Source organism: Capricornis sumatraensis, chromosome 7 (assembly GCF_032405125.1).
Source record: "Capricornis sumatraensis isolate serow.1 chromosome 7, serow.2, whole genome shotgun sequence".
NCBI lineage: Eukaryota > Metazoa > Chordata > Mammalia > Artiodactyla > Bovidae > Capricornis > Capricornis sumatraensis.
In genome coordinates this window covers 5653459-5941816 of record NC_091075.1, presented here as the reverse complement: position 1 = coordinate 5941816, position 288358 = coordinate 5653459, and positions in this window count along the sequence as shown.

The following is a 288358-nucleotide window of genomic DNA, read 5'->3' as shown; positions in this document are numbered from 1 at the left end:
AAATAAGTTTTCCTCGCCAACGCTGTCCCCACTTCAAATTCCCTGGATCCACTGGGGCTGGACCCCAGCAGAAATCAGTCCTGAATATTCATTGGAAGGACAGATGCTGAAGCTGAAACTCCAATACTTTGGCCAGGTGATGGGAAGAACTGACTCATTTGAAAAGACCCTGATGTTGGGAAAGATTGAAGGCAGGAGGAGAAGGGGATTACAGAGGATGGGATGGTTGGATGACATCACTGACTCAATGGGCATGAGTTTGAGTATGCTTTGGGATTTGGTGATGGACAGGGAGGCCTGGTGTGCTGCACTCCATGGGGTCACAAAGAGTCAGACGTGACTGAGCAACTGAACTGAACTGAACTGATGAATTTTAAGGAAAGATGATTTTAAATTGTTTATTAACTATCAGTCATAGCCCCATCTTGCCAAACAGTCAATATGGAAAGACCTGCGTTTAAAGGCATTTTAGAACCAACATTCCTGATTTGGGGTTACCAGTCATAGGCCTCAGCAACAGAATGGTCCAGCATGGCGTCTTCCACCTGACTACTGGCCCTGGGACCCAGAGTCTAACATTTTCTGTCGCCACCTCTGCAATACGTTCTCACACTTTCAGTTTAACACACAAAGCTCCCTGATGGCCAGGGCTCTGATGTCTTCCACACCATGGTTATAGATCTAGACTTCACTGTGAACGAATCACTCTCTCCCTACCCTTTCAGAAAGAGGCGCGAAGGAGCACTCCAATCCCAGCTCACTGCTGTCACCTTCTGGTCTTGAGTAGTAATTCTGACTGCCCCCTTCCCATCTATCCCATGTAGGCCTTTCACCCTGAAAATTAGCTTTGTAAAACTCAGGTTAAAGAGACTTATTTGATTTTGCATTAAAAGCTTGAATTCTTCACAGGGCCACATTCCCCTGATTATCTTGTCATGTGTTATCTAAGGATTATTTTAAGCTTCACTAAATGGCACAGTGTAGTCATAGCAAAATAGCCTTCTTCTTTGTCTCAGGTTGATGGCAACTACTCTGAAGTCAATACTGCTAACTTCATTTCTAAATTGTTGCACCTACTGTTCCAGTCAGATTTACCTTCTGTGCCAGAGATTTAGAATCCACTGAGTACCATTGGCATGTTGGGGGAGACTAGAGAAAGGTGCTTTGATATGGATGAACATTTCTTAAACCAAGCATACCAGCATCGGTCTAATGTGTCTTGTGTGGCTCACGGGCTCAGCACCAACGACAGTTGTGACATGGTGGACAGCTGGTGAAGGAGTCTAGTCTCTGTCCCAAGTACCCACACACTCCGTGGATGCAGCAGAATGCTGCTGATAGAACTGTGGCCATTATTACAGCAAAGGTGTGGGAAAACTTGGAAGGATAAGACCAAATAACACCAATCATGTCAAAAGGAATCTTAAGATGTTCTTTCAATGGTTAAACAGTGAATCTGAGCTGGGGAGGATATTTTCTTCTTTGGATAAAAGTACTTTTACAAAATGATAGAAATCCAAGAGTGCCAGGGTCCAGCCCCGGTGGATCCAGGGAATTCGAAGGGTAGACGGCGTTGGCGTGGAAAGACTTGTTTATTTATTAATATAAGATTAGATTAAGAAACTATAGTGTAGTAGGAAGATTAAGTGGAGGAAGAGGGCTGAATAGCTTGGTTTACGCGGAAGACCAATAAAATTCCAGACAAGGACTTTGCACCATCTACGTTGGGCCACCGGCGCCCGCTTGAATATCTAAGGGTGCCTCACCTTAGGCTCCCTTTCACGCGGGTCTTAATAACCAGGGCAAATAAGTAGACCTGGCAAGCCTCCGCGCCCCAGATGGAAATTCAGCCTGAAATTAAAGAGCAGAGAGAAGGAAAGGGAGAGAAAATGAGAGAGAGAGAGACACGGGGGGAGCCAGATTCCCAAGAAACCAGGCCGAGACTAGTCCGAGAAGCTGGTCCGAGAAACTGGTCCATCCTTTATTGTTCAGAAGGCCTTTTATACTTTTGATAAAACATGGAGATCAATGGGTAACACAAAGTTATGCAGCGTTAGCAGTCCAGACTCTTATCAAAACCAGGCTTTTTTCTCTGCATACCTAATTGTATACACAAGTCTTAGGTAATTTACATCATCTTCCAGCCAAAAGGGCCAGTTTAACATTTTACAGCCTTTTTTCTGATAAGGGTTTGTCAACCACAAGACTTATTTGTGTTGATCTTCCCAAGGTCTGGTGCCACTCTCAGAAAGCACTAAATAAAGTTACATTCTTACACAGCAAGGATACAGCAACTTATAACAAGTAGAGGGAGTGCAGTGATTTACAGCAAAAGAGAAGCAATTAACTCAAAAGTCTAGTGTTGCTAACATCAAAACTACTATGTATCTTTTTCTACATCCTGCTTACATTAACATCCTTCCAGGTGCCTAAAAGATAAAGAATTTGGAGGTCTGGCAGCAATCCTTGAGTCAACAGTGAAAACCCTCTACCAATATAATTTTTAACTCTTTAGAAAAGGCTCTGTATCTTTAAGATGCTTTTAAGCTTTGTGCCTCCCGCGGTTGGGTGGCTGTAAGCAATTCACAAGCTGTAAGAGGTCTGGGGAACCTGTTAGGCAGGCTAGAGAGCTATCAGAGGGGTTTAACTGAAACATCCCTTTCAAATGCAGAAGACTAAAACCCTGAATTGACTTTTTTCCAGAGAATATCAGAAAAGTGGAAAAGCAGAGCACAAAAGCCGGCAGATTTTTGTTGGGGTACATGCTTAGGAATTTCCAGAGGGGTCCCTGAAGTCTGAGCACGCTTTGCGTATGTCAGCTTCCTTCCTCATGACCTTGTCACAGGCGGGATTCCTCACACTGGCTCCCAGCACAAGAGTGCTAGATTTGAACTAATATGAACCTTAGCTTCTTCAACAGAATTGCAGACCCAGCTGCACCTTCTCTATCCTCATTAAAGAACCTCAGTCCCATCACTTAGGGTGGAAGCCCTGGGGGGCTCATCACCTTCTCCAGCAGGAAGTTGAGGCTGGGCCTGATTTCAACCACATAGATCAGGCTGCAGGACCAGAGTCACAAGCAAACAGGTTAAGGCAGGATTTGAAATGCCTGGAGGGACTAAGCTGGTAAGCTAATCAAGGAAGCAATTTCTACTATGCAAATTAGCTGAGAATGGGAGGAAAAGTGATAAATGACCTGATGCCTCAGTTTTGAAGGAGCAATATAGAGTGATGGTCAAGAACTGTCACAAGTGTAGAAACTCATTACGTGAGTGAGCAGCCCCAAATCTTGCCACTTAAAAATGTGGGCTTAGTGTGCTAGAGGTTTTGTTTTTTCAACAAAAGTCATTCATTTGATTCTTTAAGTGAATTTTCCTGGAGTTAACAACTAATGCAATTTTCTAAACAAGTATGAGAATCTCAAAGAGCTTTCTGACAAGTTGATAACTCTTGGAAATAAAGCTGTTGTCTTCAAAAGACATAACCTTCTCAGGGTTATGTCCACTTAGTGTTTGCTCTGTGGTTCGATCTGGTGTCTTTTAAATTTTGAGCTTCTCTCTCTGAAGGTCTAATATGACTTGCTTGACTCCAGTTTCGAATGTATCACAGGCCTTAGGAAAACTGGGCAGGTGGCAAGAAAAAGAGGTACTATCTGAATCCACCACAGTTTTTCAGAAAACTGAGTTGAGATTTTGGCCAAAGCCTTACAGACCCCATAATTTTCTCCAGAATACCTCCTTAACTGAGACAGAAATAGTCATCTGTTAATAAGTCAGTAATTCCTTCCTGTTAGCCTTTTTTAGTTTTTTTCTTTCCTTTTGCACCTGTAAAATATGTTAATAATATCTATATCCTATAAGACCAATAGAAAATTATAGACAATTGTTTCCCATACCCTGTGTTGATATAAATGTCTACATGCCTCAGATAATAGATTGCGATTATGACACACTCATGTCTAAACACTGGTAGTCTCACATGACTGTACTTCACCATGGATCATGTCAACTGTCTGTTGAGATGCAGTCCTCCACAGATCTCTTGCGTTTCCACATAGCTCATTAGTGAAGCACTGACTGTACTTTTTTGGCATAAGCCATCATGGATGCTTGTCTAGTGAACAACCTTGGAAGACAGAGACGGTATCTCCTTCTGGAACAAAGGCTGAGCATGCATCTGCCCATTATAGGACAGGGGTGTTCTTAAGTTCAACACACCTTAGTGTGAGTTGACATCCATGTGGCCCATTCATATCATCCCCGTGAGTGTAGAGGCCTAGAAAACTGACACACATGTGTTAATGCTGACGCTGCTGGTCATGTCCTGAATGACAGAGTTGAGTCCTCTGTGCGTGACCTGAAGTCTTGTGTCTGCTGTCAACATCCATGAAACTGGCTGGCCACTATCTCAGCTCCCAAGGAAGGGAGAACCTCAGAGTCTCCCCGTGCTGGGCAGTGCTGTGCTTGTAACAGAACGCTGACCTGTTACATGTGGCCGGTCTCTTGCTGTTGCTCTAGTTTGCCCTTTCCACGTGTCTAACCTGAGACTGTGTTACTGTTCTGCAAGCTAGAGGTTAGTGTCCTCCACCCACCTGTGGTATTAGAGGATTTTAATTAATGTCATTCCTTTTTGTGCTAACTCTTTAAGACAATGACAGAGGGCAAGGACTGTGGGTCCCTGTAGAGACTGAAACAGCACTTATTTCTTCATTCTTTCATAAAACTATAGAATAATTTAGTACCCTCAAATATGCATTTAACAACAGCTCTCGTTTGTTTACAATCCAGATAGCAACTATGTTCTACAATTAAGATGCAGCTGTCCCAAGAAACTTGCCTTTCACTGTTTGCAGAAAATCCAAACCATGTTCTTCCAAAACTTTTCCTGAATCTTTACATGTCTTGTGTCCTTCTCCAATTCTTCAGTCCTATTTTCTGTCTTACAGTTATTTTTTTTTTAATCACTCTTCTTGCATTAAGTCAAATGTGATAATCATCCCCTTATCTTGATTTTCACTGAGGGTAAAATATACTGTATGAGATCAATGTACATATATGAGATTTATTGAAGATTTGAAGGAAGTTTATGCTGTATCAAAAACATAGGAGTTAGGAGACTGTCTTGTCCTTCCTGTTAGGGAATGAATGTCTAATACCCACACTACAGTTCAGGAAGAGTGGTGTCTCTTCTCAATTGGCATAACCCTTGCATCCACTCTGCCTTTCTCTGCTGTGCGCTGAGCCCCAGGACACCAGGAAGTGCATCACTCAGGCTCACGTATCCATTAGGAGGAAAGCGGAAGATCAGAGCTTGGTAGAGAGAGGGAAGATTCTCTCTCCTTTGCCCTCTCTTTAGCTCACTGTCGTCTGGCAGAAGCAACATTCTTCTATCAAAGTCCACAGGTCTTGTCCAGACATTTAGGCAGAGGCTGAGTGCCCCTGCTACACTCCATGTGTCTCAACATCCTTGTTGATTCCCTTGCCCAGAGTACAGAAAATAGATCCTTCACTGAGCCACATGTAGCTAACTTTTTGAATGTATCATCTATTTCCTTCTGGTATCCCACCTAATATATCCAAGCACTGAAAACTTATTTCTTTCTTTCTTTCTTTCTTTTTTTTCTTTTTTGGATGCATTTCTAATCCCAGTTTTCCAGAGAAGAAGCTAAAGCTCAAGGAGACTAAGTGATCTAGCCCTCAATCACTCAACCCTTAAGGGAAACATCCAAGATGTAATGATGAATGAGTTGTTTTCAAATCCTGCACTGTTGTTACCATGTCAGGCTGCCTCTCCTACAGTGCTCTATAGTTCAATAATGGATATGCTATAATAGCAAGAATGCTCTAAAACACTTTTCTAAACATGGTTCTATTGCTTCTACAACCTGCATGACAATGAAAGCTTCATATGAAGCTTCTTTAGTCTTGAATGATCTACAAGGTTTATACTAAATAAATAAATGTAAATGGATAGATATGATTTTTAAATAACATAGTCCAGATGTCATTCAATTATTGCTTTATGTTTTCTCATAGAGCATTTATTTCTCACCCAGAGTGAAGCAGAATATAAAAAGATTTCTCAGTTAATTAACCAGTACTAAGATCAAAAACACTTTATTCATATTTAACTCCATCCATCACTTTACCAAGAAAAAATTTGATATAAGTGCAAAAATTTAAAGTCAGAAAGGCAAGTAGTAGAGTGTCAGTAAAAGATACTCTTGAGGATGATTTTAGATGTGCTTTCATTGGAACCTACCAAGGAAGTCTGGGACAATCCAGAGAAAAAAACCACCAAGGTTGACTTCTGGGAGAATGTAATTAAAGCTTGGTCTCATTAGTTGTTCAGGAACACAGACAACATCACTATTTTCTGCATAACTAGTGAACAAATGGATGTCCTTGATGGCAGGCTAAAAGATACCATAGACATCTTATGGAAATTTAAAACCAGTTGCTTCTGATTTCCTCAGTCATGCTTAGTGTATCCCTCTGTATACTGATGTTTATGCTTTTCTCCGATTCTTAAGCCTAATTTTACTTAATTTTCTTCTAGAAATTCAGTTGATAATTTGGCCATATTTTTAAGACACTTTATTATGTACCTTTTTGTTCTTTGCATACATAGCATGAAAATATTGATGCTGCAGCTCTTTACCTAGTTTTTAACTAGTGACTTTCCATAGCTGTTATGTTTGTGAGTAGATGGCACCCCACTCCAGCACTCGTGCCTGGGAAGTCCCATGGATGGAGGAGCCTGGTGGGCTGCAGTCCATGGGGTCGCTGGGAGTCAGACACAACTGAGTGACTTCACTTTCACTTTTCGCTTTCATGCATTGGAGCAGGAGATGGCAACTTACTCCCGTGTTCTTGCCTGGAGAATCCCAGGGACGGGGGAGCCTGGTGGGCTGCTGTCTATGGGGTTGCACAGAGTCAGACACAACTGAAGCGACTTAGCAGCAGCAACATATTTGGAGGAAAAAGCAACTCCCTCTCTTTTGGTAGCAGTTCCAGTTAGATATACAATATGCATTCCAATAAATACAAATATCTATCAAAATTCACCTGACTAGAATGATTCAAAAGCATTCCCATGTTACATAGTCAGTTCCTTGTAGATAAGAGTGACTTTTAGATATTTGTTTTCAATAAATATATTTTGCAGACATTTCAGGGAAAGTAGAATTTTAAGGCTAAATAATTGGATTTTATTGAATTTTCTGCTACATCTGATAAGAGTTCTCTAAACAAAAATGTTCAACAATAACAATAATGGAAGCATGTTCAATAATAAACGGTCAAAAGGCATGGTAAATACAGGGAACATAAAAAGATCACTTCAAGTACCATTAAAGAACCACAAAGTGTCTATGTCAGAAGGACCCAAAACAAAGGAATTATTGGACTTTTTAAGAGCAATTTCTGGACCTCGAATGAGTCATACCCAGGTCCATCTTGAATCCCATCTTGAATCCCATCTTGCCCTGCCCAGCAAATGTTATTCTGATTCTAAGCAGCTAAGCTTTACAGTCGGGGTCAGCAAGGTGGAAATGCATCAGGTCAATGTGACAAAAAGAAAAAGAACACTTTTCAGAGGAGGACAGCCAGCTCGCTCTTTTCCAGGTTTTGATGCTCTTAACAAGACTGAAGATTGTGCTGTTCCTTTCAAATAAACATCCACAGAATGACCTTCTGAATCTCCTCTCTGAGCTACAGTCATCATCACAGCTTTCTTGTTAGAGTCCAAAACGATCCTCTCCTTTTCTTTCATCCTGTTAGTGGATTGCAACCCGTGTGTCTTTGTACAGAAGAAGCTGAGCAAGAGTACCTATCAATGTGCATGTGTGTAGAGATGTCTTTTCGTGCTGGGTGATGGTATGGGGAGGGAGGTGGGTGGGGGTTTCAGGATGGGGAACACATGTACACCCATGGTGTATTCATGTTGCTGTATGGTGAAACCAATACAATATTGTAAAGTAATTAGCCTCTAATTAAAATAAATAAATTTATATTAAAAATAAATAAAATAAAAATGAAATAAAAATAGATAATTGATAGATGATAGATAGATAGACAATGCATAGAGAGAGAGATAGGGAACTAACAGATTACAGATAGATAATGGATAGAGGAGCGCTAATGGATAAATAGTGGACGGATAGATAGACCAATAGATAGATAACGGATAGAGGAAGAGGTAGATAGATGAACAGAGAAATATAATAGATAAATAGATTCATACAAAGAAAGATAGATAAATGATAGATAGATAATGGATAGATAAGTAGATAACGGATAACTAGACTATGGATAGATGGATAGACTGATAGAAATGGAGAGGTAGATATAATGGACAGATAGATGATGGATGGATGATAGATGAATTGATGGATGTTAGGTAGAAAAATCTTTCAAAAATTTGAAAAATATGAATAATTTTAATATATTTTCAGAACTTCTAGTTTATACACAAGATCTTCCCTGAGTTAATATGTATCTGTCTCTCTCAAAGTCACTTAGTAATGTCCAACTCTTAGTGACCCCATTGAGTGTAGCCCACCAGTCTCCTCTGTCCATAGAATTCTCCAGGAAAAATATTGGAGTGGGTAGGCATTCCCTCTCCAGGGGATCACCCTGACCCAGGGATCAAACCAAGGTCTCCTACATTGCAGGCAGATTATTTACTGTCTAAACTACCAGGGATAGACTTTACACAATTTTTAAATTTATATTTTCTTAATGTACATTACAAAAAATTACTAGCACCTTAAATCCATAATTTCATTGCTTATGTATTGATGCTTTCAACTAGAAATACCAAGTCTATTTAAATAAAAATATTAAACAGTATTACAGTTCAAATGCAGTTAAACAAAAATCACAAAAGCAATAAATGACTAAGTTTGGAATGTTTCAGATGTTCAAGCTGGATTTAGAAAAGGGAGAGGAACCAGATATCAAATTGCCAACATCCATTGGATAATTGAAAAAGCAAGAGAGTTGCAGAAAAAAAAAATCTACATCTGCTTTATTGACAACACCAAAGCCTTTGACTGTGAGGATCACAACAAACTGTGGAAAATTCTTAAAGAGATGGGAATACCAGACCACTTGACCTACCTCCTGATAAATCTGGATGCAGGTCAAGAATCAACAGTTGGAACTAGACATGGAACAACAAACTGGTTCCAAATAGGGAAAGGAGTACATCAAGGCTGTATATTGTCACCTACCTATTTAACTTAAATGCAGAGTACATCATGAGAAATGCTGGACTGAATGAAGCACAAGCTGGAATCAAGATTGCTGGCAGAAATACCAAAAACCTCAGGTATGCAGATGGCACCACTCTTATGGCAAAAAGAAAAAAACAACTAAAGAACCTCTTGATGAAAGTGAAAGAAGAGAGGGAAAAAGTTGGCTTAAAACTCAATATTTAGAAAACTAAGATCATGGTATCAGGTCCCATTTCTTCATGGCTAACAGATGGGGAAGCAATGGAAATAGAGACTTTTTATTTTTTATTTTTTGGCTCCAAAATCACTGTTGATGGTGACTGCAGCCATGTAATTAAAAGACACTTGCTCCTTGGAAGAAAAGCTATGATCAACTTAGACAGCGTATTAAGATGCAGAGACCTTACTCTGCCAACAAAGGTCCATCTAGTCACAGCTCTGATTTTTCCAGTAGTCATGTGTGGATGTGAGAGTTGGACTATAAAGAAAGCTGAGCACTGAAGAATTGATGCTTATGAACTGTGGTGTTGGAGAAGACTCTTGAGAGTCCCTTGGACTGCAAGGAGATCAAACCAGCCCATCCTAAAGGAAATCAGTCCTGGATATTCATTGAAAAGTCTAATCCTGAAGCTGAAACTCCAATACTTTGGCCACCTGATGCAAGGAACTGATTCATTGAAAAAGACTCTCATGCTGGGAAAGAATGAAGACAGGAGGAGAAGGGGACGACAGAGTATGAGATGGTTGGATGACATCAGGGACTTGATGGACATGAGTTTGAGCAAGCTTTAGGTGTTGGTGATGGATAGGGAACCCTGGCATGCTGCAGTCCATGGCATCACAAAGATTCAGACACGATTGAGTAACTGAACTGAACTTATTTGAACTGACTATATAGACCTTTGTTGGCAAAGTGATGTCTTTTCTTTTTAGCAAACTGTCTAAGTTTGTCATAGCTTTCCTGCTAAGAAGCAATCATCTTCTAATTTCATGGCTGCAGCCACCATCCACAGTGACTTTAGAGCCCACAAAGAGGAAATCTGTCACTGCTTCCACCTTTTCTCCCATTTTCCATGAAGTGTCAGCAAATTTGGAAAACCCACCAGTGGCCATAAGACAGGAGGCCAATCCTCATCCCAATTCCCAAGAAGAGCAGTACTAATGAATGTTCAAACCACTGGTCAATTGCACTCATTTCCCGTTGTAGTAAGGTTATGATCGAAATCCTCCAAGCTAGGCTTCAGCAGTACATGAACCAAGAGCTTCCAGATGTTCAAGCTAGGTTTAAAAAAGGCAGAGGAACCAGAGATCAAATTGCCAACATTCACTGGATCATATAAAAAGCAAGGAAATTCCAGGAACACATGTAATTCTTCATTGACTACATGAAAGCCTTTGATTGTGTGGGTCATAACAAACTGGAAATCTCTTAAAGAGATGAAAATACTAGACGACCTTACCTGTCTCCTGAGAAACCTGTATGCAGGTAAGGAAGCAACAGTTAGAATAGGACACAGAACAAAAAACGGTTTCAAAATTGGGAAAGGAATGCATCAAGGCTGTATATTGTCACCCTGCTTATTTAACTTACATGCAGAGTACATCGCGCAAAATGCCGGGCTGTATGAATCACAAGCTGGAATCAAGATTGTTGGGAGAAATATCAATAACCTCATATATATGGATGATACCACTCTAATGGCAGAATGCAAAGAGGAACTAAATAGACTCTTGATGAGGTTGAAGGAGAAGAATAAAAAAAGCTGGCTTAAAACTCAAAAAGAAAAGAAAAAAAGAAAACTAAGATCATGGCATCTGGTCCCATTACTTCATGGCAAATAGAAGAAAATGTGGGAGCAGAGGAAGCAGATCTTCCAGATCCTTCCAGGTCTTGAGCTGCCTGGTGGTATATATTTATATACAAAGGAATATTACTCAGCTACAAAAAAGAATGAAATAATGCCATTTGCAGCAACATAATGGACCTAGAGATCATCATACTAAGTGAAGTAAATCAGACAAAGACAAGTATCATATGACATCACTTATATGTGGAAACTAAAAAATGGTACAAATTAACTTATTTACAAATCAAAAATAGACTCACAGATATAGACAGCAAACAAACTTATGGTTAATACAGGGGGAAAGTGAAAGTGAAAGTTGCTCAGTCATTCCCGACTCTTTGTGGCCACATAAAGTATACAATCCATGGAATTCTCCAGACCAGAATACTGGAGTGGGTAGCCATTCCCTTCAGGGGATCTTTCCAACCCAGGGATTGAGCCCAGGTCTCCTGCACTGCAGCTGGATTCTTTACCAGCTGAGCTACTAGAGAAGCCCATAATATAAATACAAGTTCAGTTCAGTTACTCAGTCATGTCCGACTCTTTGCAACCCCATGAATCTCAGCACGCCAAGCCTCCCTGTCCATCACCAACTCCTAGAGTTCACTCAAACTCACGTCCATTGAGTCAGTGATGCCATCCTGCCATCTCATCCTCTGTCGTCCCCTTCTCTTCCTGCCCCCAATCCCTCCCAGCATCAGAGTCTTTTCCAATGAGTCAACTCTTCTCATGAGGTGGCCAAAGTACTGGAGTTTCAGCTTTAGCATCATTCCTTCCAAAGAAATCACAGGGCTGATCTCCTTCAGAATGGACTGGTTGGATCTCCTTGCAGTCTAAGGGACTCTCAAGAGTCTTCTCCAACACCACAGTTCAAAAGCATCAATTCTTCAGTGTTCAGCCTTCTTCACAGTCCAACTCTCACATCCATACATGACCACTGGGAAAACCATAGCCTTGACTAGATGGGGAGTTTGGGACTAACACATATACACTACTATATATATGTATGTGTGTATATATATATCCAGAGTAGTTTCTCTATTGAGTTTGAGAAAGCTCCAGGGAAAACTGGTGTGGTGCAGTCCGTATATATATGTATATATTTTTTAATTTATATACATATAAATTAAAATTTTAAAAAAGCTTTACCAAGAAGGTGTGACTTGAGCAGATATTTTTTAAAAAGGTGAGAATAAGCCATGTGATTCCCATAGAGAGAATATCTCAGGTAGAGGAAGTATAAGAACAAAGACCTGAGGGTAGAGAATCCCTGGTCTGTCTGCAGACATGAGAGAGATCTGAAGGAGGGTTGGGTGCAGAGGGCCAACACAGAGTCCTGCTGATAGGCCATTGTAAGGACCATGGCTATCACTTTGAATGAGGTGGGAAACTACTAGACAGTCTTAGGCACAATAGTGATGGGATCTGATTCATATTTTTAAAGGTGGGATGTAGGTAAGGTTACAAGAATGGAGACCAGTGAGGAGTCTAATGCAGTAACTCAGGCATGAGATGAGGATGCTTGTACCAGAATAACAACAGGGAAGGTGGTTCACACAAAAAAAAGATAAAAATCTGAAAATATTTTAATAATAATGCAACAATTTTCCAACAGATTTTATGTGAACTATGATATAAAGAGAGAGGAATGAAGAATTCTACATTTTCAGAGACTAGCTAAAATTATTGACCTACAATCCCTTCTTATAAGGGGTTGTATTTCCATACCTAAAAGTAAAGGAAACTAAAATCTAAGTAGATTAATGAGACTTGGCGTTGAAGTACAATTATTTTGTGATGTAACAAGGCATCCAGATTCAAAATCTACATTTTTTCACTATACCTACTTTGCTTCTAAGTTCAGTGTTTATGCCTTTTAACCTTAAATCATAAGCTTTTACCCAATCCAAGCTGAGTAACATCTGCCTTCTGGAGTTTACTGTTTTTGCATAAGATAGTGTAAGATTATCAAAGGGTTCACAGATACAACAGGAGGCAATTTCTCAACTTACAATGGGTTTGCTCAATTGCTGAGGCTGAGGAATGACTGTTATGATAAAGTATGAATGAACTAATCCTTTCTTGAATGAGAACAGTCCTGGGTGAAAATGCTTTGATTTTTCCTCCTCACTTTTTATAAGCTACATTGCCACTGACAACAAATGAAAAATATTGTGGAAAAGCCGAGACAAACAACTCTTTTAAAAAACAGCTGTGTGAACTTTCATACTAATGGCTCTCTACCCAGCTCCTTCTCCTTGAGAGGGAAAAACTTCTCATTTTATAAAAGAAAGCAATTTGTTGTAAGAGTCCTCGAATTAAATCTTCAGAATAAAAGGAAGTTCAGAAACTATTTGAAGAGTCTTAGAAACAATGTAAGCCACATTCTCAGGTTTATGTCAATTGATGTGGTAATAAATTCCCAAGAACTCTTTCCCAAGACCTCCGATTGCAGACATCATTCAGAACTGAAGGATGATGACATACCAGCGTTACAAGCATCCTAGAAGAATATGGGGGCAAGCTGTTGGCAGCAAACTATACCCACCTGTTTCAGTTCATGAACTGGCTGAACCCATTTGAGGCTTTCTATAATTGAGTTTAGCAGAAAAAAATGATACATCGAAGTGAGTTCAAGGTAACAGCCATTTCCAAAATTAAAATGATCATTTGGGTTTACTAATATGCCTTACAAGTTAACCGATAGTGTTTCCTGACCTGGATTTTTCATATATAAGCTTTAGATCATAAGGTACAAATATATCTATAATTATAAGACAACCTTATACACCTTCTATAGGCACTTAGATGACCATGAACACATACCAAAAAGAACAAGGAACAAGTTTTGAAATGAGAATGAGACAGTGACAAAAAAGTAATGATTGGTTTTTATATATTTATGAAGAACTATCATATAAACTTAAAGCTATGCCTTATTCACATCTGTTTTGTAGACAACATAGATGACTAAAAAGTGAACTAGAATTGCCATAAAAAGAAAAAATGTACATAAAACTTAAAGCTGTTTCTAAAACACTACTGGGATAAATTAGATTGCCATATAAAATACAGGGTGCTCAGTTCAACTTGAATTTCAGATAGACAATAAATATTTTTAGTATAAATATGTTGTACATATTGCAGTTTTTAGTCTGTTATATTTTGTATATTTTAGTGGTTAGTATCACATAATATGTATTATGCATATTGCACATTTCATATTTAAGTATATCCTAAATATTGCATGGAACATAGTTAAACTAAAATGTTAGTTGATATCTATATGAGATTCAAATTTGAACACACTGTACTTTTGTTTGCTAAATCTGCAAACCTAGATGGAGAGAGATCATTCTGGATGAGCCAGCAAGGTTTTGGGGAGAATATATTTTCCAAGAATTTGGGGAACTTTTGAGTCTCCAATCAGCTGGGTGATTTTGAGCTTGTCTGACTCTTAGTTTTCAGTTGTCAGTTAAATCATTTAAAGTATTACTGGTTTCAATTTTATGATTTATAAATATTCAAAATTAAAATGTCTTATTATATGAAAACAGTCAGTCTGGAATATCAAGCTAAATACCACCAGCAAGCACTAATTTGGATCTTATTAGGATCCATGGAAACCACTGTATTTACAGGATATTAACCACTTGACCCCTAAATGATCTAATAACACAATAATACCAGTGGAATTATCTCCCATTTTTCAGGTGAGAAACTCTGCTTCAAAGTTTAAATAGCTTTCTTTGAGAACACAAATCTACTAAGTGGCAGATCCAAGATTTAAACAGAGATCTTGACCTCAGGAAACCATACTCAGTAACACTGTACATGTCCTTTTCAGTGATGCTTAAATCGAACCAGACAATTATTCAGTCTTCTTTGTTGCCTTAAATACATGTTTATAGAGAGCCAACTTTGAATGTATTTTTTACATGAAAAATGAAAGCAAGGCAGTGATTTTTACCATGTGTATTAAACAGAAAATATAGTTCAACTGGGGCTTCCCAGGTGGTGCTAGTGGTAAAGAATCTGCCTTCTAATGCAGGAGACATGAGATATGGGTTTGATCATTGGGTTAGGAAAATCCCCTGGAGGAGGGCATGGCAACCCACTCCAGTATTTCTGCCTAGCGAATCCCATGGACAGAGGAACCTGACAGACTAGTCCATAGGGTTGCACAGACATGACTGAAGTGACTTAGGACACACACGTACATGCATAGATCAACTGCCATCTTGCCAACTTGCCCTGAACCCAAGAAGCTGTCTTCCTTTGGTAGTGTCACTGCCTTTAGGGCCTTACTTCAAAAGAAAATTACCAGCCACTTAGTGGAGCCTAAACTAGCTCAGTTGTCTGGCAAAGCATCTGTTGAAAGAACACAGATTGAAAATTTGAGTCAATGAAGATACAGCACTTGCTGTGGTGCCCATATATTTGCAGTGTGGCTGGAGAATGGGAAATGTCAAGTGTATATTATGAAATGCAATTAATATTGTCCAGTGATAAAACAATTAATGGTAAAATAAGTCATACGATTCCAAGTTATTGGAGACTGAAAGCGATATTTATTTGGTCTTCTAAGCATCAAACACAAATATTATTTAACTGCTATGTCTAAAAGATGACAGGCAAAATAAGAAAATATTCCAAAACTAGCATGCTATCCAGAATATAGCATAAAATACTTTATAAAGTTATTAAAAAGTCAACATGACTTTATTAAATCTAATAGTTTTAAAATATAAAACCCCTCATAGCATGTTACGGCCCTTTCTGGAGTGAGAAAAACGTTAGCAGAATGTAGCAAATGTCGTAAGAAACAAAATCACATTTGAGGCAGAGCTGATCTAATTCTGTTATACGTGAATAGAGATACAGGGAATGAGGCCATGAGTTTCCAGCAGGAGGGAGACGGATGAGAATGATGTTGCTGCTTGTTGAGAGAGGAAAGGAGAGCTTTGAATTAATTCCTTGCCACTATGTGGTGCTAGCTACCATTTAAAAAAATGAATAAAATGGCCATGCTATCTATCTTGGCACCTGATTAAGAAAATTTGACCCCCTTAAAATAATTTTCTAATGTGAAAAGAGTAAATAACCCAAACTGGCCTCTCAGATATGGGGCTGCTCTGAAGGAAACAATAGGAAGTGTCAACAGTAGCTGAACAGCAGTTCGGCAGCATCAGGGGTATGGATCCCAGCCTCACTGGGGTGGATAGGCACCATCTCATCTTCATGGGAAATGAGAGAACAAGTAGGACAGGAAGAACAGCAGCAGGGCACAGGGACCCCCTGGGCATCTGCCCCTAGCTGAACCCCCAACTCTACAATGAGTGGAGCTAAAGTGAGGGAATATTGGTCGTTTGAAGCCTGCCTATAAACCACTAGGTCTTACCTGGTGCTCTGACTTTTCAACTGCTGAAGTCTAGACAGTGACAGTGAAAGGTGCTCAGCTATGTCCAGCTCTTTGCTACCCCATGGACTGTGCAGTCTATGGAATTCTCCAGGCCAGAATACCAGCGTGGGTAGCTCTTCTCTTCGCCAGAGGATCTTCCCAACTCAAGGACTGAACCCAGGTCTCCCACATTGCAGGTGGGCTCTTCACCAGCTCACTAACGGGAAGAGCTGACTGACGGGCGCTCCTGAATGAGTCATTTCAATAAGTAGAAGGAATCCATATAAAAAGCAATGGTATGTGTTATTTTCCTTCAGGTCTAGAGACCTAAGGGCTTCCCTGGTAGCTCAGATGGTTAAAAATCTGCCTGCAATGCAGGAAACCCCAGTTCAATTCCTGGGTTGGGAAGATCCTCTGGAGAAGGGATAGGCTGCCCACTCCAGTATTGTTGAGTTCCCTGGTGTCTCAGACAGCAAAGAATACACTTGCATGCAGAAGACCTGGGTTGGATCCCTGGGTAGGGAAGATCCCCAGGGGGAAGGCATGGCAACCCACACCAGTATTCTTGCCTGGGGTATCCCCATAGACAGACAAGCCTGGTGGGCTACAGTTCATGGGGTCACAAAAAGTTGGACCCAACGGAGCAGTCAGCTTAGCTGACTAAGCAGCTAAGAGACTAAAGTCATAATGAACAGCTAGAGAACAGCTAGAGACTAAAGTCATAATGCAGTTTGATGAGTGTATAACACTCCACAGTCTAAGCTAGCTACTTAAACTATGTTATGTGATTCATCAGTGGACAAAATAGTACCCCAAACAAACAAACAACAACAACCAAAAAAAAAAAAAAAAAGCATAAAAGCTAACAAAAACCACTAACCACTGAGGACTTTCAAATTTAATATCTAAACAAGATTCTATGCTTTCCAGTATTAGACTACTCTCTCTTTTGAAGCTATAAATGAGGCACAGGCTGGGCTTAGTCATAATTACTGACTTTCTTTGGCTCCCATCTTAAAATTAATCATCTACTTTATATTGCTATGTTTTTTGTAATTACCTCTAAAATTATTGGACAATAGTTGCAGAGAATAGAAATTGTTTCAGCCAATATATGTAAAAATATGTTAAAGAGTGCCTTGTAAAATAGTGAAGATATGTGAAGAGACAACCTTTAGAATGAGACTCCAGAAAGAACTTCCACCATCAGTAAGCCACCCCATGAATCTGTTGCCACAGTTGACAGCTCCCTGATCTGCACAAGAAAAATGGACCCCCAGCATCCTTCTTCTGTCATTGACTGGTTCCAATGTAAGTCTTAGTAGAGTGTGTTTAATCACAGCATACTTATCATCAACCATTCAGGCAGGACAGAAAAAAGGATCATCTGCTCTTCTGACCTCTGACTGAAAGTCAGTAGAAATACATGTTGAGCTAAGTAATTCCTAAATTATTGTAATCACCCAATACTTTTACAAATGCAAAATACTTTTATACCTTGTAAAATCTTAAATGGGTAAACACAATTATATAATTATATACTTATTTTATCTGAAATGTAAAGGTGACATTGGTTTAAAATATTTTCTTTAGATAATTAAATAAATAAGTATCTCATCTAAGAACCTCATTGACAATTGAATAATCAGCTATTGTGATCAATGTAAAACTTACTGGAAATAAATTAATAGCACATATCATTTTATACATAGATAAAGAAAGAAAGGGAGAACTGAATCACTTGATAATTTCCATGGAAAAAGAATTGAGTGACTCATTTTGTTATTAAAATAGATAAGTTCTTAGAGTTATTAAATTATTCAAGATATTCCTTTCATATTCTTTCCTAGAATAAATAAACACTTGTAATAAATTTGGATGTATTCTTTCAAATAGGATTAAGCCTAGATTCTTATATGGGAGGAATAAAAGAACCATACATAATAGTATGTTGATTGAATACTCTTGTTAGTGTTTTGAACCAGAAACCTATTTTTCTAGAATTCTGTGCATGTACTTTGCAAAGTTATTAAAATATTCTCCATAAATTTAAATAAATATACCAAACTCTTAATAAGTGAAATTCAATGTACCCATAACTTAAGTATGTTCATGTTTATTCCATTTGTTTATTTTTAGATATTCTCTTAATAAGACCAAAAACTTTCCCTATTAATTGTATTGTTCTTATTGCTTTTATCTTTATCTCAATAAATTATTCCATGAAGCTTTTAAAATTAAGTATAGTAGACTATTTTGCAGAGAAGGCATTGGCACCCCACTCCAGTACTCTTGCCTGGAAAATCCCATGGACGGAGGAGCCTGGTAGGCTGCAGTCCATGGGGTCGCTAACAGTCAGGCACGACTGAGTGACTTCACTTTCGCTTTTCACTTTCATGCATTGGAGAAGGAAATGGCAACCCACTCCAGTATTCTTGCCTGGAGAATCCCAGAGGCAGAGGAGCCTAGTGGGCTGCTGTCTATGGGGTAGCACAGAGTCGGACATGACTGAAGCGACTTAGCAGTAGCAGCAGCAGACTATTTTGACATGCAATACTGTGAAATTTGGGGCTTCTCAGGTGGCACTAGTAGTAAAGAACCTGCCTACAAATGCAGGAGACATGAGAGTCATGGGTTTGATCTCTGGGTTGAGAAGATCCCCTGAATGAAGGCAAGACAATCCCATTCCATTATTCTTGCCTGGAGAATCCCATGGACAGAGGAACCTGGCAGGCTGAAATCCACAGAGTTGCAAAGAGTCAGACATGACTGAAGCAACTTAGCATGTACGTACTGCGAAATTTACCTAAAACTCAAATGTAGCAATGGACTATTAACCATGAAAAGGAATGAAATCATGCCATTTGCAGAGAAACGTGGATGCCTCTAGAGACTGTCGTACAGAATGAAGTAAGTCAGAAAGAGAAAAACAAATATCATATACTAACTTTTCTTTCCATATATGTGGAATCTAGAAAAAAAAAATGGTGTAGATAATCTTATATGCAAAGCAGAAATAGAGACACAGATGTAGAGGAAAAAATGTATGGCTATCAAGGGAGTGCGATGAATTAGAAGACCGGGATTGACATAAATACACTATTGGTACTGTGTATGAAATAGGTGACTGAGGAGAACCTACTGTATGGCACAGGGGTCTCTACTCAGTGCTCTGTGGTGACCTAAATGAGAAGGAAATCCAAAAAAGAGAGGATATATGCAAACATGCAACTGATTCATTTTGCTATACAGCAGAAATTAATACAACTATTAGAAATAGTTGTATTAGTAATAGAGTAGTTGTATTAGTATTATAGAAACTATAATTGAAAATTATATATTAATACAACTAAATCAACTATACTCCAATAAAAATTAACTTAAAAAGTGACATTAGAGTTGTCCTCAAAAATAATACACATTGTCCAAAGAAGGAAAAAATAGGACAATTACAAGTGAAAAATCATAGGAAAATCGCAAGCCATGGTGGTACTCTAGGCTGTGGTGTGCTGGACCACCTGTAGTTCATCATGGCACAAGTGTCCAGGGTGTGTGAGGATGTGGTAGTGGACAACACTAGAAAGGCAAGCAGGAAACAGGCCTTGGAAGTTTGAGTTTGTCCTACTTACAATTTGAATAGTATCATGAAAATAAAGTGGGAAACATTGAAAACTATTCCACTGAGGGTGAATGTCATCATCAGAGGTGTCAACTAGTTAGTTTTGTGCTTCCTAAACATACTGTTTGGCAGTGACGGGATGATTTCAGAAGTTCCATAGGAAAAACAAGAACAGCAGCTAACTAAAGGGATTGGAAATGATAGGGTCTTAAAGTAGGAGAGGCACAATGCATGAAGAATGTCATAAACTTCAAGAGATATATAGGAAATAAAAGTGACAGGGCTAGTAAATAATGGCATGTGAACGACAAAGATAAGTTAAATGAGTCTCAAGTTTATTCATTGATTGAGTAGATGGTGGAGGAATAATTTTGAGATTTCAGATTAGTAGATCATTCTACATTCTCAAAGATCAGCTTATTTTTTTCATCTCTTTCAAAAAAGCAACAAAAGCCTTTCTACTAATAATGATTGAATTCTAAAAAGTGGGAAGAAGTAAAGAGACTACAATAATTGGTCTTTATATAACCCAGATGCCAATGGGAGCTCATAAAGCCCAAAATAAACTTGGTAAATTTGATTTAAATACATCTTTCACTGTGTAAAGTTTATTCCAATGCTCTATATTTTTTTGAATTCCTAGAGTTCCAATAGTCTTATAGTCACCATCGACTTCAGCTTTTTGTCAGCTAAATTCCTTTTTTCTTCAGGACATCTTGTTTCTAACACTAACTATGTATGTGTGCCAAGTTGCTTCAGTCATGTCTGACTCTTTGCAAACCTGTGGACTATAGCCTACCAGGCTCCTCTGTCCATGGGATTCTCCTGGCAAGACTACTGGTTAGCTTGCCTTGCCTTCCTCCAAAGGACCTTCCTGACACAGAGATTGAACCTGTGTTTCTTGTGCCTTTTGCATTGGTCAATGAATACTTTGCCATTGCCCAAGTAGTACCAGTGGTAAAGAATCTGCCTGCCAATGCAGGAGGTTGAGATGCAGTTTCAATCTCTGGGTCAAGAAGATCCCCTGGAGTAGGAAATGGTAAGTCACTCCAATATTATTGCCTGGGAAATCCCATAGACAGAGGAATCAGGTAGACTACTGTCCACTGTGTCATAAAAAGTCAAACACCAACTATACAAGAGCTCAACTCAATTTTGGGCAAGGGAGAGAAAAAGGAATATATATATATGTATTTATATATATATAATGTATAGATATCATTACTGAATTTTACTGATCTTTTATAATCTATATCACAGAAATGTCAAAACTTAAGGTTCAACATCTCAGTTTTTATAGGTCTTTCCATGGATTAGCCATGTTTCTTATTCAGTTATTCACTCTCTAACTTTGTATGCTGATTTTGTTCCTTCCCTTGCAGGAATATAAACCTGCAATTTGTCCCAATTTTCTTGTGGAAAAAAAATTATCTTTCTCTAATCTCCCTTCCCACATCCACTGGGACGAGATGAGAAGTTACAGGTGTCAAAAGGCTAGTTTTCCATACAAGGGTCACATTTCTTCCTGCCTATTCTATGACTGGAAATGCACTATGTATTGCAAGGGGCATCTCCTCTTCCAGATATTTCTATCACTTCATCTTTTGCTTATTTTTTATGATTCAAAATCACATATGGAAATTTCAAAGTATGATATTGGGCAAGTGTTTTTACTTAACTTTACAAAAAGCTTCAGAGCAAAAGGGATGAAGAATAAATAACTCTTTAAATGTGAACAGTTCTAAAGTAAAATGGAAGTTCTACAATAATAGGAGAATTGTTTTACCTATTTCAACGTTGTAACTCCAGAATCCAGAATTCTACTTGGCATATGGCAGACATTTAATGTATATTTGGATGTTTGAATATATTATTTTTTAAAATAGAGCTATTATATCTGGTCCCTAAAGTTATCTTATAGTTATCAAAAGGAAAAAAAAAAAGTTTTCATCATGTATAAAAAACACTTTCATCATGTTCAGATTTAGTGAATGTATTTTACTGTACTCCAGGACTCATAGCATTTTTTATATAGTAAATACTTCTGAATTGAAACAGTCTTCTATTTTCCTTGGCAGACCCAGGTTCGATCCCTGGGTTGGGAAGATCTCCTGGAGAAGGAAACAGCAACCCACTCCAGTACTCTTGCCTGGAAAATCCCATGGGTGGAGGAGCCTGGTAGGCTACAGTCCATGGGATCGCAAAGAGTCAGACACGACTGAGCGACTTCACTTTTTGAGCTTTGCTGGTATGACGCCAACACCCTTCTCTAGAGGACGCCCACTCTTTGTGGCTCGCAGACCACCAACTCTAATACTTTTATCATCTATTTTAAGAGCATCCTGCGTGCTTTTGTTTTCAAGAAAGTACACAGCTTATGTTTCTTTGTGACCAAAACAATTCATTGGACTAAGCAGAAAGAGGATATAAGTAAAATAATTGCATGAATAGAATGCCCAAACAAAAACTCGGTGAGCTTGCTGACACATGACACAGCTTGTCACCTAAAGCATTGGCCCACCAAGTCTTAAGATTAATGGTACCAGTTATTCAGGTTTGTTTACTTGCCCAGAGCAACTGTAAAAAATTGCCACAAACTTAGTGGCTTTAAACAGCAGAAATTTATTTCCCATAGTTCTGGAGGCTGGAGTCTGAAATCAAGGTGTCAGCAGAGCCATTTTCTTCCCTAAGTTTCCAGGAAACAATCTTGTTCCTTGCCTCTTTCAGCTTCTGGAAGCTCTGGGAATTCTTTAACTTGTGGTTATGTCATCTGGGGACATAACCCAGTTCTGCTTCTGTGCTCACATTTCTTCTTTTCTTTTTTCCTTGTGTCTCTTATAAAGACTGATCATCCATGATATTTTTCTTGTATAAGACTCTTTACCTTGATTACACCTGCAAGGACTACTTCATCACTACTTCTAAGGTGTAACTTTCCGGGTGTAATGCTATAGCTCAAACTTAAAAGATTCTGTCTTGTTTCTACAGGAAAGAAAGTTGGCCTCTGTACCTGGTCCAGCATTTCTCAACACCAAACATTCACAAGCTAGTTTATAAATTATCATAGAGATTACAAAGACAGAAAAATAAAATAGTATATTTGTAGATATATTATGGGCTTCCTGGTGGCTCAGCGGTAAAGGATCTTCCTGCAAATGCAGGAGATGCAGGCTTGATCCCTGGGTCAGGAAGATCTCCTGGAGAAGGAAATGGCAACCCATTCCAGTATTCTTGCCTAGGAAGTCCCATGGACAGAGGAGTCTTGTGGGGTACACTATATGGGCTCGCAAAGAGTCAGACATGACTTAGCAAACAACAACAGGTATATTATATATATATAATCTGTAAAACAAAAGTGTGTGGAATGATAAAATATCAGTTTTAAGTTCTAATCTTTCGAGTATATGAAAATGATTAACTGTACCAATATGCAAATTATTATATAAATAATTATAACCATTTTATATAGAGAAATGGATGAGGACACTTACATTTGAAAAGACATAAATTATGAAGAAACATTTGGGTTGCAAATTGGACACTGTCAAACGTGGCATGCTTTTAATCTTATCTGCCCAGATTTCTCTTAATTTTTATTACTCACTAAAATTCTAAATTTTGGTTACTTAGTCTGCAGAGTAGGCAGTCTCTTTCTCAGTCAGCATTGCTTTTACTAGTTAGTCAAGTTATTTAAATCAATTTTAAATTGAGGGGAAAACACACATCAAGTTGAAAGGGAACAAATAAAGGAGAATTTCTTTCATGCAGATGATTGAGACATTACAAAACCTTCTCTAAGCATTTTAATCATTGATTTAAAAGTTTGGACAAATGCGGAAATGAACATGCTCCTCTCTGTATTATTCATTTGAACATAGAAATGATTAAGCTGATGTTTCTACTTTTTCCTCAAAAAAAAAAAAAAATCTCTAGAGAGATTATCCCTCTTGACTTGTCAGTGAAAGAGGAAGAGCTCATTTTGATCACAGATGACCAAGGACTGCTTCAGAGATCATCCTGGGTTTTTCTGAAGCATCTGTGATACTCAGTTCTCGCATCCAAAAAGTCAATAAGATTATATATCACCAGAAATACCTTAAAATATAAGATTCTGTGGTATACTTTTTAAAAATCACATGCAAATCTTAAAGGAAGGAAGATTACTAATAAAACAAATATATCTACTATTCTTAGGTTATTTTCAATAAATTTTTCAGAAAAGTCATTTCAGTATGATATGATTGGCATTTTGAAGTAACAATGACTAGAAATCACTGAGCTATTAATATGTCCAAGACAAAGAGCTTAGCAGTTTATATGAACCATTATAATTAATCTTCATACCATTATTAGTAGGTAGAAATTTGTATAAAAATTTTATATATGTCATCTTCTGTATGTATGTGTGTGGGTGTAAAAAGACTGAGAGAGGAAGTGAAGAAGGGAGTGCGGGAAAAAATAAACAGGAAGCAAGAGAGAGAAATGGAGAGAGAAAGAAAATAATAATTTGAATCATGTTTAATTCTAGGGAAAATGCACATATGAAAGTGATCAGTTACAAATATCACTGATTTCTACCACGTGCTATGCTTGAAAGTGAGAAAACTTTCCCAAAGTTCCCCAACCATGAGGCTGCAGAACTGACAATAAAATGTCTATTTGCCTGGGCTGGAAATCAAGTCACTTCATTGCTATGCTACACTGCCTTTTACTGTTTCAAGACATAGATACTTTACATACAAATGCATTTCTGACTGTATTTCCTTTCTTAAAAATAAGAACATAAAAAGTCTAGTTAAAAAATACGGTCAATAAGAGACTAGTATATCCATAAGGTTCTTTTTTTTTTTCAACTGATATTTTATGTATTCCTTCCCCCCCACAGGATTAAACAATCTTTTTTTAGTTGAATGGTAATGACAATTTTGTGTTAGTTTCTGCTGTACAACAATGCGAATCAGCAATAAGTATACTTAGCCCCTCTCTCTTGAGCACCCCTCCAAACCACTGATCCCACTGCTCTAGGTCATCACAGAAGACTGGACTGAGCTCCCTGGGTTGTAGAGCAAGTTCCCACTAGCTATTCTACACATGATAGTGTATATATGTCAGTGCGACTCTCCCTAGTTTTCCTACCCTCCCCTTCCCCCCACTGTGTTCACAAGTCCATTCTCTATATCTGTATCTCCGTTTCTGTCCTATAAACCAAAACTACAAATATAGGATAAATCAACAAAAAAACCTAATACTTACTTTAAGTAAGAAATGAGTTCAATAGCTACTGTTCAAGCTGGTGAAATAATCTGACCTAATCCCGGGAGTATGATACCTCCTCTAACTGAGCTCTTCTGCTTCTTAGTCTTTGTGAGGGCACAATCACACAGAAATGCATATATATACACATACATACATATATTATATATATATATATATATATATATATATATATAAAATCTAAAAAAGATAATTATATTGCTATTAAGAGCTCTGCATCCTGAATGGCAAATTAACAAATTTCGATAACTCATTCCTCTGTTCTTGAGTTAAGAATGTTCTTATCTGATCTGATTCTGATAAGTCATCTTAGCACTAATTACTTGCTAGTGCTTTAATTTATGTTTTATAGCTCTTTTTTAAGTAGGATGGAGTGGTCCCTATTTCTTTTGGATCATGAAAACCAGAAATCTTAGGATCAAAAGTGCTTTTCAGAGAAGTCAGAGCAAAATCATTATTTAACAAACGGTCTATCCTGAACCAAGTTATAAACAGAAAAATTAAACCTCAAGACAGAAATTGTCCTAAAGATGATGTTGTTAAAGTGCTGCACCCAATATGCCAGCAATTTAGAAAACAGCAGTAACCACAGGACTGGAAAAGGTCAGTTTTCATTCCAATTCCAAAGAAAGGCAATGCCAAAGAATGTTCAAACTACCACACAATTGTACTCATCTCACATGCTAGCGAAGTAATGCTCAAAATTTTCCAAGCAAGGTTTCAACAGTATGTGAAACATGAAATTTCAGATGTTCAAGCTGGATTTAGAAAAGGCAAAGGAATCAGAGATCAAATTGCCAACATCCATTGGATCATAAAAAGAGAAAGAGAGTTCAAGAAAAACATCTCCTTCTGCTTTATTGACTATGCCAGAGCTTTTGACTGTGTAGATTACAATAATTCTTAAAGAAATTCTTAAAGAGATGGGAATACCAGACCACCTGACCTGTCTCCTGAGAAATCTGTAAGCAGGTGAAGAAGCAGCAGTTACAACCAGACATGGAAAAACAGACAGGTTCCAAATTGGGAAAGGACTACATCAAGGCTGTATACTGTCACCTGGCTTATTTAACTTATATGCAAAATACATTATGTGAAATGCCAGGCTGGAAGAAGCACAAGCTGGAATCAGGATTGTTGGAGAAATATCAAAAACCTCAGGTATGCAGATGATACCACCCTTATGGCAGAAAGCCAAGAACTAAAGAGTCTCTTGATGAAAGTGAAAGAGGAGAGTTATAAAACTGGCTTAAAACTCAACATTTAAAAAACTAAGATCATGGCAAATGGTCCCATCCCTTCATGGCAAATAGATGGGGAAAGAATGGAAACAGTGGCAGACTTTATATTTTTTTGACTGCAAAATCGTTGCAGATGATGACTGCAGCCATGAAATTAAAAGACATTTGCTCCTTGGAAGAAAAGCCATGATCAGTTTAGACAGCATATTAAAAAGCAGAGCCATTACTCTGCCAACAAAGGCCCATCTATTCACAGCTCTGGTTTTTCAAGTAGTCATGTATGAATGTGAGAGCTGGATTATAAAGAAAACTGAGTGCTGAAGAATTTGATGCTTTTGAGCTGCGGTGGTGGAGAAAACTCTTGAGAGTCCCTCGGACTGCAAGGAGATAAAACCAGCCCATCCTAAAGGAAATCAGTCCTGAATATTCATTGAAAGGAGTAATGCTGAAGCTGAAACTCCAATACTTTGGCTACCTGTTGTGAAGAACTGACTCATTGGAAAAGACCCTGATGCTAGGAAAGATTGAAGGTGGGAGGAGAAGGGGATGACAGAGGATGAGATGGTTGGATAGCATCACTGACTTGATGGACATGAGTTTGAGCAAGCTCCGGGAGTTGGTGATGGACAGTGAAGCCTGGTGTGCTGCAGTCCATGGGACTGCAAAGAGTCAGACACGACTGAGAGACTGAACTGAACTGAAGACAGAAATTAAATTGAAATGTATCACCATATAGAGATAATATATTATTAGTCAGGTACAAAATGCACTACATTTAGAATGTTGTAATTATTGCATGTGGGGAATATATTTTCCCAGTGAAGATATCAAAAATGACCTTCAGTAACATCCAATCATAGTCTGTTGCATTTATATAGTTTTTTTTCTTCTCAAACCCCATCATCATATTTCTCAGGGCTAGTTGTTTGGAGATGAAATCAAGCTAAAATGAACATAAGGGTAGACTCAATGGTATTGAGGGAGGATTTCTGAAAAAGTCAGCATGAAGCATACAAATTAAGAGAAAAGCTGTTTCCATCTGCCTTAGAGCACTGGTTCTCCACCTCTGCACTAATGACACCTTGGTCTGAGCAGTGTTTTGTTTTGGTGGCTTGTGCTTGTTACTGATGGATGTTTAGCATACTTCTCGCTTCTCCCCACTGGATGCTACTTCCAATTTCCCACCCGTCCCTATGATAAACAAAAATTGTCTCCAGACATTGCCTTTGTCCTCTGATTGAGAACCTTGCCTTAGAGAAAAGGTTAATGGTAACTTTTATGGAAAAGAGCCATATATCTGATCTGTTATTGATGACAGCCTATTGAAACTGGGACATGTGTACTCTGTCATTAAGTGGAGATCCATCCTCTTACAAAAGTACTTGCCTCTTTTCCTTGATGAACTTTTATCCCCAATTCACTTTCCCCAGATCTGACGGAGCCATTAAATATGTTTCCTGATTTTATGAAAACTAACCTTTTCCTATCACATGGATTTGAAATTACAATCTTTGTGCATACATGTATCTTAAGTACTCTAAATGTCTTTCCTTATTATACCTGAATTTTTTTTACCATGAATATGTCAAGTAAATACTTTGAGGAGATTTCTATGTAACAATTCTTTTTTTAATTGTACAAGGGAATATAATTATTATAAAACTTCATATTGGGTATGGAGATTAGAACAAGTAGGCCAAAGAATGCTATAGAGTCATAAAGACAGCAGATGAAATTACAAAATACTAGTACTGATAATTTTAATATTTAAAAAAACAACTACTTTAGTTCATACTATAACTCCAAATTATTTTGGAGAAATCTGACTTTATGTATGTGATTGATATACTAGAAAAGAAAAATTTAATAGGTGGATTTTTTTTTTTTTTCAGTACTAGTATAAACGTATTTTATGTACCTTGGAAAATGTCTTTACTTTGAAGTTAATAATGTTCCACTAAAGGGATAATTTATGAAAGTATCATTTATAATAAAGTTAAAAAATGACAATTTAAGGGTAACAAATATGCAACTCATAATTAAATGTTAGTAAATTTAAAATATATATATTATCAACAGCATTATAATTGAATTGTAAAACATTATAAAAATGTATGCTATAACATTTTTATCAATTGTAGAACTTCTAGGTTGACTCTCACATGTATTTGAGAAAAATACAGTGTAGAATGTTCATGCCTTCACTAGAAACCCAGACCCTTGTGTCATAAACTAGTTTTCCAATATGCTGCAGAACAAACTAGCAAAACTGGACCCTGAAGACAACTCTAAAGGGTCGAACCATTTTTCAAGAAGACCTATCTCTCTCTTACTGACTGAAAATGAAATTTGGAGCTTACCTAAGCTTTGAAGGTGCCATTAGCATCTGAGAATTAGATCCAGACTTATACACAGTTAGAGCTGTTCTCAGAGGTTAGCACACCAGCGGTTCATATCAATATATCATTTGAATTTTCTGTCTCAGTTGTGTATGCAGGTTCAGTTTCTACAAATGCAATTTTTAAAGTGAACAATGATATGAAAACCCCCATTTATTCAAGAAGTCTTCAGATCATGGAAATAAATATTTCCATATTATCTTACTTCAAAATAGTTTTTTTTTTCTTCTTCTTGATATTCGTTGGTGTGCTTCTCAACAGATTACTTTTTATACCACTTATAGTGAAATTGAAGCTGTTAGATTCAATCTTTTAGGTGCCCCCATTCATCTTTTACATACAAAGAATTCATCATCACTACTTTTTTCTTCTCTCAGAAGATGTAATTTATCTGTCACATCATTTCATCCTTTTAAACATGAGTTCCACACTTGCTGGCCTCATCCACAAAGAATGAACACTGATGTGACCTGTGGAATTGGTTAATGATAATGATAAGACTTCGCTGGTGATCCAGTGGTTAAGAATCCACCTTGCAATGCAAGGGACACAGGTTTGATCCCTGATCCCAGAAGATCCCACATATCGTGGAACAACCAAGTCCATGCACCACAACTACTGAAGTCTGTATGCCTAGATCCTGTGCTCTGCACAAGAGAATCCAATGCAATGAGAAAAACATGCACTAGAATGAAAGAGTAGATCCTGCTCACCTCAACTAGATAAAGCTCTGTGCAGCACGAAGATCCACCATGATCAAAAAATGTTAAATAAATAAACCTTTAAAAAAATGACAATACTGGCTTATCAGTGGTAACACAACATCTGAATAACTAATGAACACTCATCAACCTCCTTGACATAATTTACATTTTAAGAAAAATCCACACAATGCACTATTTTCAAGTGCACATATATTAATAGCAGTCACTGAGTTTTGCTACACTCTAAGAGGAAGAGAGTGAAAAAGTTGGCTTAAAGCTCAACATTCAGAAAACTAAGGTAATGGCATGTGGTCCCATCACTTCATCGGGAATAGATGGGGAAACAGTGGAAAAAGTGTCAAACTTAATTTTTGGGTCTCCAAAATCACTGCAAATTGTGATTGCAGCCATGAAATTAAAAGACGCTTACTCCTTGGAAGAAAAGTTATCACCAACCTAGATAGCATATTGGAAAGCAGAGACATTACTTTGCCAACGAAAGTCTATCTAGTCAAGGCTATGGTTTTTCCAGTAGTCATGTATGGATGTGAGAGTTGGACTGTGAAGAAAGCTGAGCACCGAAGAATTGCTGCTTTTGAACTCTGGTGTTGGAGAAGACTCTTAAGAGTCCCTTGATCTGCCAGGATTTCTAACCAGTCCATTCTAAAGGAGATCAGTCCTGGGTGTTCTTTGGAGGGAATGATGCTGATGCTGAAGCTGAAGCTCTAGTACTTTGGCCATCTCATACGAAGAGTTAACTCATTGGAAAAGAGTCTGATGCTGGGAGGGATTGGGGGCAGGAGGAGAAGGGGATGACTGAGGATGACACGGCTGGATGGCATCACTGACTCGATGAATGTGAGTCTGAGTGAACTCCGGGATTTGGTGATGGACAGGGAGGCCTGGCGTGCTGCAATTCATGGGGTCGCAAAGAGTCAGACACGACTGAGTGACTGAACTGAACTGAACTGACGTATGAAATGAATTTAAGAGGTATGAAATTAATACAAAATGTGTTTCCTAACCACAAGATATTAAGCTGAAATCTATAACAGGTATCTAGAAGTTCCAAAATCTTTGGAAAAAAAAGAAAGTGGCAGTGACAAATAGATTCAAGAGATTATATCAGATAGAGTGGCCAAAGAACTATGGATGGAGATTCACAACATTTCACAGGAGGTGGTGATCAAAACCATCCCCAAGAGAAAGAAATGCAAAAAGGAAAAATGGATGTCTGAGGTAGCCTTACAAATAGCTGTGAAAAGAAAACAATTGAAAGGCAAATGAGAGAAGGAAAGATATACCCATTTGAATGCAGCATTCCAAAGAATAGCACAGAGAGATAAGAAAGCCTTCCTCGGTGATCAATGCAAAGAAATAGAGGAAAACAATAGAATGGGAAAGACTAAAGATCTCTTCAAGAAAATTTATAGAGATACTAAGGGAATATATCATGCAAAAATGGGCACAAAGGAACAGAAATGGTATGGAACTAACAGAAGCAGAAGATATTAAGAGATGGCAAGAATAAACAGAAAAACTATACAAAAAAATCTTAATGACGCAGATAATCACGATGGTGTGATCACTCACCTAGAGCCAGACATCCTGGAATGTGAAGTCAAGTGGGCCTTAGAAAGCATCACTATGAACAAAGGTAGTGGAGGTGAAGGGATTCCAGTTGAGCTATTTCAAATCCTAAGAAATGATGCTGTGAAAGTGCTGCACTCAATATGCCAACAAATCTGGAAAGCTCAGCAGTGGCCACAGGACTGGGAAAGGTCAGTTTTCATTCCAATGCCCAAAAACGGCAGTGCCAAAGAATGCTCAAACTACTGCACAATGGCACTCATCTCACATTCTAATAAAGTAATGCTCAAAATTCTCCAAACCAGGCTTCAATAGTGTGTGAACCATGAACTTCCAGATGTTCAAGTTGGATTTACAAAAGGCAGAGGAACCAGAGGTCAAATTGCCAACATCGGTTGGATCATTGAAAAAGCAAGAGATTTCAAGAAAAACATCTACTTCTGCTTTACTGACTATGTCAAAGCCTTATCACAACAAATACTGGAAAATTCTGAAAGAGATGGGAATTCCAGACCACCTGACCTGCCTCTTGATAAATCTGTATGCAGGCCAGAAAGCAACAGTTAGAACTGGACATGGAACAACAGATTGGTTCTAAATAGGACAAAGAGTATGTCAAGGCTGTATATTGTCACCCTGCTTATTTAACTTATATGAAGAGTACATCATGAGAAACACTGGGCTGGATGAAGCACAAGCTGGAATCAGGATTGCCGGGAGATATATTAATAACCTCAGATATGCAGATGACACCAAAGCATAACTTTGCCAAAAAACGTCCATGTAGTCAAAGCTATGGTTTTTCCATTAGTCATGTATGGATGTGAGAGTTGGACTATAAATAAAGCTGAGCACCAAAAAATTGATGCTATTGAATTGTGGTGTGCAGAAGACCTTTCAGAGTCCCTTGGACTGAAAGGAGATCCAACCAGTCCTGAATATTCACTGGAAGGACTGATGTTGAAGCTGAAATTCCAATACTTTGGCTACTTGATGCAAAGAACTGACTTTTTAGAAAACACCCTGATACTGTGAAAGATTGAAGATAGGAGGAGAAGGGTATGACAGAGGATGAGATAGTTGGATGGCATAACTGACTTGATGGACTGGGAATTGGTAATGGACAGGGAGGCCTGGAGTGCTGCAGTCTATGGTTTGCAAAGAGTCGGACACGACTCAGCAACTGAACTGATAAAGAGAGTCAAACAGCTGTTTGGCTGGCATTTATGGCTGAGGATTATTTGCAGCATTAATAGATGATAATTAATGCAGTTGTGGTTTGTTCATTATCATTACTCTGTATCTTTCTGTAGGAATGTTCTACAATTTATTTTTTTATAGATTATATTTTTGGTAGTTTATTCTTATTTACAATGTTGTGCTACTTTCTCTTGAATGGCAAAGTGATTCAATTATACATACATATATTATTTTGCATATTCTTTTCCAGTATGATTTATCACAATATATTGAAATAATTCCCTCTGCTTTACAGTAGGACCTTGTTATATATCCTTTTTGCACAATAATTTGCAAATTCTAGTATAGATTCTATTTTTTAGTGAGACTTTTAGTTTTTCATCCATTCATAGACTCTCTTTTAACATGCCTTTTGGTGTCTATATGAGCATATTACTATGCAATAATATGTAACTAGAAGTGAAATCACTGGGTTTCATAAAATGAGTTAAAAAATTAGGCTTTTTCTACCCTAATCTATTATCTTAACATAGTTGGGTAATGTTAATATTTTATAGAAGTCATTCATGAATGAAACCAACTGGTCCTGGAATTTTTTCCATGGAGAGATTTTCAGTGATGGATTTGGTTTATGTATTACTTTTATAATACAATATGTTTCTTAATGTATAACACACAGATAAAAGCACACATGTTCTAAGCACAGGAGGGTAAAAATCATTAAGGACATGTAAGAAGTTTGAGTTTGACTCTAAATTGAACAGCATATTTCTGTTAAGGCATTTGCTTGGATAAATCCAGTGATTTCTCGGGTATTCTCATTTTACCTTGGAGGTGGTTACTTGACTTTCATGGCTGTGTGGTGTTAGAGATTATGTATGTAATGATTATGGCACCTACTACAGAGTAGCTATTATTATTATTATGAATGTTCTCTGTCATAGGCACAAATGACACCTGGTGGTTATCATCTTTAGCTAGAATGAAAATAATGAAGTCACAGAATAGCTAATATTTTAAATAATTTTAGTCAATATTTTTTAGCAATGATAATTCATCTTGATCTTCTGCATTACTTACTCCTTTTACCTTTCCCATAAGCAAGATAAACGGAGGCTTTCATGGTGGCAGGCTCTTGAAGGAGCAGTTCCTTGTTGAGGTCCTTTAATGGACTAGAACCTGGTGGTGCAGAATCGATGATAAGAAAATAAAGGCTGATATTTCTTGGTTTACGCAGAAAGCCAATAAAGACCCTGGCATGGGGCTTGCTCTGTTCATGGAGCAAGGTACCTTCTCAATGGGGTGAAGGCTCAGAGTGCCTTCTCGAGAGGCTTTCAGAAGCCCAGGCAGGAAAGTGAACTCAAAGAGCCTCTGCACTCCAGGGGATCAGCCTGAAAAAGAGAGAGAGGGAGAAAGAGAGAGAGAGAGAGACAGAGACAGAGACAGAGACAGAGACAGAACAACATGGGGACCAGAGCTCTGATGGAGCAAAGGTGTTTTAATCAACATGGTGTGGGCATATATGCTGTAGTTATTTTCAGCAAAGATAAAGATTAAAATTCCTGACTTACAAAATATAGGCAATCCATATTAAAGAGAGAGAGAGAGTTGTAAATAATCACTTTTACCCTATGGTTCACAAGAAGATAGTTTTTTCTTCGCTGTATAGAAAATTTTTCTATCACAGTATGGAAAAACTAATGAAGGCAATATCTGGATCCCTCAGTCCCAGGAGGGGCTTGCCTCTCCTCTTAATTTCTGAATATTCAGGAATTAATAAGGAACAGAGGATTCCTGACAGATCCAAAGCAGCACAAAGGAAGCCTCCTGTTAAATGTTTCTTGACAGTTCCTTGAATGCAGAAAAGTAGAGCTTGAACAGAAACTTTGGAATTTCTAAGAACAAGTATTTTCATATTAAGTACCTTGGCAATTTCTATAAATTCCATGACATATTTAAAACAGAGAAATGTTTGTTTTCTAATTTCATGATCATAATTAATTCCAGAAGAACCAGAACCATATAAAAGAGAAGATAGTATGTACAGAATTAGGTAATTATATTTCTTATAGTACTTGTGAGAACATAAGTACATTTACAAAACACACACACACACAATTGGAGAAAGAGAGCAGAATAAATGATGTGAATGCAGAAATCAGAAGCAAGTTGTCTCTTGCTGAGAGAGTTAATTCTTAGGTAGGTTGATGAGGAGTCTGGGGCCCTTAAGAAGAAATGGGTCCAGGACCCTTGAGAAAAAGAAAGGGGTCTGGGGTTCTTGAGGAGGAGAAAAGGACAAACATTTATTTTTTACATTCCTTTGTCTTAGTCACATAAGACCTTTTCTCCTTAAGCCCAGAGCTAATGATTATACAACAAAACAACCCATCTTTCTCAAGGATATGTTTTTCCTTAAGCTCTGTGCTAATGATTATATGACAACTGTGTATCTTGATTGAGGGTATTTCTCCTTCTCAACAAGAACCTTGCACCCTAGAGCTGGTGCTCCACACCAAGAGATGTCATTGCAATGAGAAGCCCACACACCACGACTAGGGAATAGCCGCTGCTGACTGCAACTAGAGAAGAGCCTGTGCAGCAGTGAAGACCCAGCACAGCCAAAATAAATTAATTAAATTATTTAAATAACGAAAAGTAAAATTATTTCCTTTTTAAAATTAGATATAGGGCTGGAAAAAGATATTCCATGCAAATAGAGACCAAAAGAGAGCAAGAGTATCAATACTCATATCAGATAAAATAGAATTTAAAACAAAGGCTGTGAAAAGAGACAAAGAAGCAAACTACCTAATGATCAAAGGATCAATCCAAGAAGAAGATATAACAGTTATAAATATATAGGCACCCAACATAGGAGCACCCCAATATGTAAGACAAATGGTAACAAGTATGAAAGGGGAACTCAATAATAACACAATAATAGTGGGAGACTTTAATACCCCACTCACACCTATGGATACATCAACTAAACAGAAAATTAACAAAGAAACACAAACTTTAAAGGATACAATAGACCAGTTAGACCTAATTGATATCTATAGGACATTTCACCCCAAAACAATGAACTTCACCTTTCTCTCAAGTGCTCATGGAACCTTCTCCAGGATAGATCACATCCTGGGCCATAAATCTAGCCTTGATAAATTCAAAAAAATTGAAATCATCCCAAGCATCTTTTTGGACCATAATGCAGTAAGATTAGATCTCAATTACAGGAGAAACATTATTAAAAATTCCAGCATATGGAGGCTGAACAACACGCTCCTAAATAACCAACAAATCACAGAAGAAATCAAAAGAGAAATTAAAATATGCATAGAAACGAATGAAAATGAAAACACAACAGCCCAAAACCTGTGGGACACTGTAAAAGCAGTGCTAAGGGGAAAGTTCATAGCAATAAAGGCATACCTCAAGAAACAAAAAAAAGTCAAATAAATAACCTAACTCTACACCAAAAGCAACTAGAAAAGGAAGAAATGGAGATCCCCAGGGTTAGTAGAGGGAAAGAAATCTTAAAAATTAGGGCAGAAATAAATGCAAAAGAAACAAAAGAGATCATAGCAAAAATCAACAAAGACAAAAGCTGGTTCTTTGAAAGGATAAATAAAATTGACACACCATTAGCCAGACTCATCAAGAAACAAAGGGAGAAAAATCAAATTAATAAAATTAGAAATGAAAATGGAGAGATCACAACAGACAACACAGAAATACAAAGGATCATAAGAGACTACAATCAGCACTTATATGCCAATAAAATAGACAACATGGAAGAAATGGACAAATTCTCAGAAAAGTACAACTTTCCAAAACTGAACCAGGAAAAAATAGAAAATCTTAACAGACCCATCACAAGCACGGAAATTGAAACTGTAATCAGAAATCTTCCAGTAAACAAAAGCCCAGGTCCAGACGGCTTCACAGCTGAATTCTACCAAAAATTTAGAGAAGAGCTAACACCTATCCTACTCAAACTCTTCCAGAAAATTGCAGAGGAAGGTAAACTTCCAAGCTCATTCTATGAAGCCACCATCACCCTAATACCAAAACCTGACAAAGACGCCACAAAAAAAGAAAACTACAGGCCAATATCACAGATGAACATAGATGCCAAAATCCTTAACAAAATTCCAGTAATCAGAATCTAACAACACATTAAAAAGATCAGATACCATGACCAAGTGGGCTTTATCCTCGGGATGCAAAGATTCTTAAATATCTGCAAATCAATCAATGTAATTCACCACATTAACAAATTGAAAACTAAAAGCCATATGATTATCTCAATAGATGCAGAAAAGGCCTTTGACAAAATTCAAGTTCGATTTATGATAAAAACTCTCCAGAAAGCAGGAATAGAAGGAATATACCTCAACATAATAAAAGCTATATATGACAAACCCACAGCAAACATTATCCTCAATGGTGAAAAATTGAAAGCATTTCCCCTAAAGTCAGGAACAAGACAAGGGTGCCCACTTTCACTGCTACTATTTAACATAGTTCTGGAAGTTTTGGCCACAGCAATCAGAGCAATAAAAGAAATAAAAGGAATCCAAACTGAAAAAGAAGCAGTAAAACTCTCACTGTTTGCAAATGACATGATCCTCTAAATGGAAAACCCTAAAGACTCCACCAGAAAATTACTGGAGCTAATCAATGGATATAGTAAAGTTGCAGGATATAAAATCAACACACAGGCATCCTTTGCATTCCTATACACTAATAATGAGAAAGTAGAAAAAGAAATTAAGGAAACAATTCCATTCACCATTGCAACGAAAAGAATAAAATACCTAGGAATATATCTACCTAAAGAAACTAAAGACCTATATATAGAAAACTATAAGACACTGGTGAAAGAAATCAAAGAGGACACTAACAGATGGAGTAATATACCATGTTCATGGATCGGAAGAATCAATATAGTGAAAATGAGTATACTACCCAAAGCAATCTACAGATTCAATGCAATCCCTATCAAGCTACCAGTGGTATTTTTCACAGAGCTAGAACAAATAATTTCACAATTTGTATGGAAATACAAAAAACCCCGAATAGCCAAAGCAATCTTGAGAAAGAAGAATGGAACTGGAGGAATCAACCTGCCTGACTTCAGGCTCTACTACAAAGCCACTGTCATCAAGACAGTATGGTACTGGCACAAAGACAGACATATAGATCAATGGAACAAAATAGAAAGCCCAGAGATAAATCCACACACATATGGACACCTTATCTTTGACAAAGGAGGCAAGAATACACAATGGAGAAAAGACAATCACTTTAACAAGTGGTGCTGGGAAAACTGGTCAACCACTTGTAAAAGAATGAAACTAGAACACTTTCCGACACCATACACAAAAATAAACTCAAAATGGATTAAAGATCTAAACATAAGACCAGAAAGTATAAAACTCCTAGAGGAGAACATAGGCAAAACACTCTCTGACATAAATCACAGCAGGATCCTCTATGACCCACCTCCCAGAATACTGGAAATAAAAGCAAAAATAAACACATGGGATCTAATTCAAATTAAAAGCTTCTGCACAACAAAGGAAACTATAAGCAAGGTGAAAAGAAAGCCTTCTGAATGGGAGAAAATAATAGCAAATGAAGCAACTGACAAACAACTAATCTCAAAAATGTACAAGCAACTCCTGCAGCCCAATTCCAGAAAAATAAACGACTCAATCAAAAAATGGGCCAAAGAACTAAATAGACATTTCTCCAAAGAAGACATAGAGATGGCTAACAAACAGGAAAATGTGCTCAACATCACTCATTATCAGAGAAATGCAAATCAAAACCACAGTGAGGTATCATTTCACACCAGTCAGAATGGCTGCTATCCAAAAGTCTACAAGCAATAAATGCTGGAGAGGGTGTGGAGAAAAGGGAAGCCTCTTACACTGTTGGTGGGAATGCAAACTAGTACAACCACTACGGAGAACAGTGTGGAGATTCCTTAAAAAACTGGAAATATAACTTCCCTATAACCCAGCAATACCACTGCTGGGCATACACACCAAGGAAACCAGAATTGAGAGAGACATGTGTACCCCAATGTTCATTGCAGCACTGTTTATAATAGCCAGGACATGGAAGCAGCCTAGATGTCCATCAGCAGATGAATGGATAGGAAAGCTGTTGTACATACACACAATGGAGTATTACTCAGCCATTAAAAAGAATACATTTGAGTCAGTTCTAATGAGGTGGATGAAACTGGAGCCGATTATACAGAGTGAATTAAGCCAGAAAGAAAAACACCAATACAGTATACTAACACATATATATGGAATTTAGAAAGATGGTAACGATAACCATGCATGCGAGACAGCAAAAGAGACACAGATGTATAGAACAGTCTTTTGGACTCTGTGGGAGAGGGAGAGGGTGGGATGATTTGGGAGAATGGCATTGAAACATGTATAATATCATATAAGAAACGAATCGCCAGTCTAGGTTCAATGCAGGATGCAGGATGCTTGGGATGGTGTCCTGGGATGACTCAAAGAAATGGTATGGGGAGGGAGGTGGGAGGGGGGTTCAGAATTGGGAGCAAAAGTATACCCGTGGTGGATTCATGTTGATGTTTGGTAAAACCAATGCAGTGTTGTAAAGTAAAATAGAGTAAAAAAATAAATAAATAAAAATAAATTTAAAAAATTAAAAAAAATAATACTTGACAAAAGTAAAGAGCTTTTTTCTCAGAAACCTGAATATATATATATATATAATATATATGTATATATATATTATATATATATATATATAAAATAGAACAAGTGGGAGAAATACAACACAGTATGTAAAATTATACATTTAGTTTCTTTCTGAGATTGAGAGAGAGCTTTCTTCTCTTCTGCTGAAAAAAAATCAGACTAAATTGAAGAGAATTCAACTCCCACTAGTTTAGATTTCAGTCTTTTATCCATTTCAGTGGGCCAGTTACAACTTACCATTTCTGAATTCTTCATTTAAAAGAAAATAAAACATCCCTACTCATCTAATGAAAATCCAAGACATACGTAGCATTGCAAGTTTTAATAAGAAATCATGGCAATCATGAATGGTAACCATCTTGGTTTATTCTTAAAATAGATGCATACATTTGAATGCCCTTTAAAAATGTATTGTGCTTTTACTCCTACAGTTTTCCCTCTGTGCTGAGTCCTACTAGTAACAACCAGATCCACACAAGCTCCTATTCACTTTAAGCCAAGACAACCTGTCATGTCTTGGCTTGGTCCCTGTTTCAGCCACAGTTGTTTCATGCCCTCAGGACCACCGTGGTCATGCAGGGACCCTCTCTTCACTCGGCAGACAGAAATAGTCAGGGGAGCTCTCCTTATGGTACATCTTTGGCTGATGGACAACAGGGGACATGGGTAAAAGTTTCCTCCTTCTTTCCTTCAGGAAGAAAATTTAGATACGTTTCACAAAGATCCTTAGAAGGAAGATAGTAAAGTTATCATGAAGGTGAGCAACTTGATTGTGCATTTTGTTTCATTTGGTTTTTTGTCTGTTTTTTTTTTTTTTTCTTTATGTAATGGCAAAGTTTATTTCATTTTTAATAACAGAGGGCAAACTGTTTAAAATTTGCAGTTTAAAACATGCACATTCACAAAAGGCCAGTGACACATAATGCTGCATAGAACTGAATATTAGTTGACTTTAATAACTCTAAAATACAGTTTATTGGACACCAAGATATACACATCTGAGAAAACTACTATAATCACATGATCAATATTCTTCATTCAGGCAAATTTTGCATTTTTATGTGACTTTTTCTCCTTCACTGGTTACTTTCAGTCCCTCAAAGCTACTTGCTCGGAGCACATTCCTAAATGAACTCTTATCACAGCTTTGATTAAGCTCTGCTTTTAGAAAAGGTAGAACTCAACAGCTTGCCTTTGGTGGGGATCTTACATGACTACTTGCAGGCTGCCTGGTCTAACTTTCTTCACCAGTTCCTTGAATCACTTCAGTAAATGTTCTAGAGTTTTTCCACTTTTCAGATCTGGTTTACAGCCCATCAAGGTTTCTGCTTAGATTTGTTACTGTATTCTTTATCTTAGCCCCTTCCCTTAATAATAATAATAACAATAACTTAAGTCCCTTTGTCTGTCATTTAAGATTCTCCTTTAAAGACCCTGACTCCCTTTCCTGATATTGGGTCTTCAGCTAACCATGTGAATGAGCCATCAGACCAGCTGGGTTCCCACATACCATACAAGAGCAGCACCATCTCCCCCCACCCCCCACGCTGACTCAGACCACATGATGAGTACCAGGCTAGCTCTGCTTGCTTAATGATATCCCTGATGGAGGCAAACCATAGCCTATTTTTTTTCAAAAGAAAAACAAGAATAAGACTGAAATATATTCTTCACTTTCCTTTCTTTGAAGTCTATTTTATTTTCTCTTCCCCCAACTTGTATCTGCAATTTTGAAAGTGTTATAAAGTTCGCTGTGATTGGGGAATGATGGGAGAATTAACTGAGAGATGAGTTGTTGAGGAAAGGAATACAACTTTATTTGAAAACCCTGCTGGCCAAAAAGGTGCAAACTAATGTTTCAAAATAACCTTTTTATGGGGTCTGGATGCCAGGTTCTTTCATAGAACAGTTATCAGGGGAGTGAGGAGGCAAATTAGATAGCTCATTAAACTTGCAAATATCTCCTGGAATGGCAAACCTTGGGGAGGGGATGTGCTAGTTTCTGTAGACATCCACAGGTGGAGAGGATCCTAAACAAAGGCATTTTAGCTTAAGAGTTAGACAGAGAGGCAGGATTCTCCAAGGCAGGCCATTATGCATGATTATAATAACAAAAACATTAAAAAGCAAGTCAAAGAAACAAATCAAATGGAATCAAAGAAACAAATGGAATCAAAATTGGCTGTTCCCTGCAACAATATCACGTTTAAAATGTGGTTAAAATAGCTGTGTTTAGTTTGAATATCTAACCTTTTCTGTCCCTTCTTAAGCCCCACTCAAATCTGTTCTTTAAAACCCAAAGCCTCAAGATTTTGCCAGACAAAATTAAATATATAACACATATGTAATAATTGAAACTTGTAAAACTCTTTTACATATGTAATCTTATTTGACTCCCTCAACATCAAAAGTGGAAGAAGATAGTACAGGCAATGACATCTCTATTTTACAAATAAAGACACTGAAATTCAGACAATAGAATTGCATATGGCCACAGTCATCAGGGTGGTAATAAATACTGAAGCCAGGCTGTGAACTCACATCTTCTGACTTCCTGATCAAATGCTATTTCCACATTCAAAACAGATGACCCTTCAGCTGGTGCCATCTGATGCTATAATGGAGAACACAATCCAAACTCACTTCTTCCTCCAAGAAAACATAACAAGAATAAAATTCATCAGTCACCTTCTTCCTGAAGGAAAGGAACATGAAGCAGAAATATGCTGTTTTGTGAACAATGCTGTCCTGGAGGTGCAACAGATGCCTGGAGTGTCTGTAATGAATTTCACATACATCAGTGTGCTTTGTAATTAAACTCTTCTGCAAGTTCTCACAGAAGACTTTTGTTCCCTCCTTTTTTTTGATACATTTCACTTTCATAATGAAACTTTATATATATGATGAAACTATATATATATATATATATATAAAGTTTTATGTATTCTTATGAGTGTATATATATATATATATATATGAATATAGATAACTAGATCATTTTGCTATATACCTGAAAATAACACATCATTGTAAATCCACTATATTTCAATAAAAAACAAAAATATTTTCTATATAACAGTTACACAGAGCCCCACTCCCCTTGCCTGGGAGATTGGGAATGGACTTTGGAGACTACCAAACACTCTCATTGGCCTGGAATGCACACATGCACAGATGAATTAGTTTCCATGACATCACTGAATAATGTGCCTTCAAAGATGAGTGAAATCAAACTGATTTTTTTAAATCAAGAATTTAGCTTCAGATACACTTAGAGGAATGTTGCAAATGGAATTCTTAAAGTAACCATGAAGAAATACAAAACACATTATTTTAGTTTCTAAAAATCTCGATGTAATTTTAACAATTTTTGGTTTCTGGTCAGTTTGATTTCATGGGTTGCAAACTTAAAGTCATCTTTAATTTATACACTTTAGTTCTCCATATCTCAACAGTTTCAGGTCTACTGACTTATTCTTCAAAATGCCTCAAACCCTTACTATTCTTACCATTTTCATAAGTAGCATTCTAATTTATCCCTGACAGCTGGCTAGAATAATTTCATGAAGAAGATATACATTTGAGAAAGAAAGCCGGAACTAGTCTCGGAGGCTGTATTAAAAAAAAAAAAAAAAAAAAGCAAGAAAAACTGCCAACAGAAAGAATAAAATCTTACAGAAAATATAGTTTTAGAAGATTCATTTTTATGGCATTGACTATATTTGAGAAACACAAGAAAGTAAAATTTTAGAAGTTATTGGTTTTCAAAACAAACCATACTCATCAATTTTATTACTCTGCTCTGGTAGATAGCTTTCACCAGTACTGATATTCTGTAGTTCTGAGTCAGCTGTTTCCAAGTGATGGAGCAAAGGGTGGAACCATTGGATGCTGCAGTCATTACACATTGCTGCACCATTTTTGCTGCATAATTTCTGAGATATTACATCAATATATCAGGTATTCTTAACTTCTAGGATGTTGCTCTGTACATCTGGCAGATGACAAAGAGAAGATGAGCCTATTACTGGACTATGTATCAACAGAACTGGCTACATAATTTGTGGGACCCAGTGCAAATTTAAAGTGCAGGCTCCATTGTTCAAAAAGTGTAATGATTTCACAACAGTGATACCAAAGCAGCAAGGCAAGCACACAGTCCTGTGCACAGGTCACAAGGCCTTGAGGAGGCCGGCTTTTGTATCAGATCTGATAAGAATGAATTGATGGCCTCTCCAGATGCAGAAGGTGTCAACTCAGAAAAAGATGTGCCATTTAAATTTAAAAGTTGAAAATTATGTTTTATTTGGAGGACAAAACTGAGGACTTAGTCTGGAATGTGGCTTCTCAGACAGCTCTGAGACTGCTCTGAAGAGGGAAAGGAGGACCCAGGATATATAGAAGTTTTTGCAGCAAAGGCCAAGTGGTCAGAACTTCAAAAGATTACTGTTAATTAAAGAAAACCAGATATGCCAAGTTAAGGAATTTAGCACTTTTCTATGTATGTGAAGATGCAAAGTCTGGGCTCACTGATATCATCCCTTTGGTAGGTACCTAGCTGTCTAGTGTCAGCAGCCTGTTCTTTTCCATCCGGAAACCTCTCAGGGAGCACAGCTGGGAATGGCTGCAGTGTCTGAGGGCTTGGTGGTAGGCAAGCCATTAGTCTCCAACCTAAGCTCCCTTGAGGTTCACCACGATGGCAGCTGTAGCGGCTTGAAGGCTGCAACATCCTTTGTTTACTGATTTGGCAGGCAGTGATTTTTTTCATTGACAAAGTGTGTAACATAATAAACTCACTGTCAAAGGTGAACTGGAGTCCCTGAGAGATGACACCACTTTGAAGGTTCTGAGTTGGTCTCTGCTATTGGCAGGGCAGGGTGTCAGCAGAGGCAAGAGCTACATCAGCCTTGGGGAGGAAGACCATGCTACCATGCCCACAGTCTCTATTGTAGCTTCATGGACACCAGGTTCATGATCTCATTGGGCATCAGGGGGCCAATAAAGCAGGCTGATGACAAGCTGGTTCGTGACTTCTTCTTCAACAACAGATACTCTCTGATGGGCATTGATATGAGACTCACAGTTCCACCCACTTTGAAGGTCCAGTCACAGGCCTGCTCCCCCAGATGCTCTTGTCTTTGACTTCCATTAGAGCTCATTTGTGACATAATAAGTGTTTGTTCTTTAATCCAACAAGTTTGGGGGTAATTTGTTATGTAGCAATAGATAATTGATACAAAAGTAAAGCAATTTCCTTATTAATATTATAATAGAGAAGAACAAATCTGACTCCATATTGGCCCTGTTTCTTTTACTTTAATCCTTGTATTCTATTGCTTCTGCTACAAGTTAAACACTAAAGAGATGTTGCTTACAGCTCAAAGTACACATAATGGCCCATCTCTAGGAAACATGCTTCCCATGCCTGAGTGTTAAGCCAAAATGCCTTTACTCAGCTCGCAGGAAACATCCTGACAAGGCCCACCTGTGAACAACTTCAGGAAAGAAGAAATTAACATGTCCTCTCCAGAGTCTGGCTGGAACCAGGAAATAGTTCCAATTTATCAATATTTTTTTTACTTTATTTTACCACCTTAACTCATCCTGTCCTATTTGTTCTATGAAAAAAACTAGCACCCAAAACCAATCAAGATGGCTTCTTGGAACACTAGTCCGCCAACTTCTTTGTCTGCTGGCTTTCCAAATAGAATCACTATTCCTTGCCTCAGCAACTGACGTGTCACATGGTGAACGGTACGAGCTTGGACTCAGTAACAAAATTGTCCCCCCTTACCTCTCCTATGACCCAACATAGACCAGCATGTCTATTGCAACAGTGATTGGCAGCAGAAAACAAAACAAAACAAAACAAAAAACTCTGCCCTCATGGAGGAAGATATAAATTATATAATTAGGCAAAGTGTTTTTTTATACATTTTTATTGAGATATAATTGACAATTTTATTTGTTTCAGGTTTACAACATAATGAGAATACAATATAATGAAAATGATCACCACAACAAATCTAACTAACATCCATCACCATACGTAATTACATTTTTTCTCGTGATGAGAACTTTTAAGATGTACTGCCTTAACAACTTTTAAATAGACTATATAGTATCATTGAGTATAGTCATTGTATTATATATTACATCCTGTGGACTTATTTTACAGTAGAATTTTGTGTCTTTTGACCCCTTCACCTATTCTGCCCATCCTTCCTCAAAATAAGTTTATCTTGTTTGCTATATTCATTGATCCCATGATGGAATATGATTCCCTATTTTTTTAAAGTGCTTGGAGTATCCTTGACTGAATAAACCCAGGTTAAGTAAACTAGATTACTTTAGTAAGAACAATTCATGGAGTGATAATCCATACTCTGATACAAGACAGAAAGAAATGCAGGAAACAATGCATGTTCTAACACACCACCAGGCTTTAACACAGCTAACCAATGTTAGAGGACAGAATCAATTTTGAATCTAAGAAGAGACAGGAGGAAACCACCGCTGTTTTTAATCACATCTCTGAGAGTCTGGAGAGTCTTCGTCAATTTTTTCAGATTTTGCTTGAGTAAGAAGAGAGATTTCTTTAACTTTGTTTAAGCTTCTTGTGCCTATAGATGCTCCAATTAAACCTTTGAAAGACCATCACCACAGAGAATAACAAAGACTCCTCGATGTTGCTCTTGAAAAACAAGGGGGATTGTGTATGCTTGTGATATACTAAAGGAGACTCTAAAAGGATAAGAGCCTCAGCAGGGCAGCCTAGAGCTAACTAACTGCTCTCTAGAGGGAAAGGGTTCTTCTTGTAGTAAATTAGAGCTTTCCCTGAAGGATTATTCAGGGGAAAACATGACATACACAAGCATTTTATATATAAAACATATATATATATATATATATATATAAACTTTACATAGAAAGAACTAAACAAAACATTTTATTCAAAAAATTAATATTAAACTTCAGAGAAATCACTTAGAAAAGAAAAAAAATGTTGAATGGAACATTCAGAAAACACCTGTGCTAGTGACATCAGAGAATGGACAACTATGAAATGGAACAAGAGATTTTGCAAACACAGATGTGTAATGCTTACAAAGCTGCATTTGAAGAGTGCTTTGTAACTAAAGGATTTCCCCATTTTTCTCTAATTGTATTCTTATAAAAAAGACTGTGAGGTATAGGAAAAACTGGTAGAATTTTATTACAGATGAGAAAAAAATGAGATCCTCTGAGGTTAAGCAACCTGCCTAAGAATAAATAAGATTCCTGGAGTTAGTCTTTTATTTATTTATTTTTTTAGCATTATTTATTATAACACTGAATTTTATTTTAGGCCATCATGAAATTATGTAATTTATGATTTTCTTTTCACAAGTGAAATTTAGAAAGAGAATAATTTTGAAGAAGTTCCTATCATAAAACTTTTTTTAGGAAACTTTACGTTATTGTGCAAAACTTTGCATTACTTTCAGGAAATCAGAAGTGGATTTTCAGAGACATTTTAGAACCAAATCATTGCTTCCAAATGGTTTTTCTTCTGTGTCCTGGGTATCTTCTCCACTCTAGCAATTGAAAAAAGAAGCCCAAAATATGATAGAAAAAAGATATTTTAAAAATAAAAACAGAAAACAAAATACCTGGTGTTCAACACTCATACCTTTCAAAACTTCTCAGAAGAGTATGGCCAAATTATATAGCCACATTTCCAAATAATGTTTTACAAAATATTAGTCCCTTTTTTTCTTACTAGAATCTTCTTCTTCTTAGTAATATACTCTGTAATAGACTCTGCTGTAGTTACAAATCTGCTTTATAATAGAGAAAATATATCTTTAGATATGAATTAAATACAAGTGTTTTAATTCATAGTATAATTAAGCTACCTTTAAGGCTATGTATGTTTCATGAGAAAAAATAGATTTTGTTGCCAAAATCTTGGTTGTCTGTGTACCAATGCCAAATAAAAATACAGAGACAGAGTTTTGAAGAAAAGAGAAAAAGTAGTTTTATTTCCTTGCCAAGCAAAGAGGGAACATAGCAGACTACCACTTCAGGAACTGTGTTCCCCTGGAGGGGAAGTAAAGAGATTTATAGTCAGGGGTCATAGTCTGGGGTGGGCAATAAGTCTCAAAGTAGTGAACGGCTTGTAGTCTTCTTCTTTTTTTTTTTTTTTTTTTTTTGCAAAATTTCAAAATGGCCACACTTGGCATCAGGTAACTTGGTAACTGGGATTGGTCTTTTCCAAAATTATTGTGCTGTGACCTTCTTTATTAAATGAAAAATACTGCAAGAGAGTGTTACAATGGAGTGTGGGGAATGGAGATGATATCAGATGTAGGATAGAATTCATATGGAGTCAGAGAGTAAATAGCTTTATGAGGACAAGTCTAGCTACATGTTTGTTAGTAGTATCAGTTAAAGAATAACCAGAACTTCTTAAGTCTTACTGGCCTGTTTAGTTTGCACCTAAGGCTGTTGACTCATTTCTGTTTTTGCTGTAATAGTTTCAGAGTCAGAAAAAAATTCAAATCTTGGTATTGCTTCTGTAAAGATACAGTGAACCTCTTTCAAATTTTCTTTAGAAAAGCTTTTTTCAGATCATTATCTAAAATCTACTCCAAAATAATAATTTGCAGTTCTTAAATTTTTCTTAAAGTGTGCTCTCCTTATGTTTATATGCTTTAATTTGACCATCCTCAATACTACCCTAGTATTTACTTGGTATCTTTTCCTTTTACAATTTAATTTTTTAATATAAACTTATTTATTTTAATTGGAGGTTAATTACTTTACAATACTGTATTGGTTTTACCATACATCAACATGAATCCACCACAGGCATACACGTGTTCCCCATCCTGAACCCCCCTCCTTCCTCCCTCGCTGTAGCATCCATTGTTTCTTAATCATCCTACTTCAAATGGATACATATCCCACTCAAGCAATAAATTGGTTTACAAGACTTAATCCTATAATTACAAACTCTTGTATGCAAGAAATGTCACAGGAATCTAATTCTAGTTAATAAAATAAGTCTATGAACCAATCTGTCCCACTATAGCAGACAATTCAGTCTCAATTCTGAATGCCATCTCTGCCCACTCAACTTCACAGGATGGAGCAAATGGCCTGCCCTAATTTTTGAAATCTGAAGCAAAAACTAGATATGTACAAAACTCAAAAACTGTATTATTAACATTCCTCAACCCTAATTTTTCATTTAATAACTGACCCTGTTTATTTGTTTTACTATGCCACAGTCAGAGGCACACTCAGTTTACCTCAAGTTATGTAAAAAAAAAAGAAAAAAGAAAAAATACATTCTTGCAAACAATACACTAAAATATATGGTCAATAAAATCATTGAAAAATAGTAAAAAGTGCTAGTACTAAGTTTAATGCTTTTGGTAGATAAGGACATCTTGTCTACTATCATTTTGTCATCCTGGAATGTGAGATAAAGCCATACTGGTTTTCCTAATGCTTTGTTTCTTCCATTGTCTCCTGGCACACAATCAATCTCTCTCCCTCATACAAATGCTCTAAGAAATGGATCTGAGTGAGTCCCTTAGTCACTAATATGGAGTGCCACTTTAGTGCAGAAGCATGACAGGTCACCTGGTAGACCATCAATGCCTTCTGTGCTTACCCTGTAAATGACCAGCTTTAAACAGGTTCTGAGGTTAAGGCCACTCAACCTTGCTCCAAAAAGAACACTGCAACTTAATATGTCAGAAATCCCCTGTGACTGCTTTAGTCAAAATGGGTCAAAAAATCTACAAATTACCTTTAGGCTTCAAAGTCTGTCGATACAAAAATACAACATCACAGAAGTTGAAGAAGCATATTTGAAGATGTTCTGTATTCTCAGAATGAATGGCCAAATAGAATCTACTTAAATGGAAAAGGAAAAAAATAGTAGAAAATAAAATGGACTCATCTTCCAGATTTCGAGGGCCTTGTTGTTGTTCATTGTTCAGTTGCCCAGTCATGCCCAACTCATTGTGACCCCCATGGACTGCAGTCTGCCCCTGTGAAATCTTATGCAGACCTGCTTTCCATAAGAAGCTGTGACCTTTAATATTTGCTGTTTTATGTTCTCACTTTTAAAAGTTATGCCTCTTAGATCCTATTGCTAAGACAGTCAAACTTTTACCAACTAAATCAAAAGTCAAAATATAGTACAGTATTAACGGATAATCGTGGGTTAATGGGTTAATATTTCCATGTTTGTATTTTTTAAGAATTCAATGACTTAACCCCGATAATAGGAACATTAAACACTGTGATGGAGTTAGGAAACATATTTTATGGATGGGAGACTATTCTAATCAAATAATATCACTTAAGTTGATAGCATTATTACCTTGTGAGTTGTATGGCGATGTTAATAATAATGGTCTCACTTCTGGGGTCAATGGAATAAACAGCTCCAAAAGCACCACAATTACTGTATAAATCCAATAGTGACACTATGAAAATTTCAAAATCCTCGTATATTATGTGTCCAAGCTTTATTTTACAGTGCTGATAGGAAATAAAATATGATAAAGCATTAAGCACAATCTCTGGCACATACAATAAATCAGTGCATATTAGAAAACTTGGAATCTGGAAAATATGAAACTGAAAGTAGTTAAGTTAATCAATAAAGTTCACAAAGCTAGATAATGAAAAATCTGAAAGAAGAATCCGCATCTCTAAAGCATTTACTGCATGATTCTTTCTGCTTCACCATGTGCATTTATTTAGCCCAAAGCTATTACTTCCTCCCTGACTGCCCCAGATATTACAGGATAGTCCTGATTTATTTACTAATACTCTTAACTTTCTAAGTACTAAATGACTTCCACATTGAGAAAAGTGATTGCTTTAAAGAATTATAGTTCATTATATAGCTTTTATATTTTATCTTTAACCTAGTAAAATGAAGCTTTCAAAAAGTTTCAAGACAAAATAAACAAACCAGAAATACAGCACTTAAACTTCTTAATAAAGAAAACATCAAGTGATATCCTATGAATTTTCTCTTCCTGCAAGTAAATTTTGCATAAATGTAAGCTCAAAGGTTTTACATTAACTTGATATTTGAGATCAGTTCAATCAATAGATCAAATATATTTTTATCTATATGTCATGGTGTATAAGCAAAAGTTAGAGAAAATAGGAAGAGGAAAAATAAGAGATAATGGAAAGAAAGAAAAGAAGTAATTTCTCTCAAGATAATTTTAAAATATTTTGAACTAAGTGAAAATTAAAGCACTACTTATCAAAATTTGGTGGGTGCAGCAAAAAATTTAATTGGAATTGCATAACAATAAATGCATATGTCAGAAAATAAGAAAGTTATAGAAAAAAAAAAAAAACACTGAGTTTTCACTTTAGGAAGCTAGAGTAATAAGGAAAATTTACCCCTGAATGAGCAGAAAAGAATTTTAAAATAGAGCAGAAATCAATGAAATTACAAACAGGAAAGTGTTAATCACTGAATCACGTCCTACTCTTTGTGACCTCATAGACTGTAGCCCCGCTAGGCTCCTTTGTCTATGGAATTCTCCAGGCAAGAATCCTGGAGTGGATAGCCATTCCATTCTCCAGAGGATCTTCCTGACCCAGGGATCAAACCCCAGTCTCCTGTATTGCAAGTGGATTCTTTATCATCTGAGCCATCAGGGAAGTACCCCTTCCCCAAAAGGTAATAGTAAAGATTTTTAAAAATCAAAAGCTAATTATCTGAAAAGATCGATAAACTTGATGAAACTCTAGCCAGATTAAGATTAAAAGAAAAAAAATACAAATTACCAGTATCAGAAATAAAAAAGTATCACCACTGATTATGAACATTAAAAGGAAAATAAAACACTATGAACACCTCTATTAACACAAATTTGCTAACTTAGATGACTTGAATCTCTTCTTTAGAGGGCACAAAGTACCAAAGCTCACATAAGGAGAATGAGCTCTATAGCTATTAAAAATATTGAAGAAATAGTTTTTAAGTCCTCCAAAAAAGAAAACAACAGCTCCAGATGTTTTTCACTGGTGAATTCTACCAGACGCTTAAGACATGATACACATTCCAGAAGACAGAATGAAAGGACACCTTACAACTGCTTGTAAGAGGCCAGCATTGCCTAATGTTAAAATCATATAAAGGCATTCCATAAAAAGAAAACTACAGACCAATGTCACTCATGAACATAGACATAAAAGTCTTTAATAAAATTCCTTTGTTAAGTTTCTGGTTAGTGTGAACCCCAAGTAGATCCTCCTGATATTTGATAGGATGGTTGGCTTCCTTTTTGTCGAATATATTAGCTTTGTTGATCTGCTAACTTACCTCAATGGCAGGAAGCAGCAACTAGACCACATGTGTGGATTTGCTTCGTGACAAATGGCCTCAGCTTCTGCAGGATACCCTTGTCGTCAAAGACAGGGAAATGGGAAGGTAGGCAAGTTTCAACCTATACTTGTGGGTTTAAACTCAAGCTGGTGGGATTCTAGCCTGTTCTTGATCTCTCCCTCCCAACTTCCTATGCAGTGAACTTTAAATTTCAGCTCAGTCATGCTGAGACAGTCCTGCAAGGACTATTTAACTAGTGTCCTCAATGATACAAGTCAGTTATGTTGTAGCTATACATTATGCATATGAAATATCCTATTGGTTCTATTTTTCTGATGGACTCCCTTTGAACCATGAAGGGATCCAGCATGGCGAGATAAAAGGGTGACTTGGAAGAAATGGCATTTGTTAGGAATAAGAGATTGGTGAGACTCAGATGATGAATGGACTGGTGTGCTGTGCTACAGATTAGATTTCTTCTGATAGAAAACAGGAAGTCACTAAACATGAAAGTGATGGTTATATAAATAAGGCCCATTGTCTATTTGGTTATTATTACACTATAGGAAATTGTCAATGTATCTTCACTAAGTTTGGAGGGGGTGGGTACATTGAGGATGGCTGATGAAAATGTAGATCTTAACCCATCTTTAAAATTATGAGATGAAAGGCACTTTGGAGGGCTTCCCAATTAGAATGGTGTAAAACTTAGTTATGAGCCTCATTGTAGTCTAATAGAAGGAGATATGGCATATGTATCAGGATGATTTGAAATTTTGCCTCAAATATAAGCCCTAAATTGAAAATCATAAAGACATACTACTTTAGCAGTAGTCCAGGTTTGATCTTCCATCACCTGGTCCTTGAAGTCAGGTTCAAGGTAGGATGTTAAAAATAAGATCATCAAATACCATGACTCAGAAGAAGAAGGGAAGTATGGAGATGCACCTATCAGGAAACATTCAGAAGTAAGGGGCATATACATAAAGAATTTGTTGTTGCTGTTAAGTCACTAAGTCAGATCTGACTCTTTTGTGATCCTGTGGGCTGTAGTCTGTGATGCTCCTCTTTCCATAGGATTTCCCAAGCAAGAATACTAGAGTGGGTTGCCATTTCCTTCTGTAGGGAATCTTCCTGACCCAGGGATCAAACCGAAGTCTCCTGCATTGTAGATAGACGCTTTATCACTGAGCCACCAGGGAAGCCCAAAGATGCATTAGCTGAAACCAGAATATGGCATGGAAAGAAAACACTAAATTTTTTTAATTTATATTAAAAAAAGAACAACCAGTATCAACCGATAGCATGATTCTGTCCCACCCATTCTATATTGACTTGAACCAAAGTATAATCACCTAAATGTCATTATGCTAACATTCTTTGTCAATAATACCCTTGCAAGGATTCAAATGGCACATTAACAGTAGAAGGAAAAAAAAAGAAAATTGAAAGTCTCAGGTTGATATTACAAATAATCACTTAACTGCTCTAAGCGAATTGTGTGTGTGTGTGTGTGTGTGTGTGTGTGTGAAACAGAGTGTGGAGTACTCAGGATAAGACAGATACTGAATGAATGAAAACCAGTGAGGAAAATTAAAATAGATTTCAGCAAAATAAAATAAATTCTCTAATAATGATATATTAGCTTATAGAGGAACTTCCTGCTTTCATTCAGGATTTCCTTCAAAGTGAAAATGGTCACAAGAAAACTGAATGATGGGACTTCTCTGATGCTCTGGCGGTTAAGAAACTGCCTTGCAGTGTAGGGGATGTGGGTTCAAACCCTGGTAAGGGAGCTAAGATCTCATACATTGTGGAGGAACTGAGCATGTGCGCTGCAACTACCAAAGTCTGCACAGTCTGGACCCTGCACAGCACAACTCGAGAGTCTTCTTGCCACAAGGAAAGATCCCACAGGCTGCAATGAAGACCTAATGCAGCCATTAAATAAATAAATAAGCTGAATGACTTCTTGGTGGTGATACTTCAAAAGAGAGTCATGTATCCACTCTGAGACTGTGATTCTCTCAGCCCCTGATTCTTGATGTGCAGGGTTTAAATCAAGAATGCCAAAATTTTAGGTAAATCAAATATGTTCCTCATTCAATAATTAAGATTATGGGCCAAATAAAAATAGATCAATGAAGACAATTATCTTGGTGTACTTATTTTTTAATTTATTTATTCATTTAACAAAATATAGTTACCCATATAATTACCAAATTTAAAATCATTTCTACGTGAAGAAATGATAATACCACACATGAAAAAGTCAAAATTAACTTCATAGTAAAAATAAAACATAAAAACAAATATCCAAATACAAGCAAAATGCAAGTCTTACAAGCTACAAAGATTAGTATGCATTTAGTTGGAAAAGAAAATATTTTTGGAACAGCTAGAATTTTAGCTGTATCTTGACGATACATAGTGCATCTTCCAATGGATCTGATGGAAAAGCATGTGGGAGGAGAGACCAGTAAAATCAAATGAAGGAGAGAAATATTTAATTTTACAAAACATCAGGTAAAATTTGGAAATAAGGCTGGAATGTCATTGATACACAGGCAAGAAACCTAGTCTAATTCTGAGCAAATAGCATTGACTTTGCTTCATAGGTAGTGGATTTTTCATTCAGGACAGGGCCTTGGTCTGACAATATGTTTTGGTCTGGATTCTTTTTTTTTTTGGCTATGCCACATGGCTTGCAGAATCTCAGTTCCCCAACCAGGGGTGAACCCAGGTCCTTGGCAGTGAAAGTTCAGAGTCCTAACCACTGGTTCAACAGCAGAGTTTTGTTATCTCTTTAGATTCAGGGAGAGAACAGAAAAGCCTAAAGGTCTGATCCTGATTGCTGTTTTGTCCACATTATCCCCACCTCTTTTTTTTTTTTTTTGGCCTAACCACCTCTCAGCCTTCTACTACCCACATTTTACAGAAGAGGAAACAGGTTCAGAAATACTAGATCACTTCCAAGGGACACACAGTTGGTATTTGGCTGAGTTAGGATTTGAATTCATATCTATTAAGATTCAGTTTCTTAAACACTACTTTATATTTCAAAAAGCAGTGACAGAATGAAAAGAAGAGAAAAGACAGGCAAAACATTTCTGAGGGGAATATCCAGAAAACAACACTTAATAAGTAAGAGGAAGGATTAAGAGAAAAGCAAAAGATAAATTGGATTGTCACTATTCCACTTGACTGAAAACCTTTAAACACAGAACTGACATTTTAAACAAGCAGAAATTATCCTTAGGTAGAATGTCTATAACTCTGACTTTTGTTTTTCTATAATCAAAAATTTCTCTAGAGATGCTGGGTTTAGCTTAATTAGCATACACTTCTTATTTATATTCATATTAACCGATTTGTGATAAGTCATTTCCAAATGGACTGTCCTCATCCAATATTTTAATTAGCCTTCTGAATAGTGAATGTATGGTAGAAGCTGACTGTTTCATTTCTGAAATTCAGAGAATTAAACTAAGTAGGAAGACTATAACCATGGTGCATTTGTCAAAAATATAACCCTAGGACAGAGCTTATTAGCCGAGGTTTCATAGCCAGTGCTTTAGCAGCCCTCATATTTCCAAGTCATTCATCAGAAGAGTTCATGGAAAAAAGGTTAAGTGGAAAGTTTCAAGCTATTTTTTCCCTGGGGCACAAGAGAGTAAAAGGACACAGAAGTAACATCATTGTGTGAAAAAGATCTGCAATAAATATTCTTTCATTAAGTCTTCTCCTTCAACATGTCTCCCTCTCAAAACCAGATAACACATCTTAGTTAAGAAAGAGATCATAAAAGTAAGATGATATTATGCCAGAACTCAGAACTCTTGCATCATTCTACCATATGTTCAAATTTTTGTATATAAGCAGCATACACACACAAACATACACACATACGCAGACTCATTCATTCACTCATGCACAGATTGTTGGCACTGTGGTCTCTTTCCACAAGTTCATCAATAGATCAGACACCAGCAGGATTTTATAATAAAACCAAAACTGCTCCTTCAGTACCCACTGAGGACTTCACTAGAGAATAATATAATAATACCAAATAAGTTAACTGCTGTGTCAGTATAAATGAAAAAAAAAAAAAAAGAAAGTAATGTATGGCTATTTTTATAAAATGCATAGAGTGCAAAAATTCACCACAAGTCCTAGTACCTGAGAACCTTGCTCTTAATAGTTTGGGTCTTTATTTTTCTTTGTCCTTTAGAAGGAAAACCGCAAATCACTGGAAGGCTGTGAGGCTTTTCCTGATGAACCATGCAAGTCTTGCCTTTAAATATCAAGAATGGATTATCAGCAGTTTCACAAATTTTGTTTTGGCTTATAAGAGAGAGCTCCTTGTTATTAATATAGAGTGAAATTACTAAGAGTTACTAGAAGTGAATAGTGGTTAAGATTTATTGAGGGCTTTCTACATGCTAAATATTTGAACTGTTAACTAATTTTTCTCACAACAGCTGTGAAACAGACACCTCCTAGTTTACAGGTGGATAGGAGGTTGAGTTTCCACACCTGCCACACATTTGTAAATTGTGCCTGCATTCTGACCCACAAAGTCTAACTTGGACCCCTCAGGACTGCTTCTTCATGGCACTGCATCCTTTACACATAAACATATGAAATGCACTTTAGAAAATTTAAGTGAAGTGCAAAGACTAGAAAGCTTAACAAGACTCTCCTGACAGTGAAAATCAGTGTTACCTTTTCATACAAGAGAGAGAAACTTGGGGTCACTCACAGATTGGCATGGACACTGGATTCAGAGACAGGGATGTGGATTAAAACTGTCCTGTCATTTTCTAATCATAAGTAGAAAAACAGATGTGTGCATACTGGGGCACAAATGGAGATGGAGTTTGTTTAGCAGTTCAACAAGCATATTTCTCCTTCCTGGTACAGAGCAGGGCTATATTTTCCTGTATCATTCAAGGTTAAGTTTGGCCATTTGCCAAAAATCTCAACAATAGGACATGCACAGAAAAGAGGGTGCCACTGCAGCAGAACAGATATTTAAGGAGGAGGGTATCTTCTCTATTGTCTTTAACCCAGTCTCCCAACTCAATGAAGTAAGCATAGAAACCCTGAGAGACACATATTGAAGAGAGCAGAGAAATAAAATGGAACAAGCCTGAGCTTTAAATCAATATTTGGAAGAGAGATCTAAAATTCTGCAGGATGGGCAACACATATACACCCGTGGCTGATTCTTGTGAATGTATGGGAAAAGCCACCACAATATTGTAAAGTAATTAGCCTCCAATTAAAATTAAAAAAAAAATTCTACTGAACCGAACATGGGTCTGCTTACCCATGCACAATAAAGCCAACTTACTGATGTCAGGTTTCAGTGAAGGAAAGTGCAGCATTTAGTGCAGGTACCAGGCAAGAAGTCCAGGGCAGCTTGTGCTGGAAAACCCTGAACTTCCCAAAGGATTTCAGCAAAATATGTTCAAAGAAAAAGTAAGGAAGGAGTGTCCCAGGATGTGTGATCAGCTGGTGCACAATTCTCTGATTGGTTTAACGATGAGGTAACAGGGTCACCTCGCAGGCGGCTGCGACAGTGCACAGAGCATGGCTGAGAGGAGCTACCGCATGTCCAAGGTCAGGGGCAGAAGCCAGGAGGACCAAATGCCCAAGGGGCGGTGGCCAAGAGGAGTTACCCCACGTCTGAGGTCAGGGGCAGTGGCTGAGAGTGCCAGTTTGCGTGGGCACAGGAACGGCTGAGAGGAGTTACCCCACATTCGAGGTCAGGGGTGGCGGCCGGGAGGAGCAACCCCACGTCCAAGGAGTGGTGACTGCGCATTGCTGGCACAGCCGTGAAGAGATGCCCCCACATCCAGGGTAAGAGAAACCCAAGTAAGATGGTAAGTGTTGCAAGAGAGCATCAGAGGGCAGAAACACTGAAACCATAGTCACAGAAAACTAGTCAATCTAATCACACTAGGACCACAGCCTTGTCTAACTCAATGAAACTAAGCCATGCCCATGGGGCCACCCAAGACGGGTGGGTCATGATGGAGAGGTCTGACAGAATGTGGTCCATTGGAGAAGGGAATTGCAAACCATTTCAGTATTCTTGCCTTGAGAACCCCATGAAAAGTATGAAAAGGCAAAATGATGGGATACTGAAAGAGGAACTCCCCAGGTCAGTAGGTGCCCAATATGCTACTGGAGATCAGTGGAGAAATAACTCCAGAAAGAATGAAGGGATGTAGCCAAAGCAAAAACAATATGCAGCTGTGGGTGTGACTGGTGATAGAAACAAAGTGAGATGCTGTAAAGAGCACTATTGCATAGAACCTGGAATGTCAGGTCTATGATTCAAGGCAAATTGGAAGTGGTCAAGCAAGAGATGGCAAGAGTGAACGTTGACACTCTAGGAATCAGCTAACTAAAATGGACTGGAATGAGTGAATTTAACTCAGATGACCATTATATCTACTACTGTGAGCAGGAATCCCTTAGAAGAAATGGAGTAGCCATCATGGTCAACGAAAGAGTCCGAAATGCATTACTTGGATGCAGTCTCAAAAACGACAGAATGATCTCTGTTCGTTTCCAAGGAAAACCGTTCAATATCATCATAATCCAAGTCTATGCCCCAACCAGTAATGCAGAAGAAGCTGAAGTTGAACGGTTCTGTGAAGACCTACAAGACCTTGTAGAACAAACACACACAAAAAAGCTGTCTTTTTCATTAAAGGGGACTGGAATGCAAAAGTAAGAAGTCAAGAAACACCTGGAGTAACATGCAAATTTGGCCTTGGGATGCGGAATGAAGCAGGGCAAAGACTAACAGAGTTTTGCCAATTAAATGCACTGGTCATAGCAAACACCCTCTTCCAATAACACAAGAGAAGACTCTACACATGGACATTGCCAGATGGTCAACACCAAAATCAGATTGATTATATTCTTTGCAGCCAAAGATGGAGAAGCTCTATACAGTCAGCAAAAACAAGACCAGGAGCTGACTGTGGCTCAGATCATGAACTCCTTATTGCCAAATTCAGACTTAAATTGAAGAAAGTAGGGAAAACCGTTAGACCATTCAGGTATGATCTAAATCAAATCCCTTATGATAATACATTGGAAGTGAGAAATAGATTTAGGGGCCTAGATATGATAGACAGAGTGCCTGAAGAACTAAGGAATGAGGTTCATGACATCGTACAGGAGACAGGGATCCAGACCACCCCCAAGGAAAAGAAATGCAAAAGAGCAAAATGGCTGTCTGGGGAGGCCTTACAAATAGCTGTGAAAAGAAGAGAAGCGGAAAGCAAAGGAGAAAAGGAAAGATATAAGCATCTGAATGCTGAGTTCCAAAGAATAGCAAGAAGAGGTAAGAAAGCCTTCTTCAGTGATCAATGTAAAGAAATAGAGGAAAACAACAGAATGGGAAAGACTAGAGATCTCTTCAAGATAATTAGAGATACCAAGGGAACATTTCATGCAAAGATGGGCTCGATAAATGACAGAAATGGTATGAACCTAAGAGAAGCAGAAGATATTAAGAAGAGGTGGCAAGAATACATGGAAGAACTGTACAAAAAAATCTTCATGACCCAGATAATCACAATGGTGTGATCACTAATCTAGAGCCAGACATCCTGGAATGTAAAGTCAAGTGGGCCTTAGAAAGCATCACTACAAACAAAGCTAGTGGAGGCGATGGGATTCCAGTGGAGCTATTTCAAATCCTGGAAGATGATGCTGTGAAAATGCTGCACTCAATATGCCAGCAAATTTGGAAAACTCGGCAGTGGCCACAGGACTGGAAAAGGTCAGTTTTCATTCTAATCCCACAGAAAGACAATGCCAAAGAATGCTCAAACTACCACACAACTGCACTCATCTCACATGCTAGTAAAATAATGCTCAAAATTCTCCAAGCCAGGCTTCAACTATATGTGAACCGTGAACTTTCTGATGTTCAACCTGGTTTTAGAAAAGGCAGAGGAACCAGAGATCAAATTGCCAACATCCACTGGATCATGGAAAAAGCAAGAGAGTTCCAGAAAACATCTATTTCTGCTTTATTGACTATGCCAAAGCCTTTGACTGTGTGGATCACAATAAACGTGGAAAATTCTGAAAGAGATGAGAATACTAGACCACCTGACCTGCCTCTTGAGAAGTTTGTATGCAGGTCAGGAAGCAACAGTTAGAACTGGACATGGAACAACAGACTGGTTCCAAATAGGAAAAGGAGTACGTCAAGGCTGTATATTGTCACCCTGCTTATTTAACTTCTATGCAGAGTACATCATGAGAAACGCTGAACTGGAAGAAACACAAGCTGGAATCAAGATTGCTGGGAGAAGTATCAATCACCTCAGATGCTCGGGTCCAGCCTGGGTGGATCCAGGGAATTGGAAGTTTGGACGGCGTTAGCAAGGAAAGACTTATTTATTAATATAAGATTAGATTAAGAAACAATAGTATAGTAGTAAAATTAAGTGGGAAAGAGAGCTGAATAACTTGGATTACGTGGAAGACCAATAAAATTCCAGACAAGGAATTTGCACCATCTATGTTGGGCCACTGGCGCTCACTTGAATATCTAAGGGTGCCTCGCCTTAGGCTCCCTTTTGCATGGGTCTTAACAGCCAGGGCAAGTAAGTAGACTTGGTGAGCCTCCACGCCCCAGATGGGAATTCAGCCTGAAATTAAAGTAAAGAGAAGAGGGAGGGAAAGGGAGAAAAGGAGAGAGAGAGAGACACACACGGGGGAAACCAGTTCAGTGACTGGTTCTGGCCTCTATTGTTCAGAAGGCCTTTTATACTTTTGATAAAACATGGAGCTCAATGGGTAACACAAAGTTATGCAGCATTAGCAGTCCAGACTCTTATCAAAACCAGGCTTTTCTCTCTGCATAACTAGTTGTATACACAAATCTTAGGTAATTTGCATCATCTTCCAGCCAAAAGGGCCAATTAACATTTTACAGCCTTTTTTCTGGTAAGGGTTTGTCAACCAGAAGACTTATTTGTGTTGATCTTCCCAAAGTCTGGTGCCAATCTCAGAAAGCACTAAATAAAGTTACATTCTTACATAGCAAGGACACAAGAGGGGTGCAGTGATATATAACAAAGAGAAAAGTAATTAACTCAAAAGTCTAGTGTTGCTAACATCAAAACTACTATATATCTTTTTTCATATCCTGTTTACCTTGACTAACATCCTCCCAGGTGCATAAAAGATAAAGAATATGGAGGTGTGGTGGCAATTATTGAGTCAACAGTGAAAACCCATCACCAATATGATTTTTAACTCTTTGGAAAAGGCTCTGTATCTATGAGATGCTTTTAAGCTTTGTGCCTCTCGCGGTAGGGGGGCTGTAAGCAGTTCACAAGCTGTAAGAGGTCCGGGCAAACCTGTTAGGCAAGCTAGAGAGCTATCAGAGGGGTTTTAACTGAAACATCCCTTTCAAATGCAGAAGAGCAAAGCCCTGAGTTGATTTTTTCCAGAGAATATTAGAAGGGTGGAAAAGCAGGCAGATTCTTATTTTGGGGGGGTGTATGCTCAGGAAATTCCATGGGGAAAACCTGAGGTCTGATTAGCCTTGCCATTAGAACTCTGCCGCATGACCTTGTCACGGGTGGAATTCCTCATGCTGGCTCCCGGAACTCAGATATGCAGATGACACCACCCTTATGGCAGAAAGTGAAGAGGAACTAAAAAGCCTCTTGATGAAAGTGAAAGAGGAGAGTGACAAAGTTGGCTTAAAGCTCAACATTCAGAAAACGAAGATCATGGCATCCAGTCCCATCACTTCATGGGAAATAGATGGGGAAACAGTGGAAAAGTGTCAGACTTTATTATTTTAGGCTCCAAAATCACTGCAGATGGTGACTGCAGCCATGAAATTAAAAGACACTTACTCCTTGGAAGAAAAGTTATGACCAACCTAGATAGCATATTCAAAAGCAGAAACATTACTTTGCCAACAAAGGTCCATCTAGTCAAGGCTATGGTTTTTCCTGTGGTCATGTATGGATGTGAGAGTTGGACAGTGAAGATGGCTGAGTGCCGAAGAATTGATGCTTTTGAACTGTGGTGTTGGAGAAGACTCTTGAGAGTCCCTTGGATTGCAAGGAGATCCAACCAATCCATTCTGAAGGAGATCAGCCCTGGGATTTCTTTGGAAGGAATGATGCTAAAGCTGAAACTCCAGTACTTTGGCCACCTCATGAAAGAGTTGATTCATTGGAAAAGACTCTGATGGTGGGAGGGATTGGGGGCAGGAGGAGAAGGGGACGACCGAGGATGAGATGACTGGATGGCATCACTGACTCGATGAACCTGAGTCTGAGTGAACTCCGGGATTTGGTGATGGACAGGGAACCCTGGCGTGCTGCGATTTATGGGGTCGCAAAAAGTCGGGCACAACTGAGCGACTGAACTTGGACTTGAACTCTGGCCAGAGGGCCAATTAACATTTTACGGCCCTATTCTGATAAGGGTCTGTCCACCAGAAAACCTTAAAAGTGTTGTTCTTCCCAAAGTCTGGTGCCACTCTCAGAAAGCACTAAATAAAGTTATATTGTTACATAGCAAGGCCACAACAATTTATAATAATGAAAGAAGTACAGTGATTTATAACAAAGAAAAAGTAATTAACTCAAAAGACTAGTGTTGCTAACATCAAAACCACTATATTCCTTTTTCTATATCCCAATTACATTGATTAATATCCTTCAGGTGTCTAAAAGGAAAAGAATATGGGTGTCTGGCAGCAGTCATTGACTCAACAATGAAGCCCTTTACCAAACTAATTCTTAGCTCTAAAAGGCTCTATATCTTTAAGATGTTTTAAGCTTCATGCCTCTCGCAGTTTGGGGCTGCAAACAATCACAAGTTGTAAAAGTCCGGGGGAACCTATCAGGCAGGTTAGAAAGCCATCAAAGGGTTTTAAACCGAGACATTCTTTTTATATGCAGGAGACTGTTAACTGGAGTTCTGAGTTAACTCTTTCCAGAGAAAGGTGGTCGGGGATAGCCATCTGTTATGTCATAAGAGTGGAAAGCACAGTACAATATGGCAGGCAGAGTCTGGTTTTTGGGGGTAGATGTTCAGGAAAACCCAGGGGGAACCCCTGAAGCCAGATCATGCCTTTGCGTATGTCAGGCTTCCTTCCTCATGACCTTTGCTATGGGTGGGATTCCTCATGCTGGCTCCTGGCAACTGGAGATGTCTTCAAGAAAATTAGAGATACCGAGGGAACTTTTCGTGCAAAGATGGGCTCGATAAAGGACAGAAATTGTATGGACCTAACAGAAGCAGAAGATATTAAGAAGAGGTGGCAAGAATACACAGAAGAACTGTACGAAAAAGATCTTAGCGACCAAGATAATCATGATGGTGTGATCACTCACCTAGAGCCAGACATCCTGGAATGTGAAGTCAAGTTGGCCTTAGGAAGCATCACTACAAACAAAGCTAGTGGAGGTGATGGAATTCCATTGGAGCTATTTCAAATATTAGAAGATGATGCTGTGAGTGTGCTGCACTCAATATGCCAGCAAATTTGGAAAAGTCAGCAGTGGCTACAGGACTGGAAAGTTCAGTTTCCAATCACAAAGAAAGGCAATGCCAAAGAATGTTCAAGTTCAGTTCAGTCACTCACTCATGTTTGACTCTTTGCGACCCCATGAATCACAGCACGCCAGGCCTCCCTGTCCATCACCATCTCCCAGAGTTCACTCAGACTCACGTCCATCGAGTCCGTGATGCCATCCAACCATCTCATCCTGGGTCGTTCCCTTCTCCTCCTGCCCCCAATCCCTCCCACCATCAGAGTCTTTTCCAATGAGTCAACTCTTCGCATGAGATGGCCAAAGTACTGGAGCTTCAGCTTAAGCATCATTCCTTCCAGAGAAATCCCGGGGTTGATCTCCTTCAGAATGGACTGGTTGAATCTCCTTGCAGTCCAAGGGACTCTCAAGAGTCTTCTCCAACATCACACTTCAAATGCATCAATTCTTCAGCGCTTGGCCTTCTTCACAGTCCAACTTTCACATCCATACATGACTACTGGAAAAACCATAGCCTTGACTAGACGGACCTTAGTCGGCAAAGTAATGTCTCTGCTTTTGAATATACTATCTAGGTTGGTCATAACTTTTCTTCCAAGGAGCAAGCATCTTTTAATTTCATGGCTGCAGTCACCATCTGCAGTGATTTTGGACCCCCCCCCCAAAATAAAGTCTGACACTGTTTCTACTATTTCCCCATCTATTTCCCATAAAGTGATGGGACCAGATGCCATGATCTTCGTTTTCTGAATGTTGAGCTTTAAGCCAACTTTTTCGCCCTCCTCTTTCACTTTCATCAAGAGGCTTTTTAGTTCCTCTTCACTTTCTGCCATAAGGGTGGTGTTATCTTGTATATTTATAATTTTTGTGACTTTTTTTTTCTCTTTTCTTTAATATTGTATTTTTGAAAATCCAACCTCTACTCTAAATTTTTAATTTTGCTTTTTGGTATTTGTTATCAATTTTGTACCTTTAAGAACCCAATCCTCAGTACCCATTTTTACTTGGGAGTGAGATTACTAGCTTGACTGCTCTCTCCCCCTTTGGACCCTCATTTTTCTCCACCAGGTCGCCTCTGTCTCCTTCCTCTCCCTTCTCTTCTCTACCCAAGTCTGTGAATCTCTTTGTGTGTTCCAGACAGTGGAGAACACTTAGGGAACTGATTACTGGCTGGATCTGTCTCTCTCCTTTTGATTCTCCTCTTAATCTTCCTAGCCACCTCTGTCTCCTTCCTCCCTCTTCTCTTCTCTGTATAACTCCGTGAAGATCTCTGAGTGGTCCAGAATGTGGAGTGCACATAAGGAAGTGATTACTGGCTAGCTTGTTATCTTCTCTTTTGATTCTACCTCATCTCATTCAGGTCACCTCTAACTCCCTCCTCCCTCTTCTCTTCTCCATGTAACTCTGTGAACCTCTTTGGGTGTCCCTCACTATGGAGAAACTTTTCATCTTTAACCTAGATGTTTTATCAATGGTGCTGTATAGATGGAGAAGCCTTGAGACTAATGTAAAAATAAGACTGAAAACCAGAAGCAGGAGGCTTAAGTCCAAATCATGAGAACATCAAAGAACTCCTGACTCCAGGAAATATTACTCGACAGGAGCTCAACAAATGCCTCCATACCTACACTAGAACCAAGAACCACCCAAGGGCCAACAAGTTCCAGAGCAAGACATACCATGCAAATTCTCCAGCAACACAGGAACACAGCCCTGAGCTCAATATAGAGGCTGCCCAAAGTCACTCCAAACCCATTGACATCTCATAACTCATTACTGGACACTTCATTGCACTCCAGAGAGGAGAAATCCAGCTCCACCCACCACAACACTGACACAAGCTTCCCTAATCAGGAAACCTTGACAAGGCACCTGTACAAACCCACCCACAGTAAGGAAACTCCACAGTAAAGAGAACTGCACAAACTACCCAGCAGGTAAAGGAACAGGATAAATACCCACCAAACCAAACAAAAGGGGAAGAGATAGGGAATCTACCTGATAAAGAATTCTGAATAATGAGTGTGAAAATGATCCAAAATCTTGAAATCAAAATGGAATCACAGATAAATAGCCTGGTGACAAGGATTGAGAAGATGCAAGAAAGGTTTAACAAGGACCTAAAAGAAAAAGGAGTCAATATATAATGAATAATGCAATAAATGAGATCAGAAACACTTGGGAGGCAATAAATAGTAGAATAACAGAGGCAGAAGATAAGATTAGTGAATTAGAAGATAGAATGGTTGAAATAAATCAATCAGAGAGGGAAAAAAGAAAAATGAATTAAAAGAAATGAGGACAATTTCAGAGACCTCCACGACAATATGAAATGCCCTAGCATTCGAAGCATAGGAGTCCCAGAAGAAGAAGACAAAAAGAAAGACCATGAGAAAATACCTGAGGAGATAATAATTGAAAACTTCCCTAAAATGGTGAAGGAAATAATCACCCAAGTCCAAGAAACCCAGAGAGTCCCAAACAGGATAAAACTAAGGCAAAACACCTCAAGATACATATTAATCAAATTAACAAATATCAAACACAAAGAAAAAATATTAAAAACCGCAAAGGAAAACCAACAAATAACATACAAGGGTATTCCCATAAGGATAACAGCAAATCTTTCAATAGAAACTCTTCAGGCCAGGAGGGAATGGCAAGACATACTTAGGGTGATGACAGAAAATAACCCACAGCCCAGATTATTGTACCCAGAAAGGATCTCATTCAAATATGAAGGAGAAATCAAAAGCTTTCCAGACAAGCAAAAGCTGAGAGAATTCAGCACCACCAAACCAGCTCTCCAACAAATGCTAAAGGATCTTCTCTAGACAGGAAACACTAAAAGGATGTATAAACTCAAACCCAAAACAATAAAGTAAATGGCAATGGGATCATACTTATCAATAATTACCTTAAACGTAAATGGGTTGAATGCCCCAACCAAAAGACAAAGACTGACTGAATAGATACAAAAACAAGACCCTGATATATGTTGTCTACAAGAGGCCCACCTCAAAACAGGGGGCACATACAGACTGAAAGTGAAGGGATGGATAAAGATATTCCACCCAAATAAAGACCAAAAGAAAGCAGGAGTAGCAATATTCATATCACATAAAATAGACTTTAAAACAAAGGCTGTGAAAAGAGACAAAGAAGGACACTACATAATGAACAAAGGATCAATCCAAAAAAAAGATAAAACAATTATAAATATATAGGCACCCAACATAGGAGCACCGCAGTGTGTAAGACAAATGCTAACAAGTATGAAAGGGGAGGTTATCAATAACACAATAATAGTGGGAGACTTTAATACCCCACTCATACTTATGGATAGATCAACTAAAAAGAAAATTAACAAGGCAACACAAACTTGAATAGATACAATAGACCCGTTAGACCTAATTGATATCTATAGGACATGTCACCCCAAAACAATGAATTTCAACTTTTTCTCAAGTGCTCACAGAACCTTCTCCAGGATAGATCACATCCTGGGCCATAAATCTAGCCTTGGTAAATTCAAAAAAGTTGAAATCATCCCAAGCATCTTTTCTGACCACAATGCAGTAAGATTAGATCTCAATTACAGGAGAAAAACTATTAAAAATTCCAACATATAGAAAGTGAACAACACTCTGCTGAATAACCAACAAATCACAGAAGAAATCTAAAAAGAAATCAAAATATGTACAGAAATGAATGACAATGTAAACACAACAGCCCAAAACCTGTGGGATACTGTAAAAGCAGTGCTAAGGGGAAGGTTCATAGCAATAGGGCATACCTCAAGAAACAAGAAAAAATTCAAATAAATAACCTAACTCTCCAAAATCACTGCAGATGGTGACTGCAGCCATGAAATTAAAAGACGCTTACTCCTTGGAAGAAAAGTTATGACCAACCTAGAGAGCATATTCGAAACCAGAGACATCACTTTGCCAAATAAGGTCCATCTAGTCAAGGCTATGGTTTTTCCAGTAGTCATGTATGGATGTGAGAGTTGGACTGTGAAGAAGGCTGAGTGCCGAAGAATTGTTGCTTTTGAACTGTGGTATCGGAGAAGACTCTTGAGAGTCCCTTGGATTGCAAGGAGATCCAACCAGTCCATTCTGAAGGAGATCGGCCCTGGGATTTCTTTGGAAGGAATGATGCTAAAGCTGAAACTCCAGTACTTTGGCCAGCTCATGCGAAGAGTTGACTCATTGGAAAAGACTCTGATGGTGGGAGGGATTGGGTGCAGGAGGAGAAGGGGACGACCAAGGATGAGACGGCTGGATTGCATCACTGACTCGATGGACGTGAGTCTAAGTGAAGTCCGGGAGTTGGTGATGGACAGGGAGGCCTGGCGTGCTGTGATTCATGGGGTTGCAAAGAGTCAGACATGACTGAGAGACTGATCTGAACTGAAGTGACACTTAAAGCAACTAGTAAAGGAGGAAATGAAGAACCCCAAGGCTAGGAGAAGGAAAGAAATCTTAAAAATTAGAGCAGAAGTAAATGCAAAAGAAACAAAAGAGACCATAGAAAAAATCAATAAAGCCAAAAGCTGGTTCTTTGAAAGGATAAATAAAATTGACAAACCGTTAGCCAGACTCATCAAGAAACAAAGGGAGAAAAGTCAAATTAATAAAATTAGAAATGAAAATGGAGAGATCACGACAGACAACACAGAACTTCAAAGGCTCAAGGAGACTACTATCAGCAATTATATGCCAATAAAATGGACAACATGGAAGAAATGGACAAATTCTCAGAAAAGTACAACTTTCCAAAACTGAACCAGGAAGAAATAGAAAATCTTAACAGACCCAACACAAGCACGGAAATTGAAACTGTAATCAGAAATCTTCCAGCAAACAAAGGCCCAGGTCCAGATGGTTTCATAGCTGAATTCTACCAAAAACTTAGAGAAGAGCTAACACCTATCCTATTCAAACTCTTCCAAAAAATTGCAGAGGAAGGTAAACATCCAAAATCATTCTATGAGGCCACCATCACCCTAATACCAAACCTGACAAAGATGACACAAAAAAAGAAAACTACAGGCCAATATCACTGATGAACATGGATGCAAAAATCCTTAACAAAATTCTAGCAATCAGAATCCAACAACACATTAAAAAGATCATACACCATGATCAAGTGGGCTTTATCCCAGATAAAGGGATTATCAAGGATTCTTCAGTATCCTCAAATCAATCAATGTAATTCACCACATTAACAAATTTAAAACTAAAAGCCATATGATTATCTCAATAGATGCAGAGAAGGCCTTTGACAAAATTCAACATCCATTTATGATAAAAAAAAAAAAAAACTCCCCAGAAAGCAGGAATAGAAGGAACATACCTCAACATAATAAAAGCTATATATGACAAACCCACAGCAAACATTATCCTCAATGGTGAGAAATTGGAAGCATTTCCCCTAAAGTCAGGAACAAAACAAGGGTACCCACTTTCACCACTACTATTCAACATAGTTCTGGAAGTTTTGGCCACAGCAATCAGAGCAGAAAAAGAAATAAAAGGAATCCAAATTGGAAAAGAAGCAGTAAAACTCTCACTGTTTGCAAATGACATGATCCTCTGCATTGAAAACCCTAAAGACTCCACCAGAAAATTACTGGAGCTAACCAATGAATATAGTAAAGTTGCAGGCTATAAAATGAACACACAGAAATCTCTTACTTTCCTAAACTCTAATAATGAGAAAATATAAAGAAATTAAGGAAACAATTCCATTCACCATTGCAATGAAAAAAATAAAATACTTAGGAATATATCTACCTAAAGAAACAAAAACCTATATATAGAAAACTATAAAACACTAGTGAAAGAAATCAAAGAGGACACTAATGGATAGGGAAATATACCATGTTTGTGGATCAGAAGAATCAATATAGTGAAAATGAGTATACTGCCCAAAGCAATCTACAGATTCAATGCAATCCCTATCAAGCTACCAGCGGTATTTTTCACAGAACTAGAACAAATAACTTCACAGTTTGTATGGAAATACAAAAAACCTCGAATAGCCAAAGCAATCTTGAGAAAGAAGAATGGAACTAGAGGAATCAACCTGCCTGACTTCAGGCTCTATTTCAAAGCCACAGTCATCAAGACAGTATGGTACTGGCACGAAGACAGAAATATAGATCAATGGAACAAAATAGAAAGCCCAGAGATAAATCCACACACCTATGGACACCTTATCTTTGACAAAGGAGGCAAGAATGTACAATGGATTAAAGACAATCTCTTTAACAAATGGTGCTGAGAAAACTGGTCAACCACTTGTAAAAGAATGAAACTAGAACACTTTCTAACACTATACACAAAAATAAACACAAAATGGATTAAAGATCTAAATGTTAGACCAGAAACTATAAAACTCCTAGAGGAGAACACTCTCCGACATAAATCACAGGAGAATCCTCTGTGGCCCACCTCCCTGAATATTGGAAGTAAAAGCAAAAATAAACAAATGGGATCTAATTAAAATTAAAAGCTTCTGCACAACAAAGGAAACTATAAGCAAGATGAAAAGACAGCCTTCAGAATGGGAGAAAATAATAGTAAATGGAGCAACTGACAAACAACTAATCTCAAAAATATACCAGCAACTCCTGTAGCTCAATTCCAGAAAAATAAACGACTCAATCAAAAAATGGGCCAAAGAACTAAATAGACATTTCTCCAAAGAAGACATAGCGATGGCTAACAAACACATGAAAAGATGGTCAACATCACTTATTATCAGAGAAATGCAAATCAAGACCACAGTGAGGTACCATTTCACACCAGTCAGAATGGCTGCTATCCAAAAGTCTACAAGCAGTAAATGCTGGAGAGAGTGTGGAGGAAAGGGAACCCTCTTACACTGTTGATGGGAATGCAAATTAATACAGCCACTATGAAGAACAGTGTGGAGATTCCTTAAAAAACTGGAAATAGAACTGCATTATGTCCCGGCAATCCCACTGCTGCACATACACACCAAGGAAACCAGAATTGAAAGAGACACATGTACCCTCAATGTTCATTGCAGCACTGTTTATAATAGCCAGGACATGGAAGCAACCTAGACGTCCATCAGCAGAAGAATGGATAAGAAAGCTGTGGTACATGCACACAATGGAGTATTACTCAGCCATTAAGAAGAATACATTTGAATCAGTTCTAATGAGGTGGATGAAACTGTAGCCGATTATACAGAGTGAAGTAAGCCAGAAAGAAAAACACCAATACAGTATACTAACGCATATATATGGAATTTAGAAAGATGGTAACGATAACCTTGTATGCGAGACAGCAAAAGAGACACAGATGTATATAACAGAGTTTTGGACTCTGTGGGAGAGGGAGAGGGTGGGATGATTTGGTACAATGGCATTGAAACTTGTATAATATCATATAAGAAACAAATCGCCAGTCCAGGTTTGATGCATGATACAGGATGCATGGGGCTTGTGCACTGGGATGACCCAGTGGGATGGTACAGGGAGGGAGGTGGGAGGCGGTTTCAGGATGGGTAACTCGCGTACATCCGTGGTGGATTCATGTCAATGTATGGCAAAACCACTACAATATTGTAAAGTAATTAGCCTCCACTTAAATAAATTTAAATTTAAAAAAACTTTTAGGACTTTTACTTTCATGATTATTCTGTGTAACATTTTTCACTGATGCTCATTTGAAAATATGGATTCCAGTTTTTACAGCTCAATAAAAATATGTGAGAAAAGCAAATTGAATAGCTTAGTCTCCCTGTTGTAGATTAACTGACCACAGTTGTGTGGGTTTATTTTGTGGGCTTTTTATCCTGTTCCTTTGATCTATATTTCTATGCTTGTGCCAGTTAACGAGTGAGTGAAAGTCACTCAGTCATGTCCAACTCTTTGCAACCCCATGGACTGTAGCCTGCCAGGATCCTCTGTCTATGGAGAATACTGGAGTGGGCAGCCATTCCCTTTTCCAGGGTATCTTCCCAACCCAGAGATCTAATCCAGATCTAATCTAATCTGCATTGCAGGCAGATTCTTTTCTGACTGAACAACCAGGGAAGCCCATGTTTGTGCCAGTACCATATTGTTTTGATGGCTATAATTTTGCAGTAGTGTCTGAAGTCAGGAAGCCTGATTCTACCAGCTCCACTGGAAGTTACTGAAGAAACAAAAACTGGAGATACCCTACGATCCACAGTCCCACACGTAGAGGTATACCCAGACAAAAACATGGTCTGAAAGAACATATGCACCCCAATGTTCATTGCAGTGCTGTTTATAAAAGCCAAGACATGAAACCAGCCTAAATGTCTACCAAGAGGAGAATAGATAGAGAAGATGTGGTACATATCTCAGCCATTGAAAATAATAAAATGATGTCATTTGCAGCAACATAAATATACCTAGATAGTCTCATACTGAGTGAAGTAAGTCAGACAGAAAAAGACAAATATCATATGATATCATTTATATGTGCAATCTAAAAAAAAAATGATGCAAATAAATTTATTTACAAAACAAAAACAGACTCACAGACTTAGAGAATGAACTAATGGTTACTAAGGGGGAAGACAGTATGGGGGAGGTATTGTTAAGGAGTTTGGGATTGATATGTACATACTGCTATATTTAAAATTAATAACCAAAAGGGACCTACTGCATGGCACAAGGAACTCTGCTCAATATTCTGTAACAATCTAACTGGGAAAAGAATTTTTAAAAGCACAGATTCATGTATATAAGTATAATCAAATCACTTTGTTGTACACTTGAAACTAATACAACATTTTATTCATAAAGAATAAAAATTTTTTTTAACAAATGGGAAAAAAGAAAATTGAGCTATCACACTGAGTATAATGTGACTTTTTTTTTTTTTCTTATTTGTAAAGAGTTTGTCTTAAGGATGAGGTCCTTTGGGAACTTTAATAATGAAATATCTAACAAAGACCTAAGATATATGCTCTGTAGAAACAGTTATACTTTGCAGTACTAGTGACATGTACAGAAAATGCAAAAAAATTGGGAAGGATTTTACCTGGATTTTGAGATTCCAGGTAGATAAAAGTTGCTAAATCTCAAGCTTCTCCAGAACAGCAGGACATCTCACAACCCTCAAGATCTTCTGGGGGATACACAAACTCAAAACATTTTTTGTAATAATATTAAAGTGTTATTTGCCATATTCACTTTCATACTGTCTGGAAAAGCACAGTGGATTTTTCCAGAGACTATCCATTATGTGTATCACAACAGTTTGAATGCAGAAGCACACTGAGGATTCAGCTGTCCTCTACTAAGCCAGACTTTAAAGAGAATTGCAAATGTGTGAAATAATATAACTTTTCTCAATAACCTTTGTCTGGAAAAAATAGCTATTTTTATAAAAACTTTATCTATATTAACCTTTCATGAGCTTGCTTATATTTTGTGGGGCTTTTTTGTTAGTTTTAATTTATAATATGGCTAATATGTATAGATATAACTATCAATCATAAAAAGCTCTTTAAGGTCTTCAAGAATTTTTGTTGGTGTAATGAGGGACTGAGTCCAAAATTTTGAGAATTGCAGTGGTAGGTTAGTCAGTAAATGACTTCATAAATTAAAAAGAAGAAGAAGAAGAATTGATTTACTTGAATATTTTACCAAATGCAAAATTTAAGACAGAGAAAAATTACACAGATTGAGACACAATCTCAACATGGGGAAATAGTAGAAAATCAAATTTCCACAGAAAAAGAAACTAAAACTGAAGAATATTCTAAAATGCTGACATATGAAATTCTTTCATTTTTAAACTTTTAAGTATCTAAAAAAATTACAACAATTTGGATGAACAGCGAGAATCAACAATGTTTAAAAAGATAAACATCAAAATTAATTTTAACAAAACAGATATTTCTCCTTCAAGAATGTTAAAATATTTATTTGAGGATTATCCAGCATAAAAAATTCTGAGAGTATAGAGAAGAAAAATTATATCAGCCCATAAATTGGCAAATGTAATAATATATGCAAAGAATCTTATTGTCTAAGGAAATTAAAATCTATATAATGATTTATTCATAAATTATATAAATTAGTCGATTAAATAAAAGAAGTACATATATGTTAATGTGTGCCTATGACTTTGTGTGAGTCCATATGTGTTGAATATTTTTACTTAGAGCTACGGGGTCTTCAATCCATTTTAAAATGTCCTTCAGATACATTTCCTCCAACTGGCTTAAAACAAAAGGTCAGGTGAATGAAAGTACTGAGTTTGGCTGGAAACTTAAAATCAGCCACACTCAGAGGATCCTGATCATCTGATCAGATCAAGAGGCTTGGTTTTTTGTTAGTTTGGGAGAAATTTTTTCCCTTAGCACAGAAGAAAAGACAGCCAAATATTAACCTGAATAGTTACTATTAATTAAAGTAGTGTTCCCTGCAAAATAATAGTACATGAGTACAGGGTTACATTGAGACTATTTTTAAGGGCTTTGAATTTATTAACAATGACAATGATCAGTTCAAGATGTGTTTCATGTCATAATCAGTGATTCTTAAATTCTAATGTGTATGGGAAATTCAGGTGAATCTTGCTAAAAACAAAATTTAATAGAAATTCCACTTTAATACAGTGAAGTGAAAGCCTAGGAATTTACATGTTTATTGGCATCTGAGTTGATTATGATACCTATGAATTAGGTAACACTTGGAGAAAATGTTCTGGTAAAATCTGAGTATTTTAAAACTTTGAAGTTCTAAAGTTTTTTCATTTAAATTTTGGTAAATTGGTTCATAAATTTAATTTAATATATTATAGCTATTTAGCATTAAATGCAATCATATTAAGAGATTTGGGATACAGTACATAATATGTAGTTAGCCATCTCAATACATCAACAATGATAAATAAAGTTACCTTATTTTTAAAATTTCCTTCCATATTTGTGTGGACTTCCCTGGTAGTTCAGCTAGTAAAGAATCCACCTGCAATACAGGGGACTCTGGGTTGAATCCTGGGTCAGGAAGTTCCCCTGGAGAAGGGATAGGCCACCTACTCTGGTATTCTTGGGCTTCCCTGGTGGCTCAGAGGGTAAATAATTTATCTGAACAGCTGTGCTTATCTGTTCAGTCGTGTCCCACTCTTTGCCACTCCGTGGACTGTAGCCCACCAGTCTCTCTGTCTATAGGGATTCTCCAGGCAAGAACAGTGGGGTGGATAGCCAGTTCCATTCTCCAGGGAAACTTCCTAACCCAGGATTCAAACTGGGGTCTCCTGCATTACAGGTGGATTCTTTACCGGCTGAGCTATCAGGGAAGCCCCACATGTACATGAATGTGTGCTAAAAAATAGTTTCATCACATTGATCACTATTAAGTTATTCAATTTTGACAAATATTACACTAATGTTTCTAGTTTAATGGTTTTCCAAAGTCCACTTAAATCAACACCCCCTTGCTTCAAAACATTTGGGATTTACATGTATGTTCTTTACTTTAATAACATTATTAGTCCAACTTTAGGGGCTTGGTTTTGTATAGTACATGTAAATATAAAAGTTTAATATATTTTTGATGGCCTTAATATTCATGAAGACATGAAAATATGTGTTATGTAAGTTATAGAAAATCTATTCAAAGTTTCTATGAATTCTATCAGAATACTGCATGACCTGATGGCCTAATAAAGTAATAATCTTTATCATACTTTGAAGTCTTTCTTTTTAGGATAGTGATTACTGTATTCCTGAAAACAACACTAATTTCATTTTCTAAAATAAATGTCAAAATTTGATTTAGACTTTGGCTGGAAAATGATCATTTTGATTTTGAGTTTGAATCAAGAAATTTAACCAATATTTCATTGAATATCTCCTACATGCAAGATAGGGGCAGGCACAGAGATACAAACTTGTATATATGTCTAAACTGAACCTATTATAAACAGTGCTGTGATGAACATTGGGGTACATGTGTCTCTTTCAATTCTGGTTTCCTCACTGTGTATTTCCAGTAGTGGGATTGCCTCGTCATAAGGAAGTTCTATTTCCAGTTTTTTATGGAATCTCCACACTGTTCTCCATAGTGGCTGTACTAGTTTGCATTCCCACCAACAGTGTAAGAGAGCTCCCTTTTCTCCACACCCTCTCCAGCATTTATTGCTTGTAGACTTTTGGATAGCAGCCATTCTGACTAATGTGAAATAGTACCTCATTGTGGTTTTGATTTGCATTTCTCTGATAATGAGTGATGTTGACCATCTTTTCATGTGTTTGTTACCCATCTGTATGTTTTCTTTGGAGAACTCTCTGTTTAGATCTTTGGCCCATTTTTTGATTGGATCATTTATCTTTCTGGAATTGAGCTGTAGGAGTTGCTTGTATATTTTTGAGATTACTTCTTTGTCAGCTGCTTTATTTGCTACTATTTTCTCCCATTCTGAAGGCTGTCTTTTCACCTTGCTTATACTTTCCTTTGTTGTGCAAAAGCTGTTAAGTTTAATTAGGTCCGATTTGTTTATATTTGCTTTTATTTTCAGTATTCTGGGAGGTGGGCCATAGAGGATCCTGCTGTGATTTATGTCGGAAAGTGTTTTGCCTATTTTTCCTCTAGGAGTTTTATAGTTTCTGGTCTAACATTTAGATCTTTAATCCATTTTGTGTTTATTTTTGTGTATAGTGTTAGAAAGTGTTCTAGTTTCATTCTTTTACAAGTGGTTGACCAGTTTTCCCAGCACCACTTCTTAAAGAGATTGTCTTTTCTCTGTTGTATATTTTTGTCTCCTTTGTCGAAGATAAGATATCCATTGGTGCATGGAAACCAGAATTGAAAGAGACACGTGTAGCCCAATGTTCATTGCAGCACTGTGTATAACAGCCAGGACGTGGAAACAACATAGCAGTTCATCAGCAGACGAATGGATAAGAAAGCTGTGGTACGTACGCACAGTGGAATATTACTCAGCCATTAAAAAGAATACATTTGAATAAGTCCTAATGAGGTGGATGAATCTGGAGCCTATTACACAGAGTGAAGTAAGCCATAAAGAAAAACACCAAAACAGTATACTAATGCATATATATGGAATTTAGAAACATGATAGTGATAACCCTATATGCAAGACAGCAAAAGAGACCCAACTATATAGAACAGTTTTTGGACTCTGTGGGAGAAGGCGAGGGTGGGATGATTTGGGAGAATGGCATTGAAATATGTATATTATCATATGTGAAAGGAATCACCAGTCCAGGTTTGATGCATGAGACAGGGTGCTCAGGGCTGGTGCACTGAGATGACCCAGAGAGATGGGATGGGGAGGGGGGTGGGAGTGGGGTACAGGATGGGGAACATATGTACACCCATGGTGGATTCATGTCATTGTATGGAAAAACCACTACAATATTAAAAAGTAATTAGCCTCCAATTAAAATGAATAAATTTATATTTAAAAAATAAACTGAACCAAAATGCATATATCTAACCTGTAGTAGCCTGAGCTTCGGTGCTTTACTAGGGGCATAAAAAACACGAAACTGGAGAAAGAAAATCACTAACCCCAGGAGAAGGCAGGGAGAGAGGCCTGGAAAGCTTTGTAGAAGCTTGCTCAAAGAGAAATATGAGCAATCTAATGGTTAGAGCTCAGTGCTTTCACTGCCAAGACCCTGGCTTCACAAAAGAAAAAAGAAGATTGCAAAAAGGACAATGAATTTGACTTTATCTTTAAGGATTAATTGGGATTATAAACCAACTAAAACACATAAGGACAGAAAGACACATAACAACATTAAATGCATGAAGTCTAAAAATTGTGTCATATTGTGTCAAAGGAAGTGTGATATATAAGATCCATGACATGCAAAGATGAGGTTGGAAGGCTGATCTTGTTGGTTAAGTTCAAATTCTAAATAGGCATTAAAAATGTCAGGAGTATTGATTTGAGTCTATAGGATGTTTAAAGCCATGAAATTCTTCTAAAAACAAATTGACATAGTGGTATATGTATCCTGGAAATATTCCTATGAGGGCAGTGTTGAGAATTAACCTTAAAGGGAAAGCTTGGTGTACAGAGGTCATTAGGTGAATAATGCTTTCAGTTCAGTTCAGTTCAGTTCAGTTCATTTCAATCGCTCAGTTGTGTCTCTTTGTGACCCCATGAATCGCAGCATGCCAGGCCTCCCTGTCCATCACCATCTCCTGGAGTTCACTCAGACTCACATCCATTGAGTCCGTGATGCCATCCAGCCATCTCATCCTCTGTTGTCCCCTTCTCCTCCTGCCCCCAATCCCTCCCACCATCAGAGTCTTTTCCAATGAGTCAACCCTTCACATCAGGTGGCCAAAGTACTGGAGTTTCAGCTTTAGCATCATTCCTTCCAAAGAAATCCCAGGGTTGATCTCCTTCAGAATGGACTGCTTGGATCTCCTTGCAGTCCAAGGGACTCTCAAGAGTCTTCTCCAACACCACAGTTCAAAAGCATCAATTCTTCGGGACTCTGCCTTCTTTACAATCCAACTCTCACATCCATACATGACCACAGGAAAAACCATAGCCTTGACTAGACGGACTTGGACTTTAATAATGCTTTAGGTACCTGAATTAGGATAGCAGTGGTGAGAAAGAAAGATAGAAGGCAGGGAGGGAGGGTGAGAGGATGGATTTCACAAATATTGGCAAAGTAAAATTAGGATAAATCGAGATAAATTAGTGACTCTTTATACATAAGATGAATCATATATGACTCAAAAGTTTGATTTAAAAACATCTAGCTTAAACTGTTGGAGACAGAAATGGCAACCCACTCCAGTATTCTTGCTTAGAGAATACCGTGGACACAGAAGCTTGGTGGGCTGCCGTCCATGGGGTTGCACAGAGTCGGACACGAATGAAACTACTTAGCATGCATGCATGCATTGGAGAAGGAAATGGTAACCCACTCCAGTATTCTTGCCTGGAGAACCCCAGGGATGGAGGAGCCTGGTAGGCTCTAGTTCATGCGGTCGTGAAGAGTCAGACACTACTGAGAGACTTCACTTTCACTTTTCACTTTCATGCATTGGAGAAGGAAATGGCAACCCACTCCAGTGTTCTTGCCTGGAGAATCCCAGGGACAGAGGAGCCTGGTGGGCTGCCGTCTGTGGGGTCGCACAGAGTCGGACATGACTGAAGCAACTTAGCAGCAGTAGCTGCTTAAACTGCAGTGTTACGTTTTATTGCCTTAAACATCTTTTGAATTTATTTTGTTTTCTCTTAAAAGTACTTAGGACATTAAGATGACCTATTTTCAATATTTCTCTATTTGTTGAGATGTGAAGTTACAGATTTCTTACCAAAACAAACAAAATAGCTATTTAATTAGCTTGCTCCCTATACATTATAACCTTTTTTTTTTTCATTTCCAAATTTTCTTGAGATCCATTGTCATTTCACCTCACTGCCTATTTCAAATATCTTTTCAGCATTACTTTAAGATAATTGAGATTTATCATAGTCAAAGTACTTTTTTTGCACTACTAACAATTAGGCAACTATAAATTGTAAATGACAGCATCCCATATGGCTCAGTAACTGAAAAATTATTAGTGCTCTGTATTGCATTTGTTTCTATTACATAGCTGACCATTAATCTCTCTCACAGAAGTTTAGCACAATCTCTACTGAAGAGGCAGACAATTGCCATTTTCTCATGACTCACCCGTGCACCCTCCCCTCAGCAGTGGCTAATTTTTATGTCCCCCCTGGCTGGAAAATAAGAACAGAGCCAGATTTTCTCCCTTGGAATGTGAGCTAAGTGACACCAAGAAAATAAATTTTATTAAAAGACATCTGGACCTGGAAGTTTCAGTTCCAAATCAAAGAGATAAAAGTAAAACCAGTAAATAACCTGAGGAAATCACTCAGGGAAGAAAAATGGACTGAAAGAGGAAATTGGAACAGCTTTAAAGAAAAAGACAATGTGAGTTCAACAGGGCTGATGCTTTCCCAATTCTACCTGAAATACACCTTTTAACAAGTAAACTGCAGGTATATTGTGTTTCTTATACCCAAACTTGGCTACTCAAAATTTTACATAAATCTCTTCCTACTCTCCACATCTGAGCAGTCAAAATATGCTTAAACTCTATTCTCAGAAGCATAGTGGAGGATGAGGGGATGCACAACTGTCCTTTCAGTTCAGTTCAGTTCAGTTGCTCAGTCCTGTCTAACTCTTTGCAACCCCCATGAACTGCAGCACTCCAGGCTTCCTTGTCCATCACCGACTCCCAGAGCTTACTCAAACTCATGTCATTTGGTCAATGATGCCATCCAACCACCTAATCCTCTGTTGTCCCCTTCTCCTGCCACCTTCAATCTTTCCCAGCATCAGGGTCTTTTCAATGAGATAGGTCTTCACATTCGATGGCCAAAATATTGGAGTTTCAGGTTCAGCATTAGTTCTTTCAATAGTCAGAAATGATTTCCTTTAGGATTCACTGGTTTGGTGTCCATGCAGTCCAAGGGACTCTCAAGAGTCTTCCCCAACACCACAGTTAAAATGCATCAGTTCTTCGGTGCTCAGCTTTCTTTATGGTCCAGCACTCACATCCGTATATGACTACTGGAAAAACCATAGCTTTGACTAGACGGACCTTTGTCAGGAAAGTGATGGCTCTGTTTCTTAAAATGCTGTCTAGGTTGGTCATAGCTTTTCTTCCAAGGAGCAAGCATCTTTTAATTTCATGGCTTCAATCACCACATACAGTGACTTTGGAGGCCAAGAAAAAGTCTGTCACTGTTTCCGTTATTGCCCCACCTATTTGCCATGAAGTGATGGGGCCGGATGCCATGATCCTCATTTTTTGAATGTTGAGTTTTAAGCCAGCTTTTTCACTCTCCTCTTTCACTTTCATCAAAAGGCTCTTTAGCTCTTCTTTACTCTCTTCCAAAGGGTGGTGTCATCTGCATATCTGAGGTTATTGATATTTCTCCCAGCAATCTTGATTCCAGTTGTGCTTCATCCAGCCTGGCATTTCACATGATGTACTCTTCATAGAAGTTAAATAAGCAGGGTGACAATATACAGGCTTGACGTATTCCTTTCCCAATTTGGAACCAGTCTGTTGTTCCATGTCTGGTTCTAACTGTAACTTCTTGATCTGCATACAGATTTCTCAGTAGGCAGGTAAGGTGGTCTGGTATTCCCATCTGTTTAAGAATTTTCCACAGTTTTTTGCAGTCCACATGGTCAAAGGCTTTGTTGTAGTCAATGAAGCAGAAGTGGATGTTTTTCTGGAATTCTCTTGCTTTTTGATGGTCCAATGGATGTTGGCAATTTGAGCTCTGTTTCCTCTGCCTTTTCTAAATCCAGCTTGAAAGCTGGATGTTCGTGGTTCACTAACGGTTGAAGCCTAGCTTGGAGAATTTTAAGCATTACTTTGTTAGCATGTGAGATGAGTGCAATTGTGCGATAGGTTGAACATTCTTTGGGATTGCCTTTCTTTGGGATTGGAATGAAAACTGACCTTTTCCATTCCTGTGGCTACTGCTGAGTGTCCCTGATCATAACTCACAGAAGGATACAAGATGATAACCAGATTTTGTGGGGTTTTTATTCTTTTTTAATTTTTATTTTGTATTACAATTCAGTTGGTATACGAGATGAGTTAATTTCTGGTGTACAGCAAGTTGATTCAGTTATACATATACATATATCTTTTTTTTTTTTTTCAGATTCTTTTCCCATATAGGTTACTACAGAATACTGAGTAGAATTCACTGTGCTATACAGTATGTCTTTGTTTATTATTTTATATGTAGTAGTGTGTACATGTCAGTCCCTAACTCCTAATTTATTCCTCCCCCAACCTTTCCCCTTTGGTAACGATAATACATTTTCAATGTCTATTAGTCTGTTTTTGCTTTGTAAATTTTTCATATATTTTTTTAGATTCCATATATAAGTGACCCCTATGATATATTTCTCTGTTTGACTCACTTCACTTAGTATGATCATTTCTAGGTCCATCCATGTTGTTGCAAGTGGCATAATTTCATTCATTTTATGACTGATGTAATGCAATATTCTAGTGTATATATACACCCTCTCTTCTTTTTCAATTTATCTTTTGATGGATATTTGTTTTATCCATGTCTTGTCTGTGTAAATAGTGCTTCAATGAACACTGAAGCACATGTATGTTTTACAATCATGATTTTCTCTGAATATATTCTCAGGTGTGCAATTGCTGAATCATATGGTAGCTCTATTTTTAGTTTTTGTGTTTAAGAGCATTTGCATTATAGATTTCATCTATAACCCTTTATTTATAACACAACATAAGTTCAAATCTCTATTTAATTTTCCAAAAGAAATGTGAAGTCTTTCCATGTCCTGTACATACTGTCCACTCTTGAAGTTGGTTAGTTCTTTATTATTTGAACAAAAAGACAAGGAAAAAAAAAAAAAAAGGCAGATATTTTTTCAGACATAGCAGCAGTACCTTTTAGCTTTAGAATAAAATCAGGAAATATCATTAATTCCACTGTTGCCTGAGAAAACAAGCCAATATCTGCTTTCAAGTCCCCTTATATTATAGACTGCCATAGAAAATTATAAGCCTTCCTTTGGGAGTTCTGAAAACATTTCTGAAGAACACTGGCATGGTATTAAAAAGCAAATCAATTTTAACTCGGCTGGATAAACAAACTTGGACTACTGCAATGAAGGAAAAATCTGTCATTAGAGGAGACATTTTAGAGGACTAATTTTAATTCTACTAATTGTAGAATATATTTTTATGACAGAAGATCAATTTGCTAAAACATGAGATAAGAAAATTAAAGTAAAATGTCAGTATAGCATTATTCTTTTGTTCTATATTTCCAAAATACAAAATGTTTGGAAGTTACTATACTTTAACTTCAGTATTTCAAATCCTACTTGAATATAGGTGAAGTAAATATCTAAACAAATAAATCACATGTATATCATATCTAATAAATATCCAAGCACACAAATTGTAAAAACTTATTCAAATAACTACTCTTTACCAAATCTTCCATTTATACTTCCTTTGAGGAACTGTCAAGCCATTTAATGAAATTTAACTTGTGCCACATCTTACATTTACCCTGCATGATATTGCCTAGCTTGAAAGTTTTATCAGGCTTTAGATATTTTTTTTTGTTTGTTTTCAAAAATTGTAAACTTGCAAAAAATAAAGCTTCGTTTTTTTTAAAGTGTTACAAATTCTGAAGTCATTAAACAGTTACAAAATATTTTGGCTACCAACTGTTTCCCAGGAGATCAATCAAGATGATGGAATAACCTATTTTTAAAACCACAGAGTGACCTCTGTTCATTTCCAAGGGAAACCATTCAATATCACAGTAACCTAAGTCTATGCCCCGACCAGTAATGCTGAAGAAGCTGAAGTTGAACAGTTCTATGAAGATCTACAAGACCTTTTAGAACTAACACCCAAAAAAGATGTCCTTTTCATTATAGGGGACTGAAATGCAAAAGTAGGAAGTCAAGAAACACCTGGAGTAACAGGCAAATTTGGCCTTGGAATATGGAATGAAGCAGGGCAAAGGCTAATAGAGTTCTGCCAAGATAATGAACTGGTGATAGCAAACACCTTCTTCAAACAACACAAGGGAAGACTCTACACATGGATATCACCAGAGGGTTGACACCAAAATCAGATTGATTATGTTCTTTGCAGCCAAAGATGGAGAAGCTCTATAGAGTCAGCAAAAACAACACCAGAAGCTGACTGTGGCTCAGATCATGAACTCCTTCTTGCCAAATTCACACTGAAATTGAAGAAAGTGGAGAAAACCACTAGACCATTCAGTTAAGTTCAGTTCAGTTTAGTCACTCAGTCATGTCCGATTCTTTGTGACCCCATGAATTGCAGCACGCCAGTCCTCCCTGTCCACCACCATCTCCCGGAGTTCACTCAAACTCACGTCCATCGAGTTGGTGTTGCCATCCAGCCATCTCATCCTCTGTCGACCCCTTTTCCTTCAGCCTCCAATCCCTCCCAGCATCAGAGTCTTTTCCAATGAGTCAACTCATCACATGAGGTGGCCAAAGTACTGGAGTTTCAGCTTTAGCATCATTCCTTCCAAAGAAATCCCAGGGCTGATCTCCTTCAGAATGGGCTGGTTGGATCTCCTTGCAGTCCAAAGGACTCTCAAGAGTCTTCTCCAATACCACAGTTCAAAAGCATCAATTGTTCTGTGCTCAGCTTTCTTCACAGTCCAACTCTCACATCCACACATGGCCACTGGGAAACCATAGCCTTGAGTAGATGGACCTTTGTTGGCAAAGTAATATCTCTGCTTTTCAATGTGCTATCTAAGTTGGTCATATCTTTCCTTCTAAGGGGCAAGCGTCTTTTAATTTCATGGCTGCAATCACCATCTGTAGTGATTCTGAAGCCCAGAAAAGTAAAGTCAGCCACTGTTTCCACTGTTTCCCCATCTATTTGCCATAAAGTGATGGGACCAAATGCCATGATCTTCGTTTTCTGAATGTTGAGCTTCAAGCCAGCTTTTTCACTCTCCTCTTTCACTCTCATAAAGAGGCTTTTTAGTTTCTCTTCATTTTCTACCATAAGAGTGGTGTCATCTGCATATCTGAGGTTATTGATATTTCTCCCAGCAATCTTGATTCCAGCTTGTGCTTCCTCCAGCCCAGCATTTCTCATGAAGTACTCTGCATATAAGTTAAATAAGCAGGATGACAATACACAGTCATTCAGGTATGACCTAAATCAAATCCCTTACGACTATACAGTGGAAGTGAGAAATAGATTTAAGGGACTAGATCTGATAGACAGAGTGCCTGATGAACTATGGACGGAGGTTTGTGACATTATACAGGAGACAGGAATCAAGACCATCGTCAAGAAAAAGAAATGCAAAAAAGCAAAATGGCTGTCTGAGGAGGCCTTGCAAATAGCTATGAAATGAAGGGAAGTGAAAAGCAAAAGGGAAAAGGAAAGATATACCCATTTGAATACAGAATTTCAAAGAATAGCAAGAAGAGAAAAGAAAGCCTTCATCAGCAATCAATGCAAAGAAATAGAGAAAAACAGTAAAATGGGAAAGACTGGAGATCTCTTCCAGAAAATTCGAGATATCAAGGGAATATTTTATGCAAAGATTGGCTCAATAAAGGACAGAAATGGTATGGACCTAAGAAAAGCAGAAGATATTAAAAAGAGGTGGCAAAAGTACACAGAAGAACTGTACAGAAAAGATCTTCACAACCCAGGTAATCACGATGGTATGATCACTCACCTAGAGCCAGACATCCTGGAATGGGAAGTCAAGTGGGCCTTAGGAAGGATAGCTATGAACAAAACTAGTGGAGGTGATGGAATTCCAGTAGAGCTATTTTAAATCCTGAAACATGATGCTGTGAAAGTGCTGCACTCAATATGCCAGCACATTTGGAAAACTCAGCAGTGGCCACAGGACTGGAAAAGGTCAGTTTTCATTCCAATCCTAAAAAAAGGCAATGCCAAAGAATGCTCAAACTACTGCACAATTGCACTCATCTCACATGCTATTAAAGTAATGCTCAAAATTCTCCAAGCCAGGCTTCAACAATATGTGAACCGTGAACTTCCAAATGTTCAAGCTGGTCCAAAAAGGCAGAGGAACCAGAGATCAAATTGCCAACATCTACTAGGTCATTGAAAAAGCAAGAGAATTCCAGAAAACATCTATTTCTGCTTTATTGACTATGCCAAAACTTCGACTGTGTGGATCACAATAAACTGTGGAAAATTCTGAAAGAGATGGGACTATCAGAGCACCTGACCTGTCTCCTGAGAAACCTGTATGCAGGTCAGAAAGCAACAGTTAGAACTGGACATGGAACAACAGACTCATTCCAAATAGGAAAAGGAGTATGTCAAGGTTATATATTGTCACCCTGCTCATTTAACTTATATGCAATGTACATCATGAGAAATGTTGGGCTGGAGGAAGCACAAGCTGGAATCAAGATTGCTGGGAGAAATATCAATAACCTCAGATATGCAGATGACACCACCTTTATGGCAGAAAGCGAAGAAGAACTAAAGAGCCCTTTGATGAAAGTGAAAGAGGAGAGTGAAAAAGTTGGCTAAAAGCTCAACATTCAGAAAATGAAGATCATGGCATCTGGTCCCATCACTTCATGGCGAATAGATGGGGAAACAGTGAAAACAGTGGCTGACTTCATTTTTCTGGGCTTCAAAATCACTGCAGATCGTGATTGTGGCTCTGAAATTAAAAGACTCTTGCTCCTGGGAAGAAAAGTTATGACCAAACTAGATAGCATATTAAAAAGCAGAGACATTACTTTGCCAACAAAGATCTGTCTAGTCAAGGCTATGGTTTCCCAGTGGCCATGTGTGGATGTGAGAGTTGGACTATAAAGAAAGCTGAGTGCAGAAGAATTGATGCTTTTGAACTGTGTTGTTGGAGAAGACTCTTGAGAGTCCTTTGGACTGCAAGGAGATCCAGCCATCCATCCTAAAGGAGATCAGTCTTGGGTGTTCATTGGAAGGACTGATGTTGAAGCTGAAACTTCAATACTTTGGCCAACTGATGTGGAGAGCTGACTCATTTGAAGAGACCCTATGCTGAGAAAGATTGCAGGCAGGAGGAGAAGGGGATGACAGAGAATGAGATGGTTGGAAGGCATAACTGACTCAATGGACATGAGGTTGGCTGAACTCTGGGAGTTGGTGATGGACAGGGAGGCCTGCGTGTTGTGATTCATGCTGTCGCAAAGAGTCGGACATTATTGAACACTGAACTGAACTGAACTAATGGCTTAGTCTCCCCACAAAACATCAAAAAATGCATGTACATATGGAAATATTCTCACTAAAACTAACTGGAAGAAAGCCTCCTGTACAACTAAGGCTGTAAAAAAGATATATTTGTGACAGGGTAAGACAAGAAGGTAAGTTATTAGTTTGGGACCTATGCCCCTGCGGGGGGGACTCAGAGGAAAAGAAAGGAAATGTGGGTGGAGCACTGCCCTGGAAAGGGAGCTGCTCCAACCTCAGTCCTGGGGTCTGACACTGAGGAGACAAGCTCCCTTGTTGGATCTTGGGCTGCTGAGACTAAAAGGAGGACAATGAGAATCCTGAACACTCATGAGGAGTGCGTGTTGTCTTGCCCCTGAGGCAGGGCACAGAGAGATCTGCTCTAGTGGCTGCCAGGTTTCATGCAGCCACATTGGCACATGACCCAGCCCCAGCCCCAGCTGAGCAAACGCCCTGGCCCCACTCAGTCCATGTCACAGTATAGCACTGCATGTGGGCAGGTCATGACTGGGAAATGACTCCACGGTAGGATACAGCGGTGACCTGGTTCCAAGACAGAGCCTGCATGGGGCAGTGGTGTCCAATGTTGACCCTTACTCAAACAGTGTATCAGAAGCTGCCCTGGTCTCTTACAGCTGATGCTATACTACAGCTCACTCACAATACATGCAGAGTCCACACAGGCCTTGTAGATCCACAACAGGGCAGAAGAGGCAGAAGCTGGGGGCAGTGATCAGCTGTGAGGGATAAAAGGATTGTACACCTGAGGCTGCATGTGAGCAGAGCAAAGGGAAAAAATACAGACACCTGTACAGGCAGTGCATTTGGAGACAGCTTCAACTCCTGTATGCAGCCAGCCCAAGCTGAGAGGTTGCATGAGGCCCAGTTGCTCCAGCATTCTATCCCTGTGGAGTAAGAATCCCAGCTCAGTGAGGGGGAAAAAACATTTAAAGGGGACAAAGCCAGCTTGTGCCTGACTCCAGCAACTTAGGATCAGTCACCACCCCTAGTACGGCAGCAGTGGCCACTGAGCATAGAGGAAGCCCTGCCTCATGCCCAGTTCCAGCTCTAGCCTCCATCTCCAGCCCCACCTCCTACTAAGGTGGTAGTTGCCAACACACCATGGGGAAAGCTGTGCCTGGCATCCACATCAAATCCAAACCTCCCACCAAAGGCATTGGGCACACAAAGGCATGCCTTCACATAAGAACACACCTTCAAGACTGCAGTTGGCAAATGTTTGACCTAAATTCATGGAAACAGAGAAAGTTAAGCAAAATGAAACTGCTCTCCATTTGAAGAGTAAAATTTAAAACCTGAAAAAATAATGAAACAGTTTAGAAGATGAATTTTAAAAAGTGGTAATAAAACTGTTAAATAAATCATGGGAAAGAATAAATGTACACAGTGAAAATTTTATCAAGGAATTAGAAAATACAAGAAGACCCAATTGGAAATAAAGAATTCAAAAGCTGAAATAAACACACACACACACACACACACACACACACACACACACGCTACAAGGAATGAATTTGCAAATGATGCTTCATATAGAAAATGCTCCAACCAACAACTACTAGAACTAATAAATGAATTCAGCAAAGGTGCAAGATGCAAGATTAATATACAGAAATCTGCTGATAAATATATAAAAATTCATCTCTCCTCCTGTCCCCATCCCCTGGTTCTATTTCTCTGGAGAGCCTGACTATACATTTCCCTTGATAGAAATTAGCATTTAAGTTATGTTCAGGTTTACCAAAACCTTCTCCTTAGTTCCATATGTATATTAGCAAAACAAACAGTATCTGATATCTAGTACTGAATGATAGTATCTCACAAATATATGACCTAAAAAATTGTTCTTTTCTAGTAGCTTCATTTTTTTTTCTTTTATTTTTAACTGATATCTAATTTATGGTTAAAATGTTCTCTAGAATTTTTAATATTTAGATAGATCACAAATCCATCTCTATTTTCCTAAATGTACTAATGAAAATGAATGAGTTTTGTGCCTGAATTATCTAAAGAATTTGTATCTTTCAACATTAAAAGTTTCTATGCTTAATTTGGCACATGTCATCCTAGATAAAGAGATTATTATTCAAAGTCTAATTAAAATAGGAAAAACGTGTGCCAAGTTTCAAGAAAAATAATATCTAGAAAGTAAGTTGGAGGCAACTATGAGCAACATAAAATTATGTAACTCAGTTGCTTACATCAAGCATTTCCAGTAAATGAAACTTAATCTAAAATATTATCCCACAATTATGTCATTCCTTTCTTTTTTATATAGCTAGAGAATCAAATGAGTGCTACTATAATGTGCTACTGTGTAGCACATGGTGTAGTGGAAAATGAGGAAGAATTCATATGTAAATATAATCTTCTTGCCATATTTTTCAGACCTATTATAATTATGATTATAGAAATCTATCTAAATTAATTTCAGCTTTATACAAAAGATTTACTTGCACATGTAACCAATCTTTTTCAAGCAGAGTAGTATACCTGGGCCATAGGGTAGCAGGATCAGAGGACCTGAAAACTGCCAGAATTCACTCCCTAGCTTTTGTCCCCCCCCAACCTTTGTTTTTTTTTTTTTTTTTTTAATCTGCATGCATTCTCTTTATTCAGTCAGTCTGGTATTTTTCCACTGGCTTCGAAATGAGAGTATCAAAAATCTTATTGATATTGTTTATCTTTCTTTTGAAAAAGAACGGAAACTTTTTGTCTAATGATAATTGTAAAAAGTCTCCAGGAAGTGTTATTCTTGACATAGATTGGATAAAATTCTATCTTTGAACAAATAATAGTCAGGGAGGTGGAGTATCATAATGGAGCCAACTTCAGTCAGCTACTGCTTCCTAGACCAATCCTTGCAGACACAGAAGTCTGTACCAGAGGTATACAATGGAAGGGACATGTATACATTAGTACATGTATAACAGTACTACATGTATGACAGTAGTACATGTATAACAGTAGCACATGTATAACTAAGGGGAAGAAGTATGAGAAGAGACTCATTAGGTGTCTACTACACTGTCCTCAAAAGTTGAAATAACTTAGTTGGCATACACAACATTCTATTAACTTTTAGAGTAAAATCTTAGGACACTGATTAGTTTGTTCACATACAATTTGCTTTGAACACACCTAAACACAAATATTTCAGGAATGGGAATAAAGTGAATCATACCCAGAGTACAGAGACCAATTAGAACTGTGACATTACAGTGCTGAATTGCCTGTATTCAGGGAAATAACTGCCATTTTCTCAAGACACCTAATTTGACAGCTCACAAAGCTCTACCACACTTGATGTTTATAATCCTAATTATGAGAGCATAGCAGAAATTACCAACATTGTATTATCAACAAGTAATACATCAGAATATCTCAAAGAACAGACTCAAAATGAAAGGTTCTCTCATACAATAAAAAAAAAAATGGAGTGCTTATAAATAAAGACTAAAGTTGTGGTATCTAAAATGGCACAATCATTTCCCCTGAATTATGTTCCAGAAAATAAATAACACTTTAAAAGAAACATAGCATTGCCTGCAGAGTTTGAAATTGCAGCCTCCAACAACATTACTTCCTGTTGATATCAATTTGGCTCAGGGGCAAGATGTTTAACTAGCAGTTCGTCCCCAGCTGAGTACCAACAGTGTCTGCTGATGACCATGTCTGTACACATGGTCCGATATTGGGTCAAGGCTTTGTTCCATAGCTCAGTGACTGCATTCTGCTTGCAGCAAATGGCCCAGGCACTAAGTGAGCAAATATCTACCATCATGTTCTTGTATCTAAACTGACAATGTTGGCACTGCTTCCAACTGTTTCAGTAATCCTCACATGAGGGATATTCCTCCTTTATTGAATACTTAAAGGAGTTGGAAATCTTCAGAGGTCATAATCCATGATCATGAGTGCAATATTTCTTATACAGCAGTTTTGTTTTGTTTGTTTGCTTTCTTTTGTCTTAGCCACATTCACTGACTCTCAGGAAGATCAGAAAAATTTTTGTCTCATGTTTTGTGAAAGCTTTAACCATTCCATACCATCGGTTATTGTTTAGTCCCTAAGTCTTATCTAACTCATTGTGACACCGTGGACTGTAGCCCTCCAGGCTCCTCTGTGCATGGAATTTCCCAAGGAAGAATACTGGAGTGGGTTGCCATGCCTTCCGCCAGGGAATCTTCCCAACCCAGGAATTAAACTCTCATCTCTTGCATTTCCTGCATTGGTAAGTGGATTCTTTATCACCGAGTCATAAGGGAAACCCTCCTAAACCATCTACTACAGGAAAATCTTTCAGAGGAGAGTGAATGTAAATTATTTATCTTTTCTTTCCCTAGCACAGATTCTACTCTAGGAAGCACTTGAGAAAAGTTTGTTGATTAAATGAATATAATCAGCTCTTCATATCCACAGATTTTGCATCCATGGATTCAACAAACCATGGGTTGAAATTATTCCAAAAACTTCCAAAAAATTCCCAAAAGCAAAATTTGAATTTGTTCCATGTTGACACTGTTTACATGATATTTATATTGCATTTACCATTATTTACATAGCATTTCCATTGTATTCAGTTCAGTTCCATCACTCAGTCGTGTCTGACTGTTTGCGACCCCATGAAGTGCAGCACACCAGGCCTCCCTGTCCATCACCAACTCCCAGAGTTCACGCAAACCCATCCATCGAGTCAGTGATGCCATCCAGCATCATCATATCGTCCCTTTCTCCTCCTGCCCCCAATTCCTCCCAGAATCAGTCTTTTCCAATGAGTCAACTCTTCGCATAAGGTGGCCAAAGTACTGGAGTTTCAGGTTTAGCATCAGGCCTTCCAGTGAACACCCAGGACTTATCTTCTTTAGAATGGACCGGTTGGATCTCCTTGCAGTCCAAGGGACTCTCAAAAGTCTTCTCCAACACTACAGTTCAAAAGCATCAATTCTTCAGCACTCAGCTTTCTTCACAGTCCAACTCTCACATCCATACGTGACTACTGGGAAAACCATAGCCTTGACTAGACGGACCTTTGTTGGCAGAGTAATGTCTCTGCTTTTCAACATGCTATCTAGATTGGTCATAACTTTTCTTCCAAGGAGTAAGTGTCTTTTAATTTCATGGCTGCAGTCACCATCTGCAGTGATTTTGGAGCCCCCAAAAACAAAGTCAGCCACTGTTTCCCCATCTATTTCCCATGAAGTGATGGGACCAGATGCCATGATCTTAGTTTTCTGAATGTTGAGCTTTATAAGTACTTGGATTAGAGAGGTTTGGTAACTTTCTAAAGTCACATAGCTAGTAAGAAGCAGAATCAAGAGTTAAATTGAAGACTGTGTTGATATTTTAATTTAAGGACTTAAGTTTAATTGAGGACTGTGTTGATATTCCATGAGCTTGATCTGTTATTATTTACTTTGTCAAGTCACTAAAGTACGGTAGCTAATTTTATCTGAACTCAGGGCCATGAAATTCTATATGCAGCTTTCCAATACCTAAGAATTATCTTTGGATCTAAGAAAAGAACCAAAAATAATATTTTTAATAACTCTCAGCTATATAATTTTTTATTCTTAAGCTAGAGAAAGTAACTATAAATATTTAGTTATGTCAACTTTCAAATGGTGTTTATACATTTCTGTCCAATTTTTTTCAACCTTGGCAGCACATTAGAGTCAGAGAGAACTTAGCCATTTATCTCCCAGAGTCAAATAACATGATTGTGGATATCAAGGCAAGGAAAGGCTGAATCATTTGCCCATGATAAAGATGAGGTTAGAGGGATTTCCCTGGTGATCCAGTGGCTGAGACTCTATGTTCCCAATACTAGGTCCACAGGTTTGATCCCTGGTCATTCAGCAAAGATCCTGCATGGTGCAGAATATTCAAAAAGCAGGGTGGGAAGATGGAATTAGAACCACAGAAAAGAGGAAATAGTTCATTGAGAAATTAAAATAGACACATTTTTCTTTTTCTTCTTAATATGTTACATACACTTACCTTAAAATGACCAATTAATGAGGCTAAAATCATATCTTAACCAAATAAGAAAGTTGAAAAATTGAAATCTAAGAAAGTTATAAATGAGGAAAATTTGCTTTGACTGCTACAGATGAAAATGAAGAAACTAAACTATTTCTTTTATTTCTGAGGTAGAACCTGTTTAAAAAATAATAATAATAATTGAGTAAATTTAAAAGATCTTATTGGCTTTTTCAGTGATTCATGAATTGGACAGTATCCCATTTGCAAAATAATGATGCTCTAAGATGCTGTACAAAATGAGACTTTTATAGGCAGAAGGAATCAGGAGCAAGGAAATCATACTAGCAAAATGCGGATTGGTTGTGGCAAGGTCACTTTCCTTCAGTGGCTAGTGGATGACCTCATCATTTCAAGTCAGGTGACTCCTGATTGACTGAATTAACATTCAATTTCTAAAAGTTTGTCTCAGTTTGGTGATGTGGAGCTTAACATAACAGAATCCATTCGAGAGTCACATTTGTCTTGTTTTGACAATTACCTTTTATTGGTCGGGCTCAGCTTTACTTAGAGATGTGATCAAAATGTAAAGCATTAGTGCCTCTACTCTCACAGGTTTTTGCTGATCTCTGTGTAGTATTCCCAGCTTATGAGACTTTTTGCTGAATCTCTGACATGTTCACAGGTCACTACTTAGGGTTCACCTATTTTAGTTAGGCTTTCTCTTCCTTGTTTGTCTGATGTTTCAATCTTGGTGGTGAGTGACTTTGAAACTGCCTTTAAAGCTCTTGAGAGAATACAGCTCAATGGGGAGACTATTATTGTTATAAGCAGGATAATTCCCAAAGTTTGGAGTACACTTCAGAGCCACGGTTACCAAGAGCCAAATAAATCAGAATCAAGTAAGTTAAAAAAAAAAAAAATTAAGATCCCATTGAAAGAATCACTATCTTGTTCAGCGACTTTATATAGGTAAGTCTCAGCCTCCCCAGATGTGTCAATTCAAGGGTAGCAGGTGGTGCTGGCAACACATAAATATCTCCTTGCTCAGGTAAAAGATAATCAAGGCCTTTTTTTTTTATCATCAAGAACAGTTTTGGTAAGAGAGTCTAGGAACTTTTTTGAACAACTATTGCTTTAGCAATAGATTCTTAAGTATCTTCAGAGTTAAAATAGAGATTCCTAATCACAGCCACATTTACACTTATTAACCAGGGAAGTAGAGGTCTACCAAAGAAAGTGAATCCTGAATCCTGAATGCCTCCTGGTAGATCCGTTCTAGCTCAACAATGCAAATCTAGGGAGCTGATCAATGTGATATCTCAGTTTGGATGCGGGCAGTTAGAGCCACAGTTGGATAATCTAAGAGGCACTGCCTGGTCATGCACCAGCTATCCAGACATCCATAGACCCAAGGAGCATAATAACAACTACAGATAAAGATAAATCTTGTCAGGGTATAAACCAGTCTAGTAAAAATTGCATTGTTAATGGATTTATTGGACTTCCTAATGGCTCATTGGTAAAGAATTTGCCTGCAATGCAGGAGACACAGATTCAATCCCTGGGTCAGGAAGATCCCCTGGAGAAAATGGCAACCTACTGTATTACAACCAACTCCTGTATCTCATGGACAGAGAATCCTGGTGGTCTGCCATTTGTGTGGTCACAGAAGAGTCAGCCATGACTTGGTGACTAAACAACAACAAAGGGGATTTATTTATAGTGATATTTGCATTTGTTCATTCAAATCAGGGGTCAATTTTTAGAACATACAAGAAATAATTCTCAGAGAACAAGATGGCAGAAGAGTAGGTGAACATGGAGTCCATCTCTCTCCACAGACACATCGGGAATACACCTTCAGACACAGAAATGCTTGCAGAACACCAGTTGAGACCAGACAGGAGTACCTGACCACTGGTAAAGAATATATATATAACCATGCAAAACTTGGTAGGGTGAAGGAGCTAGGAAGAAAAACAGGAGTGTTAGTAGGACTGAACCTGCCCTTGACAGGTGGGGGAACTGAAGCAGGGGTCCAATCCCCACATCGGGGTAATTGTCTGCCTCAGAAGAGAAATATTTAAGGTTGAGAGTGAAACAGCTGATCTGTGGCAGCCTAAATGGAATGAGAATGAGACGGTCCTTGCCACAGCCATAGTACCCCAGACAGGGATGAAGGTCCCCTAGAAGGGGCAGTGACTGGGAGTTGGAGTTTAGGGATTGTGGAGCAATCACAGGGTGAGGGCTGCTGTTGACTGTGGAGAAACAGAGAGGAGGAGACTGTGGTGGGAAATGCCTGAGGAGGAAAGCCAGGAAGCCAAGGAAGCAAGGCAAAACTGCTGAGTCATGCATAGAGGGTGGCGCCATCACCATAACCTCTCTCTCCCCTCGCACCAGCACTGACAGCTGAACAATAGTGAGGCTGGCCCATCAACTGCCTGGTGCACCAAACTGCAGAGTAGAACACCGCCCCCCAGGGTGTCCTTTAAGTAACTGATGTGCCCGAACTACAAAGTAGGACCCTACCCAGGGTGCCCCTTTAAATGCCTGATGTGCCGATCTGCAGAATAGGACCCAAGCCATGGAGGAGGAGAGGGGTGCACTCTATATGCCTAACTCACTGAACAACAGAGAAGAACCTTAGGCAAAAGAGCCCTCTAAGTGCCAGAAAGGGTGGCACTATGGAGAAAGACTAGCCAAAGAGGCCTTCTGATCACTAGTTACCAGACACTTGAACAAAAGACTCTGATAGGGACATAATTCCTGTGGATAAGGCAGTCCATCTCCCTGTTTACTTGGCGCCACCAGGGTCCCTGTGACACAAGCAGCTGCGCCAACTTCAGGCTCAACCCTCACTGAGGCAGAGCTGGCACAGGCGAAAAAAAGTCTTGGGTCTATGCATAAGGGGTCATTTTGGTCATTTCCAACTCTTTGCAATTCTGTGGACTGAGGCCTGCCAGGCTTCTCTGACAGTGGGGTCCTCCAGACAAGAATACTGGAATGTATTGGCCAATACTGGTTGCCATACCCTTCTAGAGCACTATATTTCCTGCTGCCCTAGCTGCCAATGCCCCTGAGTACCTGGTGCTGCTAGAACCCCTGTGACCCAAGCAGCTGCATTGTCTCTACACCTGGCCCTCATAGGGGTAAACCCAAGTCCTCCAGGACAGCCTCAGGAGCAAACCCCAGTGGACAACCCACATGCAGAAGTGGAAATAAAACCACAAGTGAAACCCAGGGGCAGTGTGGCTAGGAAAGAAGACCCAAAATCTTCCTACCAGCTGTATAAGCTGCAGATTACATCCACATGATCAACTAGGCAGACTACGGAATATGTAAGAGGACATTGAGAGCTCCCACAAAAGAAAACACGCTAGTTTTGAGAGCTGTGGACATTGGAAGCAAGAACACACAGAAGTTGGACCACATTGGAGTCTGAGCTGCCCCCACAACATGCCCAGAGAACAGAGCAGGGTTGGAAGGCACCCTAGGGGGGCAAGGTGGACTGTGACTCCCAGCAATGGAAAGGACCCTGACAGCAGTGACTCAAGATAAATATCTACTGTTCTTATATTTTGATTTGTTCTTCACTTTCTTTCAGATTTTTCTTTTTTTTTCTTTTTACTTTTTTTTTAACCTCTGTTGTAGTTATCTATTTTATTAGCACAAAGAAATCAAATTAAGCTTTTGAGTTTTGTTTTGTCAATTACACTTTTTATTATTGTTATAAACCTCTATTTTGGCCTTTTTCAAAGTTCTGTGGAGTTTGCTTTTCTTTTTTTTTCTCTTTTTTTAATTTTCATTTTTAATTTTTTTAAAACTTATTATTACTTTTTCTACATTTATTCTTTATTTGCTTTTCCTACTGTTCTTTTCCCCTTGCAGTTAATGTTTAATGTATATAAATCATCTTTGTCTACCCCTATTTAACTTTGCATATCTATTCTTTCTTTCTTTTCCTCTCGCCATATTTGTTAGTTTTCTTTTCATTGCTTTATTCCCCACTTGTCACCTTGCTTTAGTTTTATTTTCCAGTTTGTGCTCTAGTTAGTTTTATTCTTAACTGGTACATACCATTTTTGGTTTTCTTTGTTTGTGGGGTCAATCTGTTGTACTTTATTTTGGGGGAACTGGTTTGATTTTGCTTATGGAAGTATATGTATATGTGTATATTCCATTATTTTAATTATTATTTGCCTGATTTTGTAACTGCCATTTGTCTGGGGTTCCTCTTTTGGCTTCTAGTTTTTGGGTATCTGTTTAATCTCACTTCATGCCATAACAAACCACCTGTGGAACCTTCGTTCCTGGCCAGAGGTCAAGCCCTGAGGCTTTGGAGTGGGAGCACTGACTCTAAGACTCTAGACTAGCAGAGATCTCCTAACCCTAGGGAGTATCAAACTCCCACAAAGGAAACCACTTGAATACAAGACCTGGCATCATGTAGCCACCAGTAGCAACTGATGCAGTATGCCTCATCCAAACAACAAGCAAGACAAAAATACAAACACAATCATCAGCAGACAGAATTACCACCTCGCTCAGTCCTGCCCATCACAGGAAAAAAAAAAAAAAAAACTCAGCACAAATTTCACCCTATATGAAACTTACACAGACCACTGGACCAACCTTAGGAGGGCAGAAACCAAAAGGAAGAAAAAATTAAACCTTGAAGCCTGGGAAAAGGAGGCCTCAAACACAATAAACTTAAAAAAACAAACAAAAAAAAAGGCGAGAAATACTGCATAAATGAAGGAACAAAATAGAAGCACAGATGTCCAAATAAATGAAGAGGAAATAGGCAAACTACCTGAAAAAGAATTTAGAATAATGATAGTAATGATGATTAAAAACCATGAAAACAGAATGGAGAACATGGAAGAATCAACTGACAAAGACCTAGAAGAATTAAAAATAAATATTCAGAGATAAACAATACAATTACTGAAATTAAAAATACTCTAAAGAATCAATAGCAGAATATCTGAAGCAGAAGAACGGAGCAGTGAGATGGAAGATAAAATAGTGGAAATAACTGCTGAAGAGCAGAATAAAGTAAAAAGAATGAAAAGAAATGAGGATAGTCTCAGAGACCTACCTCTGGGACAATATTAAATGCACCAACATTTGAATTGTAGGGATCTGAGAATAAGAAGAGGAAAAGAAAGGGTATGAGAAAAATTTTGAAGAGATTATAGTTGAAAATTTCCCCAACATAAAAAAGGAAATATTCAATCAAGTCTAAGAGGTGCCAAGAGCCCCATACAGGATAAACCCAAGAAGAAAAATGCCAAGACACATACTAATCAAACTAATAAAGATTAAACATGGAGAATATGAAAAGCAGGAAAGGAAAAGAAACAAGTGACATGCAAGTAACCTCCATACAATTAACAGCTGATCCTTCAGCAGAAACTCTGCAGGCCAGAAGGGAATGGCAGGATATATTTAAAGAATTGAAAAGGAGATATCTACAACTAAGATTATTTTACCTGGCAAGGATCTCATTGAAAATCCATGGAGAAATAAAAAGCTTTTCAGACAAGCAAAAGTTAAGAGAATATTATCACCAAACCAACTTTACAACAAATGTTAAAGGGACTTATATAGTTAGGAAATACAAGAGAAGAGAACATATACAAAAACAACCCCCAAACAATTAAGAAAATGGCAATAGAAACTTCAATTCAGTTCATTTCAGTCTCTCAGTTGTGTCCAACTCTTTGTGACCCCACGAATTGCAGCACGCCAGGCCTCCCTGTTATCACCAACTTCCGGAGTTCACTCAAACTCATGTCCACCGAGTTGGTGATGCCATCCAGCCATCTCATCCTCTCTCATCCCCTTTTCCTCCTGCCCCAATCCCTCCCAGAATCAGAATCTTTTCCAATGAGTCAGCTCTTTGCATGAGGTGGCCAAAGTACTGGAGCTTCAGCTTTAGCATCATTCCCTCCAAAGAACATCCAGGATGGAAAAGTATATGCCATACAAATGGAATGCAAAAGAAAGCTGGAATAGCAATCCTTATATCACACAAAGTAGACCTTAAAATAAAAAATATTACAAGAGATAAGGAGAGACACTACATAATGATAAAGGGATCAATCCAAAAGGAAGACATAACAACTATAAATATCTATGCACCCAACATAGGAGCACCTCAATACGTAAAACAAACACTAACAGACATGAAAAGAGAAATTGACAGTAACAAAATCATAGTAGGAGACTTAGCACTCCACTCATGAAAATGGATAGATAATAAAGACAGGAATTTAATAAGGAAACACATGTCTTAAATGATACATTAGACAAGATGGATCTCATTGATATCTTCAGGACATTCCATCCAAATGCAGAATACATCTTCTTCTCAAGTGTGCACGAACATTTTCCAGGATAGACCACATCTTGGGTCATTAATCAAACCTCAATAAATTTAGGAAAATTGAAATTAATCAATTATCTTTTCCAACCACAACACTATGAGACCAAATATCAATTACAAGAAAAACATTGCAAAAAAACCACACAAACACATGGAGATTAAATAACCAACAGGTTACTAGAGTAATAAAAAAAAAAATGACAATGAAAACACAACAACTCAAAACCTATAGGATGCATCAAAAGCAGTTCTAAGAGGGAAGTTTATAGCAATACAATCCTACCTCAAGAAACAAGGAAAACATCGAATAAACAACCTAGCTTTACACCTAAAACAACTGGAAAAAGAAGAACAAATAAGCCTCAAAGGTAGAGAAGGAAAGAAATCATAAAGATCCAAGCAGAAATAAATGAAAAACAAATGAAAGAAATAATGGTAAAGATTAACAAAAATAAAAGCTGATTCTTTGAGAAGATAAACAAAACTGACAAAGCTTTAGCCAGACTCACCAAGAAAAACAGGAGAGAAAAGTCAAATCAACAAAATTAGAAATGCAAAATGAAAGGTTACAGCAGACAATGCAGAAAGACAAAGGATTATAAGAGACTATTATGAAATAAAATAGAGAACCTGGAAGGAATAGACAGATACTTAGAAAGGCTCAATCTTCCAAGATTGAACCAGGAAGAAATATAATTATGAACAACCCAATTACATGCAGTGAAATTGAAACTGTGATCAAAAATTTCCCAAAAAAACAAAAGCCCAGGACCAGATGGCTTCACAGGAGAATTCTATCAAACATTTAGGAAAGAGCTAATGCTTATCCTTCTAAAACTCTTTCAAAAAAGTTGCAGAGAAAGGAACACTTCCAAATTCATTCTATGAGGCCACCATCACCCTGATACCAAAACCAGACAAAGACAACACAAAAAGACAGAGAACAAGACGGCAGGGTGTATATGGATTACATTTCTCTCCACGATACCTCAGGAATATACCTTCAGACACAGAAGTGTATACAGAACACCACCTGAGAGTGTACAGACATACCTGACCAGCAGAACAGAATATAGCTAACCATGCAAAACTCAGTAGGATGAAGGAACTAGGGGAAAAACAGGAGTTTTAGTAGGACTAGACCTGCTCTTGATGGGTAGGGGAACTGAAGCAGGGGTCTGATCCCCACATTGGGGCAATTGTCTGGTTCAGAGAGAAATATTTAAGGCTGAGAGTCAAACAGCTGATCTGTGACAGCCTAAATGGAATGAAAATAAGACAGTCCTTGCAGCAGCCAAACATACCCTGAACAGGAACAATAGTCCCCTAAGCACAGCATCTGGGAACTGGAGTTTAGGGATTTGGTGGCAATTCCAGGGCAAGGGCTGCTGTTGACTGTGGAGAGATGGATTGAGGGGATGTGGGAGAGGAGATTGTGGTGGGAAATGCCAGTGGAGGAAAGCCAGGCAGCCATGGAAGCAAGGCGAAACTGCTGAGTCATGCATAGAGGATGGAGCCATCACCATAGCCTCTCTCTCCCCACACTCCAGCATTGGCAGCTGAACAATAGTGAGGCTGGCCCATCAAATGCTTGATGAACTGAACTACAGAGTAGGATCCCACCCAGGGTGCTCCTTTATGTGACTGAAGCACCAAACTACAGAGTAGGACCCCACCCAGGATGCCCTTTTAAGCGCCTGACATGCCAATCTACAGAATAGGACCCCAGCCAGGCAGGTGGGGAGCGCTTTATGTGCCTGATGTGCCCAATAACAAAGAAGAACCCCAGGCAAGGGAGCCGTCTAAGTGCTTGAATGTGTGGAGCTACGGAGAAAGACTGGCCAAAGAGGCCTTCTGATCCCCAGCTACAGGAAGCCCCCAAAATGACTCTGATAAGGCCATAATTCCTGCAGTGAAGGCAATCCATGGCCCTGAACACTTGGCAACACAAGGGTCCCTGAAAGCCAAGCATGCATGAAGGTTGACTTTCATGCTCAACGCTCACTGGGGCAGAGTTGCCACAGGTAAAAAAAGGCTTGCATCTATGTGGGCCAGGTCACTTCAGTCACGTCCGACTCTTTGCATCCCTGTAGACTGTGGCCTCCCAGGCTTCTGTTAGGGACTAGGGTTCTCCAGGCAAGAGTACTGGAGTGTATTGGCCAATACTGGTTGCCATACCCTTCTAGAGCACTATATTTCCTGCTGCCCTAGCTGCCAACGCCCCTGAGTACCTGGTGCTGCTAGAACCCCTGTGACCCAAGCAGCTACACCACCTCCACACCTGGCCCTCACAGGGGCAAACCCAAGTCCTCCAGGACAGCCTCAGGAGTAAACCCCAGGGAACAACCCACATGCAGAGGTGGAAATAAAACTACAATTGAAACCCAGGGGCAGTGTGGCTAAGGAAGAAGACCTAAAACCATCCCACCAGCTGTACAAGCTGCAAGTTAAATCCACATGATCAACTAGGTAGACTCTGTGTCTATGGAATATATAAAAGGTCATTGAGAGCTCTGACAAAAGAAAACACAGTAGTTCTGATAGCTGTGGACATTGGAGGCAAAAACACATAGAAGTAGGACCAGGTTAGAAACTGAGCTGCCCCCACAGCAGGTCCAGAGAACAGCACAGTATTGGAAGGCATCCTAGGGAGGTAGGCTGGACTGTGACTCCCAGTGAGGGAAAGGTCTCTGACAGCAGTGACTCAAGAAAAACATTTATTATTCTTATTTTTTGAGTTGTTCTATAGATGCTTTTGGGTTGTTGTTGTTTTTTTTAATCCTTTTTCTTCCCTCTCTGTTTTAGTTGTCAATTTTATTGGCACTATGATATCCAATTAAGCTTTTGAGCTTTTTTTCTTTTTTCTCAATCAAATATTTTACTGTTGTTATAAACCTCTGCTTTAACACTGGCCTTTTGCAATTCTGTAGAGCTTTCCTTTTTTTTTTTTTTTTCTTTTTCTCCTTTTTAATTTTAAATTTTAAATCTATTATTTTTTCTATATTTATTCCTTTGTTTGCTTTCCCTATTGTTCTTCCCCCTTGCAGCTAAACTTTAACATATATAAATCGTCTTTATCTACCTCTATCTAACTTGGCTTATCTGTTCTTTCTGTCTTTTCTTTCTCTCCTTTCTTCACAACATATGTGTTAGTTTTAGTTTCATTCCTTTATCCCCCAATTGGCAACTTGATTTAGTTTTGTTTTCTAGTTTGTACTTTAATTAGTTTTGCTCTGCTAAATATAATTTTTGGTTTCCTTTATTCACCAGCTCAATCTATTGTACTTTATTATTGTTGCATTTGTTTTGATTTTGCTTATGGGTATATATGCATACGTGTATATTCAGTCACACTTTTTATTGTTATTATAAACCTCTGCCTCTACATTGGGCTTTTGCAGTTCTGTGGAGTTTTCCTTTTTTTTTTTTTTTTTTTTTGCTTTTTTGTCTCTTCTGTTTTTTCTCTTTCTTATAATTTTAATTTTTTAACATATTGTATTTTTTCTACATTTATTCCTTTGTTTGGCTGTCCTACTGTTCTTTTCCCCTTGAAGTTAATCTTTATATAAATCTTCTATATCTACCGCTATAAGTAAATCGAGCAATGTTTACCTTTATAAATCTTCTATAGCTTCCCTGGTGGCTCAGACAGTAAAGACTCGGCCTGCAATGACGGAGACCAGGTTCAATCCATGAGTCAGGAAGATCCCCTGGAGAAGAGAATGGCAACCCACTCCAGTATCCTTGCCTGGGGAATCCTGTGGACAGAGGAGCCTGGTTGACTACAGTCCATGGGGTCACAAAGAGTCGAACATGACTGAGTGACTAGTTTTCACTTTTTTTCATATCTACCTCTATTTAAATTTGCATATCTATTCTTTCTTTTCTTTCCTTCTTTTCCTGTCGATATATTTGTTAGATTTGTTTTCATTGCTTTATTCCTCTCTTGGCACCTTGCTTTAGTTTTTTGTTTTTGTTTTTTTTTTTTTTTCCAGTTTGCACCTTAGTTTTGTTCTTAACTGGTAAATATAACTTATGATTTCCTTTGTTCACTAGGTCAATCTACTGTACTTTATTTTTGTTGGACTGCTTTGACTTTGCTTATGGGTGTATATGTATATGTGTATATTCTATTATTTTAATTATTTTTTGCCTAATTTTGTAACTCATTTGTCTGGGGTTCATCTTTAGTTTCTCATTTTTTGATATTTGTTTTAATCTCACTTAATGCCATAACAAGCCACCTGTGGAATTGTTCCTGACCAGACACCAGACCCTGAGCCACTGGAGTGGGAGCACTGACTCTAAGACCCTAGACTACCAGAGAACTAACCCTAGGGAGTATCAAATAGTGAGAACTCACACAAACTAAACCACCTGAATACAAGACTGAGCATCAACCAACCACCAGTAGCTCCCTGTGCAGGATGCCTCATCTAAACAACAAGCAAAACAAAAGTACAAACCCAGTCATAAGCAGACAGGATCACCACCTCACTCAGCCTTGCCCATCAGAGGAAAAACAAACAAGAAAACAAAAACTAAGCAGAAATCTCACTCTATACCAAACTTACACAAACCACTGGACCAATCCTGCTGCTGCTGCTGCTGCTGCTAAGTCACTTCAGTCATGTCTGACTCTGTGTGATCCCATGGACAGCAGCCCACCAGGCTCCCCTCTCCTTGGGATTCTCCAGGCAAGAACACTGGAGTGGATTGCCATTTCCTTCTCCAATGCATGAAAGTAAAAAGTGAAAGTGAAGTTGCTCAGTTATGTCCAACTCTTAGCAATGCCATGGAGTGCAGCCCACCAGACTCCTCCATTCATGGGATTTTCCAGGCAAGAGTACTGCAGTGGGATGCCATTGCCTTCTCCTGGACCAACCCTAAGAGGGAAGAAATCAAAAGGAGGAAAGAATCAACCTTTTCCAAGTGAATAATTAACTTTTCTTGAAGCTTGGGGAAAGGAGACCTGAAACACAGTATGCTAAAAAATAATAATAATAATGAAAAGGCAGAGAAATACTACACAAAGAAAAGAATAAACTAGAAACACAGAAGTCCAAACAAATGAAGAAGAAATAGGCAAAATACCTGAAAAAGAATTCAGAATAATTATAGTAAAGATGATCAAAAACCTTGAAAACAAAATGGAGAAAATGCAAGAATCAATTAACAAAGACCTAGAAAATTTAAAGAATAAACAAACAGAAATAAATAACACTTACTGAAATTAAAAATACACTGGAAGGAATCAATAGCAGACTATCTGAAGCAGAAGAATGAATCAGTGAGCTAGAAGATAAAATGGTTGAAATTACTTCTTTTCTGTAGACAACCTAGCTTTACATCTAAAACAGCTGCAAAAAGAACAACAACAACAACAAAAATCCCAAAATTAGTAGAAGGAAGGAAATCATAAAGATTTGAGCAGAATTAATTGAAAAAATAAATGAAATAAACAATAGTAAAGATTAACAAAAAATAAAATCTGGTTCTTTGAGAAGATAAACAAACTTGACAAACCTTTAACCAGATTCACCAGGAAAAAAAGAGAAGAATCAAATCAGCAAAATTAGAAGTGAAAAAGGAGAAGTTACAACAGACAATGAAGAAATACAAAGGTTTAAAGGAGACTAGTATGAACAACTATATGGCAATGAAATAGATAACCTGGAAAAAATGGACAGATTCTTAAAAAGTTCAATCTTCTAAGACTGATCCAGAAAGAAATATAAATTACAAACAATCCAATTACAAGCAGTGAAATTGGAGCTGTGATCAAAAGTCTCCCAAAAAACAAAGGCCCAGGACCAAATGTGGAGAAGGCAATGGCACCCCACTCCAGTACTCTTGCCTGGAAAATCCTATGGACAGAGGAGCCTGGTGGGCTGCAGTCCAAGGGGTCACTATGAGTTGGACACGACTGAGCAACTTCACTTTCACTTCTCACTTCCATGCACTGGAGAAGGAAATGGCAACCCACTCCAATGTTCTTGCCCGGAGAATCCCAGGGACGGGGGAGCCTGGTGGGCTACCGTCTATGGGGTCGAACAGAGTCAGACACGACTGAAGCGACTTGGCAGCAGCAGCAGCAGCAGGACCAAATGGCTTCACAGGAGAATTCTATCAAACATTTAGAGAAGAGCTAATGCCTATCCTTCTAAAACTCTTTCAAACAATTGCAGAGGAAGGAACATTTCCAAACTCATTCTACGAAGCTGCCAGCACCCTGATACCAAAATCAGACAAAGACAAGACAAAAAAAGAAAGCTATAGGACAATAGCACTGATGAACATAGATGCAAAAATCCTCAACTCAATTTTAGGTAACAGAATTCAGCAATGCATCAAAAAGCTCATGCACCATGATCAAGTTGGGTTTATTCCAGGGATACAAGGATTCTTCAATATATGCAAATGAATCAATGTGATAAATCATATTAACAAATTGAAACATAAAAGGCATATAATCCCAAAAGAGGCAGAAAAAGCCTTTGACAAAATTCAGCACCCATTTATGTTTAAAACACTTCCAAAAATGGGCATATAAGGAACCTAACTCAATATAGTAAAGGCCATATATGATGAGCATACAGCAAACATTATTCTCAGTGGTGAAAACTGAAAGCATTCCCCCTGAGATCAGGAACCAGACAAGGGTGTCCACTTTCACCACTATTATTCAACATAGTTCCTGAAGTCCTTGCTACAGTAATCAGAGAAGAAAAAGAAATAAAAGGAATCCAGATTGGAAGAGAAGTAAAGCTCTCACTGTTTACAGCTGACATGATACTGTACACTGAAAACCTTAAAGATAGTATCATAAAATTGCTAGAGCTAATCAGTGAATTTTTCAGTGAAAGTTGCAGGATATAAAATCAATACACAGAAACCACAGAAATCTCATGCATTTGAATATACTAACAATGAAAAATCAGAAATAGAAATTAAGGAATTGATCCCATTCACCTTTGCAGCAAAAAGAATAAAATATCTATGAATAAACATCTAAGGAGAAAAAAGAACTGTACACAGAAAATTATAAGACACTAATGAAAGAAATCAAGGATGACATAAACAGATGGAGAGATATTCCATGTTCCTGGGTAAGAAGAATCAATATTGTGAAAATAACGATACTATCAAATGCAATCTACAGATTTAATGTGATCACTATCAAATTACCAATGGCATTTTTCACAGAACTAGGACAAAAATTTTCACAATTCATATGGAAACACAAAAGACTGCAAGTAGCCAAAGCAGTCTTGAGAAAGAAAAATGGAGCTAGAGGAATTGATCTTTCAGTTTCAGATTATATTACAAAGCTACAGACATCAAGACAGTATGGTACTGCCAGAAAAACAGAAATATAGACCAATAGAACAAGATAGAAAGTCCAGAAATAAACCCATGCACCTATGGGTATCTTATTTTTGACAAAGGATGCAAGAATATATAATGGGGCAAAGACAACCTCTTCAATAGATGGTGCTGGAAAAACTGAACAGCTACATATAAAAGAATGAAATTAGAACCCTTCTTAATACCATAAAAAAAGATAAACTCAAAATGGATTAAAGACCTAAATGCAAGACCAGAAACTATAAAACTCTTAGAGGAAAACATAGGCAGAACACTCGACATAAATCAAATCAAGATCCCCTATGACCCACCTCCTAGAGTAATGGAAATAAAAACAAAAGTAAACAAGTGGGACCTGATTAAACTTAAAAGCTTTTGCACAGCAAGGGAAACTTAATCTAGCTGAAACAACTGACAAAGGGTTAATTTACAAAATATACAAGCAGCTCATACAACTTAATACCAAACAAACAACCCAATCAAAATGTGGGGAAAAGACCTAAACAGACATTTCTCCAAAGAAGACATACAGATGGCTAACACATGAAAAGATGCACAACATTGCTTATTATTAGAGTAATACAAATCAAAACTGCAATGAGATATCACCTCACACCAGTCAGAATGGCCATGATCAGAAAGTCTACAAACAGTAAATACTGGAGAGGGTGTGGAGAAAAGGGAATGTTCTTGCACTGTTGGTGGGAATGTAAATTGATACAGCCACTGTGGAAGACAGTATGGAGATTCCTTAAAAATCTAGAAATAATACCACCATATGACCCAGAAATCCCACTCTTAGGTATATACCCTGAGGAAATCAAAATTGAAAAAGACACACATATCCCACTGCTCACTGCAGGTCTATTTACAGTAGCTAGAACATGGAAGCAACCTAGATGTCCATTGACACTTGAATGGATAAAGAAATTGTGGTGCATATACACAATTGAATATCAGTTCAGTTCAGTTGGGTCTGACAATCTGCGACCCCATAGCCTACAGCATGGCAGGCTTCCCTGTCCATCACCAACTTCCAGAATTTACTGAAACTCATGCCCATTGAGTCAGTGATGCCATCCAACAATTTCATCCTCTGTTGACCCCTTCTCTTCCCTCCTTCAATCTTTCCCAGCATCAGGGCCTTTTCAAAAGAGTCAGTTCTTTGCATCAGCTGGCCAAAATTTTGGAGTTTCGGCTTCAACATCAGTTCTTCAATGAATATTCAGTACTGATTTCCCTTAGGATGGACTGGTTGGATCTCCTTGCAGTCCAAGAGACTCTCAAGAGTCTTCTTCAACACCATAGTTCAAAAGCATCAATTCTTTGGTGCTCACCTTTCTTTATAGTCCAACTCTCACATCCACACATGATTACTGGAAAAAACCATAGCTTTGACTAGATGGACTTTTTTTTTTTTTGGCAAAGTAATGTCTCTGCTTTTTAATATGCTGTCTAGGTTGGTCATAATTTTCCTTCCAAGGAGGAAGGGTCTTTTAAAATCATGGCTGCAGTCACCGTCTGCAGTGATTTTGGAGCCTAAGAATATAAAGTCTGTCATTGTTTCCACTGTTTTCCCATCTATTTGCCATGAAGTGATGGGACCAGATGCCATGATCTTAGTTTTCTGAATGTTGAGTTCTAAGTCAGTTTTTTCACTCTCCTCTTTCACTTTCACCAAGAGGCTCTTTAGTTCTTCTTTGCTTTCTGCTATAAGGGTTGTGGAACTCAGCCATAAAAAGGAATGCATTTGAGGCAGTTCTAATGAGGTGGATGAATCTAGAGCCTATTATACAAAGTGAAGTAAGTCAGAAAGAGAAAGAGAAATATTGTATACTAACACATATATACAAAATCTAGAAAGATGCTACTGAAGTTTATTTGCAGGGCAGCAATGGAGAAACAGACATAGAGAACAGACTTCTGGACCTGGGGAGACGGTAGGAGAAGTTGAGGTGAATGGAAAGTATCATGGAAACTTAATTACCACATGTAAAATAGATAGCCAATGGGAATTTGCTGTATGGCTCAGGAAGCTCAAACAAGGGCTCTTTATCAACCTAGATGGGTGGGACGGGGAGGGAGATGTGAGGGAGTTTTAAGAGGGAGAGAATACATCTATACTTGTGGTTGATTCATGTTCAGGTTTGACAGAAAATAACAAAATTGTGTAAAGCAATTATCCTTCAATTAAAAAATAAATTAATTAGAAAAGAAGTAAGTCTCCTAGTCTAAAATAAAAATTTGTTCTAAATTTTTGCAAAAACAGGTGCTAATTCTGAGAATTTTTAGTATTGGGGCAGGTCTGATTTAAATAATTATTAGAGCATGGGGATGCAAATATATTTACAAAGGTATTCATGGATTTTGGACTCTGTAGGAGAGGGAGAGGGTGGGATGATTTGGGAGAATGGCATTGAAGCATGTATAATATCATATATAAAATGAATCGCCAGTCCAGGTTTGATGCATGATACTGGATGCTTGGGGCTGGTGCACTGAGACGACCCAGAGGGATGGTATGGGGAGGGAGGAGAGAGGGGGGGTTCAGGATGGGGAACACGTATATACCTGTGGCAGATTCATGTTGATGTATGGCCAAACCAATACAATATTGTAAATAATTAACCTCCAATTAAAATAAATAAATTTATATTTAAAACAGTTTTAATAATTAAAGAAAGGTAAAAGCAAGGTACTGGGTGTTCTGGCTTCAGTGGGTGACTTCTAAGGCGAGCTGATTGTAGTTTATATTATCATTGGTAATGGAAGAAAAACTGGTCACAGGGAGAATAGATTGGAATTTTGATGATAGATTCAAGTTTGCACCCTCTCCCTTTTAAATGGCCTGAGAAATACAGATGATGGTGTTGCATTTCCAGGACTACATCAGAGTAATGTAAAGAAAGAAAGAAAAACAAATTTTATTATAGTTAAATTATGAAGTCTTGATCTGATGTCTTGGGCCGAAACTGTCAACCACATGAAGTCACCATCTTTCTCCCAATTCAGCTTAATTTTTAGTGGCCAGTGTGAGAGAAGAATCAAATATCAGAAGGATCCCTGTTTATCTTGGAACATGAGTGCACAAGGCTCAATGACTTCTGGTTTTGCCCCAGCATTCATGGTCAGGAGCACTTTGTAAAGCCCCTTCCAACAAAGCCCAAGGGCTGTTTTCCTCTGATGATGTTTCAAAAGTATCGACTCACTAAGCTCCAAATTGTGACCAACAGGATCCTTTTAATTGGGATCTTGAAGGCTTCTTTAAACTACTGATAATAAATTTAGCAAAGGATACCAAAGACCTTCAGTATTTCATCATATTAACATGAGATGAAAGAGGTCAGCAGAGAGTTGTACTCCAATAGACATTGGTCTACCTCTGAGTTTCTCATATAGAATGAATTTCTGTTTCATGAATGGAACATTATGAACAGTTTACAGGACCAGAGGCAATACTTTAGGCCAAGGGCGTCCAATAGTTTTAGTAAGTTTAGAGATTTTGAGTTTGAAGATCCTATCTTCCAGTCTTGCCTGATGACTGACAATGATTGGTGATAGAGACAGTGATAATTCCAAGAAATTTGCAATAATTTTGTTAAAGTTTGTATGATTTACCCAGAGAAGTGAATGACTAAACACTAGAGATCACAGAGGGTACACTCCAAGAGAAAACACATTTTCCAAGAGTTTTATTTCCCACTGTGAGGGCATTAGTCTTGTGGCATGGGAAGGCTCCAACCCATCCCGAAAACACATCTACAATAACAAGGACATATTGATAAACTTTTTCATACTGATCATGGGGTTCTCAAGGCAAAAATACTGGAGTGGTTTGCCATTCCCTCCTCCAGTGGACCACCTTTTGTCAGAACTCTTCACTATAACCATTCTTTCTTAAGTGGCTCTGCACAGCATGGCTCATAGCTTCATTGAGTTATGCAAGCACCTTTACTATGACAAAGCTGTGATCCATGAAGGTTAAATACCGAAGAATTGATGCTTTAGAACTGTGGGGCTGAGGAAGACTATTCACAGTCTCGTGGACTGCAAGGAGATCAAACCAATCAATCCTAAAGGAAACATTTCCTGAATATTCAGTGGAAGGATTGATGCTGAAGCTGGAGCTCCAATATTTTGGCCACCTGATTTGAAGAGCACCGGAAAAGATCCTGATGCTAGGAAAGATTGAAGGGAAAAGGAGAAGGGGGCAGTGGAGGATTAGATGGTTAGACTGCATCACTGATTCAATAGATATGAATTTTAGCAAATTCTGAGAAATAGTGAAGAACAGAAGAGCCTAGCGTGCTCTAGTCCATCAGGTTACAAAGAGTCAGACACAGCTGAAAAACAACATTATAAACTATCCTGAGAGACAATTAAACAAATCCAGTTACAGATGCTCAAATGGTCCAGAGGGAGGAGGTTTGAGGCCTCTAGAAACAAAAATAGCATTTCTGGGATTATGGAATTGCTCATCAGACATTGGTGGTAAACTACCTTTACAATTTTAAAGAAGTCTCCCCAACAAGTTCAATTCAGTTCAGTCTCTCAGTCGTGTCCAACTCTTTGCAACCCAAAGAACTGCAGCATTCCAGGCTTCTCTGTCCATCACCAACTCTTAAGTTTACTCAAACTCATGTCCATAGAGTCAGTGATGCCATCCAACCATCTCATCCTCTATTGTCCCCTTCTCCTTCTGCCTTCAATCTTTCCAAGCAACAAGGTCTTTTCCAATGAGTCAGTTATTCGCAACAGGTGGCCCAAGTATTGGAGTTTCAGTTTCAGCATCAGTACTTCCAATGAATATTCAGGACTGATTTCCTTTAGGATGTACTAGTTGGATCTCCTTGCAGTCCAAGGGACTCTCAAGAGTCTTCTGCAACAGCACAGTTCAAAAGCATCAATTCTTTGGCGCTCAGCTTTCTTTATAGTCCAAATGTCACATCCATGCATGACCACTGGAAAAACCATTGCTTTGACTACATGGACCTTTGTTGGCAGCATAATGTCTCTGGTTCTTAACATGCTGTGTAGGTTGGCCATAGTATTTCTTCTTTCCAAGGAATAAGTGTCTTTTAATTTCATGGCTGCAATCACCATCTGCAGTGATTTTGGAGCCCAAAAATATAAAGTCTGTTGCTATTTCCATTGTTTCCCATCTATTTTCCATAATGTGATGGAACCAGATGCCATGATCTTAGTTTTCTGAATGTTGAGTTTTAAGCCACCTTTTCCACTCTCCACTTTCACTTTCATCAAGAGGCTCTTTAGTTATTTGCTTTCTGACAAAAGGGTGGTGTTATCTGCATATCTGAGGTTATTGATAATTTCTCCCACCAGTCTTGATTCCAGCTTGTGCTTCTTCCAGCCCAGTGTTTCTCATGATGTACTCCTCATATAAGCTAAATAAACAGGGTGACAATATACACCTTGATGTACCCATTTCCCGATTTGGAACCAGTCTGTTGTTACGTGTCCAGTTCTATCTGTTGCTTCTAGACTAGCATACAGATTTCTCAGGAGGCTGGTCAGGTAGTCTCGTATTCCCATCTCTTGAAGAATTTTCCAGTTTTCTTATGATCCACACAGCCAAAGCCTTTATAGTCAATAAAGCAGAAGCATTTTTTTTTTTTTGGAACTTCTTGATTTTTTGATGATCCAACAGATGTTGGCTATTTGATCTCTGGTTCCTTTGTTTTCCTAAATCCAGCTTGAACATCTGAAAGTTCATGGTTCACATACAGTTAAAGCCTGGCTTAGAGAATTTTGAGCATTACTTTGCTAGCGTGTAAGATGAGTTCAATTGTGCAGTAGTTTGAGCATTCTTTGGCATTGCCTTTCCTCGGCATTGGAATGAAAACTGAACTTTTCCAGTCCTTTGGCCACTGCTGAGTTTCCCAAATTTGCTGGCATATTGAGTGCAGCACTTCACAGCATCATCTTTCAGGATTTGTTCTTCTTGCCACCTCTTCTTGATATCTTCTGCTTCTTTTGGGTCCACACCATTCTTGTCCTTTATTGTGCCCATCTTTGCATGAAAATTTCCCTTGATATTTCTAATTTTCTTGAAGAGATCTATTCTTTCCCATTCTATTGTTTTCCTTTATTTCTTTGCATTGATCACTGAGGAAGGCTTTCTTATCTCTCCTTGCTAATCTTTGGAACTCTGTATTCAAATGGGTATATCTTTCCTTTTCTCCTTTGCCTTTCACTTCTCTTCTTTTGTCAGCTATTTTTAAGGCCTCCTCAGACAACAATTTTGCCTTTTTTATTTCTTTTTCTTTGGGATGGTCTTGATCACTGCCTCCTCTACAATGGCAATCCACTCCAGTATTCTTTCCTGGAGAATTCCATGGACAGAGAAGCCTGGGGGCTACCGTTTATAGGGTCACAAAAGAGTCAGACATGACTGAGCAAGTAACACTACTATTCTGTCTATCTGCATTTTTATAGGTTCAGAATCTCTTATTTTCCCAATGTCAATATTAGAGAGCTAATATGTTTTGGCTCTACTTCAGAAGTTTTTGATCAAACAAACAATCAGCTTTAAGTAGGTCAAAACTTCTGAAGTGGAGCCTATTATGAAGACAAAACATATTAGCACTTTTAATTTGGAGAGGCTATCTCTACCTAATAGATTAATTAGGGATGTCTCACACAGAAAAAGGGAATGCTTCTCAGTGAAAGGTCTAAGAGTCATTTGCACGGGTTGAGAGAAAAACTCTCTGAATTTTATTATATACCCCCAGACTATGGAAATGTCTTTTTTACTCTGAGGGATTTGTTGTCCTATGAGAGTAGAGATTAAAGTAGATAGCTTAGCACCAATATCTACCAGCATTTGGGCAAGTTTTCCAGTAACTTTAATTTTAGTTTGTTGTTTGAAGAAAATACTGGTAGCAGTTTACAGGAGAACCACTCAGGGCCTCATCAGCTCTGGGAAGGGTACAAAGAAGGGCAGATATGGAAGCCTTCAAGCTGGTGTTGAAGAATCTAGATAAAGCCTTTGAGGACTGTGTGTAGAGAGCAAATTGGCCAAGATAGCATGTTCAAGCTCTCTTGCCCCATGCTTTGTAAATGATGACTATGTAACAGCTGGGATCATTTACAGCACTGCATATGCACATCACGAGGTGCCTGCTTAGTCACAGGTTGTGTGCAGTAGGCATACATGTGAGCTCCACCCAGAAAGTAAGGGGAATTACTGATGCATAATGGCTGTGTCCTTTGGGTCAGCCATGAGAGGAGAGAATTGTGGTATGGCTGCTGTGCCATCCAGGAGAGAATAAATGTGTCTGAAGTTCCTATGCCTCCTCACATTTTCTTCCAGCCTCTTAGCTCATACTTTGCCTACCCTGAGTTCTGTGAACAGTGTGCACAGTGAGATATAGCAAGAAAATTAGCACAGTGAACAGAATCAACAATACAGGGACAATCTCATTTCCAGTGCCCCATTTGACAACAGAAGGGAGACACGTTCCTGGACCAGTGTTTGATGATTTCCTCCAGGCAGTGTAATTTGAGAAAACCAGGTGTTGTTTTAATTTTCTGTCCATGGAACCCTTGGCGCTGTAGGGTAATAACTCAGCAGACTTTTGTCTGTGGCCTTGTTCCAAGGTTCTTTCAAAGTGCTCAGCTATGGTCCAAGTTCAGCCAGTCCTTTGGCTTCTCACCCTATCTTCTGCCTTCTAATCAACCCACTAATCTCAGGAGATAATCCATTTACAAATAAGGCAGCAAGAAAAGGTTGAGGAACTTCCTTTGTTATGTGGAATCCAAAATGCTATAGGAAGAGAGCTTCCAGACTTTGAAGTTAGACACAGATTCATTTTTCTTTTGTTAGCAGGTTTAAACAGTGCACCAATTACTGTGGGCAGGAAAGACTCTAGGAATGGCTCTTAACAGATTGCTTGCTATTTTTCAAGTCTTTTTTTTTTTTCCCTGACTTTCAAGGGAACAGTATTGAAGATTGAGAATCTCAAATATCTTCATTGGAGTTATGCCAGTCTACCTCCAGCATCTATCTGGGGGCTTCCCCAGATCCTACTGGGCTTTCCTGGTGGCTCAGAGAAAAGAATCCACCTGCAATGCAGGAGCCACAGAAGACTCGAGTTTGATCCCTGGGTCAGGAAGATTCTCTGGGAAAGGGCATGGCAACCCACTCCAGTATTCCTGCCTGGAGAATTCCATGGAGAGAGAAGCCTGGCAGGCTACAGTTCATTGGGTTGCAAAGAGTCAGACACGACTGAAGTGACTAAGAATGCTCACATACAGATCCTACCAGCATACACACAGCTGACAAAGAGCTGGCAGCCTGGAGTCATAGGTCCCAATAAGGATTGTAAATACTTCAGAAAATGTTGAAGGATCCTCCTTGGGTTCAGGAAATTATTTAACTATGGCCCTTAATTTTGTATTTGTTTAAAAGGAGCTGTTAAATAATCTCTTCAGAATGAAAAGACAATGGATAGAGGACTAGTAGAACATGAAAACTCAAGGAGGATAGAAGGCAGCAGTAGAAGTCTCAGAAATCTTATTTTCTATTGTTTTAGGTACCTCTTGTGACTTTAATGGTTTATTAGCCTGTTGCAACAAAACTTTCAATGAAGTTATTCTGGAAACTTGAAGCCTTTTTGAAAGCTTGTGTGTATGAATTAAAATAGGTATCCCATTCTGTTTCTTTGGTTTGGGATCCCTTGCTTTCCAGTGCACTTTTTAAATGAAACATTCATTAAATGTTCCCAGTAACGGTCACTGTAATTCTCGGTTATATTTAGTAAGATTTTGCTAGTTCTGTGGATATCCACAGCTTTGGAGAGACACAAGATAAGCAGGTGTGTCAGAAAGCACTGTGCTCAATTCTTTGAAGCTCAAGGATTCCAGTTTTTGAGCTAAACTTTAGGTCTCTTGGAGTCAAAATTAATACCTATGAGGAATGTGCTGCTGAGTTGGAAATTTCATGACGTTTTACAGTGCATGTCACTTCACAGGAATTTTCTTGAAATTGACCAGTGACCTGGTGTCAACCTGACTTATCCTGTGACCAACTAGCCCTAACACAGGAGCCTCAGAGTTAAACGGTGAGTGCACAACAAGCAGGTTTCAAGGCTCCATCTCTCCCATCAATCTCAGAGTTTTTGGCTTCCAAGATTCCCATTGGCAATTACACCTACCTCTTGTGCACATTAACAGAAGCCAACAGTAACCAAGAAGTCAGTGTTGTGGACACCAGCAGTAACCAAGGAGTTGGTACTGCAATCTCTGTGAATTAACCAGCCAAGAGAAGGCCTTAGGTGCACACATGCAGCATTTCCCAGTGTGGAGCAAAGGTCTGAGCCAGCAGACCTTAGCAAATGGACTGCAGACCAAACCCAAGGCTATGAGGAGGAGTTCTGAGTGGAACCCTCAGCTATTCAAGCTGACCCACCTTAAAGTGGAAATCCAATTAGATCAGGAGATCAACACAAAGACAGTCAATCTCAGAACTCAGCCCTTGGAAAGAGAGAAAGAGAACCCAAAGGGTTCATGGGTTCCAGTGACTCTGTTTCTTGTCATCCCCAAAGCCATCAGAAGTCACCTTGAGATCCCACTCCTACTACCAAAACTGTTAAAAAGCAAAATTCACCTAAGTAACTTCTAAAGATACTATTGGCTTTTTTCAGCAATTCAATAATCAAACAGTCTCTCACCTAGCAGATCAAAGAAGCTCCAAAATCTCGACAGAATAAAAGACTTTTTAAGCAAAAGGCAGAAGGAATAAGGAAGTCATAGTAACAAAAAATGGACTGGTCAGAGCAAAGTCACTTTTCTTTAAGGGATGGCAGGGTTCTATCAGGCAGATTACTTCATGAGTGTTGATCAGGTAGTCTTGATTAAATATTTTAAAATTCTCTTTCAAGAATTAAAACTGTAATTAAGTCTCAGTTTAATGATATGGAGCTCAGCACAAATGATTCCATTTGGGCCTGTTGACCTGTTTCAAACACATGTGAGTGATAGAATATTTTTCCTCCCTAAACTCAATTTCCTAACTTGAAATAACAAGAGAGGGAGCATTTTTCAAAAAGCTGCAGAGATGATGCAAGATCATTTTGATGGTACATACAGCCTAACCCATACTAAACACTGCAGTATGTCTACTAATTTGATTGCCTCCTACATTTGTGTAAGTGTTTCTTTTTCTTGAACACCACTGCAATTTAAGATGAACTGTTCTATACTCCAATACAAATTTTAAAAAGTAAAATGAATTATGGTCTTCCTTAATTAATTTTAAAATTTATAGAGGTATAAATTAATAGCTGAATAATGGTTCAGAAAGATAAAAACGTTGAGAGAATTAGATACAACAAAGCCTACTTTTAAATCCATATATTCTTATTCCTATATATCAAGTAAGTTTCTTTGCCTTTAATATTTTTGTGATTTTTAGAACTAAAATATACTTAAGTATAACTAAACTTATTAAAAACCATTATTAATACAAGACGAATTTTTCCCCTTCCAGCATAGAGCTCTAACAAGGCAAAATTCAAAATGCAGGGTGGAGAGAAACTGGGCTTTGAGGGTAGACAGACATGGCTTCACTCTCTTCTCCGAGGGCATATAATATATTTACTCCATGGATCTGGAGTTGGTTAGCTTAGTGTTAGTGTGCAACCAATTTCACTCCATATACTCCATCTCCATAATATTTTAAATTGATAAAAATATAATTTATCTCCCAAAAGGTTTGGTAAAAATTAACCATAAAGCTAATAGTAGTACTGTACTGCCTAACTGAAAGTTGCTGAAAGAGTAGATCTTAAAAGTTCTCATCACACCCCAAAGTTTGTAACTATGTATAATGACAGACGTTAACCAGAATTTTTGTGTTGATAATTTTGCAGTATATAAAAATATCAAATCATTGTGTTGTATATCTGAATCTAATATAATGTTATGTAACAATTAACTCTCAATAAAATATTTTTTTTAAATCCACATGTTCTTAGAAATGAAGATTCTTAACAAGCTGATAGTAGACCTATCTTTATGATGTTCACAATTATCTTAAGAATTCCACAGTGGGAAAACATGCACGTTGAAATATTAGCAAAGAACCTAGCTGCCAATGCAGGAGATTTAAGAGATGCAGGTTCAGTCCCTGGGTTGGGAAGATCCTCTGGAGGAGGGCATGGCAACCCACTCCAGTATTCTTGCCTGGAGAATCCCATGGACAGAAGAGCTTGGTGGGCTATGGTCCATAGGTCATAAAAATTTGGACATGACTGAAGTGACTTAGCAGCAGCAGTATATATGCTATATATTTAATATTATGTATATGTCAAGTACTTTCTTTATCCAAGGACTTTGACTCAAATAATCACTTGGCAGACATTAAATTTTAATATGTGACTGTTTAAAAAACACTCAACTGAAGAGCATTTTTAATACTACTGTCACCATATTTTGGGGTTTCCCGGTGGTGCTAGTGGTAAAGAATCTGCCCAGCAATGCAGGAGACTTCAAGGACATAGGCTCGATCCTCGAGTCAGGAAGATCCCCTAGAGGAGGAAATAGAAATCCACTCTAGTACTCTTGCCTAGAAAATTCCACAGACAGAGGAGCCTTGTGGGCTACAGTCCATGGGGTCACAAAGAGTCAGGTACAAAGAGTCAGGTACAAAGAGTCAGAACACCAGCACCCCATATTTTGAGAGCAGATAGAGTATCTCCAACTGCCAGATACAGAAATGAGAGTTTTAAATCTCTGATAGGAATGTATTCTACAGTTCCATCATTAGAAATGGATTATAGTGTGTTTAATTTTATGTTTCATTTAATGAATATATTCAAACTTTCCTTCTTGTATCTTACTGAAATTCATTAGAAATTCATTCACTTGACTGTTGGTCATAGAGGTATGTTACTAATTATTAGTGCATGCGTGCATGCTAAGTCTCTTCAGTCATGTCCAACTCTATAAATATCTAGTATTTCAGAAATGTTACATCATTATATGATTGTAACTAAGTACACTTTATACCCAAATCTCCAGTAATATGTAACATTGAATTTTTTCTGTGCTCAGTTGTGTCTGATTCTTTGTGACCCCAAGAACTGTAGCCCACCAGGCTCCACTGTCCATGGAATTCTCCAGGCAAGAATACTGGAGTGGGTTGCCATTTCCTACTCCAGGGGATCTGCCTAATCCAGGGATGGAACTTGCATTTCCTACATCTCTTGAATTGGCAGGTGGATTCTTTACCACTGAGCCACCAGGGAAGCCCCATTATCCTGTGATTGAAAAATAAAAAGAAAGCTGAACTGATGGACTACTGTAAAAAGAATATGAAAAAAAAAAAAAGACCTTAAAGAAATAAAAATTTACCCAAATAACTTCCTCACTTTTTCTCTTGATTTAGAAAGCTTTTTTGTTCTACTACCTATTGCCTGGCTCTATTGATCTAAATTGTTGTCTTTAAAATAATTTAGTTTAAAGTTGCTTCACTGTATCTATTGAAGCTATTGAATCTATCTATTTCTCACATCTTTCTACAAAATTCTTGTGTTCTACTCAGAGTTTATTTGTCATACAATTCAAGTGATCTGTAATACAGGTAAAGGACCTAAGTTTTCACACTACTTCTCATTTTGACAATATAATATTTGACTTAAGGATATCTCACTACTCTAATAGGTCTTTGGTTAGAATGTGGTGAACAGCTCTTCTTGTCCATGTTTTCTGGATCTGGATATGAACAAACACTCAGAAGGATACAGGGGAGAATACCATTTCCACCTTGTAGTACTAATTCCATCAGAGAAATAAAATTTAATATTTAATGAAGCATCTAATTAAATTCAGATGACCATTATATCACTACTGTGGGCAAGAATCCCTTAGAAGAAATGGAGTAGCCCTCATAGTCAACAAAAGAGCCCAAAATGCAGTGGGGAGCAATCTCAAAAACAACAGAATGATCTCTGTTCATTTTCATGGCAAGCTATTCAATATCACAGAAATCCAAGTCTATGCCCCAACCAATAATGCTGAGAGGCTGAAGTTGAATGGTTCTATGAATACCTAAAAGACCTTCTAGAACAAACACCCAAAAAAGAAGTCCTTTTCATCATAGGGGACTGGAATGTAAAGGAAGAAGTCAAGAGATACCTGGAGTAACAGGCAAGTTTGGCTTTGGAGTACTTAATGAAACAGGGCAAAGGCTAACAGAGTTCTATCAACAGAATGAAATGCTGATACCAAATGCCCTCTTCCAGCAACACAAGAGATCTGCACAAGGACATCACCAGATGGTCAATATTGAAACCAGACTGATTATATTATTTACAGTTAAAGATGGAGATGCACTATACAGTCAGGAAAAACAAGACTGGAGCAGACTGTGGCTCAGATCATGAACTCCTCATTGCCAAGTTCAGTTCAGTTCAGTCGCTCAGTCATGTCCTACTCTTTGTGACCCCATGAATCGCAGCACACCAGGCCTCCCTGTCTATCACCAACTCCCGGAGTTGCCAAATTCAGACTTAAATTGAAGAAAGCAGGGGAAACCACTAGGCCATTCAGGTATGACCTAAATGCAGTAACCAAAGAGTAACTAAAGAGGCTATTGATGAAAGTGAAAGAGGAGAGCGAAAAAGCCAGTCTAAACTCAATATTCAAAAAAGTAAGATCATGGCATCCGGTTCCACCACTTCATTACAAATAGATGGAAAAACAATGGAAACAGTGACAGACTTTATTATCTTGGGCTCCAAAATCACTGCAGATGGTGACTGCACCCACAAAATTAAAAGACACTTGCTCCTTGGAAGAAAAGCTATGACAAACCTAGACAGTGTATTAAAAAGCAGAGACAGTACTTTGCTGACAAGGTCCATTTAGTCAAAGCTATGTTTTTTCCCAGTAGTCATGTATGGAGGTGATAGTTTGATCATAAAGAAGGCTGCATGGGGAAGAATTGATATTTTTGAACTGTGGTGTTGGAGAAGATTCTTGAGAGTTCCTTAGGCTGCAAGGAGATCCAGCCAGTCATTCCTAAAAGAAATCAATCCTGAAATTTCATTAGAAGGACTAATACTGAAGCTGAATCCCCAATACTTTGACCACCTGATGCAAAAAGCCAATTCATTAGAAAAGACCCTGATGCTGGGAAAGATTGAAGGCAGGAGGAGGAGGGGATGACAGAGGATTAACTGGTTGGATGTTATCACTGACTCAATGGACATGCGCTTGAGCAAGCTCTGGGTGAAGGACAGGGAAGCGTGCTGTGCTGCAGTCCATGGGGCTGCAAAGATTCAGACATGATTGAGGAACTGAAAAATAACAATGAAACACCTACTCAGATTACCTCTTCTTTCATCATCTGGTTATTAAAATCTGTCTACTATATATCTCCATATAGTCTTTTTATGAGCTAGATATCAAGAGAAAAATTTATCCAATTGCTATGCAAAATAAAAGCTCCAGGAGACAGTGAAAGACAGGGAAATCTGATGTGTTATCCTCCATGGAGTCGCAGAGTCAAATACAACTGAATGACTGAACAATAACAACAATGAAAAATCAAGGTTAAGAAACTAGAATTAATAATGTTAAACTTCTCAGTGCTCTTTTCAACAATCTTTGGAGACTGAGCAAATAGATTTCTATGTTTTAGATTGTTTAAGGAGGCTTATTATTAATGAATATATTTTATTGAAAACTTCATCTCACCTCTGTGTTTTTCATGTCTTATTTTCAATCTGAACCCCTAACCTCTCTTCCAAAAAACAAGGGATAAGTATGTTTAACACTTGCTGTGTTAGTAAATATAGAAGAGTTACATTGATAACAAAGGATTTAAGCAATTCCCTTTTCTTATGCTCAATTTAAAGCCATAAAGGAAAACCAAACTAATCAAAAATCTTACCTCTCAGGACTCCTTTTCTGATGCATCCTAAAACTATTATAACTATTCCACAAGTCATTTGGTGGTGATCATGAGAATAGAAAGATACTATCTAGCAACAAACACTAGGTACTTAGATATGTCTAGTGTTTTATTAACCAATTCTATTCATTTCAGCAAGTGCTAATTGAAAACCTATGAGGTCTATTTTTCTTGACAAAGAAAAATGAAAATAATTGAAACATGAGCAAGAGTTTTTTGAATATTGACAAAAGAAGAACAATATATTCAATGAAGGAAATACCTACAAAAAGATGAGTATGGAAGAAACGTGTGCAGATAGAAATAAAATGGGAGATGAAAGCCCTATCTGGAAGTTAGTGCAAGTTATAACAGATTCAGTAAAGTGAGTCAGACTACAGGTGATCTTCAAAGATGTGACAGGATGATTTGCTAAGGTATAAAAGCATATTTTGTTTGCATTACTGTTTGTGGTTTTCTTTTGCCAATGTATATCAAAAAAAAAAAAAAAAAGGAAGCCAAACTACTTGGCAATAAAAATTGTCAACCACCTTACTTTCTCTCACTCTACTGTCTGGCACCAAAGGAAACATGGGATTGTTTCTTAATCTAGTGGGTGGGCAGAGAAAAGCTTGGTAATGGTGGTTATTTAATTTTCCCCCAGCTGCATACATGAGCTCAGAGATGAACACAAAGTTAATGAAATACAGTGTCTCTGATATTCGCTAGAGATTTGCTCTGAAACAAATTTCATATCCACCAGACAAGCTAAAGAGTTTTATTCTTCAGTAAATTTCAGCTATTTCTCAAGTTATTGAAACATAAAAGATGGTTCAATAATGTAGCCAAATATAATGTTGGCTCAAAATCCAATAAAATTTCAACCACTAACACCACCTGGGAAACCCTTTAAATCACTAGCATTAATTAAATTGTAAATATTACATGATTTCTACAACATTTTTTAAAAAGGAGGAACTCCAAAAACTACTGGAAGAAAACTGCACTAAAGATATTGAACTGTATAAAAAATAGAATAAACACACAGAAAATTAAAGATTTAAAGTTTTCATACATTTTTTAAAATATAAGTCTTCTTACAAGCATTTATCATCCAAATGGACTATGATTTTATTGCCGCTTTATTATAGTGAAAAACTGGAAATATAAATGTGCATTAATAAGAAAATGGCTATATAAATTACAATAAATTCATACTAGATCATTCTGTGAAATCATCAAGATGCATTATTTCATTCCATGAAATCTTCAAGATGCATTGTTAAATATTAAAGCATTTAATTTACTAAAGTATTTAATTTATTAGAAATCAGAAATATATATATAATTTATAAAAATAAATTTAAATAATTTATTTATATTCAATATATTTAAGTATAAATATAATATATTTAAATATATACCTAAATATTAATAAATATAATATATTTTATCTAAAATAATATAAATATATTATATATTTATATTAATTGATATATTATTGTACTTATACAATAATATATTATTATATAATAATATGTGTGGTATAATTATATATAATATATTTTATTATAAGTATATATATAATCAATTATGTACAATTTATTAATTTATATATTATATATTTTTATATAATTAATTATATGTATAATTATTTATATACATATATAATATATATGTATATAAAAACTACATATATAATTATATATTTTAATATAATATATTTATATGTTAATAACTGTATGTGAATATATTTAAATATGTTATATATTTAATATATTAATATACAGGACCTTGAACACCCTATTTAGGCTTCAGATAGATATGCAAAAACCAAGTTTCTTTTCTGTTTCATCAAGGTTATTCATGGTTGTCTGTAACTTTGAAACAAAGTTGACCTATAGAGATTGTGTATCACAAAGGCCTCATGAATATCATCACTATCAAACAGACATGTCTCTTCACAATGACTCTCATAGCCCCAAATTGCCATCCTTTTTCCTAGCAGATAAGTGTTTTGTTGTGTGTGTGTGTGTGTGTGTGTGTGTTTTTTTTTCTGCCAAGCCTTTCCAATTTCTTGGGTTGGAAAGTTGCCTTGGTTCCAGTATCTGTGACTCATAATATGAAAACCCTTTCACAGATATAAATGGTATCCTTCCATTAATCTTCTAAGTACCAGATGGTCGCTAAGACTTGCTTCTCTATTGTTATCCTTTATATTGTATCACAGCATGATTTCTGCTATGAGTTTTTTGCATCCATATGCACTAATGTTCTTCTCATGACATTCTGAGTATAAGTTTTCCCTGTTTGTGTCAGATTCAATTCTTCCAAACTAGCACACACAAGAGGCAAACTTTATCCAAGATATTTTTAAGGTACTATTTCGTGGCAGAATACAGCTAAGAGGCTCAAAATATTTAGGACACCTGTCAATCATGTAGATAACAGCACAGCCAAACTCTCTGGTTTATAGATTCAGGGTCCATTCCAGGCAGAAGTGGCATAATCTTACCAAATTTCAAGGTTGCACAGTAAATTTTTATATATAAACTTTATCTTTTTTTGAAGATGGTAAGTATATGTTTTAATTACATCACAATTTGGGACCCAAGATTCTTGGTTCAACTGTTAGTTCAGTTGAAGGTTGATCCTCAGACAGTGGGTTTGCCCTAGTAAATCTGTTGTGTGTGTGTGTGCTAAGTCACTTCAGTCGTTCTGATTCTTTGCAACTCCATGGACTGCAGCCCACCAGGCTCCTCTGTCCATGGGATGCTTCAGGCAAGAATACTGGAGTGGGTTGCCATTTCCTTCTCCAAAGTTCATTGTAATCCTTTATATTAAAGGTTTACATCAAGCTTTTCTAAACAGTGATAGTTTGTCATATCTACCAATTAGGGATATGCAAATAATAAATAGACCATAAAATTATTTTTTAAATTTTAATATATTTAACATGTTAATTGTGTCAAATTAAATATTAATTAATTTAATCTTTTAACATATAATAAAAATAGTTAATTGAGAAATACAACTTTAATGATCTCTGAGTGATCAAGGGTATATTTTAACATTTCTTCCTAAAAATATATTGACGGTATTTCCTTTGTAACACCAAGATGATAATTGTAGAGGGATAATGTAACAGTTTATACTTATTTCAGGCACTCTGAAAAATGACAATGTTTGAATTTTTGGAAATCTAGTGGTTTGGATTGAACAAAATCATTGGTGGATGAATCTTATGTTATAATAAGGAACTGAGCATTCTGAAACTCCTTCACCATCAAGATGCAATGTGAGCATCATGTTTTCACATATGGGTCTCAATCATGAGAGTGGAATCTCAGCAGCTAAACTGAACCATCCTAGAATCTCACTTTTCCTGGTCACAGTACTTGGTATAGAAAAAGGGCATGTGATACATATGTTAGAATTTCTTCACCAAAACTTTTCAGTACAATGAGAGGAGAGAAGCAAAGTTGTGCTACAGGAACTCCAGTGCCGTGTTGCCTGCAATGTGCACACAGTCTTTCAACTTTCAGGTTCCAACTCTGGGGTTTCCTAAACCTTTCCTTGCTTCTGTATTAATTGCCACAGTGTTTTAGCTAGTGTATAGACCAAACTGTTACAACAAAGAGAAACAAAAATTCAGTGCCTCCAACAAGTTAGCATTTTATTTCTTTCTATGGCAATAGTCTAGCTGTAAGCAAGCAGTGAAGAGTGGAAGAAAGATTCTGCTCTTAAGTCATACATAGAATGATTCATTGCATCCTATGCTCCTGTGTCTCTAAGAAAATTGTCACTGTGTATGTTGTAAAATTTAGTGCATGCCATATTTCACCATAATAGTATTTATCTAAAGATCCAAGGGTAGGGTGATAGCTGGAAAATATACTGGACACTGCTACTGGTGCAGTTTAAAAGGAATTTCTCTATTATTAAAACAAAGAGAAAAAAAGACATTATATCAATTGTCAGTTTCTACCTAACAGACGTGTCTACTCAATTTTTCCTTGAATTCTCTGACTTACCCCAATTTTTTGCCTGACCTACATTGCACAGGCTTGTGCGAAACTTGCTGATCCAGAGAGGCAGTGGCACTGTGACCCACTTCAACTTTTGACAAAAATTCTACTCCTGGAGTAAATCAATATCAACTAACTTACCTGAAACTTTGACCATCTGAGGCTCTGATAAAAATATAGTATTTAGCTAACACTAAGCACTTTAAAATCGAGATTTGGGAGGTTTAAAATCAAGTTCAACAGTGACTAACTTACCTTGCTTTGCCCAAGAATTTCCTGATTTAATCACTGGAATTTAATCCTACGTTCCAGAAGCCCCTCAATTCCAAGAAAACCCTGATAGTAACCCTACAGTATAACTTTGTATCTGAAATATAATGGGTTCTCAGCTCCCATTTTCAGCCCAGTTTAATTGACTGACCTGCCTTCTAATGACATGACATTCAGGTACTCTAGGACTAGAATCCCAAGCATATTTACACTCTCGCGATAATAATGTTAATGTAAAGTCCTAGACCCATGGTTGTAACTATACTCTGGTTCCTACTGACTGAAAATTTGTCACTCCATTTGAAATACAAGCAAGAACACTATTTTATAGACTGTACTTCCAGAACCTCCCACATGTGTGCAAGTGTGCTCAGTCACTCAGTTGTTCCCAACTCATTGTGATTCCATGGACTGTGGCCTGTCAGATGCTGAAAGGATAATTTTTGTGAGCTTTAGTTTATCTTGAATCAAGATAACCATATATTTTCGATAATATTATGGGAAAAGGACTGAATTCCCTTTCATGGCCTTGAGGCCCTATAGGATAAAGAAAAAATTATATTTTACTTAGTATTCTTTTAATATTTCAATTCTACAAAGTTTGGTAAACCATTTGTGGGTTGCTTTATGCCGCAAGTTAAAGAAAGCTCCCTTGGAATTTTTATAAATAAGGAGGTTTAGTATCTCTATCACAGGAAGCACAGAGGCAGGTATCCCCTGAGCACTTGAATGAGAGCATGTTTCTGCTCAGCTTTCTATTCAGCCACCTTCTTGGCATCAGCTTGTTTGGGGATCAATTCTTCTCATCTTCCCAAGATAGTTGCCACAATTTTAGATGTTACACGCATATGGCCAACTTCAGGGCAAAAAATGTAGGGTTCCCACCCATGCATCACTGTTTAGCATCAAGAATGACCTAGAATTTGTCCTACAGAGTGAAACAAGTCAGAAATAGAAAAGCAAATATCATATATATGCATTAATATATAATTCATTAACATTAATTAATTATATATTAATGCATATATGCAGAACCTAGAAAAACAGTACTGATGAATCTATTTGCAGAGCAGGAAAAGAGATGCAGATATAGAGAATGAATTGGTGGACATGGAGGGGGAAAGTAGGTGGAAAGAATTGGGAGATTAGGATTGACATAGATACACTACTATGTGTAAAGTAGATAGCTAGTTGGAACTTGCTGTCTCTCACAAAGAACCCAGCTCGGTGCTCTGTGACAGTCTAGAGAGGTGAGACTGAAGTAGGGGGTGGGAGGAAGGTTCAAGAGGGAGGGGATATATGTATACATGTAGCTGATTCACTTCATTGTACAGCAGAAATTAATACAACATTGCAAAGCAACTATACCCCAATTTTTAAAAACAGAGAAAAAGTAGTCTTTGATAGAAACCTTCAGACAGATTTCCCAGTTTACCTTGTCAGTCAGAATTCTGATGCATGAGGTTATCGTGGTTGTTTTGACCAACTGTGATTTATCCAGTGGAGCATAATCGAACCTGTTCCATTGCTTTATTCAACTAAGTTCCTCCCTGATTTCTAGCTTTTATTTGTGGCATTTGGATTTCTATAACCTCAGTCTGAGATAGTTATGCTCAGACATTCTAATCCAAACATATTTCCTTTTGAGGTTTACTTCTCCCACATCGTCTTTTAAATGTGTGATGGCTGTGTCAAGGTCATGTGCTTCTATACTGCTGGGCACAGGTGATTAGACCAAGAGTGGACACATAAAACAGCAGAAATCCACATATAGTACTGGTTCAGTTGACCAGATTTTTTTCCCATATCAAAAATGTGAACTATGAGACATAGAGCTTGAATGAGTCTGGTGATTTGGGATATGAGTTTATTTGGACTTAGGGCCAAAATTAACACTGGGGCAAACCACATCACAAGGTCAAATTTATAGGAAATTAGAAGTGGAATCTTGCAGCAAAAACAAAATGCTAGCCAATAGATTTTGAAATAGAACAGATGGACAGAGAGAAGCACATTATGACCAAGAGAGTAAAAGAAGCAGAGAAAGAGAGAAACTTCCACTAACATTTGTATTCCCAATGACACTGGGTTGCAGTTCCTGGGGTGAATTACATGAAGCCCCCTATATCCTGAAAGCCAGCACCCCTCTTGCTAGAATCTCTTTGAATGCTCTGTTCACTGAAACCAAATGAAATTGGTCTTGTTTTTTTCTCTTTCAAATAGCCAGACACCAGTACCGAGCTAAGGCTCTGAATACCTAAACTTAGTGTTTGCCGTGTGCATAATACTGTCACCTTTATCTTTAGAGATTAGGATCAGAGTATGTTGGCAATGCATAGGACCTTCCACTTACCTACTTCACTCCTCTCATTTTGCAAAAGGGGAAACAGACCCATAGAACTGGGGTGATACGCTATCTGTGAAAGATGACAGTGACATAGTCAGAGGCTTTCAGTCAACTTTCCCAGCCTAGAATTTTTTACTCCACCAACCATATGATTATTTCACATACATCTGAGTTTTTCTGAAAAGCTAAGTGCAAACACTTTTCTCTGGCCACCAGAAGCAGCCACTGAGCATATGGGTCACACACTTGCTGTTTGTGTTGCTATGCCTTTGTCTGAGTCAGCTCAGGGAGTCAGATCTCCCCAAGAGCTGTCATCCTATTTGTGATGTGTCTAACTATGGCTCCAAGCCTCAGTCAGCTGGCACTTTGGTTTATATTGTGCTCCTCTTGAAACAAACTTTCTGTTGCCTTGCTCATAGGCTCAAACATGGCTCACTGTTTCTGTTTTGGTAACTGCTACTGCCATGATTGTCCCTGCATATCTCCACAAGGAAAGGTGAAGTGCCCACTTTATGTTCTGTATACCCATTTTGTGGCTATTTCCTATGTCCTTGAATATATGATGGTGCAACCGTACACCATGCATTTGATGTATGAGATTAAGGAGCATCTTAGTGGGGAAGGCTAAGTGCAAACTACAAAGCAGCCCCTAACTCCGTCCCCTTGGGAAGTGTGTGAAGACCCTAAGGAGCTAAAGGATGCAAAAGTGGTGAGCCCATCATGTTTTATCGTGTTTTCAATTGGGTGCTGAATGAAGACTGCAGATCACCACACATCCTGCAGAATAGCAGCCCAGGTACATCTGCCACCTTGGGAGTGATGGTGTTGTAAGTGGATTAATCCAGTTGGAACAGATGAATCCAGGATAGTGTTTCACCAATTTGGCAAATGTGCTATTTTCTACTCAGATCAGTTAAAGCAGAGCAAAAACAGCTTGCATTTATACAGAAAGGGCAAAATTAGTTATTTTAAGTTTTTCTTTAGAGTTCTGTTAACTTACTTTTCCTCTGTCAGAATACAAATCTGAGAGAACTGTACTTACAGAGCATCACTTGGATTTGCTACATGGATAACTTTCTGAGATCTGGAGCAATGACCAAGAAGGGGCTAGCAGACTAGAAGTCTTGATAAAACACATGAGTTCCAAAGAGTGAGAGAGAAATCAGCCCCATGAAGTTTCAAAGAGCTGCCTAACATTAGTGTAACTGTTACCAGTACAGTGTTCCAGGACTGCAAAGGCATCCTCTATACATCAAAGGTTAAATGATCGAATTTTGCATGTTCTACTACAAAGAGGTAGAAGGCCCAGGAAAACTTTTTGGGTTTAAGAGGGTGGCATGGAAAACTGTGCCTTTGAGCATGTCCCAAGGAAGGGAAAAAAACCTACAGAGGATCCAGGCTTCGATTAAGGCAATCCTGACACATGATCCAGAAGGCCTTGTGATAGTAGAAGTATTCATCATAATAAAACATGCTACATGACACTATCCTGTGAGAGAATCACACACACCACATGGGTTCTGGACCAAGGCTCTGCCAGATGCAGTGGAGAATTACACCTTTTTGGAAAACAGCTCTTGGCATGATCCTGGACCTTGGATATGATAGATATGAAACATATCTGTTTTTGTCATATCTAAGTCATTAGGATGGATGCGTTCAGAAGAATCTCTTATAAGGTGGAAGTGGTGTGTCCAAACTCAAGCAAGACTCAGAAAGAAGGATCCAAGGAACTTGCCCAACTCATGCCCATTGCCACACCTATGATAGGGGATCCATTATGACCCTGGTTTATCGATGGGTCATATTGAGGATGAAAGCTGAGAACGGCAGCAAGATGACTCAGGAATGATCTTGAAGGACAATGGGGAGTGAAAACCAATATCCTCAGAATTCACAGAGCTTCACACGGTAAATCTGGCCATCCACTTTGTAGACACGGAGGTCAGGATGTACACAGAGCTCTAGGTCATGTATACATCATTTTTCCTGGGGTTCTAGAGGAGAGGTTCTAAAACATCTTCTTTATAGGAAAGAAGGTATGGGAGTGGGTCAATGACCATGTGAGCCAACGGTTTATCACACTTACACCAATAGAAGCTGATAAAAAAGCATTGGAAAGTAGAGTTAACCAGCTAAGAAGCAGTATTATGTGAAAGTCAGGCTTCAATCCGGGATGCAATATACACATTGAAGCAAAAACTTAAGAAAGCATCATGTAGGTAGAAAACATTTGAGAACCAAGGAGTAAATACAGGAGGGACCCCATTAATTGTCTTCTTCATGACCCGCTGGGGGAATTTGTGCCTCACATCCCTGCAGCTCTAGGCTCTGCAACTTGTACTGTGTGGTTGGGAGTTTTAGTCCCCAAAGGGTGCAAAGTGTTGCCACAGAAAAGCAATAGGAACCCTATTAAGCTGTAAGCTATGGTTGATGCTTGGACACTCAGGCTCTTTGTGCCCAGAGACCAGCAGGAAAGAAGCTGTAATCCTGGCAGGAATAATCAACAGTAACTACCATGAAGTGGTAGGGCTTCTGCCACACAGAAGGAGTGGAGAGAAATATGTGTGGCACTGGGTGATCCTTGTGGGAAAACATATTGCTGCTTCCTTGCCCAATAGTAACGATAAATGAAAAAGGCCAGCAAGCACAATGTGGGAAGTTTATGGTTACCCAGGATGGCACAGAACATCACATACCAAGCAAACCACCAAGACAAGCAACTGTGGCCTGTCTGAGGTTAGAGAGATCCACAATGCATAGCTGAAGAAGAAGCTGAGTATCAGATGGAGCCCCCAGACCAACTTAATAGTAGGGGCTGGACTCTATACTGCTAACCTTCCCCTTCTGTGCTTCCTTTAAAAAAGAGAGGTCCTCTGGAACCTCAGTCTCACTCCCCAAATTTCTTGGAGGAAGTCAAGACAATCAGCTCAAGGGGCAGAGTGTTGTGAACACGAACAGGGAACATGGCTCAGATCCCACTGCAAGCAGACTCGCTACAGCATAGGATATGTTAATATCTTCAGAGTCTGCCTCAGCAGCAGAGAGCTACGAAATTCAAGAACATAATCTTCCCTGGGTAGGCCACCCCCAAGGATGAGCAAGAGGTTGCTATGAAGGCCTAGCCGCCTCACTCACTGTGAGGCGTCAGCTCGTCACAGTGATGCACACTCTGGAGTCCGTGGAGTCAGCTGATGCTGCATTGTACCTGCACTCATGGAGGCTTTTAAAATAAGGTTTCTATTTCTAATGTCTATTTTCCACATTTCTAATAATATTTCTTATAATTTCCTCTTTTATATTCACCTTATATGCAAAAGCCTGAGACTGTCACTTAGTGAAAACCATGTGTCAGAAGCTGAGTCCCTCTGTTTTAGCCCAGAACTCATGATATGATATAATCTGAAAACCAAAAAATAAGATAAAATAAATTAAACAATTTATACAGAAAAGAATCTGGTCATGCTAATAGATGGAAATTCTGTTTTGAAGTATGGTTGATTTGCTGATTTACATTAGTTTCTGGTGTACAACATAGTGATTCAATGTTTTACAGATTCTGCTCCACTTAACGTTTGATAAAATACCAGTGATATTCCTTCTGTTGTACAATATGTCCTTGTACCTTATTTATTTTATACATAGTAATTTGTACCTGTTAATCTTTTTTCCCTATATTGCTCCTCCCCTCTCTACCCTCCCTACTGGTAACCACAACGTTGTTCTTTCTATCTGTGAATCTGATAAAATATTACTTTTCTCTGAAACTCAAATTCTTATTTTAAAAATCAAGAATGAATACAGGATCCCTATGGTATGGATTCTGATTCCACAGGGAATATGCTTCACTTGTAGTAAATTCAAGAAATTATTCAAAGGCAGCTAGAGTATAATTACTCTCTTGGGAAATCCCAATTTCTATTTATTTATGATCTATCCATTGTATTTCAGTGTGACAATAGTGCATGGACTACTGCATGCCTCCTAGAGTTTTTCTGAAAATCAAATTTAAGCTAATTAGATTGCCATTCTAGCTCTGCTTTTGATTCTGAGTTATTTTCTTTTTAATTTATCTTGTAACAACACTGTGCATGCATGCTAAGTCAGTTCATTCATGTCTGACTCTTTGTGACCCCATGGACCGTAGCCCACCAGGCACCTCTGTCCATGGAATTCTCCAGGCAAGAATACTGGAGTGGATTGCCATCCCCTCCTCCAGGGGATCTTCCTGACCCAGGCATCAAACCTGTTTCTCCTGTGGCTGCAGCATTGCAGGTGGATTCTTTGCTCCTGAGCCACTGAGGAAGCCCTGGTAACAACACTAGCATTTCACAAATGGCTGCAGTTAAATCTTTATATATATTTATTATTTTCTTCTTCTTGAAAGCATGATAAAGCACACATATGCTTTACATATAAATTAGTATCCACAGTTCTAAATTTAATGATGATTCATTTATTCTGTTACAACCAAGTTTACTGAGTTCCTACCAGGTGTCAGACCCTTGGCTATGTGTTAGGGACACAAAATTGAGTAAGATATGGTTATTCCTTTTAGAAATCATTCCCTAAGAATACACAGTGGATGGCTTTTTTAATGGGCTCTTTTGCTCTGCCACCAAATTCTTAAATTGTTTATTATTGTGATGGACTGAGCTGTGTGTCTCCAAAAATTCATATGCCAAAACCCTAATCCTCAGTGTGACTATTTGAACATAGAGCATTAAACAGGGAGTTAAGATTAAATGAGCTCATAAGTCTGGGGCCCTAATCCAGTAGGATGGGTGTCTTTGTAAGAAAAGGAAGAGGTACCAGGGGTATGTGCACACAAAGAAAAAGGCCAAATAAGTACTCACAGAAGAAGGCTGTCTGCAAGTCAGGGAAAGAGGTCTCAGGAGACACCAAACCTGCCCACATCTTGATGATGGACCTCCAACCTCCAGTTCAGTTCAGTTCAGTTCAGTTCAGTCACTCAGTCCTGTCTGACTCTGTGACCCCATGGACTGCAGCATGCCAGGCCTCCCTGTCCATCACCAACTCCTGCAGTTTACTCAAATTCACATCCATTGAGTTGGTGATGCCATCCAGCCATCTCATCCTCTGTCATCCCCTCCTTCTCCTGCCTTCAATCTTTCCCAGCATCAGGGTCTTTTCAAATGAGTCAGCTCTTCACATCAGGTGACCAAAGTATTGCATTTTCAGCTTCCAGAACTGTGGAAAAAAATAAACATCTGTTGTTTAAGCCACCCAGTTTGTGGTATTTTGTTATAGCAGTCTCTAAATTAATGCAGTCAGATATTCCTTTTTGGCTAATTGATCAGGAATTCACTCTTGTAAACTGCAATGATATGAGGTCCCTTTACCTCTAAGAACATCCTCCTTTTAGCATTAAAAATAAAATGAGCTGCAAATTCTTTTAACTGAATATTCTTTTTCTCTGGCCTGTCCCTCTCAGCAGAGAGAAGGGAAAGTTATGGATCCTTTCTGTGGGTCCTCCTCTCCCCAGTGCCCTGTCCAGCTTCCACTATCATTCTTCCTCCACTTGCTCTGATTCTTCTGACTCATCTTGGGTTGAGGACAGAAGAAAGGCAATGGTAAGAAGACAAAATGTGACATTTTGCTCCTATGATATCCTAATTATCATGCCCTCTTTCCTGGTGCTAAAAGTGGTGGACTTGCCCAACTCTTCAGAGATCCTCAGAAACTGCCCTGAAACCTTCTGCTTCTTGCTCACTGACCCTGACATGTGTTTATTTATAAAGAAGTCAGTATGAATTTTCATAGCAACCACAAATTTGTGTTTGTGTGCTCTATTAATTACAGGCAATTAGAGTGGATTTTTCTCCAGTAAAACAGAAATTAGAACTTATGCTTTCACATGATATACAAGAAGCAGACATACAATTACTATCCAGCCTAAGAACTATATCTATATATTCATTTATGCAAAACAATGCCCAGTTGTGGATGTGACTGATGATGCAAGCAAAATCTGATGCTGTAAAGAACAATACTGTATAGGAACCTGGAATGTTAGGTCCATGAATCAAGCTCAATTGGAACTGGTCAAACAGGAGCTGACAAAAGTCAACATTGACATTTTAGGAATCAGTGAACTAAAATGAACAGGAATAGGTGAATTTAATTCAGATGATTATTATATCTACTATCGTGGGCAGGAATCCCTTAGAAGAAATGGAGTAGCCCACATAGTCAACAAAAGAGTCAAAAAATGCAGTGCTTGAGTGCAATTTCAAAAGTGACAGAATGATTTCTGTTCATTTCCAAGTCAACCATTCAATAGCACAGTGATCCAAATCTATGCTCCAATCACCAATACCAAAGAAGCTGAAGTTGAATGGTTCTATGATGACCTACAAGTCCTTCTAGAACTAACAGCTAAAAAGATGTCCTTTTCATCCTAGGGTACTGGAATGCAAAAGTAGAAAGTCACGAGATACACGGAGTAACAAGCAAGTTTGGCCTTGGCATACAAACTGAAGCAGGGAAAAGGCTGGCTAATAGAGTTTTGCCAAGAGAACACACTGGTCATAGCAAACAGCCTCTTCCAACAATACAAGCGACAACCCTACACGTGGACGTCACCAGATGGTCAATACCAAAATCATATTGATTGTATTCTTTGTAGTCAAAGATGGAGAAGCTCTATACAGTCACCAAAAACAAGACTAGGAGCTGACTGTGGCTCAGATCATGAACACCTTATTACAATATCCAGACATAAACTGAAGAAAGTAGGGAAAGCCACTAGACCATTTAGGTATGACCTAAAATAAATCTCTTATGATTATACAGTGGAAGTGACAAATAGATTCAAGAGATTAGATCTGATAGACAGAGTGCCTGAAGAACTATGGATGGAGTTTGTGACATTGTACAAGAGGTGGTGATCAAAACCATCACGAAGAAAAAGAAATGCAAAAAGCAAAATGGTTGTCTGAGGAGGACTTACAAGTAGCTGAGAAAACAAGAAAAGGAAAAGGCAAAGAATAAAAGGGAAGATATATCTATCAGAATGCAGAGTTCCAAAGAATAGCAAGGAGAGATAAGAAAGCCTTCCTCAGTGAACAATACAAAGAAATAGAGGAAAACAATAGAAGATCCCTGCAAGAAAATTAGAGATACCTAAGGAATATTTCATGCAAATATGGGCACAGTAAAGGATGGAAACAGTATGGACATAATAGAAGCAGAAGATATTAAAAAGAGGTGACAAGAATAAATAGAAGAACTATACAACAAAGATCTTAAGGACCCAGATAGCCACAATGTTGTGATCACTCATCTGGAGTCAGACATCCTAGAGTGTGAGGTCAGGTGGGCCTTAGGAAGCATCACTATGAACAAAGCTAGTGGAGATGAAAGAATTCCAGTTGAGCTATTCCAAATCCTTAAAAAACGATGCTGTGAAAGTGCTGCACTCAACACACCAGCAAATTTGGAAAACTCACCAGTAGCCACAGGACTGGAAAAGTCAGTTTTCATTCCAATCAAAAGAAAAGCAATGCCAAAGAATGTTCAAACTACTCCACAATTTTACTCATCTCACACAAGTAATGCTGAGAATTCTCCAAGCTAAGCTAGTACATGAACTGAGAAATTCCAGATGTTCAAGCTGGATTTAGAAAAGGTAAAGGAATCAGAGATCATATTGCCAACATCTGTTGCATCATAGAAAAAGCTAGAGAATTCCAGAAAAACATCTAATTTGCTTCACTGATTATGCTAAAACTTTTAACTATGTGGATCACAAAAAAACTGTGGAAAGTTCCTAAAGAAATGGGAACATCATACCACCTTACCTGCCTCCTGAGAAATCTGTAAGCAGGACAAGAGGCAACTGTTAGAACTGGACATGGAACACTGGGAAAGGATTATGTCAAGGCTGTATATGGTCACCCTGCTTATTTAACTTATGTGCAGAGTACATCATGAGAGATGTTGGGCTGGATGAAGCATGAGCTGGAATCAAATTCCAGGAAAAGTATCAATAACCTCAGATATGCAGATGACACCATACTTAAGGCAGAAATCAAAGAAGAATTAAAGAGCCTCTTGATGAAAGTGAAAGAGGAGAGTGAAAAATCTGGCTTAACTCAACATTCAAAAAACTAAGATTATGGCATCCAGTCCCATCATTTCATGGCAAATAGATGGGAAAAAAATGGAAACAGCAACAGACTTTATATTTTTGCATTCCAAAATAACTGCAGATGGTTACTGCAGCCATGAAATTAAAAGACACTTGCTCCTTGGAAGAATAGCTATGACAAACTTAGATAGCATGAAAAAGCTGAAATATTACTTTGTTGACAAAGGTCTGTATAGTCAAAGCTATGATTTTTTCAGTAGTCATGTATGGATGCAAGATTTGGACTATAAAGATAGATGACCACTGAAGAATTGGTGCTTTTGAACTATGGTGTTGGAGAAGACTCTTGAGAGTCTCTTGGACTTCAAGGAAATCAAATAAGTCAATTCTAAAGGAAATCAATCCTTAATATTCATTGGAAGGACTGATACTGAAGCTGAAGCTCCAATACTTTGGGCACCTGATACAAAGTACTGATTCATTAGGAAAGACCCTGATGCTGGGAAAGACTGAAGACAGGAAGAGAAGGGATTGACAGAGGATGAGATAGTTGGATGTTATCACCGACTCAATGGACATGAGTTTGAGCAAGCTCCGGGAGTTGGTGATGGACAGGGAAGCCTGGTGTGCTGCAATCCATGTGATCACAAAGAGCCAGACACAACTGAGCCAGTGAAGTGAACTGATAAGCATTTATATAAATATATGCATACATAAAGCATCCTGTCTTCTGAAGTCTTCTACACAGTCCTGTTCAATTCCATTTTCTTGTTTCTCTCCAGAAATAACAATTCTTTTGACTTTGTGTTTATAATTTTTTTGATTTTTTTCAATGTAGTTTTATCATCTGGTACTACCTATCTTTTTTGTTGTTGTTTTCCAGTCATTAAGTCATGTTCAACTCTTTGTGACCCCATGGACTGCAGCACATCAGGCTTCCCTATCCTTCACTATCTCCTGGAATTTGCTCAAACTCATGTCCATTGTGTTGGTAAAGCTATCCAACCATCTCATCCTTTGTTGTCCCCTTCTCCTCCTGCCTTCAATCTTTCCCTGCATCAGGGTCTTTTCCAGTGAATCAGTTCTTTGCATCAGGTGGCCAAAGTCTAGAAGCTTCAGCTTCAGCACCAGTCCTTCCAATGAGTATTCAGAGTTTATTTCTTTATAATTGACTTATTTGATTTCCTTGCAGTCTGAGGGACTCTGAAGAGTACTCTCCAACACCACAATTTGAAAGCATCATTTCTTCACCACTTAGACTTCTTTATGGTCCAGCTTTCACATCCATACATGACTACTTGAAAAACCATAGCTTTGACTATATGGACCTTTTTTCAGCAAAGTGATATCTCTAGTTTTTAATATACTATCTAGGTTTGTCATGGCTTTTCTTCCAAGGAGGATGCCTCTTCGAATTTCATGACTGCAGTAACCAGCTGTGGTGATTTTGGAACCCAAGAAAATAAAGTCTGTCAGTTTCCATTTTTTCTTCCCCATGTACTTGCCATGAAGTGTGGACTGGATGCCACGATCTTAGTTTTTGAATGTTGAGTTTTAAGCCCATATTTTTGTTTTATTACCTATGTATGCAGCCTTAAATAACTGATTGCTTAATGTTCTGTTCTTCCATTTTACTTCAGCAGAATCATCTGTGCATTTTTCTCACCTCTTTCACTCAATAGTGCATTAAGGGTGTTCAAATATCCTGCATCTGTAGATCTATTTAGTTCACTTTCCTGGTCGCCCATACTTCATTATAGTGAAGTGAAGTCACTCAGTCGTGTCCGACTCTTTGTGACCCCATGGACTGTAGCCCATTAGGCTCCTCCATCCATGGAATTTTCTAGGCAAGAGTACTGGAGTGGGTTGCCATTCTTCCCTACCCAGGGATTGAACCCGGGTCACCCACATTGCAGACAGATGCTTACCATCTGAGCCACCAGGGAAGCCCCATTATATACTTTATATATATATACTTTACATTATATGCATTATATATATACTTCATTATAGGACTATCACAAAAATTTTTGATCTATTGTAGTGTTCATAGACTATTTCCCTTTTCCCATGTGTTGTTTCAGTGAAAAACACAGCCATGAGCTATGTGCATCAGGACTCTTGCTGAACCCTAGAGAATATATCACCAACTTCAGCAGGTAATGTAAGTTTTCTAAAGGAACTGCAGAAGTTTAAACAACCATAAGCAGGTGAGGAGCATCATTTCTCCACATCCTGGAAAACACTTGTACCATCAGGTTCTTTCATCCTGGCAGGCTGGTCTGTATGAGAGAGTTAATTGGCTTTAATATCCATTTCACTACTTAGTAATGATGTATTAAAAAAAAAACCTCACATATTCATGGACCATTTGTTCTTTTGAACTATTACTCATAACTCTTAATAAGTTTAGTATAAGTTTTTCTTTATCTCATTGATATGTAAAAGTTTTTATATATTTGAGACAATGATCATTTGTCAGTTGTACATTAAGCAAATATCATCTACTTTGAAGCTTGTCATTTCACTCCTTTCATGGTGTCTTTCGATAGACAGTTTTAATGAACTCACTTACAAATCTTAGCTTTTATGCTCTTGTGCGTTAAGAATAATGAATTTTTCTTTGTTATTCAATGCATAATAATTACTGTCATTATTCTCTTTTTGGTGTGCAAATTACCAAATTTGTCTAGTGGAGACTGCTTCAAGATAGGCCTTGAGCCATTTTTTGTGTTACCTCATTTACATCTGGGCTCTTTCTGGCACAGGCTGCCTCAGCCTCACTGTGCTCTTTTCTGTCTCAGGCCTGGAATTAACCAACTTTTTAAGTCCTAATTCTTTTTGTATAAGCAATTATATTAGGTTGGTGCAAAAGGAATTCCTTAAAAACCAAGATCCAGGCAATGGGTGTGCTAACTACCTCCAAGGTGTCTTTTGAGACCTTTTTTTGTGAAGAGAAAGATTATAAAATATGCTTTAAAAGCATCAGTTCAGTTCAGTTCAGTCACTCAGTCGTGTCCGACTCTTTGTGACCCCATGGATTGCAGCACACCAGGCCTCCCTGTCCATCACCAACTCCCGGAGTTCACTCAAACTCACATCCATCGAGTAAGTGGTGCCACCCAGCCATCTCATCCTCTGCCGTCCCCTTCTCCTCCTGCCCCCAATCCCTCCCAGCATCAGAGGCTTTTCCAATGAGTCAACTCTTTGCATGAGGTGGTGAAAGTACTAGAGTTTCAGCTTTAGCATCAGTCCTTCCAAAGAACACCCAGGGCTGATCTCATTCAGAATGGACTGCTTGGATCTCCTTGTAGTCCAAGGGACTCTCAAGAATCTTCTCCAACACCACAGTTCAAAAGCATCAATTCTTAGGTGCTCAGCCTTCTTCACAGTCCAACTCTCACATCCATACATGACCACTGGAAAAACCAGAGCCTTGCCTTGACGGACATTTGTTGGCAAAGTAAGGTCTCTACTTTTGAATATGCTATCTAGGTTGGTCATAACTTTTCTTCCAAGGAGTAAGTGTCTTTTAATTTCATCACTGCAGTCACCATCTGCAGTGATTTTGGAGCCCCCAAAAATAAACTCTGACACTGTTTCCACTGTTTCCCCATCTATTTCCCATGGAGTGATGGGATCAGATGCCATGATCTTCGTTTTCTGAATGTTGAGCTGTAAGCCAACTTTTTCACTCTCCACTTGAACTTTCATCATAAGATCCCATTAATATTTCAAATCCAAAATCAAAATCAGAGAGGGTTTTCTTTGTTGTCTTCTTTTAAATTCATATATCCTTTTTCCTATAATGAAAAATTCTAGTTCCTAAAATATCAATACATTTATTTTACTGCATTCTATAATATATACACAGTCTATATATTATATTGCCAACATTGATATTAACAATAAATCCATAAGTACCACATAAGTAATATTTAATAAAATTTTCACAGTACTTTAGTCCTGAGACTACATCTCACTAAGAATGTGCAGTCAGGGCTACTTTTTTTAAAACATTAACAGAAATAATCCTTTTCTTCAAATGGTTGTGCTATCAATGTGCTATATACATACAGTGGTGTGCTTGTATTTCACTTTAGTGGGGTCTTCCATCTTTTTTGGATACAAATTCATCTTTGCATGTGCATTATTCAAGAGTGAAAATAGCATAATGTTTGCTTGATGTGTTCCAACATCATTTACATAAATTAGCATGATGTAAAATTGATTTTGCTTATACACAATATGGGGCTTCCCAGATGGCTCAGCTGGTGAAGAACCTGCTGGCCAACGCAGGAGACTTAAGAGATACGGGTTCAGTTCCTCAGTTGGGAAGACGTCCTAGAAAGGGAAATGGCAGTATGCTCCAGTATTCTTGCCTGGAAAATTCCATGGACAGAGGAGCCTGGTGGGCTACAGTCCATGGGGTCACAAAGAATAAGACACGATTGAGTGCATGAGTATGCACACACACACACACACAGTGCATCAACAGGAAACCTCATCCAGTTGACCCTGGAAAAGTAAGAATCCATATAAGCAAACATACACAGACCTGAAACACCCACTTGCAGCCTCAGCTTATGACTGAGGCTGTGTGTGGCAAGCCCCATCATCCACATTTGCTGTCACAACTTTTCTTCTCCACCTCCTCCCCCATCTCACAGTAACTCACATGCTGCAACCCTGCTGATAGCCACTTTCACATGGCAGCTTTAGGTCTGTTTCATGATAGAGTACCATGTTTACTATAATATTTATGTATTTCTTAAACATTTTGCATGTTTATCATCTTTATTGGATTCCTACTTTTTTTAATATGTCACTGATGATTTTTTGAGTTTTGTGCCTCTAACCTTGTGTTTTCCTGTGGATTTTATTATGCAATTTTGTACATCATAATGATTTAGGGGAATGATATGTCTTGTTAAAGCAGAGCTAATAAGAACCCAGACTCTCATTCTGCACCCCTCCCCCTTCACTCCTTCCTTTCATCCTCTCATAGGTAGCATTCTCTTCATTAGGTACTGCACTAGATTCGGGTTTATCCTCCCTGTTTTTCATTTTGAGAAATGAATAATTAATAATTATATGGTGAATAAATAGACATTCTTACTTCCCCTTCTCTCTTACCTAAATCAGTCACAGTAACTATGGACAAGACTGAGTTACTGAACTGAATTGAGTTATACCCTCTGCTCCTTGAATTATTTTTCACTTAACAATGTGTCATGAACATCACTATCTATAAGATTATAGAAATGTTCTCTCCTTTTTTTTAAGCTCCACAGAATTCCATTATGAGATTGTGCCACAGTTTATTTAATCAACCTCCTTTTGATGGATGGATATTTGTGTTATTAATCATTTGTTATTTTAATTGATCCTGCAGTAAGTAATTTTGTGCATATATTATTTTGCATTTGTGGAGCCAAACCTTCAAGGTAGATGCAAAGAAGCAAAATGTGAGAGTGCCTATTTCTTCATAATCTTGTGTTCACAGTGAGTTGATAAGTCATTTTTGTTTGTCAGTATTATATGTGAAAAAAATGATATCTGTGTAGCTTTAATTTGTATATTTCTTACTCTGAGCAAAGCTGAGGTTCTTTTTGTATATTTAAGAAACACTTGTTTATGCTTTCCCATGTTCTATCTGCTTATGGTTTTTGTCCATTTGTTAATTTGGTTCTTGTTCTTTTCCTTCTTCATATTCTTATATAATGAGAATATTAGTAAATATTTTCAATATATAAAGATTAGCCATCTATCTGTGATATGTTATAAAATTTCAAATATACTTTCCATTTTATTTTGGCTATGATTTTGATTTGTTTTGTTGTCAACAATCAAGTGTTTTTCTTATTTTATACAGTTGAATCTATAATTTTTTTCTTTTTTAAAAAAATTTATGTATTTATTTACTTTTGGTCATGCTGGGTCTTTGTTGCTGTGCAGGCTTTTCTCTAGTTGTGGTGAGAGGGGGCTACTCTCTAGTTGTGATGAAAGGGCTTCTCATTGTGGTGACTTCCTGTTGTGGAGTTCAGGCTCTAGGGCACACAAGCCTCAGTAGTTGTGGCACCCGGGCTCAGGAATTGTGGTTCCCGGGCTCTAGAGCACAGGCTCAGCAGTTACTGTGCACAGTCTTAGCTGCTCCTTGGCCCATGGCATCTTCCCGAGCCAGGGATCAAATCTGTCTCTCCGTCATTGGCAGGTGGATTCTTTACTGCTGTGCCACCAGGGAAGCCCCAACTTTTTCTTTTATTACTTCTATATACTGAGTCATAGTTTGAATGGCTCTCCCAATATCAAAGTTATTATAGAGTTTATTTCAGTGTATGGTGTGAGTTATGGAATCTAGTCTTTACCTTTTCTCTTGATGGCTAGTGTTGTATTAACAACATTTATTTTCAAATCTATTTTCCTGAGGGATTTGAGATACTTCCTTTACCGTAAACTAAATGTCCATGAGTATCTGGACATGCTTTTCTATTTCACTCTATTATTTTGTCTATTTACATCCATTCAACACTGTTTTAATTAGAGAAGTTTTAATGTGTTTTAATAGATGGCTTTAGCTATTCTTGCATGTTTGATTTCCCACACAAACTTTAAAGTAAACTTGTCTACAAGTGAAAAAAAAAAAACAAAAACAGCTTGTTGGTGACAAGCTCATCTACATAAGGATCTTTACATTCTTTAAATCTACTTTTATGTTTCTCATGTGTGTTGCTAAGTATTCCTTGGGCAGGTTTTGCCACTGTTTGTTTATTCTCAAGTATTTTGTAGTTCTATAATTACTGTAAATGCAATCTACTCTTCCATGATATTTTTTAACTGGCTATTATTAACACATATGAAAGCTATTACAATTTTTGTGTCAGTTTTTATCTTGCTCCTTTACTGCATTCTCTAATTATCTGTATAAGCTTTAACATTGATCCTGTTGAGTTTTTCTGGTGCACTATCATGTTATTTACAAACTGTACTTTCATGTTTCAATTTCTAAACACGTAACTGTTGTCTCTTGTCATTTTGTATCAACCAATACTCCAACATAACAGCAAAGAATAATGAAGAAAGTAAATATTCTTTCTTTATTCCTGACATTAGAAGTGTCTTTTTTCCCACACTGGTTTAGCTTTGAGAGTGTGGTGGTTCAGCTTTGAGATTGAAGCATATCAGAGTAAAGAATTATCCATCAGTTTCTATAAATAAGTGTTACTATTAGAAATAGGAATTGAACTTTGTTGAAGGGTTTTTCAGCAATTGTGAAAAAGGTCATATGACTTTCTTATTAGGTATCTAGATAGGATGAGTTATATTAATGTAAATCAATATTAAATTATTTGTATCCTCCTGGAATAAACCCTACTTAGTATAAAAATGTGCTGATGTATTCTCTTTGCTAATTCTATTTTCCAGAGAAAGAGATGCATGTGTGTGTGTATACATACACATACATACATGTATCTGCCTACACATACATGCATATACCTATGCATACATGTACACATATACCTAGACAGAGATGGATTAAAAGATAGATAAGTATATAGACAGGTAGATAGAAATATTTATTACAAGAAGTTAACTCATTCAATTATTGGTGTTGTCTAAACAAGTCCATTGCACAAGCACAGGCAGTCAGGAGGAAGAAATCCTCACCAGACTGTCAGCAGTGAGCTGTGGGGAGCCTCTAAGTGCAGGGACGGCCTGATTCTGTTTTCAGAAAACTGTCCTGGTTAGATCAGACTCCTCTGACAGAATCTCCCTTTTTATACCTTAAAATCACCTGACTTGGGACTTAAATCAGAGATGCAAATTCCTTTCACAGCAACACCTAAATTAGTTGGATTGGATAACTGGTAACAGTGATTCACGCTAGTTAATTGTAAGAAGGCTTATGTTTTTGTTCTAGGGTAACATTTATATACAATAACTGTCTTTGATGTTCATAATATTTATTTTCCTTTCTTGTGCTTCTCCCAACTACGCAGAGAAGTTGGGAGGTGCAACGCCATCAATGAGAGCATTCTACTCTCCCATTCTTCTTGCTTTTTTCATCCTCTTAGTTGTGTTATCTTGCTGTGTCATAATTCAAAATATTTGCATATTGTTTTTCACCCATATCCCCAACATTGTTTTAATCTTAGAATTGTTAATAAATGTATTTAGTTCTCTGGGACCAGTTTCCCGTCATTTTGGGAACTAATGAAGTTTGTCCTTTAGTAGATTCCTCATAGACTGCACATGTATGAAGCAATCCTTAAATTTTATTTATATGTTTGCAGCCTGCATTGTCTTTCTGTAGTCCTGAAACATCAAAAAGAGCTCGGCCAGATTTAAAATCCTCATATTTGCTTTCTTTGGATTTCTAGAAAATTTTTCTCTGCTGTTGCTAACAAGATGTTGCAGCCAAACAGATTATTTTTTCTTTCCCATAAAGAAACCTGCTATCTCTTTTTCCTGTATGCTCAGATAATATTAATAAATTTTTATCATTAAAAATAGTTACAAGTAAAATAAATTATATCTTGTCTGGGGCTCATTTTTAAATGTCACAAGGATAAATTTGGTTTTATTTCTTAGTGAGCAGTCTGCCATGAATTTTTTCAGAGTCTTAAAATCTTATTAATTACACATAACTAAAAATCAATTCAGAGCTCAATCACATTTTCATTTACATTGTTAGTCTGAATTTTTTAATTTTAGTAACAGTCTGGTGCATCTATTTAAGTTGATAAGAAACCTATTACTTTGGTTTCCATATCTTTAATTAAAATTAAAATGGAAGCAGAATAGTTTTTGCCCTCAAATTGAGTTTTTATCTCATCCTAAAGAATTGTTTAGAAGCCATTATGCTCAGAATATGATTACTCTTAAATGAATTAGATTCTAACAGTCAACTATGATTGTTAGCCTTGAAGTAACCATGCTAATGAAATATCCAGCTTTTTTCAAAAGCTTAAAATTTTTCAAGAGATTAGCCTGAATTTTTTTTTCTCTTTTAATTGGTTTCATTTATGACTAAAGGGCTGGCTAGAAGACTGAGAAAGTATAAAGGAAAAATTTTATTTTAAAAGTAAATCAAAATAAAGCCCTCTTGCTTATTGAACCAAGTTTTGAGGCAAAATAAGCTAATGTCTGGTAATTGCTAAAAGAAGGACAGGGGACAAATAATAAATCTTGAAACTAGGAAAGTTTTGAAGAATTTTATTAATAAAGATTATTTTAAACAGAATTTTTATATTTATGCAGCTTACCTGAGTATTGCTTACTCATATGTACCATCAGTAGGTAGTTCAGTTCACTTCAGTTTAATCGCTCAGTCGTGTCCGACTCTTTGCGACCCCATGAATCGCAGCACGCCAGGACTCCCTGTCCATCACCATCTCCGAGAGTTCACTCAGACTCACGTCCATTGAGTCAGTGATGCCATCCAGCCATCTCATCCTGGGTCGTCCCCTTCTCCTTCTGCCCCCAATCCTTCCCAGCATCAGAGTCTTTTCCAATGAGTCAACTCTTCGCGTGAGGTGGCCAAAGTACTGAAGCTTCAGCTTAGCATCATTCTTTCCAAAGAAATCCCAGGGTTGATCTCCTTCAGAATGGACTGGTTGGATCTCCTTACAGTCCAAGGGACCCTCAAGAGTCTTCTCCAACACCACAGTTCAAACGCATCAATTCTTCGGCGCTCAGCCTTCTTCACAGTCCAACTCTGAAGATATATATATATACATATATATATATGTATATACAAAGATATATAAGATATAGATATATATATATTTAGTGTTATAAAGTCATTAATGTGAATGCTCCTCTAGAATATTTCTTCCTCCAATTTTGAATTCTTATTTTAGAAGGTTTGGTAAATAAAGATGAGTTATCTTTCACTCGTTAATTTCAGACATTGCTTTCTGACCTTAAACTAGCCAGTCACTAGCACCATTCTGTAATCACAGTTAAAATGGGGAGATCAAGATGGATGAGTAGGAGGATATGGAGGTCACCTCCCCAAGAACACATAAAAAATACATCTATGTGTGGAATAATTCTCACTGAAAAATAACTGAAGGCTAGCAGAAGGCTCCTATACAACAAAAGACATTAAAAAAAACATACACATAAAATCAGATAAAAAGGGAAGAGAAGCGATCAGGTGCCCCAGGGAGGGGACTAATTAGAGAAGGGAGTTTGTGTGAGTGTGCATCCTCCCCAGGAAGTCAGCAGTTTTAGCACACACTGGGTGCCCCAGGCTGGGGTCTGACACAAGGAAGACAAGGCCCCTGGGCTGGTTAGAGGTTCAGTGGGACTAATGAGAGGGTTATGGGAAGCCTGGAGTCTGCTGCTGATGAATGCCTTCACGTGGCTGTTGTGTCACAATGAAACTCCACACAGGAGCCAGGGTGAACTCAGTTGAAAGAGATCTCAGCTGTGAGACACAAAAGCAGCTCAGACCCAAAGTGGCATCTTAGCAGGGGTCAGACATTCTCAGACTCACACAAACAGCATATCAGAAGTCCCATTGGTAGCCTGCCACCAGACCAAGTGCCCCCATCAGCCTTTCTTCCCCCATCACTTCTGCCCTCTAGGGCAGGTATGTTCTCCTGGGAAGGGAGAGAGCACACACTTAAAAGGAATGGAGCCCATTCAGCCCTAAACCTTAGGGCTTCTGCATCAGCATCTTGGAACCCAGTTCCAGCCCCAGTAGGGTGACGCTGGCCACTGGGCAGAAGGGAAGCCCTGGCTCACACTGCCTCTGGCTCTAGCTGCTCCATCTCCAGCCCTGCCTCCTACCAAGGTGATAACTGCCAGTGCACCCTGGGAAAAGATGTGACTTGTGTTCATGTCAGATCCTTCTCTTCCACCAAAGCCACTGGCACATGCAGTCTGTATAGGAATGCTCCCTCATAAGAACATATGAACATTTACTCAAGTTCACAATAGTAGGTAACTGCTTCACCTAATTTCATACAAGCAGTCTATTAATTTTAAAGGCCTTTTGCAGAAGCTTGGAAAACCTTAAATGTAGTATGATGTACCAGATTTAGTTATCCAGCCATGGGAGAAAAAAGCTCATGAGTTTACTATATTTGTGAATAAATATACACTATAATAGATAATATGTTTGCTCTAAACTACAATGTAAAACCTTGATAAAACTGCACTGTACTGCTTGATGTTTATTAAAAGATATATTTTTACAAAAAAAAAGAAAAATTAGAATACAAAAGAGTTTGTTCAAAAACTAGTTGTTAGAAATAATTTGCCAAATCAAGAACTCAATGCATTAGTAATAAAAATCCTAACTGAGTTAGGGAAAAGAATAAATGAACACAGTGAAAATTTTAACAGAGAACGAGAAAATATAAAAATAATCAGGTAGAACTGAAAAATTAAATAACATATATGAAAAACAACATCCAAAGTGATACAGAAGAACTCATAAGTGATCTGGAAGATCAGATCAGTCACTCAGCCGTGTCCGACTCTTTGTGACCCCATGAACAGCAGCACGCCATGCCTCCCTGTCCATCACCAACTCCCAGAGTTCACTCAGACTCCCGTCCATCGAGTCAGTGATGCCATCCAGCCATCTCATCCTCTGTTGTCCCCTTCTCCTCCTGCCCCTAATCCCTCCCAGCATCAAAGTTTTTTCCAATGAGTCAACTCTTCGCATGAGGGGGCCAAAGTACTAGAGTTTCAGCTTTAGCATTATTCCCTCCAAAGAAATCCCAGGGCTGATCTCCTTCAGAATGGACAGGTTGGATCTCCTTGCAATCCAAGGGACCCTCAAGAGTCTTCTCCAACAACACAGCTCAAAAGCATAAATTCTTTGGTGCTCAGCCTTCTTCACAGTCCAACTCTCACATCCATACATGACTACTGGAAAAACCATAGCCTTGACTAGATGGACCTTAGTCGGCAAAGTAATGTCTCTGCTTTTGAATATACTATCTAGGTTGGTCATAACCTTTCTTCCAAGGGCTAAGCGTCTTTTAATTCCATGGCTGCAATCACCATCTGCAGTGATTTTGGAGCCCCCCAAAATAAAGTCTGACACTGTTTTCACTGTTTCCCCATCTATTTCCCATGAAGTGATGGAACCAGATGCCATGATCTTCGTTTTCTGAATGTTGAGCTTTGAGCCAATAGTATAATGTAAATCATCTAATCAGGGCAACAGGAGAAAAAGAGAACAGTTTACGAGATCTCTGACACAACATTAAACTTGCCAGCACTATTATAGGGGTCCTGGGAGGAGAAGAGATTGAACATGTACTTACTGATATTATGGTTGAAAAGTTTCCAAAGAAGAAGAAGGAAACAGACATTTAGAACAGGAAGCACAAATGGTCCCAAACAATGTAAATCCAAATGAACTTATATCAAGATGTATCATAATTAAAGTGGCAAGAGTTAAAGAAAGAATTATAAAAGCAGCAGGAGAAAAACAAAGAGCCATGTACGAGGGAATCCCCATAAGACCATCACCTGATTTTTCTATAGAAATTTTGCAGGCCAGAAAGGAGCAGCATGTTATATTCAAAGTGCTGAAAAGGAAAAATCTGCAAAATAGGATGTTTTACACAAGATTATCATCTAAAGTTGAAGGAGAGATGAGGAATTTCTCATGCAAGCAATAACTAAAGGAGTTTATTAATACTAAACCTACCCTAAAAGATACGTTGAAAATCTTCTTTAAGTGGAAAAGACTTTAAGAACTAAAAATCTACCAGAGTCTTTGGGCAGTGGCTTCATGGCAATTTTCTAACTATTGAGTGCACTGTAGACTTATTGGAAAAGACTCTGATGCTGGGAGGGATTGGGGGCAGGAGAAGAAGGGGACGACAGAGGATGAGATGGCTGGATGGCATCACTGGCTCAATGGACGCGAGTCTGAGTGAACTCCGGGAGTTGGTGATGGACAGGGAGGCCTGGTGTGCTGTGATTCATGGGGTCGCAAAGAGTTGGACACGACTGAGCGACTGAACTGAACTGAACTGAACTGAACTGAACTGAAACAACTAAGGATCTTTAAAAATACTAATGCCTGGTTCCTACACAAGGATATAATTACTTGGATTACAAGGATTGAATTACTTGGGCATGCAACCTAAGCTCCCCAGGTACTGGAAAGCTGGTGAACCTCTGGGTTGGTGTAATGGCCCAGGTCAGAAGCAGGATCTATGGACAATCAGCTAGTCTGAAGAATCTGTCATCCTACTAAATAAATAAATAAAATAAATCTAGATTATGGAGGCTGGGAATAAGTACTTCACCAATGCAATGAACACAAACTTGGGCAAACTCCAGAAGATGGTAAGGGACAAGGAAGCCTGGCATGCTGCAGTCTGGGGGGTCTCAAAGAGTTGGGCACAACCGGATGACTGAAGAACAACAAATACTACTGCCAGGGGCAACTCTTGCACAATTGCTAAATAGTTTGTAAAAACATGAAGATACAGCCATTTATTGGCCAAGTCATCCAGTGCTAGCATGACTACCTGAGGTTTGGCTGACTGCTGATGGTTGGATCTAGTCCTTTATCAGGGACAACCAAGTGAAGGCATGGAACTTAGCAACATTCCAAAGAATGTGGCCTCAGTACGTATATGAGGATGGTATCAATTCAACTGATACCAACTCAACTGAACCCAAAGCACTCCATATGTAATCAAAAGGTCTGGGAAAGGGGTGTCCTCCTTCAGTTTTATGCCATCTGGCAAGGGTTTGAGGACAGGGAGGTCACCTCCCCTTTCATGTCCAGATATGGCTCCATTCTATAAAAAACAAGTTTGTGGGGTGTGGCTTGCATGATTAAGACATAATAGGCAGCTGGGTATAGAGGGTCACAGGCTTGGGATCTTTAAGATCCTCTGTTTCCAGGACAGGACAGTATGTGGCCAGCAATTGCTCTTCTATTGGTGGATAATATGGGGCCTTAGAGTGCAGTTTCTTGCATAAGAAGCCCATAGCCAATTTATCAACACAGGTGACTCAAAGGCTCCAGGAGGGAAGATGGTAAGGTACTAATGACTCTACAGTGAAGGTATCTCAGAAAGCACTAAGAGGAGTGCCCTTTGGTTTCAAATTGGAGTCTTTTATTTGAGTGGAGTACATACCAGGTGAGCTTATTTCTAACATAACATCAGGAGAATTAAATGAAATTTGTAAATAAGGAGTATATTGTCTACAAAACCAACAAGGGCTAAAAGATACTGGACTTGTATCAACCTTGTAGTGTTATGATGATGTTTCTTAATAATATCTAGCTTTTTCTTGACAGTGACAGAGATGAAGAAGCCTTCTGTTAACCAAATAATTGTCAGGAAGTTAAAAGATGTGGGCTGGCCTTGAACTCTGTGTGGGGCAATAGTCCATTCCATTCTGTGAGCTCTTTTATGACTATTTGTATTTTTTTTGCTGTTTTTTAAATTGTAGTTGATTTATAATGTTTTATGTGTTCATCAAGTGAAGTGAAAGTTGCCAGTCGTGTCTGACTCTTTGCGACCCCACAGACTACATCCTCTGCCCATGGAGTTTTCCAGGCAAGAATACTGGAATGGGTTGCCATTTCTTTCTCCAAGTACATGAAAGTGATAGTTTATACTTGTATTATTTTTCAGATTCTTTACTATTATAGATTAATACATGTTATTAAAAATAGTTCCCTGTGCTATACAGTAGGTCCTCACTGGTTATCCATTTTATATATAGTAGTATGTATCTGTTAATCCCAAACTCCAAATTTATTCTCCCCCTGTCCCTTTTGTAACCATACATTTGTTTTCTATGTGTATGAATCTGTTTTGTAAAAAAATTTCATTTGTGCTTTTTTTTAGATCCCATATATCAGCAATATCATGTAATATTTCTCTTTACCTTTCTGACTTACTTCACTTAGTATGTTAATCTCTAGGTTCAACACTGTTGCTACAAATGGCATTATTTCCACTCTTTTATGGCTATAGTTTTTCCAGTAGTCACATATGGATGTGAGGGTTGAACCATAAAGAAAACTGAGTGTTAAAGAATTGGTCCTTTCAAATAGTGTTGCTGGAGAAGACTCCTGAGAGTCTCTTGGACAGCAAGGAGATCAAACCAGTCAATCCTAAAGGAAATCAATCCTGAATATTCATTGGAAGGACTGATGCTGAGGCTGAAGCTCCAATGCTTTGGCCACCTCTTGGAAATAAAAGACTCGTTGAAAAAGACCCTGATGCTTGGAAAGACTGAAGGCAAAAGGAGAAGGTGAAGGCAGAGGATGAAATGGTTAGATAACGCCACTGACTCAGGGAACATAAAATTGAGCAAACCCTGGAAGATAATGGAAGACAGAGGAGCCTGGCATGCTGCAATGCAACACGTGGTAAAGAGTCTGATATGACTTAGTGACTGAACAAAGAGAAGAATATTCCATTTTTGTGTGTATATATACACACATCTCTTTATTCATTTATCTGTTGATGGACATTTAGGTTGCTGCCATGTCTTGGCTATTCTAAAAAAATGCTGCCATGAACATTGCAGTGCAAGTATCTTTTCAAGTTAGTTTTTGTCTTCTCCACATATATGCCCAGGAATAGGATTGCTGTATTACATGGTAACTCTATTTTAAATTTGTAAAGAACATGCATCTGTTCGTCATATGGCTGCACCAATTTACATTCCCACCAACAATGTAGAAGAGTTTCCTTTCCTCTATACCCTCTCCAGTATTTACTATTTGTAGGTATTTTAATGATAGCCATTCTGACTGGAGTGAGCTGATACCTCATTGCAGTTTTGATTTTCATTTGTCTAATAATTAATGATGTTGACCACCTTGTCATTTGCCTGTTGGCCTTCTGTATGTTTTCTTTAGGGAAATGTCTATTTAGGTATACCCATTTTTGATTGGGTTACTTTATTTATATGTGTGTGTGTGTGTGTGTGTGTGTGTGTGTGTGTGTGTGTGTGTGTGCATATATAGAGAGAGGGAGAGCAGTATAAGCTGTTTGTATATTTTGGAGGTAAGTCCTTTATCAGTCTCATAGTTTGCAGACATTTTCTCCCATTTCATAGTCTCTTGGTTTCATTTTAATTTCCTTCACTGTGCAAAAGCTTTTAAGTTCAATAGGTTTTGCTTGCTTATTTTGACTTTTGTTTCCACTGCTCTAGGAGACAGATCCAAAACAATATTGCTGTGATGTTTGTCAGAGTGTTCTGCCTATTTTTTCCTTTAGGAGTTTTAGAGTATCTCATTTTACATTTAACTCTTTAATCCAGTTTGAGATTATTTTTTGTATATGGTGTTTGAGAGTGTTCTAATTTTATTCTCTTACATGTTGCTGTCTAGTTTTCCCAGTGCTACTTATTGAAGAGATTGTCTTTTGTCCATTGTATATTCTTGCCTCCTTTTTCATAGAATAATTGACCATAAGTGTGTGGGTTTATTTCTAGGCTTTCTTTCCTCTTCCATTGATATGTTTGTCTTTGTTCCAATATCATACTGTTTTGATTACTATAGCTTTGTAGTCTGAAATCATGACTGTGATTCCTCCAGTTCCATTCCCCTTTCTCAAGATTATTTTGGCTATTCAAGGCATTATTCCATTGATTTCTTTACTTATGCAATCCTAAAGTAATTGATATATTAAACTTTCTAAATACACCAGTCTTCAGAATAAAGGGGTTATGCAATACTTTAAATGTATTACAAAAAGCTAATGTCAGTAATATAATTAATATAGTGAAAAACAAATAGGTATATATAAGAAGGAAACTATTTTGTAACTAGACTTCTAAGGTTCTAGTTAAAGGTTTATAGAAACACGTTAATTACTCTACTTCAATCTTGTAACAATGGAATACCTGAAAACTTTGTATGAAAAGATTTATTCATTGACACAGAACCTGAAAAAACATACTTTATTCCTTCCTCCATTTTCAACATTAACATTTTATTATGCAGGGACATCAAATGTCACATAATTTGCATATTTGAAGAAATTAACAAATTTATTTATACTTGATTCAACATGCTAACATTAAAACATCTCAGAATATCCTTTATTAATTTTCTCAATTATCAAGCACTTATTAACATGCTAGAGATGATATCGTCAGGTTGTAGAAAACCATAATTCTGTTGATATTTAAAAAGCATTGTTTTCATAACAGTAAGTTTGAAAAGAAATGTAAATTGTAAATTGCCCTTCTTATAAAATAAAGTTTGCTTCTTTTTATGTTAACATTGATTGATATGTGTGATAGATATATATGTGTTCTCTTTAAAGGAAGGGGGATACCCAAAAGCATTTGACAAAAGGAATCATCCTGAACTAACTGACCAGTGGAGAAGAAAATTGATTAAGAAGCTAGAGAAAATTGTGTGAATTTATATGAATATAAGTTCTCTTCATCAATGAGTCAGTGGTTTCTAACAAGCTAGTAACTGCTTTTTAATGAGAGTACTATTCCTGCTCTTTGATGTGTGCAGAATACCTATTCATTTTATCACAATGAAGGGAGAGGCTGTCTTCTCACTTCCTTCCAGAGGTGGAGACTATTGGACTCACTAACTAGCTGTTTATAAATGCTTAGGGCCAGTTTCTGAAAGGCATAATTTCCTCTGAACACTCTTATTTTCCTGTTTTCAGGTCCACAGGATGAGATACTTCATACTCCGGATTTTAAAGACAGCTCTGATTTCAGTTTTATTCTTTTCTGTATATATCATTTGTTTGATGCACAATTGAAAGTTATTTTAATTTATACATTTTTGTGAAGCTTATCACATCACTTACTCTAGTTTTAATTCTCAAACATACTCATTGTGTCCATAAGACAGTAATTTTCTGAGAAATAAGTTATACAGTCAACTGCTTAACAGAGAAGGGTTTGCAGTCAGCTATTAGTTCTTCCTGTGTTAAGTAGAACTCAAGTTTTAGAGTGAAGTAAAAATTGCAACAGGCATATAATATGTCTATTTTGGAGAATGTCAGTAAACATAGAACAATAATATTAAGAAACATTAAGTGCTTATTATATGCCAAACACTTTAACTACATTATCTCACTTTCAATCCTCTAAGCATCCTCAGATCTGAGTGGTACTTGTATCATCAAACCATAAAAGAGATCATGGAAGAATGAAGATTTAGTCACATGTTCAGGTCTAGTGAGCAGTGAGTAGGGTGGAGGTTCAAACGGAAATGTTCCATCTGCAGAGCTTGGGACCTTAACACTTAGCTGTCAATCACAGTTTCCTGAGAAATTTTACAAACATGATTTCATTTTGTCCACACAACAATCATGTTGTTGTTGTTGTTGTTTGGTCTCTCAGTCGGGTCCAACTATTTGTGACCCCATGGAACACAACACGCCAGGCTTCCTTGTCCTTCACCATCTCATGGAGCTTGCTCAAAATCATGTCTATGAAAAAAGATGCCATGCAACTATCTCGTCCTCTGACACCCCTTCTCCTCTTGCCTTCAATCTTGCCCAGCATCAGGGTCTTTCCTAATGAATCAGCTCTTCCCATTAGGTGGCAAAAGTATTGGAGTTTCAGTTTCAGCATCAGTTCTTCTAATGAATATTCAGGATTGATTTTCTTTAGAATTGACTGCTTTGATCTCCTTGCAGTCTAAGAGACTCTCAAGAGTCTTCTCCAACACCGTAGTTCAAAAGCATCAATTCTTCAGTGCTCAGCCTTCTTTATGGTCCAAATCTTACATGCATACATGACTACTGCAAAAACTATAGCTTTGACTATAAAGACCTTTGTCTGCAAATGATGTCTTTGCTTTTTAATACGCTGTCTAGGTTGGTCATAGCTTTCCTTCCAAGCAGCAAGTGTCTTAATTTTGTGGTTCCAGTCATCATCTGCAGTAATTTTAGAGCCCAAGAAAATAAAGCCTGTCACTGTTTCCATTCTTCCCTCATCTATTTGCCATAACGTGAAGGGACTGGATGCCATGATCTTCATTTTTTGAATGTTGAGTTTAAAGCCAGCTTTTTCCACTCTCCTCTTTCATCTTCATCAGAAGGCTATTTAGTTCCTTAGTTCATAAGGGTGATATTATCTGCATATCTGAGGTTATTGATATTTCTCCTGGCAATCTCAATTACAGCTTGTGTTTCATCCCATCTGGCATTTTGCATGATGTACACTGCATATAAGTTATATAAGCAGGGTGACAGTACACAGCCTTGACATACTTCTTTCCCAATTTGGAACCAGTCAATTGTTCCATGTCTGGTTCTAACTTGCTTCTTGACCTGTATGCAGGTTTCTCAGGAGGCAAGCAAGGTCATCTGGTATTCCCATCTATTTAAGAATTTTTCACAGTTTGTTCCACACAGTCGAAAGCTTTAGTGTAGTCAATGAAGCAGAAGTAGATGTTTTTCTCTGGAATTTCCTTTCTTTTTCTATGATACAAGGGATGCTGGCAATTTGATCTCTGGTTCTTCTGTATTTTATAAATCCAGCCTCAACATCTGGAAGTTCTCATTTCACGTGCTGTTGAAGTCTGGCTTGGAGGATTTTGAGCACTACTTTGCTAGCATGTGAGATGAGTGGAATTTTGCAGTGGTTTGCACATACTTTGGCACTGCCCTTCTTTCAGATTGGAATGAAAACTGATCTTTCATTCCTGTGGCCACTGCTGAGTTTTCCAAGTTTGCTGACATATTGAGTGCAGCATTTTCACAGCATCATCTTTCAGGATTTAAAATAGCTCACTGGAATTCCATCACTTCCACTAGCTTTGTTCGTAGTGATGTTTCCTAATGGCCACTTGACTTTGCATTCCAGGATGTCTGGCTCTAGGCAAGTGATCATACCATCATGATTATCTGGATCATAAAGATCTTTTTTGTATAGTTCTTCTGTGTATCCTTGCCACCTCTTCTTAATATCTTCTGTTTCTGTTAAGTCCATACCATTTCTGTCCTTTATCGTGCCCATCTTTGCATGAAATGTTCCCTTGGTGTCTCTAATTTTCTTAAAGAGATTTCTAGTCTTTCCCATTCTATTGTTGCTCTCTATGTCTTTGCAGAGTTCACTTAGGAAGGCTTTCTTATCTCTCCTTGTTATTCTATGGAACTCTGTGTTCACATGGATATTTCTTTCCTTTTCTCCTTTCCTGTCACTTCTCTTCTATTCTCACCTATTTGAAAGGTCTCCTCAGACAGCCATTTTGCCTTTTTGCATTTCTTTTTCTTTCTGATGGTTTTGATCACCACCTCCTGTATAATCTCATCAACCTCCATACTTAATTCTTCAGGTACTCTATCAGATCTAATTTCTTCAACTATTTGTCACTTCCACTGTATAACTAAGAGATTTGATTTAGGTCATACCTTAATGGTCTCATGGTTTTCCCTACTTTCTTCAATATAAGTCTGAGTTTTGCAATAAGCAGTTCATAATCTAAGCCACAGTCAGCTCAGGTCTTGGTTTTGCTGACTGTATAGAGCTTTTCCATCTTCAACTGCAAAGAATACAATCAATCTGATATCATTATTGACCATCTGGTGTTTTCCATGTGTAGAGTCATCTCTTGTCTTGTTGGAACAGGGTGTTTGCTATGACCAGTGCATTCTCTTGGCAAAACTCTGTAACCCTGTGCCCTGCTTCATTTTTCACTCCAAGCACCAAACTTTCCTGTTAACAAAGGTATCTCTTGACTTTCTACTTTGCATTCCAGTCCCCTATGATGAAAAGGACATCTTTTTTTTTTTTTTTTTTTTAGTTCTAAAAGGTCTTTTCAGTTCAGTTCAGTCACTCAGTTGTGTCCAACTCTTTGCAACACCATGAATCGCAGCACGCCAGGCCTCCCTGTCCATCTCCTCCCAACTCCCAGAGTTCACTCAGACTCATGTCCATCAAGTCAGTGATGCCATCAAGCCATCTCATCCTCTGTCATTGCCTTCTCCTCCTGCCCCCAATCCCTCCCAGCATCAGAGTCTTTTCCAATGAGTCAACACTTCACATGAGGTGGCCAAAGTACTGGAGTTTCAGCTTTAGCATCATTCCTTCCAAAGAAATCCCAGGGCTGATCTCCTTCAGAATGGACTGGTTGGATCTCCTTGCAGTCCAAGGGACTCTCAAGAGTCTTCTCCAACACCACAGTTCAAAAGCAGCAATTCTTCAGCACTCAGCTTTCTTCACAGTCCAACTCTCACATCCATACATGACCACTGGAAAAACTATAGCCTTGACTAGACAGACCTTTGTTGGCAAAATAATGTCTCTGTTTTTCAATATGCTTTCTAGGTTGGTCATAACTTTTCTTTCAAGGAGTAAGTGTCTTTTAATTTCATGGCTGCAGTCACCATCTGCAGTGATTTTGGAGCCCCCAAAAATAAAGACTGACATTGTTTCCACTGTTTCCCCATCTATTTCCCATGGATTGATGGGACCAGATGCCATGATCTTCGTTTTCTGAATTTTGAGCTTTAAGCCAAATTTTTCACTCTCTTCTTTCACTTTCATCAAGAGGCTTTTGAAAGTTTGAAGGCTGGTAAATTAATAAAAAGAATAGATAATAAATAAAAGTAATTAAGGATACACAAGAAAGAAAATAATTACACCAATAAAGGCAAATACATAGTAAAAACTAAGGATCAATTACTTAAATCAGCTAGTAAAAAGATTAAAAACAAGAAAATCATAAAATCAACTACAAAAATCAGTAAAGGGATAAACATGAAGATGTAAAGTATAATATTAAAAGCAACATGTGAGAGAGGGGAGTGAGAAGTGTAGATTTTTTAGAATGTAATTGAACTTAAACACTACATCTTTAAAACAACTGTATAGAGTCATGGGTCAATATAAATGAACCCATAATAACCAAAGTCAAATATCTACAATAGATACACAAAAACTAAAGGAAAAGGAACATAACATACCACTAAATAAAATAATCAAACTGCAAAGGAAAAAATTTAAAGAAGCAATGAATGGAGAAGAACCACAAAAACAAGGCAAAAAAAAAAAAAAGTAACAAAATATCTGAGGAGGCCTTACAAATAGCTGTGAAAAAAAGAGAAGTGAAAAGCAAAGGAGAAAGGAAATACATCCCATTTGAATGCAGAGTACCAAAGAAGAGCAAAGAGAAATTTAAAAAAGCCTCCCTCAGTAATCAGTGCAAAGAAATACAGGAAAACAATACAATGGGAAAGACTAGAGATCTCTTTAAGAAAATTAGAAATGCCAAGGGAATATTTCATGCAAAGAAATATGGGCCTAACAGAAGCAGAAAATATTAAGAAGAGGTGGCAAGAATACACAGAAGAACTGTACAAAAAAGATCTTTATGACCCAGATAATCATGATGGTATGATCACTTGCCTAGAGCCAGACTTCCTGGAATGCAAAGTCAAGTGGGCGTTAGAACATCACTACGAACAAAGCTAGTGGAAATGATGGAATTCCAGTGAGCTATTTTAAATCCTGAAAGATGATGCTGTGAAAATGCTGCACTCAATATGTCAGCAAATTTGGAAAACTCAGCAGTGGCCACAGGACTGGAAAAGGTCAGTTTTCATTCCAATCCCAAAGAAAGGCAATGCCAAAGAATGCTCAAACTACCACACAATTGCACTCTTCTCATATGCTAGTAAAGTAATGCTCAAAATTCTCCAAGCCAGGCTTCAGCAGTACCTGAACTGTGAACTTCCAGATGTTTAAGGTGAATTTAGGAAAAGCAAAGGAACCAGAGATCAAATTGCCAACATCCATTGGATCACTGAAAAAGCAAGAGACTTCCATAAAAACAACTATTTCTGCTTTATTGACTATGCCAAAGCCTTTGACTATGTAGATAACAACAAACTGTGGGAAATTCTGAAAGAGATGGGAATGCCAGACCACCTGACCTGCCTCTGGAGAAACCTGTATGCAGATCAGGAAACAATAGTTAGAACTGAACATGGAACAACAGACTGGTTCCAAGTTGGGAAAGGAGTACGTCAAGGCTGTATATTATCACCCTGCTTATTTAAGTTCTATGCAGAGTACATCAGGAGAAACACTGGGCTGGATGAAGCACAAGCTGGAATCAAGATTGCCAGAAGAAATATCAATAACCTCAGATATGCAAATGACAGCACCCTTATGGCAGAAAGAGAAGAAGAACTCAAGAGTCTCTTGATGAAAGTGAAAGAGGAGAGTGATAAAACTGGCTTAAAACTCAACACTCAGAAAACAATGATCATGGCATCTGGTCCCATCACTTCATGGCAAATAGATGGGAAACAGTTGAAACAGTGTCAGACTTTATTTTTTTGGTCCCCAAAATCACTGCAGATGGTGAATGCAGCCATGAAATTCAGAGATGCTTGCTTATTGAAAGAAAGATTATGACCAGTGTATTAAAAAGCAGAGCGTTATTTTGCCAACAGAGGTTTGTCTAGTCAAAGCTATGTTTTTTCCAGTAGTCATGTATGGATGTGAGAGTTGGCCTATAAAGAAACCTGAGCTCTGATGAATTGATGCTTTGGAACTGTGGTGTTGGAGAAGACTCTTGAGAGTTCCTTGGACTGCAAGAAGAATCTGTCCATCCTAAAGGAAATCAGTCTTGAATATTCATTGGAAGGGCTGATGCCGAATCTGAAACACCAATACTTTGGCCACCTAATGTGAAGAACTGACTCATTTGAAAGGACACTGATACTGGGAAAGATTGAAGGCTGAAGAAGAAGGGGACAACAGAGGATGAGATGGTTGGATGGCATCACTGACTCAATGGACATGAGCTTGAGTAAACTCTGGGAGTTGGTGATGGACAAGGAGGTCTGGCATGCTGCAGTCCATGGGGTCACAAAGAGTCAGACATGACTGAGCAACTGAAATGACTGAACAAAATGGCAATAAGTACATATCTGTCACTAATTACTTGAAATGTCGACTAAATGTTCCAGTAAAAAGATATAGGGTGGCTGATTGGAAAAAAAAAAAAAAAACACATGCACACACAAGACCTATTCTGTATGCTACTTAATAGAGATTCATTTTAGATCTAAAGACCAGCACAGGCTGAAAATAAGGGGATGAATATAGATATTTCATATAAATTGAAATGACAAGAAGTACTCATATCAGACTAAACAGAGTTTGAAACAAAATGTGTAATAAAAGGGAAAGAATGACATTATATAATAATAAAGAGATAAGTTGATAAGAGGATATTACATTCAGTAGTATATATGAGCATAATACAAGAGCACTTAATTGTATAAAGCAAATTTTAACAAACATAAAGGATGACACTGACAATAATACAATAACAGTCAAAGAGTTTAACACCCCAGTGACATCAATTGGCAGATCATTCAGACAGGAGATCAATAAGGCAACAATGGTCATGAAAACACAATAAACCAGACTTCACAGATGTGCACAGAATATTCTACTCCAAAACAGCAGAATAGACATTCTTTTAAAGTGCATATGGACTGTTCTTCAGGATGGATCACATTTAAGACACACCGAAAGCCTTGACAAATTTAAGATAGAATTTATATTAAGCATTAATTCTGATGACAAAACATAAAACTAGAAATTAATTAGAGAAAAAAATGGGAAAAGAATACGCACATGGAGACTATTAAACAACCAATGGTTAAATGATGAAATCAAAGAAGAAATCAGAAAATAACTCAAGACAAATGAAAACAGAAACACAAATTTCCAAAATCTATGGGATATAGCAAGTCAATTTCAAGAGGAAAACTTATAGCAATACAGGCCTATTTCTAGAAATGAGAAATATCTTAAATAAGCAACCTAACTTTTCATCTGAAGAAATTTAAAGGGAACAAAGCCCAAAGTAAGCGGAAAGGAGGAAATAAAATTCTGAAAGAAAAAATATAGAGATTTTAAAAGAAAAACAATGGGAAAGATCAATAAAACTCAGAGCTTTTAAAAATATAAACAAAATTGAAAAGTCTTAAACTAGGCTCATCAAGAAGAAAAGAGAGAGAACCTAAATAAACTACCACTTCCTAGAGTAATGAAAATAAAAATAAACAAAATGGGATCTAATTAAACGTAAGCCTTTTGCGCAACAAAGGAAATCATAAACAAAATAAAAAGACAATCCTCAGAATGGGAGAAAATAGTTGAAAATGAACAAATTGACAATAAATTAGTCTCCAAAAATATACAAACAGCTCATACAACTCAATATCAAAGAAACAAACAACCCCCTCAAAAATAGGCAGAAGTTCTAATAGACATTTCTCCAAAGAAGACATACAATGGCTAAAAAGCATATGAAAAGATGCTTAACATCACTGATTACTGGAGAAATGCAAATCAAAACTGCAATGAGGTATCACCTCACACCAGTCAAAGTGGCCATCATCAAAATATCTACAAACAGTAAGTGCTGGAGAAGATGTGGAGGAAAGGAAATCTTCCTTCACTGTTGGTGGAAAAGTAAACTAGTATAACCAATATGGAGAACAGTAAGGAGGATACTTGAAAAAAATAAAAATAGAGCCATTATATGATCCAATAATCCCACTCCTGGGCATATATCCAGATAAAACCACAATTTAAAAAGAGATGCACCCCAATATTCACTGTGCACTGTGTACAACAGTCAGGGTATGGAAGCAACCTAAATGTTGATCAACAGAGGAATGGATAAAGATGTGAGATATATATATATAGATATATATATGCCAATCCCAATCTTCCAAACTTACCTCCACTCTTATCACCTGGCAATAATAAGTTTGCTTTCTTTATCTGTAATTCTATTCTGGTTTGTAAATAACTTAATTTCTACTCTTTTTTATTTTTTTTAAGATTCCACGTGTAAGCAAAATTATATTTGTTTTTTCTGTCTGATTTACTTCACTCAGTATGACAATCTCTAGGTCTATCTTTATTACTGCAAATGGCATTATTTTGTTCTTTTTGTATGGCTAAAATTACATGGTTGGAAGATTGGGATTGACATATACATACTATCAAATATAAAATAACTAATAAGGACCAACATAAGTACAAATAACTCTACTTAATAATTTATAATGGCCTATATGGGAAAAGAATTGTAAAAATAGTGCATATATATATATACATATATACATATATATATAATCAGTTCAGTTCAGTTCAATCACTCAGTCATATCCAACTTTTGTGACCCCATGAATTGCAGCATGCCAGGCCTCCCTGTTCATCACCAACTCCTGGAGTTCACTCAGACTCACGTTCATTGAGTCACTGATACCATCCAGCCACCTCATCCTCGGTCGTCCCCTTCTCCTCCTGCCCCCAATCCCTCCCACCATCAGAGTCTTTCCAGTGAGTCAACTCTTCCCATGAGGTGGTCAATGTACTGAGTTTCAGCTTTAGCATATTTCTTCCAAAGAAATCCCAGGGCTGATCTCCTTCAGAATGGACTGATTGGATCTCCTTGCAGTCCAAGGGACTCTCAAGAGTCTTCTCCAACACCACAGTTCAAAAGCAGCAATTCTTCGGTGCTCAGCCTTCTTCACAGTCCAACTCTCACATCCATATATAACCACAGGAAAAACCATAGCCTTGACTAGACGGACCTTAGTTGGCAAAATAATGTCTCTGCTTTTGAATATGCTGTCTAGGTTGATCATAACTTTTCTTCCAAGAAGTAGGCGTCTTTTAATTTCATGGCTGCAATCACCATCTGCAGTGATTTTGGAGCCCAAAAAAATAAAGTCTGACACTGTTTCCACTGTTTCCCCATCTAGTTCCCATGAAGTGATGGGACCGGATGCCATGATCTTCGTTTTCTGAATGTTGAGTTTTAAGCCAACTTTTTCACTCTCCTGTTTCACTTTCATCAGGAGGCTTTTTAGTTCCTCCTCACTTTCTGCCATTAGGGTGTTGTCATCTGCATATCTGAGGTTATTGACATTTCTCCCAGCAATCTTGATTCCATCTTGTGCATCTTCCAGCCCAGCATTTCTCATGATGTACTCTGCATAGAAGTTAAATAAGCAGGGTGACAGTGTACAGCCTTGACATACTCCTTTTCCTATTTGGAACCAGTCTGTTGTTCCATGTCCAGTTTTAACTGTTGCTTCCTGACCTGCATACAGATTTCTCAAGAGGCAGGTCAAGTGGTCTGGTATTCCCATCTCTTTCAGAATTTTCCACAGTTTGTTGTGATACACACAGTCAAAGGCTTTGGCATAGTCAATAAAGCAGAAATAGATGCTTTTCTGGATCTCTCTTGCTTTTTCCATGATCCAGCGGATGTTGGCAATTTGATCTCTTGTTCCTCTGCCTTTTCTAAAACAAGCTTGAAAATCAGGAATTCACAGTTCACGTATTGCTGAAGCCTGGCTTGGAGAATTTTGAGCATTACTTTACTAGCATGTGAGATGAGTGCAATTGTGTGGTAGTTTGAGCATTCTTTGGCATTGCCTTTCTTTGGGATTGGAATGAAAACTGACCTTTTCCAGTCCTGTGGCCACTGCTGAGTTTTCCAGATTTCCTGGCATATAGAGTGCAGCACTTTCACAGCATCATCTTTCAAGATTTGAGATAGCTTAATAGGAATTCCATCACATCCACTAGCTTTGTTTGTAGTGATGCTTTCTAAGGCCTACTTGGCTTCACATTCCAGGATGTCTGCCTCTAGATGAGTGATCACACCATTGTGATTACCTGGGTCGTGAAGATCTTTTTTGTATAGTTCTTCTGTGTATTCTTGCCACCTCTTCTTAACATCTTCTGCTTCTGTTAGGTCCATACCATTTCTATCCTTTATCGAGCCCATCTTTGCATGAAATGTTCCCTTGGTATCTCTAATTTTCGTAAAGAGATCTCTAATCTTTCCCATTCTGTTCTTTTCCTCTATTTCTTTGCATTGATCGCTGAAGAAACCTTTCTTATCTCTTCTTGCTATTCTTTGAGACTCTGCATTTTGATGCTTATATCTTTCCTTTTCTCCTTTGCTTTTCACCTCTCTTCTTTTCACAGCTATTTGTAAAGCACCCCCCGACAGCCATTTTGCTTTTTTGCATTTCTTTTCCATGGTTATGGTCTTGATCCCTGTCTCCTGTACAGTATCACGAACTTCATTCCATCATTCATCAGGAACTCTACCTATCAGATCTAGGCCTTTAAATCTATTTCTCACCTCCACTGTTTAATCATAAGGGATTTGATTTAGGTCATATCTGAATGGTCTAGTGTTTTTCCCTACTTTCTTCAATTTAAGTCTGAATTTGGTTATAAGGAGTTCATGATCTGAGCCACAGTCTGCTCCTGGTCTTGTTTTTGCTGACTGTATAGAGCTTCTCCATCTTTGGCTGCAAAGAATATAATCAATCTGATATCGGTGTTGACCATCTGGTGATATCCATGTGTAGAGTCTTCTCTTGTGTTGTTGGAAGAGGGTGTTTGCTATGACCAGTACATTTTCTTGGCAAGACTCTATCAGTCTTTTCCATTCCTCATTCCAAGGCCAAATTTGCCTCTAACTCCAGGTGTTTCCTGACTTACTACTTTTGCATTCCAGTCCCCTATAATGAAAAGGACATCTGTTTTGGGTATTAGTTCTAAAAGGTCTTGTAGGTCTTCATAGAACTGTTCAACTTCAGCTTCTTCAGCATTACTGGTTGGGGCACAGACTTGGATTACTGTGATATTGAATGGTTTGCCTTGGAGACGAACAGAGATCATTCTGTCATTTTTGAGATTGCATCCAAGTACTGCATTTCAGACTCTTTTGTTGACCATGATGGCTACTCCATTTCTTCTGAGGGATTCCTTCCTGCAATAGTAGATATAATGGTCACCTGAGTTAAATTCACCCATTCCAGTCCATTTTAGTTCGCTGATTCCTAGAATGTTGACGTTCACTCTTGCCATCTCTTGTTTGACCACTTGCAATTTGCCTTGATTCATGGACCTGACATTCCAGGTTCCTATGCATTAGTGCTCTTTACAGCATCGGATTTTGCTTCTATCACCAGTCACATCCACAACTGGGTATTGTTTTTGCTTTGGCTCCATCCCTTTATTCTTTCTGGAGTTATTTTTCCACTGATCTCCAGGAGCATGTTGGGCACCTACTGACCTGGGGAGTTCCTCTTTCAGTATCCTATCATTTTGCCTTTTCATAATGTTCATGGGGTTCTCAAGGCAAGAATACTGAAGAGGTTTGCCATTCCCTTCTCCAGTGGACCAAGTCTGTCAGACCATTCTCCCATGACCCGCCTGTCTTGGGTTGCCCCGCAGGTGTGGCTTAGTTTCACTGAATTAGACAAGGCTGTGGCCCTAGTGTGATTAGATTGACTAGTTTTCTGTGATTATGGTTTCAGTGTGTTTGCCCTCTGATGCCCTCTTGCAACACCTATCATCTTACTTGGGTTTCTCTTACCTTGGGCATGGGGTATCTCTTCACGGCTGTTCCAGCCAGGCGCAGCTGCTGCTCCTTACCTTGGATGAAGGATATCTCATCACTGCTGCCCTACCTGACCTTCAACGTGGGATAGCTCCTCTAGGCCCTCCTGCACCCACGCAGCCACTGCTCCTTGGACGTGGGGTTGCTCCTCCCAGCCACCACCCCTAACCTCGGATGCGGGGTAGCTCTTCTCAGCCATTCCTTTGCCACTGCAGCACTCTCAGCCACTGCCCCTGACCTCAGACATGGGGTAACTCCTCTTGGCCGCACTTAGTGCACTGGTCGCAGCTGCCCACGCTTAGTCATGCCTAGTTGTATCCAATTTGAAAATAAATCAGGATGAACAAACCATTTCCTCATTGTTCTTGGCCCTTGGCTAAATCCATATTTCTCCTCTCCCCTAACTTCAGGCTCTCTCTGCTCCTTCTGCTCATCCTCACTTTCTGACACAGTGCAGTATGGAGCTTATCCTTCTCATCATTCTGAACTCACTAATAACATGGATGTTACTGTTTCCAATAGAGATATTTATTTTCACAACTTTTGGTACCTCTCAGCAGAATCTGGACACAGGCAACTATTCCTTCCTTCCTTAAATATTCTTTGCTAAGTCACTTCTGTCATGTCCAACTCTTTGTGACCCTATAGACTGTAACCAGCCAGGATCCCCTGTCCATGGGATTATCCAGTCAAGAATATTGGAGTGGGTTGCCATGCTCTTCTTCAGGGAATCTTCTCAACCCAGTAATCAAACCCATTTCTCTTTCATCTACCTGCATTGGCAGGCGGATTCTTTACCACTAGCACCAACTGTATTTTTTATCCACCTTCTGATATGGCATATTTTAATCTAATTTATCCAACTGAGACAAAAAAGGGGCAGGGCACAACGTTTAAAATATTGAGAGCCATTGAAGACACAATATAAGCTGGTTAGAATCAATTAGAACCAAGTGGAGGATGAGTTGACTTCCACTAGACTTTGAATCTCAGTATATGCTCATTGTAACACATCAGGAAGCTAAATTACATACCCACAGGCACCATGATAGTTCTGAGGCTGACCATAAAAGGCCAAAAAGTGGGTGGGGGCCCAATTCCTGCAAATTCCACCCCTTCCAAAAATACTTGGAATACTCCTCTGACTCACTAGTCTATGAAATTACCAAGCCCTATAAAAACTGAGAACTCCATATCCTGGGGCCTCTTGCCTTCTGAGACAGCCCACACTCCATCTGTGGAGGCTGTATATCCCTGAATAACCTTTCTCTTTACTATGGTTCTCTCTTGAATTCTTTCCTGTGAGAAGCCTGGAACCCACACTCGGTGGCCTCCCATGGAATTGACTGAGACCTAGAATGTGGCCTCCCTCTCATGCCCCACCATTCTTTCCTGTAACACAACATTACTAGAAATTTGTTTTCATTCTTCACTGTTGACTTCTTCCATATACAACTTCCAAATGTTAAAATCTTCAGGAATTTTTTTAGACCTTCTTCCATTTTCATCCTAATTGTTCCCTCAATGACTTCATCCAGTCCCAATGCTTTAAAAACCACCTCCATCCTACTGTTTCAAACTTTGTGTGTTCAATCAAGGTGTCTTCCAACAGCTCTAGACTCATAGACCCCATTTCTAAGTTGACATCTCTATTTGGATACCAGATATTAAGAGAACTTCTTAAATCACGTGCCCCATTCTGCTACTATTTCTGCAGATGATGCCACTGTTCTGGGAACTTTCAGACACCCTACCAATGTGAAACGTCACTTCAGAAGATGACTTCCAAAACATTCTAGTGCTTTATTTGCAGATGACAATAAATGAATATGAGAGAGATCCCTGCTTCTACTGGGTTAATTCCCAGTTGAGAGAAGCATGTTACTCTATTTAATGATACCTGGTTGAATTGAGTCCTTACCTGTATGGCAGTCAAAATAAATTCTGGAATTCAATTTTCAAATGGACGAAAATGTTTTTCTTCAGACAGTACAGCCAATTTTTTGAAATTGGGAGAAGTTTGGCATGAATTCAGCCAACAAAGGTTACATGGGTTTGCAAGCAAACTTTTTTAAATGATGATTAAATAAGAATGAAAACAATCAAAGTAGAAAAGTGGGAAATCAACTCTATCTGAGTGTTGCACAAGTCAACATAATCTTTGTAAGATGGAGAATGACCAATTCATATTTGTAGTTTAGAAATTTGTGTTCCATTAGATCAAGAATTCACACATTTGGAGAATCATTCATGGTTTCTCTATTCTTCAGTGGTGTTGGTATTTACCTTTTCTGCCTTATTTCTGGCTACTGGTTCATTCTTGCTCTTTTCCTCTATTTTAGTTTGAGAACCTAAGATGATCCAGTTTTCTCATCCTTTCCAATTTTGTTTGAATCCTCCTTCTTCTAGGATTTATTTTAACAAGCTTATAATCCTTGCTCTATTTTTGAACAATAAGGAATAGCTGCTGAAAATTGATAGGGTTAAATAATGCTGATCACTTTGAAGTCTATATAGCATCTAATTAGAACTGTTTCAGAGACCAGCTATTAGCTGCCCTCAGGTTTGACAAAGACGGTGCTTTGAAGGCCATCACCTTTATTGACTAAGCAACTGTATCCTTTCATTATCTGCTCCCCTTCCCTTTTAAAATTAATTTCTAGAGAATATGACTGGGAAAGACCATCTCAATAAGTACAAGTTCTTGGTCTCATTACTGGCACCCACAGAAAATATGAGCCTTCTAAGCACTTTTCCAGTCCCAAGGTTTACATCACCTGAGATATCCGGACCTAACTGACCTTAGACTCTTTTTCTACTCCATGGTCATTTATGTAATTTTATTCTGCTTTAAGAATAAAATTCAAACCCATTAAAGCCTAGCACAGAAGGCTCTCTATTTTCCAGTCTTGCTTCCATAGTTTTCTTACTTAAACCTCTGCTCCCACAGGCTGTCAGAACTCTCCCTCTCTCTTTCTTAATTAGCACTTGCTGGCCAAGGATGCACAATGTCCCTTGAAAAGTATAACATGTTTTAGTGATTTATTGCTGCAGGTCATCATTTCATTGCTGCCTCTGGAATACAAATTAGATATGCCTTTTTTTGTTGTAACTCAAACCATAACATCAGAATAATTATCTGCTAGTCTGATAAAACATAAGAAAACAGAAGTATTTCTTCTTCTTCAATTTCTGATTAGCCACAAATATAAACCATGCTCTTTTAATTCTGTGAATTAATGTCTCCCACACATCATTCCCAAAGAGACCTTTATTTTCTCTTATGGTGGTTGTATTTCTGAAGGCGAGGATCTCTGTCCCCAGCAAAAGCAGAGTATTTAGCACACGTAAGAGCTTTATAATTGTTTGTGAAGTGAATGAATATTACTTCATTATTGCAAGTAACAAATGGAAAAACCAAGATTTACTATAATGACCTCTTCAAGAAAATGTGAGATATCAAGGGAAAATTTCATGCAAAGATGAGCACAATAAAGGACAGAAATGGTATGGACCTAACAGAAGCAGAAGATATGAAGAAGAGGCAGCAAGAATATCTGGGAAAACTGTGTAAAAAAGATCTACATGACCCAAATAACCATGATGGTTTGATCACTGACCTAGAGCCAGACATCCTGGAGTGTGAAGTCAAGTGGGTCATAGGAAGCATTACTATGAGCAAAGCTAGCGGAGGTGATGGAATTCCAGCTGAGCTATTTCACATCCTAACAGATAATGCTGTTAAAGTTCTGCACTCAATATGCCAGCAAGTTTGAAAAACTCAGCAGTGGCCATAGGACTGGAAAAGGTCAATTTTCATTCTAATCTCAAAGACAAGAAATCCCAAAGAATGCTCAAACTGCTGCACAATTGTGCTCATTTCACATGCTAGCAAAGTAATGCTCAAAATCTTCCAAGCTAGACTTCAAAGTATGTAAACTCAGAACTTCCAGAGGTTCAAGCTGGATTTAGAAAAGGCAGAGTAACCAGAGATCAAATTGCCAACAGCTGTTGAATTATAGGGAAAAAAAAAAAAAAAAACACAAGGGAATTCCAGAAAAACATCTACTTATCCTTCATTGACTATTCCAAAGCCTTTGACTGTGTGGATCACAACAAACTTAAAGAGATGGGAATTCTTAAAGAGATGGAAAAGCCCAACCACTTCATCTGCTACCTGGGAAACCTGTATGCAGGTCAAGAAGCAAGAATTTGAATTGGACATGGAAGAATGGACTTGTTTTAAATTGGGAAAGGAGTACATCAAGGCTGTATATTGTAACCCCGCTTATTTAACTTCTATGCAGAGTACATTATGCAAAATGCTGGACTGGATGTATCACAAGCTGGAATCAAGACTTCTGGGAGAATCATCAATAACCTCACAAATGCAGATGATACCAGCCTAATGGCAGAAAACAAAGAGAAACTAAAGAGCCTTTTGATGAAGGTAAAAGAGGAGCATGAAGAAGCTAGCTTAAAAATCAACATTCAGAAAAAAGACCATGGCATCTGGTACCATCACTTTACAGCAAATAGATGGGGAAAAAATGAAAACAGTGAGAGACTTTATTTTCTTCATCTCCAAAATCACTGTGGACAGTGACTGAAGGCTCGAAATTAAAAGATGCTTGCTGCTTGGAAGTAAAGTTATGATGAACCTCAACAGTATATTAACAAGCAGACATATCACTTTACAGACAAAGTCCCTTATAGTCAAAGCTGTAGTTTTTTCCAGTAGTCATGAACAGATGTGAGTGTTGGACCATAAAGAAGGCTAAGTGCTGAAGAATTTATGTTTTTTAACTGTGGTGCTGGAGAAGACTCTTGAGAGTCCCTTGGACAGCAAGGAGACTGTCAAACCAATCGATTCTAAAGGAAATCAATCCTGAATACTCGTTGGAAGGACTGATGCTGAAACTGAAACTTCAATACTTTGGCCACCTGATGCCAAGAGCCAACTCATTGGAAAAGACTCTGTTGGTGGGAAAGATTGAAGGCAGGAGGAGAAGGAGGAGACAGAGGATAAGATGTTTGGATGGCATGAGTTTGAGCAAACTCTGGTAAATAGTGAAAGGGAAGCCTGGTGTGCTGCCTCCATGGTGTGGAAAAGAATCAGATAGGACTGAGCAACTGAACAAACAAGTATTTATAAGGTCTAGGAAAAGGGATGAAGAAACCCCAGAAGATGGAAATGGAACTGGGATTTCTCAGTCTTTTATATTTAATTTATATTTCTTTCATCTAATATGCTTCATTCCCCCCCCCCAGAGTATTTATCTCCCTCTCTTCTTTCTCTGTCTCTCCCTATCCCTCTGATCCAGTTTATTTTATTTCTCCCATCCACATGGTATGATCCCATATCTCTACAACTATTTTTTTTACAATCTATATTCAAAAATATAAAAGTTGATCTGCCTCTTCTAGGTCAAACTTCTATAGCTGAAATAATTAAGACCAAAGGGCTAGATGCACTTAGAACAAATATAGTTAAATCATGCAGATGGAGGAGGAAAATAGTTAAATTCTAAAAATAGGTTGTAGGCACAAAATGTAAAAGATCTAGTGTGACAAAGTTAGTCAGTCAGTCGTGTCCAATTCTTTGCAATCCCATGGACTATATATAGCCTGCCAGGCTCCTCTGTCCATGGAATTCTCCAGGCAGAATACTAGAGTGTGTTGCCATTCCCTTTTCAGGGGGATCCTCCCCATCCAGGGATCAAACCTGTGTCTCCTGCTCTGCAGGAAGATTCTTTACTGTCTGAGCCACCAGGGATCTAAGAGGAGAAACAACTGAATAATTTTTACTTTGACCTTATTAATATTGATTCCTAGACAATTTCTTAGAATATGCCAAGAAACTATAGAATTCTCATTTTAAAAATTTTCTTGAAATATTCTAAGGATCTCATCAAATATTGCCCTTGATCCTGCTTAATCCCTCCAGTCTGTCCTTGAGATTAAAAGAAACCTCAAAGTCCATGATGTTACCAAACCAACTTGAGTCTGCTTATCCATATGCAGCAAAACAAGTCTACTGACAATCAAAATTGCTGGGCTGTGCTGAAGAGAAATTCAGTGTTTACTGAATGGTAATATACAAGGAGTTTGAAACAGACAGCACTCAAAAAGCCTGGACAACCTGATGGGTTTTAGCAAAGCATTTTTAAAGGCTGAGCAAGGGAGTCATATCCCTGAGTATTTATCAGATCATGAACGACTCTCTGATTGGTTGATAACAAGGTGAGTAAAAAAAGGAAGTTATGCTGTTGCAAATGTTTCCTGGTTCTGGCCAGACTCCTGAGGGGATGTGTTAATTCCTTCCACTTGGTGGGGGCCCTGGCATCTGCATCTGAGTTTTAACTCAGGAAATGTGCATCAGGTACTATCATCTAGGTACTTCAGAGAGGAGCTAAAGCAGAGCAAAAGGGGAATAGGTCTGTTTCCTGAAGGCCCCATAGGGTCCTACTTGGTTACCATATTATTTCTTTTTTGCCACACCATTTTCAGGGTTGAACATCAAAGCTCTTTCCAGCCAAACAATTTAAAGTTTGCATTCTCTCCCTTCCCCCATGGTTTTGAACCTATAATGTAGTTGTTTGACAACACTGTTACTGAACCAGCTCCTCCACCCCTAGCCCCTTGTTTCCACCCATAAAGCTTCTGATGCTGTCTTCTTCTATTTCCCAACTTTGAAAATGAACCTAATTTCACCCAGGAAAACAACAGGCTAGTTTGAAGTACCAGCTGGTTTTTCCCAACTGTTTGAAATACTTGTCTTTAAACTCAGGTCATTGTTATTGTTTCCAGCTCTTCAGAAACATTCACATTTAGGCAATTCTAGTTGTTTACATAAAGAAGAAGGTTTTTGAATGCCTTATGAGTGTTTCAGTTCTCTTTTTCCCACTGGTTTGGTTCTTCTCTTTATCTTCTATGTTGTACATCCTCCAGCCTCAGCAGCTATTCATCTCCTGGGAACTTTTAAACTAGCCACCTGTTTTTTGCTATTTTCCTTGGGCTTTATAAATGAATCTATTAGTGTTTAAACCAACCAAAATTTCAAGTATTTAACAATTCTCTTGATTTTCATACTTAAGTGTGATCAGAATTTCATGAAGATACAGTTTACAAAACCAGCAGTAAACAAAAGTAATGAGGCACCTCCTATGTGCCCATTACCTTCTGCACACTTCATGGCCATCAGCTAAATCCTTCCCAATGGTTCAGATGGTAAAGGGTCTGCCTGCAATGCAAGAGATACGAGTTTGATCTCTGGGTCAGGAAGATCCCCTGGAGAAGGGAATGGCTACCCACTCCAGTATGCTTGCCTGGAGAATTTAATGGACAGAGGAACCTGGCAGATTACAGTTTATGGGGTCAAAAAGATCAAACATGACTGAAACACTTTCACTTCATTTTCATGGTTAGAAAACTTAACAATTCAAGAAAATAAAGCTGAGGCTCAGGTAATTTTCCTAAGGTCACATGACTAGTAAGTAAAGAAAATCATCTTCAAACATCTTCAAACATCTGGGTCACTCCAAAGCCAGTACAGTTTCTAGAACAAAATATTATCAATAGATTATACCTTCCCCTCAGTGATTACATATTTCATATATGCCCTGTTTTCTAATTTCCTGACTCATTTATTATTCTTTTTTTTTTTTTTTAAAGTAATGTTAGGCCATAAGTGGATAAAGAAGTGACAAAGCACTCCAGTGTTTTTTCCTGGAGAATCCCATGGACAGAAGCACCTGGTGAGCCACAGTCCATGATCTTGCAAACAGTCAGACATTACTGAGTGATTAACACTTAACACTTCACAGACCATAAGAACATACAGACCCGAAATGTTGCTTTCTTAAAAACAGGTATATTAGTGTCCCAATTGCTGCTGTAACAGATTTTCAGAAATTTAGTGTTTTAAAACAATAAAAAATGTATTATGTTATAGTTCTAGAGGTCAAAATTCCAGACTATGTGGTACAAGGAACTGTATTCAATATCCTGTGATAAATCATATTCAGTTCAGTTCAGTAGCTCAGTTGAGTCCGACTCTTTGTGACACCATGGACTGCAGCATGCCAGGCTTCCCTGTCCATCACCAACTCTCAGAGCTTACTTAAACTCATGTCCATTGAGTCGGTGATGTCATCCAACCACCTCATCCTCTGTTGTCCCCTTCTCCTCCTCCCTTCAATCTTTCCCAGCACCAGGGTCTTTTCAAATGAGTCAGTTCTTCACATCAGGTGGCCAAAGTATTGGCGTTTTCAGCTTCAACATCAGTCCTTCCAATGAACACGCAGGACTGATGTCTTTTAGGATGGACTGGTTGGATCTCCTTGCAGTCCAAGGGACTCTCAAGAGTTCTCTCGAACACCACAGTTCAAAAATCAATTCTTCAGCACTCAGCTTTCTTTATAGTCCAACTCTCACATCCATACATGACTACTGGAAAAACCATCACTTTGACTAGATGGACCTTTGTTGGCAAAGTAATGTCTCTGCTTTTTAATGTGTTCTCTAGGTTTGTCATATATTTTTCTTCCAAGCAGTAAGCGTCTTAATTTCATGCCTGTGGTCACCATCTGTAGTGATTTTGAACCCTAAGGAAATAAAGTCTGTCACTGCCAGGAGCCAGCGTGAGGAATCCCACCCATGATAAGGTCATGCGGCAGAGATCTGATGGACAAGATCGAGTCAGATCTCAGGTTTTCCCCCTGGTATTTCCTGAGCATATACCCCCAAAATAAGAATCTGCCTGCCTTGTATTTTTCCACTCTTCTGACACACTCTGGAAAAAGTCAACTCAGGGCTTTAGTGTTCTGCATTTGAAAGGGTGTTTCAATCCCAAAACCCCTCTGATGGCTTTCTAGCCTGTCTGCAGGACTCGTGCACAGCTGTGCATGTGATTGTTTGAGGCCTCCCCACCGCGGGAGGCACAGGAAGCTTAAAACATCCTAGGAATGAAGGGGCTTCCGAGGAGTCAAAATCACTAGAATAGGACTGATTAAGGTTTCATTTGTTGAGCCAATACTTGCTGCCAAATTTTCATATCTTTTATTTGTAGATATAGTTGGTATATAGAAAAACAGGTAGTAGACCTGGTATTAGCAACATTAGATCTTTGAGCTAAGTACTTTTTTTGTTATAACCCACTGCACCTTTGTTCTACAGGAATGTAACTTTATTTAATACTTTAAGGGTGATGCAGAGTAAAGAAAAAACACTTCTAGGGAAAAGGAGTTTTCTGGTTAATAGACAATTATCCAGGAAGAGAGCCATAAAAATGTTAACAGGCCTCTTGGCCAGAAGATAATGTAAACCACCTGATACCTTTTGTATACGGGAGGGTATGCAAAAAGAAAGCCTGGTCTCAATGAGGGTCAGGACTGCTGCCCCTGCATAACTCTGCATATTTCATTATTTCTTTATGTACAACTTGGGGTATATAAGCTGGTTTTGAAAGTGGAGTCTTTGGAGTCTTGCACCGTCGCTGGGCTTCCCCATGTGGTTCTTTTCTCCCCTTTTTCAGTTGAATTCCCATCTGAAGCGGGGAGGCTCACCACATCTACTTACTTGCCCTGGCTGCTAAGACCCACGCAAAAGGGAGCCTAAGGCAGGGCACCCTTCGATATTCAAGTGGGCGCCGGTGGCCTAATGTAGATGGTGCAAATCTCTTGTCTCGAGGTTTTATTGGTTTTCCCCGTAAACCAAGTTATTCAGCCTCTTTTTCTCCACCTAAATTTCCTACTATACTATTTCTTCCTAAATCTAATCTTATATCTCTAAATAAATAAGTTTTCTTCACCTATCCGTCTCCCCTTCGAATCACCCTGGATCCACCAGGGCTGGACCCAGGACTGTCACTGTTTCCATGGTTTCCCCATCTATTTGCCATGAAGTGATGGGACTAGGTGCCATGACCTTCGTTCTTTGAATGCTGAGTTTTAACCCACCTTTTTCACTTTCCTCTCTCACTTTCATCAAAAGGTTCTTTAGCTCTTCTTCACTTCCTGCCATAAAGGTGTTGTCATCTACATATCTGAGGTTATTGATATTTCTCCCAGCAATCTTGATTTCAGCTTGGGCTTCATCCAGCCCAGCATTTTGCATGATGTACTCTGCATATAAGGTAAATAAGCAGGATGACAATATACAGCCTGATGTAATGTTTTCCCAATTTTGAACCAGTCCATTGTTCCATGTCTAGTTCTAAATGTTGCTTCTTGTCCTATATACAGGTTTCTCAGGAGGCAGATAAGGTGGTCTGATAGTCCCATCTCTTTAAGAATTTTCCACAGTTTGTTATGATCCACAAATTAGAAAAAAATAAAAAGGGGACTGGAATGAAAAAGGAGGAAGTAAAGAAATACCTGGAGTAACAGTCAAGTTTGGCCTTGGAGTGCAAAATGAAGAAGGGCAAAGACTAACAGTTTTACCAAGAGAATGTATTGGTCATAGCAAACACCATTTGCCAACAACACAAGAGAAGATTCTACACAGGGACATCACCAGATGGTCAATACTGAAATCAGACTGATTATATTCTTCTCAGCCAAAGATGGAGAAGCTCTATACAGTCAGCAAAAACAAGACCAGGAGCTGACTGTGGTTCAGATCATGAACTCCTTATTGCCAAATTCAGACTTAAATTGAAGAAAGTAGGGAAAACCATTAGACCATTCAGGTATGACCTAAATCAAATCCCTTATGATTATACAGTAGAAATGACAAATAGACTCAAGGGATTAGATCTGCCTGAAGAACTGTGGAAAGAGATATGTGACATTGTATAGGAGGCAGTGATTGAGACCATCCCCAAGAAAAACAAATGCAAAAAGGCAAACTAATTGCCTGAGGAGGCCTTACAAATAGCTGAGAAAAGAAGAGAAGCTCAATGCAAAGGAGAAAAGGAAAGATATACCCATCTGAATGCAAAGTTCTAAAGAATAGAAATGAAAGTTAAGAAAGCATTCCTCAGTGATAAATGCAAAGAAATAGAGGAAAACAATAGAGTGGGAAAGACTAGAGATCTCTTCAAGGAAATTATAGATACCAATGGAATATTCCATGTCTAATGATGGGCACAATAGAGGACAGAAATGGTATAGACCTAACAAGAGAAGAAGATATTAAGAAAAGGAGATAAGAATACACAGAACTACACAAAAAAAAGATATTCATGACCCAGATAACCTCGATGGTGTTATCACTCACCTAGAGCCAGACATCCTGGAGTCTGAAGTCAAATGGGTCTTAGGAAGCATCACTACAAACAAAGCTAGTGGAGGTAATGGAATTCCAGCTGAACTTTTCAAATCTTAAAAGATGATCCTTTGAAAGTGCTGCACTCAATATGCCAGCAAATTTGGAAAACACAACAGTGGCCACAGGACTGGAAAAGTTCTGTTTTCATTCCAAACTCAAAGAGGGATGATGCTGAAGAATGCTCAAACTACAGCACAATTGCACTCATCTCACATGCTAGTAAAGTAATGCTCAAAATTCTCCAAGCCAGGCTTCAACAGTATGTAAAACTGAGAAATTCCAGATGCTCAAGCTGGTTTTAGAAAAGGCAGAGGAACTAGAGATCAAATGCCAACATCCACTGGATGACTCACCGGATCATCAAAAAAGCAAGAGACTTCAAGAAAAACATCTACTTCTGCTTTATTGACTATGCCAAAGCCTTTGGCTGTGTTGATCATAACAAACTGGAAAATCCTTAAAGAGATGGAAATAGCAAACCACCTTACCTTCCTCCTGAGAAATCTGTATGCAGGTCAAGAGGCAATAGTTAGTACTGGACATGGAACAATGGACTGTTTTAAATCGGGAAAGGAGTACATCAAGGCTGTATACTGTCACCCTGCTCATTTAGCTGATATGCAGAGTACATCATGTGAAATGCCAGGATGGATGAAGCACAAGCTGGAATCAAGATTGCTGGCAGAAATTTCAATACCTCAGATGTGCAGATGACACCACCACCCCCCTTGTGGCAGAGAGGGAAGAACTGAAGAGCTTCTTGAAGAAAGTGAAAGAGGAGAGTGAAAAAGCTGGCTTAAAACTCAACATTCAAAAAACTAAGATCATGGCATCCGGACCTACCACTTCATGGCAAATAGATTTGGAAACCATGGAAACAGTGACAGACTTTTTTTTCTTGGGCTCCAAAATCACTGCTGATGGTGATCAAACCGATAAAAGACACTTTCTCCTTGGAAGAAAAGCTGTGACCAATCCAGATAGCATATTAAAAAGTAGAGATATTACTTTGCTGACAAGGGTCCATCTAGTCTAAGCTATGGTTTTCCCAGTAGTCATATATGAATGTGAGAGTTGTATCATAAAGAAAGCTGAGACCTGAAGAATTGATGCTTTTGAATTGTGGTGTTGGAGAGGACTCTTGAGAGTTCCTGGACTGTTAGGAGATCAAACAAGTCAATCCCAAAGGAAATAAGTCCTGAATATTTATTGGAAGGACTGATGCTGAAGCTGTAGCTCCAATACTTTCGCCACCTGATGCAAAGAACTACCTGATCGGAAAAGACCCTGAAGAAGGCAGGAGGAGAAGAGGACGACAGAGGTTGACATGCTTGAATGGCATCACCAACTTGGTGGACATGAGTTTTAGCAAGTTCTGGGAGTTGGTGATGGACAGGGAAGCCTGGTGTGCTGCTTTGGGATTGCAAAGAACTGGACATGACCGAGTGACTGAACTGAACACACTCAAAGGCTTTAGCATGGTGAATAAAGCAGAAGTAGATGTCTCTTTTTCTGGAATTCTTTTGCTTTTTGATTGATCCAGTGTCTGTTGACAAACTGATTTCTGGTTTCTATGCCTTTTGTAAATGCAGCTTGAACATCTGAAAGTTTTCAGTTCACATACTGTTGAAGCCTAGCTTAAAGGATTTTGAACACTGGCTTGCTAGTATGGGAAATGAGTGCAACTGTGCACTAGTTTGAACAGTATTTCCTATCTTGGGATTGAAATGAAAACTGACATTTTCCAATCCTGTCACCACTGAATTTTCCAAATTTGCTGGCATATTCAGTGCAGCACATTAATAACATTATCTTTTAGGATTTGAAATAGCTTGGCTGAAATTCCATCTCCTACACCAGCTTTGTTTCTTGTAAAGCTTCTTAAGGCCTACTTGTCTTCACACTCCAGGATATCTGGCTCTAGGTGAGTGGCTCCAATACTGTGGTTGTCCAGGTCATGAAGACCTCTTATTAACAGTTCTTTTGTGTAATCTTGCCACCTGTTCTTAACATCTTCTGCTTCTGTTAGGTCCATATCATTTTAGTCCTTTATTGTTCCCATCGTTGCATGATATGTTCCCTTGGTATCTCTACTTTTCTTGAAGAGATCTCCAGTCTTTCCCATTCTATTGTTTTCCTATATTACTTTGCATTATTCACTTAAGAATTCTTTTTTGTCTCATTTTCACCTATAAAAACTCTTTCTCAATAGCCATTGGGAAATTTTGAGCATGAGCTGCCCATTCTCCTTGCTTGACCTTTGCAATAAACTTTTTATGCTCCAGACTTGGATGTTTTATTTTGTTTGGCCTCCCTCTGTGTCAGGCACACAAACTTTGGTTCAATGACTACTCTGCCAGCAATTGTGAGTTTAGAAGGGAACCCTGAGAACCAGAGACCTGGAGGCTGCTTTGTTTCAACTCACTGAGCCCCTGAACAGAGAATTCACATGATACCAGATCTCTACCTACACAACTATGAGGCAATAAAATAACCTTGGCAACATGGTATGACAGCAACAGAAAACAAACACAGTGGTGAAAAAGAGGAGACAGTAAGGATAAAAGCTTGTCTTGTAGCATACACAACTGCATGAAAACTGGTGCAACATTATGAGATAAGAACAGGTCAGAGAGTGAGCCACTGAGTCAAATGGGAAGAAAGGGTCATGAGTTCACTTGTGGACATGTTCAATTTTCAGTACTTTTGGAAGTTCAGGTGAAAAAAAAAAAAAAGTTAATCTATTTTTTATATAGACCTCAAGCTCAGAGAAGGCAATGGCACCCCACTCCAGTACTCTTGCCTGGAAAATCCCATGGATGGAGGAGCCTGGAAGTCTGCAGTCCATGGGGTCGCTACTAGTCGGACACAACTGAGCGACTTCACATTCGCTTTTCATTTTCATGCATTGGAGAAGGAAATGGCAACCCACTCCAGTGTTCTTGCCTGGAGAATCCCAGGGAAGCAGGAGCCTGGTAGGCTGCCATCTATGGGGTCGCACAGAGTCGGACACAACTGAAATGACTTAGCAGCAGCAACAGCAAGCTCAGAGAGTAAATCAAAGCTAAAAATAAGACTATCCTAACATCTAGCTATTAACTGAGGCCAACTGTGTGGATAAAATTGTCTAGGCAGAATACAGTGAAAATTACAGTGAGAATACAGTGAGAATAGACACAGGACTATCTGAAGCTGTGTTGTCTTGCACTTCTAGTTACAGACCAAAACAAGTCTCTTCTGCTCAAACCTATGCATTTGCTTTGTGTTCCCCCATCTACTTTAGGATGGTTATATTGAGCCTGGAGTAAAGTTGGTCTTTCCTGAAGCCCTTCAAGGGTCAAGATTAGCCTACATATTCCCATAGTCTCACATTAAAATATATAGTCTAGCACATCTCCTGAAAAGCTCCAGTTTAAACAGCAGCTTCACTAACACACATCAAGGATGGACAACTTAGCAGACTGCAATACTGAAATTCACTGTCTCCCCTTCCCTCAGCACAGTGGTATGACTGAACATTTAAAAACATATCCCACTTCTAAGTATTAATGTCTACATTTTCCAGGAGTCCTTCATTTGAAATATATAGAAACTTAACCTCAAGCAGTCTAGGCAAAAATGGAAAATTTCTTGAGAGGTTTATTCAATAAACAAAAATTTATTGTTTTATCAATATATTTATAAATTATATTACATTTATATTATGCATTAAATATTTATTATATTATATATTTTAATTATACTATATTTTATATATAATATGACACTGTTTATATTGCATTATATTTATTCTACTATATATATATTGAGACTATATTTATAATATATCAGATTTTTATAAAATACTATATATAGCAATTATATCTTTATAAGCAATATAAATATATTTATTACATCATATATTTTTGCATAATATATATTATATTAAATCTGATTGTTTATAATACATCAGACACTGAACTGTGCCAGATGTGCAAAGGTGAGCAGTGAAGTCCTGGGCCCAGCATTCCCAGCCAAGCATATCATGGGTCACATGCCCCTGGGACATGCATCAGGAGGAAGAGTTAAATAGCCAAGGTGGGGCCAGAATAATGACGGCACCAAGCTTTAGAGAGCGCTGAGATGAGAGACCACTCGAAGAGTAACAACAGTGAGGGCCTGCGCTGTCGTAGACACTTTCTATTCACCATCTTATGTAGCTCTCATGATTTAAATAGTCTTAGCTCCATTTGCAGATGAGGACACTAAAATTAGCAAATTGCCTAAACTGCTGCTGCTACTGCTGCTGCTAAGTTGCTTCAGCCGTGTCCGACTCTGTGCGACCCCATAGATGGCCACCCACCAGGCTCCCCCGTCCCTGGGATTCTCCAGGCAAGAACACTGGAGTGGGTTGCCATTTCCTTCTCCAATGCATGAAAGTGAAAAGTGAAAGTGAAGTCGCTCAGTTGTGTCCGACTAGTAGCGACCCCATGGACTGCATCTTACCAGGCTCCTCTGTCCATGGATTTTCCAGGCAAGAGTACTGGAGTGGGGTGCCATTGCCTTCTCCGTGCCTAAACTAATCTAAGCAATAAAATTGAGAGCTAATATTTGAACCCAAATCTCATAGTCTTAACATCTATGCTTTTTCACTATACATTGCTTCTACTCCAAAATCCAAGGAAAGGAAGAAATGGCATTCATGTTCAATTTTATTAAAGAAAATTTTTGATGACATTCTCATTAATTCATGTCAATGACTAAGTGATTTTTGTGACTATTTCTACAACTGACTCCATAGCATTGAATACATCCTACACCTATGTGCTATCCAATAGCAGGAAACAGTATATGTTCAATCTTCATAGATATGTTAAAGCCTGAAGTAAACAGCATTACTTCATCAATGTAAGTTTAAAACAACCTAGCTGCATGTTTATGTCTGAAAATTACAAGAAAATAAAAGAAATATTAGTATATTTTTAAAGGCAAATTTAAATTAGAGTAACAGATGTAAGCATACTACAACACTGATAAATTCAAAACTGCTATTGTTAAGTCACCTCAGTTGTGTCCAGCTCTTTGCAACCAAATGTCCATGGGATTCTCCAGGCAAGAATACTGAAGTGGTTTGCCATTTCCTTCTCAAAAATGTTACTAGGTCAGACTATGTGGTGATGCTAGTGGTAAAGAATCCACCTGCCAATGCAGGAGACGCAGAAGATGCGAGAAGGATTCCTGGTCTGGGAAGATTCTCAGGAGGAAGCATAATAACTCACTCCAGTATTCTTGCCTGGAGAATTACATGGACAGAGGAGCCTGCAGGCTACAGTCCAGGGGGTTGCAAAGAGTCAGACATGACTAAATCAATTTAGCATGTATGCATGCATGTTAAAACAAACCCTACCTGACAGATTATGCATTGTTTATATAGCCTCTCATTTACATGGCATTTATGAAAACAAGACCTTTTGAGACTACTCAGCAGTATAAAGTATAAACCACACTGTATGGATGCTGTTAGCAAATATGCTCCCAAAGGGAATAGTGTTTCTAAAGAATATTACTTTTGAGGAAAGTTCATGTTACAGCTTTCTCATATCTCATAAATGCAATTTTCTAAATTTGAAAAAAATAAACTATATAAATATAACATATGTTAGTGCCCATCTTCAGAGAAGGCAATGGCACCCTGCTCCAGTACCGTTGCCTGGAAAATCCCATGGACGGAGGAGCCTGGTAGGCTGCATTCCATTGGGTTGCTAAGGGTTGGACATGAGTGAGCGACTTCACGTTCACTTTTCACTTTCATGCATTGGAGAAGGAAATGGCAACCCACTCCAGTATTCTTGCCTGGAGAATCCCAGGGATGGGGGAGCCTAGTGGGCTCCTTCTAGGAGGTCGCACAGAGTTGGACACGACTGAAGCGACTTAGCAGCAGCAGCAGTGCCCATCTTGATCTATGTCTTTCATTTTCTTCTGACAGCAGTGCAAAGCTTGGAAATCCCAAAATCTTATAAATAATGCATAAGCAACAACACTAGCTATGTTAAAAATCCTCAGATTCATGTTGGTATAAAGTAGGGGAGAGAGGATTCTTTATTTTCTCGTTCCTTGGACTACTTTAGCTCACTCCTTGTTAAAAAGTGCACACACTCACACAGGTACATTTGCATGACACCCACCTGCACACACAGACATACAGGAAAAGCAAGTAATTATTTCAAGCTAAGATATTCAAATCCCAAACTGTGAGCTACTAACAATAATGTTGGATGACTCATTGGATACAAGATAATATATATATTACTTCAAAGAGCAAAATCATTACTTAAAGTGAATATGTCATTTTGAATATATTGTATTTACTTAAATATATTCTCTGACAAAAATTTTCATTGTGTTTGCTCACTTAAGCTTAACAAATAACACTACATCTAAAATGAGACTGGAGCACTGGAGTCTGAGAGATTCCAAGTGCTGCAGACAGAAGGACAAGTGATACCCAAGTGGTCTCAAGTCCTCCCACTTCCTGGGTTCCTTCTTTTTTTCAGAATAAAGTAATTTAATACTTCTTCATTTCAAGTACTCTAAGAACTGCACCACTGCCTCAAGTATTTTTGAAGTTCCTGAAGGAAGTGCTTTGTCAACTTTATGCCCAGATGTAAATTCCAGTGATTCCTGCATGGTTGGACCCCTGCCTCCCACTCATCTCCTGGAGCATCTTTCTTCTCTCTCTCTTCTATTGCTTTATGGGTGTGTCTAATCCCTCATCCTAATTCCTTCTCTCAAACCTCCATTAGCATCCTTTGATATCACCAACTTTGACTCAAGACTTTTGCAGAATGATGGGACACTAACAGAGTACATAAAAGAAAGCAATTTTAATTGCTTTAATTTAATGTATTGTCTATAATTTCTATTTTTGTTATTCAATTGCTCAGTCGTGTCCAGTTCCTTGTGACCCCATGGACTGAATCCCTGTCCTTCATCATCTCCCAGAGTTTGCTCAAACTCATGTCCATTGAATCGCTGACACCTTCCAACCATCTCATCCTCATCGCCTCCTTCTCCTGCCTTCAATCTTTCCCAGCATTAGGGTCATTTCTAATGAACTGGCTCTTAGCATCAGGTGACCAAAGTATTGGAGCTTCAGTTTCAGCATCAAGTCTTTCCAATGAGTATTCAGGACTGATTTTTTTTAGGATTGACTGGTTTGATCTCCTAACAGTCCAAGGGACTCTCAAGAGTCTTTTCAAACACCATGGTTCAAAAGTATCAATTCTTTGGTGCTCAGCTTTCTTTATAGTCCAACTCTCACATCTGCACATGACTACTAGAAAAACCATAGATTTGACTAGATGGACCTTTTCAGCAAAGTAATGTCTCTGCTTTTTATTATGCTGTCTAGGTTGGTCATGGGGCTTCCCTGGTGGCTCAGAGGGTAAAGCATCTGCCTACAATGCGGGAGACCTGTGTTCAATCCCTGGGTCGGGAAGATCCCCTGGAGAAGGAAATGGCAACCCACTCCAGTACTATTGCCTGGAAAATCCCATGGACGGAGAAGCCTGATATGCTACAGTCCGTTGGTCATAGCTTTTCTTCCAAGGAGCACGCTTCTTTTAATTTCATGGCTGCAGTCACTGTCCACAGTGATTTTGGAGCCCAAGAAAATAAAGTCTCTCACTGTTTTCATTGTTTCCCCATCTATTTGCCATGAAGTGATGGAACCAGATGCCATGATGTTAGTTTTTTGAATGTTGAATTTTAAGCCAGCTTAAATTGACAATTTCTAGTTAATTTTACTTATTTCACAAAATATTTAGGATTTTAAATTCTAACAAAAGTCAGAAAATAACAAAGAACCTAAGGCTTATATACTGGCTGACTCAGAAGCCAAACTGTTAAGTTACCAAGCAGTTAGTAGAAAAAGTTGACCACAGAGAAATAAAACAAGGAATTCACAAAAATATTGGATCAAGCCATGAAACTCAGAGTTCCTTACAAGCTTTTCTCAATCGTTTAACATTTCCTGAGTCAGACATGACTTAGGTACTAAATCACCACCATCATGGTCTTACTTATTTTTTGCATAGTTTACTCTGAAATAAGTATGCTAAAGTCTCTCACTAGTATCTATCAGTAAAAAGATCCTTTCTATTCTGCTTAATGTTAAAGGAAAGCAATTTTAAAGTTATTACTAGATATCAGTGCCATTAATTTTATTGGTACAACATGGTCACACAAAACTTCCTACTAGTTGCTCTTATTTTAAACCTGATTATTTGTTTATTTTTAAAGAAATTTTTGTGTTTTTATTTCCTTTAACCAGGGCCTTCTTTCATCATGTCCTCTTCACATTGTGGCCTCCTGTCCTCCTCTTCACATTGCCCAGTCAAGAGCTCAAAACTCCAAATTTCTGTTATTTTACTTATATTAAGCAATTAAGGAGAGGAAATTAGTTCTCCCAGCTTCATTGTTATTCATACCAAAAGATCATTAAAAGATTTCTCTAAACAAAAGTTCTGTCACCTGTGAACTCCAGCTTAAGAAATACCCAAACAGACAGTCGAAAGTGAAGTTTTCCTTTCATGTAAGATGAAAAGCAAACTCTGCTCCACACAGTCACTGAAAATGTAAAGGAAGTTTTAGGAAATTGACTCTTTGTGCACTGAGAAAATCTGAATCATAATCGGTTGGTTGATTACTTCTTACCATTTTACACAAAATTAAATTAGGGACATTAACCCTCTTGATTCTAAACTACAGCTCTGGAAAAGTTCAATTGTAAAAATATTTTGGAGTGAATTTACAACAAAAACACAAGAAAGACACTTGGTTTGTTTAGAGAGAGGACTTCTGCCTGTTTTTCCCCTGGTTCCCTCAAAAGCCCACCTTTTCACAATTACCTTCCCCATTTTGAGGCCAGTCTCAGCAATGCTGGTGTGGTATGTGTTGTGCAAAGTCAGTGGAAGATTTCTGCCCAAATAAGTCAGGGTGTTATAGAGTCCCTACAGTCTGTATCAGCAAATTAAAAAAAAAAAAAAAAAAGACTCTTTTGAACCAAGATTTTCTCTGGGTGTGTGCCCAGGAGTAGGATTAGTAAGTAATCTGATAGTTCTGTTTTTAACTTTTTAAGGAACCTCCATACACTTCTCCGTAGTGGCTGTATTGATTTGCACTCCCACCAACAGTGTAAGAGGATTGCTGTCCTCCCTCACCAGCATTTATTGTCTGCAGATTTTGTGATGATGGTAATTCTGACCACTGCACCCCAATGTTCATTGGAGCACTGTTTACAATAGCCAGGATATGGAAAGAACCTAAATGTCCACCAACACAAGAATAAATAAAAATGTGGTACATATATAAAATGGAATATTGCTCATTCATAAAGGGCAATGAAATTGGGTATATATATTAATGCATATATGTGAAATCTGAAAAAATTAGGATAGCCAGTCTTATTCACAAAGCAGAAATAGAGACACAGACACAGAGAACAAACTTGTGGATATCAAAGTGAAAGAGAAGGGTGGCAGGAATTGGGAAATTGGGATTGACAGATATATATTATTGATACTATGTAAAATAGATAACTAATGAGAATTCACTGTTTATCACAAGGATCTCTACTCAATGCCCTGTGGTGACCTCAAAGGGAAGAAAATTGAAAATAAAAAAGGTGATGTAAGTACAGGTGTCACTTTGCGGTACAGCAGGAAACAACACCACGTCGTAAAAAACCACATTCCAATAAAAATGTGAAAAGGAAAAAGAAATGCAGTCCTTTCTCATTCTCAATGATTTCCAGTTCACCCAAACATAGCCTTTAATATTGTTTTTTCCAAAAAACTGCCTCATCTTTTTTTAACAATAGAAATAAACCAAATTCCCATTTCTCATTCTATAAAATATATAGCAATGGAATATGGAGCAAATGAGGATGAAGGGTCTGTTTCTGTCCTCTTCATCACTTCTTGACATGATCCTTGCACAAGACAAGGATGACAATTCAATCTCTTGGAAGGAGCAGCATTCTGAACTGGGACCAAAAAAAAACGCATATTAGATTTGACCTCCCAGTCTGGGTTATACGAAAACACACCCTAGGAACATGCATTTCCCTTCATAAGTTGATGTGAAGAGACTTCAAGTTCAAGACTCCTCTTCACCACCTTCTTAGCAAATGATGTAGACTCTGAAATACTTATGTTTGGATTTCTTCCTTCGCACCTTTAGTGAGTTTTTTTCAATTTGCATATTTCTTCATTACCTTTTTACCAATTTACCTTTTCTTTTTGTTGTTCTTTTGCTATTGCTGATATGAAAACAACATTTAATTCACTGTAACTTTAAAAATTCAAAGGTTATTTTTGTTGCTATTATTTCAGAAAAGCAGTTTTTAATTTAAACTAAACTCTAGCCAAGCCCTTTATTTTACAGAATAGGAAACTGAAATCTGAGGAGATTAAGTAAGAGTTGCCAAATTCTGACTCAAATTGAAGAAAATAGGGAAAACCGCTAGACCATTCAGGTATGACCTAAATCAAATCCCTTATGATTTTACAGTGAAAGTGAGAAATAGATTTAAAGGCCTAGATCTGATAGATAAAGTGCCTGATGAACTATGGGATGAGGTTCGTGACATTGTACAGGAGACAGGGATCAAGCCCATCCCCATGGAAAATAAATGTAAAAAAGCAAAATGGCTGTCTGGGAGGCCTTACAAATAGCTGTGAAAAGAAGAGAGGTGAAAAGCAAAGGAGAAAAGGAAAGATATAAACATCTGAATGCAGAGTTCCAAAGATTAGCAAGAAGAAATAAGAAAGCCTTGTTCAGCAATCAATGCAAAGAGATAGAGGAAAACAACAGAATGGGAAAGACTAGAGATCACTTTAAGAAAATTAGAGATACCAAGGGAACATTTCATGCAAAGATGGGCTCGATAAAGGACAGAAATGGTATGGACCTAACAGAAGCAGAAGATATTAAGAAGAGGTGGCAAGAATACACAGAAGAACTGTACAAAAAATATCTTCATGACCCAGATAATCATGATGATGTGATCACTAATCTAGAGCCAGACATCTTGGAATGTGAAGTCAAGTGGGCCTTAGAGAGCATCACTACGAACAAAGCTAGTGGAGGTGATGGAATTTGAGATGAGCTGTTTCAAATCCTGAAAGATGATGCTGTGAAAGGGCTGCACTCAATATGCCAGCAAATTTGCAAAACTCAACAGTGGCCACAGGACTGGAAAAGGTCAGTTTTCATTCCAATTCCAAAGAAAGGCAATGCCAAAGAATGCTCAAACTACCGCACAATTGCACTCGTCTCACATGCTACTAAAGTAATGCTCAAAATTATCCAAGCCAGGCTTCAGCAATACATGAACCGTGAATTCCCTGATGTTCAAGCTGGTTTTAGAAAAGGCAGAGGAACCAGAGATCAAATTGCCAACATCTGCTGGATCATCGAAAAAGCAAGAGAGATCCAGAAAAACATCTATTTCTGCTTTATTGACTATGCCAAAGCCTTTGACTGTGTGGATCACAATAAACTGTGGAAAATTCTGAAAGAGATGGGAATACCAGACCACCTAACCTGCCTCTTGAGAAATCTGTATGCAGGTCAAGAAGCAACAGTTAGAACTGGACATGAAACAACAGACTGGTTTCAAATAGGAAAAGCCGTACCTCAAGGCTGTATATTGTCATCCTGATTATTTAACTTATATGCAGAGTACATCATGAGAAACGCTGGACTGGAGGAAACACAAGCTGGAATCCAGATTTCCGGAAGAAATACCAATAACCTCAGATATGCAGATGACACTACCCTTATGGCAGAAAGTGAAGAGGAACTAAAAAGCCTCTTGATGAAAGTGAAAGAGGAGAGTGAAAAAGTTGGTTTAAAGCTCAACATTCAGAAAACGAAGATCATGGCATCTGGTCCCATCGCTTCATGGGAAACAGATGGGGAAACAGTGGAAACAGTGTCAAACTTTATTTTTTGGGGCTTCAAAATCACTGCAGATGGTGACTGCAGCCATGAAATTAAGAAACGCTTACTCCTTGGAAGAAAAGTTATGACCAACCTAGATAGTATACTCAAAAGCAGAGACATTTCTTTGCCGACTAAGGTCCGTCTAGTCAAGGCTATGGTTTTACCTGTGGTCATGTATGGATGTGAGAGTTGAACTGTGAAGAAGGCTGAGTGCTGAAGAATTGATGCTTTTGAAGTGTGGTGTTGGAGAAGACTCTTGAGAGTCCCTTGGACTGCAAGGAGATCCAACCAGTCCATTCTGAAGGAGATAACCCTGGGATTTCTTTGGAAGGAGTGATGCTAAAGTTGAAGCTCCAGTACTTTGGCCACCTCATGCAAAGAGTTGACTCATTGGAAAAGACTCTGATGCTGGGAGGGATTGAGGGCAGGAGGAGAAGGGGACGACAGAGGATGAGATGGCTGGATGGCATCACGGACTCGATGGACGTGAGTTTGAATGAACTCCGGGAGATGGTGATGGACAGGGAGGCCTGGCGTGCTGCGATTCATGGGGTCATAAAGAGTCGGTCATGACTGAGCGACTGAACTGAACTGAACTGCCTAGGATTTCTCAGTTAAAATTTGTAAAACCAGGAATCCAACTCTAAGAGAGCTGCCTCCTTGTACCTAAAAATTTGTCTCACTCAGTAACATAATAACAACTAATATGCTGTATTGTGCTAGTTACTGTTAATTTATGCTTGCTATTTTTGTCTAAACTGTCACAGTTTCCTTGAGGGCACAGTTTATATCTGATACCTTTCATGCCTGTGCAAGTACACCACAGTGCTGGGTACGCACCTTGCACTGACTAGGAAAGAAAGTGAAAGGGAAAGTCGCTCAGCAGTGTCCAACTCTTTGCGACCCCATGGACTGTTCATGGAATTCTCCAGGCCAGAATACTGGAGTCAGTAGCCTTTCCCTTCTCCAGGGGATCTTCCCAACCCAGGGATCAAATCCAGGCCTCCCTCATTGCAGGTAGATTCTTTATCAGTTGAGTCACAAAGAAAGCCCAAGAAGACTGGAGTGGGTAGTCTGTACCTTCTCCAGCAGATCTTCCTGGTCCAGGAATCGAACCAGGGTCTCCTGCATTGCAGGCGGATTCTTTACCAACTGAACTACCAGGGAAGCACTGACTATCCTTGCTGGGTAATTTTGAAACATCTTTTTTTTTTACAAGTACTTTTGAAATTTACCAGGACTCTGAGATCCCTCAGCATGGCAGCTTTTCCTCCATTTCTTGTTTGTAGGGAATAGGCTTCAGCTGCATGACCCTCCCTGAGTCACAAAGGGCAGATTAAAATAATTTCTAATCACTGAAGGAAGGGGAGGCAGTGAGAAGGGAGGAGCAGCCAAGAAACAATAGTGCAGCCTTAGGGCAGGGTCCTGGTTCCACTTCAGGGGATACACAAAAGGATATCTTTGAGTTGTTTATAGTTCTTTACAGAACTCAGACCCAACAAATGGATTTAGCCTTCTTCATTCCAGAATAGACCATCTAAAGTCAGATTAAGGGAACCAGAGAAACTCAACAGATTTCCTGAGACCAGATTAAATGAATACAGGCACTTCACACACCCTAATCTCATCAGCAACCTCACCCTTCCTATACTACTCCTCACCAAATTCCCCCAGGTTGAGACAGTTTTTCAGGAACATGAGCCTGATGGTCCCTCCCGCCTTAGCATGGTAAAGCAATAAAGCTATTTTTTTTACTTCATCCAAAAACTCTGTCTTCAAAATTTGATTCAGCACCAGCACACATTCTGAATTTTTGGCACGACCTTTGCAAGTTTTCTTCAGCGTTACTGGTTGGGGCATAGACTTGATATTGAATGGCTTGCCTTAGAAACGAACAGAGATCATTCTGTTGTTTTTGAGATTGCGTCCAAGTACTGCATTTCAGACTCTTTTCTTGACCATGATGCCTACTTCATTTCTTCTGAGGGATTCCTGCCCACAGTAGTAGATATAATGGTCATCTGAGTTAAATTCACCCTTTACAGTCCATTTTAGTTCGCTGATTCCTAGAATGTCGACGTTCACTCTTGCCATCTCTTGTTTGACCACTTCCAATTTGCTTTGATTCATGGACCTGACATTCCAGGTTCCTATGAAATATTGCTGTTTACAGCATTGGACCTTGCTTCTATCACCGGGACTAACAGGCAAATATGCCCCTGAAATTCAGAAAGAAGCAGAGCAAAAACTAATACACTTTTGCCATGAAAATGCACTGGTCAGGGCAAAAACCCTCTTCCAACAACACAAGAGAAGACTCTAAACATGGACATCACCACATGGTCAACACCAAAATCAGGTTGATTATATTCTTTGCAGCCAAAGATGGAGAAGCTCTATATAGTCAGCAAAAACAAGACCAAGAACTGACTGTGGCTCAGATCATGAACTCCTTATTACCAAATTCGGACTTAAATTGAAGAAAGTAGGGAAAACCGCTAGACCATTCAAGTGTGACCTAAGTCAAATCCCTTATGATTATACAGCGAAAGTGAGAAATAGATTAAAGGGCCTAGATTTGATACATAGAGTGCCTGATGAACTATGGAATGAGGTTCGTCACATTGTACAGGAGACAGGGATCAAGACCATCCCCATGGAAATGAAATGCAAAAAAGCAAAATGGCTGTCTGGGGAGCCCTTAAAACAGCTGTGAAAAGAAGAGAAGTGAAAAGCAAGGAGAAAAGGAAAGATATAGCATCTGAATGCAGAGTTCCAAAGAATAGTAAGAAGAGATAAGAAAGCTTTCTTCAGGGATCAATGCAAAGAAGTAGAGAAAAACAACAGAATGGGAAAGACTAGAGATCACTTTAAGAAAATTAGAGATACCAAGGGAACATTTCATGAAAAAATGGGCTCGATAAAGGATAGAAATGGTATGGACCTAACAGAAGCAGAAGATATTAAGAAGAGGTGGCAAGAATACACACAAGAACTGTGCAAAAAAGATCATGACTCGGATGATCACGATGGTGTGATCACTCATCTAGAGCCAGACATTCTAGAATGTGAAGTCAAGTTGGCCTTAGAAAGCATCACTATGAACAAAGCTAGGTGATGGAATTCCAGTGGAGCTATTTCAAATCCTGAAAGATGATGCTGTGAAAGTGCTGCACTCAAGATGCCAGCAAATTTGGAAAACTCATCAGTGGCCACAAGACTGGAAAAGGTCCGTTTTCATTCCAATCCCAAAGAAAGGAAATGCAAAAGAATGCTCAAACTACCGCACAATTGCACTCATCTCAGATGCTACTAAAGTAATGCTCAAAATTATCCAAGCCAGGCTTCAGCAATACATGAACTGTGAACTTCCTGATGTACAAGCTGGTTTTGGAAAAGACAGAGGAACCAGAGATCAAATTGCCAACATCCACTGGATGATCGAAAAAGCAAGAGAGTTCCAGAAAACATCAATTTCTGCTTTATTGACTATGCCAAAGCCTTTGACTGTGTGGATCACAATAACTGTGGAAAATTCTGAAAGAGAAGGGAATACCAGACCACCTGACCTGTCTCTTGAGAAATCTGTATGCAGGTCAGGAAGCAACAGTTAGAACTGGACGTGAAACAACAGACTGGTTCCAAATAGGAAAAGCCATACGTCAAGGCTGTATATTGTCACCCTGCTTATTTAACTTATACGCAGAATACATCATGAGAAATGCTAGACTGGAAGAAACACAAGCTGGAATCAAGATTGCTGGGAGAAATATCAATAACCTCAGATATGCAGATGACACCACACTTATGGCAGAAAGCGAAGAGGAACTAAGAAGCCTCTTGATGAAAGTGAAAGAAGAGAGCGAAAAAGTTGGCTTAAAGCTCAACATTCAGAAAACGAAGATCATGGCATCCGGTCTCATCACTTCATGGGAATTAGATGGGGAAACAGTGGAAACAGTGTCAGAATTTATTTTTGGGGGCTCCAAAATCACTGCAGATGGTGATTGCAGCCAGGAAATTAAAAGACGCTTACTCCTTGGAAGAAAAGTTATGACCAACCTAGATAGTATATTCAAAAGCAGAGACATTACTTTGCCAACAAAGGTCTGTCTAGTCAAGGCTATGGTTTTTCCTGTGGTCATATATGGATGTGAGAGTTGGACTGTGAAGGAGACTGAGTGTCAAAGAATTGATGGTTTTGAACTGTGGTGTTGGAGAAGACTCCTGAGAGTCCCTTGGACTGCAAGGAGATCCAACCATCCATTCTGAAGGAGATAACCCTGGGATTTCTTTAGAAGGAATGATGCTAAAGCTGAAGCTCCAGTACTTTGGCCACTTCATGAGAAGAGTTGACTCATTGGAAAAGACTCTGATGCTGGGAGGGATTGAGGGCAGGAGGAGAAGGGGACAACAGAGAATGAAATGGCTGGATAGCATAACTGACTCGATGGACAAGAGTCAGAGTGAACTCCGGGAGTTGGAGATGGACAGGGAGGCCTGGCGTGCTGCAATTCATGGGGTCGCAGAGTCGGACACGACTGAGCGACGGAACTGAACTGAACTTGCAAGTTTTCATTTTTACTAAACTGAGTAAGTGATGTTAAAACTAAGGTCACATTAACTTCAAGAGTGAGTGATAAGCCTTTTTCTATCACTTCTCTAATATTAATTTGAGAAAATCAAGGTGGATCAAATGAAATCTTTAAGAACAGTAACCCTCTGGCGGTTGATGTTTCCTTATGAAAGGAGCTCCATTAAAGGAACACTCCAATCTCTTTACCTGATGCTCCTCATATCTGGGAAGACAGTAAGGAAACCACTGTACTCAGGATCAGTTCAGTTCAGTCGCACAATCATGTCTGACTCTTTGTGATCCCATGAATTGCAGCATGCCAGGGCTCCCTGTCCATCTCCAACTCCCGGAGTTCACTCAGCCTCATGTCCAATGAGTCAGTGATGTGATCCAGCCATCTCATCCTCTGTCGTTCCCTTCTCCTCCTGCCCTCAATCCCTCCCAGCATCAGAGTCTTTTCCAATGAGTCAACTCTTCACATGAGGTGGCAAAAGCACAGGAGTTTCAGCTTTAGCATCATTCCTTCCAAAGAAATCCCAGGGTTGATCTCCTTCAGAATGGATGGTTGGATCTCCTTGCAATCCAAGGGACTCTCAAGAGTCTTCTCCAACACCACACTTCAAAAGCATCAAATCTTCAGCACTAAGCTTTCTTCACAGTCCAACTCTCGCATCCATACATGACCACTGGAAAAACCATAGCCTTGACTAGACAGACCTTTGTTGGCAAAGTAATGTCTCTGCTTTTGAATATACTATCTAGGTTGGTCATAACTTTTCTTCCAAGGAGTAAGCATCTTTTAATTTCCTGGCTGCAATCACCATCTGCAGTGATTTTGGAGCCCAAAAAGAAAGTCTGACGCTGTTTCCACTCTTTCCCCATCTAATTCCCATGAAGTGATGAGACCGGATGCCATGATCTCGGTTTTCTGAATGTTGAGCTTTAAGCCAACTTTTTTGCTCTCCTCTTTCACTTTCATCAAGAGGCTTCTTAGTTTCTCTTCACTTTCTGCCATAAGGGTAGTGTCATCTGCATATTTGAGGTTATTGATATTTCTCCCAGCAATCTTGATTCCAGCTTGTGTTTCTTCCAGTCCAGCGTTTCTCATGATGTACTCTGCATATAAGTTAAATAAGCAGGGTGACAACATACAGTCCTGACGTACGGCTTTTCCTATTTGAAACCAGTCTGTTGGTCGATGTCCAGTTCTAACTGTTGCTTCCTGATCTGCATACAGATTTCTCAAGAGACAGGTCAGGTGGTCTGGTATTCCCTTCTCTTTCAGAATTTTCCACAGTTATTGTGATCCACACAGTCAAAGGCTTTGGCATAGTCAATAAAGCAGAAATAGATGTTTTCTAGAACTCTCTTGCTTTTTTGATGATCCAGTGGATGTTGGAAATTTGATCTCTGATTCCTCTGCCTTTTCCAAAACCAGCATGAACATCTGGAAGTTCAGTTCACATACTGCTGACGCCTAGCTTGGAGAATTTTGAGCATTACCTTACTAACATGTGAGATGAATGCAATTGTGTGGTAGTTTGAGCATTCTTTGGCATTGCCTTTCTTTGGGATTGGAATGAAAACTGACCTTTTCCAGTCCTGTGGCCACTGCTGAGTTTTCCAAATTTACTGGCATATTGAATGCAGCACTTTCACAGCATCATCTTTCAGGATTTGAAATAGCTCCACTGGAATTCCATCACCTCCACTAGCTTTGTTTGTAGTGATGCTTTCTAAGGCCAACATGACTTCACATTCCAGGATGTCTGGCTCTAGGTGAGTGATCACACCATCCTGATTATATGGTCATGAAGAACTTTTTTGTACAGTTCATCTGTGTGTTCTTGCCACCTCTTCTTAATATCTTCTGCTTCTCTTATGTCCATACCATTTCTATCCTTTATCGAGCCCATCTTTACATCATATATTCCCTGGTATCTCTAATTTTCTTGAAGAGATCTCTAGTCTTTCCCATTCTGTTGTTTTTCTCTATTTCTTTGCATTGATCACTGAAGAAGGCTTTCTTATCTCTTCTTGCTATTCTTTGCAACTCTGCATTCAGATGCTTATATCTTTCCTTTTCACCTTGCTTTTCGCTTCTCTTCTTTTCACAGCTGTTTGTAAGGCCTCCCCAGACAGCCATTTTGCTTTTTTGCATTTCATTTCCATGGTGATGATCTTGATCCCTGTCTCTTGTACAATGTCATGAACCTCCGTCCATAGTTCATCAGGCACTCTATTTATCAGATCTATCCATTAAATCTATTTTCACTTCCACTGTATGAAGAGATTTGATTTAGGTCATACCTGAATGGTCTAGCGGTTTTCCCTACTTTCTTCAATTTAATTCTGAATTTGGCAATAAAGAGCTCATGATCTGAGCCACAGTCAGTTCTTGGTCTTGTTTTTCCTGACTGTATAGAGCTTCTCCATCTTTGGCTGCAAAGAATATAATCAATCTGATTTCGGTGTTGACCGTGTGGTGATGTCCATGTGTAGAGTCTTCTCTTGTGTTGTTGTAAGAGGGTGTTTGCTCTGACCAGTGACTTCTCTTGGCAAAACTCTATTAGCCTTTGCTCTGCTTCATCCCATATTCCAAGGTTAAATTTGCCTGTTACTCCAGGTGTTTCTTTACTTCCTACTTTTGCATTCCAGTCCCCTATAATGAAAAGGACATCTTTTTGGAGTGTTAGTTCTAAAAGGTCTTGTAGGTCTTCATAGAACCATTCAGCTTCAGCTTCTTCATCATTACTGTTGGGACTTGGATTACTGAGATATTGAATGGTTTGCCTTGGAAACAAACAGAGATCATTCTGCTGTTTTTGAGACTGCATCCAGGTACTGCATATCTGACTCTTTTGTTGACCATGATGTCTACTCCATTTCTTCGGAGCATTTCCTGCCCGCAGTAGTAGATATATTGGTCATCTGAGTTAAATTCACACATTCCAGTCCATTTTAGTTCGCTGATTCCTAGAATGTTGATGTTCACTCTTGCCATCTCCTGTTTGAGCACTTCTAATTTGCCTTGATTCATTGACCTAACATTCCCAGTTCCTATGCAATACTGTTCTTTTTCAGCTTTGGACCTTACTTCTATCACCAATCACATCCACAGCTGGGTATTGTTTTTGCTTTGGCTCCATCCCTTCATTCTTTCTGGAGTTATTTCTCCACTGATCTCCAGTAGCATATTGGGCACTTACTGGCCTGGGGAGTTCCTCTTTCAGTATCCTATCATTTTGCCTTTTCATACTGTTCATGGGGTTCTCAAAGCAAGAATACTGAAGTGGTTTGCCATTCCTTTCTCCAGTAAACCACATTCTGCCAGACCGCTTCACCATGACCTGCCCATCCTGAGTGGCCTCACAGGGCATGGCTTAGTTTCATTGAGTTAGAAAAGGCTGTGGTCATAGTGTAATTAGATTGACTAGATTTTTGTGACTATGGTTTCAGTGTGTCTGCCCTCTGATGCCCTCTTGCAACACTTACCGTCTTACTTTCGTTTCTTTACCTTGGACGAGGGGTATCTCCTCACCGCCGCCCCTCCCAACCATGAACGTGGAGTAGCTCCTCTAGGCCCTCTTGCACCCGCAGCTCCTTGAATGTGGGGGTGCTCCTCCCAGCCGCTGCCCTTGGCCTTGGGCGGTGGTAGCTCCTCTTGGCTGCTCCCGTGCTGTCGCAGCCTGGCACTCTCGGCCGCCACCCCTGGCCTCAGATGCAGGGTAGTTCCTCTTGGCCGCCACCCCTCGGGCATGGGGTCCTCCCGGCTTCATCCCCTGATCTTGGACGTGGGGTAGCTCCTCTCAACTGTGCTTGTGCACCATCGCAGCCCACCGTATTCGGGATAGGACTTCTGTTTTCACAACCCCATGGAGATACCATTTACACTGTAGTCTCTAGACTCTTTAGGAAATTATCAGTGAAACGAACCCTTCTTTAAGGGTCTAATTAGCTACAGAGAGGTTGTTTCCCTTTGTTCTCAGCAAATAAACTCAACAAGGTATAGTCCTATAGTTTAAAGGGATAAATTTAATGTAAGGAGCAAAATTAGCAAGACCACTTGTCTACAAATCTAGGCTATATTTTCCACACAGTTTCCTCAAACATGAAACTGATTTTTTTTAGTGTATTTATTTTTTAATTGAAGGATAATTGCTTTATGTAATTTTGCTATTTTCTGCTAAACCTCAACATGAATCAACCATAGGTATACATATATCCCCTCCCTTTTGAACCTCCCTCCCATATCCACCCCCCCATTCCACCCTTCTAGGTTGATACAGAGCCCCTCTTTGAGTTAGAAACTGATATTTTTTACTCTCATGTTATTTTCTTCCAAATTCATGTGCCAGGAAAGGGAATTTATTTGTTTAGTGAGCCTCCCTAAATATCAATAATGGTTGCCTCTTTTTGTAAATCACTTCCAAATCCCCATAAAAGGAGAGCAGGTGTGATCTTGGCTATTGGCTGTCTGAGTATCTCAGAAGATAACACTGCCTGTGGAAAGAGAAATGGATTGTTGTCTCCTGTCTCATTTTCTAAGATAGCAGAAGCCAGTAAACTCAGCTTTTACATTTCTAGCATTTCTGTATTTTTAGCGTTGAGAAGTCTTGTACAAATCAATGCAGTCATTCATTTCACCCAAGTTAGTGTTCTACTGAGCTGGGAGCTACAGTTTTTCACATGAAGGCTCTGTAACTAGATTGTCATAAGAAACATTTTGTCCACCTGAGACACTGCTGAACTAACTTGATGCAATATTTCAAGCATTGACAATTTGTCACTTGCTATTACAATGCTTTGGAAAATGATTGGGTTAATTAATTAGTAAGCATAACTAGTTCAAAACATTCAACAATAAATCAATTAATTTACTTTTAGTAGAATTAGTATGGATACTAAATACCTCCCAGGAGAAAACGGAAAAATGGGCTGTAATGTTAGACAGGTTAGTCAAAATAACATAAACAGAGTGTTGGGTAATTTCTCAGTTGCTTTCCTATTGAGGCCTTTCTAACCACTCTTTCTAAAATTTCAACCTGATATCCTGACACTTTATAAGCCCCTTCTCTGTTTCTTTGTTTGCTTGCTTTTTCTTCTTGGGTACTTATCAGTGATTAAAGTGATATGTATATTGTTTATCTTTTTTTTCCTCCAAAATACACACTTCATGAAAACAAGGATCTTTTGCTCATTTTTGTGTCTCCAGATACTGGAACTATACCTGACACATTAGAGGTTATTGATAAACATTTTAAAATGAATGAACAGATACATGAAGGACAAAATTCTGAAAAAAATCCTTTAATTTTCTCTTCCTTGCAGTGAAGAAAAATTGCCTTTTTCTGCAGGAAAGAAAACTGCTTTTTCCTGTCCCAACCTTGTCCTTGCAGAGTTCCTTTAACTTCACTCCATCACTTTGGTCTACACCTTTTCCCATAAAAACAACAATACAGACACTTAGAAAAGTGTGAGATTGTGTACCTAAAAACATAGATTTGTTTTACCTTTCTCAATGAGGAGCTGTTTAATGTGAGCCTGTTATCTCACTTGTGAAGTGGAAATACAAATACATTTACAAAGATGTAGAAAAGATTAAATTAACGTTGGAAAGTGCTTTGCAAACCTCAAAATCCTTTATAAATATTTATAATAACAGGCCAACTGTCATTTCTACAAGAGCTTTTTCTTCTCCTTTCTGCCAAATTGTATTCTGCAATTCCATATATGTATGTTTTAATTGTAAATAAACATTCCATGAACTCTTTATTTGGAAATGGACAGAACGGCAGTCCAGGAGCTTCTGTACCTCTGGCTAATAGAGGTAAAGGCCATGCCATTGGCCATCATGTGTGTGACTGCTGCTGCTTACAGACCTCTGACAACCAGATGTAAATCCATGAGCTGATAGAAAAGATAATAACACATTAAAGGGTTCAACAGCCAAAGAGCAAAATACCAGGCAAAGCAGACAAAGTACATGCATGGTAAATAAGCATGGTAAATAACAGCACAAGTGGTGTAAGTAATATAATTAGAAAGGTGGTAGAAACATCTTTCCTCATTTGCTGTGGACTCTGAAATTACAAAATGAGATATTGATTTATTTGTTTCATGACATTTCTCTTCAGAAGTCTTCTATTAGTGAGTAAATGCCATCTGAGAGAGACACATAAAAGCCAGTAGCAATCTTCAGTATCTTTGCATAAATTAGGTTTTATAACTAGCCCTCTCATTGAGAGTATAGAGGGTTTTTTGCTTCTGTAGGGTTTTTGTTTTTTGTTGGTTTTTTTGGGTTGTTTTTTTGTTTTTTGTTTTTTTTTTGCCTGTGTTGGGTGTTAGTTGCAGTATACAGACTTCTATAGTTGCAGAATGTGAGTTTCTTTCTATCTGTTGCATGGGGGTTCCAGAGTGCACTGGCTCAATAATTGTGGCAAGCAGGCTTAGTTGCCCCACAGCATGTGGGATGTTTATTTTACCAACTAGGAATCAAAGTTCCTTCTCCTACTTTGGAATGTAGACTCTTAACCACTGAACCAGTAGGGAAGTCCCAAAAAGAGTATGTCAACCTATAGCAAGGTTCAGCAAAACTTTTCCATAAAGGATCAGTTCAGTTCAGTTCAGTTTAGTTGCTCAGTCGTGTCCGACTCCTTGCTACTCCACAAATTGCAGCACGCCAGGCCTCCCTGTCCATCACCAACTCCAGGAGTTCATTCAGACCCATGTCCATCGAGTCAGTGATGCCACCCAGCCATCTCATCCTCTGTTGTCCCCTTCTCCTCCTGCCTCCAATCCCTCCCAGCATCAGAGTCTTTTCCAATGAGTCAACTCTTCGCATGAGGGGGTCAAAGGACTGGAATTTCAGCTTCAGCATCATTCTCTCCAAAGAAATCCCAGGGCTGATCTCCTTCAGAATGGACTGGTTGGATCTCCTTGCAGTCCAAGGGACTCTCAAGACTCTTCTCCAACACCACAGTTCAAACGCATCAATTCTTCTGTGCTCAGCTTTCTTCACAGTCCAACTCTCACATCCATACATGACCACTGGAAAAACCATAGCCTTGACTAGACGGACCTTTGTTGGCAAAATAATGTCTCTGCTTTTGAATATGCTATCTAGGTTGGTCATAACTTTTCTTCCAAGGAGCAAGCATTTTTTTAATTTTATGGGTGCAATTATCATCTGGAATGTCAGGTCCATGAATCAAGACAAATTGGAAGTGGTCAAACAAGAGATGGCAAGAGTGAACGTCGACATTCTAGGAATCAGTGAACTAAAAAGGACTGGAATGGGTGAATTTAACTCAGATAACCATTATATCTACTACTGTGGACAAGAATCCCTTAGAAAAAATGGAGTAGGCATCATGGTCAACAAAAGAGTCTGAAATGCAGTACTTGGGTGCAGTCTCAAAAACGACAGAATGATCTCTGTTCATTTCCAAGGCAAACCGTTCAATATCACAGTAATCCAAGTCTATGCCCCAACCAGTAATGCTGAAGAAGCTGAATGGTTCTATGAAGACCTACAAGACCTTTTAGAAATAACACCCCAAAAAGATGTCCTTTTCATTATAGGGGACTGGAATGCAAAAGTAGAAGTCAAGAAACACCTGGAGTAACAGGCAAATTTGGCCTTGGAATACAGAATGAAGCAGGGCAAAGACTACTAGAGTTTTGCCAAGAAAATGCACTGGTCATAGCAAACACCCTGTTCCAACAACACAAGAGAAGACTCTACACATGGACATCAGCAGATGGTCAACACCAAAGTCAGATTGATTATATTCTTTGCAGCCAAAGATGGAGAAGCTCTGTATAGTGTACAAAAACAAGACCAGGAGCTGACTGTGGCTCAGATCATGAACTCCTTATTGCCATGAAGGATCAGATAGTAACTATTTTAGGCTTTTCAGGAGATTTGGTATCTATTACAATTACCCATCTCTGACATTGCAGCTGTCAAAAACAATAAATATATGAATGGACATGGCTGTGTCCCAATGAAATTTTAGTATTTACAAAAACAGATATTGGACTGAATTGGCTACTGAGCCATAGTTTACTAACTATGGAGGTTTGGCCTGGAGGTTCAAAATGTGCAGCTACAATTGGGATGCACCAGGGAGTGCCTGGGGCAATAGAGATCTGTTGGGTGTTGTTACAGCTTGAGGTGGTCATGAGCTCTCCAGAGGAAGATTCCCCAATTCACGGCTCCCTGTGAGGAGCCATGCTGTTTAAGCCCCCAGCATGGTGTGGGCAGTAACCTATGCCTGCTTACAGCCTGGTGGTAGCTCCGCCTTTTGCATCAGAACAACATCAGCAGGGTTTTGTCCACTACCTCAGGCACCTTCCCTGGGTTTGGCAGCTGCAGTCACACCTAATTCTGCAGCTGGGTCAAAGTAGCCTTCTCAGCATGTCCTCATGGCCAGCAGCCCCCAGCCTCTCCCAGGGATCTTTGTTGGAGCCTCTTGCCACCTCCACCCTCTGATAAAGGCAGAGGCTTGCTAGTTGTTTCACTCGGCAACCTGTCCCTACCCTCTGGTCTGGGCTGAGGCTTGTGAGAAGTGTTGTTGGTTAGTGGCAGTGATTTTTGCAATGAACTTTCCCTGTGTTTTGCCCTCTGAGCTCCCACTCAGAGCAAGATGCACTCTGAGGCTCCATAGCTCTCCCTTGGCCCCTCCTGTGAGGTGGTTTCCTAGTGCATGGAAACTTCTCCTTCATGACTCCCTCCCCCACTAAAGGCATGAGTCCTCTTCCTGAAATACTTAGTCTCTTTTTGTGTCTTTATCTTTTGTCCTACCTCATTCTAAGGAGGTTGACTTGTGAAAGTTTTTGGAAGTTTGGGGTCTTCTGCTATTGTTCAGAAGTTGTGTTCAGTAGGAATTGTTCCATATTCCAGTGATTTTTGATAAATTTGTGGGGAGGCAATTGATCTCCCTGTCTTACTCCTCTGCCATCTAATTGAGAACATTTTTAAGAGTCCCTTCTTGTAAGTGATTCAGAATGACACACTCCTTAAATGAGTGTCCAGGGGATTCTGTAACTGTGATCTCTGAAGAATGACTATAGCAGAATCTAGATAACAAGAGGGCTCTGGCTAATGATGAGCTTGCTGTTGTTCAGCTGTGTCCAACATTTTGAAATCCCATGGACTGCACCACCTCAGGCTCTCCTGTCCTCCCCTATCTCCTGGAGATTGCTTAAATTCATGTCCATTGAGTTGGTGATGCTATCTAGCCATCTCATCCTCTGTCATCCCCTTCTCCTTTTGCCTTCAATTTTCCCCAGCATCAGAGTCTTTTCCAGTGAGTTGGCTTTTCACATCTGGTGGCCAAAGTATTGGAGCTTCAACTTTAGCATCAGTTTTTCCAACGCATATTCAGGATTGATTTCACTTAGGATTGACTGGTTGGATCTCCTTGCAGTCCAAGGGACTCTTAAAAGTCTTCTCTAACACCACAGTTCAAAAGCATCAACTCTTTGGCATTCAGTTTTCTTTATGGTCCAATTTTCACACTTGCACATAACTACTGGAAAAACTGTAGCTTTGACTATATGAACTTTTGTCAGCAAAATGATGTCTCACTTTTTAATAAGGAGCTTAGCACCATCCCAAAGCCTGTTTCAAGGCTGCACTTGAAATTCTAAGATGTCTTAGCGTTTTCTAGTCTTTGAAATGCATTGTGAAGAAGACCTTTCAAGTAACATGGATTAGTTTCTCAGGGCTGCCATAACAGTGTACTACAAGCTACATAGCTTAAAGCAAGAGAAATGTATTTTTTTCAGTTCTGGAGCTAGAAGTCCACCCAGAAAGCTCTTGTGGAGGATCCTTCCTGACTTCTTTCAGCTTTTCCTAGCTCCAGGAATTCTTCAGCCTGTGGCAATGTGAGCCCACATCTGCTTCATCTTCACATGGTACCCTCTTCTCTGTGTCTTTCCTCTTACAGACATCACTCAGATTGTATTACCCACCGAAAGGCCCCTTCCCAACTTGGTTACATCTTAAAGACTCTACATAAGATCACATTCACAGATACCAGGAGTTAGGATTTCAATATTTTTGAGGGACACAATTCAATCCATAAGATAAGCAACAAACTTATACAAATTTCACTTGTGTTGTGTTGGGTTTTGAAGACATTGATTAACATTCCTTGCCACAAAGTAATCACACGTAGCCTTGGCTTATTATTAGGACCACTTGGGGGCTTTTAAACATCCCAGTGTTCAAGTCTGCACCATAAAACAATTAAATCAGCATATCTGGAGGTGACCTAGCACCAGAATATTGAAAGCTCTTAGGTCATTTCAATATGTATCTAAAGGTTGAAAATTACTGTAGCAGACACAGGAGACAGTAAGTATAAAGAAAATCTGCTTTATTATTGAAGAGCATAGTTTCACCCATGAGGTCAAAATACTTTCCTATTTCTTTGCACATGAATCGAACTTAACTCCTTGGTGATAGAACATCTTGATAATAGCAGGCTACCCCTGAAGGGGCAGAGGTTGGCCCAGTTGGCTTTTAGCATCTAGGCTGCCAGCAGTCAAGTCTGGGGAGTGAGGGGATCAGGCTAAGCCAGCACACACAGAGATTTCAGTCATATCATTCAGATCAGTCTCCCATGGAGAGTAGTGAGAGGCAGAAAAAGAATGGAAAGTTACTGCTGCTTCCAAGTATCAGATACTCATTTGGTATTCCCTTCTAAAGAAGTAAACATAATTTCTACTTATAACTGAAAAAGTACAATCTATTGATTATTTTCATTCCCCACAAAATATCATTAAGCTAAAACTTAATTTCTCCCCAATTGACTCATGTGACTTTTAATGGACTCCCTTTTTCCTATCCAATGGAATCTTCCTCAAATAAGACTTTCTACAGGGAATGGAATGTCCTTTTTATTTTCACAGCATTTTAACTATGATTATCTGTCCAAGGAAGATATAAATTGATTGATTCCTTTATGGCTGCTCACGTTCTGCTCATGAATCTCAGGTACGGTGCTCTGAGCCAACAGGCATCTTTCTCATCCCTGTCTTGGAGTTTAGATTCTGTTAGGAAAGACAGAAAAAAAACAAGTAGACAATTAAATATTTTTGGTAGTGGTAAGTGCTTTGGAAAAACATAAAGCAGAATCAAGAAGAGAGTGTAACAAAACCCATGGGAGTGTGTGCTACCTGCTGTCTCTTGGCTTTCCTCCAGGCCTCATACCTCCCTTATAACTTTACCAGGATTCAGAGAAGAAGATCCATCTCCAGACTGCCTTTTCACAGCTCCTAAACACTAGGAGTGGTTTGGGTTCTGCCAGGAAGATGTTCTTAAAACAGATGTGGAACACTCAATGAATGAGAACCTTGCAGAACCAACTACCAGGCAAATAGTTGTGAGCATGTCCTAGGTACCAGGGTCCACTGTCTAATACTTGCTTCAGGGGAGGTATACAGTAAGATGAAAGTAACAGTGCATCAGCTATCTCCTGACCTCTACAGTGGTGCGACACAAAGTCAGTGGTGCTATGCTGAAACCTTGATTTCTTTTCCATCTATTAACTTTGTAAGCTCCTAATTTTTAAAATATATTTCTTTCTGCTTGAAATACCTACAGTTATTTCTGTTTCCTGCCCTAAGTAAAGGTGGCTTCTTAAAAAAAAAAAATGTAGCTAGGAAAGTGTCTAAAATGAGCTGAATTCTGGGTGGAGAAAGACCTCTGAATGAAGTCAGGGCTGTACTCATGCAATGACCAGGGGAAGAGAGTTCTAGGGGAAAATGATTAAAATTGCAAAGATGGTAGTTGAGTTCAACATGTCTACAACAATGCATGAAGCCCAACACTTGGAAAAAATTTGAGTAAAAAGAAGGTTAACACACAATATGGAAGATAAGCAAAAGTAGGATCATGTCAGGCCCTATAAGGCAGGAAAAGATGATGAGATGTATTCTTAGATGGAAAGTTGTTAGAAAGTTATAATGAGGGTGTGACATAAGTTTTCTGCTGTGCTGAGTGAAAGGGAAAGTGGCTCAGTCGTGTCTGACTCTTTGTGGCCCCATGGCTATACAGTCCAAGGAATTCTCCAGGCCAGAATACTGGAGTGAATAGCCGTTCCCTTCTCCAGGGGATCTTCCCAACCCAGAGGTCAAACCCAGGTTTCCCTCCCTGCAGGCAGATTCTTTACCAGCTCAACCACCAGGGAAGCCCTGGGCTGAAATTACAATATAATTGAAGCAATTATAAAAGTAGGAAGACCAGTTTAAAGCCTGTTGCCATAATCCAAGTAAAAAAGAAGAATGTGGACAATGATAATGTGTTGGAAATGGGGAGAAATGAATGAATACTAGATACTAAGATAATTTGAATATATTTTAAAAGTAATGCCAGTAGGATTTTTGATGCGTTGTATAGGACTATTCCATGGAATTGAAATTGGGTAAAGCCAGAAGACCTTGAGACTGAATAAGGGTCTTAATATTTCTTCTAGGGACACAAACATAAACTGAGACTGTTCTAAGCAAACTAGGTGTATAAAGAAGTATACACTTTAAGTATAAAGAAAAGTATAAACAAGTATACACTTTAAGTATAAAGAAAATAAACACTTTAAGAATTACACAAAGTTCTTAGTTTTAACCACTGGATGATAAGATTGTCATTTTCAGGAAGAGAGATGAGTGCAGCAGTTTAAATCAAGAATCCTGTAAGGGCTGGCCTCATGAACAAGTGACCCCTGATGTCACACAGACACTATGCTAAGAAGGAGATCTCCAAACCAGGGCTGCAGAGAAGATGCAGAAAGTTAAACTCACTCTAATCATCTGAAAAGTCCTTTCATGACTAGTAACAGAGCAGTTTGACTGTGAGTCTCAGAAGGCTGAAAAACTGATTCTCCTTTTGTCTGAATTCAGAATTGGTCTTAGATCTGTGGAAGCAACTAAACCTGCAAATGACAGTCAGTTACTCTTATTATTGGGTTTAGGCAATAAGGTACCCTAGGTGAACAGAAATGGGTATTGACTTGGAGGCATGCCATTACACACACACACACACAGAGACACACACACACTAGGGAGGGATTGGCAAAGAGGAGGGTGTGAAAACACCAAAGCTATACTAGATGCTACAAGTCACTAACATCTTCTACTTAATTTTGTTTGGGTAAAAGTACAAATATGTTTCAAGACTGCGCTTTGAGGAACTGAAAGTAATTGCTTTTAAAAAATTACCTAAACATATCATTTTATAGGTAATTTGTATTTCTTCTTTTTCAGTTTTGCTGTTTCTTATTTCCTTTCACTTTTTTATTCTCTCCCCACTTGATGTCTCCTCCCTTTGTAAAATAGCATGCAATGTTGGGTTATTTAGATGTAAACACCATCATTAATATTTGAAAGAAATGTGGTAACCATAATTTCTACTTAATATTTTGATTAGTCATTTTATATGTCTGTTTTTAAGTGAAATATTAGTATTTGAATATGGATAATAAATCTGCATTTTATCCTGGTCAGGAAGATTACCTGGAGAAGGGAATGGGCTACCCAGTCCAGTACTCTTTCCTGGAGAATTCCATGGACAGAAGGGCCTCACAGGTTATAGTCCATGGGGTCTCAAAGAGTTGAACATGGGTATGAGACTAAGCTGCACACATGGATAATAAGTAGAAAATTGGTCATTATTTCAATAATTTTAAAATAAATCTATATTTCTGTAACTGGTTAAAGAAAAATTATGAATAATCTGTTTATATCACATAAAATAACATAAAAAGTCTTTAGTATAGTCAAAGCATTCCCTGTCTAGATATTTCTGTCATAAATTCTAAAATTTTATCATATTTGACTCATATTAGCTATGACTTGACAACTATTACAGTGCTCAGAAATAGGACACATCACATTTCTCTGATTTCTCTAAATAAATTTTAACAAGATCTGACCCTCTTTCCTGCCAAATTGGTAAGAATTTTGTGCTCAGTCTTTTTTGGGATCCTGTTCTCCCTCTGAGAACTTACAGTGTAAAGGTCACTGGGCAGATCCCACAGCCCTTGAGAGTGTGAAACTCTGGTGCTTTACTACCACCCTTGAGCACAAGGTGTGGGTGTGTGTGTGTGTGTGTTGAAAGGAGGCGTGGTGACCCCAAGAGTCAGCTTCTTCTTTGTGACTCTGCAAACTCAGTTAAAGGGCTGAACTCCATATGGCAGCAAATTCAGAAAACTCAACAGTGGTCACGGGACTGGAAACTGTAAGTTTTCTTTCCTATCCCAAAGAAGGGCAATGCCAAAGAATGTTCAAACTACTGCGCAAGTGTACTCATCTCACATGCTAGCAAAGTAATGCTCAAAATTCTATGAGTGAGGCTTCAGCAGTATGTTAACCATGAACTCCCTGATGTTCCTGCTGGATTTAGAAAAGGCAGAGGAACCAGAGATCAAGTTGCAAACATCTGCTGGATCATCGAAAAAGCAAGAGAGTTCCAGAAAAACATCTATTTCTGCTTTATTGACTATGCCAAAGCCTTTAGCTGTGTGGATCACAACCAACAGTGGAAAATTCTTAAAGAGATGGGAATACTGGACTGCCTCATTTGCCTCCTGAGAAACCTGTATGCAGGTCAAGAAGGAACAGTTAGAATGATACATGAAACAATGGACTGGTTCCAAATTGGGAAAAGAGTACATCAAGTCTGTATATTGTCACCCTGCTTATTTAACTTCTATGCAGAGTACATCATGTGAAATGCTGCACTGGATGAAGCACAAGCTAGAATTAAGACTGCTAGTTGAAATAGCAATAACCTCAGATATGTAGATAACACCACCTTAATGGCAGAAATGAAGAGGAATTGAACTTCTTGATGAAGGTGAAAGAGGAGAGTGACAAAGCTGGCTTAAAATTCAACATTCAAAAACGAAGGCCATGGCATCTAGTCCAAACGCCTCATGGAAAATAGATGGGGAAACAATGGAAACAGTGACAGACTTTATTTTTTGGGCTCCAAAGTAATTTTTTATGCTGACTGCAGCCATGAAATTAAAAGACACTTGTTCCTTGGAAGAAAAGCAATGACAAAACTAGGTAACATATTAAAAAGAAGAGACATTATTTTACCTACAAAGGCCCATATAGTCAAATACTGGTTTTTCCAGTAGTCAGGTACAGATGTGAGAGCTTGACAATAAAAAAGGCTGAGTGCTGAAGAGGTGATGCCTTCAAATTGTCATGACAGAAAAGACTCTTGAGATTCCCTTGGACAGCAAGGAGATCAAACCAGTCCATCCTAAAGGAAATACAGTCCTGAACATTCATTGGAAGGACTGATGCTGAAGCTGAAACTCCAGTATTTTGGCCATCTGATGGCAAGAACTGACTCATTGGAAAAGACCCTGATCCTGGGAAATATTGAAGGCAGGAGGAGAAGGGGGCGACAGAGGATGAGATGGTTGGATGGCATCACCAACTTATTGGACATGAGTTTAATCAATTTCCGGGAGACAGTGAAAGACAGGAAAACCTGGCATGCTGCCATCCATGGGGTTGCAAAGAGTCGGGCAAGACTGAGCAACTGAACAACAACAACAAGCTCAGTGGGTGCAGGACTCTGATGCCTGATCCCACAGGCTCCCATCCTGCTGCCTGGCTCATCTGTGAACCAACTTACTCAAGTATTCCAATCAGCTTGAACAATATCAGAACTCTTTGTAAAACACTACTCTTATCCACATTTTCACTTTGTTGAAAGATGATTTTATGACCATCTTAAATCAACACGCAGTTTATTTTAAATGACTGTAGCTTTATATATTAAAAAATCCAGTGGGTTGCCTGGGCTGGTAACTGGTTTCTAACGTCTGACTCTCTCAGCACATACCAAGTTTTTGGAACTATGCCTGTGCAGCTGCTTTTTCTGTGAAGAGGATTCTCCTGTCTCCCTGGGGCTGCTCCACCTTCTTATTAATGTGCTCCTCAAAGAAAGCAGGCTGCTACAGGTGCCTGGGCACGTACAAAGCTAAGATAAAAGAACAAACAGGGAGAGAGCTATTATCTGAGAAAAACAACTTCTCAAGTATGAACCAGACATGTAGAAGCTGCCCACACCTTTAATGACTGCTGATTTTTACATTATGAAGACATCAAATACAAATAGTAACTTTTATTTTTATTGAAAAGAGATTATTTGAAGGGTAAACTGGATCCATGCTAAGTATCCGCCAACTCTGAAAATTAAATATAAGGGCTGTCTTGAGTATTGTAATGTATGGAAAATGTTTCTGTAGTTTGGGTGTCTTGAAAAAGTCATAAAATTCCATAAATGTAGTAAAGACCATAAAATGGAAAAAAAATGGAAAATAATGTTAAGAAACACCTTTTATATTGGGCAAAATTCTCTGCTTATATCCATTATTCCTAATTTCTTCAATGGGATGCTTGATGTTACTAAGAAAGAAAATGTAATTTGTCCTTTTGTTCTCTGAGTGACAGCAATGAGTGGTCCTGAAACAAGATCTTAGTTCCCTGCCCAGGAATTGCACCTGTGTAGCCTGGATGACACTCAGGAATCCGAGCCACCAGCCCACCAGGGACTAGAGGCAAGAAGCAAAATTGCCTAACTCTTGCCCCAATTTGAAAAAAGAATTTCTCAAAAACAGGTGCAAGCTTTATTATCAGAGATACAGCATAGTATATGAGAGAGAACACAGATAAGTAGTTTATTTATTTAAGACAGAAGCAAGGCAGAAATGCATATGCATAGAGAAAGGTTGTGCCATCCTCCCTGATGAGGAGAAGTACAATAAAGCGATAGTTCAGTCATTTATATAGGGCAGTTCTTCTGGATCATTTTTACTTTTAGCCAATTATCTCATTACTTTTCCATACTTGACTTGCTCTAGGATCCTTCCCAATATGTGTGTGCATATTTTTGCCAAGATGAATTCCAGTGTAGAGGCTTGTGGGAGGTTTAGCAACACTTATGGGATGACGCTCTCTACTTTTTTGACCCCTGAGAAGCCTTTCTGTACATGTGCAGTCAACAAGATTTCCCTGACCTCCTGAGTGGTAAATAAGTCATCTTATCTATTCCGGCAGAGCTCAGCTCCTGCCACTGAAGTGTCTAGGGGAAACAAAACTCCAATTTACTCCACTTAACAAATTCCAGCTGCTCTGCCCAGACATCTGTCCCCTCAGTTCAGTGCAGTCACTCAGTCGTGTCCGACTCTTTGTGACCCCATGGACTGCACCACACCAGGCCTCCCTGTCCATCACTGACTCCCGGAGTTTACTCAAAGTCATGTCCATTGAGTCGGTGATGCCATCCAACCATCTCACCCTCTGTCATCCCCTTCTCCTCCCACCTTCAATCGTTCCCAGAATTTCCCATATCTTCCATATTGTCTTTTCCAAGGAGTCAGTTCTTCACATCAGGTGGCCAAACTACTGGAGTTTTAGCTTCAGCATCAGTCCTTCCAATGAATATTCTGGACTGATTTCCTTTAAGATAGACTGGTTGGATCTCCTTGCAGTCCAAGGGACTCTCAAGAGTCTTCTCCAACACGAGTTCAGAAGCATCAATTCTTTGGCGCTCAGCTTTCTTTATAGTCCAACTCTATATATAGTCCAACTTTATAGTGCAGTCTGTCTCCTCCTGCTGCTGCTGCTGCTAAGTCGCTTCAGTCGTGTCCGACTCTGTGTGACCCCAGAGACGGCAGCCCACCAGGCTTATCCGTCCCTGGGATCCTCCAGGCAAGAACACTAGAGTGGGTTGCCATTTCTTTCTCCAATGCATGGAAGTGAAAAGTTAAAGTGAAGTTACTCAGTCATGTCTGACTCCTAGCGACCCCATGGACTGCAGCCTACCAGGCGCTTCCATCCATGGGATTGCCAGGCAAGAGTACTGGAGTGGGTTGCCATTGCCTTGTCCTACTTCACTCTAAATTCCTGACTTTCCTAATCTCATCCAGATATGGGCAGTTTTGAGAGAAGAGAAGGGGCAAATCACAAAGTTTTTAAAAATAATTTGCTAGAATATGAGCTCAACTGAGGAAAGTTGATTTGATCTTCTTCACTGCTATCTCCATGACCTGCCATATGTGAGCAAATAACTGATATTATAAATATTTGTTGAATTAATTAATTAATTGAAAGGAATGGGAGATAGTTATGGATATATGAGTTTCTTTTTCTCTTTTTTCTTTTTAGCATTGTTTATCTGCATCTTGCAGTAGGCTAATTAAGAACTCCTCCATTGCAAACATTAATTGCAAGTCCAAATATTTAGCCTTGCTTCTGCTTTGAAGGGACAGCTCTCTCTCATGGCCAACAGTACAGCCTCTTAAAGTCTTCACTGAAATCTGTCTTTCTAAATTAGCATTGAAAACTGCTATTAGATGTATTTTTGGGTATTTCACAGTTGCATGTTTTTATTGATGGCCTCTAAACCCTATCTCTTTAATTAATGATTATTTATATCGTTGTTTTCAGTCAGTAAGTTGTGTCAAACTCTGCAATTCCATGGACTGCAGCATGCCAGGCCTCCTGTCCTGCACAATTTCCCAGAGTTGGCTCAAATTCATGCTCATTGAGTTGCTGATAGCTATATAACCACCTCATTCTGTGCAGCCCTCTTCTCCTTCAGGATATTTTATCTCCTGAATATCTCCATCAGGATATTTTCCAGTGTATTGGCTCTTCACATCAGGTGGTCAAAGTATTGGAGCTTCAGCATCAGTCCTTCCAATGAATATTCAAGGCTGATTTCCTTTAGAATTAACTGGTTTGATCTCCTTGCAGTCCAAGGGATTCTTAAGAGTTTTCTCCAGCAATAGTGTGGACAAAATAAGATTGCTTTCACAGTCTTTTCTGTAACTTTCAGCTATAACTTGAACTCAAGGGAGTAAGTGTGGCAACAACTCCCATTCAATTTAGGAAAAGTAAGCCTAATGTGGACACACTGGAGCCCCTGTGCTTCCTGGGGCCCCCTTCTAACACCTGGAGCCCCCTTCTAATACCTGGAGCCCCCTTCTAATACCCAGCTATGCCGTGTAGTACCTGCCTTCCCTTCTCTGTGGTCATAAGAGGTATGCTTTGTGTTACATCCCAACTCCCTACAGGCAGTATAATCCCAGGCTGTGTTCGCCTGGGATGGTCTGAATATTATGTCTTTGAAAAAATACAAAATTTAAACTAATATAACATATATTCAGAATAATCAAGTTTTTACCTGTGTATGGTTGGTCAAACTTTAAAACCAGAACTTCCATCCAGAAACCGACCTTTCTTGGAAGCGTCCTCATTTCTAAAAATGCTTCTCCATCTACAGTGCCAGAAGTATTTGATTGTACATTTTTGTGGGTGTCTACCAAATAGTTTCAGATGTAACTGAGAGTCAGCAGCTTGACTAAAGAGTTTATAGCAGTGGCTTTGTTTCCTAGGCCTGCCATAATGAAGTCCCAAAACTTGGGTAGCTTTGGACAACAGAATTTAGTGTCTGAGAGTTCTGGGAGCTAGAAGTCCAAAATCAAGGTGTCAAGTGAGCTCATGTCTTCTCTGATGGCTCTAAGGGAAAATACATCCCTGCCTCTTCCAGCTTCTGGGGTCCACTGGCAATCCTTGGTGTTTCTTGGCTTATGGATGTATCACTCCAGTCACATGGCTGTCTTCCTCCTGAGGGTCTTTATATCATCTTCCCTTGGTTCGTGTCTGTCTCTCTGTACAAATACCTTTTTTATTTAAGGACATCAATCATACAAAATAAGACCCAGCCAGTAACTTAATTTTAACTTGATCAACTCTATGATCAAGGGTCTATGTCCAAATAAGGTCACATTCTGAGATACTGGGGGTTAGGACTTCCACATTTATTGCAAAGATGAAGGGGGCACAGCTCAACCCATAGCACACAGGAAGGATGAAGAGGGGACTGGGCATCATTAAGGAAGATGATGAGAGCTGAGTTTTCTTTGTGCCATATTAGAAAGACCAAGGAGTCAATTACACTCCCACCCCCACTGTGTCATGGGGAAGGAGGGGTGACCTGCCATCTGCCCCGCGTTCATGGTCCTAGGACCACTGCTGTTTCCTGATACTCAGGGCGGTGGGTTATCTGCAGGTGCCCACAGCTCTATGCTCTGGCTCTCAAGTTTCAGCATGAATCAGAATGACCTGGAAAGTTCTGGGCTCACCTCAGAGTTTCTGTTCAAAAGGCCCAGAATGGTGTCAAGATGATCAGGTCCCAGTTTCCCAGCAACCACACATGGAAAATCACTGCTTTACTGTAAACTGGGATATGGTAAACAACAAAATGTTATCACACATTAAATTATCTTCTAATTCCACTCACTTGAATGGAATGTCCCATCCTGACACATACTATAGGCCCCCATCAATTTCAGTACAAGGTTTTTCTATCAAATGTGAAGTCATATTGTCAGAAATGATCATATAAAAACCCCTCCCAGAACACCTCCAGTCTGTATTTACTTCCCGCGTTTATCTTCTGTAAATGCTGACTTAACATCCTTGAGATTCAACCTTCCCTCAGCTGCCTCCTATTCAGACAGTTTGTTTAGCTTTAGCAATCCTATTTTTAACACTCCAATCTGACATTATCTCACAAGTACCTCAAATTCAGTCTGTCCAGAACTCACCTCCAGCTTCACCTGTCCTTGCCTTTCCTACTAATGGCCCTCTAGTCACAAGACTGGCCCAAGAGGATCTCTCTGACCCCCTGCGTCATTTGCCAAGCTGACTGCCCTACCTCTCTGGGTCCCCAATCACCCCTTCCGTTTCTGCTGTGACCAGCATTCAGCCCTCAGCTCCTCGGCTAGGTCATCTCAAGCATTACAGCCTCACCTCTGTCTTCAGCTTCCCTGACTCTAAGCTGGAGTCCATCCAGACCCCGCCAGGTGGCAGGTGCTGGGGGACACAGCACTGATCACTGAGCTTCCTGCTGGAAAGCTTCTATGGCACCTGCATTGAAAACTCCAGCCCAGCACTCAGGGCCCTGTACATTCTAGCCCTCCCTACCTTTCCTTAAATTAATTTTAATTGGAGTATAGTAGCTTTACAATGTTGTATTCGTTTCTGCTCTATAGCAAAGTGAATCAGTTATATGTATACGTATATCCTCTCTCTTTCAGATTTCTTTCCATTTAAGTTACCACAGAGCACTGAATAGAGTTCCCTATACTGTACATTAAGTTTTCATCAATTATCTCTTATACACAGTAGTGTACATATGTCAGTCCCAGTCTCCTGATTCTTCCCTCACCCCTCCATGCAATAGCATCCATAAATTTGCTCTCTATAGCTATGTCTCTATTTCTGCTTTGCAAATAAGTTCCTCTGTACTGTTATGTATATATATTGCTTGTGTGCATGCTAAGTGGCTTCAGTCGTGTCCGACTCTTTGCAACCCCATGGACTGTAGGCAAGAATACTGGACAGGGCTGCCATGTCCTCCTCCAAGAGATCTTTGCCACCCAGGGATTGAAACCATGCCTCTTACGTCTCCTGCCTCTTACTTCTCCTGCATTGGTTCAGTTCAGTTCAGTTCAGTTGCTCAGTCGTGTCCATCTCTTTGCGACCTCATGAATCACAGCATGCCAGGCCTCCCTGTCCATCACCAAATCCCAGAGTTCACTTAGATTTGCGTCCATCGAGTCAGTGATGCCATCCAGCCATTTCATCCTCTGTCGTTCCCTTCTCCTCCTGCCCCCAATCCCTCCCAGCATCAGACTCTTTTCCAATGAGTCAACTCTTTGCATGAGGTGGCCAAAGTACTAGAGTTTCAGCTTTAGCATCATTCCTTCCAAAGAAATCCCAGGGTTGATCTCCTTCAGAATGGACTGGTTGGATCTCCTTGCAGTCCAAGGGACTCTCAAGAGTCTTCTCCAACACCACAGTTTAAACGCATCAATTCTTCGGTGCTCAGCCTTCTTCACAGTCCAACTCTCACATCCATACATGACCACAGGAAAAACCTTAGCCTTGCCTAGACGGACCATTGTTGGCAAAGTAATGCCTCTGCTTTTCAATATGCTATCTAGGTTGGTCATAACTTTTCTTCCAAGGAGTAGTCGTCTTTTAATTTCACGGCTGCAGTCACCATCTGCAGTGATTTTGGAGCCCTCAAAAATAAAGTCTGACACTGTTTTCACTGTTTCCCCATCTATTTCCCATGAAGTGATGGGACAAGATGCCATGATCTTCGTTTTCTGAATGTTGAGCTTTAAGCCAACTTTTTCATTCTCCTCTTTCACTTTCATCAAGAGGCTTTTTAGTTCCTCTTCACTTTCTGCCATAAGGGTGGTGTCATCTGCATATCTGAGGTTATTGATATTTCTCCCAGCAATCTTGATTCCAGCTTGTGTGTCTTCCAGTCCAGCATTTCTCATGATGTACTCAGCAAAGAAGTTAAATAAGCAGGGTGACAATATACAGCCTTGACATACTCCTTTTCCTATTTGGAACCAGTCTGTTGTTCCATGTCCAGTTCTAACTGTTGCTTCCTGACCTGCATATAGGTTTCTCAAGAGGCAGGTCAGGTGGTCTGGTATCCCCATCTCTTTCAGAATTTTCCACAGTTTATTGTGATCCACACAGTCAAAGGCTTTGGCAGTCAATAAAGCAGAAATAGATGTTTTTCTGGAACTCTCTTGCTTTTTCTGTGATCCAGCGGATGTTGGCAATTTGATCTCTGGTTCCTCTGCCTTTTCTAAATCCAGCTTGAACAGCAGGAAGTTCATGGTTCACATATTGCTGAAGCCTGGCTTGGAGAATTTTGAGCATTATTTACTAGCATGTGAGATGAGTGCAATTGTGTGGTAGTTTGAGCATTCTTTGGCATTGCCTTTCTTTGGGATTGGAATGAAAACTGATCAGTGTGTGATCAAGGTCAAGACTAACAGTGATAAATCAAGATAGTCATGTAACCTTTCATGTAAATCACAATAGTGTGTACCCTTTATATAATGTGACAAAACAGTGCTGTATCTCTGTAGTGCTGCTCCTAAAACCCTGTAACTTGCCATAAGACAAACATCAGATGAATTCTAGTTGGGAGGCATAGTACAATATATCTGACCAATTTGACTCATCACAACTGTCATGATCATCAAAAACAAAGGAAGTCTGAGAAATTCTCACAGCCAAGGGGAGCCTAAATAGACATGGCAACTAAGTTTCATGTGGTGTCCTGGATAGGATCCTGGAGAAAAAGATGTTAACACTAAGGAGATAAGAATCAAGTAGGGACTTTAGTTTAATATTAATAATAATGCATCAATACTGGTCCACCAGTTAAAACAAAAGAGCCATGTGTATGTAAGGTACTAACTAAAGAGACACGGGATGAAAGCATATGGTAACTCTCTGTACTATCTACAGTTTTTCTATATATCTAAAATTGATGTAAAATAAAGATGTTAAATAAATACGCTGGCCTGTTTCTGTAGAAGATTGTAAATATCACTCATTGTATCCTCAATTACTGCTAGGTTTTGTTAACATGAGTACATTTTTTTAAGGCATCATAAATCTCTGTGTTTCACCATCATCCAATGCAAAATAAAAGAAAGAGAAATAACACCTCCCTGGGTCAATATATCCTACAGGTCTAATAGATAGTGAGCATTCACAGACCAATGATGGGAATGCTCCCAGACTCAGACTCATTACTGCAACTGCTTGTGGACAACTCTCACAAGACCAGCTAGTGTCACATCAGCAACATCATCCACCTTCAGACTCTCCCCTGGACCACAGGACGTTCTGTTGATGGAAACTTGTACCACCAGATCACAGTCTACAGTCCATCAATGAGAAGCTTTGGCAACAGAGAAGAGGACACCCTTATTCTCTTGGGCAGGGACATTCAGTGGTCTGGATAAATGACAAGTGTACATTTGCATTGCCTTCTGGGTATTCTTTACTTCAGTTCTTCAGGAGGTTGGGGCCACAGGCACTACTTTCCGGGGAATTATGCAGTTTCTTGATTTCTTGTTTAATAGTTTCTTGATTTCTCGACTTGCCCTCCCATGATCTTCCAAAGATTCTGCAGGTAACCAATTTCTTACATTAAATTTATTCTCATTTGACACACCTTGAATGTTGGCTGGTTTACTAACAAAACACTAATTCAATTCATTAGTAGTTTGGTCAATGAATGCAGCTATCTTGTTTTCAGGGTCATTTAATTTCCAAATATGTGTGTGTGTATGCTCAGTCACTCAGTCATATTTGACTCTTTGCAGCCTCATGAACTGTAGCCCTCTAGTCTTCTCTGTCCATGGAATTTTTCAGCCAAGAATACTGAAGCAGGTTGCCATTTCCTACTCCAGAGGATCTTCCAAACCCAGGGATTGAACCCACGTCTCTTTCTTCTTCTGCACTGGCAAGCAGATTCTTTACAGCTGCACCACCTAGTGAGCCCATATACACTGCCTCACAATCTAGTAGTAATTTATTGTATTCCCATACCAGAAAAGCTTATTCAATCTGCTATATAGGAGACTGATATACAACTGAGTTAGCTTATAATCCACTCATTCTTTGGTTTCAAAGTTTGTAATTCTGGACCACATAACTTTTAACACAATCTCTACATAATCATTCTGAGTTGCATCACTTATTTTAGTAATTAATATCTCTGATATACAATAAAAAGCAAAATTTCAAACCAAGTTAGAACTGTTCGGTATTTTCCTACTGACAGAAATGAATCCAACATGGCATTCAGAGGTCCATGTTGTAAAATAGGTGTTTTTACAAAATCATCTTAAATATATTTCAAAGTTCTTGAATTAAGCTAGAAAATAAACTCGACACAGATACACCTCAACAGTGTTAACAGGTACAGCAGCCCCAAATAAAACACACATTAGAAGAACAAAAATCTAATCAGTCCCTGACTCGGCTTCCTTGGAAAGCCATGTCTTTATGCAAGAACAAGGTATATTTTGCTGTTTTGCATATATCTGTATAAGAATGTGTTGTATTCATAAACCTAGTTCTGAAGCATGCAGAGGAGGTAAAATGTGTCTCAGCCTTTGAGTAATAATAACCATCTAATAAGATAATAACCATCATCTTTGAGCAATAATAACCATAATAATAAGAAAGAAGAGAGGAGGAAGGAAGGAGTAAAGAAAGAAAAAAAAATTAATCACATAAAGGAAAATAGAAAGGGAAGAATTGGAGAGAGAAAAAGAATGAATAAAAAAAAGAAAGAAATATATAATATTTTATTTATCCATAGTAATTTTTACTGGGAATTCTTGACTCAAGCTAAGAACTCACTTACTCTAGCCTAGACAAATATTTTTAAGTTCATTTCTATAGTACTACATGAATTTCCCAGAAAGGTTTGTCTGTAAAAATTCAAGCATGCATTATTATATGGTATGCAAATTATATATTACTTATCAATTATAAATTATGAAACTGGACTAGTGAGAGTATACACAGTAAGTTTTACTATATCCATATTTGCTACAAAATAGGTGCTCAGATTTTTGAACATTAATAAATACTTCTAATTTCAATATTAATTAAAATATCTAAGTTTATTTCATACATATTATAAGGAGGCATTTTATGATCATTATCCTGTTTAAGACTCAAAGATGTCATCTAAGGTATGTTGTATACTATTACTCCCTTTATACAAGTATGAAACATGATGCACAGTTTTAATAACATAAACACACAATCTACATACACACACACTTTTTGTCAAGGTATTTTTTATTTATTTGGTCTAAGGAAAGACCATAGAATCAACCTTTGAAAAGATGCTAACTTAAGACAAACTAAACTGCTCAACCTGTGAGGATGGCTACAAAATGAGATGAAATCCCATAAATGACATTAGAACTTTTATTATGCTTATGCACAACACTGTTCAGTGAAGAATTTAACCATAAGAATTTTAGTGAACCAAAAAGCATTAAACAGAAATTAGTTAATTTATAACTAAATAACAACTTAGCTGTTTATAAGGAAAATTTGACTCTACTACTTTTATTATTTCTTTCAGTTTGAATTATAACAATTAAGCTAGACTTCTAAAAGCAAGCTAAACCTCCCCCATACTCTGTGTTTTTGTAAAAATGTAGCTCTGGCTATTCTTTGGGATAATCAAAATTTATTACACAGTTTTCCCATATTTCTGAAGTTTGGAATACACAGACATAGTTCACATTTACTTAAAAATGTTTCAGTTTTTTACCTCTTCCATTTTTTTCCAAGTTCTATTTTCCAGTAAATTATTTATAGCAGCAGACCTGAGCACCAAGTCTTCTGTTTCATCCTAATTGCTATAATCATTTTTCCTATATATTTAGGTGAGATGAATCACTTTTTAGAAATGCAGTGTATATATTTAGTATGAATTCGTGTCCTAAATTTACTAAGGAAGACACAATATCCTGAGATTGTCATCGCATATTATAACAGACTTAATGTTACTTTGACATGTCAAAAATACTGCTGTTTCCTGTCAAGCTTTCCTGAAGTATTTCACTGTTACCATTCAGTTTCTCTCAAGTTAAATAACTAGGTAAATAGCATGAGTTCTAATGATTCACCTAAACTACTTGCAGGGGAACATGTAAGTATATTTGAAAGTTTACATAAGTTACATTTGACTAGAAGTACCTGTAGCTCAATTTAGAAGAGAATAATTTATGATTCTTCTTCACCAGCTTAAAAAAATATATATTCTTGATGTCTTTTCTGGGTTCATCAGAAACTTCTATTCTGCTGGAGAGGTGACCCTAACAAATTTTGATGTCTATTATATAAAAATAGGATTTCAATCAGAGATTGTCAATTTTGTTAAGCCACACAAGACAGGATGGACATTTAAAGTAGGCAGTGGAACTTGGGGAAACCTGAAGAGGAATACATGTGTGCGTGTGAAGTCACTTCAGTCCCGTCTGACTGTGTGACCCCACGGAGTGTAATTTGCCAGGCTCCTCTATCCATGGGGATTCTCCAGGCAAGAATACTGGAATGGGTTGCCATTTCCTTCTCCAAGGGATCATCCCAACCCAGGGATCGAACCCACATCTCCTGCATTGGTGGGTAGGTTCTTTAGCACTGAGCCACCTGGGAAGCTAGTGAAGAGGAATAAATCCTCTTTCATTTCACCAAAACTCATATAGGTCTTTGCAGTTGGTGTTCTATTAACAAAAGGTAAAAAGTAAGTGTTCTTTTGACTTTTACTGTTTTAAAATGCCCTTAAATGGAAGCCAAAATTTATCCTACATGCTTCCTTTGAAAGGAAAGAAAAATTAACAATTAACGTTAATTCTATCTATACCAGACAGATATCTTTGCAAACAATTGTAGTGCAGAGGTTCATGCACCTATCCATTCACTTACAACAGAATGTACCTTCTTTTTTTAATTAACTTTCATTTCATTTTGGAGAATTAGTCACAATTTTTAAACACTGTATTTTTGTTTTATTTTATCAAAACTCTTTTAGTCCTTTATTCTTACCTCTGAGATGCGTTTTTTTCCTGCACTCTTTCTCTTTTTTGCAGTGAGTTTACTTTTAACATTTTAACTTCTCAGAAAAAACAAAAATTCTTTATTATTGTTTTTTTTAAATATAAGGCACTAGACTTCTAAAAGTCCTCTAAAGGACTGCCTAATAATAAACATACACTAATATTATTAAGCCCTTTAGGTACTCTCTGGAGACCCAGGACTAATCTGGAAATCTTTTCATCTCTGATGTAAAACTTGGCTGCTTCAGTTTCCCAGAGACTTTGGTAACTAAAAATGGTCAAGGAGAGAAATAAAGTGTGATGCCATCATGTACTTCGAAAACACACTGTGAAACTCTCCCAGGCCTCCTTCTAACAGGCTGGGGTTGGACATGAGCAATGTTTCCTGAGTTAGAAATAGGAACTGACAAACAATATGAATTATTTAGGCCTTAAGTTAGTAATTTTAGCTGTGATGTTTGCAAACAGTGTCTCCTTTTTTAAAGTGAATTAGCAAATGTAAAAATCAAAATGTGGTCGATATTGATGAATATACTTGCACCTCTGATTAATCCCTGGTTTTTAGAGAAGTCTAACTTTGTTTCTAACTGCATATGGTGACTGCAGCCATGAAATTAAAAGACGCCTACTCCTTGGAAGAAAAATTATGCCCAACCTAGATAGCATATTGAGAAGCAGAGACATTACTTTGCCAACAAAGGTCCATCTAGTCAAGGCTATGGTTTTTCCAGTGGTCATGTATGGATGTGAGAGTTGGACTGTGAAGAAAGCTGAGCACAGAAGAATTGATGCTTTTGAACTGTGGTGTTGGAGAAGACTCTTGAGAGTCCCTTGGACTGCAAGGAGATCCAACCAGTCCATTCTTAAAGAGATCAGCCCTGGGATTTCTTTGGAAGGAATGATGCTGAAGCTGAAGCTCCAGTACTTTGGCCACCTCATGCGAAGAGTTGACTCATTGGAAAAGACTCTGTTGCTGGGAGTAATTGGGGGCAGGAGGAGAAGGGGACGACAGAGGATGAGATGGGTGGATGGCATCACTGACTCAATGGACGCAAGTCTGAGTGAACTCCGGGAGTTGCTGATGGACAGGGAGGCCTGGCCTGCTGCAATTCACGGGGTCGCAAAGAGTCGGACACGACTGAGTGACTGAACTGACTGAACTGAACTGAGATTTGTTTCCATTCCATGGGATCGTCCCATCTGAAGGGTAACTTCAATGCCAGGGATTAGCAAAGGAAAAAGCTCCATAAGCAACAATGGTGCTGCTGCTGCTGCTACTGCTGCTAAGTCACTTCAATCATGTCTGACTCTGTGGGACCCCATAGAGGGCAGCCCACCAGGCTCCCCTGTCCCTGCGATTCTCCAGGCAAGAACACTGGAGTGGGTTGCCATTTCCTTCTCCAGTGCGTGAAAGTGAAAAGGGACAGTGAAGTCGCTCAGTCATGTCTGACTCTTAGCGACCCCATGGACTACAGCCTACCATGGATTTTCCAGGCAAGAGTACTGGAGTGGGGTGCCATTACCTTCTCCACAATAATGGTGAGGACATGTTAATTTTTTTTTTTTTTTTTTAAAGTTTGAAGGAACCTCAGGAGGGCAACTGGGCTTCCCTGGTGGCTCAGTGGTAAAGAATCTCCTTGCCAGTGTAGGAGACACAGATTCGATCCCTGTGTCAGGAAGATTTCATGCAGAAGGAAATGGCAACTCACTCCAGTATTCTTGCCTGGAAAATCCCATGATCAGAGAAGCCTGGAGTGCTACAGTCCATGGGTTTGCAAAGAGCCAGCCATAACTTAGTGACTGAACAACAACAGGAGCAAATGACTTAGACATCCTCTATCCTTAGTTTCTAGTCTGACCAATTTTAACAACAAAGGATCAGACACCAGCAGCCAAGCCCCGCTGGAACCCACTTTCTCACACCATCCCCTGAGGACTTCAGTTTTCCCATTGTCTTATTAACAAAAGGAAAAAAAGACAGTGCCTTTTAGCCTTTTGCTGTTTTAAAATGTCCTTAAAAGGAAGCTAAAGAGTTCTCCTATGTGTTTCTAAGTGAAAGAGAAATTAACAATTAATATTTATTCTATCTATACCAGAAATACATCTTTACAAGCACTTAACAGTGCAAGGTGGAGAAGGCGATGGCACCCCACTCCAGTACACTTGCCTGGAAAATACCATGAAAGGGGGAGCCTGGTAGGCTGCAGTCCATGGGGTCGCGAAGAGTCGGACACGACTGAGCGACTTCACTTTCACTTTTCACTTTCATGCACTGGAGAAGGAAATGGCAACCCACTCCAGTGCTCTTGCCTGGAAAATTCCAGGGACGGGGAGCCTGGTGGGCTGCCGTCTGTGGGGTCGCACAGAGTCGGACACGACTGAAGCGACAGCAGCAGCAGCAACAGTGCAAGGGGATTATGCACCTAGACGTTCACTTATAACAAACAGGATGTAACTTCTTTGTTTTGTTGTTTTTTTTAATTTTCAAAAATTATTCATAATATTTTAACTATATTTTCCCCAATAAAAGTAACTTTGCAGATTTTCCCTGCCAGAAATCATTTTTATAACAATTTACAGCTGGTTAAACTAAACTAAAAAGAGGTCAAATGCCTTGTCCCAAAAGAATACCAAATTAGTTACAGTGTCAGGAAATAGAAACCAGGTCTCATGATTCTCTATCCAGTATTCTAGTTCACACTGAAAATCTGAATTATTAAAAATAGTTCTACAGAAGAAGTACTCTTATGGGGCCTATACATTTGAAATAAGACAATTGCCCCTGTGTTAACTATAAAGAATAAGAATTTGATTCTTGTTTAAGTTAAAATATAATTAAAAAGTAATTATGTGTTCCCTCTATAGAAGGGCATTACAAAGCTATTTATATATTAGCTTCAGATGGATACCCTTTTGGCTCAGCTGGAAAAGAATCTGCCTGTAGTGCAGGAGACCTGGGTTTGATCCCTGGGTTGGGAAGATCCCCTGCAGAAGGAAAAGGCTACCCACTCCAGTATTTTGGCCTAGAGAATTCCATGAACTAGAGAAATCCATGGGGTCGAAAGAGTTGGACATGACTGAGTGACTTTCACTTTTCACTCACTGTCAGATGGATACATAAAGTGTTTTTTTTTTTTTTTAACCACAATAGCACTCCCAGTCAAAGCAACTGCATAATATCTGCAGTGACAGTGTGTTAAATCTCACAAAATGCATTACCTGTAATACAAAGTCACTGACATTTTATAGGTGAGGAAAATGAAGCTAGGAAAAGAAGATTAAATACATTCCCTAGAAGCTTCCTTGGTGGTTCAGTGGTAAAGAATCTGCCTGCTAATTCAGGAGACACGGGTTCAATCCCTGATCTGGAAAGATCGCACATGCCGCAGAGCAACTAGGCCCATGCACTGTAACCACTGAGCCTGCGCTCTAGAGCCCTGGAGCCGCAACTGCAGTGCCCACATGTCCCGGCTACTGAGTGCTGCAGAGCCCGTATTCCACAACAAGAGGGGTCACTGCAGTGAGAAGCCTGTGCACTGCAACTGGAGAACAGCCCCTGCTCACAGCAACTAGAGAAAAGCCTGAAGGCAATGAAGACCCAGCACAGACAAAAATATAAATAATTATAAATGCATTCCCTGAGTCAAACTGCTGGAAAAGGACGTTTCTGTGACTTGAACCTATGGGGAGTTTAAGTCTCATTACATGCTCTTACTAAGTAGAATACTTGTTTGTTCTATAATGAAGAGCCCAAGACCAATGATAGTGATATAAAAATCATTAAGGCAATTTATATGCAGAGACAAAGCTTAGAATTTGTCAATATTTATTTAATCTATAACAGGATGGAAAATTTTTTAAAAACTCATTCATACAACAATGTCAGCCTTAAAAAGTTATAGAAGTAATCACATTTTCAAATAAAAATAAATGACGAGTGAGTAACTTTCCACTGGGACATTTAAGGACATTTATTTCAATCAACATCTCTTGAGCACTGCCATATGTCAGGTCACAACTTCACATGGCCCTCCAGTCATATCCTTTTTGTCCCACAGACAAGACCCTCATCAGGACCTGGGTCTGTCTTACCTGCTCTGACATGGGACTCACTTAGGTATCGTAACATGAGCACAAATTATCACTAGGGATAGCAGCTGGTCCACATGGGTCATAAAGTCACAAAGAAACAAATGCTTTTTTAAATTTATTTTATTGAAGTATAGTTGATTTACAATGTATTAATTTCTGCTTCACAGCAAAGTGACTCAGCCAAATATAATATGTATGTGTGTGTATATATATATATATATATATATACATATGCATTCTTTGTTGTATTCTTTTTCATTATGGTTTATCATAAGATATTTTAAGACTTCTCTGGTGGCTCCGATGGTAAAGCATCTGCCTACAATGTGGGAGACCAGGGTTCAATCCCTGGGTCAGGAAGATCCTCTGGGGAAGAAAATGGCAACCCACTCCAGTATTCTTGCCTGGAAAATCCCATGGATGGAGGAGTATAGTAGGCCACAGACCACTGGGTCGCAAAGAGTCTCAGACAAATATATATATATATATATACACACACACACATATATACACATGCACGTATAATAATGTATATACATACATTATTTGTTGTATTCTTTTTCATTATGGTTTATCATATGATATTTTATACAGTACACCATGCTGTACAATAGGACATTAGGTGCAGACAAATATTAAGACAAAAAATTAGTAAGTCAAAAATCAATGCTAAGAGTCTTGGCAGGCTGGTAAGTCTTCACCAAGTTTATGAAAGTACGAAAGTGAAAGTCACTCAGTCGTGTCTGACTCTTTTTGACCCAATGGACTATACAGTCCATGGAATTCTCCAGGCCAGAATACTGGGGTGGGTAGCCTTTCCCTTCTCCAGTAGATCTTCCCAGCCCAGGGACAGAATGCAGGTTTCCTGCATTGCAGGTGAATTCTTTACCAGCTAAGCCACAAAGGAAACCAAATTTGAGTAATGTCATAACAACCTTCCTACCCAATAGCATAAAAAGATGAAGTGGATTGTTTAATTGAAAGTTGACTAAAACAGGTATTAACAAAAGAAAGATATACATTTCCTTTTTTATTTTTAACTTAACCCCTATATATTTACAGTCATTTGCAATCTTTAGGTTGTCAGACTTAAGACTGCTTTGGTTAAACATCTATGATCAGATGCTCAAGTTGCCTTTCTTGCCTAAACCACAATCATAATATATTATCCTAAGATTTATAGTTTATGACTCGTGAAAGTAGAACAAGAACATTAAGATCCTTACAGGCAACTTAATGAAGAATCCCTCTGGCCTTATTTTCATCATTTCCCTTCTGTTATTTAGAGTTGTCTAGCACACAGCTAATTTTTTTCTCTTTTAATATATATATATTTTAAAAAATATTCTATTTTATATGGAAGTGTAATTGATCAACAACGTTGTGTTAGATTCAGGTGTACAGCAGAGTGATTCAGCTTTTCATATACATGTATCTATAAGGATAGAGAAGAACTACACAAAAAAATGGCCTTAAGGACCTGGATAACTAAGATGGTATGGTCACTCACCTAGAGTCAGACATCCTAAAGTGTGAAGTCAAGAGGGCCATAGGAAAAATTACTACGAACAAAACTAGAGGAGGTGACAGAATTCCAGCTGAGCTCTTTAATATTCAATATGTATTCAGTTCAGTTCAGTTCATTTCAGTTGCTCAGTCATGTCCGACTCTTTGAGACCCCCTGAACCATGGCACGCCAGGGCTCCCTGTCCATCACCGACTCCCGTAGTCCACCCAAATCCATGTCCATCGAGTCAGTGATGCTACCAACCATCTCATCCTCTGTCATCCCCTTCTCCTCCTGCCCTCAATCTTTCCCAGCATCAGGGTCATTTCCAACAAGTCAGCTCTTCACATCAGGTGGCCAAAGTATTGGAGTGTCAGCTTCAACATCAGTCCTTCCAATGAACACCCAGGGGTGAACTCCTTTAGGATGGACTGGTTGGATCTCCTTGCAGTCCAAGGGACTCTCAAGAGTCTTCTCCAACACCACAGTTCAAAACCATCAATTCTTCGGCACTGAGCTTTCTTTATAGTCCAACTCTCACATCCATAAATGACTACTGGAAAAATCACAGCGTTGACTAGGCAGACCTCTGTTGACAAAGTAATGTCTCTGCTTTTGCATATGCTATCTAGGTTAGTGATAACTTTTCTTCCAAGGAGTAAGCGTCTTTTAATTTCATGGCTGCAATATATCAACAAATTTGGAAAACTCATCAGTGGTCACAAGACTGAAAGAGGTTAGTTTTCATTCCAATCCCAAAGGAGAGCAATGCCAAAGAATATTCAAATTACCATACAATTGTGCTCATTTCATATGCTATCAAGGTAATGCTCAAAATCCTTCAAGTTAGGCTTCAGCCAGGCTTCCCTGATAGCTCAATTGGTAAAGAATCTGCTTGCAATGCAGGAGACCCTGGTTCAATTCCTGGATCAGGAAGTTCCCTTAGAGAAGGGAAAAGCCACACACTCCAGTATTCTGGCCTAGAGAATTCCATGGAGAGTCCATGGGGTCGCAAATAATCGGACACAATTGAGTGACTTTCACTTTCACTTTCAGGCTTCAGCACTCCTTCAAGCTAGACTTTAGTAGTATGTGAACAGAGAACTTCCAAATGTTCAAGCTGGGTTTTGAAGAGGCAGAGGAACTGGAGATCAAATTGCCAGAATTTGTTGGATAATGGAGAAAGCAAGTAAATTCCAGAAAACAGCTACTTCTGCTTCACTGACTATGCTAAAGCCTTTGATTATGTTAATCACAACTGTGGAAAATTCTGATAGAAATGGGAGTGTCACACCACTTTACCTGTCTCCTGAGAATGAGAATCAAGAAGCAATAGTTAGAACTGGACATGGAACAAGTGACCTATTCAAAACTGGGAAAAGAGTATGACAAAACTGTATATTGTCACTCTGCTTATTTAACTTATATGCGGAGTACATCATGCATAATGCTGGGCTGGATGAATCATAAGCTGGAATTGAGATTGCCAGGAGAAAAATCAACAACCTCAGATATACAGATGATACCACTATAATGGCAGAAAGCAAAGAGAAACTAAAGAGCCTCCTCATGAAGATAAAAGAGGAGAGTGTAAAAGCTGGCATGAAACTGAACATTAAAAAAACTAAGATCATGGCCTACAGTCTTGGTTTTTCATGGCTTCAGGCTATGGTTTTTCTAGTAGTTGTATACAGATCTGAGAGTTGGACCATAAGGCTGAATGCCAAAGAATTGATGTTTTTGAATTATGCTGGAGAAGACTCCTGAGACAGTCTCTTGGACAGTTAAGAGATCAGATCAGTCAATCCTAAAGGAAATCAGCCCTGAATATTCATTGGAAAGTCTGTTGCTGAAGCTGAAACTCCAATACTTTGGCCACCTGATGCAAGAAGCTGACTATTTGAAAAAGACTCTGATGCTGAGAAAGATTGAAGGCAAAAGGATAAAGGGGGTGGCAGAGGATGAGATGGTTAGACAGCATCACTGACCCAATGGACACAAATTTGAGCCAACTGCAGGAGATAATGGAGGGCAGAGGAGCCTGGTGTGCTAAAGTCAATGAGGTTGTAAATAGTGGGACATGACTTTGTGACTGAACAACAAAAATAATGCTTTTTTCAAATTCTTTTCCCATTTAACTTATTAAAGAATATTGAGTAGGGTTCCCTGTGCTATGTAGGTCCTTGTTGGCTCTTTATTTTGAATATAGCACTGTGTGCATGTCAATCCCACACTCCCAACCTATCTCTCCACCTGGTAACCATAAGCTTGTTCTCTAAGCCTGTATTTCTGCTGCCATACACCTAATTTGAATGTGCTTATTAAGTTTTTCAACATATTAAAAGTAATGGCAACCACAAGCTTTTCTAACCCATATTTTACCATATTATGTAATATCTAAATTACAGAAGTAAAATAGTGATTCAACCATTATCATCAGATTTAATTGCTAATTGTGTTTTAATTAAAACACAGTTGAAACATGTATACTATCATGTAAGAAACGAATTGCCAGTCTAGGTTCGATACAGGATACAGGATGCTTGGGGCTGGTGCACTGGGATGACCCGGAGAGATGATATGGGGAGGATGGTGGGAGGGGGGTTCAAGATTGGGAACTCATGTACACCCGTGGTGGATTCATGTCAATGTATGGCAAAACCAATACAGTATTGTAAAGTAAAATAATTAATTAATTAATTAAAAAAAAACAAAACAAAACACAGTTGACTTGTGGGAAGCCCAATAGGAGCAGAAGAACACAGGGATGCTCAGAAAAAGCCTATTAGTGGTAAATATTTGTTGTGTCATGGGTATCTGTCAGTATCATACAAAGGGAAAGGAAAACATCATGATGTCCAGTGAAAGACAGCACCAAGCGATCATTTCAATAAGACACCTCAGGATCTACAGTTTTTATGCAGGTCAATTCAGAACAATTTCAGCTTTCCTGAGCTGAATGAATTAAATAGAGTTAGCCTAAGGGAACTCTGATTTTTCTGAAAGTGAGCTTGCTCTTAATATTTAAGCTGAAATCTTCAGCCTATCAAAATAACCTCTTGGGTGCCTCTAGATAATGCTTGGACGCTCTTGCAGTTTATCTCTTATATTTGCCCTCAGAAATGCTGTTAATTTCATAATTATTATATTAATACTGAATCCATAAGAGAGAGTACTGCTGTGCTTGTATTTGAAGACATTTGGTGTTGAAGGTATTTTGGAATGCCTGAATAGCAAAATGATATAAAATATTTATAGAGATAATGTTCATAATATTTTTCTAGGACATAAAAAGTATTCCTGTATGTTCCACTTCAGTAAATTAAATGCCAATCATTTTCTCTGCCATGCATCCTGAAAACTTTTCCACATGACCAAAGTTCCACGTGGCAGAAGATTTTAGAGAGAAAATGGTAACAAAATGTTCAGTATTTATCATCCAAGAAATTCCCTAAGTAAACCAGCAGTCCTTCTAAGCATCTCCTAATGAAAATACTTTTTGCTATGATATGGGTCATAAAAACTTGTGAATATTTCTGAAAAGGCAATCAGTCAAACACAGTAAGTATATAGCAGTCCAGTTCCTTCTTGGTGTTCTGAATGAGCTCATGTTCAGTTGCTTTTATATACAATAATTTAAAAGAGTGTGGGCCACACTCATCCTCTGCAAGGGCCCACACTCTGTCTGTGGAGGGTGCTTCTCTCTGAACCTGAATAAATCTACTTCTTACCTATCACTTTGTCTCTCACTGAATTCATTCTGGGATGAAACATCAAGAACCTGAGCTTCATTAAGTCCTGAAACCCACCAATAGAGAAGGCTCTAGAAAGAAGAATTCTCAGGACCAATCTATGTGGCTGGAGGCAGCCTGGGTCTGGGGCTCAGTGTCTCAGGCCACTTTGGAATCCAGACCTTCAGCCTATAGAGATCTGGGTCTTGACAAGTTGGTTATTTTGAGCTGTTAGCCTGTCATCTTCTCGGTTGGCTGTCTCCCCAGTTGAAGTCCCTTCCTTGCCTCAGCATCTTATCTCTCAGATTTGTTGGCCTGTCACACAGTGAGCAGAGCGAACTTGACTCAGTAACACTTCCAGAGCCTGCTCTGTGCATTTACATCCATATACATGAATGTATAGAGGTGCAGAGTGGTGTTTTGTGGGTGTTCTTTTACATAAATTAGATCACACTAATTCTCGTTGTTCTGCAACTTGCGTTTGTCACTTACCAGTCCATCTGGGAGATTAACAAACATATACTGAGCACTCACCCTGTGCCAGACACAGTTTCTAAGAGGTGGAGAGACTTTGGCGTACAGCCTAAAAATCCTTACCCTCATGGAGCTGACATTCTAATGGTGGGGGTGCAGGGAGGGGGAATAACATAAGTGAATGAAATATATAGTATGCTAGGTGATAACGAGCCTTAGGGAGAATAGGAAAGTGGGGGGGAGGAGTGGGAAGAGAGGACATGGCATGAGGGGCTGCAATTTTAAACAGAATGATCAGGGAAGGCCTCATGAGAAGGTCTGCAGAAGGTGAGTAAGCAAGTCAACCAGACACCTGGGGAAGGAGCATTCCATGCCAGGAGTGTGGCCAGGGTCCTGAAACAAAAGTCAACTGATTCCCGGAGCTGGTGAGTGATAGGGAGACTAGTTAGAGAGGAGGACTTTGGCTTTGAGTAAGATGGAGCCATTGGGCCACTGTGAGCAGAGAAGTGATGTAATCTGAGTTACATTTTACCCAGAAATGAGAAGTGGCTGGATTCAAATACCTATTGCAGAGAGAACTGACAACATTGGCTGAGGAAGTGGCTGTGGGATGTGTGATGACTGTTGGGGAGGAAAAGACTTCCCCTCAATCCTTTTAGGTTCCTTTTGTTGGTCTAGTCATTAAATTGATGTAAGACAGATTATCAGGAGAAAAATTAAATTTGACTTGGTACTTACAGGAATTCATAGATATATGAAGCTCAAAGAAATGACCAAAGCAAGCAGCTTTTATACCTTTTAGACAAAGAAACAATAAATGTATGAAGAACTGACAAGACAAAGAAACTTAGGCTTGGGTACTAATCAGTGAAGTACCCAAGCAGAGTTTGTTAACACAGCACTTACCCTGTGCCAAGCACTGTCCTAACAGCTGAAGAGACCTCCCTGGCATTGGCAGTGAGGATGTTTCCCTGTTTCTGTTTTCAGGGACACAGAGAGGAGGGTCATAGTGTCCTTTCTGCACTGGATGTTTCTCAGATAACTTTGATTCAACATAATTAATATGCCAAAGTGGCATATTTGGGGGTGGCCTGTCACATCTTGACCCCAAGTTTTTTGATCTGAGTGCTCCATTGAAAGCACAGAGTCCCCATTTTAGAAATGCAGAAGACTGTGAGAGGAGCAGGTTTTGGGGGGGAGGCATCAAGTATTTGGTGTTGCGCCTGCTAAATGTGGTGTAACAAGTAGATATCCAGGTGGCGATGCCAAGGAGGCCACTGGTTATACAGGGGTGGATTTCAAGATAGAGGTCCCTCACAAATTAACTTGTCTTCTAAGGAGAAACAAATGGAGGGTTGGGTTGGAAGATTAGGATTAGCAGACGCAAACGATTGTTACTGAGGATGGATAAACAACGAGGTCCTATTGTGTAACGCAGGAACTATATTCAATATCCTGTGATAAAACAGCATGGAAAAGAAAATATATATATATATATATATAACTAAATCACTTCGCCTTATAGCAGAAAGTAACACAACACTGTAAATCAACTATATTTCAATAAAAACTTTTTTAAAAAGAAAAAAGTGTGTGTATATTGTTATGTATATATACATATATAAAATTTTTAAACTGTCAATCAGTTTTATTGGCATTTTAAATGTCTTCTAAAGAATTGTCCAGGGGTGTGAAATTAGCCTATTAAGAGCAATGTTTGAGCTGAAGTAAGAGCCAAAGATGGAATTTCTCCTTTTAGCATTAATTTTTCATTAAAAATCATGAGGTTCAATTTCTACCGTATTATTTTAACAAATCATTGTTTTTATACAAATAAAAGTAAGCCAGTAATTTTTTTTAAAGCATAATGTGTTTTGGATTCACTTTATTTCCTTTAGGATGGACTGGTTGTATCTCCTTGCAGTTCAAGGGACTCTCAAGAGTCTTATCCAGCATCACAGTTCAAAAGCATCAATTCTTTGGCACTCAGCTTTCTTTAAGTTGAACTCTCACATCCATACATGACCACTGGAAAAACCATAGCCTTGACTGGATGGACCTTTGTTGACAAAGTAATGTCCCTGCTTTTTAATATGCCATCTAGGTTGGTCACAGAGAAGGCAATTGCACCCCACTCCAGTACTCTTGCCTGGAAACTCCTATGGATGGAGGAGCCTGGTGGGCTGCAGTCCATGAGGTCGCAAAGAGTCGGACAGGACTGAGCGACTTCACTTTCTCTTTTCACTTTCATGCATTGAAGAAGGAAATGGCAACCCACTCCAGTGTTCTTGCCTGGAGAATCCCAGGGATGGGGGAGCCTGGTAGACTGCCATCTATGGAGTCGCACAGAGTCGGACACCACTGAAGCGACTTAGCAGCAGTAGCAGCTAGGTTGGTCATAACTTTTCTTCCAAGAAGTAAGCATATTTTAATTTCATGGCTGCAGTCACCATTACAGTGATTTTAAAGCCCCCAAAAATAAAGTCTGCCATTGTTTCCATTGTTTTTCCATCTATTTGCTATGAAGTGATGGGACCAGATACCATGATCTTAGCTTTCTGAACGTTGAGCTTTAAGCCAACTTTTTTCACTCTTCTCTTTTACTTTCAACAAGAGGCTCTTTAGTCCTTCTTGCTTTCTGCCATAAGGGTGGTGTTATCTGCATATCTGAGGTTATTGATATTTCTCCTGCCAATCTTGATTCCAGCTTGTGCTTCATCCAGCCCAGTATTTCTCATGATGTGCTTTGCATATAAGTTAAATAAGCAGGATGACAATATACAGCCTTTACATACACCTTTTCCTATTTGGAACCAGTCTGTTATTCCATGTCCAGTTCTAATTGTTGCTTCTTGACCTGCATACAGATTTTTAAGGAGGCAGGTCAGGTGGTCTGGTATTCCCATCTCTCTCAGAGTTTTCCTCAGTTTGCTGTGATCCACACAGTCAAAGGCTTTGGCATAGTCAAGAAAGCAGAAGTAGATGTTTTTCTGGAACTCTCTAGCTGTTTCAATGATGCAGTGGATGCTGGCAATTTGATATCTGGTTCCTCTGCCTTTTCTAACTATAGGTTGAACATCTGGAAGTTCATGGTTCTCATATAGTTGAAGCCTGGCTTGGAGAATTTTGAGCATTACTTTACTAGCATGTGAGATGAGTGCAATTGTGCGGTAGTTTGAGCATTCTTTAGCATTGCCTTTCTTTGGGATTGGAATGAAAACTGACCTTTCCCAGTCCTGTGGCCACTGTTGAGTTTTCCAGATTTGCTGGCATATTGAGTGCAACACTTTCACAGCATCATCTTTCAGGATTTGAAATAGCTCAACTGGAATTCCATCACCTCCACTAGCTTTGTTTGTAGTGATGTTTCCTAAGGCCCACTTAACTTCACATTCCAGGATGTCTGACTCTAGGTGAGTGATCACACCATCGTGATTATCTGGGTCGTGAAGATCTTTTTTGTACAGTTCTTCTGTGTATTCTTGCCATCTCTTTTTAATATCTTCTGCTTCTTTTAGGTCAGTCTTACTTAGCTCTCATTCAGCCTGGATCATAAAGTAATGTGTGGTGTGTATGCCCAGCAGTGGAATTGCTGGGTCATAGGCGTTGGAGCAGCTGTGAGGAGATACCCCCCTCCAAGGGTAAGGAGAAGGCCCAGCCAGATGGTAGGAGGGGTAAATTCATGTTTAGAATCAAACCCCATTCCAGCCAGAGAAGCTCAGAGGGCTCAAGCACACCTTGTGTGCACCAGGACCCAGAGACCCCACAGAGACTGAGACAGAACTGTGTTTGAGCATCTCCTGTGGAGGTACAGGTCGGCAGTAGATTGCCACAGCAGCAGGAGCTCTGGGTGCTGCAGACTTGGGTACGGCAAAAGCCCTCTTGGAGGAGGTCACCATTAACCCCACCATGGAGCTGCCAGCATTTACACATGATTGGGAAATAGACTCTTGGAGGGCACAAAGATAGCCTTGTGCACCAGGACCCAAGAGAAAGGAACAGTGACCCCACAAGAGACTGACCAAGACTTGCCTGGGAGTGTCCAGGAGTCTCCAGCAGAGGCATGGGTCAGTGGTGGCCTGCTACAAGGTTGGGGACACTGAGTGTAGCAGTTCCTGCATGGGATCTTTTGAAGGAGGTCACCATTATCTTCATTACCTCCACCATAGTTTGGCCCCAGGTATATCACAGGGAGGGACCACACCTCCACCCATCAACAGAAAATCAGATTAAAGATTTACTGAGCATGGCCATGCCCATCAGAACAAGACCCAGTTTCCCCCTCAGTCAGTCTCTCCCATCAGGAAGTGTCCATAAGCCTCTAAACCTTCTCCATCAGATGGCAGATAGACTGAAAACCACAGTCACAGAAAACTAACCAATCTAATCACATGTACCACTGCCTTGTTGACCACCACCTTGTCTAACACTGCCTTGTCTAACCCAATGAAACTATGAGCCATGCTGTGTAGGGCTACCGAAACAGATGAGTCATGGTGGAGAGTTCTGTCAAAATCTGGTCCACTGGAGAAGAGAATAACAAACCACTTCCATATTCTTGCCTTAAGAACCCCATGAACAGTATGAAAAGGCAAAAAGATAGGACACTGAAAGATGAACTCCCCAGGTCGGTAGGTGCCCAATAAGCTACTGAAGATCAGTGGAGAAATAATTCCAGAAGACAGAGTCAAAGCAAAAACAACACCCAGTTGTGGATGTGACTGGTCATAGAACCAAGATTTGATGCTGTAAAGGGCAACATTGCATAGGAACCTGGGATGTTATGTCCATGAATCAAGGCAAACTGGAAGTGGTCAAACAGGAGATGGCAAGACTGAACGTTGACATTTTAAGAATCAGTGAGCTAAAGTGATCTGGAATGGGTGAATTTAGCTCAGATGACCATTATATCTACTACCGTGGGCAAGAATCCCTTAGAAGAAATGGAGTAGCCATCATAGTCAACAAAAGTCTGAAATGCAGTACTTGGATGCAGTCTCAAAAATGACAGAATGATCTCTGTTCATTTCCAAGGCAAACCATTCAATATCATGGTAATCCAAGTCTATGCCCCAAGCAGTAACGCTGAAGAAGCTGAAGTTGAACGGTTCTATGAAGACCTTCAAGACCTTCTAGAACTAACATCCAAAAAGATGTCCTTTTCATTTTAGGGGACTAGAATGTAAAAGTAGGAAGTCAAGAAACTCCTGGAGTAACAGGCAAATTTGCCCTTGGAGTACAGAATGAAACAGGGCAAAGGCTAATAGAGTTTTGCCAAGAGATCGCACAGGTCATAGCAAACACCCTCTTCCAACAACACAAAAGAAGACTCTACACATGGATATCACCAAATGGTCAACACTGAAATCAGACTGATTATATTCTTTGCAGCCAAAGATGGAGAAGCTCTATACAGTCAGCAAAAACAAGCTGACTGTGGCTCAGATCATGAACTCCTTATTGCCAAATTCAGACTTAAATTGAAGAAAGTAGGGGAAACCACTAGACCATTCAGGTATGACCTAAATTAAACACCTTATGATTATACAGTGGAAGTGAGAGATAGATTTAAGTGATTAGATCTGATAGAGTGCCTGATGAACTATGGATGGAGGTTTGTGACATTATACAGAAGGCAGGGATCAAGACCATCCCCAAGAAAAAGAAATGCAAAAAAGGAAAATGGTATCTGAGAAGACCTTACAAATAGCTGTGAAAAGAAGAGACATGAAAAGCAAAGGAGAAAAGGAAAGATATACCCATTTGAATGTATAGTTCCAAAGAATAGTAAGGAGAGATAAGAAAGCCTTCCTCAGTGATCAGTGAAAAGAAACAAGGGAAAACAATAGAATAGGAAAGTCTAGAGATCTCGTCAAAAAAATTAGAGATACCAAGGGAACATTTCATGCAAAGATGGGCTCGATAAAGGACAAAAATTGTATGGACCTAATGGAAGTATTTGCTTAAGTACCACTAAAAAAAAGCATTCCCTAACCAAGCATTAAATGAACAAAATTAAGTTTACAGTCTGTATTAAGTCTACTGGAAATCTTATAAGAAAAGGTGAGTTGTAATCAAAGGATTGTTTTCAGCATTTTTTTTTTTTACCTGAACATACGATGTCCGATATCGCTTATCACACCCTCGTGGAAGTACTATCATCACTGTTTTCACTGCATTACCTTTTCTTGTGTCTTTTAAATGCTCTATTTGTTCTCGTTTTTCACTATAGACTATTTTTGTGACTCAAATCTTAATTGTTGCTGCTCTTACAGTTACTTCCATCCTTGGACTTCTCTTCCATGTTTTGTCTTGGTGGCCTGAGCCATTTCACTAACTTCAGTCACCACAACTTCAAATTCTGCATCTCCAGGTCCATCTTCTCAACTGTGTACTGCAACTATCTCATCTAAATAGGTCCATTTTTCTGAGATGATAATAATCCATGTATCTTACAAGGATTATTGTATAATCCATGTATAATGGATTATATTCCATGGATTATATTCCATGTATAATCCATGGCTGCATAATCCGTGTATCTTACAACTATAAGCACTTGTTTCTTGTTTGGGGTTCTGTGGGTCGACACCAGAGGCTCTGCTCCTGATAGTGAGATATGACCCATTACAGTATGGGTGAAGGAGTAAATTTAAGGTTTTGATGTCTTTGTGGTGGAGAGCAGGAACAATCACGAGAAATGAAAACATACCTTTTAAGGCTCTGTTTGGAACAGTCAACCTGAAGCTCTTACTTTTATTTCATTAGTGCAAGAAAATTACATATTCAAGCCCAAAATTAATGGAGCAGGGAAGCATATTCTATCCACATTAAATCAATGCAAAGGATAGAAAGGAAAAAAAATTAAACAAATTAAATAATTTTTCAGTTATACCTGAAAGCAGAAGGTTCAAATTGATAACAGTTATAATTTCAAAATAGCTGTTATCATCCTAAGAATCCTGAGCATTACCATTTTTCACTGTTACCATCTTCCCAGCTGAAAAGCTAAAAATTATTCTCTGCTCTTCCATTTCTTTCATGGTAAATTAGTTAATGCCCCTTGCTACTTCTCTCTTAAACACCTGTTATAAAATTCATTTCTTTCTAGCCCCATTACCACTGCACTGTTTCAGGATCTTCTCATCCTTCACCAGTCCATAATGGTAGCTTTCTTTCATTTGAAAGAATCTACTATTACAGATTAAGCACAAAACTTCACTTAACACAATAGAAATTTATTTTTCACTCATACAATATCCAAAATAGGTATTCTAACTTCATGGATGCTATTCTTCCAAATAGTGACCGAGAAAACTATAAAACTTCTACCTAATGGCTCTGCCATCTTCATATACTTCTTCCTAAGGGTCTAGAATATGCAGCATTGCATGTTTTTTCAAGTCTTTTTTATTGATTTTGTTACAAGACTGCTTCTGTTTTATGTCTTGATTTTTTGGCCACAAGACATGTAGGATCTGAGTTCCCTGATCAGGGATCAAACCTACATCCTCTGCACTGAAAGGTGAAGTAATAACCTGTGGGCCACCAGGGAATTCCCCAGAATTGCATGCTACTGAGTCTTGAGTACCAGGCCTAGAAGTTACACCTATTACTTCTACCCACTTTCCTTTGCCTAGAACTCATCGTTTGGCTTTACCGATCTTTAAGACTGGAATATACCATCTAGTTGTGTGCTCAGGAGGAAGAGAAAATGTGTTTGGTGAACAGCTAATCAGACTCTGCTACAAACTTCTAGCTGATCTCTTTGCCAGCAGGAGTAGTCACCATTGTCAGAATAATATCTATAAAGCATAGTGTTCATGATGTTATTCTTCAGGTTAAAAACTGTTCATAACTCTAGAATTGAAAGTGAAAGTTGCTCAGTTGTGGCTGACACTTTGTGACCCCATGGGCTATACAGTCCATGGAATTGTCTGGGCCACAATACTGTAGTGGGTAGCCATTCTCTTCTCCAGGGGGTCTTCCAAACCCAGGGATCAAACCTAGGTCTCCCACATTGCAACAGATTCTTCACCAGCTGAGTCACCAGGGAAGCCCAAGAACACTGCAATGGATAGCCTATCCCTTCTCCAGCAGCTCTACCTGACCCAGGAATCCAACCACTGTCTCCTACATTATGAGCAGATTCAAGAATTGAAAGCAAAGGTCAAATTCCTCAATGAGATTTTCAAGGCATTTGTTATGAAGATAACATAGAATATAACAAGGCAGGTGGGTTAATATTCTAGGGACAGAATTCAGCTCATCCAGATGAAATCAAGTGACAGAAATCTCCATAAGACTACATGTCATCTACAAATTTTCCAGAAAACTGTAGGCTACTTAACTCTCCAGATTCTTATTCTCTGATTGTGAAAAGATGGCAAGGCCTGTACAATTATTCTAGCCATTCCACATATACTGAGAACTTTTCATCAGTGAAAATTATTTTAAAAGCTACCGTGTTAATTATTAAACTTGGTATTAACTACAGATAGAGTTAAATCTTTACTAGTGAAGCCTTATGATTAGTGTGTGTCAAAGGCAAAATAATGTCTCTGCTTTTTAATATGTCTAGGTTGGTCATAGTTTTACTTCTGAGGACAAATATCATATTTAGAGTTAATATTACATCTAGAGCTATACTTGTGCATAAACTTGTTGATTTTTCAGAAAATTAGAATGACCAGAATATTAGAAAACATCAAATAGCATTCACTGTACTCTACATAGAATTAAGAATGGAAATCCGTATGTGTTTCAGTGTATCATCAATAAGCATAATATCAAATTAAATCAATGAAATAAAAACTGAAATAATAGAAGAGATTTTCCAGGCACCAGGAGGCTGCAACTTCCCAATCCATCCTGGATCTTACTCCTGTGGGTTGTGAAGAGCACCAAGAGAATCCTGGGGGTGGTAAAAAGAGCTATGGATCAAACAGAAAAAGAGTGACAGGAAATGGGAGATCAGAAGTGAGGCTACCTCTATGTCCAAAAATCTTAATGTATGAGTTTCCATATCATTTCTTTTGTTAATTTGTTTACAAAATGTTGCTGCTTAGATAATATAAAATATCTTCACTCATTTAGAAAATGTGGTGTGTGTATATATATATATGTGTGTGTGTGTATATATTCCACCATATGATGGAATAGTACCCATCTGTAAAACAAAGAAGGAATAATGCCATTTACAGCAACATGGGTGGACCTAGAAATTATGATACTAAGTGAAGTAAGACAGAGAAAGGCAAATACCATGATATCACTTATATATGGAATTTAAATTATGACACAAATCAAACTTATTTACAAAACACAAATAGACTCACAGACTTGAAAGCAAGCTGATGGTCACCAAATGGGAAAGAGAGGAGGAAAGAGGAATAAACTAGGAGTTTGGGATTATCAGGGGCTTCTCTGGTGGCTCAGACAGTAAAGAATCTGCCTGCAAGTTTGGAACTTGGGTTTGATTCCTGGGTCAGGTAGATCTCCTGGAGGAGAAAATGGCAACCCTCTCCAGTATTCTTGCTTGGAGAATTCCATGGACAGGGGAGCCTGGCAGGCTACAGTCCATGGGGTCACAAAGAAGACATGCCTGACTGACTAACACTTGGGATTAACAGGTACACGGCATGATAGCTTGGTAGTGCAGATGGTAAAGAATCTGCCTGAGATGCAGGAGACACAGATTCAGTCCCTGGGTTGGGAAGATCGCCTAGAGAAGTAAATGCCTACTCACTCCAGTATTCTTGCCTGGAGAATCCCATGGACAGAGGAGCCTGGTAGACTACAGTCCATGGAGTTGCAAGGAATCAGACACAACTGAGTGGCTTCCACTCACCATGATATATAAATAAATAAACAACAGGACCTCTGGTATAGCACAGGGAACTATATTCAATATTTTATAAAAACCTATAAGGAAAAAGAATCTGAAAAAGTCCATATACATATACATGTGTATCTATGCTTGTGCTCAGCCTCTAAGCCATGTTCAATATAAACATGAACCACTGTGCTGTACATTTGAAACCAACACAACATTGTAAATCAACTATACCTCAATCAAAAACATAAAATATGTTCTTTTAAAGTGGTCTGAATTTTTCTCAGCTATCAAGAGTAGTTGAGATACTCATTACAAGTAGACACTTTAGTTCAGTTCAGTTCAGTCATTCAGTCATGTCCGATTCTTTGCGACCCCATGAATCGCAGAGCACCAGGCCTCCCTGTCCATCACTAACTCCTGGAATTCACCCAAACTCATGTGCATCGAGTCGGTGATGCTATCCAGCCATCTCATCTTCTTTCATCCCCTTCTCCTCCTGCCTTCAATCCCTCCCAGCATCAGGGTCTTTTCCAATGAGTCAGCTCTTTGCATGAGGTGGCCAAACTATTGGAGTTTCAGCCTCAGCATAAGTCCTTCCAATGGACACCCAGGACTGGTCTACTATAGGATGGACTGGTTTGATTTCCTTGCAGTCCAAGGTACTCTCAAGAGTCTTCTCCAACCACAGTTCAAAAGCATCAATTCTTCGGCACTCAGCTTTCTTCACAGTCCAACTTTCACAACCATACATGACCACTGGAAAAACCATAGTCTTGACTAGATGGACCTTTGTTAGCAAAGTAAAGAAAGAAAGAAAGAAAGTGAAGTCGCTCAGTTGTGTCCAACTCTTTGCAACCCCGTGGACTGTAGCCTACCAGACTTCTCAATCCATGGAGTTTTCCAGGCAAGAATACTGGAGTGGGTTGCCATTTCCTTCTCCAGAAAATCTTCCCGATGCAGGGATTGAACCTGGGTCTCCCACATTGCAGGCAGACCCTTTATGATCTGAGCCACCAGGGAAGCCCTGGCAAAGTAATGTCTCTGTTTTTTAATAAGCTGTCTAGGTTGATCACATTTAATATGGTGTCTAGATTGATCACATACTATGCACCATAATATACACACTATAAATTATATAAAATTGCATTTTAGAAAACTTAATTAAATGCTTTTTAATTTAATTATTAATACTATAAAGCATTTCTTTTCAATGACATCTATTCTTACTATGTTTAATGATAACAATGGGGCTGAATTTTATTTTATTTTTTTCTCATGGAATTATTTTATTTTATTTATCTATTTCTTAATTTTTATTTTTACTTTATTTGGCTTTACAATACTGTATTGGTTTCGCCATACATTGACATGAATCAGTCACGGGTGTACATGAGTTCCCAATCCTGAACCCCCCTCCCACCCCATATCATCTCTCTGGATCATCCCCGTGCACCAGCCCCAAGCATCCTGTATCCTGTATTGAACATAGACTGGCGATTCGTTTCTTACATAATAGTATACATGTTTCAATGCCATTCTTCCAAATCATCCCACCCTCTCCCTCTCCCACAGAGTCCAAAAGTCCGCTCTTAACTTCTGTGTCTCTTTTGCTGTCTTGCATACAGGGTTATCATTGCCATCTTTCTAAAGTCCATATATATGTGTTAGTATACTGTATTGGTTGGTGTTTTTCTTTCTGGCTTACTTCACTCTGTGTAATAGGCTCCAGTTTCATCCCCCTCATTAGAACTGATTCAAATGTATTCTTTTGAATGGCTGAGTAATACTGCATTGTGTATATGTACCACAGCTTTCTTATCAATTCATCTGCTGATGGACATCTAGGTTGCTTCCATGTCCTGGCTATTATAAACAGTGCTGCGATGAACATTGGGGTACATGTGTCTCTTTCAATTCTGGTTTCCTCGGTGTGTATGCCCAGCAGTGAGATTGCTGGGTCATAAGGCAGTTCTATTTGCAATTTTTTAAGTAATCTCCACACTGTTCTCCATAGTGTCTGTACTAGTTTGCATTCCCACCAACAGAGTAAGAAGGTTCCCTTTTCTCCACACCCTCTCCAGCATTACACTTGTAGACTTTTGGATCACTGCCATTCTGACTGGTGTGAAATGGTACCTCATTGTGGTTTTGATTTGCATTTCTCTGATAATGAGTGATGTTGAGCATCTTTTCATGTATTTGTTAGCCATCCGTATGTCTTCTTTGGAGAAATGTCTGCTGAGTTCTTTGGCCCATCTTTTGATTGGGTCATTTATTTTTCTGGAATTGAGCTACAGGAGTTGCTTGTATATTTTTGAGATTAGTTGTTTGTCAGTTGCTTCATTTGCTATTATGTTCTCCCATTCTGAAGGCTGTCTTTTCACCATTGCTTATAGTTTCCTTTGTTGTGCAGAAGCTTTTAATTTTAATTAGGTCCCATTTGTTTATTTTTGCTTTTATTTCCAGTATTCTGGGAGGTGGATCATAGAGGATTCTGCTGTGATTTATGTCGGAGAGTGTTTTGCCTATGTTTTCCTCTAAGATTTTTATAGTTTCTGGTCTTACGTTTAGATCTTTAATCCATTTTGGGTTTATTTTTGTGTGTGGTGTTAGAAAGTGATCTAGTTTCATTCTTTTACAAGTGGTTGACCAGTTTTCCCAGCACCACTTGTTAAAGAGATTGTCTTTACTCCATTGTATATTCTTGCCTCCTTTGTGGAAGATAAGGTCTTCATAGGTGTGTGGATTTATCTCTGGGCTTTCTATTCTGTTCCACTGATCTATATTTCTGTCTTTGTGCCAGTACCATACTGTCTTGATGACTGTGGCTTTGTAGTAGAGCCTGAAGTCAGGCAGGTTGATTCCTCCAGTTCCATTCTTCTTTCTCAAGATTGCTTTGGCTATTCGAGGTTTTTTGTATTTCCATACAAATCTTGAAATTATTTGTTCTAGTTCTGTGAAAAATACCGCTGGTAGCTTGATAGGGATTGCATTGAATCTGTAGATTGCTTTAGGTAGTATACTCATTTTCACTATATTGATTCTTCCAATCCATGAACATGGTATATTTCTCCATCTATTAGTGTCCTCTTTGATTTCTTTAATCAGTGTTTTATAATTTTCTATATATAAGTCTTTAGTTTCTTTAGGTAGATATATTCCTAAGTATTTTATTCTTTTCATTGCAATGGTGAATGGAATTGTTTCCTTAATTTCTTTTTCTACTTTCTCATTATTAGTGTATAGGAATGCAAGGGATTTCTGTTGTGTTAATTTTATATCCTACAACTTTACTATGTTCATTGATTAGCTCTAGTAATTTTCTGGTGGAGTCTTTAGGGTTTTCTATGTAGAGGATCATGTCATCTGCAAACAGTGAGAGTTTTATTTCTTCTTTTCCAATTTGGATTCCTTTGATTTCTTTTTCTGCTCTGATTGCTGTGGCCAAAACTTCCAGAACTATGTTGAATAGTAGCGGTGAAAGTGGGCACCCTTGTCTTGTTCCTGACTTTAGGGGAAATGCTTTCAATTTTTCACCATTGAGGATAATGTTTGCTGTGGGTTTGTCATATATAGCTTTTATTATGTTGAGGTATGTTCCTCCTATTCTTGCTTTCTGGAGAGTTTTTATCATAAATGGATGTTGAATATTGTCAAAGGCCTTCTCTGCATCTATTGAGATAATCATATGGCTTTTATTTTTCAATTTGTTAATGTGGTGAATTACATTGATTGATTTGCGGATATTAAAGAATCCTTGCGTCCCTGGGATAAAGCTCACTTGGTCATGGTGTATGATCTTTTCAATGTGTTATTGGATTCTGATTGCTAGAATTTTGTTAAGGATTTTTGCATCTATGTTCATCAGTGATATTGGCCTGTAGTTTTCTTTTTTGTGGCATCTTTGTCAGGTTTTGGTATTAGGGTGATGGTGGCCTCATAGAATGAGTTTGGAAGTTTACCTTCCTCTGCAATTTTCTGGAAGAGTTTGAGTAGGATAGGTGTTAGCTATTCTCTAAATTTTTGGTAGAATTCAGCTGTGAAGCCATCTGGACCTGGGCTTTTGTTTGCTGGAAGATTTCTGATTACAGTTTCAATTTCCATGCTTGTGATGGGTCTGTTAAGATTTCCTATTTCTTCCTGGTTCACTTTTGGAAAGTTGTACTTTTCTGAGAATTTGTCCATTTCTTCCATGTTGTCCATTTTATTGGCATATAATTGCTGATAGTAGTCTCTTATGATCCTTTGTATTTCTGTGTTGTCTGTTGTGATCTCTCCATTTTCATTTCTAATTTTATTGATTTGATTTTTCTCCCTGTGTTTCTTGATGAGTCTGGCTAATGGTTTGTCAATTTTATTTATCCTTTCAAAGAACCAGCTTTTGTCTTTGTTGATTTTTGCTATGGTCTCTTTTGTTTCTTTTGCATTTACTTCTGCCCTAATTTTTAAGATTTCTTTCCTTCTACTAATCTAGGATTCTCCATTTCTTCCTTTTCTAGTTGCCTTAGGTGTAGAGTTAGGTTATTTATTTGACTTTTTTCTTGTTTCTTGAGGTATGCCTGTATTGCTATGAACTTTCCTCTTAGCACTGCTTTTATAGTGTCCCACAGTTTTTGGGTTGTTGTGTTTTTATTTTCATCCGTTTCTATGCATATTTTGATTTCTTTTTTGATTTCTTCTGTGATTTGTTGGTTATTCAGAATCGTGTTGTTCAGCCTCCATATGTTGGATTTTTTAAGTTTTTCTCCTATAATTGATATCTAATATTAATGCATTATGGTCAGAAAAGATGCTTGGAATGATTTCTTTTTTTTTTTTTAATTTACCAAGGTTAGATTTATGGCCCAGGATGTGATCTATCCGGGAGAAGTTTCCATGAGCACTTGAGAAAAAGGTGAAATTAATTGTTTTTGGGTGAAATGTCCTATAGATATCAATTAGGTCTAACTGGTCTATTGTATCATTTAAAGTTTGTGTTTCTTTGTTAATTTTCTGTTTAGTTGATCTGTCCTTAGATGTGAGTGGGGTATTAAAGCCTCCCAGTATTATTGTGTTATTGTTAATTTCCCCTTTCATACTTGTTAGCATTTGTCTTACATATTGTGGTGCCCCTATGCTGGGTGCATATATATTTATAATTGTTATATCTTCTTCTTGGATTGATCCTTTGATCATTATGTAGTGGCCTTCTTTGTCTCTTTTCACAGCCTTTGTTTTAAAGTTTATTTTATCGGATATGAGTATTGATACTCCTGCTTTCTTTTGGTCTCTATTTGCGTGGAATATCTTTTTCCAGTCCTTCACTCTCAGTCTGTATGTGTCCATTGTTTTGAGGTGGGTCTCTTGTAGACAGCATATATATAGGGGTCTTGTTTTTGTATCCATTCAGCCAGTCTTTGCCTTTTGGTTGGGGCATTCAACCCATTTACGTTTAACCTAATTATTGATAAGTATGATCCCGTTGCCATTTACTTTATTGTTTTGGGTTCGGGTTTATACACCCTTTTTGTGTTTCCTGTCTAGAGAATATCCTTTAGCATTTGTTGGAGAGCTGGTTTGGTGGTGCTGAATTCTCTCAGCTTTTGCTTGTTTGTAAAGCTTTTGATTTCTCCTTCATATTTGAATGAGATCCTTGCTGGGTACAGTAATCTGAGCTGTAGGTTATTTTCTTTCATCACTTTAAGTATATCTTGCCACGTTATTTTTAATATTGGTCTAATATTTTGTGATGCAGGATAATACAAGTCAGTTCCTAAGTTTTGTTTACTTAGATACTGGGTATTAATGGTTCTCACAGCCGAAACTATACCCCTAAAAGATTTATTAACTCAAATGAAAGAGATGTATCACTGACAGTATTTTTCTACATTTTAATTTCTAAACAGTTTCAATCACATATTTTTACCATGCAGTACTAGTAATAAGGAGCTTCTCAGGTGACTCAGTGATAAGGAATCCACGTGCTAGTACAGTAGACTCAAGAAATTCAGATTTGATCCTCGGTCAGGAAGATCCCCTGGAGTAGCAAATGGTACCCACTCCAGTATTCTTGCCTGGAAAATCCCGTGGACAGAAGAGCTTAATGGCTTATGATCCATGGGGTCACAAAGAGTCAGAGATTACTGAGCAGCTGAACACACACACACACACACACAATAAAAATTTTATTGTAAATAAAATGTTTAAAACATGCATTTTTAAAAAAATTTGTTTATTTTTACTGTATATAATTAATAAAAAGTATATGTTTACTTTTTATAAATTATAATAAATATTTGAATATTGAGAACTCACATTGAACATTTTTAATGTTGGTATTTTAGCTACCCACTGCTCTATAATGAACTACCAAAAACTCAGTAATTTAATACATCACACACTTACTATCTCACTGTTTATAAGGGTCAAGGTTTGGAATGAAGATGATCCAGGGTTCTCCAAGTGGGGTCCACAGACTGAAGACAAGGTCTCAGTCAGGCTTATTCTATTCTGAAAGCTGGAGTGCAGAAACCATTTCCAAGTTCACCCAGATTGGTTTCCTTGCAGAAAAAAAAAATATAACCATAGAAATAAAAGTATAACATAAAAGGCAATGAGTAACTGGGGCCCTGGCTTTTTCTTTGCTGCTGCCTAGAAGGTGCACACAGGTCCCAGAGGCTACCTCATTTCCCTGCCACATGGGCTACCCACATGGCTATGTGCTTCTTTCAGGTCATCGAGGGAAAAAGAGTTTCTACCCAGAATAGGGCTCCAATCTGAGGAAACCACTAGAGAAGGAAATGGCAACCCGCTCTAGTATTTTTAGCTGGAAAATCCCATGTACGGAGAAGCCTAGAGGGCTACGGTTCATGCAGTTGCAAAGAGTCAAACATGACTTAGTGACTGAGCACACATGCACCCTGATAAAACTGATGGTGGGATATGCCAGCCCTTCTGCAATGTCCTGTCAATTACAAGCAAGTTATAAATCCCACCCACATTCAAGGGCAGTGAATTACATAGGATGTGAATGCCAGGGGTAAGGATCTTTGGAGGTCACATTAGAGTCTGGCCTTCAGTTGCATTGTTTAAAAAAAAAAACAAAAAAACGAAGGTTTGGAGATCACTATTTTAGACTAATACATGACAATCTGGATATTCCTATTAAAAGTATGTCAGAAAATCATGTTGAATAATTCGATTGGCCTTTCCATATTCTAATGAATTTTTTAATTTTTAAGTTGCTAAATATTTAAGGTTCATTGGTTTTAACACTCTTCTGTACCCTTAACAGATTATTTTGTTCTCTATCTTTAGCTTGCAAGATCACTGAATTAATTCAATGTGATCCTATTAAGAGCTCAATTCATAGGAAATTTTTAAACAGTTTTACTATCTTGTCAGTCATCTATTGATGTGTAAAAAGCCACCTAGGCCATAGTGATATAAAGCAACAAGAATTTATTATTTCTCACCATTGTGTAGGGTGTCTGATCCCATGTGAGGAGATTTTTTGCTGCATATTGTGTTGGGTGGGGATATTCATGAACTACATTTAACTGAAGCTAAGCTGGAGTTGAAATGTCCAAGATGGCTTTTCTCATATGTCTAAGACTTCATCTGGGGATACCATTTAATTTTTAGAGCTTTATTTTGTTAAGTCTACAAATAATAGATGCTGTAGATGGTGTGGAGAAAAGGGAACCCTCCTATAGTGTTTGTGGGAATGTAAACTGATGCAACAATGGAGAACAGTATGAAGATTCCTCAGAAAACTAAAAGTAAAGCTACCATGTGATCCAGCAATCCCACTCCTGAGCACATATCTGAGAAAATGATAATTCTAAAGGATACATTCATCCCAATGTTTATAGGAGCACTATTTACAGTAGCCAAGACATGCCAGCAGCCTAAATGAACACATGCAGATGAATGGATAACAAAGATGCTGTACATATACATAATGGACTATCACTCTTTCATGTGAAAGAATGAAATAATGCCATTTGCAGCAACATGGATGGACCTAGAGATGATCATACTAAGTGCAGCAAATCAGACAGAGAAAGATTGTCTGATATCCGGTCCCATCACTTCATGGGAAATAGACGGGGAAACAGTGGAAACAGTGTCAGACTTTATTTTGGCGGGCTCCAAAATCACTGCAGATGGTGACTGCAGCCATGAAATTAAAAGACGCTTACGCCTTGGAAGAAAAGTTATAACCAACCTAGATAGTATATTCAAAAGCAGAGACATTACTTTGCTGACTAAGGTCTGTCTAGTCAAGGCTATGGTTTTTCCTGTGGTCATGTATGGATGTGAGAGTCGTACTATGAAGAAGGCTGAGCACTGAAGAATTGATGCTGTTGAACTGTGGTGTTGGAGAAGACTCTTGAGAGTCCCTTGGACTGCAAGGAGATCCAACCAGTCCATTCTGAAGGAGATCAGCCCTGGGATTTCTTTGGAAGGAATGACGCTGAAGCTGAAACTCCAGTACTTTGGCCACCTCATGCGAAGAGTTGATTCATTGGAAAAGACTCTGATGCTGGGAAGGATTGGGGAGAGAAGGAGAAGGGGACAACAGAGGATGAGATGGATGGATGGCATCACTGACTTGATGGACATGAGTCTGAGTTAACTCTGGGAGTTGGTGATGGACAGGAAGGCCTGGTGTGCTGTGATTCATGGGGTCGCAAAGAATCGGACACGACTGAGTGACTGAACTGAACTGAAGTGAACTGATCACTTATATGTGGAATCTAAAAAGAGGGTACAAAGGTACTTATTTATAAAACAGACTCACAGAAATAGAAAACAAATTATGGTTACCCAAGGGGAAAAGTAGGGGGAGAGATAAATTGAAAGATTGGGCTTGACACACACACACACACACACACACACACACACACACACACACTACTATATATAAAAGAGATAAACAACAAGGACCTATTGGAACTTCCCTGGTTGTCCAGTGGTTAACAATCTGCCTTCCAATGCAGGGACATGGGTTAAATACCTGTTTGGGGAACTAAGATTCCACTTGCTGCGGGGCAACTAAGCCTGCATGCCACAACTAGAAACAAACCACCATGCAGCCGCTAAAACACAATGCAGCTCAAAATAAATTGATGAATTAATTAAAGAAAAAAAAAAAGGACTTACCCTATTACACAGGGACCTATCCTCAATATTTTGCAATAATCTATATGGGAAAAGAATCTGAAAACAACAGACTGGTTCCAAATAGGAAAAGGAGTACATCAAGGCTGTATATTGTCACCCTGTTTATTTAACTTATGTGCAGAGCACATCATGAGAAACGCTGGGCTGGAAGAAGCACAAGCTGAAATCAAGATTTCCAGGAGAAATATCAATAACCTCAGATATGCAGACGACACCACCCTTATGGCAGAAAGTGAAGAACTAAAGAGCCTCTTGATGAAAGTGAAAGGGGAGACTTTAAAAGTTGGCTTAAAGCTCAACGTTCAGAAAACTAAGATCATGGCATCCTGTCCAATCACTTCATGACAAATGGATGGGGAAACAGTGGGAACAGCGGCAGACTTTATTTTTTGGGGCTCCAAAATCACTGCAGATGGTGGCTGCAGCCATGAAATTAAAAGATGCTTGCTCCTTAGAAGAAAAGCTATGACCAACTTAGATAGTGTATTAAAAAGTAGAGACATTACTTTGCCAACAAAGGTCTGTCTAGTCAAAGCTATGTTTTTTCCAGTGGTCATGTATGCAAGTGAGAGTTGGACTATAAAGAAAGCTGAGCACCGAAGAACTGATGCTTTTGAGCTATGGTGTTGAAGAAGACTCTTGGGAGTCCCTTGGATGGAGAGTCCCTCCATCCTAAAGGAGATCAGTCCTGGGTATTCATTGGAAGGACTGGTGTTGAAGCTGAACTTCCATACTTTGGCCACCTGATGTGAAGAGCTGACTCATTTGAAAAAAACCCTGATGCTGGGAAAGATTGAAGGCAGGAGGAGAAGAGGACGACAGAGGATGAGATGGTTGGTATGACATCACCGACTCGATGGACATGGTTTTGACTAAATTCCAGTAGTTGGTAATGGACAGGGAGGCCCAGCATGCTGCAGTCCATGGGATCACAAAGAGTCAGACACGTCTGAGCAACTGAACTGAACTGAATATATATATATACACAACTAATCACTTTTCTGTACCTGAAATTAACACACATTGTAAATCACTTTACTTCAATTAAACAATAGATATAAAAAAAAAAACTTTAGCTTGTTATTTTTGTTATTTATTGTATTTATATATTTTCCTACAAAATGTTGCTTTTATTTCATTGTGGATGCATCTCTTTTTTTTTCAAAAATAATATAGCCATAGTAGCAAAAAAGTAAAAATAATGTAGGATTTTGGAAAATGAACCTTTATTTAAATGCTCAGGAAAGTAATTTTGGTTAGGGTACATGATATTTACATGCGTTTATACAGGAGTCAGGTTTCCCTGGTGGCTCAAAGGTAAAGAATCCACTGGCCAAGGCAGGAAAGGTGGGTTCGATCCCTAGGTCAAAAAGGAAACGGCAATCCACTTCAGTATTCTTGCCTGCGAAATCCCATGGAGAGAGGAGTTTGGCGTACTACAGTCCCATGGGGTTGCAACTAAACAACAACAATAACAGTACAGTAGCCAGGGTGTCATGAGTAGCAAGAGCTAAAATTGTTTCTTAAGCAATAAACATGAGAAAAATGATAAATATGAGTTTGTCTGGTTGCTCGAAATGCATAAGACTGTATAGAAGAGAAAAAGAAATCATTAAAATGATGCAATTAGAAACTCCTCAGATTAGTGTATTTATACAGTTGTCAAAGTAATACATGACATCAGTGAAGAAATATTTCTTGCATACAGATGGTTGTTTCTGTTTCTGAATATTGTCAACAGGCTATTAAATTTGCATTTTCAGAAATGAATAAAAAATCTCATGGCTTCAGGAGAAAGAAAAAAAGAGCTAGAGAGAAAGCAAAACGCTATACTCTAGAGAACTCTAAAAAAGTGTATGTGACTTATCTCTCCACTTTGGAGGCTCCAAATAAAGAGAGATTAAGGATCACTTATTTGATTCTCAGTTTTCCTAAAGCAGAAGTGATCTGTACCCAGTGCTTTTTTCTGATAATCAGAAGCCCGCAGAAGCTCAGTACCTTACCACAGTCTCATGGGAAAGCAGCTGGAAGTCTCCGGGCTCTTGAAGAGGATGCAGAATTTAGTGAGAAATTAAACACAAGTAAGACCAAGAAGGTGTTTCCTTGCCACAGGGAGGAACCACATCAGAAGTGGAAATTAGCATAGATCACACAGCCAGGTATAACTGGGGACAGGAATGCCTTAGAAATAGTGCTGAGAGGGATCTGCAGAGACCCTGAAAGTGCTGTCCACTTCAGGGGAGGCCAGAGTGGACAGCTACTGACCAAACACCAGCTGCCTCACTTAGTGCTGAATGGCTGCATAAGCCCCTTATCCAGAACTCAGGTGATCCTCCAAAGAAAAGCCGGAAGGTTATACGTTGAGTTAAACAAGTTTAAAACAGAGAGAACAGTTGTTTTCCTGGAAGCTGTGATCAGATAGAATAAGAATTTAAAAGAGAAGCTGAATTAATTTAAGAGATAGAGGGCGTTATATTTCTCATATACCTCAATTCATGGCCTCTGAAGGTCAAGTGAGCACGAGTGCTCAGTCACTCAGTCATATGTGACTCCTTGTCACCCTGTGGGTGTAGCCTGCCAGTCTCTTCTGTCCATTCTTCAGGCAAGAATACTGGAGTGGGTTGCCATCCATTCTCCAGGGGATGTTCCTGACCAAGGGTCAAACCCATGTCTCCTGCACCTCCACTTTAGCAGATGAATTCTTTACAGCTGAGCCACCTGGGAAGCCCAAAGTTCAAATACAATAATTTGCTTATTCAAATAATTAATATTAAAAGCTGTGTCCCCTATGAGATTTCTTATTGCTTATCTGTTCAGCTCAGAAAAGTACTGATTTATGTATTATGTTTAACTTTGAAAGTTGAAACTGAAAGGATAATCTGGAGAGCATAAGGGAGAAATCAGTGGTTTTACGTATTGAATCTGAAACTTCAGGGAAAATAGGACTTACATGCAGAACTTGGGAAAAAAAAAGACAATTTAGTGAATCTGGAATACAGCATAGCAATCTGCATTTTTACCACTTTAATACTTCAATCAAAGATAATGTGTCAGCAAGAATGTAGAGAAAAGAGAACCATTGTACACTACTGACAGGAATGAAAATTGGTACAGCCAATACGGAAAATAGTATGGAGAGTTCACAAAAAAAAAAAAAAGGAACTATTATATGATCCAGCAAGCTAACTTCTGAGCATATATTCAAAGGAAATAAAATCACGATCTCAAAGACACAGCTGCACTTCCATGAAAACTGAAGCATTATTCACAATAGCCAAGATATGGAAATACCTAAGTGTCTGTCAATAAATGAATGGATAAGGAAAATGAAGTGTGTTTACAGACACACTTCAGAGATATTTCAGGTTCATGGCAATAAAGCAAATATCCCAGTAAAGCTAATCAGATTTGCAGCCTACTTATAACAGCCAAGGCATGAAGCAACTTAAGTGTCCATCAACAGATAAATGGATAAAGAAGACGTGATGCAAAATGCAATACTACTCAGTCATGAAAAGGAATGAAATATTGTCATTTGCAGCCATGACCTATGAATGGACCTATAGATTATTATACTAAGTGAAGTTAAGTCAGCGAAAGACAACCATTATATGATATCACTTATATGTAGCATCTAAAACATAACAAATAAATCTATTTATAAGACTCACAGACATAGAAAAAAAAAACACTATGGTTATCAAAGGGAAAAGGGATTGAGGAGGAATGAATTAGGAGTTTGGATAAATAGATACTTACCACTATATATTAAATAGATAAAATCAAGTACCTACTATATAGCACAGGGACATATACTCAATCTTATAATAACCTATAAGGAAAATAATCTAAAAATACTAATCTATATTTCTAACTGAATGACTTTGCTGTATATCTGAAACTAACACATTATTGTAAATCAGCTATGCTTCAACTAAATAAAAAGAAGGAAATTCTGGCATTTACAACAATGTGAATAAAACTGGAGGGCATTATGTTAAGTGAAACTAGCCAGACAGAGAAAACTATCACTTTTATGTAGAATCTAAAAAAGTTGAACTCACAGAGGCAGAGAGTAGAATGGTGACTACTAAGATCTAGGGGCTTGGGTAATCAAGAAATGTTGGTCAAAATGTATAAAGTTTTATACAAAATGAATAAAGACTGGAAGTCTAATGTAAAGCATGATGACTGTAATTAATAATACTACATTGTATATATGAAATTTCTAAGAGAATAGAATTTAATTGTTCTCCACCCCCCAAGAAAAGGATTATGTGAAATAATGGCTATGTCATTTAGCTTAAATGTACTAATCACTTTAACAATGTATGCTGCTGCTGCTGCTGCTAAGTCGCTTCAGTCGTGTCCGACTCTGTGCGACCCCATAGACGGCAGCCCCTTAGGCTCCACTATTCCTGGGATTCTCCAGGCAAGAACACTGGAGTGGGTTGCCATTTCCTTCTCCAATGCATGAAAGTGAAAAGTGAAAGTGAAGTCGCTCAGTCGTGTCTGACTCTTATCGACCCCATGGACTGCAGCCTACCAGGCTCCTCCACCCATGGGATTTTCCAGGCAAGAGTACTGGAGTGGGGTGCCATTGCCTTCTCCGTTAACAATGTATACATATATCGAAACATCTCACACACACACACACACATACAGACACATATATATACCTCAAAAAATTTTGTGAATAATGCAATTTTTGTTTGTGAACTACAAACATGTATGAAAAGGCAAAATGATATGACACCAGAAGATGAGCCCCCCAGGTTGGAAAGTGTCCGGTATGCTACTGGGAAAGAGCAGAGGGCAATTACTAATAGTTCCAGAAAGAAGGAAGCAGCTGGGCCAAAGGAGAAACAATGCTCACATGTAAATGTGTCTGGTTGTCAGTCTGATGCTGTAAAGAGCAATATTTCTTTACCTGGACCTGGAATATTAGGTTCATAAATCAAAGTAAATTGGACATGGTCAAGCAGGAGATGTCAAGATTGAACACTGACAGTTTAGGATTCAGTGAACTAAAATGGATGGTAATGGGCAAATTTAAATCAGATGACCATTATATCTGCTACTCTGGGCAAGAATTCCTTAGAAGAAATGGAGTAGCCCTCCTAGTCAATAAGAGAGAGTGCAAAATGCAGTACTAACGTGCAACCTTACAAGCAACAGTAATCACGTTTCATTACTAAGGCAAACCATCCAACATCACAGTAATCTAAGTCCATGCCCTGACCACTGATTGCATAGAAGGTAATGTTGATCAGTCCTGCTGATTAAGATACCTACAAGACCTTCTAGAACTAACACCTGAAAAAGATGTCCTTTTCATCATAGGATACTGAAATAAGAAAGTAGGAAGCCAAGAGAGTCAGAATAACAGGCAAGTTTGGCACTGGAGTACAAAATGAAGTGTGGCAAAAGTAACAGAGTTTTGTAAAGAGAAAATGCTGGTCACAGCAAACACCCTTTTCCAACAACCCAAGAAATGACTCTCATATGGACATCACCAGATGGTCAATACTGAAACTAGATTGATTACATTCTTTGCAGCTGAATTATGCTGCTGCTGCTGCTGCTGCTGCTAAGTCACTTCAGTTGTGTCTGACTCTGTGCGACCCCATAGACGGCAGCCCATTAGGCTCCCCCATCCCTAGGATTCTCCAGGCAAGAACACTGGATTGGGTTGCCATTTCCTTCTCCAGTGCGTGAAAATGAAGTCGCTCAGTCGTGTCCGACTCTTAGCGACCCCATGGACTGCAGCCTACCAGGCTCCTCCATCCATGAGATTTTCCAGGCAAGAGTACTGGAGTGGGTTGCCATTGCCTTCTCCGAGAGACCTCTATAGGTCAGCAAAAATAAGACCTGGAACTGACTGTGGCTCATATCATGAACTTATTATTGCAAAATTCAGGCTTAAACTGAAGAAACTAGGCAAAACCACTGGCCATTCAGGTATGACCAAAATCAAATCCCTTATGATTGCACAGTGAAGGTAATGAATAGATTCAAAGGATTCAATCTGGTAGACAGAGTGCCTGAAGAACTAAGGACGGAGGTTCATAACGTACACAGGAGGTAGAGATCAAAACTATCCCAAAGAAAAAAGAAATGCAAGAAGGCAAAATCGTTGTCTGAGATTTTGCAAATAGTTGAAAAAAGAAGAGAGTGAAAGGAAAGGGAAAATGGAAAAGATATACCCAATTGAATGCAGAGTTCAGGAGAATAGCAAGGAGAGATAAGAAGACCTTCTTAAATGAGCAATGCAAAGAAATAGAGGAAAACAATAGAAGAGGAAAGACTAGAGGTCTCTTCAAGAAAATTGGATATACCAAAGGGAACACTTCATGCAAGGATGGGCACAATAAAGGAGAGAAATGGTAAGGGCTTAACAGAAGCAGAAGAGATTAAGAACAGGTGGCAAGCATACACACACACACACAAAAAAAACTGTACCAAAAAAAAAAAAAAAAAAAAGGTCTTAAATGACCTGGATAACCATGATGGTGTGGTCACTCATTTAGAGCCAGACATCCTGGAATGTGAAGTCAAGTGAGCCTCAGGAAGCATTACTAAAAACAAAGCTAGTGGAGATGATGGAATTCCATCTGAGCTATTAAATATCCTGAAAGATATTCTGTTAAAGTGCTGCACTCAATATGTCATCAGATTTGGAAAACTCATCAGTGACCACAGGACTGGAAAATGTCAGTTTTCATTCCAATTCCAAAGAAGGGCATATTCAAACTACCATACAATTAATTATCCTCATTTCACAGGCTACTAAGTTTATGCTCTAAATTCTTCAAGCTAGGCTCCAGCAGTATGTGAACCAAGAACTTCCAGAGATACAAGCTGGGTTTCGAAGAGGCAGAGGAAGCAGAGATCAAATCGCCAACAATCACTGAATCATGGAGAAAGCAAGGGAATTCCAGAAAAACATCTAGTTTTGCTTCATTGACTACCCTAAAGCGTTTGACTATGTGGGCCACAACAATGTGGAAAATTCTTAGACATGGGAGTACCAGACCACCTTACATATCTCCTGAGAAACATGTATATGGATCAAGAAGCAGCAGTTAGAACTGGACATGGAGCAACTGACTGGTTCGCAACTGGGAAAGAAGTACAATAAGGCTATATATTGTCACCCTGCTTATTTAACTTATATGCAGAGCTGTTGCTGTTTAGTCGCTCAATCATATATCACTCTTTGTGACCCCATGGACTGTAGCCTGCCAGGTTCCTCTGGCAATGGGGATTCTGCAGGCCAGAATAATGGAGTGGGTAGCCGTTCCCTTCTGCAGGGGATCTTCCTGACCCAGGAATTGAACCAGGGTCTCCTGAATTGCAGGCTGATTCTTTACCAGCCGAACTACCAGGGAAGCCCATTCTGACTATACAGACCTTTGTCGGCAAAGTAATGTCTCTTTTTTTTAATACACTTTCTAGGTTTCTCATAGCATTCCTTCCAAGGAGCAATTCCAAGGTGTGCCTTTTAATTTCATGGCTTCAGTCACTGTCCACAGTGATTTTGGAGCCAAATAAATAAATAAATAAATGTCACAGATTCCACTTTTCCCCCTTCTATTTGCAGTGAAGTGATGAGATCAGATGCCATGATCTTAGTTTTACTGAGTTTCAAGCCAGCTTTTTTTCATTCTCCTCTTTCACTTTCATCAAGATACTCTTTAGTTCCTCTCACTTTCTGCCATTAGAATGGTAACATCTCAGATCTAAGGCTGTTGATATTTCTCCCAGCAACCTTGATTCCATCTTATGATTCATCCAGTCTGTAATTTTGCTCAGTGTACTTTGCATATGGAAATAAAATATGCTTTCTCCTTGTAAGGAAATCTATAACATCATATTAAAAAGCAGAGATACCACTTTGCCATCAAAGGTTGGTATAGACAAAGCTATGCTTTTTTCCAGTGGTCATATACAGATGTGAGAGTCCATAAAAATGGCTGAGGACAGAAGAATTGATACTTTCAAGTTCTAGTGGTGGAGAAGACTTCTGAAATTCCCTTGGACTGCAAGAACAGAGCAGTGAGTCTTAAAGGAAATCAACCTTGAGTATTCATTAGAAGGGCTGATGCTGAAGATGAAGCTCCAATACTTTGGCCACCTGGTGAAAAGAGCTGACTTATTGGAAAAGATTCTGATGCTGCAAAAGATTGAAGGCAAAAGGAGAAGAGGGCAACAAGGGATGGGATAGCATTACTGACTCAATGGACAAGAATATGAGAAAACTCCAGGAGATAATGCAGACAGAAATGTCTGACGTGCTGCAGTCCATGGGACTGAAAAGAGTGGGATGGGATTTAGCTACTGAACAACAATATACCTGGGATAACAAAGCCAAACAAAATTTATCCTCTCCAAAAAGGTAAATTTATATATATATATATATACAATGTTGTGTTTTGTGTATATTCATATGGCATCACTAATATTTACTTTCAGATAATTTATAGATTTTTCAATCTTGTAAATATATTAGAATGAACACATATGAAATTTTTAAGTCTGGTGCCAAGCACATTATTAGCCACTCAGCAATCCTGGATAATTCTAGCTGCCAAAGGCAGTACATGAAAAATCTCTTCTGGTATCATTCTTGCAAATTTCTCTAGATTTTCCTTTCTTCTATGTCTTTACCAGCTCTCTTTCTCCTTTAGTTCCCAAGTTCTGTGGCCTCATATTTGGTGGCTTTTTTTTTTTTTCCTTTTTATTGCCTTGACTGGATCATGGATGTTTTTTGAAGTGTTGATCTTGCTTTTGACCTAGCAATCCATATGATGCTATATATGAGTGTTCTCAAGCTCCACATATTGCAGAAAGCTCCCAGAATGCTGGCTTATCTATCCCAGTCTCCAATCCAGAGAAGAAGATCAGACAGGATAGTTCTAAGTCATTTGAAAATAATATGCTCATATAAGGGGAAATTTTCTGACTGATTTATACTCTGAACATTCTGACAAAAAGTTCTTCAGAAGGTTTCAAGATGATGGCAGAGGAATAACCTGAACTTACCTTCTATTGTGGACACAACAAATCTATAACAACATATGAAATAATTCCCTCAGAATGAGCTCTGAAAACTGGATCAATAGAACTTCCACAACAAAGGATAAAAGAATATTATTAAGACAGCCAGAAGAGGCAGAGATAGACTCATTAAGAGAAAAAAGACCCTGGCTACAGCAACTCACAATGGGGAGGGATCAGAAAAGTTTGCATCTTCTCCCTGAGAAGTGAGGGATTCCAAGTCCATGTCAAGCATTCTACCCCTAGATCCTGCACAGGAGAGAAGAGCCCAATGGGGAATACATCCAAGAAAACTATGCAGGGAATGAAAATATTGCTTAAAAAGAGCTCACAAGCAAACTTCTTGATTCAATAACCAATGCAAAAAACAGTAGCAATCAGGCAAGAAAAAGAAATAAAAGGAATCCAAATTGTAAAAGAAAAAGTAAAATTATTCCTATTTGCAAATGACATGATTTTATATATAGAAAATCTAAAGAATCCACCATAACCCACTGAGATGTTATGGGGAGGGAGGTGGGAGGGGGGGTTCATGTTTGGGAACACATGTAAGAATTTAAGATTTTAAAATTTAAAAAAAAAATCCAAAAAAAATAAAAATAAAAATAAAAATAAAAATCTTGTAGAATAAAAAAAAATAAAAAAATAAAAAAGTAAAGAATCCACCAAAAAATGTTAGAATTAATAAATAATTCAATAATTTTGAAAATCAAAAAAAAATTCACAGAAGTCTGCTGCATTTCTATGTATTAATAATGAACTATTAGAGAAATTAAGAAAACAATCCCATTTACAATTGCATCAAAAAGAATAAAATACCTAGAAATACATTTGACTAAGGAAGTGAAAGACCTGTACACTAAAAACTGTAAGGTACTATGAAAGATACTGAAAACACAGATAAATGACAAGATAGTTCATTCTCATGGATAGGAAGAATTCATATTGTTACAATATCCCTGCTACCCAAAAGCAATCTTCAGATTGATATGTAGACCCAAAATTCCAATGGCATGTTTCACAGAAGTAGAGAAAAAATAATTCAAAAATTTGTATGGAACCACAAAAGATACTGAATAGCCAAAACAATCTTGAGAAAGAAAGATGAAGCTGAAGGTATCACAATCCCTGTTTTTAAACTATACTACAACACTACAATCCAATACTTTGGCCACCTGATGCAAAGAGATGACTCATTTGAAAACACCCTGATGCTGGGAAAGATTGAGGGCAGGAGGAGAAGGGGATGACAGAAGATGAGATGGTTGGATGCCATCACCAACTCAATGGACATGGATTTGGGTAGACTCTGGCAGTTGGTGATGGACATGGAGGCCTGGGGCCTGGAGGGCTGAGGTTCATGGGGTCGCAAAGAGTCGGACATGACTGAGCGACTGAACTGAACTGAACTGAACAAGACTACAATAACCGAAACAGTATGATGCTGGCACAAATTTAAACACACAAACCAATGAAACAGCATTGATAGCCCAGAAATAAATCAAAACATGTATGGACAATTAATTTAAGGGAAAGGAGCAAAAAACATATAATGGAGAAAGGATAGTCTCTTCAATAAATATTGGGGAAAAAACAGCTACATGCAAAAGAATGAGATGATACCACAATCTTATGCCATATACAAAAAATAACTCAAAATGGATTAAAGACCTAAATGTAAGACTGGAAAGCATAAAACTCCTAGAAGAAAACTCAGGCAATATGTTCTGACATTAGTCTCAGGAGCAGTTTTTCAGATCCATCTCCTCAGGCAAAGGAAACAAAAGTTGAAATAAATAAATGTAACCTAATCAAACTTAAGGTCTGTCTAGTCAAGGCTATGGTTTTTCCTGTGGTCATGTATGGATGTGAGAGTTGGACTGTGAAGAAGGCTGAGCGCTGAAGAATTGATGCATTTGAACTGTGGTGTTGGAGAAAACTCTTGAGAGTCCTTTGGACTGCAAGAAGATCCAACCAGTCCATTCTGAAGATCAGCCCTGGGATTTCTTTGGAAGGAATGATGCTGAAGCTGAAACTCCAGTACTTTGGCCACCTCATGCAAAGAGTTAACTCATTGGAAAAGACTCTGATGCTGGGAGGGATTGGGGGCAGGAGGAGAAGGGGACGACAGAGGATGAAATGGCTGGATGGCATCACTGACTCAATGGACGTGAATCTGAGTGAACTCCAGGAGTTGGTGATGGACAGGGAGGCCTGGCGTGCTGCGATTCATGGGATCGCAAAGAGTAAGACATGACTGAGTGACTAAACTGAACTGAACTGAATCAGACTTAAAACCTTTTACACAATGAAGTAAATTATCAACAAAATTAAAGATAACCCACTGAATGGGAGAAGATAATTGTAAATGATATGTCTAATAAATGGTTCATATACAGAATATATTAAGAGATCATACAACACAAAATTAAAAAAAAAATCCCATAACCAAACCTATTTAAAAAATAGGCAGAAGATCTGAATAAACATTTTTCCAAAGATGACATGCAGATGGCTAATAGGTACATGAAAAGATACCCAACATCACTAATCATCAGAGACATGAAAATCAAACAATGAGATGCCAATTCACAATGGTCAGAATAGCTATTATTAAAAAGACAAATGTTCGAGAGGATTTGGAAAAAGAGAACCCTTGTAGACTGTTGCTGGGATTGTAAATTACTGCAATATGGGAGTTCCTCAAAAAATTAAGATTAAATTATCATAGGCCCAAGCTACTCTACTTCTTAATATTTATCTGAAGAAAATGAAAACAATAAGTTGTAAAGATATATGCACTCCCATTTTCACTGCAGCATTATTTGCAATAGCCAAGGCATGGAAACCTCTTAGGTGTCCATCAGTGGCTAAGTGGATAAAGAAGATGTGATATTGGTAGATAGACAGACAATGTATTTCTATTCAGCCACAGAAAAGTATGTGCTCTTGTCATTTGTAACAACATGGATAGACCTAGGGAGTATTGTGCTAAGGGAAATAAGTCACATGGAGAAAGATAAATACCAAATTATTTCAGTCATATTTAAAATATAAAGCAAAAACAAAAAACAAATGAACAAACAAAATAAACTAATAGATAGAGACCAGATTAGTGGTTTCCAGATTTGAAGGGTTTTGGAGGTGAACAAAATGAGAGAAGGTCTCTAATGTAAGTGATATGTGGCAACTAGACTTGTGGTGGTTACCACATTGTAGTCACATTACAAAGTGTGCATTTGCTGTTTACTTGAAAGTTATATAATAGAAAAGAAGAGAATGTAAAAGAAAAGCACTCTGAAAAGAAAATCCTCCTGTGGTTAAAGGACTCCTTGACAATAACTAGTTTCCCTACACTCAGTCTCTGAATTTAGTGTATGCTAAATTCTCATAAAGTTATACTTTTCATGGGCAAGAAATTCAACCATTCTAAACCACATAGAAGATTCAGAAAAATAAAATCTTATCAATAATGGGACACATGTGTTCATTTTCCTTAATTGCTCACTTATTAATTTGTTCATTCACAAATATTTTTAGAACTTAGTGAACAGAGAATAAATGTGAAGCCAAGGAAGAAAACAGATAAATAATAATTGTGCAACATGCCAAGAATGGCTTTACAGAAATCAGCAAATGATATGAAGTGTTCCTTTTCTTAAGTTGCTGATGTGTCTCTGAGGTTTCATTAAGAGAAGATGTAGAAGGGATGATGGTGGTTTACCTCTGTTGCTGAAGGATTTTGCAATGGCATCATTTACTATTCATCAATTTTATCTCTATTCTTTTAGTACTACACTCATATTCTCAATGAATAATTAATTCATATCCTTGTGTACTTGATTGAAAGCAGCATGCAATTCCTTACTTTTTATCCTCAGAGCTGCTTGGGGGGGATTTTTTTAGATAACTAAATAATTCAATGCATAATTCCTCTCTTTCGTTTTGCTCTTAGAGCAAGCACAGTGATCTATGTATTTTCTTTTTATTCCCCTTACACAGCAAAGAGTTATATTTTCCTAAGGTAAGATATTTTATTTGGAGTAAAATCCCATATCCACTTTCATGGCCTTTTAAACTGTAAATTGTAGCAGCACATTAGTGACTTTCAGGAGCTGAGAGGTAGCATATATTAATATATTGTGCATTTTCTCTTCAAATTATTAAAAGAGCAAGAAAATAAATTGCTTTCCTCAGTTTACTTTTTGGCATATGCTAATAGAATCCTAAGTACCTGCATTAAACAGGCCATAAAAGGACATTTGCTTCATTTAACTAAGAGATTATCAGAGAAGTCAAGTCCACAATCATAAGACAAAAGTGATTGCTGGATTGCTAAAAGCATTAATACTTTCAGTAGAAAATGCTTAAATTTCTATTTCCTACAGTCTACATATAAAAATGTAACTCAGATAGAACTGACACTGAAGGATAAACCAAAAAAAAAAAAAAGAAAGAAAGATAATCTCCTGTGAGTTTGATTGGTATGTTAGTTTGTACCTGATGAAGTAGGAAAGAGAGATAAGTAGCTTGCATTATTCTCCAAAAGTCAGTCACTAGATCAAAAGTCAGTCACTAGATTTCAATATTGTCTAAAAGAAATGGAAAGGGAAAACCTACCAGCAAGAGGTCTGACTTCAGTGTAAAGTAAATGATCAAAGCAATTTATTTTAAACGTTGGTAGAGAACATTTGCTTATAGGGAGAAAGACTAAAATTGATTCAAGCAAGATAGGAGGACTGCTATACCGAGCCATGCTAATGTAATTACATCCATTCCTTTTCATTTCTAGACTTCTATGTCAACACAAAGAATGGGAGCTTAGTGAAAATTCCATAGGAATAAGAAATAAACACACAATAATAGCATTACAGATGAGGATCTCTGATTCGACAGAACCATAATGTATCACTGAAAGTTCTTCAATCAAATCAGACATTACAGACCCTTTTAGACCCACTATTTCATTTTACATCCAAGGTGAGGAGCAGTGGCTGCACTTTGCTAGAGCAGCCATGAAGACATACCCCACGTGCAAAGTTAGAGAAACCGCAGTAAGATGGTAGGCCCTGAGAGAGAGGGCATCAGAGGGTAATCAGACTGAAACCACAGTCACAGAAAACTAGCCAATCTGATCACATGGACCACAGCCTAGTCTACCTCAATGAAACTAAGCCATGCCATGTGGGGCCATCTGAGACGGATGGGTCATGGTGGAGAGTTCTGACAAGACAAAGCGTGCTCCACTGGAGAAGGGAATGGCAAATCACTTCAGTATTCTTGCCTTGAGAACCCCATGAACAGTATGAAAAGGCAAAAAAATAGGATACTGAAAAATTAACTCCCCAGGTTTGTAGGTGCCCAATATGCTACTGGAGATCACTGGAGAAATAACTCCAGAAAGAACGAAGGGATGGGGCCAAAGCAAAAACACACTCAGTTGTGGATGTGACTGGTGATAGAAACAAGGTCTGATGCTGTAAAGAGCAATATTGCATAGAAACCTGGAATGTTAGGTCCATGAATCAAGGAAAACTGGAAGTGGTCAAACAGGAGATGGCAAGAGTGAACATTGACATTCTAGGAATCAGTGAACTAAAATGGACTGGAATAGGTGAATTTAACTGAGATGACCATTGTATCTACCACTGTGGGCAGGTATCCCTTAGAAGAAATAGAGTAGCCATCATGGCCAACAAAAGAGTCCCAAATGCAGACTTTGATGCAGTCTAAAAAATGACAGAATGATCTCTGTTTGTTTCCAAGACAAACCATTCAATAATAACAAACCATTCATGGTAATCCAAGTCTATGCCCTGAGCAGTAATGCTAAAAAGCTGAAGCTGAACGGTTTTATGAAGACCTGCAAGACCTTCTAGAACTAACAACCAAAAAAGATGTCCATTTCATTATAGGAGACTGGAATAAAAAAGTAAGAAGTCAAGAAAAACCTGGAGTACCAGGCAAATTTGGCCTCAGAATACAGAATGAAGCAGGGCAAAGGTTAATACAGCTTTTCCAAGAGAATGCACTGGTCATAGGAAAAACCCTCTTCCAACAACAAAAGGGGAGGCTACACATGACCATCATCAGATGGGCAATACTGAAATCAGACTGATTATATTCTTTGCAGCCAAAGATGGAGAAGCTCTATACAGTCAGCAAAAACAAGACTGGGAACAGACTGTGGCTCAGATCATAAACTCCTTATTTCCAAATTCAGACTTAAATCAAAGAAAGTAGGGAAAGCCACTAGACCATTCAGGTATAACCTAAATCAAATCCCTTATGATTATACAGTGGAAGTGAGAAATAGATTTAAGGGACTAGATCTGATAGAGTGCCTGATGAACTTTGGACAGAGATTCATGACATTGTACAGGAGACAGGGATCAAACCATCCCCATGAAAAAAAAAAAAAAAAAGCAAAATGGCTGTCTGAGGAGGCCTTACAAATAGCTGTGGAAAGAAGAGAAGTAAAAGCAAAGCAGAAAAGGAAAGATAAACACATGTATATGCAGAGAGTTCCAAAGAATAGCAAGGAGAGATAAGAAAGCCTTCCTCAGTCATCAGTGCAAAGAAATAGAGGAAAATAATAGAATGGGAAAGACTAGATATCTCTTCAAGAAAATTAGAGATATCAAGGGAATATGTTATGCAAAGATGAGCACAATAAAGGACAGAAGTGTTATGGATCTAACAGAAGTAGAAGATATTAAGAAGAGGTGGCAAGAATACACAGAAGCAGCTGCTGCTGCTGCTAATTCACTTCAGTCGTGTCCGACTCTGTGAAACCCCATAGACGGAAGCCCACCAGGCTCCCCCGTCCCGGTGATTCTCCAGGCAAGAACACTGGAGTGGGTTGCCATTTCCTTCTCCAATTCACGAAAGTAAAAAGTGAAAGGGAAGTTGCTCAGTAGTGTCCGACTCTTAGCGACCCCATGGACTGCAGTCTACCAGGATCCTCCGCCCATGGGATTTTCCAGGCAAGAGTATTGGAGTGGGGTGCCATTGCCTTCTCCAAATACACAGAAGAATTATACAAAAAAGATCTTCACTACCCCAATAATCATGGTGGTGTGATCAATCATCTAGAGCCAGACATTCTGGAATGTGAAGTCTAGTGGGCCTTAGGAAGCATCACTATGAACAAAGCTAGTGGAAATGATGGAATTCAAGTTGAGTTATTTCAAATCCTAAAAAATGATGCTGTGAAAGTGCTGGACTCAAGATGCCAGCAAATCTGGAAAACTCAGCAGTGGCCACAGGACTGGAAAAGATCAGTTTTCATTCAATCCCAAAGAAAGGCAATGCCAAAGAATGCTCAAACTACCACACAATTGCACTCATCTCACATGCTAGTAACGTAATGCTCAGAATTCTACAAGTCAGGCTTCAGCAATACATTAACCATGAACTTCCAGATGTTCAAGCTGGTTTTAAAAAGGCAGAGGAAGCAGAGATCACATTTCCAACATCCACTGGATCATCAAGAAAGCAAGAAAGTTCCAGAAAAATATCAATTTCTGTTTTATTGACTATGTCAAAGCCTTTGACTGTGTAGATCACAATAAACTATGGAAAATTCTGAAAGAGATGGGAATACCAGACCACCTGACCGGCCTCTTGAGAAACCTATATTCAGGTCAGGAAGCAACAGTTAAAACTGGACATGGAACAACAGACTGGTTCCAAATAAGAAAAGGAGTACTTCAAGGCTGTATATTGTCACCCTGCTTATTTAACTTATATGCAAAGTACATCATGAGAAATACTGGGCTGGATGAAGCACAAGTGGAATCAAGATTGCCAGGAGAAAGGTCATTAACCTCAGATATAGATGACACCAGACTTATGGCAGAAAGTGAAGAAGAACTAAAAAGCCTCTTGATGAAAGTGGAAGAGGAGAGTTAAAAACTTGGCTTAAAGTTCAACATTCAGAAAACTAAGATCATGGCATCTGGTCCCATCACTTCCTGGCAAATAGATGGGGAAACAGTGGAATCAGTGTCTGACTTTATTTTTCTGGGCTCCAAAATCACTGCAGATGGTGATTGCAGCCATGAAATTAAAAGATGTTTACTCCTTGGAAGGAAAGTTATGACCAACCTAGAGAGCATATTAAAAAGCAGAGACATTACTTTGTCAACAAAGGTCCATCTAGCTAAGGCTATGGTTTTTCCAGTATTCATGTATGGATGTGAGAGTTGGACTATAAAGAAAGCTAAGGGCCAAAGATTTGATGCTTTTGAGCTGTCGTGTTGGACAAGACTCTTGAGAGTCCCTTGGACTCCAAGGAGATCCAACCAGTCCATCCTAAAAGAGATCAGTCCTGTGTATTCATTGGAAGGACTGATGTTGAAGCTGAAACTCCAATACTTTGGCCACCTGATGTGAAGAGCTGACTCACTGGAAAAGACCTTGATGCTGGGAAAGATTGAAGGCAGGAGGAGAAGGGGATGACAGAGCATGAGATGGTTGTATGGCATCACCGACTCAATGGACATGAATTTGAGTAAGCTTCACGAGTTGATGATGGACAGGGAGGCCTGGCATGCTGTGGTTCATGGGGTGGCAAAAAGTCAGACACCACTTAGCAACTGAACTCAACTGAAGTTCGGTTTAAAGAAAATATTTCATTTTAAAGGTGAAGAAGGAAACCAGGTAAAGATCAGAAGGTAGTATATGGAATTAGACACATGACAACTACATAATGGAAACTGTAGGCCTGAAATACAGCCCTCTGTTCTCCACATTTAGTGAATTTTCACATGTTCATACTGGGGTAAATCACAGACTAAATTATACACATCACAGTTTAAATTATATATATCACATGAGTTATACATCATCACAGACTGAACTATACTTATGAGCCATATAGATATGTACTTAAGGTATCTTCTTAGCTATAATGATGATGATATTAAACAAAGTTATTAAAAGATGTTTTTATTTAGCTTAATAGCAATTAACTAAAAAAAATTAAAGTTACACTATAAGGAAAAAGTACTACAATAATAAGTATTTATCATATATTGTTCTGCCAACTATGAGATAGTTAGAGTCTCTAAAAATATTAGGGAAGGGGCTTCCCTGGAGGTCCAGTGGTTGGGACTCTGAGCTTCCACTGAAGCAATTGGAGATTTGATCGCTGAGCAGGGAACTAAGATCTTGCATGCCTCACAGCATGGCCAACGTTTTTTTGACTAAAATAAATTCAGTTCAGTTCAATTCAGTTCAGTCTCTCAGTCTTGTCCGATTCTTTGCAACCCCATGAATCGCAGCACTCCAGGCCTCCCTGTCCATCACCAACTCCCAGAGTTCACCCAAACTCATGTGCATCGAGTCAGTGATGCCATCCAGCCATCTCATCCTCTGTTGTCCCCTTTTCCTCCTGCCTCCAATGCCTCCCAGCATCAGGGTCTTTTCCAATGAGTCAACTCTTTGCATGAGATAGCCAAAGTATTGGAGTTTCAGTTTCAGCGTCAGTCCTTCCAATGAATACCCAGTACTGGTCTCCTTTAGGATGAACTGGTGGATCTCCTTGCAGTCCAAGGGACCCACAAGAGTCTTCTCCAACACCACAGTTCAAAAGCATCAATTCTTCAGTGCTCAGCTTTCTTCACAGTCCAACTCTCACATCCATACATGACCACTGGAAAAACCATAGTCTTGGGGATTCTAATAGTATTAATTTAATTTTTGTAAATTTTTACAATGTAAATTATTAAATTTCCATGAAAAAGAACTTTTTTAATGTAAGAGATAAAAGATGTAATAATATTTCTCCATTATATCGCTGCTAATAAATGTGATTTATATTGCTGTGGGGGGATATTTGCTACCTATAAAATCACTCTTTGCAAAAGTTACTACAATTTAATCTATAGACAATAACAAGAACCCATATTTTTCAACTTAAATGAAACATATGCAGAGTATCAAAAAAATGCAGATAGTTGTTTATAAACATTATTATCTATAAAAAAGAATTTTAATGAAATTGTTTTGAAATCAAGCTAATAGAATAACTGGAAATCTGTAAGGGCAAAGTAACTACCTAGGGAACACGAAAAAGTAATTTTAAATCTTTCAAAGGAGAGGGTTAGATATAACCCACCTATGAGCTCCAATGCATCCATTTTTATACCACTGCCATTTCCAAAAGCTTTAATTTTAATATATGACTCCCCTACTTAAAGACATTTAATTCCCTATTTCCCACAGTGCAAAATCCATATTTTTTTTTATCCTAACACATGGAACTCTACGTAGAACTCCACCAATACAACCAGCACCTTTAAATGTTTGATTTGTTGTGAATGCTACCTTATTTTTTCTTCCCACAAGATCTGCTCCACCGTGTTTCTGGTGGGAACACACCATAATAAATCCCATCTTCCTGAGTTTCCTCTGACTTTTCTGCTCACATCATTGGGAACATCCTCTTCCTCTTCAGACACATCCACATCCTGTCTTTCTGCAAATTCACTTCTTCCAGGAAGCCCCTCCTGACCACATCACTGAATTACTCTAATGATGTAATCAATAACTTTACTATTTTTGTCATCATATTTAACTATCCTGGTGGGTATCACAGTCCGTTTAGGCAAGAATAATTTTTATCCTACTCAGCATCTCAAAAGGTGCATTGTACAACACATGAGCATCATAGTCACTCAATAAATAGTGAATACATAAATAATAGGTTTTAGAAAGGGGCATATCTTCAGGTAACTGGAGGAAAAATGTAATTGATGATTGTCAATTTAAACTTGAAATCCAGCATTTATTTTCTGACTTGTAGACTTTTTTTAAGTTCTCATCTCTTATGGAAGAGGATAAAAAAATAAACAGTAACCCAAGAACATTAGATGTTCTAATACCCCATAAACTGGACATAAATCCAAAACTAAAATACTGGGAAGAAAATTCTCAGTCTTACATTGAATCTAGACAAGATAGGTAAAATGTAAGCAATGGAGACTATTGGCACAAGAAACAGTAATAATACAGAAAACAAATCCTTATACATTTTTTTTTTTTTCAGATTTCTACAAAATTTTCTTAACAGCAGAAGTTGCCAACTGTCTCCTGGTCTACAGATATCAGATGATTTTCAAAGTTTTGCATATAATCTTGAATTTAGCTTTTAAATCAAGGCAATATGAGCTGATATTTTAAAACACTAAATAGGACAAAGATGAGTCACCCTTCCCACACGACTCTATTCCTGTCCTGCCTCCCAAGTGTGATTGCTTTTATCCTTCCTGTTTCAATTTTTCTAGTGGTCATCTCCAACCTTCTGAGCTTGTCCCCTATTTCTTGATTTATAAACTTTCAACTTTATTCATTAGCATCCTGATATGAAAAATGAGTATTTTTTACTTGTAAAGATACCCTACCACCTCCTCCAAATTTGAGAAGATCATAACACTCAGTTCTTAACTGGTTACTACTGAAAACTAAAATCTATTCAACCTGCTGTTTCTTTTGCTACTGGTCATGGGTATTTTGTCTGGACTCCCTGTTTTGTGAGATGAGGACATAAGCTTCAGTTAGCTTCAACTTATTCTTAAGGGTGCGTAAAATAAAAAATTCTAATGAACACGTGAAAAGATGATTTAAGATGAATTTAAAATAGAAAACTAAGTCATATAGGTCTTAACGCTCTTTCACACTTTTTATTCTGTGTTCAAGAAAATGGGCTTTTAATGCAATGCAATAAGGAAAATACCTAGTATGCTAATACCTATGAAAAATACAATTTTAATATGTTATATTCCATAATATAGAATAGAATATAATTTTAGAGCTGTGAGAGCATGAGACAAAAGTGATTAAAGAACTTATTCTATCAAAATTTTTATTATTTTTAATAGGAAGAAACAATTGTGTTGCTTTTATCTTTGAATATTCTATCAATTATAGTGAGTTCATATGTAACACACATTATATTATTTTTATTAATTATCCTGTCTATTTACAAACATAGTTACTCTGTAATTCAGTAGAAGAAATATATACATATTTCTTATATATAACAGAAAATTATATTTAAGCTGTGCAATTTCTGAGGAATATAATTGTTTTGTGGGGAGGAATGTGATGCTGTACCATCAAGGTGGCAATCACATGACAAACAGTATGAAAGAAAGAAAACACTGAGGAGATGATCTACATTCTAATTTCATCTGTGATAAAACTTAGTGAGAAGTGATTTGTGATAACTCGTGGTAAAACTTAGTGAAAAGTTACTACCTAAGCAATTTCCAAGCTTCTAAAAGTAGAAGAGCTACTGTTATGTAAATTATCACCTGATTTTGCAGTTAAATGTGTAAATGTCAACCTTCCTTTACCAGTTTTCTAGGAGACCACGCTAAAACTATCCTTGGAGGAATGTAGCATAATAACAACATGATTTTATCTGATATTTGGTTTATTTAAAGCCTTAGTTAAGGAGGCAGAAATAGATGACTATTGCAAAATATTATGCACATTATAATAAATGCAGACAGAGTAGCAAAGAAATAATATACAGCTATCACAGTTGGATTTCCAAGAAGCAGACTCTTGAGATGTAGAGCCATGTTCAGGTGTATTACCATTTAGAATGTGCTCTCAGGATCAACTCTTGGGATGGAAGTAGTATTTACAGAGGGAATAGTTTTGCTGTCCTAAAGAGGGACATCCTGAAGTTGGAAGCCAGGATGCACTGAGATTTCCTTAACTGGTACAGAGACATCAAGCTTTTGTAACCCACTCCCCATCCCTGGCATCCAAATTAACTCCAGGTTGAATGCAGGCTGCCCTAAAGAAGAGGTGTCACTATGACCCATTCATAGGAAAGGCAAGAGAATTGATGATATCTGCAGGCATCATTCCCTGCAGTTGGGAGAATAGGCTACAGTTTGAGATTGGAGCTGGACAGGGTACCACAGCATCCAAGATGGTAATCCCCCTGATGTGAGGTTTCACTTTCCAAAATTTTAGTTGTGGTAAAATGGAATCTGAAAATATTAACAGGAAAAATATACAGAAATAAACTCATAAGTTTTAAATTGTGCACAATTATAAGCAACATGATGAAATCTCATGACCATCCAGCTCCATCCCAATGAGAAACCCAACGTTGTCTGATGTCCAACTGTCAACATCCAGGATAACCTAAAGCAGATGATCTCCCTCTGATATGGCCTGAGAAGGTCAATAGTAGTTGCCTAACCCTGTGTCACAATGCCTGTGTCAGTCACCTCATTTCATCTCATCACTTAGCCATTTTATTATATAACCTCACATCATCACAAGAAGATTGAGTACAGTACAATATGATATTTTGAGAGACAGATGCCTCACATAAAGTTTAATGCAATATTTTTTATAATTATTCAATTGTATTATTGGTTATTGTTGTTAACCCCTTACTATTCCTAATTTATATTGGATTGGTGCAAAAGTAATTGCACTTTCGCATTGTTGTAATTTGTCACTTGACATTGGAATACATTTTTAAATAAATACGGTTATGTTATGCATAATTTTAATGTTCATATTTTTTGCTAATAATTTTTTACTTGTTGTTTATTTTATATTTATTTTAGACTAGGGAAATGTTAGACAAAAAACGAATTCAAGAAATTTTCTTATTCAAGTTCACAGTAGTTTGCAAAGCAGTGGAGACAACTCGCAACACATTTGCCCCAGGAACTGCTAACGAACGGACAGTGAAGTGGTGATTTAAGAAGTTTTGAAAAGGAAAGGAGAGCCTTGAAGATGAGGAGCACAGTGGGCTGGGCATCAGAAGCTGATGATGATCAACAGAAAGCAGTCATCAAGCTGATCCTCTTAGAACTATAAAAGTTGCCAAAGAATGACCATTCTCTGGTCATTTGGCCTTTGAACCAAATTGGAAAGATGAAAAAGCTCAATAACTGGCTGCCTCATAAGATGACCAAAAAATTTGAAGAAACTTGTCATTTTGAAGTGTTATCTCTTATTCTACAGAACAACAGCAAACTGTTTCTCAGATTATGGCGTGAGATGAGAAGCAGATTTTATACAACAATCAGTGATGACCAGGTCAGTGGTTGGACCTAAAAGAAGCTCCAAAGCACTTCCCAAAGCTAAACTTGCACCCAAAAAGGTCATGGTCACTGTTTGGTGGTCTGCTGCTGGTCTGACCCATGATAGCTTTTTTTAAATATAAATTTATTTATTTTAATTGGAGGTTAATTACTTTACAATATTGTATTGGTTTTTGCCATACATCAACATGAATCTGCCACAGGTACAACTAATCTCAAAAATATACAAGCAACTCCCACTATAGCTTTTTGAATCCTAATGAAACCATTATATCTGAAAAGTATGCTCAGCAAATCGACGAGATGTACTGAAAACTGCAATGCCTGCAGCCAGCACTGGTCAACAGATCAGTTGTCGTGTTCTCCCCAACAACATCCAACCTTGTGTCGCACAGCAAATGCTTCAAAAGTTGAACAAATTGGGCTACAAAGTTTTGCCTCATCTCCCATATTGATCTGCCCTCTCACCAACTGACTACCACTTCCTCAAGCATCTCAATAAATTTTTGCAAGGAATATACTTCCAGAGCTAGCAGGAGGCAGAATATGTTTTTCAAGAGTTCATTGAATCCCAAAGCATGGGTTTTTACACTATAGGAATAAGCAAACTTGTTTCCAGTTGGCAAAAATGTCTTGATTATAATAGTTGCTGTTTTGATCGACAAAGTTGTGTTTGAGCCTAATTACAATTATTTAAAATTCATGGTCCAAAACTGCAATTACCTTTGCACCAAAACGAAGTTCATGGCATCTGGTCCCATCACTTCATGGGAAATAGATGTGGAAACAGTGGAAACAGTGTCAGCTTTATTTTGGGAGGCTCCAAAACCACTGCAGATGGTGACTGCTGCCATGAAATTAAAAGACGCTTACTCCTTGGAAGAAAAGTTATGACCAGCCTAGATAGCCTATTCAAAAGCAGAGACATTACTTTGCCAACAAAGATCCATCTAGTCAAGGCTATGGTTTTTCCAGTGGTCATGTATGGATGTGAGAGTTGGACTGTGAAGAAGGCTGAGCACAGAAGAATTGATGCTTTTGAACTGTGGTGTTGGAGAAGACCCTTGAGAGTCCCTTGGACTGTAAGGAGATCCAACCAGTCCATCCTAAAGGAGATCAGCCCTGAGATTTCTTTGGAAGGAATGATGCTAAAGCTGAAACTCCAGTACTTTGGCCATCTTATGCGAAGAGTTGACTCATTGGAAAAGACTCTGATGCTGGGAGGGATTGGAGGCAGGAGGAGAAGGGGACGACAGCGGATGAGATGGCTGGATGGCATCACCGACTGGATGGAAAGTGCGTCTGAGTGAACTCTGGGAATTGGTGATGGACAGGGAGGCCTGGAGTGCTGCAATTCGTGGGGCCGCAAAGATTCAGACACGACTTGAGCAACTGAACTGAACTGAACTGAATAATATTTTAACTTAAAATCCATTATATTACCAACAAGAGGCCAGTGGTAGGAACATTATGTCAACTATAAAATATCCCCATTCCAATTACAAACTATGAGACTGAGGAAATGACCACAGATGGATCCATGTGATAATGCGTCCACTATGAACGGGATCGCATGTGACTCCCATTATTATAAGAAAAAGTCTAAAAAGACTCATGTCTCTGGTATCAGTGATAATTCAGACATTTAACCAATAATACTAAAAAATACTAAAACTAAAAAATACTAAAGAATTATCTTTTCTCCAGTATGTGCCTTCAATGATAAATGAATATTATCCCTGTGGGGAAGATGAGAGGAATTATTACTCTGTATATGTGCTGTAGTGCTGCAAGTTCCTTCCTCCCAGGAATCTGGAAGAAAGTTTGGTATGAAACTTTCTGAAAGTTTCTGGTAGAAACCGGTATGAAAATCAACTCGGGATAAAAATTAACCAACAAATCCTGATTTCTTAATTGGGATGTCTATATTCAATCTCTTGATCATATAATCATCAGTCTTTTCAGTTAAATGGAATGAGAAATACCCTTGCTGGCTGACAATCTTTCTGGTCCCTAGAGAGACTGCATACAATTAATAAATCATAGAGCTCTCTGTTGGTCAGGCCTTCCTGGCCACCACTAAGACCTCACCACTCACTGTGATCATTGTACCTGGCTGACTTCCACTTGCTTCTATAATTTCAGAATCCTACCTGTAAACCTACTTTAGTGATAACACCTCTCAGTGTCAGCCCTGGCTTACAGGTGACTGCCGGGTTCCAGCCCCGGTGGATCCAGGGTGATTCGAAGGTGGGGACAGAGTCGGCGTCTTTGGAAAAAATACATATTTAATCACAGATATAGAGAGATTAGAAATGGATAGTGTAGTAGGAAGATTAGTGGAGAAAAAGAGGCTGAATAACTTGGATTACGTGGAATAGCATCCATGCTCCAGATGGGAATTCAGCCAGAAAAACGGGAGCAAGAAAGAAGCGACATGGGGGAATCAGTCTTTCCGGAAACTGATTCAATTTCTTTATTTTTAGGTTTGCTTATATACCTTTTGTTACACATAGGGATGAATACAGAGTCACACGGGAGTCAGCAGTCCTGACCTTTATCAAAATCAGGTGCTTCACATAAATGTATAAAAAAGGTACATCATCTTCTGGCCATGAGTGAGACCTGCTGACATTTTATGATCCTTTCTTTCTGATAACCAAAAAACTTATTTCTTCCAAGGATGTTTTTTCTTAAACCAGGCACCACCCTCCAAATAAAGTTACATTCCTATAGGGTGAGGGTGTGGTGAGTTACAATCAAGAAAGAAATTTATTTTACCCAAGGTTAACATGATTAATCTTAAAGATTAATATTTTCTCCTATATGCTTAAAGGTTAATACTTATTTCTTCCTATATGCTAGTTATATTCATTATAAGGGTAGGGAACATGGAGATTTAGCAGCAAACATCAGCCCAACAAATGAAAATCCTTTCACCAATGCTCCCCTTAAGATCTATTTAGTCTTAAGATATGATAAAGTTACATTTTTACATAGCAAGGACACAGTGATTTATAACAAAGTACAGTGAGCTATTACAAAAGAGAAAATCCATTAACTCAAAAAGTCTAGTATTGCTAACATCAAAAACTACTATATTTCCTTTGCTATATTCCAAATACATTGATTAATATATTCCCAGGTGCCTAAGGATATGGAGGCCTGGTGGCAATCATTGACTCAACAAGAAGAAAAAGCCCTATGCTAATTAAGACTCTCAAAATACTCCAAAACTCTCTGTGCTGTTTATGATTAAGAGGTAGTAAACAATCTTGTGCGTAGTGGCAGGAGTATAGATAATCCTGTCACACAAGCCAGTCTATCAGCAGAGAGGTTTGACCTGAGACATCCTTGTCCCACCCAGGGGAGGGAATTAGCAGCAATTATTGACACAACAAATGAAAAAGCCTTCACCAATATAATTCCTAACCAACCCACTATACTAATAATTTCTAACTCCCCAAAAGAATTTGCCTTTAGTAAGTCTAAAACATCTCATGCCTCTCAGATTGGGAGGCTGTAAACAATCACATGTGGCTGGACGAACCTATACAGGTGGGCTAGATAACCTTCAGAGCAGTCCGTAAGCTGAAACACTCTTGTCACGCCCAAGAATTTTTATTGCCTTGGAGCTGCACGTTTACTCCTTCTCCAAGAAAAACGGTTATGGAGGAGAGCATAAAACAGACTCTGGTTTTGGGGTTAGATGCTCAGGAACAGGGGGTTTCCTGAGGCTTGATCTCGCCTTTGCGTATGCCAGCCTCCTTCCTCATGACCTTTGCCATGGGCGGAGTGTCTCACGCTGGCTCCCGGCAGGTGATACCTATGGCCCCATTTCTCAGTGACACGGATATGCCTCATCAAGCCGGTCCTTTGGTGTGGGAAGTAGAATGTCCCCAGAAACCTCCAGAGGGTCTCCAGCCCCCCGGTAACACAACCACCTCATCATGTGCACTTATCTAAGCTTCTGGACCTTTCTTTCTTTCTCCATGGCCATTCTTGAATTTTTACTTTATTTGAAATGGGGTAGCACTTTCTCCAAGCTTCTAAGGTGTATTTTAGAAACACATTAGCACCATCTCTTGTTCAGCATGTTAAGTCCTGTATCCCAGGAAAAAATGCTCCCATATTGATAAATTATTTTATGTTCCATCGATCTTGACCCAAGACATCAGAGTCCAGTGCAATGTCCTCTCCCTGTTCCTGCTAAAACTCAGTGAATATGTCCTATCTACTCTGAGGCTCATCTAGAGTAGAGTCCTTTTCCCTCTAACCAAACCCTTGGCTAATCAGGTGGCTGTGACTCAGCCCTAGTGCTGGCCTCAGGGCCAGGAGGAGAGATTGGGGTGATCCGGAGAATGGCACAAAGGAACATTGCCTTCCACCTTATCTCCAAGGTCAGCGGAGGGAGGATTTGCCTCTAACATAAAGGAGTGGGTTGTGTCTTAAGCTTTAAAGGTCCAGAAGGAGCTCAGAGAGCCCCATTGCATGTCTCAGGATCCCGTTCTTCCACAGCCTACCTGACTCAGGAATTTAACCTTATACATCACTGCGGTGTCCTTTTACTAAGTCCTGGGCTCCGCTCCGGCTGTCTGTGTCCTCAGAAGGCCTGTATTCCATTGTTACCTTTTAATTAACAACTCTCTTCAGCTTTTCATTGTCCCTCTCCAGAGGATCAATCACCCCTGCTGCTGCTAAGTCACTTCAGTCGTGTCCAAATCTGTGCGACCCCATAGACGGCAGTCCACCAGGCTCCGTCGTCCCTGGGATTCTCCAGGCAAGAACACTGGAGTGGGTTGCCATCAGCAAACATCATCCAATTTAATTGTCGTTATAGTTGCTCTCTCTTCTATATTTTCTTTACTTTAAAAAACATTTATTGGAGTGCCGTTTCTTTACAATATTGTGTTAGTTTCTACTACACAGCAAAGTGAATCAGTCATGTGTGTATATATGTACATACACCCACTTTCCTTGGATTTCCTTCCCATTTAGGTCACCAGAGAGCACTGAGTAGAGGTCCCTGTGATATACAGTAGGTTCTCATTAGTTTTCTGTTTTATACACAGTAGTGTATATATGTCAGTCCCTATCTCCCAGTTCACCACACCCTCCCTTCCCCCTTCATCTCTATTAATTTATTCTCTACATCTGTGTCTCTATTTCTGCTTTGCAAATAAGTTCCTCTATACCATTTTTCTAGATTTCACATATAAGTGACATCATATGATATTTGTTATTCCCCTTCTGACTTTCTTCACTCTGTATGACAGTCTCTAGGTTTATCCCTATAATTTTAATGTGTATCACTGCAGATGGTGGTTGCAGCCATGAAATTAAAAGTCACTTACTCTTTGGAAAGAAAGTTGTAACCAACCTAGACAGCATGTTAAAAAGCAGAGGCATTACTTTGTCAACAAATGCCCATCTAGTCAAGGCTATGGTTTTTCCAGTGGTCATGTATGGATGTGAGAGTTGGACTATAAAGAAAGCTGAGCACCGAGGAATTGATGCTTTTGAACTGTGGTGTTGGAGAAGACTCTCGAGAGTCCCTTGGACTGCAAGGAGATCCAACCAGTCCATCCTAAAGGAGTTCAGTCCTGGGTGTTCATTGGAAGGACTGATGTTGAAGCTGAAACTCCAATATTTTGGCCACTTGCTGTGAAGAGCCGACTCATTGGAAAAGACCCTGATGTTGGGAAAGACTGAAGGCAAGAGGAGAAGGGGACGACAGAGGATGAGATGGTTACATGGTATCACCAACTCAATGGACATGCATTTGGGTGGACTCCGTGAGTTGGTGATGGACAGGGAGGCCTGGCGTGCTGCAGTCCATGAGGTCACAAAGAGTCAGACACTACTGAGTGACTGAACTGAACTTAACTAATACATTATTGCCACTAACTCATATCCTTCCACTGATACATCATACCAACTTACTATCAGTGAAAATTTTAATAATTCCATCATTACCTGTGTCCAGGGCTGTGTGTTGTCTGCAAATATCCCACTCCATCCCCTACTAATGCGATTGTGTCCTCACCAACAGTGAGTGTGACAGCTTCCCAACCTCATTACTGCACTTGCTTTCCCAGACCACACCTGGCACCAACTACTGCAAGATGAGGTCCCCAGGAAGCAGAGGGATGAGTGTGCAAGAGTTTCACTGGGGAATGAGCACTCTTGGAACCCACAACTCTGGTGAGAGGAGAGGAAGCAGGATTTGGTAGAACAAGTAGGGAAGCCGTGCATTCATGACTAGGTCTCAGCCAGCTTTGCAGAGACGGTGCATGAGTGAGGTGACTCCACATAAAATCCTGACTGTGGTGAGTATGAGAGTGCTTACACTCCATGACAGCTTCCCTCTATCATTTTCTGGGAACTTAGTCAAGGTAGTTTTCTTCACCAAAGAGCAAGTCCCAGAAAACACTGGCAGCTAAAGGTGGTGACAATTGGTAGTATACTGTGCAACCAGGGAAGAATCTTCCAACTCTGAAAGAAATCCAGATTGTACACCACAGCATCCACTTCAGCCAGCACCAAAGAGAATTCAGGAAAAGTAATTATAGAATCAAGCTCCATTGTTTGTACTTCTCATTGAAGATGCCTTGGGGGAAAGCAAGTAAATTCAATACTTGCCTATTTCTCTTGCATTTTCTGTGGTTTCCCTTTCCTGCCATCTTTTCTGTGTCTAGGACATGTCATTATCTTCACTCTGCATTACTGCCAGATTCATGTTTCTGAAGCACTGAGTACAGATCTCCTCCTCTACCAAGAGCCTCCTTTCCTCCTAAAGAATCAATAAAACCCAACCTTTAGAACCTCCTCCAACCTAATTCCAGCTAACCTCTCAACCCCATACACAAAACATCTTCTCAAGCCACATGGTCCATATTATTGTCCTTTGACTTCCTCAAGCATCCACTCTGCATTGCCTCTTCCATATTTTGCTCATACTGATCTACCCTTTGGAAAAGCACTTCCTTCTCCTATTCCTCCTTCAACATGACTTAGGTCAAAATTCACATGGTATTTTTTAAGGGCAGGCAATTACTTTGCCGACTAAGGTCCGTCTAGTCAAGGCTATGGTTTTTCCTGTGGTCATGTATGGATGTGAGAGTTGGACTGTGAAGAAGGCTGAGTGCCGAAGAATTGATGCTTTTGAAATGTGGTGTTGGAGAAGACTGTTGAGAGTTCCTTGGACTGCAAGGAGATCCAACCAGTCCATCCTGAAGTAGTTCAGCACTGGGATTTCTTTGGAAGGAATGATGCTAAAGCTGAAACTCCAGTACTTTGCCTACCTCATGCGAAGAGTTGACTCATTGGAAAAGACTCTGATGGTGGGAGGGATTGGGGGCAGGAGGAGAAAGGGACGACAGAGGATGAGATGGCTGGATGGCATCACTGACTTGATGGACGTGAGTGTGAGTGAACTCCAGGAGATGGTGATAGACAGTGAGGCCTGACGTGCTGCGATTCATGGGATCACAAAGAGTCAGACAAGACTGAGCGACTGAACTGAACTGAACTGAATGATCTCTCTTTCCTATAGATTTTGTCACCAGCTCTCTGCTAATAAAGAACTGTTTCAGAAATTTTTTACATGTAACCTCATCAGCAATTAAATCATTGTTCTGCTTTATGACTTAACTCTTTCACAAAATTAAGACTTTTCTCCCTGTTTAGAGAATAGATAATTTTAGGGCAAACTCCACTTTGATCCTGTGTGCCTAGGATCAATAAACCATAAATGAATGGACATGGGAAAGCACCTGCCATAAGGCAAAAGCCTGTGCATTTGCTCACTGAAAATGAAGCCCTTTCAAATTCAGTGTCTCCCAAACTTCGGATTTATCCTGTCCTAGTAACCTTAGCACTTAACATGATGTCAAATTACATTCCATCCCCACTAGGTCTATTTGTACCAAAAGGTGGTATTGGTCCATTTACCCTGTCAAAAAGGAAAATCATTCTTACATCTTAGAATTCATGCAGGTTCTTCTTTGTGTGAAAAAGAAAGCAAAAACTCACTCGCTACACATATAATAGCTATAATGCTTTTTGTATCCCTTTACCAGTTAAAGGCACCAGGAACAACATGCCAAATGGTAAGTAATTATCCAATGAATGAAAGACAACCACCAAACACTTAAGGCAGCATGCCAGTGGGTTTTATGATTATAGCTATTATTCGTGTTGAAGACCAAAGTGCTTCAAGATTGAGTAGTTGGAAAATATGGAAGAATTTTTCCCATTTTTGATGGCCAATAAAGCTGTGATTTTAATTTATTTTACTAATTTAAAATAATAAATTTTTAAACTGCTTTTTCTTAATTTTTCAAAGGGTGGAGTGTTTGGGTAGATTGAAAACAATATTTTCACCATTTAATAGCATTCTTTAAGTGGTGCTGGGATTTCTGACCACATGATCCTAGACAAACATTCTCAGAGGGTCAGAATCCAGGGCAGTGGTGCTCAGCTTGAGGAGGTTTCCCAAAGAGGACACTGGAAGGCGTCTGGCAACAATTCAGGTATTACAAATGGGCGGTGGAGATGCTATTGACATCTCATAGCTGAAAAATATCCCTGTAGCAGAGACTTCTCAAGTATAACTATCCCTAGTGCTAAGGTAGAGAAAACCCAGTCTGTAGCTAAGTGCTGTTTTTTATTATTTCACTCCCCCAGCAAAGAAAAAGAAATGCATTCTTCCTCTGGGACTAAGAAACTGTAGTTTCTTAAACTGAAGCAGTTTAAGATTTCTTTATTATGTGTACCTAAAGTCAGGAACAGATTTCTGAGGCAATGATAACAAAGTTTCACCTAAAATTTTGCCTGGAAATGTATTATTGCATGCCACACAGTGATGTGGAATTAAAACCTTAGCAAAGTTTACTTTAGTTTCTTTTACTCCAAGGACTTACTTTAATAGCTCCATCATTGCCACAGTTGAAACTGCTATCACAGTTGAAACTACAGAACATTTTGAAGCACTTTACTTTCCCAGGGCTGAAACACTGTTACTATTACCATTTAAAGAAAAAAAAAGAAAGTGAAAGTCTCTCAGTCCTGTCCTGTCCTTTGCGACTCTATGAACTATACAGTCCAAGTCCAGGCCACAGTACTGGCGTGGGTACCCTTTCCCTTCTCCAGGGGATCTTCCCAACCCAGGAATTGAACCGAGGTCTCCTGCATTGCAGGCGGATTCTTTACCAGCTGAGCCACCAAGGAAGCCCATTTGGATCCTTTAAATATACTCCAACCCAGTGGTGTCCAGAATCTGCTTCACCGTAATTCTTCCATGGTTACAGGCTGTTCATCTCTCCTTGCAACTAGTGTTCTCAGCCTGGTTTTATGCTTTCAGTGTATTTCAAGTATACAAATGTGGGCTGAACATCTGCTCTATTTCTGTAATCAAAGTATTTTCTCTGATGCAGTGAAAGCTCAGAGCCACTACCATCAGGTAGCTTCCTAAAAGCCATTCACACAGCGCTTTCAATAAAACAGAGTTGTTCTCCTAATAAGTGATGTTCCTTCTAATCGCAGAAACAAAATGACAAGTAGAGTCAACTGTTTCCATTATATGTTTCATTAGCAGCAAATTTCCCCAGTGTTTATATCAATAAGATTTTTAGAAAGGAAAACAAAAGGAGAAGCACAACCAAAAAAAAAAAAATGTAGAATTTGATTGCACTCAATGTTCAGATTATTTTTAATAATAATCAATTAATGATAGCAGATAAAAAATTTCATGATGTGGGTAAATAGTCTTACTTATTTACCTACAAGAAATTTTTATGGGATAAAAAAATGAGTTCTTGCATTTCTTCTCTGGAAAAAATAAAATAATAATCAAACTAATAAATTACATGTTAATTTGTACATAGGTTCTTCATGAGCTTTTATTTCATGCTAAATAGGGTGTCATGGTGTAAAACACTGCATCTATTCATGAAGAGTCAGTACGTGGTATGTAGACTGTATGAAACTGATAAGGAAAGTGTGACCAGGAAAGAGCAATGAAGCAGTTTTATTTCAACCAACCAAATGACAATATAACCAGAAAAAGAAAAACATTAACAATAGCTTCTGGTTTAACAGTCTGATAAATCTCTGGATATTGATGACAACTGAAATGGGGAACAGAATATTTTAGTAAACATCCAGAACTTGGTCAAGGATATGCCCATGAATATTAGTAAGATTTTTATTTTTAATTAGTGTTGTTTCTTTTACAATGGTTCAAGTTGCAAAAGGAAATTCAGTACAATCAGAGACCTTGAAATTCCCTATAGAAAGGCTTCCTTAGATCCTATTTATGCTGGAAGTTTTAGGTGATCATGCAAAATACAGTAGCTCATCACCTCTAATAGAAAAGGTTTATTTTAAACTCAATATACTTCTTAATCCATTACTCAGTAGGAGCACTTTGAAGAACTTCCATGATCTTTCTGCTTATCAATTCTTCATCTGTGGAAATCCACACTATTTAATAAACATTGACGGAGTTGCTTCTAGGTAGTTATTCTTGTTATTCAGTCTTTTAGCCCTGTCTGACTCTTTGGGACTCCATGAACTGCAGCACGCCAGGCTTCCCTGTCTTTTGCTATCTCCTGGAGCTTGCTCAAACTCATGTCCATTGAGGCAGTGATGCCATCCAACCATCTCATCCTTTGTTGCCCCCTTCTCCTCCTGCCTTAAATCTTTCCCAGCATCAGGGTCTTTTCAAATGAGTCAGTTCTTCACATCAGGTGGCCAATGAATTGGAGCTTCGGCATCAATTCTTCTGATGAATATTCAGGGTTAATTTCTTTTAGGATTGACTGGTTTGATCTCCTTGAAGTCCAAGGGACTCTCAAGAGTCTTCTCCAACACCACAGTTCAAAAGCACCAATTTTTCAGCACTCAGTCTTCTTTATGGTCCAGCTCTCACATCCATATGTGACTACTGGAAAAGACATAGCTTTGACTAGACAGACATTTGTTGGCAAGGTAATGTCTCTGCTTTTTAATATGCTGTCGAGGCTTGTCATAACTTTTCTTTCAAGGAGCAAACATCTTTCACAGCTGCAGTCACCATCTGCAGTGACTTTGGAGCCCAAGAAAATAAAGTCTGTCACTGTTTCCATTGTTTGCCCATCTATTTCCCATGAAGTGATGAGTTCAGAAGCTATGATCTTAGTTTCTGAATGTTGAGCTTTAAGCCAACTTTTTCAATCTCCTCTTTCACTTTCATCAAGAGGCTCTTTAGTTCCTCTTCACTTTCTGCCATAAGCATAGTGTCATCTGCATATCTGAGGTTATTGATATTTCTCCCAGCAATCTTGATTCCAGCTTGTGCTTCCTCCAGTCCAGTGTTTCTCATGGTGTACTCCGTATATAAGTTAAATAAGCAGGGTGACAATATACAGCCTTGACGTACAGCTTTTCCTATTTGGAACCAGTCTGTTGTTCCATGTCCAGTTCTAACTGTTGCTTCCTGACCTGCATACAGGTTTCTCAAGAGGCAGGTCAGGTGGTCTGGTATTCCTATCTCTTTAAGAATTTTACACAGTTTGTTGTGATACACACAGTCCAAGGCTTTAGCATAGTAAATGAAGCAGAAGCAGATGTTTTTTTTGGAATTCACTTGCTTTTTCTATGATCCAACAGATCAAAAAAGTATTTGAAATAGAGAGAAAGTGTCCTGAGTTCAGGGTGGGTAGGGGGAACTTCTGTTGTAACTGATTATCAAATGTTTAACATTAAACACAGACATTTCTATTGACTTATGATTGGCCAGGTCCTAAGGATTTCATCACGAATGCTCTGAAATATCATCCTGCATGAAGCCTCACTCAGGTGTGCAGAAGAGCAGCAGTGAAATGAGAGTGGAATGGACTTTGACCCCCTGCTTGTCTCATGGACTAACTGTCCTGGTTCAAAGGGATCTAGGAAAAAGGAGGAAAAGAGGAGCAGGGAACAAGCGATTGCTCGCTTCCCTACCTCCCGCGGGTTCACTGACCCTTTGTCTGAAGTCCATGAGCCACTCTGAGCACAACCCAGATGTGAGGTGATTTCCATCCAATATTCATCAAAGGCAGGCTTGAGACCTTTGATATCACAGAGAAAGTTTAAGCAACAGATATTGGCAATTTGATCTCTTGTTCCTCTGCCTTTTCTAAATCCAGTTTAAACATTTGGAAATTCTGTTTATGTACTGTTGAAGCCTAACTTGGAGAATTTTGAGCATTACTTTGCTAGCGCATGAAATGAGTGCATTATCAAACACAGAGTTAAGTAAGCCAGAAGGAAAGACACCAACACAGTATACTAATGCATATATATGGAATTTAGAAAGATGGTAACAGTAACTCTGTATGCGAGACAGCAAAAGAGACCCAAAAGAGATGTATAGAACAGTCTTTTGCGCTCTGTGGGAGAGGGAGAGGGTGGGATGATTTGGGGGAATGGCATGGAAACATGTATAATATCATATAAGAAATGAATTGCCAGTCCAGGTTCGATACAGGATCCTTGGGGCTGGTACACTGGGATGACCCAGAGTAGTTTTCATGTTTCTGTGGAGCAGAAACATGCTCCTGTGGAGCATAGGAATAAGAAAAGGTTGGGATAGGAAGATGCCTCACCACTGATGATCAAGTTATCATGTAATTACAAGCAGAGATAGATTTCTGGGATTCTTAGCCTGGATATATGAACAAGAGATTTTAGAGACACAGCTGGAATTCTGATGTGATCCTCTTGCTTTCAGTGGAAGCAGTACATAATTATATCCTAACTAATGATTGCAAATCAAGCTCCAGACCCTATTCAGGCAGAGTCTACATTTCTAAGTCTTATACATTTCTAAATCTTACTACATTTGCATGTTCCTCCAGTTTCAGGAGATAAGAAGTGCAGCTTTTCTCCCTTGGATTTTCAAAGCTTCACATCAGTCATCTCAATTTCTTGCCTCACTATCTAACTGACTCTCAGAATCTAAAGCTATTTTCTAACTCTATGGAGTGCCCTTCACCTCTCATAGGTTGACAATTCAGTAGGTTTTCCAGAGAAGTTTGGAACTTTCTATAGTCAGAAATGATTTCCAGAGGAAAGGAATAAAGATGCACTTGTACTTCACTCTATTACATTAAATTTTTGCTTTTTAACTTGAAGTACAGTTGATGTACAATGCTGTATTAGTTTCTGTGCATGCACATGCTAAATCACTTCAGTCATGTCTGATTCTTTGCAACCCCATGGATTGTAACCCACCAGGCTCCTCTGTCCATGGGATTCTCTAGGGAAGAATACTGGAGTGGGTTGCCATTTCCTCCTCCAGGAAGATCTTCCTGACCTAGGGATCGAACCTGTGTCTCTATGTGCCCTGCATTGATAGGCGGGCTCTTTACTGCTAAGACCACAGATGTAGAGCAGAGCAGTTCAGTTATACATATATATATATATATATATATATATATATATATATATATATATATATATATATATATACACACACACATATATATACAATTTTTCATATTCTTTTATGTATGGCTTATTACAAGATATTGAATATAGTTCCATGTGCTAAAAGTATTAATAAGATTATGTTGGTATTATATATAATATTTACATATTTACATATATACATATTTTATATTTAGTGATATCTATTAGCCCAAAACTTCTAATTTGTGCCTCTCCCCATTCCCTCTTTGGTAACCATGGTTTGTTTTCCATGTCTGTGAGTCTGTTTCAATTATGTAAATAAATTAATTAGTACCATATGTAGATCTTTTTAGATTCCATATATAAGTGATATCATATGCTACTTGCCTTTCTCTGTCTGACTTACTTCACTTAGTATCATAATCTCTGGGTCCATCCATGTTTCTGTAAATGGCATCATTTTGTTCTTCTTTATGGGTAAGTAGTGTTCCATTGTATAAATGTGCCATATCTTCTCTATCTATTCATCTGTCTATGGATATTTAGGTTGTTTCCATGCCTTGGCTTCCATTTCTTCCATTTATTGTAAATAGTGCTACTATGAACATTGGGGTGCATGTGTCTTTTCAAATTATAGATTTCTCTGGATATATGGCCAGGAGTGGGATTGCTAAATCACATAGCAACTCTATTTTTAATTTTTCAAGGAACATCCACACTGTTCTCCATAGTGGCTGCACCAATTTACATTTCTACTAACAGAGTAGGACGGTTCCCTTTTCTGCACACCCTCTCCAGCATTTTAAAATTTATATTTAATACCATTTTTTTATGAATTGGCTTAATGTCCTATTTCCATATTTTGTAGTAAACAGAAAGTTAAATATGATTTTATTATAGTTATACAACAGGATTGTCCTTTTCTTTGCCCTGATATATGATTAACTCCCATCACAAGACTTCCCTCTTGGCTCAGTTGAAAAGAATCTGCCTGCAGTACAGGAACTACAAGAGACACAGGTTCTATCCCTGGATCAGAAAGGTCCCCTGAAGAAGGAAATGACAACCTATTCCAGTATTCTTTCCTGTAGAATCCCATGGACAGAGGAGCCTGGTAGGCTGTCTATGAGGTCAAAAGGAGTTGGACACAATTGAAGGGATTTAGCACACACACTGCCACAAGGCATGACTTATTTGACTTATGTACAGAGTATGTCATGTGAATCAAGATTGTGGGAGAAATATCAACAACTTCAGATATACAGTTGTACCATAATGACAGAAAATGAGGAGAAACTAAAGAGCCTCTTAATGAAGGTGAAAAAGGAAAGTAAAAAACCTGGCTTAAAAACTCAACATTCAAAAAACTAAGATCATGGCATCTGGTTTCATCACTTCATGGCAAACAGATGAGATAAAGGTGAAAACTGTGGCAGATTTTATCTTCTTGGGCTCCAAAACCACTGCAGACAGTGACCACAGCCATGAAATTAAAAGACACTCGTTCCTTGGAAGAAAAGCTATGATAAACCTGTGTGCTTAGTCTCTCAGTCATGTCTGACTCTTCGTGAGCCCATGGACTGTAGCCCACCAAGCTCCTCTGTCCATGGGATTCTCCAGGCAAGAATACTGGAGTAGGTTGCCAAGCCCTTCTCAAGAGGATCCTCCCGACCCAGAGACTAAACCTGGGTTTCCTGCATTGCAAGCAGATTCTTTACCATATGAGCTACAGGGAAGTTCCTAGATGTCTCCTAGCAGAGATATCACTTTCCTGACAAAGGTCCATATAGTCAAAGCTATGGTTTTTCCAGTAATCATGTAGCCATAAAGAAGAGTGAGTGCCAAAAAATTGATGCTTTCAAACCGTGATGCTAGAGAAGACTTCAGAATCCCTTGGACAGCAAGGAGATCCAATCAGTCAATCCTAAAGGAAATCAAACTTGAATATTCATTGGAATGCTTCAGCTGAAGCTCCAATACCTTGGCCACCTGATTCAAAGAGCTGACTCACTGGAAAAGATGTGAAGCTCGAAAAGACTCAGGGCAAGGGGAGAAGGGGAAAATAGAGGATGAGATGATTGGATGGCATCACTGACTCAATGGACATAGTGAAAGTGAAGTCACTCAGTCGTGTCCAACTCTTTGCAATCCCATGGACTGTAGTCTACCAGGTTTCTCTGTCCATGGGATTTTCCAGGCAAGAGTACTGCAGTGGGTTGCCATTTCCTTCTCCAGGGGATCTTCCTGACCCAGGGATTGAACCCAGGTCTCCTGCATTGCAGGCAGACACTTTACCCTCTGAGCCACCTCTTTCCAGTGGTCATAAGCTTGAGCAAACTTAGGGAGATAATAAAGGACAGGGAAGCCTGGTGTGCTGCAGTTCATAGGGTCACAAAGAGTTGGATACGATTTAGCAACTAAACAGCAATACAAGGTATGGCTCAAGGTTAGCTATTCCAAATCTCAAATCATTAGTTTTAGTAGCAAACCTCCAACATATATTAGCTTAAGGCTAATAATACAGGGCATTTCATGCCCTAGATATTCTAAATATTCTTGGTATATGCCATTATTATAATGAAATATACCTAAAGAAATGTTGGCACACATGGAAAACATAATAGATCTTGGCACTAGCTGATATCTACAGGTTAGGCCTCATTCATGTTTATACCCCGTTTACAGTAACTTTGAAGCCCTTCTCAAATCACTGGCATAATTTCCTATTTCACAGGTTTCCTTCCAGAGCCTAAGCTCT